Source organism: Falco cherrug, chromosome 10 (assembly GCF_023634085.1).
Source record: "Falco cherrug isolate bFalChe1 chromosome 10, bFalChe1.pri, whole genome shotgun sequence".
NCBI lineage: Eukaryota > Metazoa > Chordata > Aves > Falconiformes > Falconidae > Falco > Falco cherrug.
In genome coordinates, this window is record NC_073706.1 from 2500647 (window position 1) to 2789004 (window position 288358).

A 288358-nucleotide genomic window follows, 5' to 3' on the forward strand; every position below is an offset into this window, starting at 1 on the left:
GGGGCTCTTGGCACTCGTGTGGTGGTTTGGCTTGGTGCAAAGCTGGTGGTTTAAAAACCAGGGTGCTCAAAGGTTAGCGTGCTAGAGCTTAAAGCTGACTTCATCTAAATTGCACCGAAAGCACTGGAGGATCATCTGTTCCTTGCAGTGTGTTTTGAATGAGGCTTGTAGAGCTTAGGCTGGGTCATTATATCCTTAGGCATGAAATTTGGGGTTTTGGGGAGCAGCCCAAACAATCAGTGGGACTAATTATGGAGTAAGTGTGAGCTGACCCAAGGATGGACAGGCTCGTGGAGTCTGAACAGCACCTGATGATGGCTCCTGCCTGCGCACACATTGCAGGCTGTGCCAAAACCAGTGCTGCAGTTACACTTCATACCAGCCAAGACCCTCACCGGCTTTTATCTGTGCTAAACCGCGCAGGAACACCGGTGGCCGGCTGCTGTTAACTGAGCCCGAGGAGGGGTCTAGGAGCTGAGCTCACAGGTGGGTTGAGTCTCTGCCATGTTATGTCCTACAGAAAGTCATCTTTCTGCTCTGATGTCGAACAGAACATGGCTACTTCCACCTGTGAAAGTCAGCGTTACACAGTTCGCTCTAATGAAACAACAGTTTCCTCCAGGAGAATATCCAAGTGTGGAAGAAATGACCCATTTTGTGCTCACTCCACTCTTAAAGAGCTGGGCTGATTCCTGGTGTGCCTGCCCTACCTGGAGCACCCTGCAGAGCCCACATCTCGGTGCTGATGTCTGTGCAAATCCAAGGCAAGAGGCACCCCAAAGGGTTTTCGGCTGCTCTCCTGGGGGGCTCTGCAGTCCCCTGCCTTCCTGCTGGGGAAAGGATTTGCATGTCGGAGGAGCTGAGGAGGAGGATGGAGTGGAGGTGCGTTATTATCTTTTCATGGGAAACTTCTAGATGAAAGAAAAAAAATTAAAGTTTATGTCTCATTCTGTATTCACATTTTCTTTTCATTCTGGGTTTTGAGAAAGAAGAAATTATTCATGTATCCAGACCCTCCCTTCTCTCTCTCTTATTTCTCTCTTTCCCTCCCTCTGTGCCAAAAATAAGAACACAAAGGGATGGATGGCAAATGTTTATAGGGAAGAGGAGACATTCTTTCCAGGTTTTTGAGTCTTTTTAACTCTATAGCTTTAAATAATGTCTGCAACCGTGTAAGAATACAACTTGAAAAGGAAAAAAGTGAAGTGTTGAGACATTTCAGTACAGAGGAAAGAAAATAAACAAATTCTTGGGCATTTCTTGCTTTAATGCATTCAGTGTTATGAAGGGGTCAAAGGAAAAAAAACACCACCACCTATAAACATGAAACTGTTGATTGAGAGTCTTGAATTGCTGAGGGGGCTTAAGAAATCAAAATTTTCTAATCTGTAAAATGGGAACTGTGCATTTGTTTTGCAGCATGACTTTAGACTGCTTTTCAATTATTCAAAATAAGATATGTAGCTACTTCTTCTCCTGATATTTGGAGCCCCAAACCTGACGTAGTCTTTGGTCTGTGAATGTTTCCAGTGGAATTACTGACTACTGAGAAAAGCCCTGAGTGACCACAGTATTTTGGCAGAAACACCCCCCAAAATTTGGAGGGTTTTTGAAGATGTATTTTTTTTCTACCTGATTTGAGCCAAGACCTCGGTGCCATGGAAGGGGCCAGCTCCCCTGTGAGCGCTGCTGAAGCTCCAGTGGGGAAGCTGGGACCTGCCCACCTGGGTGACACTGGGGACTGGGACTGCTGGTGTGCTGAAGCTCATTTTGCCCATCATCGGGGCAATTAGTGGACTTGCTGTGGGCCTTACGAATTCAGCCGCACCTTACAGGCTGGTCCTCCCTGGAGAGGGCAGCAAAGCCGTGGTCCTTCACAGCCCTCACTCGTGACTGAGACATAGGAGAAACTCCCAGGAGATGTGTTTTGGAGGTGGAAAAGGCCCTTTAGTCCGTCCTGTCCCACCTTTTTCCTTTGATAATTTTAGAAGCTGAGAGGCCTCTCCATGTGCCGTTTCCAGAGTGCTGGCAGGGACACGGCAGCAGTGCCTGTGGCCGTTTCTGTCTTTGCATCCCCCCAGTCATCCAGGTGAGTGGGAGACAGCGCGAGCCCTCCGAAGGGTAGTACTGCTCAAGCCCTCTGCCAAAAGACCAGCGACAATTAAAGCAGTCAAATAAGGCTCTAATTATAAAAAACTCCCCACATAACTACAGAAATATTTTGTGTTATTGCTAGAGAAAAAAAATTAGTATAAACTAAGCTCCAAGCCAATAAATCTACTTGCAGTGTAGTGCTTCCGGAGACGGTATCTAGCAAATGTCTGTGTGTTCCAGAAAAAGAAAAAAAGGTTCAATATGTTCTGAAATGCCTTTATCCTGTTTCTCTGCGAACTTCCCCCAAGCCATTCTGTCTCCTGGAGAAATCCCAAATCCCTGGGACTTCTTCCAGCCCTCCTCTTTATTGTGGGAGTTACAAGCGCCTAATCAGGAAACAGAAATGATTGCACGTTACATGTGTGCCCCAACAGAATGGAGAGAGGCAGTCTGACTTTCGATATCCAGCCACCAGATTCCCTCTGCCGGCGCTGCGTGGAGCGCACCACCACGTTCCGTGATGCTGGCTGAGCAGAGGTGGGTCTGGCACCCGTGGCTCCCTCCAGCCAGCCCTCCTCGCTCACCCTTGCTCCCACCAGATGCAGGGTGCAGCCAGCGGTCCCGGTGTTCCCCATGGAACTGAAGTACCTGTCTGGCTCGGGGATGGAGGGAGCCGTATCCCCCAGGCGTGACTACAGTGAGACACAACCAGCCCACAGGTGATCAGGAGGGAATCTAGTGGGGAATTGCCAACAGGGTGACCGTGTCCCTGGCCAACAGGGCAGAATAATAAGCCTTGTGGATTTTCTGCTGTTTATTGTTAATACATATTTGTTAAAATAATTTTTTGTTTCCCTCTTTTTCAGGAACCACAGGAGGGGCTGGGGAGTGGAACAGCCCCAGCTGTGGAGCAGCTGCAGGGCTGAACGGTGTCCCTGTGGCACACCACGGGGCAGGGATGCTCAGCCATGGGGTGGATGCGTGTCAGAAGAGGATGAGGACACACGGAACTCCAGAAGACCCTCTAGGGTAGGTGCATCTATGTAGTCTGGCTATTTTCCTACTGCTAAATTGTCACCAGACTGGCAGTGCCTCTAACAGGTGGGTTTATTCTGCTCATTTCCTTTGGACTAATCCTGTCAACTGCTTCAGACCTCAGGATTTCTATTTGTGGGGTGCTGCTGCCTTGCCTGCTAGACCGGGGCAGCTGCACCCTCCGTCTGCCTTCGCTTTGTGAGCACCAGCCCTGGGGGAGGCAGGCAGCACGAGGCATGCACTCACGGCCTCTCTTGGCTTTGCAGAAGACACTGACCTATAGTCTTTATCCCATCAAAAGTAACTGTCATTTTATAGTCATAACTATCTCCCGTGACCAAAAATTCATCTGGAAGGCAATGAAATGTACATTAATTACATATTGAACAACAGTAAAAGTGTTACTCTTTCCCACAGATTTGCAGTGCAAGAGGCTTCATTCATGATAAAATTTTAATGTGATTACAGGCCGAGGGATTGCGTTCTATGTGCATGGCTGAGCGCTGTCAGGTGCCCAGCCTGGCTGACCTTAAGAGTAAGCCCATGGGGAGGGGCAGCCCTGCAGCATCTCCTGGTCCTTGCTCCCATCTCTGGGTAAGGCTCCTGGGAGATGAGGGATGGGGACAAGCCAGGTGACAGGGGAGATGTTCAGGATGTCACTAGGGCGTGTATTTGTCCCATGCGATCCTTCTCTGTGAGTTTGCAGTCGGTGCTGGATGGGTCAGAGAGCAACACAGGTGCTCTCACCCCCCTCCCCCACGCCATCAGGCCGTGATGCAAATGGCCCGGGCTTGGCCTTTCCTTGCATTACCTTCTCATCTATCCCCATCCTAAAGCTGGTCTAAGCATCCCCATCCATTGTGGCTACAAGCGCTGCAGAGCCATGGTGGCAGAGGTGTGGTGCTGGTGGCTGGACAGTGGAGTGGGCTGGGGGGACCACTGGTCCAGGAGCTGTGGGAATGGTGATCTGAGTTGTGATATGGTGAGGGCAGGTGTGAAATGCGGGGTCTGCTCTGGCAGAGGCATGAAGACCCTAAGGACCTTGGCTAGGAGAGGGGCTGGGGACTTTGAGACCCAAGGCTCTCTGTGCCAAGGGGGTATGGGATAGGGAGCAGCATCTGCTTGACTCCCACAGGATCCTGGCTGGGAGGAGGCAGGAGAGCACGCAGCCCCACAGCATCTTTTTTTGCTCTAGGAAATCTCATCATCCCACTCAGGCAGATATGGTAAATAGGTAACGTACTACCTAGAGAAGTTAAACAAAATCCTGGGCGGACTCCCTGGTGGGTTCCCAGCCTTTTGGTGCCTTGGAGCCATGATGGGGGCATAAACACACGCAGAAAAGCAAAGTGGCATGTTGGCAGGAGCCATGGAGGTGCTGGGTCAGAAAGGCTGAGCACTGCTGAGCAGTAAGTCATTCAGCTGCACAAATACCTGCAAACGAGCTCACTAGTATCACCTGCACAAAACCCCACCTAGTAAGTTCTGCAATTTTTGACCTTCTGTCCCCACAAATAATAACAGCAGAGCAACAGAAAGCTCTCTAATGTACTTGCAGTGTAATAAAGTAAGCCCACTAGGAATAAAATCTACAGCAATTACTGTGCCAGGTATTATGCTGATTTATCAAATTGCAGCTGAAAGTCAAGAAGAGTTGAAGATACAGTGATAAAACATCTGATCTCAAATCTGACTCTAAATTACCCTTCTGGCCAGCACAGTATTTCATCCAGAAGAATTGTTATTCCTCTCATCTTTCTTCTTCAAAAATCATTGTTCAAACCGGTAATTTTGCACTCCTTGTGTAGTGGAGCAAGCACTTTGCCAGCACTCTGCACTGTGTGATTAGCTGCTAAGGTGGTGCTGAGTCTTTTGGAGCGAGCCTCACAAACCTCCCCCTGCAGGGTGGAGCATATGAAATGGAAGGAAACCAACTGGGGTTCATCACTGCAAGACACAGTCTCTTTCATGCCCTTGTGTTGTTGGAAAGGTGGCAAAGATGCATCATGTCATGTTTGCTTGACGGGTAGAAGCTTTCCATCACCTGGTGACTGCGGTGGGCAGAGGGCAGGTGAAGCGCAACAGGTCCTGCTGCTGAGGCTTACATCCCAGCTAGCCACCGACCCCATGCCTGCGCCGAGGGGCTGGGGTGTGACGCAGCTGCAAGTACTCGATGGTGACCACCACCGCTGTGGAGCACAGGTACATTGGGGTGATGAGCTGGAGGTGCTGTGCAGCCAGTGCTGGGTCCAACATACACCCTCTTTGCCTGGTTGCATGGCACTGCAGAGTCTGAGCATGGAGGTCCCGGTGCTGCACGTGGGGGCTGTGCCACGAGCAGGGTCCCACTGCTCTAGTACATTCCCTTCACCATGAACTTGCTCTGACTGGCCACTCTGCTTCCAGCAGGAGCACAGGGAGGACTGATGCTCTCAGCATGGGCACCACATCCCCATGGGAGCTTTGGGGATGGGGACACTTGCCAAGGTGCAGAGCTGTCCTCAGTGGGGGACCAGGACTTCACTGGGGTAGAACAAGACCTGCCCAGGCACATGCCACAGTTGTCAGGTACCTAGAATTTGTCAAACGAAGTCCTTTCCTTTGATCCTTCTTGTGTAAAGTTCTCAATATTGCCCATCAGGATTTTTTTCCCTTCCATTCCATCATCTTAATAATAATAACACAGACATAACAAAGGCAAACTGTCCTCCCGGTGCTGCTGGGGCATTTGTGGCCATGGCCCTATGCTGTGGGGGCAGCTTAGGGCCTGGGCTTGCCCCCCCCTTCTGCACACCCTGGATGTCCAGGTGACCATGTCCCGGGGGGGCGGTGGGATGCTGGTGGGTACCTTCATTTCTGCGTGAGCCAGGCATTGCTGCCCGCAGGCACCCCATCGCATCGCATCCCATCCCATCCCACTCCACCCGGGGCTACTAGCCCAGAAGGCTGAGTCCCTGCGCTTGAAGGGTTAACTCCACTGAGATCCTCTGATGAGATCTGTTAAACTCCCCACTACATCCTACAGTGCTGCTAATTAGGTCTTCATAAACCAAAGTCAATTAGCCAGGATTCTCCCTGCCTGTGTCTCTTAACTACCCTCTCCATCATTAGCCAACACCTGGGAACACCTGCCTGGGTCCTGCCTCCCCTGCCGTGCGTGCCCCTGCCCCAGAGCTGTTCTGGAGCCCGCCGAGGATCTAGCTGGTGCTCTTTGATTAAAAGTGGAAGCACCGTAGCTGGTCCTGCCCAGGAACAGGACCTCTGCAATTGCAACTGCTTGGGCAGGTGGAGAGGAGGTAGGAGGGGGTTACTGGTTTTCTTCAAATATGGAAAACATTACAGGGAAAGCAATAAATTCTTGCCTGTGTTCAAAAGCAAAGGATTTGCTTTGTAGGGAGAGAGATTTAGGTTATCTGCCTGGAATTTAAAGGTTTTTTAAAGGGAGGTGAGGTACGCGGTCAGGGTTTAGGAAGAGCTGAGCCTTCCCCAAGGTGTGAGGGGCAATTGTGTGCCTTCTTGAGACTCATCTACCACATTTTCTGCATAGACCAAAGGTTCAGGCCAAGGAGAGGCTTGCCTGGCCATGCCATTGCTCCTGTCCCAATGTCCCTGGGTGCTCACCCTCGCCTGCCCATGGGGCTGAACCCATTGGTGGAGACTGGATGCATTTTGTGAGCCAGCTGTGATTGTGGATGGGAGACTCGGCTCCCAGTTGCTTCCTTGGAGCAATTCCAGGTCCACGACAATTAGCCAACAGCTCGAATACCATTTAAGCACTGCTGCCATCATGCAAATTTAGAGATTAGTAGGGATTAGAGTGGTCTGGAACATCTCACAATTTCTTATTAATGCCCCAAGCTCTGTAATAGCCAACTGCCCTGCATCCCTGAGATGACTCCTGCATCACTGCAGTGGAGACGGGTCGCTGTGTCCCCCATGGCTGCCACCAGCCTTTGGCCATCACCTGCCTGCAGGTAAGCAGAGGCAGCAGGGCAGCCCTGCAGGAATGTAGGTAGGATGACTACAAAGTTGTTAAAACTGCGGTTGTTGTTTTGCACAGATAATCCTGAATTGGCAAGGTCACCTTTCAATGGCTCCCTGCGCTGCGGTCCTGAGAGGAGAGGAGACTTCACTGGAGGCTTTCACATGGCTTCAAAACCACTGATGCAGCTGGGGGCTGCCTGCTGGGGAGCAGGTCCATGGGGCTGCTGGGCATCGTGGATGGGCACCTTCCTGCAGAAAAGACAAAGCACAGGGACCTGGCGTAATGCAACGCTTCCAGTGATGACCTCTTCCAGACCCCTTCCCAGGGTTGGAAGCCTCTTCTCTGTGATTTCAGAGTCTCAAAACCACCTACTTGCCACTCATGAAAAAAATTAACGTTTCAGAAACTCTCCCTGGAGTAAGTCCTCTCTTTCCTGTGATAACACAAGGTAGGTTTTCATCTTAATGTCCTATTTCCACACCCCCCACCCCCAATTTTAATAATTGCATATTTGGAAGAAATCTCCTGGCTCTGCTATTGCAAAATAATTATCTGCTCACCACCAGCCAGCCAAGCTGGGCTGCGTTCTTAGTGCTTGCACAGCTCCTTAGGAAGTTTTATTATGCTCTGCGTTTTATTTTCAAATGGCTCAAGATTACAGAGATAAAAGGGGAGCTTCATGGCCCTAAGCTGGCCACCAGCAGGGAAGAGTCCCACCTTTATAGCTTTACCCATCAGCTCTCCTCCCTTGCCCATCTCCACAGCTGTTGTGCTGTGTTGGCGAGATTTTGCTGTGCTTATACCAGAATAAAATATAGGGTCACCATGGTCAAGGGGACAAGGACCAGGCACTTTTTCTGTTTATACTTGCAGAAAGCAGGAAGCTTGGGGTTAAAAGTGTAACTGCTCTGATGAGAGTTGATTCACGGAGTTACATCTTGATTTCACAGCTCTCTTATACCGAGAAAGCAAATGTTCTTAGCAGAGGGGACTGCCACTCAGTCGCCCCGCAGTAACACTGTGATGGCCTGGGAAGCAGAGGAGAACATAGATTTTATGCCAGGCTGATTGCAGGAGGAGCTTGTGACCCGCCTGGATTTCTGCAAGCCTCTGTGGTGTCCTGCAGCTCCAGGGACTTGCCACCTCTTGCCATGGTGCCATTATCTCCACCTCTCCTGGCATCCAGGGTGGTCTTCTGGGGACTGCTTGGTCCAAACCCATCATGCCCCAAACCGCTGCTCCAGCTCAGGTCTCCCTTATTGCCCCATCCAAAGCCGGCAGCTGCTGGGTGGGATTTTGGGGTGGGTCTTGTTTGATGTGCCAGCAGGGTGTGTGGGATGATGCTACGGCAGGTGTCACGAACACAGCAGGACAACTCCCATCACGTTTCTTGCCCTGTCCAGTGGCCTGTGGGCCAGCAGGAGCTTAGGCTTGGTGTTCTATTTGGGACTTACTGCAACAGGCACAGGGCAGGGCAGCGAGTTTTTGAAACATATGTAAAACCATTAGGTGATGAAAATGGTCATTTACCTCACCAGAAAAACCCTTAACTCTGAAGGGTGAGCTCTTCGCTGGTTTATTAAAATGGTCTGAAAGCTTAAAAAAGTTATTTCAAGTTGTTGGAGAACATAAATGTTAAGGATGCTTCATCACAGATGGGTAGCAGTGAGGAAAAATAGGATCTTTGCTGCTGCATTTGGACCCCAGTGAGACCCGGTGCCCCGTCCTGCCTGGGAGACACAGCCATGCTCTGCTCCCTATGCTTCTGTTAAATGCTCACTGGAAGAAACTGGGCCTCAGCTAAATGCCAGTAACTTGTCTGCCAGTGACACAATGTGGTGAGACTCCTACGGCCAAGCTGCATCTACACATGGGCTTAAAATGGTACCTTAATTAACAGGTTTCCTTCAGGCAGGTGGCCCAGGGTGCAAAATTTCATATTGTCTTATTTTTTTATGCCATTTCATTTTTCCATCCTTGCTGTCAAAGGATGGAGATGCCGTTTCCATCCTTACGCCATTTGAATTTCCCATCTTTTTTGTGTGCTTCTCATCCATGCCTCCTGGGACAGGTTGGAAACGGGGCTCTTGTGGGCATGTGCCAGTGGCTTGGTGACCCCTGTCTGTGAGGACACGTTCTGGCTGCTGAAGGGGGGGCACAGGGGAGGGGGGCTGATACGGCTGGGGCATGGGATGGCTTTGTAAGCAACAAGCCATTGCCTGAGCAAGGGAAGCACCCTCTGCTGAGTGTAACGTTGGTGTTTTCTGAGAAAATGAAAAACAAATGCTTGTGCGTCTGTCGCTGTGCCTGCTTTCACTGCTGGGGTGGTCACAGGTGTATCTAATGAAGTAGCAGCAGCACAGAGCAAGGGGGGAGAAAGAGAATGCAAGTGAGAAAGTGATGGGGAGAGGAGCGAGGGCTGGCAGTGCCGAGGAGAACCAGGAAAAGGCAGGGACCTCGCTGGCCAGGGCATTTCCAGGGTCGGCCCCCAGAATAAGGAGAGACTGGTTCAGTTCTACTTTTCATATGTTTTATTATAAAGAAAGGTAAGATAAGCATTGTGAACTGAATGTGCCAGGTGCTGCGAAAGCAGCACCATCAAACAAAATAAAAAATAAAAAAAACCCCCAAAATGCACCTTATGAGAAACTGTAATTATGCTCTCTAATTTTTCATAAATAGACAAAAATCATTGTCAGCAATTTTTAAATAGATGGACATATGGCAGAAAAAATATAATAATGCCATACAACATGGATATAAATTGTCCATTTCTTGCTGTACAAATAATAGAAACAAGTTTGGCAGGCTTTTTTTGTTTGTTTTTTTTTTATACACATCTCCCTTCTATGTATAACTAAAAAAATGTGCTACAATTAATATAAAATGCTTTTACTATAAAGTAAACTACTAATTTTTTTCACAAAAAAATCTTAAAGATGTCTTTAGCACAGCTCTAAAACACTTAGTAAACTACTTACAACTATCCAACAAATTATATTTTCATGATCTTTTTTCACATTTCTCCTCTTGTATTTTGCCTTCTGCTCTCTCCCCCCACCTACCTAGGAATAGTTTTTATTTATTTTTTGTATTTTTTTTCGCCAGACATCCAAGGCCTTTGCATGTACAATATTCACACAAACTTCACATTTTCTTGCACAAAGTTTAGTGCTGTTAGCAAGTCAAAAGAGTGCATCCTCCTACTGAGCTGGCCTAATGCTGGAGGACACCAGACCTGGCCTATGCTGTGTCTAAAAGCAGTTCACTAGGAAAATAGTCTGTAGCTAAGCTGATGGCAAGCAGAAAACCGGTGTCCTTAGTTTACTTTTTTTTGTTGGTTTTGTGTTTATGTATTTTAATTTTTTTTGTGTTTTTTTTTTTTTTAGGGTTTTTTTTTTTGTTCTTCACGATTTATGAGGTTTTGGGCTTCCACGGAAAGTAGTTTTTAGAGTTCAAGAGTAATCAAAGAAAACTGCTCTTAGAGCCTGGAAATGAAGCCAGCGACGAGGTGCAGTGGTAGCTGTCCCGTCCGTACGACTTGCTCGGTGCCTCCCCAGGTAGTCTGTCTGACCCTCTCAAGTGTCCTTCATCTGAGCCCCCTCAGAAAGAGATGGTGAGCTTTAGGTGAGGTAGAGTGCCTTGTCCCTTGGCAGCATGCTGTAAGAGAAACGAGAGGCAGAGGGTGAGACGGAGAGGGGCAGGGAAGCAGCCGGGAAGTCGCCTGGGGGGGCTCCAATTGCCATTTGCACACCTGGTCGCACACCCATTCCCAGCTGTGCTGGGTTTTTTGTGGCAACCATCACGCAAACCACAGTGGTCTGCACTGAGGGACAGGTGTGCGGAGGTAACCGAGCAAAGGGCACTTCAGGGTAAGTGCAACTTTAGTTCTTCCTAAATTTCAACAGTAAGGGCTAAGGCATACATTTCTTCCTGTGGCTTAACTTTTGCTCTCGCTGGGGCACAGGGGAGGGCCAGCTCTGGATTCCCCGCAGAGCACGCCAGCCTGATGCTGGTACCAGCTCCACCACGGCTGTGGGGTGCTGTGCCTGCAGTCAGCCCCTGGCCACCGGTCCCATCTCCAACACATGCTGTCCTTAGGCTTTTAAGATACATACTTAAGAATGTCCTTAATACATTCTTAGTAGCCAGTGCGGTGCTGTGTTCTGGATTTAGGATGAGAACAAAGTCAATAACATGCCGATGTTTTAGCTGTTACTCGGTGATGTTTATACTAAGTCAGGATTTTGTGGTTTCTCAGGCTTTGCCAGCCAGAGGGCTGGAGGGGCACGGGACACTGGGAGGGAGCAGAGCCAGGACAGCTGCCCCGGCCTGGCCAGAGGCATGTCCCGTTCCACAGAGCATCGTGCTCAGGATGGAAACGGGGGGAGCTGGCTGGGACGGGCCGGTCACTGCTCGGGGACTGGCTGGGCATCGGCCAGCGGGGGGGAGCAGCTGCACGGTGCATCACTTGGGTTGTTTTTTCCCTTGAGCTTTATTTCTCTTTCTCTTTTTGTTATTTCCCTTTCCGTTATTATTATTGTTGTTGTTGTTATCATCATAATCATTAGTATTACATTTTACATTATTTTGATTATTAAACTGTTCTTATCTCAATCCACAGATTTTACCCTTTTTTCTCCAATTCTCCTCCCCATCCCACCAGGGCAGGGCGAGTGAACGAGCTGATGCCTGGTACTTGGTTGCCAGCTGGGGTTAAACCATGCCACTAAGCTACGGAGGTTTAGAAAATGCTTTTGGATAAACTGTGCCATTCTGACGCTATATAAGGAGCAGGGGTCTCAAAAATATGATTGAGGGGCTTATGCCTGAAGATGCTTGTGGGTGTCCAGGAGGATTTACGTAAGTTTCATGGATGAAGAGGACGGGAGCAGGAGAATCCGCCTGCTTGATGCTTCTCTCCTCCTCTCCCAAAATAAGTATAACTAGAAAAAATGATGAGGAAGTGAGGAAAAAAAATCCTTGAGGCAGCAGGATTAGCCAGCCTTTCCCGTGGGTGTGACGAAGACAGCAGGAGGCACAAGGAATGCAAGGAGGACTGCGGTGCTGCCTCACGGGGGGCTACGGAGGGCTGGTGGGACAGCAGCCAGGCTGTGTGCTCTGCAACCACTGGCCCACCAGATCCTGAAATGATTGCATTCACGAAGCAATGACTTTGAATTCCAGGGACCTAGGTGTGTCCTGGAGAGGGAAGCTGGCTTACAGCACCCAGCCACGCTGTGTGCAGACCCTTTACAGCAAGGGGTGCGGGGAGGTGCCACCCCCACCCCCCTCCCTGCCTGCAGCACCCAGCTCCCACCCTCCCTGCCGGCCGGTTGGCACTGGCAGCTTGTCACCAGCAGTTTGTCACCAGCAGTGTCCCAGGGGGAACACAGATGCTCTTTTCTGTAGGATATAGTAGAGAGAAGGGTGGCTGAAGTCCCTCTCCCCTGGCTGATGTGTCCTACGTGGGTTTTGCTCTGAAATCTAGGTTTCTTTTGTTGTTGTTGTTGTTGTTGTTGTTTTTTAAATGGGTTTTATAATCTACACAGATGTGATGGAAACTTGATCGGCTCCATCAAGACACCTTGGCCTTGGGAGGTGAAGACTACTACAGAGCTCTGGCAGACTCCGGTGTGGGTGTGCTTATGGGTGGAATAATAGGGAAACAGCAGACAGCAAGGTAGTGCTGTTGATAGAGCTGTCTTCTGACAGAGCGCAGAAGAGTCCGCACTTGGTTAATCTCCACATTTTTATAATCTGTGTTTAAAATGCAGAGTCTTCCCTACTGCACTCAGCTAAGATTTAATGCCACTGAGAAGCAGTGAGGTATTCCAGTACTAAAACTTCATTAATTTTACAAAATATGCTACAGAACATTTCCAAGTTCATTACAAAGTATTACCATAAATAATTGAATCCAGACTAAGTGCATTTGTGATGGTTTATTCTTGCCTTTTTACAGTGTTTGCTCATTTAGTTTCTGATTTGGAAAATTCCCCCATTTGGAGAGAATAACTTCATTGTCAGCAGGAATTAGCGGGGTTATAAACATCCCAGTGAAGTGGCTGTACATGCCTTTGTGCATCTGGACAAGGCACAACTGAGAGCATCTCATCTTTAGCCCGAAGAGGAGTGGGAAGAGGGGAGAAAAGTTGCTAAATGATGGCATCCAAAATGAATCTAATCCATGCCTTGCAAATGAGGGGAAGGACACAAAAAGATGAATCCGGTTCAGTGTTATCACCAAAATTCCTAAATGCTAGGAGACAAATGTAAAAGAAACCCTGCTTTGGAGTGGAAAGAGCTGTAATCAGAAGATAGGGCAGGGAAAACAAGTGAGGCGCCTCAAGGAATTAAGAAAGGTTTGCAAGTGACTGTAAACCCTGCTGCACCCTCGATACAGGTGAGCTAGCTCCCCTGGAGAAAGTCCCTGCCAAACTCAGGCACACGGCCAGCACCTGGGAAAGAGCAAGTGTGAGAACAAGGCTGTCAGGTGAGGGAGACAAGGCACTGTGTAAGTAGTTTGTGATACGATGGCAAAAAGCAATAAAATTGTACGCTGCAGTTGCTTGTGGGAAGTGATAGTCATATACTAAGCAGGAACTGAGAAATGATACCCGTGCCTTCACTAGCAATCTCGGGCGGCTTGGGCTTAAGCCCAGAAAGAGCTAGGAAAATTGGATGGAAGTCAGTAAGCACAAAATCATTAAGAATGGGAAGAGCATGAGCTAAGAAACATTTAAAGCTTGCTCTCTGACATGGCTGATTTATGAATTAAGGAGCGTCTGCTCGCAGGACCCTAGAATTTGAAGGGCATGAGGGAAGAAGTGTCATTTAATGGCATTTTAACTAGCATTGATAGGCTAGGGGGAAGAAAACCCCTACAGCAGTTCCCTTATTAGATGGAGGGCAGAGAAAGACCATCTTGTTAGTTTTTCAGAAGTTGTCTGGATGGCAAACACAACAGAAAATGTAGGACTGGGAGGGTTTGCCCCAGCTAACCAGTACCAACGTGTTGGAAGCTACAGAAATATCAAGGTCAGACATGAAATACAAACCCTAACACAGAGAGCAACACAGGACTGCCTGTGTGCTGAGGAGGTTGCTACGATCCTCTCTTTCAGGAACCTGGGACTCTAGAGCTGAGCCACATCACAACAGAAAATAATCCTTTTTCTTTCCAGCCAGTTGCTGATTTTGCGCCTCAGAGTGCTGCTTTAATTGCAAATAAGCTGAAGGCAGTTTTGAGGTTGAAATGGGCAATTACACGATCCAGAGACTGCCCAATTATACCTAAAACTGCACTGATGAATCAAACCCAACAAGACCTGCCTTCCCTTTACCACTGCTTTGCCTGAGTCCTGCTGGCTGCTGGAACCGACCCGGCACGAGCCCACCCTGCACCCTCACACCCAGCTCATGGCAAGGTGCCGGGGGGGAGCACAAAGGTAACGTTGAACATCACTTGGAAATCAGTGCACAGTACATTGGAGAAACCAGTCCCGACAGGAAGATGATGAGAATCGGATCATCTCTTTTCTCAACACAAGTGTAACCTTGAGACACACTGGGGCTGCAGTCCTACAAATGTGCGCGGATGCTACAAGCAATGCAGAGCATGCACGCAGGCAGCAAATACCGGGGGCTAGCAGGAGCAGGAGGTGATGGCAGTGCTGACGCACCAGGCTTTACAATAAAATGAGAACAAGCCAGCTTCGGGAGCTGGCTGCCAGCAGCTCGTGTGCTTCTAGTCATGGGCAAGGGCTCCCTCCTTAAAAGAGACTACATTTTTTGGTGCACTATGTGCTCTCTGCAGTACTGATCTATATCCACCTGAGTTCATTGCTGTAATCTACTCCAATAATTATCTGGAAGTCTCTGCATAATCTGTCTGGTTTTAGAATGACTTTTTTTCCAGGAAGCTGTGATAAATCCATGAAATTCGATATTTCTGCTATGACAAAGGCATGAAATGCATGAGCTTTGATCATGAATTGCATGGGCCCTCTGCTTACAATACGGCACTGCAGCCAGATGTCACACAGCTTGTTTTAGCAACACAGACCTCAATCCTGACTACTGCGGGAGTGTTTCACCGGTTTCTAGAGTGCCCTGAGCTTTCTGCATGGGGCCCGGGCAGTGGGATTTGCAGAGAGAATCAAGGGATTTTCCCAGCTGATCACCTAAGAAGCAATGCTTATTTCTAGGGGGGCTAATTTCTGTGGGAGCTGCCTCTTGAGATTCAGCACCTCTGGAAACTGGGATCCATGTGCTATAGCCCTCCAAGCATCTTTAGCATTTTGCCCACAGCATCCAAAGTGACTTTTATCATCAAGACCCAAATAGGTTCGTTCTTTCAGGTTGTCTGCAAGAGACTTCAGGAACGACCATGCAAAGGCTGCTGGCAGAGCCCAGACCAATGCATGCAGCTAAGCCCCCTCGGGCAGGCAGACAGCAGCGACAGTCTAATGGCTCAGCAAGTTATTTATTTCCCTAAAAGAAATAAACGTCTGCACAGTCTGTGCCCAGCCCAGCGATTGTAAGTGCACTGCTGGCACAGACGGGAGCTGTGCTCTGAAAAGGCTGGGAGCTTGCTATTATCTCCAGTGAAAGCACTGTGTTCCAGTACTTCAAGCAAATCAAACAATACTCAGAAGCTACCAAGCCTCCTTCCCTACTTGCTCTCCCGGCAAACCACGTGCCTGTTCTGCAGAGCACAATAGCAGTCTCCAAACTATTATTGCTGAGCCAAGAGTGGATTAGGCAGAGGTTGGAAAGGGCTTTCACACCCTCCCTGTTCCCCAGCTTTGAGACTATCCTGATGTTTTTATTTATTGGGGAATTCAAGCAGCACTGAAGGGACCTTTGTGCTGGCACATTCGTGCTAGAGCTTGTAGGGCATAAGGGGGAAGATCAGTGCAGATGTACATGGCCCTATCCTGCATGGTGCAGCAGACTGCAGCATCGTGTGGCTCTTGGGAGACTGAAACTTTGGGCGCTACCATGGTGAAACCCCGGGACCGATAAGGGACCCATTGCTGGAGACAACTACGGGAGGTTGTGACCTCAGGGATAAGAACAGTCACTTTAGGAACAGAAGGACATTGCTTATGGCCATGGCCACCTTCAGACCTCCAGGGACTCTGCCTGGGAGCCTGGGCTTCCCTGGCCTGCTCTAGAAGGAAATGTGTCCAGCTCCTGCATTGCTAATGGGATGGAAACACAGAAAAAGGAAAGCTCTTCATGCCCTCTGAAGAATCTATCTGTGAGTTTTAAGCTGCCTGCTTCCACAGCATCCTTTCAGTAAGCCTACAGAGAAGAGGAAACCTTGAACCTCATTGACCATAATTAGCCTACCAGCTTGCTACTGTACATTTTACAGCAGATTCTCAGCTGTTGCACACTGTCACAGTTCAGATAATAGAAAGAGCATTAGCACTGTGCTATTTTGTCTACTGGCCTGCAGTGGTTAATCCCACACTCTCTGCTGGGGTAGTCGTTGTCCCACTCAGTGCTTCCTGGGGGGTTTGATGCACCAGGCGAACGGGGTCCAACACTGTTTTGAAACTCAGACGAAATATGTGAGAAGTCCTGCAGGGTGGAAAAGAAAGGAAGGGTTACAGGAGTACACACAGCAGGAGAAACAGCAGATCTAATAATATCACATAAACACCTTCACATGCATTGCCCCAAAACCACGGCAGAGCAGAGCACAGGGTGAGCCCCAGGGACAGCAGCGGGTCCAAGCCCAGGACCCAAAACCACAGTGGTGGGACCTTGCAGAGTGCAAGTTATTGCAAGCAGGTGTCAATGCAGCAACATCTGTTTTACATCCCTCTTCTCCCCTCTTGTTTGTCAGGACGTCCCTCCTCGGGGGCTGGTGAATGGCTGCAGAAGACACGCAGCCGTGAAAGCCTTTGCATCAGCAGCCTGGCAATCAAACCCGTTTTTCCATTTCAAGTGCAGCTCCCTTTGCAGTAATGCGTTAGCCCATCGTCAGGTACAGTAACAAGGTAAGGAGCATCCACACAAGCAATGCTCTCTCCATCAGCTGTCACCGCCAGCAATTTAACAAGGACACTGCAGGACTGTTTTATCTGAAAGCTGATTAGTTTTCCCACTTTTTTGGGGTTGGCTTAATTAGGTCACTTTAGGCAATGTATACAAACAAGAGTCATGGTATTTACCTGACCAAGAACAGGATCTTCTCCAAAATATCCAAATTAGGGCAGTGTGGGTTATTTTTTTTGTCTTTTTATTCTTTATTCACAAATTTATGTGGTGTCCTTAGCAACAACAAGTACCCCAATTAAAGTTACTATGAGGATCCCCTTTTATGCTCATTTCTCGACATGGGCTATCACTGAATTACAGAAGCCACTTGGGCTTACGTAAAGCTAAAGCCCAATCACTGTGCTGAAGAAATTACTTGGAATACCCTGAACAGGTTGGAAATTAAAATCTGATTAAGGATCTGACCTTCCCACATGTGCTGTCTTTTTATTATGCTCAGGCATAACCCTGCTTCCACATCCCTGCTCTCCTTTGGTTTTCTTCTACTGCAACACTTGTTCCCAAAGCAACAATTTGTGTTTTCTCAGAGTTAGCCCCAAACTGAATAGGTCACATTATGGGAAAGGAAACTTTGTTTGCTGCTAAAGTACTGTACGAATGTTGTGATATATATCTAGTAAACATGTGAAACACAAATAATTCACCCATCTGGGTGAATATTGCAGTTAAAAGTATCATCAAGTAAATGGCAGCAGCTGTGAATTCAGAGCACATGTCCCCCACCGTGAATAGTTTGTCCAGTCCATATTTCAGATGGAGGAACTGGGGAAACCACTCGTCTCCTGACACTGGCAGGTTCTCTATGAGGCACAGGAAATGGCTTTTGCTATAGCCAGTTTTTCCTCCAGATACATTTTCTTAATAGCAGCTTTAAAGAGGAGAGACTTTGCCCCTGCAGGCTGGCTCCCCGGGCACGGGCTGAGCCGGGCACAGCTGAGGGCGGTTTGCTTCAGCAGGTTTTACACATTCCTAGCACCGCTCCGCAGGACTGGCTGTGCTGCTGTGCTGGTATTATAGCATACATGCAACCACACTTTGTGTGCTCTCGGCTCTCTGCCACAAAAGCGATTTTCTCCTCTTGCCAGGCAGTTCTTAGAAAAATACTGATCTTATATTTCATTTGTGACATTGCCTCTACCCTTTTTCTCCTCCTGCTGGCAACGCCCCTGGATCCATGCTCTTATTCCATGCCCTTCCAGCCCCCCTTCTCTCAGCAATATCACAAGAGGGGGTTTTCACCAACTATCCAACCCACTGTTTCAGATGACCATCAGCAAACCCCATCAGACCAGGCTGGGGGACCATGTGCACAAAGAGGGGCACCCCCAGTTCCAGCAGCTTCCCCCACTGGAAGCGGCTTCACCGCCCCGGTCGCAAAAATCTGCCCCATTTGTTGGGGTGCTTATGCTCCCAGCTCAACACTCTTGAAAAAATCACCCCCAAACAATGAGATCTGCAAGCTGATGGAGCCAGAAGATCCCCTGGGGGACAACGTCGCCACCCGACATCCCCAAACCATCCAGAGCCCAACAGACCCAACGGGAAGAGGGGAAATGGTGCGGCTCATGCTGCAAACCTCTCTCTGAGCACCTACCTGCTGCCCGGGAGGCGAGGCGTTCATGGGGGGCTGTACCTGTAGTGCCATGGGGGGGGACAGGAGGGGCTGCTGGGGGACCTGCTGCATGCTGAGGGGCTGGCTGAGGAGGGAGCTCTGCGGGTGGTGCAAGGAGAGCTGCTGGTGGAGGGGGGGGCTGATCTGGAAGGAGGGCGGCGGGGAGGCACTGATGCTGGGCAGCATGGGTTTGGAGGTGAGGGTCCGGGAGAGGCCAGGGTGGGGGTGGCCACGGTAGTTCTGCAGGTCTGACGGGGACAGGAACGAGCCCAGGCCAGGGTAGGGTGAGGAAGCCTGCGGCGGCATCGGGTACATGGGCTGCTTGGGGGGGATCATTTTGGAAGGTGGATTGCTCTGGGCACTTTTCGTCTCCCCCTGGTCAGCAGAGCTCTGTGGGAAAACAGAACGGAGGGTAATGAGAAAGGAAGGGAGGAAACATCGTTATATGTCCTGAGACAGCTGTCTGTCCAGCCGAGCTACCCGGACTCCCCACGGCTCCTGCTCCTCTCCCAGCAGCCGGCACGTGCAGCCCCAGCCCTGCGGCTCGCTGGGTGCAGTACCCGCATCTGGGAAATTAAAGTGCAGTAACTGGGCTGTGCCTCCGACAGAGCCTGCAGCATGGAGGGGCATCAACCTGTGCAGAGGCAAACCTCTCGCCTGCAGCTCACTCCTTAGATCCACATAGGTGGGTGACAAAATCACTTTTGCTTCCAATAGAGAACAAATGAGACTGCAAAAACTCTGCTTTCCTAATCCTGTGTGTTCCTGTGGCCCTGGTGGGGTCTATAATGCCAGGACAATGGTGGCCGCCTTTCTGCAGGGAAAAGAGAAGAACAACGTGACATTTTATGGCTCAGACAATGATGTTTTTGTCCTGCGATGGGCTCTGTAACGATACTCCAGATCCTCTCTCACCTGGCAGCCAGGATCACACTGTGCTGTTTTACTCAAAACAAAGTTGCTCTTCTGTGAAGAATCAGTCATTGGAGAAACCAGGAAAAAATGAAACCACAGAATGCCTTGACTCTATGCCTTCCATGGTACCTGCCCCACACTGCTGCTGGCACATTCAAGGCAAGACCTTGAGAAGTTTCCAGAGGGACCAAGAAAAGCTTTAAACGCCCCAGCAGTCCTTTCCATTCCCTTCTTCTGTCCTTGCTGCCGTTCTGTTTACAAGTTAAGTCAGGTAACTTCAAGCCCTTCCAACCCACCACCACAATCACCCAGATGCTCCAGATGATGGTTGATTTGGGCCATCACATTATTTCCCTTGGCAGCTGAATGTGATGATTAAGTACCGAGGGTGTTGTCTGGTAACAAGGAGAAGCTTTAAAGGAAAAAAGCCAACCTGATAAGCATACAGCCCAAGGGAAGCATATCCCCCTGAGCCAGCAAGCCTACGAGCTCTGCAGGAGCCACCCCAAACTCACCAGCTGCTAATGCCTGTGTCCCCTCTCTGAAGACACAGAGGAGGACAAGGTGTGAGGTCCCCTGGGGTGGGCATCTACATCTGGAGGGCTTGGCCCAGCGTTGCTGCCCCAGGTGCAGACTTGCAGCACTGGGAATTCCCATCTAAATCTGAAATCCCCTGGAAGTTCACTGCCAGGCGCTGCAGTGGGCTCTCGGGGTCTTGCCTGGCAGCAGGGCGTTAAGCCTGTATGTGCTCACATACTCCTCAACCTGCAGTTATGGGTCTTACTCCCTAAAACCCTACCCTCGGCTGAGCACGCACAGGGGAAGCAGGACCCGGGGTCCTGAGCAGCCGGAATGGCCCAGGTGCCCAGGGCAGGGTGCAGCAGGGATGCTGGCACCTGGCTGCTGCCCAGGGCTGGCTGGTGAGCCCAAGGGCTGGGGTGTCACCTTCCCCGGGGCCAGGCCCGGTGCCACCCACAGTGAGACTCATCCTCCTCCCCTCGCCGGTGCTCCTTCACTTGCTGCACTCACACCCTGAGAGCTGGGCGAGCAAGAACGGCCACTGGCAGTGGGGACAGGCAGCAGGGGCCCCTTTCCCTGGAGCAGGGACTCCGCTCCCCTGCTGTGACACCTGCTGATGAAGACAACCCAAACCGGGGTCTCGTCTCAGGGTGCTAAAGGCTGAAGTCAGCCTGGTGCCTGCCTGGCTGCAGAGCATTGCTTTTCGCTCCTCAGGAAGGTGGCTGACACTGATATCAGTCCTGATAGCATGCTTACACTGTACTTCTTACAAACTTGCTCCCCCCTGTAAAGTCCTATGAGTTGCAAATAATTCAGCATTGCCACGTCCACTGGCAGCGCGAGCACAGGCTGTACCTTGGAGACGAGGCTGGCCCGGTACGCTGCCAGGGCTTTCAGGTACTCCTTCTTCGCGGCTTCTGTTTTCCTCTTGTATGCCTGAAAGGACCAATCAATGGATAATAATTAATAAAGTAGAACAGGGTGCTGCTGGGCTTGGCTGCACCCTGCCTGCTCAATGGCACCTGCTCCACTGAGGCCATTCCAGCGCGCACGTGTGCGTGGAAAACTCATTTCTGCTGGAGAGGAATCTACCCCAAATCAAGCTAATAAAGCCTCCAGACTGGCTCACGCTGGGATTTTTGGTGGCATCACAGGCCAGAGTGGACTGCCTGCCTGTGCAGGCATTTTTGCACATCGGCTGTGAGAGACATAGCCTGATTTTACAGGGTGAACTCAATGAAATCACTTCCAGAGAGCAGTCAGCAGAGTGTGCAATCCAGGCTCTTGGAAGAGCAAGACAAGACCCAAAATCCCCAAATGATAGGACTAGCTGAAAAAAAACGGTGAGACACTCATAAATCCTAAACTACTCATTAATTTTCTTGGCTTTCCCATTACTAAGCCTTTAGAGCTCAAAACTCCAGCTCTCCTCTGCAGTCCTGACAGCTGGGAAGTGCTTTCTCGTCATATCAAATCCAAGATTTCTCCTTGTTCTTACAACGTGGGGAGCCGGGGCTTGCAGGAAAACAGCAAGTATCAGGAGAGTTTGGTACTCTAAGAAAAAAAAAAAAAAAGCCTTATATATGAATTACTGTTTATTCTTTTCTCTCTCCCCTGTAATGAGACATGCTTCACGATCGTTTCACAGTGCTGGTCCCCTTTCTGCCCAGAGTTTTGCCCTCCATGTATGTGAAATGCATGGTGTACTCCAGCCTGTCTCAAGCAGTGTGAGTCCTCGTGGGGTTAAACAGATTAAACTGGGCAAGTGAGAAGAATATTTTAAAACAGAATAAAAATTTCAGCAAAATGGCAGAAACTCCCAAGAAAATTACCCACCAGCCCTCTCCTCTGCTGGAAACTCAAAGCTCTCCTCCAGCGGCACACCGACAGTCGATTCCAATTAGAACAGATTTGCATACATTTAATTCTGCTTTAAAAACAATGACAGCTTTCAACAATCAAGATGCTGAAGGCCAGTGGGGATATTTAGCTCCTTTCCCCTACAAATTTCCACAGCCACGGCAGCACCCAGCCTCCCCCCTAACACTGACCTCCGAGGGGAAAAAACCTTCCAGCAGTTAACTTGCCCAGTTACTTGAATTTCAGTTTAAAATCAGTACAGATAAATTCTATTAAAAATGGATCGAAAGTGCTATTTTCATTGCTAAATCAGAAAGACTCCCGTAATGAAATGTTTTGACTTGACACTCTGGAGGTCTCAGATGGTAATTTTCTGAAATGGAGCGTTTTCCTAAGTTTGTCTTTGGCTTTATGGTATTCAGGAAGTATTATATTTGCTCCATTCAGAACAAAATTACATTTCAAAATGTCAGCCTGAAGAAGAGTTTCCCTGTGAAAAGCAACTATTTCTTCAAACTGCATCAGTTCCCCTAATAAAAGCTATTACCTTTCTCTACAGCCCTCACCTCCCCTCTGCCACCCATCACAGCAACACCGGTGCCACCACCACGGCACCTACTGTAAAGCACAAACACGGGGTGCCCCCGGCTCTGCATGTGGTACCTGATGCCTGCCCAGCTACGAGCGATGAATTCCTGGGTCTCAGGCCAGTAGAAGAGTGGCCATAGCTGGGTGCTGATGTATTGAAAACATATTTTTCCCCCCCTCTGTAACAGCGAAATACCAAAAGTGTTTTCCCTATTTTTTTATATCTGGGACAGTGGGAAATCAAAGTATTCACAGCCATGCAGAGAAAAATTTAATTAGTAGGAAGACGCGTCTGGAGAAAGCCTGCAATTTATGGACAGTGAGAGGGCAGGTAAATGAGACTTCCTTAACCTAAATGCAAATAAATGAATAATCAATAAATTCCATGCCTGCCTTCACCTCCATTACTTGCGTTTTCTGCTACACTTTTTTTTTTTTCCCACTCTTCATCTGTCTGTGTCTTTTTCAGACAATGAGCGGGCGCTGTGCCCCACTCATGTTTGGAAAGCGCTGCCGGGGGATGCCTGGTGCAGCAAGGCTGGGCAGGGGCAGCCAAGTGGCACAGCATCCCATGGGGAGAGCAGGATTGCTCCCAGCAGGAGCCTCCATGCTGCCCAGGCCAGCCCCTGCTCCAGCCCTGGCCACCAGCAAGGCTACAGAGAAGGGTGAGAGGGTAAGCCCAGGAGGTGTTTCCTCTGAGATGCTCCCTCCAGCTCTGGAAGGTTCCTGGTGGGTCATCTGGTTTGTGACCGTAGGGTCACAGAATGGTTTGGGTTGGCAGGGACCTTCAAGGACCATCCAGTCCAACCTCCCTGGCCATGGGCTTGGACGCCTTCCACCAGCTCAGGTTGCTCCAAGCCCCATCCAGCCTGGCCTTGAACACTTCCAATGATGGGGCAAGCACAGCTTCTCTGGGCAAACTGATCCAGTATCTCAATACCTTCCCTGTAAAAAAGCATCCCCAAGGGGCTCCTGCTGGACCTCTGCAGTCCCACCTCGCATGGGGGCTTTCTGCACCCCCACCGGGCTCCGACGGGACCGCAGCCTGCTGCTGGGGCAATGCCGTGCTGGCGTGGGAAGAATGGATCTGAACAAAACTTCTCACGAATCCTCTGCGTAAAGGCAGCTCTAGTGCAGTATTTATAACCTTTAAAATTTTAATTTAAACATTGACAAAACCATGTTACTTTCTAATTAAATCCCATTTTCTCCCAGGGATTTTAATTTCAAAGTAATTTATCAGATTTAAGGATCCTCAAAACATTTTGCATGTTTTCCTTTCTAACCTGCCATGCCCACTGATTTATTTCCCTTATTCATTAGCAGGAGGATTCATTAGTCATTAAGTGAGTGGGTGGGTTGGGGGGGAGCAAAAATGGTTAGTGATTATGAAAACAAAAAATCAGAGCTGTAAGAAGCATATGTTGGGATCGTAATCCTGACACCTCTGTGTCTCAGCAAAGCAGCTAGTAATTGTACCGTAATGAAATGTTCTTGTTTGATAACCAGTTAATTAGAGAAGACAATTATTCCAAACCCTGCCGACACCCACGAACGGCTCCGTGTCGTGCAGGCCCTGAGTGACAGCCGGAGCTGTTACCGGTAACCTCTGCATCCCGGCCCGCCTGCCTCAGCAGAAACGCTGCTTCCCGAGCCTGCGGAACGATGGAAACTGCTCAAACTCTCCCCCCCAAAAAAGCAGGGGGTGTGCTGACCCCAAGCCAAAAGGTCTCTGCTGCAATCCGAGACGGAGTTTGGGGCATTTTGCTTCAGAAAAGACATAGACCATCAGGAGAGAAGAGATGAAAAGTGCAGCAAAGGTCTCCATGAGGAGAGCTGAAGGGCTCCGTGTGCTTTGCTGGGAGAGAAGAGACCAAGGGGAGCCACAGCCTCCAAATGCGATGCAGCAAGGGAGGCACTAACGATCCCCTGCATCTACTGCAGATCGGAGAAGAGGCAATAGGCTTACACTGTAACAGGGGAAATGTTGGCTAAGCAAGAGGAAAGTGTTCCTAACAGTAAGGATAATTAAGCACGGGAAGAGATTGCCTGGAGAGATGTGTAATCTCCACCACTGAGGGTTTAAGAACAGATTAGGCACACATCCATCAAGAATGGCTTAAGTAGAGATGATCCTGACTTCAGGCAGCAGTATGGTCTGGCTGACCTCTTAAGTCTCTCCTTGCCCTCCTTTCTATGATTCCATGACTGTTTTTTTTTTTCCCCCCAAATGTATAAATTTGGATTTTATTCTGCTTGTAAATCTGGAGGGTTTTTCTTGTAACTATTATACACTTTCCTGCAAGATATCTCTTGGGATCATCGCAATTTATGGCTTACTCATAAGATGACTCGAAAGCCCTCCCTCTCGCTGCACAGCGGTGTTGCCACAGCACCCTTCTCTTTGCATACGGCCTCCATGCAGCAATCAGAAACGCATAAAGCAAACACGCCACGTCATCCTTACTCCTTCCCAGCTCTTCCTCACCTTGCACCCTCCTCTGTATCCCTGCTGCTCCCTTCTTGGGGAAGTCTTATTCTTCCACTAAAACCAACTATCCCAAGCTCCATTTACTGTGTACATCTCCTGTGCACGTCTCCTTCAGACTAACAGCCACAGCCTGGATTGCCAAGTCCTGAGGTCAGCTAGCTTGACCATGGGAGACACCTGCCAATGATGCCCATCGTGAGGCTGTTGGTTACGCAGTGCTCCAGCTCCCCCAGGCTCTCCCAGCTATGGCATGGGAGCTGCTGAGCATCTAACGTCCCTGAGGACCCCTGCATAAAAGGCCCTGGCAATGGGAACTATTCGCAGGGTTTCAGGAGAGCTCCTCCTTTCCCCTGGTGGAGCTAGAGTGTTGTGAAGCAGTCCTGTGGAGAAGGAATGGGTAAACCCATGACCAAGTAGCAATTACCTTTTGATTGATTGTAAAGATTCCTGCTTTCCTCTGCCCTGACTCCATGGTGCCACCTGGGTGTAAGTCATCTATCACTCCATGTCAGGGCACAAAGTGTGTTCTTGGGACAGCCCATAGAATACTCCAAGTGAAACAGAGGAGAGTGACAAATTCAACCCCTAACCTCCCATGAAAAGCACACAACATTCGTCTTCCACACTTCTGATCTTGCTCTCCAGGATGAGAGGTCACACTCCTGGAGCTGCTTTTAAGAGCAGTTCTGACTCTTCACATCTGCCCTATCGTTATCCTGGTCTCCACCAGACCTCTCTTGAAAGCTTGTTTGGGATCAGTGCTTTCATCCTTCTCCGGTACCTGGCTTTCCTTGACACTGCAAAGATGCTGAAACCTCCTTCCAGGCCAGGGCCACTGGTTGGACCCCTCCAGCCCCTCGCTGCCAGGGCTTTGGGGCAGCAGCAGAAAACTGGAACCAGTGGTGGCTGCACTGCTGACAGCTCTGTACAGCACTGGACGTGGGCAGTTCGATGGCCACGCTGCCAGGCAGCACCTGCTGCATGCAGTTCCCATGGGATCTCTTCCCATGATGGCTCTGACATAGGACAGCTTTACAGCTGCCCCTAGATGCCTTGTCCCACCGCAGATACATGCAGTGTCCTGTCACCAGGTGATGTATCAGGTTCAATGAGCAGACGAATCTGATTAGATGGGTGATCTATTATTTTCTGCTGAGCAAGTAATTTTTCTGCAGGGTAATTTATCCCTGGAGTGTGAAGGCTGTGTTATTCTCCAGGCTGTGCATCTGTATTGGAAAACCACACCTGCATTTGGCCATGGAGTCACTTCCCATTACTGAACTGGTCCTGGTGAAGCAGGGCTATTGCGAGCAAGTACTCATCTCTGCCTATGTGTCCCCAGCAAGTTCCCAGGCCCATAAACTCAACTGGAAATGCTGATTTTGTCCAACTCGGCTTCTGCTTAGTTAGGATGGGAAGCCCTCGTTCAGCCTGAGGTTCGCTCAGCAGATTGCTCAGGAGCTTCTTGATGCCTCTGCTCTGAGCTTCCAGGGTTAAGGGAAACACCGACCCAATGCTTTGACTCTGTTGCTTGACATCGTAATGGAGAAAAGCAGGTTCCAGAGTTACCTGCAACTGCCAGCTTGGCAGTGTGCCCCTTGCTTCATCATCACCAGGCTCCAAACCAGCGTCCTTTCCCCCAAAACACAGGGAGCAACGGGAAGGTGCTCAGAGAGGGAATAAGAGAACATGGCAGAGAAGAGCAAATCCCACCGGTGACTTCTCAGTGTGCTCTGGAGAGTTTCCAGGCTTATCCCTCAGATGAAATCCCCCTGGGAAGGACAGCCCCCAGGGCTGTCACCTGCAGGGCTGGGGGCCGTGGGGAAGGAGGGGAGGGGGCTGCAGCCCTGCCGGTGGCACGAGCTGGCACCAGGCTGTGAGCGCTACGTCTGCGCTGGGGGAAAAACTCTTCCTAGCGAATTAGCAGAGTTTGCTCCAATCTAGTGCTCAAATTCTTCTAATTTCTGTCAAAGCAAGCAACCCTTTTACACCTCGCTGGGTAACGCTGTGAAGGCTGGTCTGCATCGGCTAATAAAAAAAAAACAAACCACCGAGGTGCGGGATGCTGTGAGCCTCGAGCAGGGACCTGGAGCTGCAGGCAGATTACTACGACAGGTACCCCATTTGATGATAATAGCTGAATTAGCATTTCACTCTCCACCAAAGTCTAAGCTATCTCTACAGGAACAGCTGCTAAACTATTTGCAAAGTTCAAAGAGTATGTATTAATATTTTTTTTTCCCCAAGTCACATTCTTCAAATTCCCATGTAAGCTTCTTAGAAAGGGCCACGCCAGCTGTTGAAGAATGAAGATTACAACATCCTGCTAATGCAGCGCTGGAGATATTTAAAGGTATTGTTATTTATTACTGTTATGCACGCACAGCCACACCGGAAGGGGTTAAAATGGGGAAGAAAACGGCGCTTTGCCGAACAGGTGTCCTTGAGCAGTACCCAAGGACACGGAGATTGCTAATCCTGTATTCCACAGCATGATCAAATCACCAGGCAACAGATATAAATAAAAAAAGGCAGGAAATAAGGAAATTTAGATACAAGTGTGTCAGAGGGAAAATGAAGATTCATTGTGAAGAGGCTGAGAAGAGAAGAAGAAGGAACAAAATGACAAAGGCACAAATGATAAACCAGTAAGAACAAAAGAAGGGGGGGGGGGGCAGGGGGGGGAAGCCTCTCTGTGAAATACATGTCTGTGACAGCAGCAGCCAAATCAAAGATGCTCCTAGATTATATGGTTTCTTGCATAATATGCATTCTGGTTCCTGCTCAGTGTTTGTCTTTCAGTTAGTGCACAGGGAAAAAACCATATCTGAAATGGGACGTGAGCAACCTTTATTTTGCTTGTTTCACCAGGAGGAGAAAGCAAATTTGCTTTGTGGGAGCAGCAGCACCTGCTCAATGGCAAATAAATAGCTACAGCTTTGATATTACAGTGCATATAATCATTAGCAGCACAAATGCCAGAGGATTAACCCTCTGCGTGCTGGCCTGAGCTACCTGGCAAAGAGATGGCATCTTGTTTCTGCCTGCAGAAATGCTCCACGTAACGTCTGTGGGGCAAGTGCAGCTGGAGTGGGGCTGAGGCTCTGCCTGCCATGGGGTGGGGGCACAGGACCACCCTCCTAGCTGGGTTGCACTGGCAGCATGGCTACAAGCCACCAGCACGGGCTTTCCTCATCCCTTTGGCACTGGCATGGCAGCCACCCCACGCTCTGCATAACTCCTCTGTGCACGATGGAGCTGGCAGGGATGGATGAGCACGTCTGCAGACACAGTGGGGCACGTGCCGGGGGCTGCTGACTCATGGTGGGGGATCACAAGTTCAAAATGCCTGGGCTGAGGTTGTGTTTATCCGCCAGCTTGCTTTGAACCCCCTCCCTGGTTGCTCCCTACCTGCAGCTCTCCCACAAGGTAGGAGCCAAACCACACCTGGGCTGGGGAAACACCGTGCCCAGCAGAAGGTGGGAAATACGGATTGTAAACCTTGTCTGAAGCAGAAACTACAGTGAGGTAAATGGCTACTTAATAATTGCATGGTGGGTCTGGGGTCTGCAGATCAGCCCTCCAGAGACGTGATGCCCCAGCCCCACGCTGAACATCTTGGGGGCTGCGAGAGATCCAAGTCTGGGACCACAGCTCAGCCCCAAATCAGGTCCTACAGCCTCAAACCCACTCTCTTTTCTCATGCCAGGAAGAAGGGAAGCTTTCTTTAAAAACCTTGCTCATAGTTGAGCAAGAACGTCCAGATTTGGCTCTTGCTTGCCTACTGCTGCATTGGTTTTTCCCTGGGTTGCCTTCTACACTGCATTCTGCTGTGAGGATATGAAGATATTAAAAATGACTGTTGTCAATAGAGCTAGGAGTAGCACAGCAGGGGAAACACTTCCCTTTTCCACCTTTCCCCCCTCCCCAGAGCATGATGCTCCTGCCTGGCGATGAGCCAAACCACGGCGCAGTGCAGCCACGTGGCAGTCTGGGCTCTTAGGTCCCAGCAGAATTTTGGCCAGTGATGCGTAGCCGTCCTGTGGTCACCGGGAGTCCCCTCCGAGATGTGCCAAGAGAGTGCTGGGCACGGGCTGCTTGTCTTCATCGTGAATGCATGCACCATGTCCTGCAGTCCTCAGGAGGAAGGATCTGCAGGACAGCCTGGAGACTTGTTTTCACATATTAAAGACATTTTGTTAATTCCTTTTTTTTTTTCCTTTTCCTTTTTTTCCTTTCCATTGCATTGCTTTTATGAATCCAAACAAACTTGACTGGGGATGCTGGCAGAGGAAAGCAAACAGGGACTAAATAAACTCCCTTCCAGCCAAGCACTTCAAAAGTGAACGTGCCACATCGCACAAACCAGCAATATGGTCCCAGTGCCAAAGATAAATAGTGTCCCTCCAGCCGGAGTCCCAGGCAGGGAGGTAGCTGTCGTGGGAGAAAACTATACAGCTGGAGACAAAGCCAGGAAGTTAATATTTAAGCATTCAGACAAGGAACAAATGACTTAATTAAATCAATTACAGAGGGAGAAATGGAGCCACTTAGAAAGTGTGTGTAAAGAGACGGCAAGGCTGCTACTATCTCATAAAAGAGAAGGAAGAGTTAGCAGGGAAGATAAACGGACTGGTTTAATCCCTGCTGTTAATTAAGAGCTGAGCATTTGCGCTGCGCTGAGTCAGGGTCACACCAGCACTTCCATCCCATAAACCACATTTGCAGCTGAGCTCCGAGCCCAAGCTACAGAGATAGTTGTGACTGGATGGAGTAAGGGAAAGGCAGACTGAGATGTTGGGAGGGATGAATGCAGAAGGAAGAGGGGACGTAAAAGCTTTTTCACACTCCTGAACCTCCCACACCTTGCACCAACAGCCCAAAGCCAGCCCCTGCCCTGCAGCTTCCCAGGCAGCAGGGCTGGGGTCAGCAAGCTGCACAAGGAGGGGACCTGCCTTCTTCACCACGAGAAATTCCTACATGATCCCCCAGCGATCTGTCCAAAGAGGAGAAAAGGGAGGATCATGCAAACATCAAAGCAACACTTTGCACAGTATGGAGACTCCAAATGGATCAGCAGAAGGGCTTTCATGCCAGAAGATGCCTTGCTCTTATTCCCTACTTTGTGCAGGGTGGAAAGCAAGGCTATTTCCTAGCATGACTTCCATTTAAATGACTTTTTTTTCCTGCTTGCTGCTCCTCCCCAAATGTAGCTGCTTCAAATGCTGGCCATGGACACGCAATGGGAGATGGAGCCGGTGTGAAGTTGGCAGCCAGGCTCTAGGAGAAGGGCTCACCACTCATGGAGGGACTGTCAGTTAAAGCATGTTAGGTTCAGACACATCACACAGTGTCAGATCTCACTCTGCCTGATAAAAAGACATACTTGCTAGGGAAAGTGTTCCCTGGGGTTTTCTCAATAGGCAACAAGCAATTATGGGCTTTTGTAACTGACCCAGCATCAACAAAACAGTTAAAGCAGGACCTAGAAGTCTCCATGTGAGGGAGACTGAAAGTGGTTGACAGCTTTGGGGCAGGAAGGTTTCCTCTGCAAGGCCACTTCAGATATCTCCTTCCTAAGCTTTTAAAGCCTTAACATTAGATGTGAGGCCAGAGATGTAGAGAGTTAATAGTTTTTAGCCAGTTTGCCATCACTCCCTTTAAGTATTAAGCAAATACAAACCCATCACCCATCTAAGGCTATAAAACCCCCATGCCCAGGAAAGGCCACTGATGTTTTTGCAAAGAATGATCTTATTAAGAATAATTAGTTGTCATAAAAATTTGCTCTTTCCCATGCTACACAGAGATTTTTCTAAAAGATGGGCAGAGGCAGAGCAAACTTGGTGCATCCTTCTGCAGCCCCATCCCTGCCCTGCCCAGGACATGGGTCAGGCCCTCCCACCCCAGGGAGGTGTCCAAGGGCCAGACCACGTTGCCGCCACACCGGCTTGGGGCTGGGAGCATGGCATGCAAACCACTCGAGCATCCCTTCCAGTGGCAGTGGGCACTTCAGCACTGCTCCTGAAGTGCTTGGGGAGACTCTGATGCTTTCTACCATAGAAAAGCACATTTCAACAGTTGAAAGAAAAAAAAAAAAAAAAGATATCAGTAACTCACTTGTTTTTGTTCTTCTCCCAAGCTGTCCCACATTGACGCAACAATTTTCGATACATCCCCGAAGGTAGCGTTGGGGTTTTGCCCTTTGATGGCTGCTTGCGTGTCTCTGAAAAACAGGGCGTAGGCCGACACGGGCTTCTGGGGCTCATTGGGATCCTTCTTTTTCTTCTTCTTTTGGCTTTTAGGCTTTTTGCCCAGGTCTGTTGATGGTCTTTTCTCTCCAGTAACCTGCAAAACCAAGAAACAGACCTTAGCAGTCAGCTGGGAGTAGTTGGATACAAGTCCCTGCTACAACTTGATAGCAAAGGGGATGAGAGCAGGCATGGGCAGAGGAGGGCTCCCTGTGTGGCAAGGAGGGCAGCAGCTCTGGGGGTCTCTTTGGTCCCCAGGAGCCTCTAGGATCGTTACACAAACTGTTGGTGGGTGCCTGAGCCTGGCTTGGGTGCCTCCTCACAACCCAGTTCACAGCCTGGGTTTGCCCCTTGCTGCTTAAGTGGTCCCTGCTTCAAGGCTGGGGGTTGCCAGACACTCATCCTCAGTCACCCCCCCTTCCCCCTCCTCCTCCCTGGCATCACAAGCTCACTTACTCCTTGACCCTCTTCTGGGACCTCTCCAAATGCCTTGCTTCCTAGCCAGATCCATTTAGCAGTCCATGAATTTTTCCAGCCTCAGCTTCCATAAGGTTTCCAATTTCCAACCCAATAATCCCCCTTTGCAAGCTGCTTCTGACTTTTCTTGCCCCCACGCGTGTGCTGCTGGCTCAGCCTCCTCACTCCCTGTGCAGGAGGGTTGCGAGCACTGATCCAGCAGCACCAGCATCACATTAGCCAATATGCTGGGGTCATCCAAAATTTGTTTCACTCTGCTAACCCCTATCCAGGAAAATATCCAGGAATTAAATTATTTTAATCTTAGGTATTAAACACTTTGCATGCACCGCTCACTCTTTGTAACTGGTCCGGGCGCAGCCAGATGACTAGGCTGGCTGTATCCACTCAGTGCCCTGTGGGGGGCTGAATCAAGGGGAGCAGGACCCAGGCAACAGAAGTTGGACTTTGTGGCTGCTCAGCCACACTGCCACTGGGCTGCAAGTCAAACAGCAAGGCTGGAAACAGGGATGCTCCCAGCAAAGGTAGCAGAGAAGGAAGATCCTATGGCTCAGCCTCCACCAGGATGCCCTGGGCAGCAAGTTGAATATTTGGAACTGCAGAAGCCTCTGTGTGATGGTGTGCAAAGGAGAAGACCCCTGGAAAGCACTTAGACATACATCAAAGCTCTTAATGCATTAACTGTGGTCAGTGAAAGCTCACACTACAGGGAAGCACCATTATCCTTATTTTATAGTGGAGGGAAAACTAAATACACCAAAGGTTAAACACGGCAGAGAATAAAGCCGTTTGCTGCCAGCTGGCTGCTGCAGTCGGGATCTGTGCATCCTCGACGGCAAACAGGATGCCAGCACCTCTGCCTGCAGATCCACTGAGCTCAAGCACTTGGTACCTCTGCCTGCAGATCCACTGAGCTCAAGCACTTGGCACCTCTGCCTGCAGATCCACTGAGCTCAAGCACCAAGTGCTCCGCCACCACCTGACTTTGGCAGTCCCTGCTCTACCAGGTGCACAGGCTAATTACATCACTTAGAAAGTTGCCCAGCCTGTCACTTACAGGTCTAAAAAAAAAAAAAAAAATCAGAAAAAATCAATTGACACAGGTCCAAACACCAAGCCGCTGCAAAAAACGTGCCTCCTGGTGAGGGCTGGGAGCAAAAGGCCTTTTCTGCTGATGGATTTGCCGATTTGATTGTGTGCTTGGAAGCGCCGGGATTTAAGAGGCTTCACTTCAGTTGGCACAGGCCAGGCACGGGGAGGAAAGGGCAGCGGTGCTCCCGTGCTCCACTCAGCTGCTCTTGACTGGTCATTAAGTTCAGTATCGGCGCAGCGACATTTGTCAAACAGACAGTGACCATTAGTGAATGAGCAGAGAGACCAAAAAAATTGCCTTTAATTTAAAATTGCCCAATTGGGCTTGAATGGGAGGCCTGGAGGTGAAAGGCCAGCTTATTAGGAGAAAAAAAATGCATGACAGGGCTTCAGCCCATTAGCAAGTGAGATGGTATTTTAACTAACTCTAATCCTGTCTGATTCACTTAAGTGCCGCGGGGGGACCTGCTCTCCTCCCAGCCGTCAGCCGAGCGAAGGAGCTGGGAACAGGCACAACGCAACCACAGCCATGGGGATGGTTTCAGAGTTGGTCCGCTGCGGCAGCACCACAAAGCAAACGGTATTTATGGAAAACAGACACTGCCTGCAAGGCTGCCTGGAGCCATCTGTTCCTAGGAGAAAGCGGAGCAGGTCAGGGCTTTGCCTGGTTTTCCTGGGGTTTACCAGGTGTGATGCAGCACAGGATGAGACAACAGCCCAGCCCTGAGTGGCAGAAGATGCTTGAACAACCTAAGCCACGTTCACGGCTAAAGGCAAGCCCCAGTGAGCCAGCACCTTGCTGCCCTAGAGCAACTGCATCCCCCGGGGGATGAGCCACGCAAAGCAACCGTGAGGGCTCCTGCGGTGGGATGAAGTGTGTGGCCACAAGCCCCTGCACAGACCTCCTCTGGAGAGGCAGCAGAAGGGATGTTTAACACCTGATGTGGACTGGGGCAATTCACTGGTGACAGATGTGATCCCCTAAGCTGGTGGCTTTGTGTCACCTTAGATGCTGAACCCATGAGAAGCAGGAACCTTGTGGACACCATGATTATAATAACTATGGAGAGATCACTAATCCAACTGGAATCTGGGCTGTAACTACCTCTCCCTCCCATGCATGTGTACACCCCTCCGGAGCAATGTAGCAGGTAAACGCATCCGTGAAGCTGGGAGACCTCCTAAAATCACAAGTTCCCTGGCTCAGAGGACCTGCTGGACCTGAACTACCTGCTGGCATCAGACCCATTTCTTTAACGTGTGACCTTCTTGGTTGCAAGATTAATTTCTGCTTGTTAGATGTTGCTTTGATGACTTGTAGCAGAAAGGCCCTTAATGGCCATATGAAAAATGACTGATGGGTGAATACAGCAGCTGTGTAGATAGAGAAAGCAAACAAACCTGCAGGCTACCATGCGGTTCTGCTGCTTTTTTCACACTTCCAGTCTCCTTCCTCCATCAAACACATCACTCCTGTTCCACCTGTCTGGCTGGGTAGTTTACAGGGCAGAAAAATGAGGGGGCATGCCTTTGGGATTAGGAAAAATTCAAATCTCTGCAAGTTGTCACAATTTGGACATCTCCAAATTGTTCCTACCCCCACAGGCACCAGTGGCTGAGTGAGAACAGAAGATCCAAGCCCAAAGCCCTGTCCTGCAGCCCTGGGCGGGAGGAAAGCTGGGTGCTGCTGAAAGGTGCAGGGAGAGAACTCAGTGTGTGACTGAGCTGAAACTCATTTTCTGCTGATGCAAAAGGTTCAGCTCCCAGGTAACTGCCTGGAGCCGTGTGACACAGGCTCTGGGAGATGGCAGACCGTGGGGTCCAGCAGCACAACCCATCCCACTGTGTCCCCCAAACATGGAATCGCAGAGTTCAAGAACCTCCACCTATTTCCAACGACATGTATCCCTTCTTTTTACAGTTTTATTACATTGAAGTGTTTATTGCACCCACATGTGCACTCTGCTTTGACACGTCCTGATCTGAAGCAAAAGCTGCCAATGGATTAAAAACTACAGGATTGGTGGGAATGCATTTGCCTGGATTTCTATGGAAAGGGGAAGGTTTTTGCTCAGTCCTAGTGCTTTCCTAGTTTTCCAGTCTCTGCAGTTTGCTGCTCTGGTTATATATTCAAATCCTGTCACAACTGCCTATTTTTGTGGGACAAGGTTACAATATCAGTGCTTCTGATCCTTGGACCAGCTTCTGAATCCTTGGATCGGCACCTCAGGGAGAAGGTTTTCCATGAAAGGCTTTAATCAAAGTCCCCTAGGGAGCACAGTGATTGACCTACCGGCACAGAGACCCACCGGGCGTTGATACAGCAACCATGCAATTGCTGCAATTTGCTGTCAGTAAATAACAGACGGAACACTCACAGAACACAGCATGTGTTGTCTGCTTTGCGGGTGCATTTTGAGAAAGATGGGCAACAACCACGATGTCCCCAAAACCCTGGGAAATCCTTGGGTTTCTTGATGGCATGCTCAGCAGCAGTTGTGTTGGCTGTAGAGGCAGACCCTGTGCCACTAAGACACTGCTGGCTACTTGAACTCTGCCTGGGTGAACTAAAAGGCAGAAGACTCTTTTAATTTCTGGGTGTTTTTTTTCCCCTTAGCAAGTCATGTTGAGTGAGCTCAGTTAAATCCCACCCTGTGTTATTTTCCTTCCCTGATTTAGTCTCCTCTACCTGCCATCAGAAATCTAATTGTGCACCCAAGCCTTTGCAGAACCGTAGCCCGGATCCTGCTTTGCTCATCAAAACCCTCATCGGAGGAAACTGCAGCTTGACGGACCTGGTAAACCGCGGGAGGCAAGCCCAGCTCGTTGCCAGACTTGCTGCATGCACAACCCAGGCATGTGTGCTAGCCTTCCATGCTGCACCTCACCCTAGGCAGGGAACAACCTCCCCAGCCTTGGGAGACTCTCCCACTATATATACATATTTTTTTTAAAAAAGACCAAAAGTCTGTACTCTTATTTAGCGCAATTTATCCCTTACTGAAAAACATCATCTGCTGTTTTCTCACTGTCTGTTAAAACAGGCATGACTGCACGTACCTTATAATGTGACTCTGTCTCCTCTTCCTGAGTAGAACTGGAGGGAGATGGTGTAGCAGACTTACTTCCCGGGGGTGATGGGGATCCATGGGTCACACCGCTCCTCATCCCCATCTGAGAAATGAGCTGTGACTGGCTGAGGGCACTCATGGGGCCGGCTAACATCCCGGGGCGATTGATCAGTGGCACTTGGCGGTTGGACTCATAGGACGTGGCATCCGAGTGGACCATCTCCTGGATCTGAGTTAGGAGAATAACGCTTGGTAATTTTTTTAAAAAAATATTTATTTATTTATCTATTTATTATGTTGTCTAATCAATTTAAGATGAACACTTACTGACTGCTTCAAAATTATTCTGTGTTAGCTGGTAAAGTCTTCTTTGTCCCCCCTTCTAAACAAGCCACGAGCAAGAACTGAGCACTGTGCACCCAGGGCTGCTCCTGCCATCGCCCTGCCCACACGGACTAGAGAGGTGCTAAATTGTCTTTGTACATGGCTCTGTGTGCCCAGGAGCTGCCCCTGCCTGCCTTAGGTGTCTGGCACCTACCAGGGGTCTGAAAGAAAAGTTCAGGAATGAACAATTCTTGGCCAAATCACTGGGAGAAAGGAGGGCGTGCAATGTCCTGGGCATTTCTGGGGCCAAGCGCTGCTGCTGCACCCATGAGGACATCACTCAGCACTGGCACATGTTGTGCCAGGGTATTTGGGGTCCATGGGTGACAGGCCAGCCCTGGTACATCAGTGATGCAGCATTAGAAGCCACAGATCCCAAACATGCTCTTTCTGAGCAATACTTGGTGTTGACATTTACTAACTGCATAATGAAAAAATATCTGCTTGTCTGAGCTTTTCAAGGTACCACAACCAACCCTACTCATCCTCGGTATGGCTGTCGGGTCACTAGTGCTACAGCGTTAAACCTAGAAGCAGTAAGCACAAAATCAGTCAGTGGAAGCCCCAGGTCCCCGCTCCCACCACGATGGTCTGCCCAAACCTGTGACACTATCATCAAGGCAGAGGTTTGCACGCCCCCAAGCCCCAGAAGCCCCGAGACAGACTCCAGCACATGGGGGAAAGCTCTGCAGGTGGCCACCACCTCGTTACAGCTCCTCCTGGAGATGACTCTTCCAATATGAAATATTGCGATCAGTTCCCATCCCACTCGAAATGAATGTAGCAGGGGGGAAAAAAAATCCAGACAAGGGCAAAGTAAACTATGGGGCTGTCTGTTAAGATTTCCCAGTGAGAGAAGGAACCAGAAGCGATGTATGTGTGTGCATGTGTGTAGGTAAGAGATGGGGAAGAAGGCTGCGTGATAGAGGTGTCCCCAGAAATGAAGTTTCCTAATACCTATTTATCTGTTCTCATAACACGAGAGCGAGGGGACATCTGAGGGGACCGAGAGGCCACTAATCACAGGTGGCTGCAGGGACGCACGGACACGGCACAGGCACTGCCTCCTGAGGCTGCTCAGCCCAATGCTTTTGAAAGATTTGAAAGGAAAATGGAACACACACATACATATATATGGCTAATAAGAAATGTCAAATGCTACATTAGACAAAATAAAAAAAAATATCTCGTGGAGCACATATCCCCTCATGGCATGGCATAAACCAAAGTTCAGGTGGTTGGGTCAGGTGGGAGCAGCAACAAGCCCCCGTCCTGGCCAAGGAGGGAAGGTGGGATGAGATGGGGACAAACCCAGCCATGCTGCGGGTGCATCGAAGGCTTTGCGGCTGCCCTGCTGCCTGCTGCGCCAAGACCCCATTTCCAGTTTGTCCCATTTTCCCTGAAAACCCCATCTTCACCGCAGGATCCACCCCTGCCCGGCCACCTCCAGCAGCATGCTCAGCCCCAGCGCAGCCCCGCGGGCAGAGCCAAGCTGCCGCACAGCCTCATCCCGCCGCGGAGCAAGCCAGTGGGAGGGAGAGCAAACCCTGCCTGAAACGTTTTCTAGACTTTTCCCCTTTTATATTAATCTGATTAATGTTAACACGAGTTTAAAGACCCTGGCTTTATTTATTAACAATCTTCATTTCCGATAAGCCCGCTGAGGTGCAGTCTCTCATTACCAGGGGAGCCTTGCCAACCCCATTAGCACATATGGAAAGAAACCCAGGGAAGACCTGCAAGGGCTCGGTAGGATTCGGAGGAAATAAATCCAAACGCAAAACCAGATTTACTGCTGCAGGTCAGGAACCAGCAGCTTTACCCAGCACCTGACAGCACGTTCTGCTCTCTTTCGGATTCTCCATCGGTACAGGAGTGTGTGCCAGGGGAACAGATTTTCCTAGATCTGTCCTTTTTCTTGTTAATTATGAAGTGCAGGGATTTAACGAGCAGGAAGAAAATAATGTCTTGTGTTTCAACAGCACGGGGGGGCTGACTTAGGGGCCGTGCTGAATTGCTCTCCTCAGCGTTGGTGCTTGCAGGGGAACACCAGCTTACAGAGGCAGCAGGGCTGGCTTTCCTCCGTTGCGGAGCTGGGGAATCTCACTGTGCTTGAACTATGGCAAGTTTTATGTGCCCTTAAAGCCTCCTTATTGCAGGGGTCTGGCTGCTCCTTGCCGTGGGAAACCCTGCCCAGGCAGGCATCGAGGACAGGCACGCTGCAGCCAGGAGGGTGTGGGGATGGCCAGCGGGCAGGCTGCAGCAGCCCAGGAGGCATCAGGGAGGCAATTTTTGCATTTGCAATTGAATTTGCAAATGTCACGGGAATAGCCAGGGGTGAGACAGGCAGCAACGGGAGCCCGCGAGGCAGGGAGACTGGCCAGCACCCATCTGCCACACGAGCGGCAGGCTCCTTCCTGAATTACGCTGAAAAAGGTACATTTGTCTTGGATTTTGTCAGTTTTAATCCAGACCTTTCATGCTGGAGAAGATCTGCCAGCTGCTAAGGAAAAGAATAATTTATTGTCCTGATTTTAAATTTAAATGAAGAAAAAGTTTAGAAGATGGGTGTTTTAGAAATGGGGAAGGCTATGAAACGTGTCTTAAAATTTTTTAAAATTTAAAATAGCTCGTTCACATTTGCAGCCATAGCAGTTTCTTGGGTAAATACTGTATTAAGACAATTTTTTTGAAACTTTTATTATGTGGCCAATAGACCACAACGGCTCTGTTTATCCATTAAATATGTAATCACACACTTTTTCTTTACAGTGCATGTTACTTATGCATCAGAGCAGAACAAGTCCAGAGTGCAATTATGGATATGGGACACATGCTGCAAATGCTTACGAAAATTTGTAGGAAAAAACAGAAACTTGAGCCCTGGCTCAGAGCATCCATGCAGAAGCCTCCTGCTGACAACAACCCAACCACAGCCCTCTCTTAAAAAGTTGAGACACTGCATTTTTCCTGGGACATTCCCCCCACCCAGGATATCTCAGCCCAGAGGCCTCCTCCCAGGCAGCTGCCTGTTTCTTTACATCATTAAAAGCTGGTGGTTTCACTGAAGAGCTTTACTGAATATTGCTGGTCCTGACACCCCCACCACCCCCACCACCCCCTTTCCTACATCTCCATCCCTTCTCCCCCCAGCCAGGAGGTTTTGCAGAAGGACATGAACTACCACGCTCCTCACATGCAACCCTGCTGACTGCTGTCCGGGGGGCAGGACCTGGACCTGCCATGTGCCACTCACTACATTTCTCTCCACTTTTCTTTTTTTTTTTTTTTAAATAGGCAGTTTTGGAAGCAACACACCAGGCTGCCACCTCCTCACAGCCCCTGCCCACAGCTCCCGATGCCCTCAGGACCGGAGAGGGTGAGTGGTGGAAAAGCCATTTGTGTTCTCCAGATGTCAAATGTTTGGGGTGAAAACAGAGGCGAGCGGCTTGTGTGCAGCCCCAGGGCGTCTCTGTGGGCTTTCGGGTGATGATGGCCTTCGCTCAGGCTGGGGAAAGGGCTAGTCCTGCTGTCCACCGTGAGACCCAGCAGGCACTGAGCTATTTCAGGGGCCTGAGTCGTGCACTTGAAGCAGATAATCTCCCCCCCAAGAAAGACTGAAGGAAAGAGATACCCAGGAGCAGGATTCAGAGATGCTCCCTTGCAGCAAATGGTTTAATTAGGCAAGTAAATGATGAATGAAATTGCGATGATGGCAAACCAAAGTGAAAGAAGGTAACGAATGCGACGTTGCCCCTGCAAAAGCAAACAACCTCTTCTCCCATGGCACACTGGTCCCGTGGGATGCAACCCCAGCCAGGGGCTCCCTGGGGCTGCACCCCTGCTTTTCCCCTCCACAAAGAATTCAGCATCCTCGCAGAGCCTGACGGAAGCACACGTGTAATTAAATAACCACCCTGCAAATGTGATTAGCTCTGTCACCAGGAGCAGCTATGAGAGCCGGGCCAAATCCTGTCTCCATCCCCGGCATTCAGTGCAACAAGTTCATCGCGAGGTGCTGCAAAAGGCTCGGGATGTGTTTGCAGCCTCTACTGAAAAGATGTTTTGCATCTCAGAGGAAACACGAGTGAAATGTGATGTAGTCATAGCTAAAGTAATTAAGTGCATCTTACTTAGCAGATTCCCAAAGGCTGTGCTAACTCAAAGACAGCTTCTCTTTTTCCACAATATTTCAATTTCTTTAATGAATATGCATATCAGGCCTATAAACGCTCCAGCTAATCCTAAGAAGGAGAGAAAAATAGGCTGACAAACAGCACATGCTCTGCTCTCCTTGTTTCTGGGGAGAAGGGTAATCCAGCACAAGTGACAAAATGCCACCAGGAAGAGCCTGGTTGGGACCTGGGTGCTCTGCTAGCAAAGATAATGTTTGAAACTTGTCAAGCTGAGCTTCAACTTAACTGCCCCTGAAATTCCTATGTAAAAGGCAGCTCTTTCCAGCAATAAGGGCTCCAGCACTAGCCAGCAGACCCAGGGCTCAGGTTCCAGGCTCAGGGAGGGATGGTTGCTGTTGCCCGATGTCCTCTCCTGTAAAATCCTAGTCCCTAACTGAAGCCTTGGGGCAGGTCCCACCCCTGTAATCACCTTCTGCCTCCACTTTGCATGGGATTTTTCTCCTCCTCCTCCCACTTTCCTTGGTCTCAGCCACACCTTGAAGATATTGCCATGTTTTGGTGGCAGAGCACAAATTCTGAGGTTCTGCGTTATTCCCCCATGGCGTGCTTTGCCCTCGCTGCAAACATGGAGCAGTGATGCTCCAAGCTGCTCCAGCCCCGCTGGCCACTGGCTGGGCTGCGATCCCAGGAGGGATCTGTGCCGAAGCACCTTGCAGATGTTACCCAGCAGGAAAGGAAGGAATTTGGTAGGAGCCTGCTGTACGGTGTTGGCTGACCCCAGCTACACCGCAGCCCCCCGAGCTAAAGCAGAGCCCTGTAGAGCGGGATGGGCAAAAGATGATGGCCAAGACCAGTGGAAGCAGGCCGATGGCACAGCCCTGGCCCAAGGGCATCGCCCTGTTTCCTGGGGAGACCAGTATGTGGGGACCGGCAGGCTTCCCAACGGGCTTCCTTGCAGAGAAGGACTTGGGGTACTGGTGGATGAAAAGGTGGACACGACCTGGCAGCATGCACTCTGAGCCCAGAAAGCCAACCATACCTGGGGCTGCATCCAAAGCAGCGTGGCCAGCAGGTCGAGGGAGGGGGTGCTCCCACTCTGCTCCTGTGAGACCCCTCCCTGAAGCACTGCTGTCCAGGACCATGAGGTCCTCAGCACAGGAAAGACATGGAGCTGTTGGAGTGGGTCCAGAGGAGGCCACAAAATTCATCAGAGTTCATCAGAGCCTGCTATGAAGACAGGCTGGAGGAATTGAGGTTGTTCAGCCTGGAGAAGAGAAGGCTCTGGGGACACCTTATTGCAGCCTTTCAATACTTAAGATGGGGACAGACTTTTTGATAGGGTTTGTCAGGACAGGACAAGGGGTAATGGTTTTAAACTAAAAGAGGGTAGATTTAGACTAGATATAAAGAAGAATTTTTTTTACAACGAGGGTGGTGAAACACCGGCACAGGCTGCCCATGGAGGTGGTCAGTGTCCCATCGCTGGAAACTTTCAAGGGCAGATTGGACAGGGCTCTGAGCAACCTTGAAGATGTCACTGCCCATGGCAAGGTGTTGGACTAGATGACCTTTACAGGTCCCTTCCAACCCAAACCATTCTAAGATCCTATGAATATCACTCTTCCCAGGGTGAGATCACACCGGTGGGCTGAGCAGAGCTGCTGGAGCCTTCCCCAGCCGGGGTGTTCCTCCCCAGGTGAAAGGAGCAGCTATCCCAGGGATGGCCACAAGGCTCAGCGGTGGCACAGCTTACCTCTCCTTAGGTTTGTTCCTGAGAACAAGCCATTACAATCACAATCATCCAGGGAGAGAAATTATCTGCTGAACAGCTTTGAAGCAAAGTTTTCCCAGCAGGCTTTTTCTGTATTGAAGTTTAAATGTAAACGCATCACCATAGCTGAAATGCTTAAAGATGATTTACTCAAAAAAGAGAGAGAGAGCAGGAGAGAGAGAAGCTGATAAGAAAATATATCCCCAATTACCACCCCTCCTCCTCCCGATTTGTAACCGCTCCTAATAAACTTTCATGGTCTATGTAAAATGCTTTAGTGCAGTGACAAATTTCTGCTGGAATTTGAGATGTCTTGTTCAGAGTAATAGCTATCTCACACAGGTGCCCAGCTGCTATTGTAAAATCAGTAAGCATTTAATTGAAACAAATGACTATAATAATAGTACATTATCCCTGCAGGCTCATAGCCATAACAGTTTTAATTATTGAGTTAAGAGTCAAACTAATTTATCCTTTAAAGTAACAGCCACATCTTTGGTTCCACCGATCATCCTATTACAAATACGAGGGGAACAGTAGGAAAGGATTTAAAAAGGAAGCCATTCATTTTTGTAGGGGCAGGCGGCATTTATCATATGGCAGAGGCTTTCTATATGCAGTGGGGTTCCCGGCCATGGTTGTAATTCCCCGGGACAAGCCTCCCTCCCCGGCCCTCCATCCCCAGAGGGGCCAGGCACCCCCTGCCAGCTCCCGGGGCTGTGTAACCCCCACCGAGCTGCCAGGGGGGGGCTCTGCTGGCCCAGCAGCTGGAGCACCGGAGCCCAGGGGGACTGGTGGTGATGGCTTTGGGGGCTTGGGCACATGGCAGTTTTTTGGAATTACATTGACATTGCAGTTTTTCTTCATCTGACACAGTGAAAAAAAACTTTTACAGACTCAGGTTTGCAAACATGATCCGAAGGAGCATCTCTGAATTCAGAGCCAGGCAGCAAAGAGAAAGAATCCACATTCATGATTTAAAAAGAGTATTTCTGAGACACAGACATGCCCTAGGGCAGATTTGAAGGCACAGCTTTCCCAAGTTCTCAGTTTTGCGACCCTTCTTGCTTTTTTCCCAGTGGATGTGGCCCAGGGGATCTAATGCATCCCTGCGAGGCATGAGGCATGACACGGATCCACAGCTGGAGGCGACAGGGAAGGGGGGGCTGCAAGGAGGAGGCAGCGGAGGGCAGGTGCTGCCTGCTGCCCCAAACCCTCCCTGCCAGGTGCGGTTCAAAAGCTGCCCACAAGGACCAACTCAATGCTAAATGGCCCAGCGGGTGACCCCCGGAGCAAGCCTGACGTGCAGCCGCACGGCCAGCCTGTGCTGCCAGCTGCTGGGCTCCGCATCCCATTGCTTGCCAGGCTGGAGGGCTCTCACCAGGCTGTCCTTCACCAAAGCGCTTGCAGATTATAACCAAACCCCTCCCACCTGTGGCCAAAGATGCAGAGCGGTCCTCTGCACTCTCCCCAGGTTTCCCACCTCGCTCATTGCTATGGATGCTTCTTGGACTCCTCCATCAGCCAGCACCCACCCCGAAGCACAGCTGTTGCCCACATCTCACATCTCTTTTCCAGAGCCACCATCTCTGAGGAGAAGAGTCCTCACCTTGGAAGACTGTTTTTGCTCCTGGTGGGACAATATTGGTTCTCCAAACACACACTCATTATTGGTGACCAGTTTACCAGTCCATGCTAAAACTTCTGCATCTCTATCTTCCGCCGCTTGCCTGCTCACTGCATCATCTACAAACGTCACTGGCAATTACTTCATGCCTTCTTTGGCAAAAATACGACAAACTCTGGGAAAAGAGAGTGACAACCTATCCACCAAACTTTGTAACATTGATTTTGTATTGTTCAACTTTCTCAATACACTTTGTGCTTCCGAGTCAAATGTCTCGCAGATGTCTAAGTATATTATGTTAACACTGTTACCTTTATCACCCAAACCTGTAATCTCATCAAAAAAGATATCAAGTTAGTTTGACAAGATTTGTTTTCCATCAGCCCATGTTGATTGGCATTAATTATATTACCTTCCCTTAATTCTTTATTAATTGAGGGCTGGATCTGCCACTCCATTATTTTGCTGAGGATTGATGACAGACTGACAGGTCTGTAATTACCTGGGCTGTTCTGTTTCCCTTTTTAAATATTTGCACGTTAGCTCTTTTCTAGTCCTCCAGAGCTTCCCCAATATTCCAAGAATTACTAAATACCAGCATTAGCAGCAGCGAGAGCTCCTCAGTCAGTTATTTCTAGCCATGTGCAGACAAGCTAGCTCAGCCTGATGACTTAAAGAGGATTTGAGCAGACATATATGAGAAAAGAAAGTTTTACGGTCTGCTTTAAATGCTACATAATCTGAAATCCTGACCTTTCTAATTAATATTGGCAGTTTTGAATGCAATGTTTTTGAACATGAAACAGTAAAGCCATACAGCTGACCCCAGACAAGGCTCCCAGGGCTTCTCCCAGCTCAGTTGTGTTCATCTGTCTCCTCGCCCGTGGTTTTTTGTTGCTTTTTTTTTTTAAAAAAAATCTACTTTTGTTAGTACATAAATTGCTCCATGTCTTTTCCAGCCTCGACCACCTCTGCCTGTTTTCCAAAGAGAAGTTCCCGGCAGCTTGCAGCCGCTGGCGCCTGGTGGGCAGGGAAGGCAGGACCGAAGGCTGGTTTTGGAAAGCACCTGCCTGACAGGCCGAGTTCTGCACCGGGACAGGCTGTGATCTTGTGCTATGATATCCTGCTATTACCGGGGAAAGAATCCTCCAAACACAATTAACACTTCATCACAAAGATAAAGCACTGTAACTCCTGGGTGAAAACAGCGGTGTACAACAGGATACAGGCTGCGCTGGGCAAGCGGGAAATATTTCTCATTAATATTTTCATCGCTCCCGGTGCTGAAAGGGCACGGCCAAAAGGAACAGACCAACTAGGTACGGCATGAACTGAAGCTTGTTATTTTCCTGATACAACCCCCCGCCATGGTCATCTGCCAATAGAAGCATTATTGTGGACTCATATACGGGGATGTCCACGAGGGTCCAAATCCAGTAAGTCCCACACCCGGGCAGTGCCAGCCAGCTGCAAGTCCTGCTTCAGGGGGTGCTGCACTCTCTCTTGGGCTACTTGAGTTACTACACAGACTGCACAAGATGGGTGGCAGGACTGCTCCCGGGCACGAGGAGCTCGGATGTCTCCCCTCCTGTGAGACACGGCTCCTCCACGGTGAATTCCCACCCATCCCGCTCCCTTCACTGCAGGGCCACGTGCTGCTGTGGGGACATGCCAGGCAGCCAGTCCAAACCATCCATCCCTCACTGCTTGCCAGAGCCGGGCACTGCGATGCAACAATGCTACACAAAACAGCTTAATTCCCCTCCACTGATTCTTTTACAGGTATTTGTCCTCTTTACCGGGAGCAGTATTAAGTCTTAGAAGGCGATGCACAAAGCCAAGCAACCATTGTGACTATTCCCATGGGGAGCAGGGGAGGACCAGCATGTGACCCTCTCCAAACTCCCTCTCCCAAGGTCAGGGATGAGAAAAGGTCTAGCAAAATGCAAGCAAAGTCCTGGACTGTGCATCTGCCTGCAGCAGATGAAGCCACTGGGAAGCAGCCGGGCTGCGTGTGTGCTCCGTCGGTGTTCCACAGCTCTCAGCTGGAGAACAATCTCTAAATAACGTATTCAATAAACCCCATTTTTTTTAAAGTACATTATTTTATGGATAAAGAACAAGCCTGATAATTCAGTGAACATGTTTGCAAATAATCTATTCCATTAATTTCCAGCATGTTTTCTGAATACATTATTCAGTGGTTTTGTAAAAACCATTTGTTGGATGAAGGCAACTGCTGCTCATCCAGGCATAACACCATCACGTCCCAAAAGCTGGGGCCAGAATTCCCCTGTAATGGACACTAGGAGGTAATTAAATAGCACCAGACCCTGAGCCCTCCGTCAACCCATGGGGGGTAAAAAACTTAATAAAATTGTCACATCCCCTTCATGTGTGGTGGCAAGAGGAGGAAAGCCAGCGAGAACCAGCTATGCAGGTGAAAAGAAGCAAAGGGGGCAGATGAGAAATACCTGTAGATGTAGAGATTGAGGGGTCTGAGATGGTCCTGGGAGCAGGGAAGGGTCTGCACTGGCCTTGAAGCCCACCCAGAACGATTCCCTACTCCAGATTTTCATCTTGGCACTTGAGGCGGATGCAGGAGCAGACAGACTGCCTCAGGGAGTATTTCTGTTGCATTATATGGGTCTATGGGTGAGGGAAAGCAATCCCCATGGCAAGCAAGGGGAAAATCAATTTCTTCAGCATCAGACCTGTTTGTAGATCAGGTTTTCTTTCATCTTTGCTTTCACTTTTTAATCTCAAAGATATTGGTGGGGAGATGGATTCGGAAGCCAGTGTTAAAACCTTTGATGGAAATAAGTATCTCTATAGTGGGACTCGCTGTGGCTTCCCAGGGCTGCGATGAGACCATGTTATGTGGTGCTACAGGTGGTCCCTGGCCACACTTCTGAGGTCCCCTCTGAGCGTGGATCAGCTCCGAAGCCGTGCACTCCAGCTGACCAGCACCTCCCAGCAAAGCTGTCCCACAGGGCAAAGACAGGATTTGAGACACACAAATAGATTCTTGAGAAGCAGAGATCTGGTTTCATGCAAATAACTTTAGGGATAAATAAAAGGGAAAGCAGGAAAATGCTAGAGACAAAAAGTTTTTCACTTCACATCTCCAGCTCTACAAAGACTCCTTGGGGGACTTTGCTTTTCCTGGTGGCTTTGCCAGATCCTTGACATTATGATATGTTTAACGTCTTGAGTTACAGCTCAGCCTCCTTTTTACAATATTTTGAACTGCTGGGATGGACAGAAGTCCTCCTCCACAGGCTCTGCTCCCAGAAGTGCTTTGGCACTCCTGCACGCCCAGCAGGGCAGTAGGGCCAGCCAGAAAACAAGAATTCAGTTTCTCACAAAGTGCAATGGATTTGACTTCCACTTCCATTCCCTACACAACAAGGGACAATGCCAAAACCCAGAAATGAAAAAATGAGAAAAATGGAAAAAGAGGAGAAAAATGAGGGATGGAGAAAGCCCTTCTGCAGCCAGCAGCCAGCACCGCGGTGGAGGCACCGGTGGAGGCTGGAGGGATGCTGGCTCAGCCCTGCCCCACGTGCAGGAAGGATGGGAGCTCCTGCACTGCATCTGGCTCAGCCGAGGCCGTACGGAACCTGCTGTCCCTTGCAAGCTCTGCTGCTTTGCAACCCCTGATAGGGCTCAGGATAGCTGAGGGCCAAGGCAGGATCACCCCCCAATCCTGCTCGGAGCTGAGAGCATCCTGGGGGACCCCCTGGCTACATGGCTCAGCATCGCTTGGTGACAGCCGCGGAGCATGTGGAACCCAGCCTGTCCCCAGCCTGGCAGAGGCGCAAGAGGCTTCACTTTTGGTGGAGAAGATGCTAGACTACGTGATGATTGTATAAATTCTGGTTTTTGCTTCTCAGGGTAGTTGGGGGATAAAGATTAACACTGGCGAGAGCCCCCCCAGCTCCTGCTGAACTGCCCACACCAGCTCACCTGCTGCTGCACACACTCCACCATCCAGCCCCCCTCCCACCCACGGGCTGGACCTGCAGGCACGCTGGCCCTGTCAGCTCCCACAGGATTTATCAGCCCCTCCCCGAGAGCTCTTTTGCAGCTTATTGAGCCTTTCTGCACAGTCCGGTTCACTTTGGTTTATGTCTCTCCTGGCTCTTCTCAGACATTTTAGATATTGCATTCACATAAAGCAATAGACTCAAAAGTAATGACAGACCTCCAAGTTTTATTGCATGGAGCATTAAAGAAGAAGAAGAAGGAAAAGAGAAGCAATTTTAGAACACAACAGGAAAATGAGAAGACTACATAGAAAAATTGTCCCTGTGGGATGAAACTGTGAATTAATTTTAAAAGCTTTCTTTTGATTGCAAAGTTTAACAACCCACTTTGCAACCACCATGAGAAACTCCTGCAGCATTACAGTTCTGGAATTCTGGGTTCCCCAGCGCTGATACCGCATCTGCACACAAACCACATCACTTCTTTCACATATCTGCAATGCGCTGCCCCCTTTTTGCCACACAGACACACACCCCCCACCCCCCACCCCACCCCTGGTATCCTCCTGCGGCCAGATATTGCTGGGATTATTGTGTTAGTTTGTAATAAGTGTTTCATAAGAGTCTCCTGTTACCAGGAACACAAGCATCCAGGGAAGAAGGATGGTTCCGTGGCCGAATATTTGATGGGAAACTGTTGGAGTTTCAAGACCCAGCTCTGCCAGAGCAATCTGAGAAGGGGAACGAATCTCCCACACACCAGTTCCCTGCCAGCAAAATGATGATCATGGCATTTACCTCCTCTGCAGAGGGGAACTTCTGAGAGCTGCAAGGTATGCAATGACCTTGCTGCATCGGTAAACTGTTAACAGAAGGCGCAGTCTATTATCTCCTTGTCTTTAATTATAGCAAATGCTGAACACTTGTAAAATAGGTGCAAAAAGCCCAAATGACTCTGTATGTACAAAACTAATTGCAGGAGGGAACAGAGAAGAGGAACTGGAGCACCAGCTCCTGCCACAGAAGCCAGATGCCTTAACTTCTGTTCTGACTCCCGACAACGACAAATTCTTCCCATTTCTTAACTAGCTAATATAACCGCAGATGCTATTCTGACAGAAATTACAGACATGCAAAAACCTACATAAATGCAGAATGAAAGCCATACAACTTTAGGAAGTGCTTACTTAGGTTCCAGCAGCAACATTAACCTGAGCTGCTGCGCTGCCTGCATTGTGCAATACAGTTTATTAGATTAGCAGCAGTATTAAGGAGGGCTGGTGAAAGAGTATTCAGTCCAGCAGCACCTCTGTCCTCTTGGATTTCCTCATGATGGATAACAGACACCTCAGAGATTCATTTATTTCCTTCTAATATCGGTTCCTGAAGGTGAAATATGCCATATTAAATGAGGCTTGGGTCTGCCCAAGACTGGACTGCCACAATAACAAGTGTTCCCACTGCCAGTCTTTATTTAATCCAGGTAACAGCAGGGATTCAGGCCATCAAAACCACTTCCTTCCCTCCCAAAACATATAACCTCAAGTGGAAAACCAAAAGTAACGCATAACCCCATTAAAGGTTTGATCTCCTCCACTGGGATTACATGCTGGCACTGGGGAGCTTGATCAATTGAGTCTTGAGGTTCAATCAATAAGTGTCAACGACAACATACTGCATTACAGCGATGCTATCCATTTATCAACCTAAATAATCCAGTCACCCAAAAGACAGAGACACTAAACCAGCAATTAAGGTCTTAGGGGAAGCCTGGACGGTGCCTCTGCTGAGCCGCGGCTCCTGGGACAGCCCTGGGTTTTTGGTGCTCCGAAGGGACCAAAGGAGCTTCCACCTCAGTATCAGGCACACTACCCTCAGTGCCGAGCTGTTGATTTGATAGATATGGCAGGACTCAAAAGCAACAGAAAACATTTCAATTAGGCTCCTTAAAAAAGTGATCACTATTTTGTCTTACACATTGTGTCACCAAAACATTTGGGATGGTGTGCCATGCTTGGCGCCGCATTTGCATTTCCATCTGATCAGACATCAAGGACACATGCCAAGCGAATATTTACATTCCAGATCAAATCACATTTCCCAGAGATCTCATTAACCTGCTGACCTGGAATTAAACAAAACCACCTGGAAAGGAAGCGCTTTCCTCCCCGATGCGCACCGAAAGACACCTTCTGAGTTTCCCAGTCAAGCTCTGAGCATGGGCGGCTTCACGTAGGTGTAAGGATTTGCGTTCCCTGGAATACTTCCCAGGTTTTTTTCTGTCCAGTGAGTTTCTGCACAAGCAGTCAGGTTCTTCAAGAGCTATGGCTGCATCTGTACACACAAATGGTCTTAAAAGCCACACGGCACGGCACCAGCGGTAGGTTAGGGGGAGTGGGTGGCGGGGAAATCACAAACAAAATTCACCCCTCTCAAGGGCTGAGCATCTCCACAGGGGGCTCACAGCCGATGAGGACCTCAGCTCTCCCGGGTGCTGAGGGCACCCCCTTTCTATCCCTGGCAGCCGCAGAGGATAAAGCTGTGCTGACAGCGCAGCCCCCTGCCCCTGTGCTTGCCGTGGCACAGGGCTGCTGCCCTCCTCGTCCCACAGAGGGGCAAGTGGTGGGGTCTGGGCAGCCTCCATCGCTGTAAGCAAAAGGGCCCATCTCCCACTACATAAAAGCACTACATAAACATCCCAACCAGAGAAAAACTATTCCTGTTCTGCTAGAAAAAAATGCAGCCATCTCAGCTTGAACTTTGGGGTCTAGGCTGTTATTTACATGCATCTTCATTTTTTAAACAAAAACTTAATGCTGCTTACAGAAGATTACTGCCAAAAACTTTTATCACTTTGGCAGACTGATTTTCCAGGAATAGACAATATTTCCCAAGTAGCCATACGTGTATCAAAGAGGATGCGCTATAGCAGATAGTCTTGGGAGAAGCTACAGCAGGATCCTGGGATCTCGACTTGTAGGAAGGGATTTGATCTCACTTGTCTCAGCTTCCCCAGCTGGAAACACAAAAAAGCAATTACTGCAGACCCAAGATGGGCAGATACAAATGATGTCATGAGGGACAAGGTTCGCAAAGATCAGGCTATTCCACACTTCAACTTCCTCTTCCTGAGATGACGAAGACGAAGAAGAGACAAATATATTATCTGGGAAGAAAGGGTTACTTTTCAATCGAAAATTAATGCACTGAATACTGAATTAACATGTGGGATAATTAAAACCATCTTTCCAATGAATTTATTATAGGATATACAAAGCTAATTATAAATTCTCTGTTGCTTAATCCCTTGCAGTTTGCTAATGCAGCGTTGAAATCTCTTTGGCCACACTTGTTTAAATTATTCATTAGACACAGCAACAGTTGTGAACTGTAATTTAAATTGGCATCTCATGAATATTCAATTAATACAATAAACACTGGAATGTTTTACTGCACACTGCTCGATAGTTTGTGCTCAAGCTTGTGTTGACACATTTTTATTAACTCTTTATAAAGGTGTTACCTATTTATGTCACTGATTACAATGAGAATAAAAAGTCCCACTCATAAATATTTGTGTCGTCGTCTTAAGAGAGACAACGTAATTAGGCAAAGCTTCAAAAGTCATAATTAATATCAGGCGGATATCCTTTCCCTCCTGTTTGCCTCTGAACACACGGACTGGCACGCTTTCAAAGCCTGGCACATCTACCCATGTTGTGGCTTTGGCACTGCAGCTTTCCAAACTGCCCCAGGCAAATTGCGGGGTGCCCCCACGGGGTGCCCCCGCAATGCTCCACCTGGTACCCCCGCAGCCCCCAGGCAGCACGGCGGAGCTGCCAGCCCAGCCGCCCCCGTGCCGTGCTCTGCTCCCACCACGCAGAAGATGGAAACATAGAGAGAGATGTAAATATTCACCCTCTGGTCTGAAGACTGGCCTGCCAGAATTGGGAAATAAAATGCAGCTGGACATAAAATCCCCGTGTGTGGTAGCCTGACGGCACTCTGCAGTGACTTATAGCCTTTTAATGGGGCATTTTTAGCAGCAGTACTAAAAAATAATTATCAAGTGGCTGTATAATTCAGTGTGGTTTTCTATTTTAAGACTGAACTTTTTCGCTTAAAAGCAAGGTCCTGCGCTGACAAGAGACTGTAAAAACAACATTGTAGGACTCTGCATCTGCGGCTTTTCAGCAGCACCACATAATTGGTTTAGTTTAGAAATTAAAAGTATTTTCCCCGCAACTGCCATCCTTGCAAACAGGGTTGGTGATGTGAGACCGAAGGTATCAGAGATTCAGCATCATGCAGAGCTGCCAAGTATTCCCAGCAATGCGGTAAGACTCAGGGAAATCCCCAGTACCCAAATGCACCCTGTGTGCGCTGACTTCCACCTGCACAGATCGGCGTTGCTGGGTGAAAGATATCAGCTTCTGCAATCATCGCTTTGTTTCCAGAGAAATAAGGATTTTTTTTTTTTTTTTTTTTTTTTTTTTGAGCAAACACCCGGCCAGCACATTCTCATGTACACGACAGCCCCCTTGCTCACTCAGGGGATAATATCACTGTCCCTCTGTTGCATGGGGTAATCTTATTAGCAAGTGGATGAACGAAAAGACCAAAGGCCAAGCAGTTTATCCCAGCAGGAGATTTTGCTGATTGCTGGTGTGACCACGAGCTGCCCTGAGGCTCTCATGCCCCGAGGTGAGTGTAACACAGTGGGGAGAGCTGGGCTGAGGTCCCCCATCGGCTTGCAGCTCACTTCTGAGATGTCCCCGGTAAGTGCCTTGACCCCTCGTCTCCTCCTGGGTACCAAGAGGGATGTTCCTCAGTGAGGAGGAGTGGTGAAGTTAATGAATATTCACAAAGTGTTTAAACACTAATTACAAATGGATCAGCTAAGTGAACAACTTCAAAAATGCAGAAGTCTAATGAAACAACTTTATTATAAAGCTATTACTGTTTCCACACATTTCAGTTGGCTTGGGGTCATTCGAAGGATTTTAGACCCAGTTTCAAGGAAAGTAACTTCGGTATCTGCTTCTATAGCAATCTATTTAGATTTTCATAACCCTGGAAGGCATTCACAGTACCTCCAGCAGGCATCTACAAGTATCTTATATACATTTGTACTTTTTTCTACCAGTGGAGATGGTGGACTACTGCCAACCACCCATGGTTTCACTGGCAGCACTCACCTTGTCAAACCTAACACTCAACACTGAAAAGATTCCGGTAAATGATTTTAGGCATTAGGGTAATTTTATATCTGCTTCTTTTTTAATGATATGCTTCCACCACAGGACTCAACATTCAGCGTAGCATTTGCTTGTTGTTACCTGAATTTGATTCCTCACAGGGAAGATTATTCCCTCCTCCATCCCCCTGTGCGCACGGCAGGAACCACTGCCTCCTCTGTGAACTTTGTATTCCTTTTTCCCACTCCCCCCTCCCTAGCACAAAAAGCTGGTTTGTCATCTCTTAATTATGGCTTTGTCATTGTCAGCTCCTCCGTTCACCTCAACCTTTATTTCCACTGACATACAGCATATGACTGGGACGTGCTGCTGCTGCGATGCCTCTTGTTCCAGCTGAGCCACCTGTGAGTCAGCCGAGGGCTGTGCACCTGTTGTACTTCTCCATAAATTAGTAAGTGATACCTTGGCTTGAATTGCAAGGGTCTTTCAAGAATAATCAGTGCATTTTTGTTGGTGTTTCTTCAAGCTGTTTCTCATGTACCACAGCTGGCATTTCGTTTCAACCTTGCGGTAGAACAGAGACAATCATGACACTTTGTACTGCTAATGCCTTTCTTTTTTCTGATGCATGAATAATTTTCTCTGCCACTGTAGCAGCTCTCCCAGAATACTAAAAGCCACACAGTCTCCTGTAACCATATCAATTCCGCTCTGACGTGAGTCGGAGAGCTGCAGCGCTCCTGGTGATGTCAATGCATGATTCAGACACGCTTTCCTTTATGCTCCCAGATCCAGGGCCCATTCTGCCTCTCTGGGAAGGGGGGGAGTTGGCTGAGTTCCTACCAACTGTGCCATGGCTCACCCAGCCCCCCAGTCTGCAGTCACACAAACTGGAAACTGCCACTTTACACTGTTCAGCCTGAACCCCGTCCTGCGACACCAGCAGGAATGCTGCCCTTTCCTTTCTTACATACCAGGTGCAGAGGCTGCCAACCACAGCTACCCCCTGCTCCCCCAGCCCCTTCCCTCCTGCATCTCCGCCTCTGCTCATCCCGCGCCGTCAGTGCCTGCCCACCTGGGACCAAGACTGGTTACCCACAACAGCATCTCACTCCTAACTTTAGCTGCTCCTTGTCATCTTCATGTCTATTCATGTCTCTTCAGTGTGTTACAAAGACAGAATGTGAATTTTTTCATTAACCTTCACTTTCAACATGCAACTGCTCCTTTCTGCTGAATAGCTGGAAAAATTAACATCTGTGCAAACACAGGCACCGGAATGTGAACTGATGCGTCCGAGCTGGGTGTCCAGCCCTCCTTGAATCCCTGCAGAGACATGCGCCTCATCCCAGGGCAGGTATCTGAGGCAGGTCCAATGAATCACACTCCAGAAGAGCTTCTTCACTCTCAAAGAAACCCGTGTCACCAATTGAGGCCTGATAAGTGACTCCCACTCTGGGTATCACTCCACAAAGCTGGTTTGTTAATGTAGGCATTTTCAACCTTTGCAATGCTTTTAACAAAATGGCCAGGCTCAAAGCCTATTATTTTTTATACTCCTGACTCAACCCTGCCAGTGCCCTGGACTTGGCACTCTCATTCTTGGCTTTGGCTGCAAAACTTTTTTTTCTAAGGACTCTGTAAGCTGCTGTCTCTTAAAGACTTTTCAAAACCGTCAGACCCTCCAGCAAGAAGGGCACTGTCTGTACCCAGTGCCTCTGGCCCAATCTCCCTCGGGGCAGGGGACTTCTCCTTCTTTTCCTGTCTCCACGTTCTTAGTCTTTCGCGTTTTGAAGAAGTCACCTTTGTACTATGATCAGGTGCCTTCAGTCTGGCCCATGTTAGGCTGTTCAGATGTTGCAGTGATACATACAGGGAAGAAATGACCTAGGAAAAGGTTCCTTGGAGGAAACAGTAAACCCAGCATTCCTTGAGCTAATGATGTTTTCCATAACTTTGGCTCTCAGCTCTTGACAAGACTGACACGTCTTTGTGTAAGGGAGAATCAAGCTCCTGAGGTCTGGTTGTAATATGTATTGATTTTAATGATCCATGGTTTTTAAATTACTGTAGATTATGTACTACAAAGGAGCCATCTTGCTACAGCCATAATTGTAGTCATTCATCTAATTTTTCCCCAGCGAACCCTCAATGTCAGCTATAACTGAAGTCCAGTTATTATTCATGATGTACACGGCATCAAGAGTGTGCCAAGTGATTGATTGGGTGTTAAAATTGTTACTGGCCGCTTCCTCACACCTATTTATTGTAATCATATGGCCAACTTCCCACACACACCACAAACACTGCAAAAATGTAAATACAATGGAACATGGTTTAAAATTATTGCAAGAACCCCACTCCCAGCTCCTGCCAGCTCCTCCTGGCTGGAGAGCCAGCTCCACTTCCACGCACGCGACCTCCAAGGACAGCTGAATAACAGAGTTCAGCATCACCCAGGGGACACGACAGCAAAAAGTCTGCTTGTAATAACCAAAACCTTTGACCATTCATGGGCAACAGTAAAAATCAACATGAAATTCACGGCCACTAGCACTTCCAGAGAAGTGCGGTACTTCTCGGTGAATGGCTCAAATAAATCAGCATGGCTGAATTGCTGCTGACTGCACTAAATTCATTGTACTGTATATGACTTTTCTACTTCAGTGAGAAAGCAAAGCAAAAGGGAATGAAGCAAACTGTCACTCAGGAGAATTCCAGCTCCAATCAACCATTATGGATCAGGAAATCAAAATTTTCAGCAGGCCCTCAATTGAGTCCTGGATTTTTGAGGCGTAAGACCCAAAGCATAAAATAAAAAGGCAGGACTGCCACAGACAAAAGTTTTCCTGTGCAGACCTGAAGTTATTGCACACCAGTCATGTGTACAGACATGCACATACACACTCATGCAAGGAGCTTGCAAATGCAGCTCTGTGTGATCCTAGCAGATTCAGGGGTTTTCCCCACAAATTCTTTGAAAATGTACATCAGGGAAGCTCTGTCAGGTCACATTTCATCAATGCTCTGTGGCTGTGAGAAGCCAGAGAAAAACTACTTTTAGAAGTCCTGCTTGCTGGGCGCTGTGCTATTGCACAGGAGAGTCCCTTCCACAACCAGCTTACTGTTAACAAATCTTTACAGCAAAATGAATATCCGCTGGGCTAGCAGAGGAAACGTTTACAGACCCACGCTGCTTAGCCACACATGCTCACATCCCATAAATCAGCAGCGGTATTGCTCTTCCACTTGGCATTAGTACAATACCTTCATCAGGGCATACTACTTGGTGCTGAACCTCGGCTTCCATCCCTTCAGGAATTGTATTTCTGCCTTGTAAAACAGCATGGCAGAGCCACGGATGCTGAATTATAAAAGAAGAATGTTCAAAATCAGCCGTACCCTGGGCGAGACAGGGATCTCTAATCTGCCTTGCAAATGCCCTGACACATTTTGTATGGGTCCCTAGCACTACCAGGACTCCCCTAGTTCAGTATTTGCTTTTATGGAAGGATTAAAAACCCTTTTTCTTTCTGTCTTGGCATTGACTGTTTGGATTTAAATCTTTGGGCAACTCTTGCTTAGACGCTCCATAGATGCTGTAGGGCGCATCTACCAGCCACCACAGCAGGGCTGAAGTTCTGCCAGCAATGGGCAGCCGCTGAAGAAGCAATGACCCCCCCAGGAGGACAAAGCAGAGCAAAAAGTGCTGGGTGCTCTCAGTGAGGATGGAGGCAATAAAAGGACCCATAAGTGCAGATCCTTCTGGCCTTCCATCTGCAGCATGGATGCATTAAAATAAAACTGCTTCTTCAGTTAGAGCTGCCTGGTGGTAAGACCCCCCAGCGAGAGCCCTGCAGTCACTTCCAGGGCCACGAAGACAATTTTGTCTCCAGCAAATACCTGCTCAGTGACCAGATCATCTCTGAGCTCCACGGTGGGCTTTACTTCTGGGCATTTCCCACAGACCTTCAGACCTACGTTCCTCAGAGAGGCCTGATTGTAGCCTCAGATTTGTTATTAGAAAATTGTGTTCTTATGGGACAGTTGCAAGGGGAGCTAGGCTGTGGTACCCACAAATCCTATCATGAAATCTAAGCTTAAAAAGGAATTTTTTAATTAGATTTCCCAAAAGAGAGAACTTAGCCAATACTTCCAACCAAACCGAAGCCAGCTGGCTGTGGAGGCTGAGCAGTGGCCTGCCTCATCATGCTGTGCGAGAAGGCAGGTACTTTCCACCTCATCACGCCTGCCAAGACATGGAAATCGAAGCAAAAATTCAACTTCAGTTGCTGATATCAGCTTTGGGTTTTGTGGGGGACAGCTGGGAAAAGCATGTGTCCTAGCTATCCCATTTTCACGTCTTTTCCTCTCTTGCCAGAACTGGATGTTCTCAGTTCGGCTCAACATGAACATGAAAGTGAACAGGACTCGTCTTGAAAGGGAAGTGATTTTCCTGCAGGTAAGCATGCCGCCTCCTCCTTCAGATTAAAGCTAACCAGATGGCCAACTGTCTGTAGATTGTTGCTAAAAAACACAGGCTGAAATAATCAGAGAGTCTCTAGGACAGACAGAGAAAACTGATATAGAACTGGAAATGGACCATGAAAAAGCACAACCAGCGAGAAAGTTGGAGCTGTGTGCAGGGTTGTCTCCAGCAGTGGGCAGAAACCTTCTGCGATAAAGCAGGTGGATTGGCAACAGCAGATGGGTGTTTGGCACTAAGAATATGAAACCATCACTGCATTAGCAACTGGAGCTCTGCTCTTTCAGAGACCATTTCTGCACATGCAAACCAGGTGAACACAAAAAATGCACTTTCAAAGACATGGCTTGCAAAGGCTGCTCTATCCCAGCGGGCTGGCATCGGTACGATCTGGAAAAGAGCAATGGGACGTTCTCTTTGCCTTAGAGAAAATTATGTTGATGACATAAATCACAAATGTTTCAAGTAATAAGGAGTTATTAATGCCATGAGGTTGAATTTGGGAACGTGCCCAGATCTCCATCCTTACCCTGACAAGGTAAGGAGGATCCAGGCTTTGGATGCAGAGGGAAACTACCCAGGTCCGGCTCGCGATGCCATGTAGCAAGGGCAGCAGGGTCAGGATTGCTTCAGCCACTGTTTTTTAGCAAAGGTCTATGGTGACATCAGTGGGTGTAAACACCAGGAGCCCAAAGCAGACACGGCCCAATTCTGCCTTCCCCTGAATGAGACACGACACAGATGAGATGGGACCTGGTGCTCCCCAGCTTCAGATTAACGCCAGTTAGAAATCAGCTTTGGATTTATTACATGCAAGAACTGCCTCCTCCTCTCCACCATCATCCATTTTAACATCTACTGCAGCAACTCCCCATGTTTTTGGTGCATCCATAAACATTTTAAAAATATCTTTTTGGTGTTTTTACTTTCACCCTCACTCTCAGTGAGTCACAGAGTTTATCTTGGCCTGTGTGGAAAAAAGTATTCCCTTTTATCGCCCTGAACTTCCAAATCTCAGTTCCCATGAAGTGTTCCTGTTAAGGAACACTCCTGATCTAGCTGTTCTCTCATTTGTTCTATGCACTGTTATAATTTCAATTATTTTATTCACCTCCTTCTTAAACGTAGTATCTGCCACTGTAAAGAGCTTTTCAGGCCCATGATAATTTCTGTTTCTGTTCTTTGAGCCTCTTTTTTTTCCCTTCTCCTTGCCTGAGACAGGCTGACCAGTACAGTACACAGGACACAAATCTCCAAACCTCTGCCACGAATTTCTCCTGCCCTTGTCCCTGCACAGGGTTTTTTGGGGAGCAAGCCATGTGCTTTCTGGCAGTTAATTCAGAGCACTGCAAGCTTTATGAATTGTGAATATTTTTCTCCTCCACGTGCATTAATTCAACATGTATCCACGCTGAACAAACTGCCATATTGATCCTGCAGTCCATTTCCCTCTTATGTTTAAATCTTCCTGAATTCTCTTTTTCCTGTCCCAAATACATCCAATTTCTTTGTGTCACCCTCAAATTTTACTCCTCACTGCCTACATCCAGCATTGTTAATAACAAAGCATAAACAACACAGCATCCAGGGCAACCAAAAAAACCCTTGAGAGATCCCCACAAATCATCACGGGCATGGGTCTTGCCTGCTTGCCCCAGGTGCTGCGCTGCTGGTGCCTGGAGGGGAAGGGAGCAGATCCTGCTCCCCCCAACAGCACCACGGTGTCTCACAGCTGCCTCCTGCAGTTACAGGACATCTTGATCTGTAATGAGAAATGCCCACTGCAAGAGAGGTAAGTGAGAAGTATAACGCTGGCAATTTCTACGGATGTTGAAGAATTGCAGCAATACACTTCTCCCTGCCTTGCGTGGCAGTTCAGAGAGACCAAACAATTTCTATGGTGTAAACGGAAGGTTCCTAATGGGATTCTGCAGAGCTGGGAGACAAATATAACAGCCATGCGGAGCATTAAGGAATGCTTTCCAGCCAGCAGAGGCGAAGTGAAACACTTGGACATATAGCATTACCAACTGGCTCGCTGCCATGCATCAGATACAGAAACATTTTTCTCTTTCTGTGACAAGCTGCATCTGTAGCAATCATTATAATTTCTCCTGACATTGCATCCCACACCTCTTCACAGAGGCAGGACTCAAGCAGCATTCTTCATTTAAATGGTAACTTTGGTTTTCCTGGGCTCTGGGGATGTAACGCGTGGCAGCCTGTGCCACCAGGGCAGAAGGGAGGGCTGCTGGGAGCTGCGTGTTGCAGGGTGTGCTTCACAGGGTCAACACTTCTGCTCTTCTGCGGGGGTCTGAATTTGGCAGCTGGACCTACCAGACCCACACCTACCCCACCAGAGAAATGCAGGAAGAGATCTGGGGTATTCGGTGAAGAAAGGGCAATCTGACTCCAGATCCATGTTTATATTCTCTCCTGCTCTCCGCTGTCATTCACACTAACAGCAAACCCCACTGAGTCCACGGGCAGGAGAAATCTCCCCTAAAAAGACCAGGATTACCATTTATATTTACCAGCCCAGGAAATCTTACCTACCAATTAGAAGCGGTTTCTCCCTTCGCTCTGAGTGATCAGCCGAATGGCTGACGTAGCTCTTTGATCTCCTCATTGCATAACAAAGCCTCTTACAGCCTATTATTTTTATTGTAAGCGCTTTCTGTTATTTGCCTCCAAAAATGGCTCCCATTTAAATAATAAAAAAAGACTTACTCAACGTGCACACACCTACAGCAGCGAATAGTCATCATAACTTCTACAGCTGAAACAAAAGCCATGGAAATTTCCATCCTTTTGTGCTCTCCCGCCCCGGGCGTGTGCTGGCTGCAACTGAGCTGCTGGGGGTCCGACTGCCTCTGCCTCCAAAACCAGCCACCACCGGGCCATTTGGGCAGGAAACTTCTGGAAAGGCAACCGAAAGCAAGCCATGGAACGCAGCGTGTGTGTTGATTGGAAACAAGCCTCAAAGTTGCACAGACTTTCCTTGTCGGCAAGGAAAATGTGGGGCGATGAGTAATTGCTGGAGCAGGTTAATGCAACCTGGTAACATGCAAAGAGGAGGCAAATGACAGCGAAGAGATAAATATGATTGATCTAAGGGATAAGGGCAATTAAAGATGGGCTGCAACATTGATCAAAACGTGCAAGATGGATGGCAAAGACTTGCCAGATATGCTACTTTAGTGGGATAATTGACAGCACACAGTTTTTCCTGCATCAGAGGCGCTGCTGGTTAAAACTGGCAAAAAATTATTCTATTTACAGCTGCTTGAAGCACTTCAAAGAAGACTTTCTGTTGTATTACAACGTGGGGTGTAAACACATGGGAGCATGAAGACTTGACGGTGTGGCAGAGGTTATGACACAAATTAGAAACCTTCATTTGTCTTCCAGAGGCTCTTCCACATGGCACAGACCCACAGCCACATCTCCTCGTTATTCCCAAGGAAACAAGCACACACTGCAAAGAGGGGAGGGTAGCACAAGAGAGAAAAGGCAGCAAACGAGGTGAATATAGGGTGCAAGCGCCCAGTGGGATGGAAGGAGCTCCATCTATTTGGCAAAACCGCCTTCCCCACATCAGACCATTACTGCCAGTCCAGGCAGGTGTCAATGAAAGCTCAGCTTTGTTTCACAGCCCTGTGCCGGCAGAAGTGACAGGCAGTGAGCAGGATGAAAGAGAAGATGCAGACACGCGCCTTGGGGATTATTGCTGCCTGGAAATGATTGTATTTTCCTGTGTGTGACCCAAACAGAAGTAAGACCTCAGATAACCTGCACCACTGACTCATGTGCACAAAATAAGGCACAAAGACAGCATTTTGGGGAGGGTGGAAGCTCATCTGGGTGATGAGCTGCAAGAGAGCTGAGCGCATTCAGTAGGAGGTGATGGAAGCAGCAAGATACTGCAGCTCTCGCATGAACTTTTTTGCAGTCCTGATACCAGAGCCCAGGCTGCTGGTCAAGCACAGGTCTTGGTTAGCAGAGACCCTGGCAACACAGTAGCATTACCTTTTCTTACTGTTCCCAAAGGGGCTGGGGTCTCTGACGTCCAAACCAGACCTAAAACCATCATGCCAAAGACAACCAACCTTTAAGCAAAGACAGTCTGTGATGTAGTTTATCTCATGCTGCAATTAAAGGCAAGATGTTTTCCAATGCCCCAAACAAATTTGCATGGGCAAGGGTAATTTCAACATTTTCTGGCTGTTATCTGACTGTTCCATCTTTTTATCCTTTCAATTGCAACCTTTTGGCATAATGTCCTACATTTTTACAGACTGTGACAAGAGGTAAGAAGGTGGCAGAGATGGTCCCACAAGAACGCCAGAGGCCAAGCAGCTGGAGAAAGCCCATATAGATGCACCCCCCCTGCTCCTGGGGCCAAGGTGACAAATCCCCGACAAGGAGATGGGGGGCATGCTGGGGCACTCTTTCCCCAGAGCCACATACCAGACTCCAAACAAATTCTTCTCCAAATCTCTAGTTCACTTTTTCAAAGCACATTCTCATTTGCAGGGTTTTTTTTTGATGTGGGCAAAATGCACTTTTAGCCTCAGCCAGAAGAACTGTTCAGGTGGGTTTGCTAAGGAGAAAAAATGTCATCCTGCAGAAGTACACAACCTAAACCGAAAGGGTTAAACCTAAGCTGAGTAACAGGCATCCATCCCATGGCTGCATCCGACAGACACACGCATGTTAAGATCAGAATCAGTTCTTTAAAAAGATCCACCCCGTACTTCCAACATATTTACTCCAGTTGTTTGATATTGTTCTGAAAACGTCCTTCATTTCATATTCATCTTATCCGCTACTATAATTCACAGATTTTATTTTCCACTATATTTTTAATTTATATCATGTTTTATTTATACTACTGTCTTTTATGAAACCCCAAATTTCAAAACTGACATAAGCATTACACACATAAAGTAGACTTCTTATTATCAACATGGCATAGGAGACAAAAAATGACAGGAATAAATCTTAGGTTTTATGCTGGTGAGACATTCTGCAAAGTAAGTGACATTTCTCAGCAATACAAATTGTACATTAAAAGATAATTTTCAGAACATGATACCAGCTATGGAGTGCAGCCCCATTACGCAAAGTAATACTGGAGCCGTGCTTTAGCAAATGCTGTTTTTATGTTGTACTAGTTTGGCATTGAGATTGCATCAGGTCTTGTGAGTAGACTTTGGAGTGATTAAGTTTACTGTGCACAAAACCCATTTATTTGGCAAACCGTCAACACGGTGTAATTGATATTTTAATTACACTACTAATACATACATGCTGTTCACAACGAGCCTCCTCATTGGCATTACATAAACCATGTATTTATAGTGTTGATTACTGTTCCAAAGAAGTTTGCTTAAATGCAGACTTAAATGCAATTGGTAGTATTTTAAATTGCTACAAAAGCAAACCAAATTGTTTCGCAAATGCTTAATGGCAGCAACGCGCAGCACAGTGCAAACAAGAGGGACCGTCTCACTTGACTTATGTTCTGGGGATAACGCGTGCACCCTCCCCACCATTATGGCACGGTTATTTTATTGCTGATAAGGCGACTCTAACTAGTGCGACTACCCTGGAGGCACCAGCTTATCAGAAAGATAGTGACCAGCTCAAGGAGAGGAAAGATTAGGAGGACGGATTTCTATGGAATAGTTAAAAGGTGCAACACAACCGGACGACCATGTGGCACAGAGATGCTGCTTAACGGAACCCCCACCACCTTGGGATGGGACCTGCTGTCTTTCTGGCCAAGCGATGAGTAGGGGGAGATAAGGAGCCAGTTTGCAGCACAAAACCAAAAGAGACACAGACAAGAGAGACACTTCTACAGCCAGGCATGGGATGGTGCCGTAGCTATGAGCACGTTTTAGCACTTTCCTACATCCTCCTGTTATGGGGCAGAAAGAAAAGGGTGGACGCGAGCATGTAGCAGTGGCTGCAGCAAGTAGGAGGATGGAAGGGGAAGAAGAAATCTAGACTGTGGTGTGATGAACAAGGCACGCGGCATGAGAGCACTGTGTTTTACAGGCAGCAGATCGCCTGTGCACCTCTGGCAATTGCTTTGCACCTCTATATTATTTTTCTGCCACCTCTGTAGGTAGTAAGCTCTCCAAAGTAGGGGTATCTCCTCCCTGTAGGTTTTGCACCATGTCAAGCAGGTGTGGCTCTTGCCCAGATATATATAATATACATGACATCACAATTGTAACAGTGTGTAACCATAATAATAATGATAATAACAACAATAATAGCAATGCAATAATATAGAGTAACAACAACAATAATAATGACTATAGTCATGCAATAATATAGAGCAAAAGTAACTTATAGGTGGATATCACAGAAAATCTCCCAAGGGTGAGACCTCCTAAAGGATGCAGTAATCCCACGTGACTCATCCTTTGAGAGGTCCCAGGTGGGATTTGTCACATTGAGGCAGGATCCCCTCAGGCAAGAACCCGGCACCAGCTGGCAGAAGCCTGCAAAGCTTGGGAAGACCTTTGCTATGTCCCAGGAAAGACCAAGCGCTTTGTGTGTATCGCAGGTCTCGGAGCCCATGTCCGTAGAGATATGCCAAAGGGAAACTGGGCCTGAGAGGTGCTGATCACCAGCCAGATCCTTCCACAAAGTTTGAAGGCTGCAATCAAGCCTCTTTTCTCAGAGGATCTGGGCTGCTAGGAGGAGACTGTTTGCAAAGGGAAACCCCACTTTAGAAAGCACCAAGGAGGAGATGCACAAAGACATGAACAGGAGCAGCGTCCCCCTTCCCAGGTTGGGTATCTACCTGCCTTTTGGAAAGGCACTTCTCAACAACCTGTCGGCCATTGCCCTATGAGTGCAACAAGCTCCGGCATCAGCAGCGTGGCTCCCCATCTCCTCACCTCCTCCCTGCACAGCACCGGCCCGCCACAGGCAGGGGGAATGCTGGAGGGGATGTCCCAGCACGACACAAAACCAGGGTTTTACACCACTGGAAAAAGCAACTTGGGTTATTGCAAAGCAAATTACTTTGTTAATTCATTTGTTAATTAGCCATAGAGGATGGACAGTGGGAAAGGGGAGCTGGGACTGCCTCTGCCCCTGGAGAGGCTGCTCTGGATGAAGGCTGGGGTGTCACCTCGCTGGGGGTCACCTGAGACCTGGCAGCATCCCCTCGTGCCCAGCTGAGCTGCTGAGGAGCAGTTCTGCAGGACAGCAGCTCTGAGGGGTTTTTGGGAAAAAAGGCAGGTTTCCATGCAAGATCCCCACCCTGGCAGGTGAAAGTCACCCCATCCCAGACCCGGCAGGTCGAGGTGACACCTTGTCCTCCTTTCCCTCGTTTGGTGAGTAAATCTTGCATTACCAAGCAAAATCCACATCCGCTTTGCTTCTCAGCTATCACAAGAGCTCACTCGTGTGAAAAGTGTATCATGACACCTGACTTTCTCGTATCTCAGAACTGGGATACCCATGGGTGAACTCAAGGACCGACCACACAAGCGTACCGGTAGGAGCTCGGTCCCTCAGGTTCCTTCTTCCAATGCACAGCCCCTGTAAGCTCTGCTGCTGCTTGAGCACTGGCCAAGCGGGGACCCGAGTGTGACTCCCAGCACCTCAGTTCTCTCCCAGCGACGCCTGGCAGGGACCGCTCAGACACATCAGCATCAGCTCTGTGAGCAGAGAGGCTGCTGCTCTGCAGGGAGCTTGTACCGGTGCTCAGGATGACCGGGAAGCTCCGGGAGAACCTCTCCCACAGAAGAGGACCCATATTCCCATGGGCACCCACATGCCTGCAGGCACCAGCTCTGCACCTGCATCACCAGCCTCAGCAGTCGCTTTGAGAGCACGGGCAGGAGCAGCAGCATCCCCGCTCTCCCCAAACATGACAGTGAAAACTTCAGAAAGTAACTATCCATACGTGCCCCTTCCTCCCAGAGAGCATGTTTTTAAACACATACAAGAACAATTTTCTCTTTGATTGGGAATCTTGTCTCCCAGGTTCCAACCTGGAGTGAAATCTTATGACGAAGCGATAAAGCTCGGGGGGAGGCAGGGAGGGAAGGGGGCTTTCAAATGAAAATGCCAACAGATACTTAAAGCCAGAAGCATGTGTGGGTGTTGCTAAATTAAGCTCGCAAGTAGGTGGGGCAAATGCCTTAAACGAGTTTGTGAAGGTAAAATAACGTTCATTAAAAATAGAAAAACAACTGAAAAAATATCCTTTGTATTCAACTTCACACTCGTACATCATAATGTTCCAGTAAAAGCCCATTTTCCCTTGAGATAATAAAAGAATTGAATTTTTCCTTATCGGTCATCTATTTTTCTAGCTAAAGCTATTACTCCCTCTCTGCGGTTGCTAGGCAACAAGAAATATTAATAGCAGCTTTTATTAGCTTAGCTTTAGCAGTGGAGTACCAGAATGAGAAAATGGAAAACATAAATGTGTTACATAAATCTTTCAACCTTTCAGGGTTTGTGTTAGTCTCTGTTTTCATAATGATTTATTGAAGTGATGGTTCATTTATGAGAAAAAGGAGTGTGAAATAAGAAAACGGAACATTACCCTGAAGGACTGTTTGAAAATAAATAATTATAGGAGGTGAAGAAAAGCTGTTTAAAACCATTTTTCTGAGTTTTATAAAATTTAAAAAGACATATTTCTTTCATTTATTGCCTCTGAGAAAAACACTAGCAGGGAATTGCAAACAGGGCTCTGTTTAATACAAAGAACCCTTCATGTATGGTTGTATTATTACTATTTTCCACTGAGGGCTCATGTTCAGGAGTTTAGTTTTTAAATACTGAACCATTAATAAGCAGAAAGCCAAATTAGTCAAAATCTAAAGCACGCAACACAAAATTGCCAGAGCAATCTTATCCAGGGCTGGAACACAGGGGACCCTGCTGAGCTGCTGCTGCTGGTGACACACAGCAGCCTGTGGTCCGACGGAGCTGGCTGAGCTGTGCCCGGCCGTGGCTCCTGCCTGCTTGCTTGTTCATTTATTTATTTGTTAAGGCTCTTCCAAGGACCATGAACTTGCTCTGAAGGGCGCTGCTGCACGGACATTGCATTGGGATATAGATTATCCCAAGTAACTTCTTTTAACAGGCAGTGCTTCAGGATGATTGGAATATTGACGTATCGGAAATATTTACCAACAACACACAAGCTGCGTTGCCTACCGGGATCACGTCCCCCCACAGCCAGGCATGCGAGCCCCAGCTCTGGGAAAGGGCTACCTTTCCGTTCCACCTCCCACGCGGGAAGCAGGTGGGATGCTGCTGAGCTGTTTGCTCTCTGTTCCACAGCAAAGCATCGGGAAACAGCTATTCAGGCTGCAAAGTCAACCAACTGACTTTCCAGGAATTTCAGGGTTGTTCTCATCCTTGCTGCCACAGCTCACCCCCATTTACCCATTACCCTCTATGTGAACGGCTTCCACAAGTAACTTGGAATTTGGTATTTGTACACCATGAATGTGCTTTTTTCCACTGAAGGGTTTTAACATTTTTCAGATCATCTGCTTCCACCCAACAAACTGAAACGAAGAATTTCCAGGCTGCGACCACAGCCTTTTTTCACTTGCACCAGCTTGCTGCGAGAAGAAACAAGTTACCGCACTGGGCTCAAGGAAATGTTAGTGCCTCTAAAACAGTCACAAAGGTCTCTCACCGTCAGAAGCACCAGGAAGATGCAGACACCGAGATAGTTGCCAGCCTTTCCAATCAAACTCGATATACCTGCTATAAAACCAATGTTTGCTCGTAACAGCTGCCACACATCCGAACTGATGCTTCCCCCACGGAACAGGTGCAGCTCTGCCCTGATTTCACCCGGGCACGGCGGAGCAGGAGTGGAGCGGGGCGGCTGCAGCCCCACAGCACTCGCCATGGGAGAACAGGCTGGTTTTTCAGCGTGCCCCAGCGTGGCGACGTCCTTTGGCCAGGCTGGGAGCAGCACATGGTGTCGGGGCTCCCGGCAGTGCTGGTGGGCTCGGGGCAGTGCTGTCCCCCCGGCCAGGGGCTCCCAGCTCCCACCACCCCAGCACCAGGCTCTGTCCTACCCAATAAGCAGAGATACCCCCAGCCTACTCAGCTCCTATCTAATATTTATGGAAATATGTTTGCACTGCGTAGAAATTCTTGGGCTCTGACCTTGATCGCCCTTTGTCTCTGTCAAATACGTTCTGCCAAATCCCTTCTGAGATCTCATTTATTCACAGCAGCTCCTTAACCCAGTGGGCACCCCACCTCGCCAGCAATTGCTGCCCCGATTCCCAACGTCTCCCTGCCCCCTCCCCTGTTTTCCCCCACATCCCCGCAGCCCCCTGGTCCCAGCCCTGGTGCGGTCCCAGCCCAGCAGGTCTCCCTGCGGATCCCCAGAGGGTTCAGCAGCTACTTATCCACGCTGTAACACTGCTGGGATGTTCACAGTGAGCAAAGTCATACTCTTTCCAAGGAAAACATCCTTTTTCTTCTCTGATTAATTTCTCTTAAACATTCTCATTTCTCAATGACAATCACATCTCTCTCATTTTCTTTCCCTCTTGCCATTCCTCCTCTTTCCCTCCTCTTTTCCCATAGCAAAAGAGAGGACAGTAGAAAAACAATATCCGCTGTATTAAGAATTTCCTGTTTGTTTCTTGCCACCAACACAAAAAATATCATACCTTCCCCAAACGAGCCAGTCCTGCCTCCACCCCAGCCTCCCTGCTCCCCCGAACATCACCTCCTCTGCCATCTCTTTGTCTACTCTTGCCCATCCATCCCTGCTCCTCTCCCCATCAGGTTCCTGCATCCTACCTTCAGTGTCTGAAAACTCCCTAACTTCTAAAAACTGGTGGTGGTAAAACAAAAAAAGGAGATAAAGTGACAGAAACAGCAGTGAAGAACTGTGTTACATAAATGTAGACTGGTCCATGGGGCAGAGTGAAGTGTGCGGAGGCTGGTGGCGTGGAGGATGCTCTGGCTGTTGCTGCTGAAGGTATAAGGAAAGGCAGAGGTGATGGTGGCCTTGGTTCTTCCCCAGCAGGGTACAGCTGCTTTGCTAGAACAAGGGGCTCCAGCTCCTGACACCCCATGGACGGGCTGGAGCCAGGTACAGGGTCTAGCTTGCACCAAAATCCACCTTCCCTCTCCAGCTCTCACCCTGCCATGGGAATTTCTGCGCTGATTTAAACTCACTTTGACTTGATATTCATCTGCACAATGGGAGCAGCAGCCTCCTCCCTTGCAGAGGCACTGGGAGGCTTAATTCAATCTAAGGATGATGTTGGGACATCCCAGGACAAGAGACAGGCCAAAGGGGACAGCAACCCGCACCTGTATTTTCCTTATTCACTTCTGAACTGCAGAGGAAAATACGAATGAATCCCCAGTGCTACTCCTAGCTCACGTCTTTTCAGCAGCTCAAGATTTTGTCACGATGATGCCTTAAAAAAATGCCAAGTCTTAAAAAAAGACTTTTTTAGGGAAAAGTCTGACCAATGTCTAAACACTTTACCTTGAATTGCTTGTCATTTGTCACTGTATTCAAACCAAGAGACACGGCAGCCAACGCAGGAAATAGCTGCCTATGCAAAACCAGGTCCGAACTACAGCGAAGAGCAGCAGCAAGGAGCCAGGCTCCCGGCTCCAGCATTTGCATGAGCGATGTCGGTCCTGGAACAAAGACAAAACCGCCACACGCCTCCGTGGCGCTCAGGCGAGGCTCGCTCCCAGACTGGCTTCCCGTCACTACCCGTGCGGCGATACGGCCTCTCTGTTTGGAAGCGTTAGCAAACAAGCCCCTTTGCTGATCTGGAGGCTCCTTGCTGCAGACTCCCACCCGAAGGTGGCTGGGTGCAGGGGTGCAGCGATGCCTGGAGCAGGCTGGCATCACGGGGCCAGCGCCGAGTGGGCTGCAGCGTGCTGGGCACGAGGTATTAACCATCCGAGTTTAAAAATCTGCTCTGACTCCGGGATTTTATTGTGTTACCTGCATGCGCTGCTCCCATTACCACTAACGGGAGTTCCTATGGGATGAATGAGGCTGCCATGGGCTGGAGGTGGAGTAAGGGGAGACTCAATTTGGGTATCCAGAAAAAAAAAAAGGGGGTGGGGAGGGGCTAGAAGGTGTTACCTTTCAGTGGGAGAAGTCTGATGGCATGGAAAAAAGGCTTTAACGGGGGGTAAGGCAGGATACAATTTGGAGCTAAAATTGCAAGGCGGTTCGCTCCCTGATCTGCTTCCTCTGCTGCTGGGACCTCTGAAGATGTATTACAGCTCCACGGGTTTCCGCTGGAAACGAAACAGTTTCAATCCGCTATCGGCTGGAAAATTCAGGGTTCACTGGATTTTTTATTTTTGTGGTAAGGGGCAAACAAATCTTAATCTCTCTATTCTACGTTTACAGCCCACTAAGCCCCCTTCTTATCTTCTCTGGCTCAGTCCTGATTTATTGTCACCATGCTGCATTTGTAAAACAGTACCATGGAGTAAGAAAGAGAACATTTCCCAAGGACTACTCCAAAATAAATTATTTCAGACGTACAGAAGCTGCTTAATAAATCCCACTATTCTTGTTTCTTTAGGTATTTTAGAAAGTGATTTATAAGTGCAATATCACCTCTCAAAGATGAGACAATCAACACAGGATAAAATTACCGTGTTATGAAAATAGGGGTCAGGCAAAGGGGCTGTGCTTTGAATTAAGCCAAGGGAAAATATTTCATCTGAAATTAACTCTTTTTGTCACCGAAATGAATGTTTTAATCACTAAGAACCTAAAAGCTAACACAGAGGCCTAAGTAATATTTAATTCCACAGAAATATGCCTGTGTTCAATATTGATGGGCAGAACATGATATTTTTCTTAAACACACTAACAATTAAACTTGGAGACGCATGAAGACTTTAGAAAGCCTTGGGATTTTCCTAGACTAAGAGATAATATCCCATTCAAATATTTAAATATCACTACCTTTCATACCGTTATCTATTCAAGCAATCAACACCAAATGTTCTCCAGCTAGCGGAGTGCAGACTCGCAGGCATGCTATTTAAGTAAAATTAACTCTGTTTGATATTGATGCCATCCAACAGTACCCATGAAAATCAATGATCTTTGAGAGAAACAATGCAGAAAACTAACCATAGGGCTAAATCTGCTAAAGAGGAAAACATTATTAAACAACAACAGTATTAATTCAATACCACTGTCAAAATCAAGTCGCAACCTTTCCTCGGTGCTGCTGATACAGAAGCATCGTAAGGTCTAATTGGCCCTGAGGTTTCTTCCCAGAGCTGCACTTTACTTCATTATCCCTGCCTTATTTATTCTTACAGAAGAGTCATTTGAAACTTCACAAGGTATCTCCTTGCCACGGCGTGAGCCAAGAGGCAATTTGAGTGTGCAAGTGCAAGGAGGGATCTTGTTCCCCTCAAAATCAACAGGACACGCTTTCCCTTCACGCTGATGCTCCTGCTGATGCCGCTGGGGCCACCCTGGCAGCAGGACACAGTAGTGATGGGCTGGGAGTTTTTCCCAGCAGGATAAAGGATGCAGGGCGTAGGGGTTATGAACCAGGGGCTTCAGCTGGTCACCTTCACGTGGGGGATGGAGCACGTGCACTTTGCTCAGTTCAGTGATGACGTTACGTACACGGAGGAAAGCAACTTTCCCCTCGACTCTTGAGTAGTTAATAAAGCTCAGGAAGACACCAAACTGGAAATACAAAATTGCCATCATGACCACAGCCATGCGGCATCTGCCACTGCACCCTGACCTTGGCAGGCAGCAGGGCAGTGAGGCTGGGCTGTCACCAGATCTTCCCGACCCCCAGCGCAAACAACTTGTTGCAACATCCTTTGACATTCAAATGACTCAGAACTCGAAATACAGAGCAGCTTGAATGAAAGGTAGTAAGGGGGAAAAAATCACTGACCGTGGGTAGCTGGCTGGAGAGAAGATGCCCATCCTGACTCAACATGTTGGAGACCATGATGGCCGGCAGGTCCATGTTCTGGTAGGGGTACGCTGGTATCAGGCTGTTTGGAGGGAGGCTGTGGCACAGGGAGTGATATCCAGTTTCGTGGTCCACCAAGTGCAGGAGGGAAGGGTCAGGGAGATTTGGAGGCGTTATGGGAGGGATCTCATAGTCTTCGTTGTTCTCATTCTGACCGTTATACGTCTAAAACATGAAAAAGACATTTTGCAATGTATCACTGCCTTGTTGCTTCAGCAAAGAAAAACAATTATTTGTGTAAGAAATACAAAAGCACATCCCAGGGAAAATGGTTTTGCTTTAATAAGACATCTCTAGTCCTGGACACCAGCAGGCTGTAACTAGATGGGAGCCAGGTAGTGAGTGTGGTAGCAACACACCATCTGTCAGGGACACCATGGGTCCTTGCACAACTTGGATCCGCCCTGGGCACCCCCAGTGCTCCCCTCTCCCACGCTGCATCCCACCAGTGCATCTCTAGTGCACCAAAGCCTCAGCAGAATCCTCCCTGCCTGGACCACAGCCAGGCAAGCTATGCTCGCGGAGCCCACAGCCGTGAAAGAGCACAGCCATTTCCCAACCTGCTGCAGCATTTTTAAGTCAAAAGTCTTTCTCTGGGCACCCAGCTTAGCTCTTATGGTATCTACAGTTTGTATTTTCAAGAGTTTTTATGAGAATTAGCTCCGCAGAAATAACTAGTATGTGGGAACAAAATTCCTGTTGATTCCTCACAAACTCCAGCACAGAAGCTGCAACCAGGGAGGGAGAGTTGGAAAGACAGCCATCGCTTTTTAAAAAATCCTTTAAAGAAAGCCTGCATGATCTACCACATATGGAGATTTGTCCTTCCTTATATCCTTATCCAAATTTCCTTCGGACAAGTGTTCCCTCACCTCCCTACCAACGGTCTCGTGAGGTGACCACAAACACAGAGATGTTGTACTCCTCGTGCTTCCCATGTTTTCTGGTGGCTTGTTTACTTCTAAGTGTCCAATTTATATAGAGAAAGAATATGTTATTGCACCTGTGCTATCGTTTTCACTTCAGACAAAAACATATTTGCTTCATAATGTAAGTGTGAATTTATCTAAAATTATTAATTATCAACACAGAACATAATGAGTCTCTGGCAGAGGAGGCTTATTCTAAACATCTACTGTTTCACATATTATTACAGCATATGAAATTCTGATTAGCCATAGTATTATACACATGGATTTTAAGCTAAATTTCCCCGATCACCTAGTTTCATGGTTGGATTTTGACTTAATACTTGATTTAAGAGCAAAACCCCAGATGTGTGCAAAACCAGTTAAGCACTGTAGGCTTTATTAATCCATTGCCCCAGAGCTCACATTTGGATTCATGCTCTTCATTGCCCCAGACTGCAGGTAGAAAACCCTTAATAAAATAAAATAAACCCCATATTTAAGTGGAATACAGAAGCCAGTGGGAGAGGCAACGGGGAGCAAGGAGGTATCTGGATAGTGGAAGGGCTTGCAGCAGGAGCACTGCCTGGGAGAGACGGGTGTCGGAGCAGGGGCTGTCGGAGCAGGGGGTCACTCCTGCCTCACCCCAAAGCCGGGGCTGGAAGCAGCCCATCCTCTGCTGAGCTGAACCCCTGCCTCTCACCCCGCCTCATCCTGCTGCAAAGGGAGACAGAGAGAAGAGCAGGCAGCGCACATCCCACCCCAGCCTTCACGTTCGCCTGAGATTCCCACCGGCTGGGGGTAAATAGGAGTGCGTGAGAAATACAAGACAGAGCCCGGGCTGAGGTAGCCCTGTACCAGCCGTTACTGTTCGGGGCAAACCCAAGCCCAGCTGCTTTTCCAGGCAGCCGCTGTCTAGCAGTGGCATTACACGGGGCAGGCAGGGGGCTGAGAGGATGTACACAACAGCAGACAGAGCGATCCCCTTTAAGACGACGAGTAGTTAGGTTTCCATTTGGGCTACGCTTTTTGAGGTACACCGATTCTTTCCCAGTTATTTAAGAGGATTTCACTCCATGCTTTACAAAAAGGGATTTAAATAAATCATTGCACAGCAAACTTGTTCCTCCAACTGGTTTATTTTGGTATCAGGTATATAAGCAAGTGGCTTTACTGTACTTAACTAAATTATGTAAAACCCACTCAAAGTTTCCTAAAGCTCTCTTCAAAACTACAAGTTCCCTGTGTTGCTGCCGAGCAGCTCACCGAAGGCCTTTGAGGTGGTTTTGTGAGGAGCACGAAAGCCCAGCGCCCCGCACATTTCTGCCTCCTCTATTCAGCCCAGGGGAGGGAAAGAGAAAAAAAGACCTGTTTAAATCACAAAGCTTTCTGAACAGCTACAGTATTGTGCAGACATATCAAAATTACAATCAAAGCTGTACACAATCAAAATCAGATTAGACAATATCCAATCAACAGAATCAGACTTGGTGCCTGCCAGCTTTTACACCCTATCGCTACGAACAATTTTCCAAAGCAAGCCGTGTTTATTCTATATATGTTTTAAATAGATTGCTAGAAAGATAAGGAAGGGAGATGAGACAGATAGACACTCGCAAGGCGGGAAAGGGGGGTGATTTATTGTCACACACGGTGCCTACTGACATGTCTGAGGTGACGCCTCCGTCCCCACGAAGGGTGGTCTCACGCCGCGTGCACAAAAGCTGTCATCTCAACCCCTTTGCCAGTAACACCCAACACTCCTTTCTACCACCATGTGGGCTACGCTGCAGATTATATTTCCTATTCTTATGTTAATTTGAATTAAATTAAACAGCCAATTATATGTTATAAGGATACATTACAAATTAGATTAGTGAGCTGGTTTGAACCCATTCATCCCGCCAGGACTCCAAACGCAATTGCACAGAAGCTCGCTCTGCTAAAAGGCTGCCCATTACAGTACACAAAAAAGCACGGAAGATCTAGGATTTTCCACTGTCAAACAGATGACAGTTGTTGTGATTACACATTATTCCTCTTCAAATTAAACCACTGAAATCAGCTGAAACAACAAGCCTCTTCTTGCAAAGCCACTCTCGGCTCGTGCTGCAGGGCAGATGGGTGCTGCCTGGAGTGGCAAAGCTCTGCTTCTGCCTGCAGCCGGATGGAGCAGCAGGATGGAGCCAAGCACCCCCAGAGAGGGGACTGTGCCTCTTCTCTGACTCCCTCCTTGCCCTCAGACCCCCGTGTATCTCTCTGTGCTCCAGTTACAGGGGCTGTGCTGCAAGACCAGGCACCAGGCATGGACCAAACTGCCCTGAGCACAGCACCGGGGCTATGCCCCATGCTCGCACAGCAGTGCCACAGGATGGCATTGCAGAAGGGACAACTAACAGCAGCAAAATCGTATTTAAAAACAATTTTTCCTTCTTGAAATCCAAGTTTGAACAGGGGTCTCTGGACTGTCTCCGTCCACCAGCAGATTCAGAGTCAGATGACAGAGGGTGGAGGGGAGGTGCTGCGGGGACATGAAGGAATGCATCCATCTTGCTCTGCTCATGCCACACAGCTTCCCCGCCACCCTTTCATCATGCCTTGCTGGGCCACAGCTCCCAAGATCTGCGCCCTCAGCATGGGGAAACACGGAAGGGTCTGTAATGGGGAGAAAGGCTCTGGTTCCCAGCAAGGTGACAGTTGGGCCACATCCAGGCCCAAGAGGAGTCACAACAGGTGACCACATTACCGGCTGCTCCCTCCTAGCTCACGAGCACAGGGCTGGGGACATGCTACTTGCATTCACTTGAGAGGAAAGTCAGGACTGCTGATGCCCTTGCAAGAGCATGGGGGGACTTGCACAGCAAGGTCCCTTTGTCAGAGCTGCAGTGGCCCCGACAAGCACAACCCAAAAGCACCAGCAGGTCTTGGAGACGCCCCAGCATGAAACACTGCTCCCTGCCATGGGAACGATGTGCCGAGATCTCCCAGGCTTCCCGTACTACTCCCTTATGCTCTTCAAGAGAGGGAGACAGAGATGGATAAGAGGCACCCAAAACGCCCAGGAGCTGCGGGTGACCCACATGAGGATAGTGGAGAAGGACACAACAGCTTGTGCAGCAGGAGGAGGCTGAGAGGGTGGACAGGGAAGCAGTGGGGCTGGAAAGGGGTTAAGGAGGAGGCAGGAGCAAGTCCCTGGGGAAAGGATGAGGGAGAACCTCGAGTGACACTGCAGAGACCTGCAGGATGGTCCTGGCCAACCAGGGGGAGCAGGGCTATTTGAGGGCGAGGAGGGAGGACACACAAGTCCCTGCCTCTTGTATGCATGCTTAAGCAACAGCACTGTGCACACTGAGTAAAGCTGTACCAGCCGTGGCCCAAGTGGTTCTGCAGTGCATGTTTGTGGGTGCAGAAGCAGGAGCTGCAGTTAAAGGGTGCCCCCATATGCACATGGAGCTAAATCACGACAGCGGGTGGAGAACAAGAGCTTTACAGGGGAATGAGCTGGTCCCTCTGCGGGTCTCCCAGCAGCCCAGGCATGGGAAACCCGAGTCACAACAGCAAAACTGGATCTTCTTTTATATGGCTGCATAAGCACCTGAATTACAAGCTTATCAAATTGTGGACATCTTCTCTACATGCTCTTAAGCTGCATCTGAAAGATACTGCGGTTCAAGGAGAGAAGCAAGGAGCTCTCACTCCAGACTGTCAGCATCCAGCAATGAGCAAGCAATGGTGCTGAGCATGTTCACAGCAAGCATCCCCCACCGCTGTAACACAGTGCAAATGCCCGCAACAAAGGAACAGGCTGCTGCTGCTGCTCCAGGGTGGGAGAGAAACAATCCCACTTTTTTTCTCCTCTTATCAGCTGGCTGCACCAGGCAGCGCTGGGGGAAGGTCAGGCAAACGGTGCTGGAGCCAGAGCTGCCTTACAGCCATGCAGGCTGGCCGTGCGCTGGCTCAGGGGGCTGCCCTGGGAGCAGGCAGCAGAGCAGGGAGTGAGAGCTTCAGCCACGAAGCCTTCTTGTCTGCTTTGAGAGAGCCAGGCCACACCACCCAGGATTTTACAACACCCCTGGATGTGTTTGCGCCTGATCCCCAGCGCACCTGAGACTGATGGGGTGTGCAGGGATGGGAATGGAGATGCCCATTCCCAGCTCTCGGATCTATCCAAGGCATTGGGCCAGATTTCCATTTCTCCTAGCTGATGTAAGCTGAGCCCAGACATTTCTCTGCCTTGCACACAGAGCCCAGCCCAGGAGGAGGCTCTTGGGTGGGAGGTGGCTCTGAGCACGGGTCTGTCAATGGCAAATGGCTCATCTCTGCTGCAGACATGGAGCACATCTGTGGGTTATCAACATGCCCTGGGTGTCCCACACCTCTGCACTGTGGGGTGGCCTGATGGGCATGGTGACCCTTCACACCCTCTGCCATCGGACTCAAAACCACACTCAATGTTGCTGCTGCTTTACCTTTTGCTTCTCTGCTGTACCTCCTCTTGAACCGCAAACAAAGTCAGGCCCTGGCAAGGTCCCACCAGCCAGCCAGTAACACCCCCCCCACACCTAACCATGGGCCTGAGCCCAGGGGAGCATCCCCACAACCACAGCCAAGAGGCTGTTTTGGATGCACCCACCCACCACTGCATGGTGGCTGGGTGGCTTCACATGTCCACCTAACCCGAGACTCAGGGACATCCAGACATGGCAATGCAGTGCCGCTCAAGGGACCAGCTGTGGTTCAGCCAAAGCCATAACCACAGCCATGTTTTAAAAGACACTATGAATTTGCCGTGCAGGTGATTCAGGAGGGAGCTACAAGTGTTGAGCATGTCTACAAATTAAGCCTTTAGTTTTCTCCTACCTTTCCCCTCATGGAAGGGGGGGAAAACACAATCCTTCTTTACAAAACACTCCACACCCAGCCGGCACCGTCTCTCCACTGTGTGTTGGTATTGATCATAGAAGATGTGACTTGACCAAGGACCTGGGAAACCATTCTCCTTGGCAGCAAGGCAAACGTTCAGCGACCCCAATTCTCCACTGAGTCATGTTCAGTGTGATTATCCACAAGGATCCAGGAGTTGCAGCCAAGCATTGATTCAGAGAAATATTATTCACAGGGAGAAGGATAGAGATTTGCAGTATTATTGCAGGTAAATATTTGCCCTGTCAAATAACATTCAACAGTAAATATGAGCCTAAGAGAGAACATTTATTCTTGGTAAGGTACAAGGAAATACGTAGGCTGGCGTGATCCATCCCACCCTAATCGTCCAGATGACACAATCCACCATGGACTCTGTACCATCCCTCATCTACTAACAAGGTTTTCCCTGCAGCTAACACAAGAGCTTACTGCCGTAGGAATGCGACCCTCTAAGATACTTCAGAGATTAGATGGGTCTAACCAGACCAAATCCAACCTGGCAAGTCTGCAAAGTGAAGAAAACATTCCTACTTGGTACGACCAAGGGCTGCACCTTGAGCTCCTGGTGCGCATAAGGAGAAGGGAGGACACAGAGGCGAAGGGGTGTCCACACCGTCCCACGAACAGCAATAGCAATCCCCACGCCACCCCCCGCAACCTGAGCCCAGCTGGACACAGGGACGGCAGCAGGACCTGGGTCCTGAGGGCTGTGTCCCCAGGGAGAGCACTCCTCTCCCACTGGCACCGCAAGCTCTACCAGCACGGCTTGGGGAAGGGGCTGCAAAAACCAGCCAGGTGCCGTGTGGGGTATATCGATTGTACGGAAGCTGGACACTGCCTTGTCCTACAGGGACTTTCCTTATTTCTCTTACACATATACAAAAGGATGTGCCAGCATTCACACAAGCTGCAGGGAACCCCAGGCTGAGAGAAGATCCACGAAAAAGTGAAAATCCAAGCTTATTGAAGGCAAGCTACCCCGTATTTCCTTAAAAGCCCCCAAACTGCTGTCCCACCACACACGTTACCCAGCACAGGCACGACCACATTTGCAAGAAGGGGATTTTGATACGTGTCTCTGGCACATGACCCACAGAGGTATTTTGTTTGTTGCAAAGCGCTGAAGCCACAGGGACAGAAACGTTACTTCAGGTGGCAGGAGAAGGTGGAGGTCACCTGGATGCTGCAAACTCCAGAGAAATGCTCTGGGGCCAGCAAGGGGTGACCCAGGGGGCTGCAGGCAGGGCTGCAGACCCCTTCAGCACCACCTCTCCTGGGGGCGGGGGGTGCCGGAGGGCTGTGCTTGCACCTGTGATTCCCAAGGCCCTGTGCCAAGAAGTGAAGTAGCGCTGATTTTCCGCGTCAGCAGCTCTGGGTCTTAGGAATGGAAATTGATTTGCCTCATCTTCACACAGAGAGATCCAGCGTGTGAATAGCAGGGCCAATGAATTACTTGGGTAGAGTTGGATAAATACTGTAAAGAAGTATTTATTAACAGTCAGTCACATACAATCTACAAATTGTCTTTGAAGTGTTCCCAGTCCCTTCTACATTAATTTTCACATGCTCAGGTCTTTGACTATGGGAATGTGGTTGAAAAGGGGAAAAGGAGTTCTTGCATGAACATAGATGTGCATTGGAAGCGTCTGCACAATGTTCAGTAACAGGCAGCCACACCGGGGAGGCTGGGAGCACAGCAGAGCAGCCAGCGACGGGCAGAAAATACCTGCCTGCCTCTGTGCTACTGCTCCATACCTGTAGTAGTGGGGTTTTAAATCCTGAACAAGCGTTGGTTGCCCTAGAGAGCAAGCACACACCTCCATGCTCCCCGCTGCTCCCCGTCTCCCCCCACGGTGCAGGCACTGCTCTGGGGCAGGCTCCGCGCTGCGACAACCTGCGGCAGAAAGCCAGCCGCCCGCCAACAGCGGTGCTACGGGGTGGCTTCGCCTCTGGACAGAGCGGCACGTTTACCTTCTAACTTGACATGAGTTGACATTGTCCCACCTCCTACAGACACAAACCCCATGCAGCCACAGAGCCATGGGTTTTCCAAAAGCTGAGCCTGTCAGATGGCTTCAGTCAGATTCAACAGTGCAAAAAAAGTCTCTTTTCTCAAGTTTCATAAAACCACATGCGCACGGAAGGGCAACACCGAGGTCCTGAACATTCTTGTTCGCCTAATGGTCACTGATCTCCGTGGCTAGCCGCTACAGCAGCGAAGGGATGGCTGTGATGCGGTGCCATGGTGCTCAGCAGGATGGGGACTGTGAGAGGAACCAACCAGCAATATCCAGAGGGAACAGAAGATCTCAGTTCACTCAGAAAGATAAAGTTTTGGGAGGCATGCACCCAATTCTGCTACTCACCAGAGAAGTTTTATTTTTGTTATTTTACATCTACCAAAGCCAGAAACAACATTCTTTGGAGTCTCTGGCCTCAACCTGTCCACTGGTACCTTGTTTATGTGGGTGGGAAATGAAGAACAGGCTACCAGATATTATTAATCATCTGTCGGATGGACAATCCCTGAGATTCAGCCTGGGTGAGGATGTGCTCGTGGCTCTGGCTCAGCAGCGATGTACCCGTGCCCTCAGGTACAGCCCAGCAGGGCTTCCTGGCAGTGATGATGTGAAACACACACGTGCGATTCTCCTGCATCCCCACCGATGTAAATAAAAGCTTATTTTATGTTTTTGTATTGTCCAAGCTGTGGCTGACCTGCATCACCACTTCACCAAAAAAAGCTAAAAATAATGGAGCTCTATGAACAATTTATAGCAAAAGAAATCAGCCCTATTGTAGGCTTTTAAAAAGGCTCCCAACTCCCCCTCTCCCTCCACTTTTTTTTTTTTTTTTTCTTAATCAGTATCTTATCCAGAACTGGAATCCTGTCAAGAATAGTGGATAGCAGAGAACTATAACTTCTTATTATGTGTATAGTGATTTTATGAATTCAGTGGGGAATGAAATGCAATTTTGTCAGACTTGTCTGTGTTCATAATGACCAAGTCAAATTAATCATTGTGGATAATACTCCTGTGTCAGCCATTCAAGAGATTTTTTAATAGAATTTTTCTGATTCATGTCTTGCAGTACATCAGATCTGTAGTAATGCAGGCACTTCTAAAAATCAGTGCAATTATGGCTTCTTGTTGGCCTGTCATTTTCCTGGAATAAAAATGTCTCTGCAAAAGTCATATACTGTACATAAACCAAAATGGAAAACAAAAATATAGTTACAATTAGGCTTGATTTTTTCTAAAGATTTAATATCTTTTTGAAGACATTATTTACAGGCAATATATAAAGCTACAGTGCATGATGCTGAAGATGGACTGGTTTATCACAACACATACCAATTTTGTCCTGGTTGTCATTCTTCCTTTGATTGCCCTATGAGTTAGTGGGTTTTGCAGGCATGGAAATTACTATCCCATAGAACAAACAGGGGATTGGTAATGGGCTTGCAGTCAAATTATTGTGTTTATTAAAAATGTATCCAGGAAAACCCACACAGATCCCAAAGGGCTTTTGTTCAGGAAAATCTCTGGTTCAAGAAAAGGTTACAGTTACCATAAAGGCAGATATACATGCATGGAAGCAGCAGTGCAGCATGCAATGGTATATAAAGGATTAGTAATGCTGCGTTTATAGACTTCTGAGGGAAGAGGGAGAGACAGACCTCTAATTCCCCAGTGACACAGGCAAAAATGAGTTTTGGATGTAGTTACCCCCAGGAATAGCGAGGAAAATAAATGTAATCCACCTCGGATACCTCAGCCTTTCCTCCTTTCACTGCAAGGCAGCAATTCCCTGTGGGAGAGCGCAGGGAAGGACCCTGACGGCACCGCAGCGCGTCCCGAAGGAGAGCTCCGCTCGGACCTGCTGGGACAGCTGTCCCTCCAGACCCAGCCTCTCGTGCCACCAGGTACGTCCTGGAGAGGAAAGCTCTCAGGGCCACTTGCAGGGGGGAATGGAGACCCACAACCACACACCGTCCTCCCAAGAACTCAAGCCCCGCTTACACAATCAGACCAGCAGTTTGTCAACATGCTGACTTCAGATCTGGTCAGTACTAGCCAGCATTTTGGGGGAGGCATAAAAATCTCTAATCAACAATTACAGAAGCTCCTCAGAGAACTGAAGAATTCATCCCTCCCTTTCAACTGCCTCCTCTGGTTTTATTGTCCTTCCCTCTCCTTGCATCTCTACCAAGCCCCTGACATCAACATCTAGCTGCAGGGAGTTCCCTGGGTTCCCTACAAGACACATCCACAACCCCAGCTTTGCAGATGTGCTGCTGTTACTTCTCTGAAATGCCATTTCCATGAGGCAGAGCATGTCCAGGCACCCCCTGCCTCTGCCCCACACTGTCCTGGTCCATGCTGGGGCATTCGCACCATGGCACGCGTGGAGGTGCTCCCTCCGCACGCCCCACCTCCAGCTCCGGGGGCTGAACTCTGTGTGGCAGCACCGTGTCCCTGTCACAAAGGCCTTCAACTTCCAAACAAGCAGAGGGGATACCATGGCTCGAAGTCTGCTGACGGCAATTTTAGAAGCATTCTATACTGGCTCATGCAAACATCAGCAATTACCAGGGCTCCTGAAAACCCTTTGTTGTATCTTCATAAGCAGGGCCAGGACCGTAAGGCACGTTTTTGTCCCTGGATCACCTGTAGTAAAATCTAGCTTCACCGAGGTTTTAGTTACCTACCCACAATGGCAAGAGAAGTGCTTCATTTCACTGCGTGTTTTGGTGGCTATTTCCCCCGCGTCTTTCAAAGCAAACGTGGCAGTGCTCCAGGGAAAGCTAGCAGATGTGCAAGCTCTGCTCCACGTCGGCAAAGTCTGTCATCTGTCTCACAATCAGCCCCCTTAAAATTGTTTATAATGATTTTTGCCCCTTTTTAAAATATATTGAAGGGATTGTGCACCCAGTGAGATAGGATCCAATGGGGATCTAAAATTAGACCGACTGGGCCAGACAACTATAAACCCTTTTCTTTTCTTTCCTAATAACTCGCCTGGAAGCAAATACAAGGAATATGATAATATTCCACTCAAGAATATCATGCATTTCTGGGAATTATTTGAGGAGTACAGATTTTACATAATTGCCTTTTTTGTCTCATGGCATATTGAACTCGCATAATAAGATCAGCGCACTTCACAGAAATTCATTGTTGGACTGTACGGATTTGGTATTTTGTGTTGAGCCAAGGGTACATTATATAATGATGTACAATGCACTGTAAGCAGGTCAAGAGATAAGGCGGCCTGAAAACAGTAATGGAGTGCATGCAAGGAAGAATTAGTAAAAAGCACTCTAAGAAATTAATTCAACCTAGCTTCAGTCGAGCCAGAAGGACCCGGAGCAGAAACTATGTTCTGTACCGTGTTTGTCCCTTTTCGGTTAGAGAGTATTTCTCTTATGCTCAAAACTGAAGGTGTGGGGTTAAGGGATTAAAAAAAGGCTTTGTGCCACACGTTGCCTGGATGCTTTGTAGCAGTTTTTCAGAGCTTTATCTCAAAGAATGTCCTAGCCCACTGCACATGGCCAGCGCAGCCATACTCTGTGCCGCAGGCACCGTGGCAAACGTTGCTTTACCTACAGGTCTGCAGCAAGCTCCTCCGGCAAAGCCATAAGGGCAACACAACCCATCCTGAATCAAGCCTTTTTTCTCCCTGATGTGCCCTGAGTTTTTTTGTTTTTTCTCTCATCATCAAAGACAAATTTCCACATGAAGCCTGTGCAGTCATCGCACACCAGGGCACACCTGCAGCCACCAGGACTGGTGTTTGCAAGGCGTAAGAGACATGCATGTATAACTAAGAGTTGACCATCGTCACGCCTGCAGAAGCAGACGCTGCAAATCCCTTGCTGGAGCTGAGGGGGCAACCTGCAATTCTTTTCCTAAGTGGCCCTACGCTACACCTGGTTTGCTCTCAGCACTACACACATGCACCGTCCTCCCAGGTGCATCATTTCCCCCTGGGCCGCCCTTGTAGTGCCCAAACGAAACTTCACCGCAGCTGGAGCGCTGGTACCGCTCACAGTCCCAGCCCAAACCTGGCACACTTCCCAAGTCATACTTGGGACTCCAAAGGAAATTGACAAGAAAACTACCTTTATTTAAAAAAAAAAAAAAAGAAATAAAATCCAACAGGAGCAGTGGCATCCCCCCTCCCCACTGCCCAGATCTGACATGCCTGATTAGCACGAGGAAGGCAGAGATGTGGGGAGAGCTTGCATAATGTGGTGCAACCTAGCACCTCCCCCAGGGTGCCCAGCTGCTGCAGAAGCAATTTCACAGCTCATCATCCATTATGAGATTAAAATAATTTTTTTTCCTCCCGTGAAGTATTAATAAATTGTGCAGGCAGACCAGAGTTAGTGCCATTTACACAAATGGTAGTGAATCACCCACCTAGTTATTTCTTAATGGATTGAGTATCTGTGTTCCTCCTTATCCTGTAATTTAAAAAAATAAATACGCAAACCTGTTTATTTGTCTCATCAGGCCCTGAGCCAGCTTTTATTAAGCCTGGGGATACCGGGACAAAGGCAGAGCTCCCACGGACCTGCCCCAGCACTTTACAAGGGAACAATACAAAAACATGCACGTTGATCAATATGAAAGTGGAAATGCACTACAGAAAAGCCCAAGCCCACGTTGAAATCCCTCCCAGAATTCACTTACTTTCCCTTCTGGGGCCAAAACTCACTGAAGCATTGCTGATCTAATGTGGCTTCCTTGGTACATACAGTGAAGATGTAAAGCTGTAGTCTGAGCACCACTAATGGCTCTTTGAACATCCCGGTTTTATTATGGTATCAGACGAACCAGGCATCTTTAATGTTTAAACTTCCAACAACAAATGCCTTCAGCAAATATGTTTTATGTATTTATTCAGTGCTTCTTAAGCGCCTGTCGCCTTAGCAGCTAAGGTGCTGCTTACCCCCTTTTTTTTTTTAATTTTATTAAAATTAAGTACATATCAATGCTTCGTAAAATGCCACCTTCTTCCCTCCCCTCTCTCCTCTTTACCCTCAAGAGGAGCTCAAAATCCTTTACCTGCCCATACACTGCAAAACATTTCAGACTGCCAGGAAGTTGCCAAAATGGGAAAAGGAAATTAACTGAAGTCACCAGCATGATAAATCAGCCTCCCACATTATCCCTAAGACCCTCAGCCCCAGAATCTGGCTCCAGCATGCAGGAGAAATGCCAAAACCAGATAGCTCTGAGTCAGCTTTGCCAAAGTAAACCCTGAGAAGAGACGGCAAAAGCATCGACCCGGTTGCAGCCTCAGTGGCTGGGTTTGGGCAGCGCTGCCTCCACAGCCAGGGCAGGCAAGGTCTGCCTGCGGCTCAGCGTGACCTGGTTTCCGTTGGTCGAAGGAGATATTACAGATTACCTACGGGATCAGGACGCCTCACTTCTTGCAGACCCTACATATGCAAAAATCATCAAGGTGCCAACCCTCCCAGTCCATGAGATGTCAAGATAATCAGCCGGGACCTCTCCTACCCACTTTGCATTTACTGAGCTGCTGACTGCCACAATTACATGCATGCTTCCCTCATAACCATGAGTGCAAGGATTTTATTCTTTTACTCGCTTCTCCAAAGCAAAAGCTGTCACGTCACAAGAGCACAAAGGTGCCGGGCTGTTAGGGAAACCACGAAGCACCAAGAGACTCATGACAAAATTGTGAGAACTGTAACATGGTGCACAGCCAAGTATCCAAATCCCCAGCGAAGGCGTGAAAATCTCAGCCTTAGGCCTCCAATATGTGAATTTTGGGAAACAAACAGATTTTATCTTTAACAATTTTAACATTTTTTTTTTCTTTAATTAAAACAAGCTTACGTATGGTATCTAAAAAAAGGCAGGAACACACCCATTGCTGTGAAGGGCTCATCCATGGCCTGAATCACAGAGACTCACCAAATACCTTCTAAAGCATTAAGCAACCTGGACAAAATGAATAGCTCGAGTAGGTACCATCCTTTCAGGAGGAAGGCAAAAAGGAAAACCATCAGATTAACAATCGAAATAGCAATGTTTGCCTAAAGTAATGACAACCCTCCATCAGGAAGGACAGCCAGGACACCAATCTGCTGGTCACAGCCAGGAGCAGGGATCACCTTCAATGCTGGCAGTGAGAAGGGACTGTTGTAGGCACTGGCAGCTCTAGAGGCAATGGAGAGCCTTTGCTGACACAGGAAAGAGCTTTGCAGAGGAGATGGAGGTGCAAGAGGGCTCATACCAACACCGGCATGACCTTCATCGTGTGACCATGAGGGACCAAACCCAACACACAAGGCATGAAGCGGGAGGCACTCCATTAGTAGCTGCATCCAAAGAAAACCAGTCCCAGCTACCCAGTGGCCAAATCAACAGAAACGCTTTATTCATTAAGCAGCTAGACAGGTTTTTCTATTATTTTTACTAGTTTACAACATGCCAGGTAGAACTTTAATGGTTCCGAGGAAAATGGGCAGAAGTGGAAGAGCCAAAATGAGAAAGAGATGCTAATGAAGAGGCAGGGGAGGTTCTCAGCACAACACGGCTGCAGGTAACAAAGCCAAAACATCAATTCCATGGTAAAAATTTACATTTGCTCAGCATACTCAAGGGCTTCAGCTGCCATCTTTCGAATCCAAGCCCACACAAAGTCTAGACATTTCCACAAACCTGTCACGACTCAGAACCGAGCACTTCTAATTATAACAGTGGTACCAAACTCGGTGCCTCAAGAGCCCTACTTGGTGTTACCAAAAAGCATCATCCTGGTCTATCCCCAAATATGATCAGAATGGGGCAGATACTTTTGAGGAAGATTACTTGAGAAGTTTGGCTGCAAGCTAAGCTGCATTGGCTTTCACCATTTCTCTTCCCATCCCTATTCTTGATATCAAATAACAGGAATCCCTTTCCAGACTGGGACAGAGTGAAGCAAAAGTCAGCAATCAAGGATTGCATGGGCAAAAGAAAAAACACACAAGTAGAAAAGAGTAGGTGTCTCTAGTATCTAATTTGGATGTTGCAGCAATCCTCAATGCAGAAACCTGGAGACCAAGTCAAGTAGAAAAACTACACTTTGTGTTCAAATTGCATTGTTTCGAAATAAACTACCACAGCATGAGCTGCTCATAGAGCTTCAGAGTTTCCTGCGTTTTACAGAGGGGCTTTCCTTTTTTGATCCCCAGCATCTCAGTGTGAACACGATAAATTCATTCCTGCAGTTGCATTCAAGTGCCCCGTAACTCCCACCCTTTCCCTGCAGCTCCCCTGTGGACATTTCACGACCACTTTCCTCAGCAAAAACTTAAAGGCCTGAGCTAACTGGTTGTTTTGCTGACTAGTCCTTTGTGCATGCAAAGCCATATGTGACTGCACACAGAGCTCTGTGCCTGCATGGGGGGGTGGATGAAACATTGCATTTGCACAAGCATCAGTATTAACTGCACCTGTGAGAAGGCATGCAAATATTCATGCAAAAATACACAGCTTTCCACTTTCTAACACTCGGGTGAGCGAACATCCTGCTGGTTTTATGAAATGGGGCTCCTACAGCTTTGCTACTTTTGATGTAAATCATGTTTCCCCTACAGTGCAGGGAAACCTGCCTCGGGAGGGGTGGGCAGGTGAGGACCACACACTTCTTTTGGATACCGGTATGGGCTCCCCAGCTTGCAGCATCCTGACCTGTGAGCAGAAGAGCAAGACCTGCTACTATCTTGTGCCCCATTTGCTTGCAGAAGTGACGGCATCCTCCTCCAGCCAGGTCTGGGGTGAAAACAAGCATCTTTTGTGTATTTGTGCAAAATGCACTAGGAATTGCTGAAGCCTGGGAAAAAACCTACTCCTCACGAGAAAAGCAGCCACCAGCTCCAAGCCTGGTGTGGGGAGCATGAGCCCTCAGCGCCACATAGGTATCTGGTTTTGTTTAGAAGTCATCTGGAATTCTTAAAATAAATTTGCTAAATTGTCTTCCAGAGACTGATGGCTTAATTTTTTTTTTTCTTCCCTCCTTAATAAACTTTCAGGGCTATCTTTATTGTTATGTCTAATTTTAGAGAAAACTAACATTTCCTGAGATTCAATTTCTCTCATAATTGTTGGAAGGAAACTAAATTGTCTGCTGTAAACATTCACTGTATTGTGTGAAAAGTATCTTTATTACAGCCCACTGGGAATACTAATAAAGGTCCCAATCCTAGCCCTTCCTCACTTTTTTTTTTTAAGCTCACTCTTTTCTCTTATATACCCATTAACGTCAGTTCAAACATTCTGGAGTCGAGATATGAGAACTTAAAATATATTATTTAACAATGAAGGGTAGAATAAAGACTTGTGAGCAGTAAGATCCTTTCTGCCTTCTCTTTCAGTGCTTTCTATTACAGAAAATGAGAATGGCTATTCCATTTGTCTGTGTGCGTGCTCAGAGTTGATGAAAAAAATCTCATTAGTTTAGTCTGACATATACTCAATACAGTCTATGTACATATTTTTTTTCATTTTATTCTACAGCTGCAAAATGATACTAAATTTCATCAGATTGGAATGAAAACTGTGGTCTTGGAACATTTCCCTTTAAGGGTCTTATATTTATTCAGAATTCATGAATCATTTTCCAGTAATACAACTATAATTATTCTTAAAGTGTTATGTTTGAAGGTTTAATATGAAATACTAGCAAAAAGCTCTTTTTCACTTTGATAGTTTGTAATCTTCATGGTAATCAGATCAGTTAGCTCCTTCTCACAGCAGCCAGGAAAATACAATTTAATATGAATCTCATACTCTTCACTCATGTTTTAATTAAAGTAATAAAAGCCAAGTCATATTTTGCCCTTTACATGTACACAGATGTATAGACCTGGGCTATACAGCATCAGCCCAGACACTTTTGATGGCTGCTGATGGATTTCCTAGTTCAAGATAAATTTATTTCAGGCTTGCTCAGAGGCTGCTGGTAATGAAAGCAGATGAGCGAGACCCAGCACAGTCCTCGACAGAACCACGACAGGGGTGATGGGTGCATGGGGCAAATGTAGAGCTCTGGGACAGCTCTGCCACCTTTCGCACTGCTGGAAGGAGCTAAGACTGCTGTGATAGCGATCCTTCAGCTGGGTCCAGGGCCAGAGCACACCTCCCTGTGAAAGACCAGTGCATCCCTAACTGCCTGTGATTTTTGGTTCCCATCATTGCTCCGACCAGCCTGCCCTGGTGTACCACCTGACAGGGAAAGATCCAAGACTTTCCCAAAGAAGCAGCACCACAGAGGACTGGTGGCATGCATGCTCCCCTCCCTGAGTAACTGCAGTACAGCTCCCCGCCTGCAGTACCCACACCGCCTTCTCCCTGGTTACCTGCATCAGCACACTCCCTCTCCCGCGTCCTGTGTTCCCCTCCTGGGTACCCACAGCACCCACACTCCCCCGCCTGGGTACCTGCCAGCCTCACCCACACTGAGCCGCTCAGGCTTGAAGAAGGGGGATGCCCAGGGCTCTGCTGTACAAATCCTGGAGCAAAAGCAGAAGAGCTAATGCAAGCATCCTGTTGCATGCAGGCATCAAGCCATCCCATTCTCAAGGGCTCCCCGTGAGGTCCCACCAATCTGTTCGGACCATGAGGGATGGGTACCACCTCCCGCTTGCAGGCAAGCTGCCACAGCACTGCTGGACACCAGTTTGGGTCCAGCGCTCTGACCAACCGCACGAGTGAGTAGAGGTTGGAAGTCAATGCCTGACTCCGAGGGTAAGGAGCTCGATGGCCACACTCAGCACACTAAGGATACATAACCCTCATCATCCTCCAGCACCTGCAGAGCCCCAGGATGCTCTGCTGAGTGGGTCAGGCCACTGTGGGGCTGGAGCGAAGCCCAGCCCTGCACGCACCCAGGGCAGCCCCAGAGCCGACATGGAGCCAAGGGTGTGTTCTGCAGCCAGCCGAGGCTGCGGAGGGGTCTCCCCTTCTGCACAGGCCTTCATCCAAACTCTATAGTGGAATACGGCGCTTTCTTGCTGGAAGTAAGTGGCTCCCCAGTTAATCACTCTGCTGTGACAGCAGACCCAAACACCAGCTCGGGCTGGGACTCCGATGAGAAGTAATCAATCAGTTAGGAAAGGAAATCCCAGGAGCAACAGGCTGGGGTTTTTTTGTGGTTTTGGTTGTTGGTTTTGGTGGGTTTTTTTTCCATATTCCTGTGGCCCACAGTGCTACATTTCCACAGACACAGTTTGCCAAAGCCACTCCCCAGAGGTCCATCACAGAAGCAAACCAACCTCTGCAGGAGCCAAACCCAAACCCCCAACAGGATGCAGTAGAAAATCCCACTCGTCACAGCAAACCGATAGCGATGTTATCGCGTTATCAGAGCTCAGCATCAATCGTTAGCACATAAAGACCTGGCTCCCAGTCACAGTGTGTCACAGCAGGTAATTCAGGAGACAAGTGGTGAGGAATTAGCACAGTGCGAGGAGCTGGAGGATCTGAAGGCAGAAACATCTTGTGTGTAAAAGCTCTGGGATTGCCTTTGTCTGAAGTGACAGCCACCACTCAAGGACAACCCAGCACCTTCCCAGGAGCAATGGCAGCTGACCACAGGGGCACGACCAGCACACATAAGCACCACATTAACGTGATACCTATGCTGCGAAGGTGACCCGCTCCCCTCCAGAGCTGCCCCAGGTCCCCTCCCGTAGGTCTCCACCTTGCCCTGGGCCATGCTGGCCATCAGAGGCAGCAGCTCTGCGTGCACCACGTGCAGTCCCTTTACAGCACTGTTGAGCACAGTGGAAAACCTTTGATAAAGCGACACTTTGTTGGCTAAAGGATAGGGCACACCACCTTCCTCTATTTTGTTGCTATTTTGAGGCATTGGCTTTACAAGCTCATCAGCATTGCTGGACAGTCAGCCCATGCACCCTCATGACAGAGGAGTCACCACGCGCACCAGTAGATCCCATATTTAGTCTGACTGGATCTCAGCTGTGCCCCACAGTGCTCTGAAGCAGTCCCAGTTACTCCATCTCTGTCAGCCTCCAGCACACAGGGAGCATTTCTGGAATCTCGGGTCCACATTTTCTTCAGCCCCAGTGGTGGGCATCATGGCATTTTGGCACCAAGAAACACCCATGTCCAACCCTCTATCACAACTCATTTTGGTTATCAGTATTTTCTGTATGTAAGACTTTGGATCAAGATGCAGCAGATGCTGTTTCTCAGCGGGATACACATCGTCCTGCTGCTGCCCTCTCTCTGCCAGCCCCTGGGTACCCACCACCTCCCCAGCCCTTGGGCAGATGGACAATGGCCTAGAGCTGTGCTGCCTCTCCTGCAATGACTGGGGTTTTTTTATTATTTTTAAGTGTTTCACTGCTTACAGACTTCTTCACCAGAAAAGAAACCAGAGTTCTGTTTGAAGGTCCTCGGGCACAGTTTGATCACACACCTTGCAGGCTGAGGGCTACAGTCAGGAGTGCTGCTTAATACAGATGCTCTTCACCATTGCATCAAAAACAATCTCTGAGCTGATCAAGATCCCAAAAAACCTGGGAAAGATGGGAAAGAGAAGGAAAGATTGCTGCTTGGACTGACCCTAGGGCACAGCTGGCTGCGGTCACCTGGAAGACCCTGGAGGAGCAGTGGATGCTGTGCCTAGCCCAGGCTGCCAGCCACAGTGTCTGCTATTTATTTCTCTGCTTTTCCGACCTCTGCTCCGATGCACCCAAGAAGCATCTTCTCCCTCCTGCCTTTGCCCCTAAACCTGAATCTGTTCAGGAACCTTAGTTCCTTGATGAAATGCCTACATGTGAAATTCAGCCACAGCGACAATTTCAGTTTTCTGTCCCTACAAGGTGCCCTGTGCCACCTGACAGACAGCTTCAGCTGCATGAGACTGTTTGGTTTTGCCTCAGAGTAAATGCAATACAAACAGAGACTATCCATTCTGGTCTAGGAACTGCTCACTTACATTAGCTTTTCACTCTGTGATGCTTGGTGACCGTTTTCAAACACCCTTGTTAAAAACTTAGGAGTCCTTTGTAACCAGGTGCTGAAGATGATGTTCGTTCTGCTTGTAATACCAAAGGATTTTGTTATTATTTTATTTAAGCACTACAGCCGACCCTCCACCAGCAACAGAAGCTTCTCTTGCTATGACTAAGTTATAGGAATCACTTCCTGACTGCACCTTTCAAAAATTTCACGGTCACATGGGAGTTCATGCAAAATTCACAAGCCTGGATCATCAGCTGTAGTTGTGCTTGCCTCCAAAACCCCGCCTGGAAGGGTTTCCATTAGCTCCTGATTATAATAAATGACATTTAACACACTATTGTTCATTCTAAAATAGTACATGAGATTCTTCCTGAATTGTAAGCTGAGAAAGGCATTTAATATCTATCAATGTCTCCCCTCTATTTTTTATTCTCTAGCACAACATATGAAATTATATAGTACTACTCAAAGAACAGCACGGAGAGAGCAAAATCTCTATCTTAGCATGGGTGCCTGCTGCAGCGTGCACTCCTGGCTTCCACTGTACTGCCAAACTCTGATTAACCCCCTTTCAGCTCCGAGTCGGTATAAAGCTCTCACTTCCATTCACAAGGGGCTTTCTGTATACATCCATCTATACATCTGCTCTAGCAATATTTGCCTCATTGTAAAATGATTGGGGGGTCATCAGTTTTTTACTTTAAGGCACTCTGCCCCTCTTGTGGTTGACTTTAGACTCCAAAAATACAGCCTGTTCGCAGACTGGAACAGACCAGGGTGCTGTACAGAGGCAAGAGAGTGAAGCCCAAGGAGCACAAGACCACTGGAAATTCAGGAGCATCAGAGCCCTCCATGCCTGGGGGACACGTTCTCCCCTTTTTAAACCTACTTATATCAGTGATTTTCTCTAATGCTGACCATCCTCTGACTATCATCTGTTCCTGTGATCAATAGATCAAGTCCATCAATAGCCAAAATCAAAAGATTATGAAGACCCCAAGACATGTCTCCTCAAAGTTAAAACAAACATGTTTCTTCATATGCAAAGACCAATCAGACTCCTTAGAGGCACAAAAGTTCATCGGGGGCTTGAGTGGGAATGGCATGAATAACAACCTCACGGTGGGCTCTAATTTTTCCTCCCCCAGTCTGCTGTGCAGCCTTTACTATGACAAGACTTGAGAGAAGGGTCATCCTAAGGTATCACTCAGCCACGTATATGGTCTCCTGATTCGCTTCCAGTCTTTCTTCTGGAGCAAAGCCAGGTCTGAGGCAGCGGCTGCGGTGACCATGAGCAACCTGCTGCACCTTATGAGTTTCGGGGACAAACAAACTGCTGGAAACTCCTCCAAATTCACACGTCCTGGTAGGTCAGGGACCAACCAACATGAGAACGTTACGCCCAAGCAATCGCACACTGTTGCTTCACTGCCAGCAACAGAGCATCTCTACCACCACCACGTCGCTGTCGGTCCTGGTTTACAGCTTCCTACTAATAAGGAAGGAGCAAGGAGAAGGGGAGGATAAGCCACGTCTTCGTTCACAGCGCCGGACTGCCCTCACACTGCCTGGGGCTCCACGGCCACTTCAGGACTGCAGTGGTGGCATCTGGGTTCCGTGGTCCCCCGCGGGAAAGGGGACCCCTGCACTGGCACGGCACGGAGCTGCCCCAGCCCCTGGTTTATTTTATCAGCTGCTGACGTTCTGATGCAATTCAGTTGAGATTAGTGGGAGGCCCAGGAGGTGGGAGGACAACACGTCTGCCAGTATTTTGACAAGGTTTAATGGCACATTTTATAGCAGAAGCTGCCAAGATGAGCTCTGTCTTGTCTGGAGCGTTAGCAGAATGGGAGCAAGGTATCCACAGCTTCCTGCACCATAATTAATTTCTAATTATGCTATTGCTTGCTTTCTACATTATTGCTTATTTACCAAACACAGCTTTATTGTACTGTCCAGTTCCTTATAACTAGCAAACCCATTGTTATGCTAAAATGAATGTTCTAAATGTTATTTATTATTTGATAAACCTTGTGTAACCCTGAATGAGGACATTAAATGGCAAGAACACTACTTCAAAATCCCATTTAAAATAAGTCACCAAGACAGCTGTGCCTTTATAAAACACATTAGAGTGGCACTCAGAGCACATATGGCTCAGGGATATGTACAAATTATACAATTTCTGTCATTCGATCAAATAAGAGGGACGTTTTGACCCCAGAAATGAGTCAAATGTAAGTTGTAATTCAAGCCCCACCGGAGGCCCTGGTGGTAATGTATCCTGACGGCTGATCAAAGAGCCCTGACCATTTGACCCACCAGATCAGCGACTTACTGTATCTATTATGGCTAATACAGACCCGAGCTTGAAGATGTATGGAGATAAACAGATAAAGGGCAATAGATACAGTGGACAAATGTTGATTTATACACATCCAAGCACATGGATACATACGCAGATGGATTTCATGCATGCAGAAAGGGGAAGGTATGTACAACCCTACGTTAATATTTATACAGGCACACATTTGAAGACAGATGCTGTATATGTGCATGCGCACGTGACAAATACAATCTCTCTTAACTCCATTTCCCTTGGTGCATCGGTATAACCTCCACACTCAGCTGAGCTCCTGCTGGTTTGCACACAGCCAGAGAAAAACTCACCTTCTATTTTATGCATGTGTTGCCAGTACAAACACGTCTACGCCCATGGATCTACTTTCTCAGCAGCATAAATGTGAGCAGCTCCATCCATGAGTTAACCCAACGCACGCAGCCCAAACTAAAGCCCTCTTTGCTGCTCTGCAGGTCGCTGACATCAGGTGTCTCCCCAGGGCTGGGTGAGACTACGCTTTTGCACTGCTGCCGTGCAAACCTGCAGCCCCCCCACATGACTACAGGACAGATGTGGTTCCTTGCAGCCAAGACCTGACATTTTCGATACACAGATGGGCAGCACGAGTGTGCCGGCGAGAGCATCGTATAGGACTAGCATTAGGAGGAGGAAATGGTGTGCAAATAACTTTTTGTCAATTTAACTGTCACATTTTCAACGCTCACAGTTAAAGCAGTGTACTCCTATTTGTGCTCTCAGTTACAAAAGCAGAGAGTTGCTTAGGCTGGTGCATCTCCCTGGCCAGAATAAACTGCACTGATGTATAACAGCATTTGCACGAGGAGTCACACAAATTAACTTGTTGGTACAGCAACAGGCACGTTGCTCAGCTGGAATAGGCTGTGCACTGAAAGCCCCTGGGATCAGGCAGAGCCATCAGCAATCAGCTCTTTCCTCCTTCGAAGGTGCGCACAGAGACGTGCCCTGGAGGGAGGAACGTGGCAAACGCTCCCCTGAGGCTTTCCACAAGGTCTCTCCCACAGACTGGGCACAGTCACATCCCAGCTCCCAACAAGATGAGGGACAGCTCTCCCCACACCCTGCATCATCCCCAGCAAGGGATTTCCTGCGTTTATTCACCCGTAACATGGGATAACGATACCTTCTCGCAGGGTATTCCCAGGCGTAGTTAATTCATGTTTATAAAGCACCTGCGGACTCTTCCTGCAAGTGCAGAAGTCTCGATGCCAAACAAAACCAACCTCATTCCTGTCCAGCTACGTGAGGAATTTCCCAACCTTCGCCTTTCCTGGGGTTACTCTCCCTATCACAAAGATCTTAATAAATGCCTTTTCTTACTGATTTTGCAGGTGTTTTTATTTCTTTTAACAGCACCACTGCGTTTTCACTCATTTTCTGGAGTACATCATATGGTTGGTAATCTGTCCATTCCTTGGGATTTCTGCATTACTTAATTCCTCATCTTTGGGGAGGGATGGAAAAAAAGAAAGAAAACTGACAGGGGTGAGGAATGATGCTCTGCTGACTTCATGAGGCACAACAGATACCTCACTCATCTCGCGGGTCAAATGTCCGCAATGGTTTGATCAGATGTCAAGTTGCATTTATACTCTGGCCCCTGTTGGGGGTTGAATTACATTTCACATTTGACTCACTTCTGGGGTCAGATGTCCCTCCTATTTGATGGAACAAGAGGAATTATTTTCCCCAAGCAGGCTGTGCTGCTGGGAGTCTGGATCTGTCAGTGCTCTCATTATGTTTTAGGCTCCTATATTTCTGCATCTTGTTCTCAGCTGAGACCAACCCCTTTTGGGATGGCAAGAAATGCAGCCAAGAGCACATAAGCAATTCCATTGAGTAAGATGAGGGGAAAGAGCGGATCAGCCATCTTTCAGCTGTTTCAGACTGTGTTTGGGTTTTTTTTTTGAGGGCTTTGGGTGGGTTCTTTTTCTTCTCCTCCCCAGGTTAGCAGCTCTGCAGCATAGGGAACGATGAAGGACAGGCAAGGCGACCTCGGTCTTGGCTTTACCACACTTTGCCATGAAATACTGCAGAAGATCTTTAGGATCAAAAACCGTACAAGGGGCTGAGATAAGGCAGATGTCAGGGTGCTGCAGCGCTGTGGTGCTGTCCAAGGACTGCTCAGCACAGGAGCTGCCCTAACTGCACTGTCTCTGTTACTCCAGTTGTAAAATGAGAATAATCTTGTCTGTGTGATGGGAAAGGATGATTCAAGAGCTTAAGCAGTTGCTAGATCTCTGGGCAGAGAGTGTAAAGCATTGCACTGACAGCCAGGAGCCATTTAAACCCTGTGGTGGGGGGGAGAGGTGATAAACTGAATTCTGCTTTCTACCTAACTCCTCCTAGGTATTTTGAAAGAAAAATCGCAAGGCAATACAGAATTTCCTGTAACAAAGACTATTGAACAACTTCTATTTGTGGACCCCTAAAATTTTCCAGCTCAAATAAGGCCACACACAGAGATGTATTTCTTGCTCTCCCAGCCCTTCCCACCCGCCTCGAGCATGGAGGGGCTGGAAGCCCTCCCGCAGGTCTGGGGGATTTCATCGTGATGGTCCACCCCAGGCCATCACAAGCGTGCTGGTACCAGGGGAGCTCACCATGTAGCACAAAGCTGAGGTAAATACACAAGCATGCCCTAAAACAGGCGACATGAAGCTGAGATTTCCCACCATCCATGCTGCACATCCCAGCCCCTGCGCCGGAGCTGGGCTCAGCGTGAAGCTGTGTCTGTACTGAGAGCTGCAGGTACCGAATGGTGCCCAGTGCAACCAGTTTAAGACAAAAATAGGGGAAAAAACCCCAACCCACCAGACCCATCTATTGCAGTGCGATGGCTTCAGTAATTAGTGTGTATGATTTGTGTTCGTCCCCAGTGATCCCAAGGGCTGAGCGATATCCCACATGTGCCGCACAGGCATCTAGAGGCAGGTGATTTAGTGGCCTCACAAGCAAGATCGTGAAACCATGGTCCCGCTGTTTAACGTACTCGTTCAGGTTACCACAGGTTTAGCAAACAATAAAAAAACATCTGGAACCCCCATTTAAATAGAGGAGTTGTGTTATTAGTAATAACGTCATGACTGGTGCTATAAAGCCCTCTCTGGTAAACAAGTGCTGATGTGTAGGTAAATAAAGGGAGACGATGAACTAATGAGCGTGAGGGAGGAAGGCTGCTCCCTGTCCTCCTCGGCCAAAGCTCACGCTGGGTGTGAACCACCACTAACATCCTTGCAGAGCATGAATTGGGATCTTCACCCTCCCTCCCTGCTCCCCTCCTGTCCCCCGGGCAAGGTTATGGAGAGCCACTGCAGCATCCCAAGGGGGCACCCACCCTGGCAGAGCCCTGGGTGCCACCCCGTGCCCTTGCACCCCTTGGTCCCACTGCCAGCTCCTCTGACTGTCCCAAGCATAGCAGCACAAGAGGGGAACTGGAGGTGCAAGACGAGATGAGACTCCCCCATCCGTTTTCCATGTCAGTCCCCACCTCCCACAGAGGTTTTGCTCCAGGAGATAAAGCAGCAGCACAGCTCCCATGCACAAACCCATCCCTATATCGGGGGGTGCCTGCCCCCTGCCCACCCTCTGCCAAGAGACAGATACTTCCTCCCTTTTCACCCTTAACTGCTATTTCAAAATAGGAAATAAAGGTCAACAAATAAACAGAGAACAAACAAAGAGTAAACTCTATTTCCCTGGTTACAGCGACCTAAGCCGGTTTGGTTTATCCTTCTCCCAGGTTCAAACAGTACATGAATTCTCCACCACACGGTAGCCTCTGGTTTTACTGGGAAGTCAGCCCTCCTCCTCCTTCATCGTGGTGCAGTACCCATTCCCCACCCCACAGCATCACTCCTCATTTCCCTCCAGCTGCCCACCCCTGGGGGAAGCGGGATGCGACAGGGGCTGTGAGGTGAGTTCTATCGATGTAGAGGAGGAAACACAAATGGTTCACGTTGGCCACGGTTCAGCCCCAGCTGAGTCCGATTCCACAGGCACATCATGGCCAGGGAACGTGGCTGGTCACTGAGGCAGTGCTGCCAGCCCTTCCTGATGAGGCTGTGAAATAGCTGTCCCTTGGGCAACTTTTGAAGGCAGAGTACCCAAGACAGCTGCCCCCGTCAGCTTCCACCACTTGCTTGTAGGCTCTGCACAGCCCTGGGGAACGTGGGGCTGGGGACAGGGCTGACCCCCTGCCCCAGCTTGGGGTCACCCCGTTCTTTTCTGTATTTACTCAACCTCTGGCAACTTCTGGATCTAATGATCAACGACACACTGTTGCTGATTGACTACATGTTTGTTTCTGCTGAATCACTCCATAGCACACAGTCTGCAGTTCCTTCCCCACCTTCTGTAAGTCCTTCTCGAATGAGAGCTGCCCTCTCCCCACGCCTCGGTGGTGCTGGCTTTGCACGCTGCCTTAGAAAGCCAGAGGAGGAATAATTCTCCCGAGCAACGAGTCAACACACTGCTGCACTCTAAGAAGGCAAACAACAGGTTTTCAGCCTGTTTTCAGTTTAATATGCATATATTTTAATCACCACTGGTATATGAGTTAGATACACCATGGATGACTCACTAGACTTGTAATTCATAGTGATGCTGCGGTAAGTACCAAACCCCAGAAGCACACCATAACCTTGCCCCGGGCCACACACACCAGGTCCAGGGCAATAGGAAGCCGGCAGCATCGTGGGTTGGATGGAAATCATCACACACACCTGCCTTTCAAACTTTGCAACGCATCACCTTCATGCACCATAGTCCTGCAGAGCTCACAATGCATGGGTCTGTGGTCAGTGGGGCCCCACAACGAAATGGCCTAACACAACCCAAAAATGGAACACTGATAAATATTAGCAATGACCTTGCAGTTTCCCTCGCAAGGCAGCTGGATGTGATGAGATGCATCTCCCTGAGGGTGCGGCATCAGGCACTTCAAAGATGCACCAAGTCCCCAGTGTGCTCTAATGATGCCGGGCCACTGCAGGGGGATGCAGGTGGGACAAGCTCTCATCTCCTGGTCAGGAGGACAGGTAAGCATGTGCTGAAGTCCTCACCTCCCAGCAGGACCTAAGCACGGGCTTAATTTTATGCATGTTTAGGGCTGCACTGAATGCACATGCCTGTTTCATGTGTATCCAAGCCCAGAGAGAGCCCTGAAGGCTCTGGCACCTGCAAGACATGAGCACTTCTATTCTGGTCCTCCACGTGTGGCTTTCTAACTCCAAAACAGGAAACCTTTGATTCCTTTTTCTCCCCGAGCCAGCTAACTGTTAATCTATTTAGCTACAGGAAATACTCTACACGAGGGAAGGAGACACCTGAACTACACACAATACTTGGAAACTTCACCGTGTCCAGAAACAGCAACTGCATCTTCATTTTGAGTGAAGGATGCTGAGGCAAAGCTTTTCAGTCTTGTTGGAAAGCTACAGCTAAGCTGAGCCCCCATATGCAAGCGCATCCCTCTCTGCGTACCAACTGCATCGGCTGCTGCTCCTCGGCAGCAGCTGGGTTACAGCTCTGACCTCCTCCGTGGTCAGAAGTGCTGATTCACAGAGAACACCTAGAATTTGTGCTCGGACATAGCCTAAGTCCCCTAGAAAATCTCACCATGCTGGCCACCCAAGCAAATCAACACCTACCTGATTTGCCGATAGAAACTCCTGGGCGTTGTCATTCATTCCCATGTACATGTTCTCGCCATCAAACTAGAAAGACAAAAAGAAAGTTAGTGAAATGCCATCTGCACACCAGGGTCATGCACATCTCAAATATTTTCCTGGTTCTTCACGTAAAGAGCCAAAATTCCCCCCAAAAAATCCTGAACTGTTCCTTTAAAGCTTTTGAGCATGTATGAGCACACGTACGTCACGGTTATTGCAACAGAACTCGGTAACATAGCATGTTTATGTTATTTTTCCCACAAAATAATGAATGAATCACTCCAAACAAATAAGCCAAACGTGCAAAACCACAGATATACCCAGCAGAAAGATCACCCAGATGAAGTTCTTGCTAAAATTCCTACTAGAGCATCAATTGGCTTTAAAAAGCCAACTTCCATTGATGGAAATTTCCAGACAGGCAGTTCCCATTCAGTGCTCTTCCAGACACCAATATGTTCCTTAACCATCGAAACAAACCTACAGCAGCGATGCAGAAAGCCACTCTGGACCATACATGAGGGGGTCTCTATGAAAAGCCTGATTCCCCACCCTGACAGTTTGCTGCCGTTTGCAAACCCTGGCTGCAAGAAGGCACATCTGCCCCATCTCCCGGTCCCCTGCCGGCTCTGCCAGGGCTCTGCCCCACGGCTGGGCGAGGGGCAGGCAGCCTGAGCGCAGCGCCTTCCCTGCGCCCCCACGGCTCCTGCAAACACGCCTGCCCCCTTCACCCGGTTCCATGCTGCTAATCCACTTATTAGGCTACAAAATCCCCATGGGGTACTGCAAAACTCTTCTCATTAATTAGCTACAACGGGAGCTTTTCACTTGCTCCAATTCCAAACGAAGGAAAAAAGCCCTCCAGGATAGTCACTGGCTCTAAGTATGGCTGGGGCAGTTCTCAAGGCTAAGTTCACAAATTAATTACGGCAATAAAATGGGCTATGCCATAAAACACTCCTGAGGCAAGGATGAAGGTACCAGCTGTGAATGACACCATGTACTTAACAAGGCGAAGAGGCAACCCTCTTGCCCTTACAAGCCGGATGATGAATTGGAGGTTGTTCACCCCGTGCACGTCCTCTCGTTTTCTGATACGAAGCTGATACCAGTTAGGTCTTAACAGAAAGGGGTTGTATTAAGAAAAATAAAAGAGAAATCTAAAGAAAACCAGGTGAAGATTTTCAGTGTAGACTATTAATTACACTTCCATTTCTCAAAGTGATACAGGATTAGCTATTAAAAAGTCAGCAGAGTTAGTAAAGCCAAGGGGGGGTAACAGCTCTGCTCCGTGTCAGACACCCTCTAATTGCCAAACTATCCTCTGGGGTAGAAGAGCAAACCAATTAAAAGCAGTAAAATTAGAGCAGGTATTGTGACACTTATTAATTAATAGCAATAGCAGCCGCAGCAGGGTGGGAGGAGATCCCTGCGCAAATGCAGGAGTTCGTTAAAGCCATCAGTGAGGCAGGAGCTGGCGGGATGCAGGGAGCACCAGCAGCCCGAGGAGCTCGCTGGGACAAGCAGCTCTCCCAGAAGCCAGCCAGGCGCTCTTTGCTTTAAACTGAATTTCCCTCCACCTGTAAAACGATCGCCGGCAGAGCCAGCTCCTGCTAACACGCTTCCAGCTGGAGCTGCCGTGCTTCCAGGCATGGAGACTCGGTCAGCTCTACAGCCCAAGCACCCTCTGCCCACCCCCAGTTCTCAGCAGAAAAGGCTGAATTTGCAGGAGAGGCGGCACAGTTTGGGGGAGATGCTCAGCCCTGCGGCAGTGGGACCCAAGCTCTGCGGCAGAAGTCGGTCTCTGGCTTGACATGGGCGGGTAGCGTGGGTAGCGTGGGTTTGGGGAGCCCATCTTTTTGGAACAGGAAAAATGATGGTCCCCAGGCCCCACTCCCAAGCTCTTTTGGGGACCATTCCACCAAGAAAACATCAGGTGGATCCTGCAGCCTGAGCAGACACGCCGAGGCTGGGTGCCGCATGGACGCGGGACCCTTTCTGACAGTCCGACCTGCAGTGCCAGAGCCTTGTGCCAGGGCAGCGGCACAGACATGCTGTACGGCACTACGGGGACGCTTAAAGCTCTTGCATCTGGCGGCTGCACACTGAGATGCTTCAGGGGAGCTGCACGAGAGCTTTCCAGCAAGGAGCCCTGAAGACAAACAAAATATTCCAGTGGGGGGATGGTTCTGTCCATCCCTGGAACCAGTCAAGAATCTGTGCTGCAGAAACATTTACTTCCACGTCAGGAAAAGAGCATCTCTTTCCTAAGTAAAAGCTTTGCCCCTCTGAGAGATTTAAGTACACAGATGATGCACATCCATCCATCTCCCTTCCTTGCAACACACACCTCACTTTTGACCTCCTCCATCCCTGTATTTTGCAGATCTAGACTATGACGGGTTTGAAACAGCTCTTCTCCAGAAAACAAGTCACCTGGAAATGTACATTTGGAAAACAAAAAGTATCTTTCACTAGGGAGGTCCAGGGCAGGACAAACACTCTGCTTTCTCTGTATCATTCTGTTCGTCAGAATGTATTTTTTTTATGGCTTTCTACTATTCCCCTACCTCCGCTCCACACTTCCTTCTGCCCTCGATCCTTCATAATAACTGTAATGAATCCTGCCTTCAAAATTACTGTGCTTCTGATTGCCAGGCTGAGCAGCGAGCCTGAAAATCAAGACTCAAAATGCAATGGAAACTTTGGAACTTCCCCACTGCTGATTGGATTTTTTTCCCCTCTCCTCCAGGCTATGAAGGTGCAAACAAATTTATTAGAAATTCTCCCATCAGGATATTTTTTCAATTAGACATTTGCCACTTATACACCAGCCAGGTAGAGCAGATAAGTAATGTGCTCTCCCTCTTCTCATTACTGTTTCGCTACAGAATACACTTCAAAACAATCAGCCCCATCGTTCCAGGTAGATTCACGGCAGAAACAAACATTTTAGTATTTCCCTTTGGCTACAAACGCTTCCTCCCTTTTGCTTTTGCCCATCAAGCCTCCCAGGCACTTCCAGACCTGGGTGCACCCATTCATCACCCTCTGTGCCCCCCAAATTGATCAAACCGGTACTGAATGATGTGTGCAGGCAGAGTGGCAGGTATCATTTTCAAGGCCTAATTCAAAAGGATGCAGTTCTCTTAATCATCCTTTTGCTCTTTTGTAATGATTTAATTTTTGTTATTTTTGGCTAATAGGAGCAGCCTATTAAACAAATCAGTGGCTGTGGCTAATTCTCAGCCTGTCCTGCATGAAATGAGTACAAAGCTCAGGTGAGCAGAGACCACTCTCAGCCTGTAGTGCTTTGCATCCACGACGTGATGTTCACTGGAAAACCTGGGAAATGAAACCCCTGCGCAGCCAAGTTGGTAAATCAGGAGAGGTAGGAAGATGTGATTAATTGCTCTTCCTTCATCTGAGACTTGGACCCACTTTTATCTAACTTGCAGTGACGTACATCAGTGACGGCTGCCCACAAGCGTAACTAGAATGCAGGATCTCTACTTCAAAAAGAACCCAGAAAGCCTCACTTTGCCAAATCCCAACTCAGACTTGTCTGCTGTAACATGCGCGGGACAGTAACAACTCTACTCACCAGATTAATTAAAAAACCACAAAACCCAAACAAAACCTTCAGAGCAAACTGCCCAGTTTCCTCCCATGCGGTAAAGGCATGCTGTCACATGAACGCCAGCAAACTGCCTCCATCTGCAGGTGACATGAACTCCAGCCCGAAGGAAGGAGAGCACAGGTGTGACCCGCTCTCGTGCCACAGGAGGTGCCTTCGCTGGCACCGATGGATCAGCACACGGGTGCTGTCCCCACTGTTCAGACCGGGGACATCTGGGTGACGGACGCAGAGCTGTGCCTCCACAACGGGCGCCTCTCCATGGGATATGCTACCATGTCTTTTGGGTCCAAGCAAGAGATATAAGGACAATTCTACTCTATGAGAAAACACCTTTTGAAGTCTAGCCTTGCGTAAAAAGTGCTTTGCTTTAAAAATACAATTCTTTTACTATGGCCTTTCCAGGGGAGCTGGAGCTGGCACAGCAGCTGTGGAGGCTGCACATACCAGCCCATACAGGGAGCTGAGCGCAGGCTGGATTCAGATGATGTTCTACAAAGTGCTTTTTATTTATTTTTATTGCTTTTCTAGACTTACTTTGGTTTCTTATTTTTGGGATCAGACATTATTTTCAAACCTGTAAATGTGCCCAGAGGTCATATAGGTCCCATGTTAGTAAGATGAAAATGAATAAGAAAAATAAATTCATGCTGCAAGCTGGGACAGACCCCAGAGCAAAGCGGCTGCGTGATCTCCAGCTCTGTGCAAACATGGAGAATAAATGTTTGTTAACTGGGAAGGACCCAGTGGAAAGAAACACAACCTCCTGCCAAGATTCAGAGAAGGTGCTACTTTCTCAGGGATGGCGCTACCAGCTTGTACAATTTTATTACAAATCTCATCACATTCTTTTATTTCCTGAGAGTCATGAGCTAAGATGTAAACCTCAACTCTGTAAGAAATATGTCAGCAGCACTCATACCAGCGATGGCTTCAATGACACCTGCAAGATCTCAAAAATCTTCCAAACTTCTTGTTTAATTTTACTTTAAGTGTGGTGGGTTTGGGGTTTGTGTTTTTGTTGGTTTTTTTAGGAGTCTTACTTAAATTTTAACACTCATTGCTTGTGGTACTATACCAGAGCACCTTAACTGCAAGTCCACTGAGGACCTGGAGCCTGTTAATGCAAATCCAGAGGTAATCAAAAGCCATCATCATCAAGGAACTACAAAATGCCCAGTGAAGAACAAACCAGGTGCTTCCAGTGATTCCTACTGCTCAGAGCTTTAGGCACTTGCCTCTCCATTTTGCCTCCTTGTGCCAGGACACAGGAGATGGGCATCAGGACCCTTCTGAGGACACCATTCCCAAACTGGTTGCACTGGGGATATCACCTTTCACTGAAGGTGCTTGGGATGTAGCTAGTTTGAGGGTCCAACAAGCTACACCTCAGCCACCACCAGCATCAAGACATAGAGCGACCCACAGTAATGCTGTGCCTTAAAGTTTTCAGTGAATGAAAGTTAGGAGACAAGAAAACTTGCACACACACAGTCTATGCCATATTTAGTACTCCCCATTAAAAAAGAATAAATAAAAATTATTGCAGTCCACGTGTTGCTGGGGTTTATTATCTGCCTCTGATGGCACCCTACCCACCATGTGGAAATATAACTCTTCTTAAGAAAGCCTTACAGAAGTAGTTTTTTCCACAAATATTTTTTATTAAGGAAGCATTATTTGAGTGGCACAACCACATTCTGCTGTAGCTGCATTTTGGCCACGGTACTTCCAGCCCTCCCTCCCCATGATACTGCTCCTGCATGGTGTGAGGCAGCCCGGCACACCAGGCTCAGCACTATGGGCACACTGGGCATCGTCACCAAACCTACGGCCCCTGATGCTGGCATGGATTGCCTTTGCCAGCACACATCTCTGCCACATCCCTGGGATGTGAAATACTCACTTCATCCCTGCCTCTGTCAGCGCTGCTGCCTGCAGAGCTGCCTCTGTGATTTCCTATAGGAGTAATTTAGCATCGCTTCTTCGGGGAATACATCGCTGAGGTTAGCTTAATCTCTTTAACTGCGGTTTCCCCATTAAGGTCTTTACACAACCTCTGGCCCAAAGTGATCTACTTAGTATTATTTATTTGTCCACTGAAATGCTTGGATAGCCCTTCAGTTGATCCTGTCAAAGAAGGTCAAGGGTTCAGCTATAGATTTATGACACCCCCCGGCTCTGGATCCTCCTGCAAGGCACTCCCAGGGGCTGGCCACGAGCTGCAATTTGCTCCAGGACAAATGGCCTTGTGAGGGAGAGGCCACCACAGCAGGTGTCAGTGGCAGCACATCCTGCGACCGGCTGCACAGCTGAGCATCTGCCAGAGTCACCTGGGCTTCATGGGGGCTGGGCTTTCTGCACGCTCGTGTATTATCCCAGCGTAAAATCAGATTGATACAGAAGAAGTCTTAAAGCTTAAAACCTTATAGCAAATGTAGTTTGGTTGGTGGCTTTGTTGTAAGAACAATTTACAAAAAGAATAAAAGCCTAATATCAGTTATTTCTCAAACATACCAGAAGCAGGAAAACTACTGCAGAGTTGGTGGTGCCAAGGGCTGCTACAGACTGTCAAGAACCTAAAATCAGGTGGGAAAGGCAGGAATGATCTGTACCGGCTTAGACACTGATGGGAGTATTCAGTGTTCCCAAACTGGAGCATCTCCCTTGGAACAGCCCATCCAAGCAGCCCTCACACTGGGATGGCCAGTAGGAAAAAAACCAAAACAAAACAAACCCAACAAAATCCCAAGGAGCCCCCATGGCCAAGAGGCATTCAGCCATCTGCTCTAAAGCCTCACAAGGTGACAAATGGGGTGCACAGCCTGCTGCCTCTGCTCCACAGCGAACAGGAGCAGCGAGGGGAAGGTGCAGCAGGTCTGACCTGCTCAGTGAAACCACCTGGAGCTGCAGCACAGACCCGACACCAGGGCGTCATGTCCCGCAGCCCTTGAGTGTTTGCTGAAGGGTCAACAAGTACCTAGAAAGGGTGAAATGATCTCCCCACCTGGACTTCTCATAAGGTTCCTCCCCCACCCCCCCCCCCAAAAAAAAACAAACCTCTAAAACCCAAACCCATCTTGTCATGAGGCAAAAGGGAAGGTCCTCTTGCTCACATCCAGGGAAAAGATACTCATTAGGTTTTAGCAAGAGGAGAATCATGGTCCACAGTCCATCTGCAATAAAATCTATCTAGTTCATAATATAAGTGATCTAGAATGATTGAAGTTTATTAATGAGACAAAAATTATTCAGGCTAGCCAAAACTAAAAGCTACTTTGAATGGCTTTGCATTAAGACTCTCGCAGTACTAAGTGGCAGTGAGGAAATGGAAGATTAAATTTAATGTCAATAAATGTAAAGTAATGCACTGGAGAAAAGCAATCCTAACAATACAGACATGACAATGGGCCTTAAAATAGCTGTTAGTGTCCAGAACCGAACCCGTGCGTTCGTTCTGGAGAGTTCACTTCCAAATTCTGCTCAGCCCTCAGCAAATGCCAAAAATGCCGTTCAGGTTTTAGAAGCAATTAGGAAAAGAACAAAGAGCTATAGATCAAACATTATTTTATCATCTGTACAGTCAGGAGAAGGCAAGAGGGGAATTTCTGGGAGGCTCCAGGTGTGGAACAGTACATGCGGCCGAGGAAAAGAGCTGATAGACACACAGGGACAAACGGAGATGCACATGAACTCATGTGATTAGAACAGGGAATGGCTCTTCTCTCATTCTCATAGCTTAAAACCAAGGAGGCAGCCACTGAAATCATGATCTAGTGGAATTAAACACCTTACAGAGAAGTTTTTTACGCAGCAATCCTCTTGCTGCAGGATGCTGTGGCCTAGGAGGATCCAGAATAGCAACTGGATAAAATTAGAGGGGAGTAGTAAATACAAACCGCTGAGCTCAAGATGGCCCTGACCTGTGGGCTGTTGGAAGTTCTGCGAGTAGATGTAATCTCATTAGATATTAGGAAAAACATTTTCCACCATTTGGGTGGTCTCCATCCCTGGAGATACTCAGAGCTTAGCTGGACCAGGTGCTGCACCACCTCATCTGGCTGGCACAGCTTTGCTCAGGGACTTGGGACACGCAGACGTCCCACCCGCCCAGCAGTATTTGGTGTCTGAGTGCTTCTATGGTACGTGATCATGCAGCGCTTACCCCTGCAGCCACATGGACCTCCTCCCCAAGAGCATCTCCAGCATCCCCTTTTATTCGCCTGTACTCGAGGCTCGAGAGATCTTGAATGCCGCCACTATTCAAGTGACAGCATTCATTTATCTAAGAAACTGGCTGGTTTTCTGTGAACGCTGCACACAAAATTATTGTTATTACATTATTGGGGAGGAATGAGGACTTAAACTCATTTACCTGGACCTTTCAGAGCCTGCAAAGGAGTTCAAGCTCTTCACATACACACACACACAAAAAAAATAATCCATCCACGAAAAGCTACAGGGAGCAGCAGAATTTAGTCTTAAGACTGACATGGAAATAGATTAATTTTTTTTCCCATTTCATATTCTAATTACAATTCTTCTACCCCTACTATTTTCTGTTCTCATTACAGTCTTAAAATTGCTCTGCAGATTCTGTACCTTATTCTGCTCTTCCTACCATCTTTGTCATGGAAATGAGAAACAGAATGTATAAGCATGAAAATATTGCCGAGATCAAAATTCTGCTTAACCCTTTCACGTGTGGCTCCGTAAAGAGGCAAAACCAGCACAGACCAGCTAATCCTCCCAATCCAGCCTCCTCTCCTCCTAGCTGAAGCAAGGGAGAAGAGAAACTCTCTATTAATTTAAATGCACTATTAATTTAAAGGCCAAAGTTACTCACGCTCACACCCCTGCTGTGCATGGAGAAGGGGCTGGGTTATTTCAGCTTATCAGGTTTTGCCCCTGAGGGCAGATCTTGATCTAGCACACTGACTGTGTTCAAATGATTACGGTTGGGTTTTAGCTTTCAGTCTGCCGAGCCCTTGGTGTAACACTGGCAGGGAGAGGTGTGGCGCGGTGCTTCGAGCAGCCCCAGTGCTCTGGGTGCACGGGAGATCTCCATCCTCTTCCTCCTCCTCCTCTCCCACGGCACAGAGCTCACCAGAGCTGCAGCTCTGGCCAGCCCAAACCCTTCCCAATTTCTCTTAGAGCTGGGGCATAGATAAAGAAATCCCTCCCAGCACAACCCTGCTTTCACCCAGGACGTCTCTAGCCCCTCGCTGACCATGCTCAATGCTGTTTATTTTGTGAGATACAATCACACAGATGTAGCTGCAAGGCTCGGGCATGTACAACATTTCCTTTCTGAAACCAAACAACAAGCACATCCTGCGTTGTTTATCAAACTCCTTGAGCACCTGCGTAAGCGTATCTGAAAATAAATAAATAAATAAAAAAAATAAAATAAAATAGAGACCAGGCCCCTGCTAAGGTGGTCCTTCTCCCATCAGCAGCTGAATAACCGGGAGGGCTGAAGGCAGCAGCTCGCGCTGTAAGTGCCTGGCACCCTGTGCATTGCTGGGGAGGGAAGGAGGGAAACGACTGCAGCACGTTTCCTGGCACCGGGCTGGTATGCAAAGAGTCTGAAACAAATACAGTAAGTGATGATGTGACTTAACTGTGCTGCCTGCTTCGCCGTAACGATTGTAATTCACAGGAAACTGAGAGAGGCAGCAAATGTATAAAGATCTAAAAGAAGCCATGGACGCTCTGTGCAAGAACTGTGCCAGAGTCAAAGGCACCTAGAAACATTGTCTTTTGCAAGATAAAACCTCAGGGCTGAGATAAAAATAGAACTTATACCTGTCTGCTTTGGAAGCAGTTACCAGCGTGGCGCTGCTCTGGAGATCTTTCATGGAGATGCTGATTACAACACCAGAACAACAGCCCTCGCTGCAACCAGAGGTACCACCGAAGAGGGGCTACATGGCGGCCACTGGCACCAAACAGCTGAGGACGCACAGGAGCAGCAGGAAGGAAAGAAACCTTCCACAAGCAAGTTGTCCTACCCTAGAATTTTAGCCCCCTGGCCCAGGGAGCGAGCAGGGACCCTGCGTGGGCAGAGATGTTTGGACGCACGCCCAAGCCCAGGGCTGAAGGCGAACGCCTGGATTGAATAAAAGCAATTGACGGGCAAGAAGCGCGGTGGGAGTGAGCAGGGGAAGCAGCTGTTGCCACAGCAGCCCCGCGCGAGCAGTCGCTGTGGTTACGCTGAGTTTGACGTACACGCACAGCGCAGGCATAATTTTGGAAATCTCTATCTTTTCTCAACTGAAAAGTAAATAAATAAATAAGCACACAAGCGCACATCGCAGAGAGGAAGAGACCTGTCAGAGGAGCGATGCAGAGATTCTTAAAGCTAATAACTTTTTAAGACCATGTATTATGCTTCCGATCCCGCTGCCTTGTTGACAGCTGTACAGGTTAACAACCTGGCTCCCAAATATCTGCTAACTCACTCCAATAATTCACAAAGTGACAGGTGCTACTCAGCTGCCATTCAAGAAAAAAAAAAAAATAGTAACTTTAATTCTCCCTATAGCCACTGTTCCTTCAGCAAAGCCACTCTGAAGCACAGGCCAGAGCGCACACACTGGCCACCTGCAAGCCCAGCTGGCTACTTCACTGAAGGTTTTCATCATCTGAACGTTTGCCCCACTAGTGAAAGCAAGGGTACAGCTCTGCCCCCCCCCCGAATTCAAGATCACATTGTTTTTTACTCTGTTGCAAAGCGTAAGGGAGAAGAACAACTGATTTTCAAGGCAATTTTGGTGAGAATGAGGAGCATTATGCAAAAACAGTTGGGGGGGGGGGGGGGGCGGGGGGGGAGGGAAATAAAAATCAGAGAGCTTCCACTCTAGTCATTTAGTGAACAGTTTTCCAACACACAAATATTTGCCACGGGTGAAAACCTGCCTTCTGTGGTTCTGCACTGAACTGTGTATGCAAATAACTCCGCAGCGGTACATAGCATGACTTGCAAAAAAACACAGGATGACAAAGTACCATCCATTTAACAATTTTACCTTAGACATTTGGACATATTCATGACTCAAAAAACACTGATGAAAAGTGACATCATCTTTAAATAAAACAAAACAAAACACCAAAACAAAACCAAACAAAAAAAACCCATGCAAAAAACAAACCAACCAAAACCCAGGAACAACAGGAAGGTAATTTCTAAAATTACACCCTGGAAGTCTGGAAGCATCTTCACTGCCCATTTTTCTTACAGCTGTACAGCACTTGGCATTTTTTTCCTTTTATTTGCCCCATCTTATTTAAACCATAGACTCCACGTGTATTTTCTGTAAGTGTTTTTATACCACCCAACTAGATCCTAATCCTAGTGAGAATCAGGAATATCCAACGTAAACAAATAATAAAGAATAATGCAGCGCACAGCTTCCCCCACCAGAGAACCAGCTTTTATCCCACCAGCAACCTTGCTGTCAACAACCCTGCTATCCTTTCTAAACCCACACAACCGAACTGTCAGGACTGCTCACAACCTCAGCGTGTGTCTTGATGCGCACAGGGCAACGGTGAGCTCATCCCGGCACACTTGGTCACCGTGCTGCAGGGCGGATGTGCAAGGGGAACCCAACTCCCCACGGCAAGACCCTCAGGGAGCCAAGGGGGTTTATGCAAACCTCCTTCAGACGAAACCCTTTCGTAGCCTTGAAGGCGGCCAGATTTCCCATCCCTGCTCTGGCAGAAAGAGCATCGTCCCCAGCACGTGGGCCTCCTTTTGACTACGCTGCTGCTGCCTTTTAACAAAAATTGTAATTATTCCCTTAAACAAAGAGCAATGAGCCCCCTAGGCCATTCCAGTAGCCTGCACTGCACCCAGAGGACCCACTGCCACCCAAGCCCCCATCCATCACCCCAGCCCCTCCAGCAGCAGAAGCAAAGGAGCACCACAGGATTTTTACCACTGGAGGATTTGCCATTGAGGCATCATTGTGGGGCCAAGCAAACGGGGGCCACGCAGGCAGGCACTGCCTCTGAGGCTGCAAGCTGAGCAAACCATCTGGGGAAAATACCCCAAGAGCCTTAAAATCCCAGTCTCTGCAGAAAAAGCAATGTAACGGGAAGCTTGGTGCAAGGAGTAGTTGATATACACCCCGCAAGCAGCGCCGGGCAGCTGCAGGGCTGGAAGGGGCAGCTCTGCCCGCAGTGGTGGCCCCAGCAGTGCGCTGCATGGTCGGGTTAAATGACCCAGCTCCAAGGGCTGCCCCAGCCACGTGGTCCCGCGCCTGGGAGAACAGCAAAGCCCCGCAAAGGGGCATGGCAGCGTGTCGGGAGCGGGAGGGCGCAGACGTGCTTGGGGCACGGGCACTCATCACCCCTGCGAAGCGAGAGGCTGGAGCCAAAAGGTGTTGGCTGAAAGGTCGCAGGGAGACAACGCCGAGCTCTGCAGATGTGGCACCTACAGAGCCACGAACACAGCACCGGTGCTGCAGCTTCCCATGCCGGAGACTCAAGACACGCAAAGCCATGGTTGTACAGAAGCTGAAGTTCAGTGACATTTCACACGGGCTGCAAAACTCGCATCGGAAAGGTACCTCTGCAGGCAGCACACCACATCCTCGTACGGCCTGAAGTGATGAGTTAGGTTCGTCAAGCAAAGCTGTCGGGCGGCATTTCCAGGGGGTGGTGCATGTAACAGCCCTGCCGCTGCGCTGGCCTCTATTCCCTGCCAGGTCCCGCAGCGCACCCAAAGCCTGCACCACTTTGCTCCCAACCTCAACTTCTGGTTATTAAAAACAACCAACAAACCATCCCTCCAAAGCACTTCTAATTTCAGCTTTTTTTTTTTTTCTTTTTCTTTCTTCTCCGCCTCCCCCTGAGACCACTCTCTGTTCTTTTTATTAATCTTTCCAGGAAATTTTACTGCCACATAACTTTTTTTCATTAGGGCGAGAAGGCAGTCCATGCTTACCGCAGCCCAGCTGGCCTCAAGTTTACTTGTTAAAATACACACCTTAGCATTGAGAATTCTCAACATCTTAAAAAGACAGTTGAAAACTCATTAAAATTAATGAAACTAATCAGAAAGAAGTACCTCTGATTATTATTATGCCCCTGCTTCACTGTAAATAATTGAATAGAGATATTATTATTACTATTATTAACCTTAACAAGAAGTTTAAAGCATGTTGATGAGAAAGAGAAAAAGCAGCTTTGCCCAACTAATTAATGACTTAAATAAAAATAAACAAAGGGAGTCTTCCTGATTTTAGCAAAGTCCTGCCTTTTTCCAAGCAGTTAAAAGCAAGACTGACAGCTTTATAGATAGGGGAATGGGCAGATAAGATAAACACGCACAATACAAACTTGTCCAAAGCTTTAACAGTCTTTCTCTGCACCACTTCCAGCTCATTAAATTACAGTATTACTATAGATTTGCAGCAAAATTATCTTTTATCTCAGCTTCTTTTAAAGCTATTTGGCATTTGCTAGTATTTTCTATTATAAATCTAATTGCAGATTCCAAACAGACAAGGGCTCATTAAGCCTTAATTATGCACATGTTGTTTTCAACAAACATTTTCATTTGGACTGCTGTGAGCTGTAATTGTTCGGAAGGCACTGCAGCCTCCGCTTACCCACTTCCCTGGGATGGCAAAAGCTACTTTCAAGTAGGTCACGGCTTGGCTGAACAAACGATTTGCAACCTGTGGAGTCTGGGATGTGCCACTGCGGCGGGAACACCAGCGGGGCAGCATCGCCGGACACAGGGGCGGCAGCCAGGATGCTCCCCACGCCCGTACCTGCCCGCCGAGCCCTGCTCGTGGGGTTAGCTGTGCCTGGCTTGGGCAGGCGGCGGGGAGGGCACCCAGTGGGGGATGGGGCATGGCCACCCTTCCTGGGGAGCAAGGCCAGCAGGCATCAGGTGCCAGCAGCACGGGGAGTGATGCTTGGCTTCAGCTACAGTCAGGAACCGGGAGTCCTGCTCGGGTACCGCTGCCTCAGCCCGGCATCCGTGCATGTTCTGCATGACAGCTGGTCTCCTGGCCCACACCAAGCCTTGGTCCTCACCCAGCCACGCCACCCAGCACTGCCACAAGTACCACAGGACATAAAAAGTTTCAGTCCATCCAAAACTATATGAGGGTGTAGGGGAGCCCTTTTCACTTCGTGTTGGAGCTGCGGTTACGTTTGCACTCTGATATAAGTAGTAACCCACGCGAACAGCCAAGCTTTTATTAGAGGTTCAGGCTTCCTTCTAACAGCAGAAAAACTGCATCTGCTCAGACTGCAGCAGTGTTAACAGAGCAGGCATAAGCTGCAGGACAACAACATCAAGGTCCTGGGTCCTTCCAACTTCACCCACCCTCGTAACTCGCAGGCCACGGTGCCCAGGTCTTGTAGTTTAACCCCAGCCAGCAACTACGTACCAGGCAGCCGCGTGCTCTGCCCCGCTCCCCTGGTGGGATGGGGAGGAGAACTGGGGAAAAAGGAAAAACTTGTGGGTTGAGATAAGAACAATTTAATAACTGAAATAAGTAAAATACGATGATGATAATAATAATAACAAATGTAATAAAAAGGAGAGAGAGGGAGAGAGGCATAAAACCCAAGGGAATAACCCCAAGTGATGCACCGTGCAGCTGCTCCCCGCCGCTGGCCGATGCCCAGCCAGTCCCCGAGCAGTGACCGGCCCGTCCCAGCCAGCTCCCCCCGTTTCCATCCTGAGCACGATGCTCTGTGCAACGGGACATGCCTCTGGCCAGGCCGGGGCAGCTGTCCTGGCTCTGCTCCCTCCTGCTCCATGTGCCCCTGCTCGCGGGCAGAGTGTGAGAAACTGAAAACTCCATCATTTAGAGTAATCAGGACCTGGCAACAACTAAAACATCAGCATGTCATCGACATTGTTCTCATCCCAAATCCAGAACACAGCACTGCACCGGCTACTGAGTAGAAAATTACCTACCCCAGCTGAAACCAGGACACCGGGTTAGCAGAGCATGGCTCTGCCCCATCCCACCTCTCTGGTGAAGACAGTCACTGCATGCAAACCTCACCAGCCTCCCCCAAGCATCTTTAGGGGAGAAAAAGGTCCTTCTAATAAGTAATTCCCCACCTAATTAAGGGTTAGGGCTCCAAAGGTAGGCTGGAGGAGCTAGCTGCTGCCAGACCCAGGAACCTGGCAGGTTTTAGCACTGCTGGAAACAGCAAGGTGCTAATACAGTCGGTGTTGCAACTTCCAGCCTAAAGTCCTGCCAGGCAGGTATCCAACAGACTATCTCAGGACAAGAGAGAGCTGGCCAGAAAAGGCCTTGTTACATTAAGAAGTTAGTGTCCCTCTTCTTCACGTTCTTTCTCTCCTCTCAGTGTAGGAGATGACAAATTCTCTGTCATGTCCCAAAGAGTCATGTTGCACCATTAGGAGGAAAATGTGTCAGAGTAAGCATGAAATCTTATGGCCTTGCCTTTGAAAAAGACAACTTTTCAAGCAATAGTTTGACCTAGAAAGGTTTTCTAGGTCATTTTGATTTGGCATGTATGTCTGACCTACTAAATCTAACACAATAAAATTACAGGGTTTGTTTCAACCTGTCGGTGTCAGATCATTCATAAATTCAGATGCACTATTTACAAAACCGCTATTCATATATTCACAAATAAGGTCTCGCTAGGCTTCTTCTGGCGGAGAAGTATTTGCCCTGTTCAACATTAAGTCATGCTGACAAAGGGAAAATGTGAAAGCTCCCTTGACAAGCTGAGCTCCCATCCTTCTCACACAGCCCTTACCCTCAAATCACACAGGATTTATGGCTGCGCTACCCCTTCCCCTGCTCTTGAAATGCCCCAAACTGGCCCGTTGCCAGCTTTTCCATGGGCTGGGAACCTCCACGGCCTGGCCATCCTCATTCGTAGGGGTGCAGCCCACTAATCAGCACTAACATTAGCTGCACTAACGAAGCAAAGGGAAACATCAGCTGCTATGGAGATTCTCGTGCTCTGGCACCCTGCATCCCTCCTGCGAAGCCACGGGCACGGCCGTGACACTGGAGCTGCCACCAGAATGGCCCTGAAGAGTCCACCATGGACTTCGCAAGAGGGGGAAAAGCTTTTGCTCAGCCTACTGAGCCAAGATGCACCTCAGTGGTGGTAGCTGCAATACTCATCAAGGGCACACAAGGGATGGGTACCACCTCACAGGCTTCCCCAGCCCAGCTGGGCTGCTTGAAGCCTTGTGAAGGGTTTCATCGTCCTTCTGCAGCAGGGAAGGATGCGCTGTTAAAATATATCAAGACATTACACCTGCAGACCCAGGGTTTTAACGAGATGGTGCTCATGTTCAGCTTTTATGTCTCACGAGATCTTTTTGAAGCTCATGTTTCCGGAGTCTGGGACCCTCTGCTCAGGTACTCACAGTGTTTAAGTCAGACACCTAAAAAAATCACATTTACTAGCTAACAAGATTATTCTCTCATGCTTTGTCCACAAGCATTTAGTGGGGGAAAGTGATTTCCACCAAACAGTCTGCATCTCAATTCTGAAAGTCACACCAAGATTTCAGGCCCTCCAGTGGATAAGTTTCATTTATATTTCAGCTACACCTCTATAAAAGACACAAATATTTTTTTCCACTTTCAAATTTTTCACAACTGTTAAGAGAAAGAATCCTCTTTCTGAACCCACAGGGAGCAGCAAAAATTATACCAGTGCCACGTGGTACAACAGCCACTGACTCTGCTTTGGTTAAACTCCATCACATCAATGAAGGTTTCCTTTGTTTGAGTTTGTATTATAAAGATTTAAGCATCCTGGAGAGATGAAAACACTTAAATTTTTTACTGCTTGGCCATAATCTCTTGTTTCCCTTGGTTGCCCTGCTGCCTGTCCCTCTGCAATCCTCTAATGCTACACGTGCAGCACCTTCTCCACCTGCTAATTATAGGCTCCATTGTGCCAGATAATTCAGCCCCAGTGAGGCTGCAGGGCAGTTATGTATCACCAGACCGCATTTTGCTGTTGGCTACAAAAACAGAATTAATCACTTTCTCTAGTCAGTAAGCGGGATGGGACACTTGTGTGCTCATTGGGAAGGAAAACAAGTTTGGTTCCTTTCAACAAAACATAATGAATCTCCCAAAGAGCAGAAGGCTCATAGTTTGTATTCCTTGAAAAACAGTGTATTAATATATTTAGGAGTAAAAAAATATGTATAAATCTTTGCAAGTCATAGCAGAAACAACATGCAATGTGGTTGGATCTGAAGAACACTGCAAGTGCTGACGCAGACAACTCCCAAGCAAACGCTTTATGTGCAAATTGCTGCTGGCCAGGGCTGTAGTTTCGGTCTGTGTGGAGATATTTACTGCAGGCAGCACAGAAACCATCACTTGGCTACATCACTTCCAACCATCCATCTGGGGTTTGAGAGCAGCCTGGGGACATGCTGCCCACCAACCCCTGCCTGCACCTGACAGCCCACAACCCACCACGACACCTGAGTGTATTTAATTATTTTCCTCTGAATTCAGAAATTAGGCTAACTCCCTCCTGGGGAGTTTCTGGCCTCCCACCGCAGCTGAGCCATGGTCTGATCAGCCAGTGAAGGGGATGGCATCAGTCCCATCACTCTGCTTTTCTCCAAGGCTTCCCAGCCAGGGTCTCCAATGATGTTGGGGGAGAAGGACCAGGGCAGTCCCCACACAGCACCAGGGCACAGGATCTTCGAATTCAGACCACCCGCCCCAAACATCCCCATCAGGGCAAGATGTACTGAAGCATTTTATCAACAGCTTAAACTCCAGCTTACGCCACAGTGAGATCATTTTTAGCTTTTCCTCTCCAAGCCCAGCCTTCGAGCTACTGGGTCAAAGCAACAGGGAAACACCAATGAAGCATCTCCAGCCCAAGGCAACACCAGAGCCAAGCCCTGCTGTTAAATGCGGGAACCTTCAGCCTGGAGAAAAGAGCACGTGCTGTAACACATCCCCTGTGAGCAGGAAAGCCAGAGGACTGAGAACCAAGTGACAAAGCACAACCCGGGCAAGCAGGAGGCATGGCGGGAGGAAGCAGCTTTCGCAGAAGACCTTGCTGGGACCACAGGAGACACAGGAAACAGAAAAAGGCTGAATGGGTTTGTTTGCAGCAGCCTTCTCCCCGCCCTGCTGCCTTGCAAAGCACAGAGGAGATACCTGTATTAACTCCTTTTTAAGTACTAAAGAGATGGTCAGCAATAAGACAGCAGAAGAGGGGATGGACTGGGTAATTCCCAAGGATATATGTTTCCACGTGCTGCTGGGGCCACAGCAGCTGATCTGTTCTTTGCGTGATGCCCAGCCTCAACAACCGAGGAGGGCTTGAGCCAGTGAAAAATGAAGAAAAAATTTCTAGTGGGCATTACCTCAGTATCAGGCCCAGCAACAGGCACCGAGTGAGGTTCCTGTATGCACAACCCATGGGTGATGTCAAACAACACCTGAAGAAGCAGGCGGCAATGCTGTTGAGGAGGTCGGTCTGCCTTCCCCCAGAGAAGGCGAGCGCCGAGTTGTTCAGTCTGCAGGTAGATGAGGGTTAAGACATCAACTCCTACGCCTGCCAAAGGTAAAGCAGTGCCTAGTTGCTGGAAGTGGAAACCCATGAATGTTATTGCCCAACGGTCCCAAAGGAACCTATAAAACGTCACAGACATGAAATCATCAGCAAAAGCAGCTGCTCTGCAGAAGAGCTCTGGGTTGGCAAACACCGCATCTGTCCCTAAGAGAGGCTTGGGAAGCAAACCTGCAAATTGGGAAAACTTAAGCCTTGTGCTAGGGTGAGGAAGACTGGTGACCACAAAACAAACCCAGAGGACGCGTAGGAGATCATGACAGTCCCACACTGCAGCACGGTGCTTCTGAGAGGGGAACGGCACTTCTGCAGCTCACCCTCCATGACCGAGGGCCACGGGAGAACCAGCTGCTCAGGTGTGTTGATGCTTTCCAAGGTTCCTTCTCAGAGCCCTCTACAAAGAAAGGTGTAAAGCTTTGAACCTACCTCAACTTGAGGTTCAACCCAACTCAGTAAATTCCTTGCACCAGCTGCCACTGCCATGGATGCTCTCAGCTGAAACTGCATTTAAATAGAGTTGTTCTGCGAGGAAGTAACTTAAGCTTAAATTAATACAAGACTGATCTCCAATGCCTGAAGAGTTTCCATCCTCAGCCAATTTTCAGTTTAACCAAACTGGGGTTTAGACGTAGGTGACTGTCCACGCAAACCCAACACTGCTGAGGGCCATGGCCAGACTAAGCACACAACTTGTTTTTCAAGACTGAAATAATTAACAACGTACCAAGAGAAGTATTTAACCAGGTCTCCTGTTGCTTAATATCTTTATTAATGACCTGGAAACTAGGCTGCACAGTGAAACAAAGTTTGCAGATGAAAAGAACGTTATTTAGGTTAATTACAAATGAGGAAGTCTTGGGAATTTCAGAGCCACCTAACCAAGCAGAAGGACACATCAGAGCAGGAGAAACCCTGTGCCGACAAATGCAGAACAGTCCACGGAGGCAGGAGCGATTTGAAATCCTTCTAGACTTTAGCAGGGTTTACATTAACTGAACATTAAGTGATAAGCCCAACTATCACATCTACCGCCCCATGCACACCTCTGCTGAAAGCACAGCAATATCAAAATGATAGAGTGCAAAAATAACAGGTCAGAAAATAATAGAGAAAATACTGTAATGTTGTTCTCCAAACTGTCAGCCCGCACTTTCTTCAGGTGCTGAATTCAGCTCCACTCACCCTCTTCTCCAAGGAGAGAGATGGGAAAACAAGGGCAGAAAGATGGGAAACCAAGGCCCTGGGGCAAGAAAGGACATTTGAAACATGGAGATTTTTCATAGAAGAAAAATGGAAAAGACCCCATTTAATCAAAAGAGGAGGTGGAAGAGACCAAATGATGACGTAGGAAGTCATTAATTTTGGCAAACTGCTCGATGCAGGGATATGTCTGCCCAGCACAGGGGCAGTTCCCGTGCTCCCTTGGGAAAGCACAGCAGTGGGCACTGGCCAGGGCCCCCAGCACGCAAGGAAAAATTGCTCTAATCCCACCTGTAATGGGCTTATTTAAAGACTGTTTCCCCACGTGTAAAACATGGATAATTGTGCTCATCCCTGGCACAGCAACAATATGTTTCACTATGCTCCTGCAAGGAGCAAAGCACGCGCGCCTGCTGGAAGGAGAAACCCTCTGCAAACAAAACTATGTCCTGCCATTTCAGTTTCATATCTCCAAATAACAAGTTTTGTAATGCAGATGCACTCAGGGCTGGGTCAGAGGCACGATTCATAGTGAAACAAATCAAGGCTTTGATCACTGAAAGCAGAATTTCACAGCATGCCAGGCTAAAAAAATACTTATAGATCTCAAAGCAGAAGACAATACTTATAGGAAAACAAAAGGGGACAAACTCACCTCTGGCTTTAGATTTATACCTATGAGAAGTTTCACTCCCCTTATCTAAACAACCAAAAAAACCCCACAGTGTTTTCAAGACTGTTCATTTCAGGGCACTAAAATCACATTCTGAGCCAAGAAGCACGAGAAACTTGTAAGCCCTATAAACCCATGCCTGCTTCGGGTGGTTTTGGGGGCTTTGTTTCCACAGCTGTTTTCTGTACTTCAAGGAGACACAGCTCTTCCTTTCCACAAGGTGATAGTGCACCTCAACTGCTTCAACCAGGGGGGCAAAAAAACCTGGCTGGGAGGGAGGGGAGCAAATCCAGGTGCCCAGCAAGGACACATGAAATCCCACCATGAGGTCCAGCCTCCTGATGCTCAGCACCAGCTGCTCCCCCTGTCCCAGGTCCAGTGATGGCCAACGGAGCAGCACATGGACCTTGGAGACCAGGGACCTGCTGTGCATCAGTGTGGTTTTTATAGTCAGGACAAGGCAACTGTGGTTGCACCAACAACACCAGAAGATGAGCAGAAAAGCTGGGTGTATTGCATCATTCTTTGTCTTGGCGTTATCCATCATCAACAAGGTAATCAGCAGCAGGAATGCAGTCCTTCAAAAGGGATGGCACAGGCCACAGCACTGCCAAGCTGTTTCCCAAAACACCAGTTCTGCTGCAGGACAGGACAGACCCCTGCACACTGCTAACACCACTGTGTTAACAAGGGACCTTGCTTTAACAAGGGACCAAAGGAGAGAGTCGTTAACTGCTGCTCCCTCCCTGGACGCATCCAGCATCAGCACTGGTGGCTGCAGGGCTGGGCAACACCTGGCCAGGCTCGTGCAATCCACCAGGGCAAGGAGCAAGGGCTGAGCATCACAAAGAGAGAGAAAGCAAGACAAAACCCCAGGGTTTGGCCATTTTGGCCAGGTTTCCTTCCCCTCTCCCCATTTCCCTGAACAGGACAGCTCTTCCAGCATCACCCCAACACCCTGCACCAAACCAAGCTGTCACAGCAGGGCTTCGTGCACATGACAACAGCAAAAACAAGGGGCAGGAGGAGACGAGCTGAACAAGACAGCTCCACAGGACCGAGGCTGCTCGTGGCTGCTGGCTATTAATGGTTGCACGCTATGCAGGCAAACCCTTCCTCTGCGTATGCTGCTGCAGCCGTAGCAGAATCCTGGCAACTTTGGGTCCAACTTTCCATTAAGCCATGACGTCAGTATTTTAACAGAAATTTCTGTTAGAAAATTAAATTTGCAAAAACAACGGCAACCAGGAGAAAAAAAAAAAAAAGGCAACAAAGCACGAACACCCCAATGAAGCAGCCCCAAGCTCAGAGACTGTTCAGCTCCACAACAGGTGAAAGCAAAGCCCATGTTTCCAAAAACAACCACCCAACAACAAAAAACCAAACCTCCTGTCATTCAAATGGTATTTGAAAGTGAATGAGAATGCCAACCAATCAACTCCACGGCAGGATTCAAAGAACAATATATCCAAACCTCAGTGCTGCGGCCAAGAATATATTTGCAATGCACGAACACTACAGCAGCAGCAACAGAAGCCGTTTGCAAGAGTAAATGAGGTTATTTTGGCAGCAGAGCGGATGTAGCAAACAAGCCACTTTAACTGAATATGGTAAACAGAGATGGAGTGATTATAGCAAGAATGAATGTAATAGGGTTCTGAGCTGCTTTGAATTGCCTCGACTGACCACAATATCTGATAAAACCAATGGAAAAAGTTCTGGTTTCCTCTTGCATATAATTGATTATCTTACTGAGATCTACTGTTTTATATACACACACACTCACAGCCCTCTGAAATTCAGTTACTTGGGGATGCTGCCAGAAATAACCCCGAGCAGGAGCAGTTAGATGGTGTTTATTTTTGTCTGGGGTCACAGACCCCAGAAGTGAGAAAGGATGCAAAGCCCTCTCCCAAAATAAGCACCTGGGAGGTTTGCTCCGAGTAGCTGAGATGTAACGGCTCTGATCCATGCACAACCAACACAGCTCCTCACTTGCTTTTAAGACAGGGAGGGAATAGTCCCTGGTGAGGGGGAGCATGCTGCATGCCATTAATTAGATCTACCTCAGGGCTCTCTTCCTTGACAGAGAAGCACTGGCTTCCATTTATTAAAACAAAAATAGATGCAAAGGTGTCATTGGAATTTCCCCAGCACCAAGAGCTGGCAAATGAAGATGATGGTGAACAGAATAAAGTGGCCCTGGTGCAGACCTGTGCCTGGGGAGGGCTGTGGGATACAGCCGGGTGATGGGAGGGCAGTGATTTGGGATTGAGAGGATGGTGAGGGCATAGGAGCATCAGGTCTGGGATGACATTCCTCTCGCACAGCTGTGGCACAGGCCAGAAGAGTTTTGCATAGGCCAGTTTAGACCTTTGCAGCATCCCATGGCTGCTCCCACCCCAGCCACGAAAGGCATCACTTTGCCGTGGCTTTTGCCAGAAATTATTAAAGAACAAAACCAAAACAAAAACAAGCAAAAGAAAACTCAACAGGACCTGCAAGCTCTGCTTGCTGCGGGAAAGGCGAACACTGCAACCAAAATGTGCCAAAAAGACTGGCGGGGGTGGGGGGGTGGCCCGGGGCTCGGGGGGTGCCGGGAAGCACGGCGAGCTTGCCCGCCAACAGTGGGAAGAAGCCAAATATCCACACAAACAAGTTTCCCGTCCGAAATTAATTTACTTACTGAAACAGCACTCAGCAAAACCTGTGATTAATATTTTCCTCCCCAGGCTCCTAACATGACAAAACAATAATTAATGAAAGATGAAACTGAATTCGAGTTACAGTAAGTGTAAAAATATTATTGTTTCTTTCATCTTCCTTCTCTTTATTCCTCCTGGTGGTGGGAGACACCGAGCCCTGTGCACGCTGGGCGCCTGCAGCACGGGGTACACTCGCTGCCTGCCCTGCTTCCCAGCACAACGCTCTGTGCTTGTGGGAACGTGGGGCTGAGTTTTTGGCACCTGCCCCTGGTTATCTGGCAACCTGCGTGACAGAGGAAAACCAGCGGGGAGTTCAGGAGGAGGGTGATTGTGTAGGGGAAGCAGCATTGCAGGCACAGCAGGGAAAGAGCCCGTGCTTTTTGGTACTGCGTCCATCCCTGCGGCATAGCAATTAAATGTGATAAAACAAGTGAATGGCAGTTGGAAGATTCAACCCTAAATACCATGTGCTGTGTTATTTTGCCCAATGTTTTCAATACCCAGGTTCCTTTTACCTGATCCCCTCTATGGGGCATCACCCCCTGGCCATGCTCAGGTCTTCTTCACACTGCCTTCATCCCACAAGGACTCACAGGCAAAGAGTAAACTGGGTTTCTAAGGGACCACTCACCGCTGGAATAAACCAGCAGAAGAGGGTTTTAAATAACAGCTTTAGCAGCACAAAAGCTCCTCTCTGGAAAGCTGAGTGTGGACATGCTGGGAGAGGGTGCCAGCCCCAGGAGCAGGTGGTGGCACGGCACCCACAGCCACTCCTGCCACAATCCATGGCATGGCTGGGATGCTCTCTCAGAAAACCCTGTCCTTCTCAACTGGTACCTTATCAGCCAGTATTACATCTCACTTTCCTACAGCTCGTGCTTTCCCTGAGGCGATGGAGGGATGTTCGTGGAGAGAAGTGCAGTGGGGTCCAGGCACAACTCCTGCGCACAGGGCTGCCCACAGGGTGTTTCGGTAGCACCATCCCTGCAGGCGTACGCACCAGGGCGGCGTCCCCACATGTGTTCACAGGGATGTCAGCAAATACACAGGTAGATGACAGATGGAGGGGAAAAAAGTATTGCTTCTTCCTAAAAATATAAGGTTGCCTTGAATTCTGTTTAGAGAGCAAATGTTCAAATAGATCATTTGCTTAAGTTTTTCAGCAGACTTTCTCAAATTGTCATTTTTCTCTGTGTCTCCAAAGCACAAATGTATTGTGTTTCTACAATTAGAAAACACAGTAAGTGAGGCCAGCCAGAACGAAAAAAATATTGTGAAAGTTACACATGCATACACATACACACGTGCATGCAAATTCACACACACATTCAGTGTTATACACTTACATATTTGTGTCCATATATACGTAACACCATACCCCCACATACACACCTGTATATGTATGCATGCAAACATCGAGCCCCCCGTTCCCTCCACTCCCCACTGCGGGGGGAGCAGGAGCACAGGGCCAGGCAGCCCCCTGCTCCCACCGGCCCCCCTCAGCACAGCTGCCCCTGCCCAGAGCAACAAAGCAAAGCTGGCTCGTGGGCAGCAGAGCAGACCCCACTGCATTGATCCAGCTGCAAAAACCAAGGGAAATTAACTATAAGGGGAAAAACCCCAATTCCAGCTCATCTCCTTTTTTTCCTTACAGTTAACATCATCTGTGGAGGAGCACGACCCATATTTGACTCACACAAATAAAAGCGTCTGTTGATGCATGTTCTCCTCTGTAAGGGTTGTACAAGGCAGGGGGACATGTCACTGTGATGGCTTGTACTTTCACTAATGACTCCAAGATCAATGGCACAGCAGATGAAGAAGAAAGTGATTTAATTTTCAGATCAACAGATTACACAAGTACACAAAGTATTCCCTGTCAAACAAATGTGTTACCTTGATTCCTTCCATCCTTCAGCTGAGGTAGTAGCAAAACGCTATCACACTGCCCATTTTTCATTCCTTCACCACCTCCAAGACCCTTGGCTACATGAAAGGCCCCACCAGACTTATTTTTTATGTAGAAGACACAAAGCTGAGGTAGTCAAAGTCCCTTGCTAGTAGGGGACTTTAGTTGTCCTGATAATTGCCCAGACTTGCAAAACACTTGGGAAAGGAGCACAAAGAAAGAGGAAAAATAAAAACTTTAAAAAATAAAAAGATCCATAGTAACTAAACCTTGACATATGGGTCCTGGGGAGCACAAGGACCAAACCTAATAATCAGAGGCACATATTTGAAAAAAGTGGAATTAGCAGGGGCAGACTGCACCAGAGAGCTCAGGAGAAGAGCAGGACGATGAGCTGGATGCAGGGAGGCAGGGCTTCACCCCCTGCCTTTCGCCGGACCTTTCAGTACTGCTCTAACTCAACCTGTGGCTGCAGGAGGGGAGAAGCAAGGTGAGGAACACAGCCTCCCTCCACCCTGAGCTTATCATTATCATCATCTGAGTGCTTTTTGGAAGCCTCATTCAGGAACTGATTCAGCTGAAAACATCAGCTTCAGCACCCAACTCTTCCAGTCAGCACCAATTTCTACTCAGCACTGGGTTAAGAGAAATTTTGAGCTTGGTAATTAAAGCCCACTTAAAAGAGTTTCCTCCATCCTCAAGAGCCTCATGATTTACTGTATCTCTTACTTGAACTCACATATGTCTTGTATTTCCAGACATTATGTAATGAGGTTTTTGTGGTCCATAGAGCTTTCTTACTCATCCTCTTGCTGGTGCAGCCAATAACTACATGCGCAAACATTTCTAGGAAAGTTTTCAATATTTTACACCAGATACTCCAAAAATTGTCACGTCATACGCACAGGCACAAAACCCACCCCAAGCTATCTTAACATTTCATGGCAAGCCAAGGTTAAAATGGTCCAGACACAACCAGTTTACATTCTGGTGGCCCCAAACTGCAGGAACTGCCTCAGCCTTGTTTCTTACACCCCTCAAACTGCGTTTTATGGCACTAAACCTGACGGAGGAGTTGTGGGAGATCACACGGAACCCAGGAAGGTGATGGTTACCCAAAGGGTCCTGTGCCTGTTTAAGGTCACGAGGAGTGAGGGAGAAGCATTTCATGATCGCCCTCTCCAGCGGCACAGCTCACGGCAGGGCAGGGTCACCATGGGCTCACAAGAGCAGAAAGTCTCCTATTCCCCTTTTAGCCACAGCTGCTTTTTCTCAGAGAGCATCTAAGACTTGAGAAAAGCACATAGAACTCTGAAACTGTCCTCGAGTCTACTAGGTCACAAAAAGAGAAGAACACAGACACAAAGATACAGGGTGACAATTGCAAGTACCTACGGATACCAAAGGGTGCAATTCAGTTTGGCCAGTCTTTCCATGTACAAACATTCGGCTCCCACAAACTCCTACATGCCCCACTGGAAACCAGCACCTGGCACGTGGAGATAACTGGGCTGATTTGGTCATGATTAAACTGCACTGAACTTTCTGCATCAAAACCAACGGCATCGCCATCCAACACGGACGGGCCAGTTTTATCTACACTGTGATGGACACCTTGTGCGAGGCTGCTCATCTTTTTGCTAGCAATAAGAAGGATCTAGTTTTCATAAGTACTAAAAGCTCAAGCTCCACTGAGGCCAACACGCACAGCCAAAGTTCCTAACATCTAGGAAAGAGCTTGCAATTAAAGGGGTTTCCTAAATTCTGGTCTCAGTGTACCCACTTAGGCCCCCAGGCACAAAGAAGAGTTAAGTCTGTGCATCCACTGCCGTTTGTGGATCTAATTAACTATCACTGAGCCCTATTAGGACCTCAACACTATCGCAAATCAAATGCTCAGGCAAAGGCTGTGAACTGCAAACATGAAAAGGGAGGCCAGGGTGGCACTTTTGACCAACATCAGACATGAAGCCTTGTAACACACAGAGAAGGGCCCTTGCCCGCTGACATACCTGAGGAACCACCAGGCTCATTGTGCCTCACCTTGCACTGGCCAAACTGGTGGCTCCCCACGCTCCAGATCTTCCTTCCAACAGGGGAAAAGCAGCTCTTCCTATAACTGTGTCAATAAATACATAAATAAAGTCCTTCACACATCTCCCTGCTGGAGGAATAACCAAGCAAATAGCTATTTGGTGTACATGGTGTCTCTGCCATGCCAGCCGTGATGGCTCTAACCAGTATGGCTGCTGTCAGGTGATAAATCAGGTGCCCTTTAACTCCACAGCTGAGCGACGCACACCCCACAGTACTGAAAGCACAAGCTATAACTGATATTTTTACTGACAGGTGATAAATCACATGCCCTTTAACTTGCATGTACCAGTTGCAAATTTAGTTAATTAGAAATTCATACTCACTTCTTTTCATGTATTATTTCCCGCTTGATTTACATGAGCTGTTGTTCTTTGAATGCTTCCTGGGATTAAGGCACTCAGATGCTGAGCGAGCACGAAGCACAGAACTTCGCTGCAGAGCACCACGACCTCTAGTGCTTTGCAATCTGGAGAAATTACTGGCAGCGCAGAGAATAGCAGCAATGAAGAGCGACCAAAATGTTTTACGGACACGCCATGAGAAAGTGGCTCCCGGCCAGCAAGCCCAGCAGGTATGGCTTGCACACGTAAAGCCAGTGCTACCACCGGGAGCCTTCCCTGAAAGTATAAAAGAGACTCTTTCTCAAGCCTGTAGAAACACAGCTTTTGCATTTTCACACGTTGCATTGCAAATAGCTTTAAAAAGCTCATTCCTAGTTGCTCCTGGAGGTCTTTTGCTAACCCCTGGGCAGCCTCAGCCTCTCACAGCACCACCACCATGACACTCGGCGAGCCCAAAGCGCTCTCCCACAGCATCAGTGAGGGAGAGTTCGCCAGTGCCCTTCTGCATCCTCCAGCACCCACTCTGCCGGGTGCTGGTGAAGGAACTGCCACCCACTCCACTCACCCCGCTTTACAAAATCCACACCAGAATTTGTTATTCTCCTCATTCTGGAAATTATACCAACTCCCATTTCCAACTATTTTGTCCGCATTTTTCTATGAACACTTTTGTGCTACCAATAGTATTTTCAGCTTTGCTACAAAAGGGCATTTATTAAAATATTCCATGACTACAGAAGATTCATAACAGATTCAGAAACCCAGTGATAATCATAATAATTTTTTAGCACTTGTCTGCCAGACAGAATTATCAGTAAAAGTGGGGCCCTGTTATCTGCAGGAGTGGTATATGATACATTCATTATTTTTTTTTACCCTCTATAAACTTCAATTATTAATGATGGAAATTTTTCCCCGCCTATTCTTCCCTTGGTGGGAAAAACAGCCATTACTGACATTTGCTGATTTAAATCTAATCCTCCTCATCTGCATGCAGATGAGGCTCTGCTTGACTCTACCCATTGATCCAGCCAGGAAAAGGTACTCTATAACTTAATCTGATGTCAAATCATGATGTGTCCTGTAGGAAACCAGTGCTGTAGATCTCCCTGCTATAAATATGTCACCAGAATTAACTGAAAGCACTAATAAGGTCACTCAATGAGCTCCGCGGTGCACAGGGCAGCGCGAGGCTGCTGTCTTGATACTTGTGATTGATGACACCAAAAATTAGCCAGAACAGAGGGTTGTCAGCCAGCCTGGAGGCAAGGGACTCACTAACACGCTTTGCTTTCTGCCTGTGCTGGGTCCCATCCCAGCCCTGGCACTTCTGAAACATTTTACACACTTCACATTAAAACAAACAAATAAATAAACAAATATTCCTACTACTAGCATAAAACAATAGAAAAGAATTAGGAGGTCTTCCAGTTCTCCCTTCCTGCAAGTTTATCCTGCTGCACCCACTGTCTTTGGTGAGCAACTAGAGCCAGGACAGAAATCCTGGAGTCTTGTTGCAGGCAAAAATCCCCACGGAGGACGGCAGGCATGCTCAGCCTGCATGGGGATGGCATTGGGTCCTGAAAACGGAGCCCACGCTGCTCTGGGGATCAAAGTGCTTATACCTTGCTCGCTTTGAGCTGGTTTCTGCACACCACGCTCCAGCCAAGACACGCCATCCCAGGCAAGAGCCTTCACTGGCAGCTTGTACCACCTTCTGCCCACCACCTCTCTCCTAACACATGCACACATGCTGTGGGTCTGTGGATAAAAGGTTACAAACCCCCATGTTCCAGTTTTCCTAATGCTGTCTCTCATCCTGGCTGGTTCAGCTCTGTGACCATCGTTGTTGAGTTGCTCATCACTGCCAAGATGGCCAAGGCACCAGAGCTCTCCAAGGGGTCCCATGGTGTGTCACCATACCAGGGATGCTGGGGCCACCGAGTATGGCCATATAAGCCCCTCGGTGCCAGGACTAATGGTGGAGAAAATTAAGCAGGAGCCAACTTCTGAGTGACCGCTCAGGTGGTCTTGCTCTCACCAGCACTCTGAAAAGCAGCAGCTTTTGTCCCCGGAATGTCTGCGATTCTCACAGGGGTGGGGGTATCCCTCAGCCCCAGGCTATGGTAGCCTGCAGAGCTCTGGCTATCAGCAGGTCCAGAGATGCTGTACAAGATGCATGACATCTCCAGCAGGGGAGTCCCTGCTTAATTTTCTCCATCATTAATCCTGGCACTGAGGGGCTCACATCCAGCGTGAACCAAGATTCACCACGGAGCTGCTGCTACCCCCATTCATTAGGGGTGACAGAGCTGCACCACTCAATTCATCTCCTGCTACCAAAAGACCACCAAACTAACCCCTGAACTAAAACTTGTCCTCAAATCCCCAAGAAATCCCCAGGAACACTCATGACTTTCCAGAGCACGCCAGAGCTGCTTAGATTTCTTTCCACTGTGGTCCTTTTCAAACAGATGATGTTGCTTTTGGCGCCTATCCCAAGTCCATGTGCTTCATCTCACTGTGGCCATGTCCAACCCATGCCAACTGCTGGGAGAAGTGTCCACCACAGCTTGGAACCTTCCTCTCGCTTCCCAGGTGGAGGCATACCCCCACCCCTGCAGGAATCAAAAACATTTTGAGGACAAAAGCTGCAGCTTTTCAGGGTGCCAGTGAGAGCTGGCCCACCCCAGCTATGGCTCAGAAGACTGTTCCAGTGAGCAGAAGCAAAGGGACAGCTGCGTTGGGGTGTTCACCTCATGCACGGCTCTTCCAGTGCAACGCTGTTTTCCTTTACACATGAACGGGCCTCGCACGTGAACAAAGCACTGGGAACGCATCTGACCAGCCCTGAATAACTGCCAGCCCCTGAGCACATGGGTCAGCCCCGTCCTAGCCACCAGGCACTCGTGACACAGCTTGGTTCTCTGCCCGAGAGGCAACTTGGACCAAACCATCATTCCTATACCTGAGCAGCTGAGACAGTGCCACTTGGTGTATCAGCAGGGATGCAAGAGGCAGAGCTGCAAGCCTGTCCTCCAAAGCCATACAAGATCCCACGTGTCCCTGGAAGAGTCAGGAGCCTGATCCACCTCCAGTTATATTCACAAAAGACAAAGCCAAGCAGAGGACCTCAGAGGTCAACAGGACTGCCAAGTCCAACCAGCCCGACCCTCCCAGCACTCCTGTAGAGCAGGGCTCCCTCTCAGGGTTATTCTCCTGGCTATACATTGTGCTGGATGCCTACAAAACGGAGATGTTGAATCAGTCCCTCCACTCAACTGAGTGCAACCAAAGCCATTACCGGATAGGGTCTTTTAGGGCCTCTTCAGCTTGTGAGCTGGGTCTCCTCATCACAAACCAACCAGCCAACCCAAAACAGCTTCAAGAAACATCAGAGAACCAAAATCCGTTCAGATTTCAAGCCTGACCAGAAATAGCCGGATGGGGCAGCGAGCAAGTTAGAACAGAATCCAGACTTGAATTTACTGGAATCTTGCCCATTTTAGAGGGCTCATAAACACAACAACTCTTCGGTAATCCATCATCCTTAAAGCCAAGAATGTGGGTTATCCTCAGAGCTGCTGTTGCGGGAGCGGTTGTGGTGCCACAGAGCAGTTAATGCTGGGAGCCAGGTGTTCAATAATCCCCGACCACAGAGAATATTATAATTGTTAGCACTGTAATGATAGCGAGCGATTTTAACAGGCGGCCTGTATTAACAGACTCACCTTAAGCAGAGGAGCAGGCAGCATTTTCAAACAGCATCTGGACTCATCCTCATTATTTACCTGAACAGATGTTCACTGTGATACTTCCTGAATCCTGGAGCTGGATATTTGTCAGTGTTAATGGGATTTCCAGGAGCTAGTTTGCTTTAGGAGCTCATTTTCTTATTCAAATTGTAACCGTCACCATTTTCTGTTTTGTGTTGCCTCTTTCGCTCATGATTATCTTCCTGGGTTTTCACTTTTCTCTGGGTCACTGAGTGCGGATCTGTTCTAATTACTGTCATTTTAGCTTTTGTGCCGCACTCCGTCACACCGGGATCCGGGCTACATAAATAAGTAATACAGCTGCTCTTTGTAGTCTCTGCTAACCAAGACAGAGCCCCGCTCATCTCGTCTCACGCTGGGGGGCTGTGCCAAGAGCTCACCTGAACCCCAGCCCACGGAGGAGCCCACTGCCCTGGCCAGTGTTTGGCTTCCCCCCACGTGGGTTTTTGCATCGTTTCAGTCGCCTCTGCTTAGACACGGATGCCCGACTTCCACTGCAACTCCCTGGTGCGGATGCTGCTCTGCCTGCCCGAGGGTATGAAGTTATACTAATAGGGATCACAGGGTAGCAGTCACTCTAAAGGTTTGCTAAATTAACAGTATCATTGCAAACACCTCATGCCTTAATCAATGGCTTAAATCAACACCGAAATGCTGCCTAGCTGGGGAGGCTGCAGCCCTCCGAGTCCAGTGCTGGTCCAGAGCCATGTGCCGTACACAGAAGCATAAAAGCTAATTGTCTTTAAACCCTCAAATCCTCTCTGTTTGGGAATTGACAGCCCTTCACCATCAGAACTTGCATTTTTCGTGTTCTCTCGCAAATGCTATCAGAAGAGGAAGGCAGCAGTTATGGGATGCGATAGAACTGCAGGATAACAATCTGCACATGATTACTTCAAGTGTTTTGTGTGTGTGGTGGCCCAAACAATGAGGGTGCTGCTGCCCCGGTCCCTCTTGCCGGGTGCATCCTTCCAGCTTCAAGAGAGAACACAAAGTAACTGCAAGGCAAGGATGTGCTGCTGCATCACGAGCTGAAGGGGCACAGAGCTCCTATCAGGGCTAATGCCCGAACACCCCAGCTGACTACAGAGAATTGAGATGTGCCCCTGACCCAGGGGAAGGGCTGGCAGAGGTGCCTTTTAACAAGACCCAGCTCCCGTGGCCAGGAGGACAAGTCGTTTGAGAGTAAAGGGATCAGAGCTGTGTCAGCCAGGTGCAGATCCTGGTGACTGCAAGGAAGATAGGACCCTACCAGAGGGAGGATGCTCAAATATTTGGTAAGCAAGTCAAGGATGGGCATACACATGATGTGATGGCCTCAATACTGCTAAATTTCTTTAACATGTGTTTTTTTCTGTAATAAATAGTATTTCCATTAGGAGAAGCTTCACAGGGCCAGCACACGCAGCCACTGCTCCCAGGAGTGGTACACAACTGCTGTCATGCACCATTGGACCTGCTGCGGCTGTTAGTGCTGCCCCCAACATCCTGGGGTCGGGGGGCGACAGCCACGATGCAGCTCAGGGCACCCGGCAGCAACACACCTTTGCCCACAGCAGGCACCCCAGGAGGGGCTGGCAAGGGCTACAGAAGCAGTAAGCTGCATCAGGCACCTTAAAGTAAAAAAAAAAAAAAAAAAAAAAAAAAAAAAAGGTATGAAATTGCAAACAAGACTATTTAATGATACCTGTTTTTTTCTTTCCCCTTTCCAGGAAAAGCCTTTGCTTTCACCTCTCCTGATGCAGCTCAGGACAGCTGTCAGGATGCAGAGCAACGCTTGAGGCTGCTCATTCAAGCTGGCTCCAAGCTGCTTCTTGCAGACACTTGAAGGAATGAGCGTTCGTTTATTCAGCTGCACACCAGTCACGCAAAACCCAATAAATAACCACACTGAACCGCTTGCAAACACCCAACAGGTTGGAATTCAGTCACACAAAACGGCTCCTCAAACAATACCTCCAGGCACACACATTCAGTAAAACAGAACAGTGTTGACACCCCATTTGTGAACAGGCAGAAGAATCACAGTCGCGCAGGAATCTCGTTCACAATTACAAGCTCAGCCTGTCCTGCTGGCAGACGAACTGACGGCAATTCGGCATGCCCTTCAGTTGGCATCTGCCGCTGGCCCGCCGTACAGGGACCTGCTGCCTTGCACCACGCGAGAGCGGTAGAATAAGCTATTTTCAGAGAGGCCTCATAATTCAAGAGAATCTTATCTAGGGACTTTGTCTTTATATCTTTACCAGAAACATCCTCCCGTTTATCTGATAAGGCGCAGATACATTTCTTGTAATGAGATGCCACGGCCAGCAGGAGCTGGCACCTCAGCAGGCGAGCGCAGACCCGGCCAGCAGGGCCAGCTGCCCCCGGGCAGACCTGGCCTCACTGGGGGCAGGACAGGGACCTCCCCGTGCCCTGCTCCGCCGCCAAGGTGGGCTGCCTGCCCTGCTCCAGCCAGCCATGCTGGCAAAAGCTCCAAGGCTGAGCAGAAGCATGGCACGAGCGGCACGACCAACAAACCAACGAGCAGCATCTCTCCCAGCGTGCTCAACGCCAGGCATGAGCAGTGACTAACACCGAGCGTACCCCCACCAGAAAAAGGCCAATGCAAAAACCACAACCAAGCGTCAGAAGTATTAAACTAAGAGTCAACGCTCCATCGGTTGCTGGCAAAACGGGAGCCAAAGGTTTAGACGGGACTTACGCATTTTTAATCCATTTTTTATTATACTGGTAGTTTGGTAGTGTCACTTGAAGACAGTGCAAGGCTGCAGAGAACAAAGTCGTCTTGTAAGGACAACACCAGCTAGACTATCATTTCCCTGAATCAGCAAAAGCTGCTAAACCTCTTTCTCAACAAGATCTATGCTTGCAACAACGTAAGTGCTTGTTGCATTCCCTTTTTTTCCAGTAAGAGCGTCACCTTGTTACCATCATTTAATAGCAGAATATTGGAGAGGCCACATACCTCCCATTTTTCAACTACAGCAGACCTTGAATTTCATCTTCCTCTCTGCTCTCAGATTTACTGTCAATACCCACATGCCAACTTAGTCAAGCAGTCACATCATTCTAGTTTCAAGTAATCCTGTGCTGTAGGATTTGCTGCAGCTGGTCGGACCAATTAGCTCAACACCTTTCCTTTGGAAATAACCACTGTGTTGTGACGCTTCAAAAACAGCTCAGAACACCCCACAGCAGAAGGCAAGATGTCTGGATAATGACACAAATTAAAAACACATACTGCCTGGAAGTGCAAACGGCTGAAACAGCACCAGGGGAGCAGCTCTGACAGACTCTCTCGCTGGGTGTCAGCAGTCCCTGGGCTGACACCCCCAGTCACAGTGCACGAGCAACAGGAACACCAACAGTGTGTCCAAAGTCACGTACCAACGAGGAAAAATAGTATGAAGCAGAAACGTTCCTTGTAATGACCAAAAATAAAACCCAAACCCATGTGTCAGTTACTGGTTTGTCCCTCTGAGTTGAGCATAGTGTCTCTCCAGTATTAAGAGTGACCAAACGTTTATTTACCTCCCAGCAGAAGACCGGACAGCACTTTGTGCCCATACAGGAGGTACCAGACTCCCACAGGCACTTGGAAATCCCAGCCCAGCTGACCGAGCACAGCAACCTGCCAGCCTCATCCTGCAGCTCATGTTATAGCCATCAGTCAATACTAATGCCAAACCCGTGGTGTGTTACACACGCACTACTGCAGAAAGGCTTTTAAAAGTCATTTAATATCCTTGCTGGAGGTCACATTCAGACCTGGCACGTGCACATGGGTTCGGAGCACACTCGCTTACGCCAAGCAAGAACGCGGCCACTAACAGCACAAGCTGGGAACAGCAGTTACAAACTGGCCAGAAAAATTTCTGTCTTCTTTCATGCAGGGCAAATAGAAAAAAAATAGAAAAGAACAAATCAACAGAAACGGTTCATCAGATAGTTATAGCTAGCTAGAGACAAAAAACCACAGCCACTGAAAGCTCGTGCACGGTGAAGCTTCTGGGGCACTCACCTCCTGTTTTTGTTTCAATTAAGACAAAAGCAGAGGGGTTTTCAGTTTCTGTATAAAAATAAAAAGAAATTACCAAAGGTCAACCTAGGGCCCTGGCCGAGCAGACTGCAGCACATGGCTCGCATGAGCGGGCACAGCCACCCTGTGCTTTACTGGTCTTACTGGAGGCTACCCCGATGTGTACAACACAGCAGCCCCCTTGCACGGCTCTCCTCACAGCCCGTTCAGTCCTGCGTTTGCTGCAGCAAAGTTCCTCCCTCCCTGCCAGAGCAGAGCCTCCACTGCCACCTTCCTTCCATCTGGTTTTCTCCCCTTCGTTCCCCAATTTCACGACAGTCACATGGATGTTGCTTAATACCCCACAAAGTGGCTGGTCCAGAGGCATCAGGGTGTATCCTTTTTTTGGAAGGGGGAAGGAGCATCCAACATACTTCTTTTCAGGTAAAAAAAAAAAAAAAAAAAAAAAAAAAAAGAGAACTGTGATGGAGCGAGGTCCTGGCTCCCCAGCCTGCCACCTACATCACCAGGGAGAAGCTCCCTTGCTGGCAGGTTACAGATTGGTATTAAATACTCAGCATCTCTGTTGACTGCAGAATCACCTCATATGCACTGTGCTCCATCTTTAGTTACACCTGGGAAAGCCTCAGCCTGCCAGGGCAGAAAATTGGAACTGGCAGAAAGACCAGGCAGGAAGAAAAGGCAGAAGCAGGTTAAGCAAGAGCACAAAGGCAGCCGTGCAATGAGTCTAACACAAAGGTAAATGCAGCTTGCTGTCCCAGCCCCTCGCATCTCCCTTCACCATCGTTCCTCCTCAGTGCTGCCTGCTCAGCTCAATCCTGCATGCTGGGCTTTCCCAGAGCCTGTCCTACAGGGGTGCGAACCAGCTCACTTGCCGAGCCCAGCTGCCAAACGAGTGATGCTCCGACACCCCACACATCTGCCAGCCCTCTTCTCCCAGGTAAGGATTGGGGCTCAGCCTGCAGCCGCTGCATGCTGTGTGCAGGGATCGCCCTGGGGTCTCATCCTGTGCTGGAAGGATCCAGGCAGCCCAGAGGGCAGCTCTGCCCATCAAGGAGTCCATAGGGTTTTATGATGCTTTTTCAGTTTTTCTTACAGTTTGATGGCACCAACAAAGACAACAGGAGCAGGACCACACTGCATTTTGGGGCACCGAAGACCAGCAGCGTTGGTGGGGCAGCACAGGTCAGGTGTGGTTCCCTCTGCTGCTGGGACACCCAGCACAGAGGCACAGGCCAGCGCATGCTGCTGTTCGCCCAGCACACATCTGCCCTGCTCTACCATCCATGCCCAAACAGACCTGCCAGCACCCAGCTCCAACTTCTACCAAAGGCAGGGTCTTACCAGAGTTATTTCAAGCTGTACCAAACCCAGTTACATTCTAATTCTAGAAATTCTGCAGAGCCTCTACTTCAGCCTCGGTCAATTTTAGAATCAAGATGTGGCTCTTTCTGTACCTTCCACCTGAAAAACAAGGAGAGATAGGGACAGAAAACGAAGCCTTCCTTCCTCCTCCCCGTCAATGTTTTATCACAGCAAACACCTGCCATGCAAACAGCCCTGGGAGAAACAAGAGGTTCGTGGAACTGCCTGAACAGCAACACAGACACCACAGGAAACAAAACAACCTGCACGAGGAGAAGAGCTGCACAGCAGCACAGCCCACAGCGCAAATGTTTGCGTGCTCCGGAGACAAGGCAAATTCTGCTTTTGCTTACAAGGGGGTGCGACTGCTCTGTCCCCACCAATTTCGGTTACAGCTTCTGCAAAGGGCCTTGCAAGCGGTGCAGAAAGCTTTTCTGAATATGATCAGCTTTGGGGGTTTAGGTCACAGGCAGATGCATGGCAGAAAAGTCACCGCCTGCACTCAGTGCAGCTTGTAGGTTGGGCACTAGGAACCCCCCTATGAAAGCACCTGGATTCACGGTGAGATGGTGCATGGGGACAAGGGACATCAAAGAGCAAGAAATGTGGGGAATCCTTCATTGTTTCCTCTGAAAGATTCGGATTCAGCTTGCGAGAGCTAATCAGCATCCCTCGCCTCCCCCTCCCCCCCCCCCCATGAAGTATTCATCACTTCCTTTTTTGTTTGGGTTATTTTTTTTTGGTTTTTTTTTGGTTTTTCTTTTTTTTTTTTTTTTTAACCTTCAGAGAACAGAGCCAAGACCAAAATAAATCCTACTACTACCAACTTCTGCAGAGTAACAGGCTCTGTGAGAAACATCCCAATTCCGACATCTCATCATTGAGACATGCTCCTTGACGCCTGTGCTCCCAGGAAGCGGCTCTGCTGCTGCTGGGATGACACCTCTGGGGAAGTCACCATTTGTTTATCACAGAGCATGCAGCGATCAGAGAAACTGGAGGTTATTATTTCTATTTGAGACGTGATTTCAGGCTGTGAGACAATTTTAGACTGTGCAAGCCTGAAATAACTCCCTAGGCCAAATTTATACCTTGTAACAGTCAGAACTATGACACCTGCTTGTCATTTTATTAAAAACCCACATAACCCCCTGACTTACCTGTGCACCAGAGCTGTCAGCCCGGGAACCCAAAGCAGTGGTGTCCGAGAGGCCAGGCCCCCTTCTCACCATATTGGTTTGGTCTCAGTATGGTTCAGCCACTAAATGCCATGGTGGGATGGCTCTTCTCCACGGCCGCGTGCCCCCGGCTGCCTGGCAGAGCCACACTGGGTCATCCCCAAGAACCACCACCAGAAAATCCAGAGCACCTCCAGATGGTGGCGGGCAGGAGGGGAGGCAGCAGCCCCTCTGGAGCACGTTGGTATACACCCCCCGCAATGTTCCAAGCATCTCCAGCTGCAGAGGACATGATGATGCAACTATCCACCTCGACGATCTCCCCCCAGCCTATTGCCATAGCTGGTATACAGCGTAAAAAAATACCCACGTTGAACAAAGTTATATAGAAGGATGTGAGTAATACCAGATCATGTTCTGCCGAGACGCTACGCACTCAGCAGTGCTGATAGGAGGCTGAAAGACCATAGTGTGTTTTGGGCAGAAACCTGCCCCTTTCTGGGAACTGGAATTTTACACCTCTGAGGACACAGCCTCGTGTCACGGCTGGAGCCATTTCACTCGCGGTTCTGTGCAGGCTGCAAGCAAGGACTGACACCACGGACACCCACAGCACTGGCTCACACAAAAGGGTCTTTTTGGGTCCACCATAGAGATAAGAAAAAGTCCCTCCTGTCTTACACTGTTTATTTTACCTTCTCTATAACGATAAAACAGAACACGAAGTTGCGGTCATCGACTGCACTGCAATCACCTGCAGCAGGAATGGCCACTGTATCTGTGATGCCCACCCTCCCCTTGCTGCTTGTCAGGACAGACCCTTCGCCATGAGATCGTCTCTCCCTGGCCCGTGCAGTGTGAGGAGAAGACAGAGTTATCCTCTACAGGAAATATTGAGAAATCCAGACTCTTTGGTAAAGTGATCCTTCCTAAGCGTGAAAACCACACACCCATGATTGATGGAGCGGCTGCACTTTCTAACAGTTAGCTCAGGCAGGCAATCCCAAAAGCCAGAAACAGCCCATAAATGAGCACGTACAACCGTCTGCAGAGACAAGGGTTAACAGTCTTATCTGGGGTCACCAGAAGAAATTCCAAGTAAAACCCACAGCACGCAGATTTCCTGCTTTCTAACCCAATGCCCTATTTATACCTCTCTTTCTTCACAATGCCAGTGACAGCTTTTTCCTCGCTTACAGGCATGTTTCCTGCTTTTTGAGTTGTGACTTTCATTTGTAACTCATTTCCATAACCTCAGAAATATAGTTTCAGTGGAAGTGTTAAATGTACTGATAAATTCTTTGCGAAACTTAAAAGTTATTGGCAGAGAGAATGGGGGCAATTTACCCTGTACCAGCCAGTTGAAAATTATATATTTCAGGATCCTTTAACGGAAGGCAGCAAGGTTTATCTCTGACTGATAAGGTAACGCCTTGCTGCTGACAAATAACAGAGCCCATTTCCAAAATACAAAGTCCCCAATATGATAGCAAATAGGCTCATCTGTGCACAGTGACCTTCACAGTCTCAGCCTTTATCGCAGGGTATGGCGGCTAACTCCGTCATCACGTGCAGCCGCGGCCCCGCAGCAGCACCCAAACAGCCCTTGGCGTTAACTTTTCCATCCTTCCATCTCGTCGGGCTGCACTTTGATTAACCAAGCATTTTTCTGCGTGCTGCTTGCACATTAACGGGGAGCACAGCATGGTCCTGCTGTATGGCACTCCTCTTATTTCTCTATTAAAAAAAGCAAGACAGAGAAAGAAGCGGAGGGGTGGGGTGGGGAGGAAGAGATAAAACCCAGTCTCATCCTATCCTTCTCCCCTTCTCCCTGCCAGAGCACAAGCATCTTCAAAACCATTGACTAAACGAGTTGCACTAAATAATCAGGACACATGGGGGGACTAAAAGGAAAGCAAGACGAAAGCGCAGATTTGCTGCAATGTTTCCACTTCGCTGGAGTTAGAAACAAGGCACAAGTTGCCTGTTCAGGAACCAGATGCGGCTGTAACTGAACAGAACGGTACGGACACGAGGCAAGTGGGGAAAAAAGAGAGAACCCACAAAAATCACCATGACTTACATTAGAATCCAAACGTCAGACATGGAAAGAGAGAGGGATGGGAAGCACCTTGCAGGAGTGCAGGGGATGCTGCCTGGGAAAGGCAGGACTGCTGCGGGGGGATTGGTGCAAGTTGAATTACGGTGAAGTTAAGGAAACGTGTTATCAGATTCACCAGCACAAAAAGTATCCAGCTAAGGAAACTCCATCAGTGTGCAGCCCGCCTTCCCCTCAGGGGACGTGGGGAGGGAGAAACCAGGGACTGAGGCACTCCAAGTGAGATAAGTGCCAGAAGCATCCTTCAGGAGCTGCTCAGCAGCCCGGGCCAGGCTGATGGACCTGAGGACTGTGCCATCTCCTCCATCACTAACAGTGGATGCGACTCGTTCAGAAATACCCATGGCCAGGCAAACCCTGACAACAAAAGCTGCAGGCACGAGGCCCCTGCAAGCACACAAGGTTCCGTATGGTGACACGTCCTCCTGGCACAGCAAGTCCAGACCAAGGGGCATGGACCCCGCAGCAAGTCAGCCACCTGTCCTCACCCTTCCTCGAAAGCTTTCAGGGGTTACAAACTCAGGCACATTCATCACAGTCATGCGTCACCGAGACCGAAATAGTGTTATTTCAAAAATTAAGTTGAAAACGTTAACAACCAGAGGAGTGAGGGAACAGGACTGGACGATAAAGCAGCCATCTGACCCCAGCAGAACTGCTTCCAGCCCCTGCCTTCCTACAGAAACACACACAGCTCTGTGCCCCATATAAAATATTTGCGCATCCTACATAATTTAGAATCCTATTAAATAACTTGACTCCTGTATTTTTCATAGCAGCAAATTCCATGAATTTTACATCGAATAAAAATTTAGCAATCATAGCAGTTGCTAATTTCTGTGCTGTGCTCAGAGCAGCCTTTCACTTCCCCATAATGATTTTAAAACATTATCCTGCTGTTTCCTTTTTTCTATGCCTGGCATTGAAGAGCTCTGCAAACTATTTGAATAGCGCTGCTCTGAAAAAAAAAAAAAAATTTGTAAGGGAGAAAAAATTAAATTCAATCATCACTCTACCCTCTGTGAACTGTGAAAGTCTTGGGAACATGAAAAGGTGCTTTCTAAAGGATGTTAAGCATTCAAAAGATTAGACTGCAATGTGCAATTAAATGTGTTCCACAAACCTTTGTCAGAGTACCCAAAACCTTACTTCTGCATGAACTTAAAATCCTCCCACTGGGAGCTTGTTCAAGTGGTTTACTTTAAACCTGTACTTTAGATATTCCATACCTTTCACTTTTATAATTCTTCAACATATGCTAACACTGGCAGAGTTAATATAACTGACTAATTTTAAACCCTATGATTACTGGAGCTGATTTATATAGTAGCTTCACTTCACAATACTGCGAATCATGCACGCAGTAATTGCCAAGTTCAATTTTAGCTCTGTCATACTGAAGCATTAGTTTTTATGCCTCAGCTGTTGCCTCCTCCATGCTATAGAGGTAAGTTGATAATGCAGTAGGTTTTGCTGTTAAATATCATAATATTATGATACCCCGTGTCAGATTCTTGCAAGCTTTGTGAGCTATGCATCATCTATTAACTAAATACTTTATTAAAGGAACAGTTTGAATAGGTTTCTATTCTAATTTAGCTCAGCGCACTGAATACCGGAGGCAAAAAAAACCCCAAAGTAATGATTTAATGACTGTGTAATGATTCACCACCAGAAGTGACTTGGTGGAGAGAAACACTCGCAGTCATCAAGGCTCCATGGCAAGAGCTGCAGAGGGGTCAAACTGACACCCGTACACGAATACCCTGGAGGCGATGCCCCTCACCCCGGCTTCGGGCTGGCAGTACCTGCAGGAGCAATGCCAGGACCTGCGTCACCCCCAGCACCCAGAGCTTGGGGGCTGCAGGGCCCCGGCTATGCCCAACAGCCGGCAGCATCGTGACCAAAACCACCTTCCCTCCCATCGCCATGGATGCGGCTGGCAGCGTGCATGGAGCAAAGGTGGGACAGGCAAAGAGGGAAGGGTGGAGGAGACGGGAGAAGCCAGATGCCCCTCGCTACGAGGGGACAGTGCTCCACAGCCCAGGGACGAGCTGCACCTGCAGTGCAAGTGACACAAGGCTGCTGAGCTGCTGCTGCCTCTCAGCTGATCCACATACACAGCTGGGCATTACCAATAATCTCTGAATAGTGCTTCAATTCACCCAGCTCTTGGGCTTCAAGTTTTCAGATTATTTCTTTTTTTAATGAAGTCTGCTCATATCAAATTTAACAAACGTGGGCAAACTGGAGCTGCCGCCTTTTCCCATTCACAGATGCCATTGATGCCTAAGATCAATGAAGACAGTAATGCAAACTGGAAGTCCCCACGTACCAGAGAAAGCTTCATGTCACTGAGGGACACCCAAGACACAGCTCCAGGATGGAGACTGGGTACCCCCTCTGTGTTGGGGAGGAATTCCCCATCAGATGGGGACAGGGCAAAGGAGTAAGGTCTCCGCGATGGTCCAGAGCTGATCTTTGCAATCTTTTCTATGAAAACAGCACGATGCAACAGAAAAGTGTCTTCACACCTACATGCCTACGGCTGTTGGACAGTCTGTATTCATTTTAACCCCCTTCTCTCCTCCACAGCTCCTTCATCCCCAGGCAGATGCTGAGACCCCAACCCAAGCCAACGTGCTGGGAACCAGGGGACTCTCCTCTGATGCCACTACTCAGCAAGTGTTTGGCTATTCACTGGATTGTGGAAATTGCCTCCAGCGGCACCATCCTTCCCACATAAACCACAGCTTTCACTTACACAGCACAGACATGCAATTCATGATATTCGCCAACAACATGGATCTTGCTCCAGCGCTAAGTTTGTTGCTTCAGAACTCAGCAAAACCCTTGCAGACACAGTTACCAGTTAATGGTCTCCCTCCCTAGAAACCCTCTCATCACTGTAGCAAGGCGATGAGCATGAAAGTGGATGAGCTCCTCTTCCATCTCTTTTTTCTCCCAGTTTTCCAAAAGGAAAAGAAACAAGTTGACATGCTAAACATGCTAAATCTTGCAGGCCTGGAGAACTGCAGCTACATCTGGTGCGGCTCAGGGCAGTGCCCGGGGCGCCTGCACCACAGGCAGCCACCTGCTCTCTGCAGCGTTTTGTATAAGAACGTGGGACATTTCATACAGAGAGAAAGAGGAAGGAAGAATGTGAAAATTTCTTCAAGTGTGTGGTCACTGGGAGGAAGGAATAGGATTGATTAATTTTTCAACTTTGGTGAGTTTGGTAAAACCATAAGCCATGTGCCTCATGCTTCAGGAGACTACATCACAAATTAATTAACCATACTGCCCAGGGAATTCGGAGGTGGAATTGATTCTTTGATTTCTAAGATTCCATTTTTGCAACTCACCAGGGATGTCTAACCAGTCCCATTTGTTTTAGAGCCTCTTCTGAAGTCAGTGCTCTTGAAGCCCAGCAGTCTTATGCAAACCGCTGGTGGCTGCATCACATAGTTGCAGGACGCGGATGGCATCTGTGTCTCCAGAGATGGCCTGGAGCTAAAGATGAGCTTAAACCACACTTTCTCTCTTGCATCACACCTGTACTTTCTTACAATCATCTAAAGATTTCCCAGTGTGCAAACACCCCATCAAAGTGAAGGAAGACATCACAGCCCAGCAGCAGTCTCACCAAGCGTATGACTTGCAAGAACAGCAATTTCCCAGCAGCCGGCCAGGGAGGACCAGTCCGGTGTCGGACACTGGCCCCTCAGCACACAGCGCAGGGCCATGCTCCGGTCTTGGGTACCATATACCAGACATGCTGGTAACACAGAACTTGCATCACTGAGATTCTTCTAAAAAATAAACCTGGAAAGAAATTCTTTGGTAGCAGTATCATTTTGGGGGGGGCTCATCCTTTACCAGGTGTTTGCTCGGTGCTCTGTAGAACCCATTTCAGCTGGGGCCTTGAAACTCTGCTGGACCACATGTCATTGTAATAATACCCTACCCTAATTTTTGCAGTCTCCTAAGTTTAATCAAAGCCTCATACCCACATCAGCCACAAAGGAAGCCAGCAGAGCTCACACAGGGCTGGGGGTCTCCATTAGCACCACTATGCACTTGCCCATAAAGCAGATAGGGAGGTTTGCATCCTATGGGCACAGCCTTGCCACATATGCAAGGACTGGATCTTGCACAGCACTTTTACCACGCATAGCTTTGTGGTTTCACACCAGCTATGAGCTTTGTTTCACTTTTGGACAGAGAAGGGGCATTGCCACATTGCCACTGGAAACCTGTGTCCAGGGGGGCTGCAAATCAGGAGCTCCAGAGCCCCGACCTGCATGAGCAGCACATCACATGCAACCCTTCACAGAAAACACCTCCCATCCACAGTCGAGAATTAATCTTCCAGCAGGATATCCAAGTCATCCCCACCTGCATTTTACAATTTGTAGATAATGAACTAACTGCAACACTAAGCTTAAAATAAAAACATTGACACCTTTGCACAAAGAGATCTTGACTTCTCTTTCTAATTCATTTAGCTGCTTTTAAAGTGTCGCTTATTGCATCGGGAACAAAACCAACCAAAAAAACCAAAAACCATCCTCATTATTTACGCAAAAGAGGCAAACAGGTGGCCTTAACTGCATGAGTCTCTTACCACACTGTTATGTGACTAAACTGAACATTTACACAGGTCTGAAAAATTGTTTGCAGTGGGCACACAGACAGCAGAGCTACCAGATGTTGTTCTCCTAATACTTACTATATAACATCATTGGATACTGCTTGAAAACCAACCTGTGCCAAGTTTTCAGAGGCCTCAGCTCACTTTCTACGCATGCATCTGCAGTTCTGGTGAGCCGGTTCCTGGACGCAGCTCGGATGTGGGTGCACAGAAGCCTTTTGCACCCAGGCTGTGTGTGCAGAGGGGCTGCTGTTTGTGCAAGCCGCCTCGCACACCCAAGAGCTGTTTATCCAATTACTGACACATGCACAGCATCCACAGGGAGCGCTTCCCTACTGCATCCCATGCTATGCTGTCAGACTTTGATATATTTAGGGGAAAAAAAAAAAAAACCCGAGAAAACTCCCAAACTGCAAATATAAGTTGGTGTTCAGATCAGAAAATAAAAGATATTTCACCAGTACTCATCTACTGACACATGGGGATGCTATGTTGAAAACATTTTAAACTTTTTTCAGCTCCCTCCACCTCTGGTTAGCACTGCTGCCCCGCCCCCTCCACTGCCTTCCAGTTTCAGATGTACGTGCTTTAACCAGTTTGCTGGGGTGAGATGCTGCTTCATTGAGGTGAGTGAAGGGAGGAGGGAAGAGAAGGCGCATGAAGAATTACATCAAGAACCAGCCCCCGGAGACCTGTCTGTGATGCACATCCCCACATCAAGCTGTCAGCTCCCAGCATTCAGCCCCACTGGGGTTTATTTGCTCCAGAGGAGAAATTCATTTTGCACTCAACTAATGTAACCCCGAAGTGCTTTAAAACAATATTCCTCTGACAGAGGCGTTACAAAAGCCGTTATTTCCCTGTTTAGAGTTAAGCTAAGCAAATACAAAGGTAACTTCATTTTAAACAAACTACCATCATCACAAAAAATGGATACCAAATATTCTCCTCCACCATATGGTGAATTTAACTGTATTATTTGCTCTTCTTGGAGGAGACAAACTCATTGGCAAACACCAGCTTGTGCAGCAAGATGATAGAGACTGGAAAACACTTCCCTCAAAATCCTTTTGCTTAATGACAGTTAAGAAAGCTCTGTTAATATATTCAATTTTAAGTTCTCTTTCCCTCTGCTTTCTAGAAGAGTGTATATTCCAATGACGCACTTCAAAAAAAAAAGTTATTTCTGAATTATTCCTACACAAATAATTTTGAAAGTATTCCTCATTGTCTGTGACTTACCACTGGGCTTCGGTTTTCATACCCATCCCACCAGCACCTATAATGATCGGGAGGGGTCTGTGTTTTCTGTCCTAGCTGTGGAAGTCCAAAGCAACTCAGGAGCAGCAGATTTGCTCCACGGGGAGCAAGCCTGATCCTTGTATCTGCCATGCCACGATCCTACTTGTTAAGACCATCTCTGACTTCAGTCCTATTTTACAGAGCCTGGAACTTCAGATCACACTCGGGATAAGTGCACCTGGCTGGTGTGGCGTTAACAGCGCCTCTTTCATGAGACATACAAGTCATCAAATTACAGAGAGCAAAGAGCTCTGCAGCAGCAGCCAACTTTCACTGGATTCCCTCAGCAGCTGCAGCCTAACGGGCTTTGAAGTGAGTAGACGTATCAGACACACACCAGCTGTCTCTTGCACCTCCAGAGTTACCACCAATTTACTCTGCGATCACTGTGAATTTGTAAGTTGGGTCCACCATGCTCTGAGGTTCCCCAGGCTTCCGCAACAGGCTTTGCAGAAGCATATTTGATCCCTTTGGGCAAAAAGGTCTATATGCATCTTTACATGCATCCATGTGATTTCTAAATGTCATCTTTGCTAAGCAGCATGAAGATACCTGCCACTTTACAGGCTCACCACGCCTGAAGCACCCCAAAGCTGCCACTGTTCCTACTCTGGTAGTTATTTCTTTGCAGGGAAACTCAGAGCCGAGGTGGGCCCAGGTTTGCAGGCGGCACGAAATCCGGAGACAGCTGAGCCACTCTGCAGCCCGCCGGCACGGGCAGTCCCAGGGTAAGGGCTCTGAACAGAGTGGGAGGCGTGAGCTCTTCTCCAAAAGCCAAACCCGACAAATCTGCTTTGCACAAAGCTTGTTCCTCTCTCTGCCTCATTGTGTCCCATGGATGCCACAGGCAGGACAGATCTCCAGCAGCAAATACCCTGCTGTGTGCTGCCCTAGCTTATAAAGTTCTTCTGGGGTGGAGGCTCCACTGACGCACCCCCTGTGCTCCCAGCAGGTCTTTTTGGTCCTCAAGAATTTAATTTGACTATACGCACCACAAAGAAGTAGTGAAGGCTATTATAGTTTCTCCCACTACCAGGACAGTTGCTCGGTGCTGTTGCTGAGCCTTGTGCTGATACGTCCTTGGAATTGCTGCCGAGCTGTGCTCCCTCCTGCAGCCCCAGCAGGATGCCCAGCACAGGGCACTACATATTGCTGCTGTGAGTCACAGCACCGCTCCTCAGCCCAAACGGCAACATCGCAGGGTTTTTTTCAGTAATTCAGAAATGCCCCTCTGAAGGCAACCTGTTTGGTGCTGGGGTACCTTGTAGGAGCACGCTCTGGAGTCCCGCTGTCCCCATGCTTCTGCTGTAGGATGCACGCAGATACACCAGAAAGTCCAACCGCTGCTGGAGGCTGCCAAGCACATCCTCTTCAACCTCCAGTCCCTCTGCAACGCACCACAGAAAACAGCAGCCAGGACACCAGCACAGCTTGGGCTGGATCTAGCCCCTAAACCCCAATGCATAGCTGCACCCACTGCGCTTCATCCTGAGGTTGGCAGGTGGCATTTTTTAGCTGAATCTCAAGTAACACATAAACACAGCATCTCGCACATGCAGGTCGGTTGTTGCGGGGCATCTCACAGCCATGCTGCAGTTTTCCCCAGCCAAGGAGCCACTCTGGGCACCCTTTAATTCTGTGGCAGCACGGATTAATCGGAACCTGCCACAGTAATAGATGTGCAGTTACCTTAAGTATTCATCAACCTTATAAAGGTTAACTTGTTAGCCTTTCTGCTCCAGAAACAAGTTCTGCCTTCATTTGCACCTCTGCAGATTCACCAGCTCAGAGGAGGTTTCCAAGACGTGATCTGGGCAAGTTTTATCAATGAATTCAAATCTTGAGCTAAATCAGAAGGAGGAATGGATTTACCCTAATCCCTTCCAAACATTCATCAGCATCAACTACCAGCTCAGCAGGACTTAATCCCTTTTTAATCTCTCAAAAACAGTGGAATATATGGAGAAGAGGTTGGGCACACAGCAGTGGAAGATCTCTCTTGGTTTTTGTTTCTTTAAAAATAATTCTGGCTGCCAAATCACGTTGAAAATTCATTAAGATCTTCACTAATATCACTTTCTGGTAAACAACCGGTTGCCACCAAGAGAGCACGTACACCAGAGGAGGGCCCACGCTATTTGGCACAGCGGAAGAGATGCCCATCCAGCAGCCTCTGCAGGAACACAGCATCTCCGTGAAGATGCTCCAGGAGCTCAGATCCCATTGGCTGGCTGGCGGTGAGCGCAGAGACCGCACAGGCAGGCTTTCCCGGCGCCGTGGGCAGCGATGGGGCGGAGATGCAGCAAGCCACTTCTTGGTGACAGCATGGAACCACACACGTAGCATCCACCAACGCTGCTGCAAACCCAACAGCAGAAACACAGACCCCAGTGCCAAAAACCAAGCTTTGCTCTGCAGGTACCAGGCTCTAGAAACAGCTTAAATCCCAGCCCCGAGTGACTCACAAGGTGTTTTCATGCCTCCCACTAAAACTACCAGCGACAATGGCAATGCAGGCTCAGATGGCTGTGGGTGTCGTGGCCGGTGGCATCCCACCCCCGGTGGCTGCTGAGCCAAGGGGAGCCCCATTGCAACGCGCCTGATGGCACCAGAGTCAGCGCGGGGGCGAATCCAATCCAGTGTGTTTAGGAGCACCCGGATCAGAGCGTTAGTGCGCGATTCTAGGTTTACATAACACCACCAAATGATTTTGGCAGAAACAATTGGTATTAGCAAGGAAAATGAAGCATCAGGAACAGCCGGCAGAGCAAAGAGACACCTCTCGCAGCAGCCCCCAGGCTAAAAAGAAAATAAATAACAAATGCAACAGAAGCAACACTTGGACAGCAGGGAAGAAGAGGGGAAACCTTCGCAAGGGGAAATGAGACTTGAATCATGGCTGAGATGAGCAGGGAATTAAGCTTTCCTCTTTCACCCCCTTCCCAACCCCATCGGACTAAGCTTTCTGCTTTATTAAGACACTCCAGTCAAGCCTGCAACACTCCAACAGGGCGAAGCGAAAGCCGTCTCACACAGGGCTCCAAGCTGTGAGGTCTGAGCAGCTCCTGCCGAGCCGCCTCTGGCCCTGTGGACGCTAATTGCAGAGCTCAGCGATGCCTGGGCAGGGACCCAAGGCACTGATGTGTTGGCTACCCAGCCCCGCCGAGCCTGGCTCTGCTGCTGCGCCAGGCAAAGCACCGACAGGCATCGTGCTCAGAAATGCTCAATCACACAAACTTCACGTTGTAACTTCTAAGTCAATTCAGTCTGGATGCTGCTGGGTTAGCAGTATCGGAGGTTTCGTTTATCCCCTAAGAAATACATCTGAAACCCCAAAGGTGGCTGGATCTGCCCCTTGGTCTCTCTAGTGGCTCCAGCTCTGGCCAAAGGGATGGGGCCACCAGTTCCATGTGGCCCAGGTAGCCCCCGTCCTGCTGTACATGCCACACTGCCACCGGGAGCAGCTGCGATGCGTATGCTGACACTCCCAGAGCAGGACAACAACCACCGGCCCTATGTCACAGCATCTGAGAACATCTGGTCCCTCGGCGCTCCAGCCTGGTGACCTAGTGATGGGAAAAGGCACACCAGCTCTTCAGAAACCTCCGGGTCCCACAGCCTTCCCGCTGTAACGGTGCTAAGCAAGGAGGCAGCCTCGAGACCTTTTTTTGCCAAGCAGAGGATCCCTTCCAAGCTGGCACCATCCTTGTGCTCATGGCACGATGACAGTGACACAAGCTAAAGCTCCAGATCCAACAGCATGTTCTTCCTGCCTCTCAGCTACTCAAGATTTCCAGCTCTGGCGGCAAATGAAAAGCCCCAGTCAAGCTTCGGAACATCGTAAGACAACTGCACGAGGCGACAGGATGTTGAAATCCACATTTCCCCGACACAGAGCAGCGCTTTCCAGCAAAAGGGAACCACATCTACAGCTTCACACACAGCTTGTGGAGGACAGCTCTGGATAGCAAGACAAAGTTAATCAAACTCATTTCTAAAAAGTTTCCATGACAAACTTGGATTTGCCTGTGATACAAGGATCCTGCTTTGTTAACAACTACCTCATCTTTATATTTAGATCCTGCCTGTATCCCCTGAAGTTCAGCACTCAGTCTCTGCTCTGGGAGCTTGCAGAGGAGCCAGCAGTTATACCTGAAATGGGGTACGCTCTTCTCAGTCACACAGGTTTGGTGTGCAGCACCTCACATTCAGGAAGTTTGCCCTTAGACATTATCAACATCAAAACGAGAACAGGTTGTCAGCACAGCTGGACATAGAAAGGGACTTAATGTGGCTCCAGCAGAGCCCGCAGCCTCGGAGCAGGGAAGCTGCATCGTGGGGTGGCATCCCACTGCCACGCTAGGCACGGGAAAGTGCAAGGGTGGGAGAAGTGGATGATAATTTTGTACGAGGCTGCCCTTGTTCCCAGCTCTTCACTATTTTCCTCTCAAACTTACACACTGTGACCTTTCCAGGCAAAAAATAAAACAAGTGAAACCTTGCAGTCTAACAGGAATAGTAACACATGCAGGGAAAGGATGCCAGAGCCAGCTCTGGAGCCTGCAATCTGGATCCCTGCTCCTACAGGATGTGTTTCTAAATCTCAGTCAATAGCGCCTGTTTTCCAAGGAATGAGGCATTTCACGTATTATTAACTCTAAGGCCCTTCTTGCTACAAACTTCCTATTTAGCATTTGATTGCAGCCATCACCACCAAGAGCCTCATCGTATTAGAGCAGAAACTCCACAGCCTATAGCTGGTGCAGGCTGTATACTGATGTTTTTCCCTCCTGCCATCTCAATCCCAGAGGGTGCTATTGGAATTATCTGAAACACACTTCCAGAAGTCCCTTCCAGCCTAAGCTATTTTATGATTTTAAACACGTATTTGTTTCTTTTGCATTCTCACTCAAATTTGGTACCCTGCTGCCACAGACGGCTGAAGTTACGCGTTGCTATTCCCACCGGGGTTTGGTCTCCCCCAGACAAAGGCCACTACGTGCCGACCACGTCACTTACAGTGCCGCAAGTTTACAAAGCTTGAAAGACCATTTCAGCAAAGTTTTTCTCCTTTTCAAAGCCCAACTCTTAAGTGGAAATACTGATTCAATATAGCTTGCAAAAAACCTACACTCCGATCTGATTTAAATCAAATAGTTAAATACTCCACATGTACCGCTTGGCACAGCCATGACAGAACTATCTGGTTTGCAAACAGATGGCCACCCACAATTAATTTGCCACCTCGACACAGAGACGCAGGTTGGCAATTCATTAAAAAGCACACGCCACTAGTCTTCAGTTCACTTTATGACCTGCAGCCTTTCCTCCTAGGCAGACTCTTTATCTTAAGGGGGGGTGGAAAAATACCAAACACCCAAACCACAACTACCACTGAATAACGAAAACATGACTGGTTTTCTTGGCATCTAATAAATGTTGTTCTCAGCTCTAACAGATTTATCAGGTTTAAAACTACCATGTCGCCAACATCCGTCTGGGGTAGAGGAGACCAGACCATAACTCCAGTGCAGGTTCCTAAATATACACAGATTGAAGCCCGCGTGACCTCACTGTCTGGCTGCAGGGTTAGATCCATGGCGTTTGTTGGAAGGTTTTTCTTCAAGGGCTGTTTGATCTTCAATCAACAATGCTTATCAGTGGTAAAGTCTGCCAGCCATTCCCAAAAGTTTGATATTTTTAACAGAACATCCTTCTCCTTTGAATGCTATTTAGAGACAAGATAACACATCAGGGGGAAAGTTGCCTTCCTGGGTTTAACACGGACAAACAGAGCAGGATCCTATCGGGGGAACACGTATTTCCCAGTGCTACAAGCCCCATCTTCTGTGGTTCATGTTTCCCCCACAATATTTCTACTTTTTCTTTTTCAGATGGCACCCAAATGCTTTTTTTGCGCCCATTGCCTAAGCTGGGACAAACCAAGATGATTCAATTAAGTGTTTCCATATAAAACTTTCTCTAAAGTTTTCATAAATTTTATTTCCTCACTGTCAAAGTTTCTTTCCTTTTTGCTAAGGAGTCCAGGGCACACTGCCCCTCTTTCTACACTAGGGACTAGCACTCTAATTCCTTAAAAACACATCATTCTTCCACAGCAGGCACGCTGTGCTGAGATGCTCATGGTCTAAAAACCCACTGCTCAAAGCAGCACCCATGAAGAATCAGGATCATGGAATGGATCTAAACTGTTCTTTTTTGACAGAGGGGGAAAAAAAATAAAATGCCTTTATTTTAGGATTCAGTAACTCTTAAGCGATGAAACAAAATGTCTTTGAATCCGGAGCTAGTAAGAGAGAGCCAGAGAGCTCCCGCCAGAGAGAGCCGGAGCCCAGGAACACGGTGGCGGGTGCAGCAGCCCCACGCTGTCCTGCAGCTGTAGGGTCCCCAGGGTGCTGGCAGCACCCTCCTCCCTGTACCACAAAGGAAAGGTAATGGCAGAGGAGGAATGGAACAGCTCATCACTGACCCAGGGATCAGCTTCTGGGGGAGGAAGGAGCTCATCCTGCACACTGCTAGGAGCGGGACCAAGGCCCCCACCAGCCCCCCACGTGGACAGCAAGCTGCTGTGAGACCAGCACCACGCCAGGCCAAGCTCTCCCTTACACCACCTGCCCTGTCTCCTCCCATCAGTCACATTAAAACAGTGGCATCTGAGGGTTTTCAAATGGCTTAACAACTCCTAAGAGCCAGACAGCTCTACCACCTCCCCAGGGAGAGGGAGGAGATGCTCAGAGAGTAAATCGCATCAGGCTGGAAGGGTGAAACTTTCATAGGTATAAACGTGGAGATCCACATTGTTATAAGAGAGGTGTCTTTTGGGGTGCCTCAGGTTGCTTGCACCTCTCCACAGACCCAGGTCTCCTGCAATGGATGCTCAGCACTCAGGCTGGCTCAAATTATTCATACAAATAATTCCCAAGTGCCTGGGGTACCCCAAAATGACCTGCTGCTGCTGGAGACAGAGACCTAGGGCAGTTCACGCAGAGGATGAATGGCAGAGCCACAACACAGCCCTTATCTCCCAACTCTGACCACAGGCAAGCACAGGCTCCACCCTGCAAGCAGAACAGGAGGAGATTAAGGGGAAGATGAAGAGGAAGACAACGGTTTTCTCTAAAGCTGAGAGGAGGAGCATGGCGCACAGGCAGACAGCCAGGGAGAAAGGGGATGGAGCCTCCCTGATGAGTCCAGACAGGAATGGAAACTCTGAGTCATCGGTAGGTTTTGTGGGAAGAAAAACCCGCTAATGTGATCCAGCTAATCTGATAAAAAGAGAGCTCCACACCACTGCCAGGGTGGAACAGGATCAGCGAGGCATGGGCAGCCCAGTCTCAGGGTAAAATACAACCTGGGTGACAGAGAGGATGGTGGTACATCACCAGAGGCGAGGGTGGCACGTGCCAGCACGCCTGGTGCTCGCCCCTCCATCTCCCAAGCATCCCGGTGCCAGGGCTGCCCGTTCTGGAGCCGGGCTGGCAGTTCCAGCTGCACAGAGACCAAGATGCACATCAGGAGTGGGCAGGAGAGGCTCAGGGCAGAGCTGCAGCGAGACTTACTACCCACTCCGCTTGGGAATAGGCCACCATCCTGCCACCTCCCTTTTCTAGCTCTTGCTAAATTATGAGTTTTTTTAGAAACACACGGGAAATCCCCCCCCCCCCCACCATTAGAGCAAGAGGCTGGGTCCTCAAACCAACAGAAAAACAATGAAAATATCTACATTTTAAACACTCGTGCAACCCAGCCTCCTGTGTCCAGGCTATAACTAGAGGTCAAGAAATTTCCTTAGACCAAGATTTCTGCAGATAAGGCTCCTCAGGAGCCGCACGTGGCAACCAGCACAAACCAACGCTCAAGTAATCTTTCCATAATAACAGCTACTAGTCCAGGGCCCTAATTTAACACTTGCCTCGCAGTTACATTCGCCACAGAGCTGAACTAAAATCACAGTTGTCAGGAAAAGATTTAATTCTATCTGCAGAGGTCAACCAATCTATGCAAAAGATTACAGCGGAGGAGAGAGATTCTGTGGCACAATGCAAAGATTTCGCCTGCAGGCGACGCAGCAGCCAATGCCATTTTTCAAAGAAGAAATGGCATCCATCCGAACAAAACCACCAGACGGAAACAATAGAAAGAGGGGGGAGATGCAGATGATTAAAATATTTAAATCTGGTCATATAAGTGCAAAACCAGACAATTTAACACTGCTTTCAATCACTTTTTTTTCTATAGTGGTTTGATTCGTGCTTGTTTCAGTAAGTTTTGTTGTGAAATTTCTCCCCTCTGCAGCTGAACTGCACATCTCCAAGTATAAGCTTTAATTACATGAAAATGTGTGTGCAAAAATCACAGAAGTGGAACATTAAAGCTCAAACCTCCAATTTGGAATTAATGGTATCAAAGCTGGAATCACGCTAACACTTTACCCCGACTTTACAAATACAGAATAGAATATAAAGAAGTTGCAGCGAAGATGGTACACAACAGCTTCAGACAGAAGCCTCGCACTCACTGGATGGAAAATTGTCAAGGAAAACACATTAGCAACACAATAACTTATTTTTAATGTAGAGCTGTTAGGAAAACACAATTATATGCTTCATTTATACTGAAAGATATAATCCAACTTACGGTAAAAGCATTTAGAGCTTATTTCATAAAAAAAAAAAACCCAAACAAAAAACCCCCCAAAAAAACACCAAAAAAACCCCCCACCAAACCAACCACCAAAACAAAACTAAAGAAAAGGAGAGATGAGCACGAAGGTAATAAGGAGAAATTGTGCATCTGGGGGGATAAGGCTCCCTGCCATAGCACACCCCTGCTCAGCCAGCCTGCCGCAGCACCAAGTGGTCCTCACCTCCTGCTCCTTGCATCCAGCAGCAGAGAGATGCAAAGTGAAGGCAGAATGCAATAGAGCTTTTTCTTCAAATGCAGCAGAAATGCGACGACAGTGACATCAATCACCAGGAAAGGAGCCAGCAATGCCCATTCTTACAAGCAACAAAAGCAGAGCCCAGACAAAGCCCTGCAAGGGTTACAGGTGCTCTCCTCACCACCCCGGGTGAGCAGCAGCCACATGTTGCGCAAGCTATAGGATGCTCTGGCTGCTACAAGCAAGATACAATTTATCACCAGAATGTTTCCTCCATTACAGATGCACAGACTGATCCCGGTGCTTGTTGCAAGCTCAGAGGTCTAAGTCCAGAGATGTACATGGATTTACCCTGTGGTTACGGCGTGTGACATGCAATAGGCTTCAGACCACTGACTGCAGGGACGACACTTAGAATTGATATGATGCATCATAAATAAATCAGAGAAACTTGTGAGATTTTGATCCTAAATTTCTGGTCTCTTGATGCCTCCTCTGCTACAGGAACTTCCACGGATCAGGTCCTTGACAAGGTTGTTCAGAACCAGCCCCAACAAACACACTGCTTTGTACAAGTCAGACTGGTCTTCAAAATATCTCCCATTGTTCCAAAACAAACCAGATTAAAGCCTCCCCTCTGTGCATACAGAGAACACAACAATTTCTATGAATGGATAGACATTCATTATTTAGCTCCCAATCCCTGTCTTAAAGCCCAAGGCAAAATGGAGCTTCAAATGCTTTCTGCCATGCAACCCACCAAAGATCGCTCTGGAGAATGCAGGGTTGTCCCATGGAGTAGCTCAAACACTTTTCCGTGGAAGCCCTTGCCCATATTCAGGGCCTAAATAAATAAATAAACAAACAAATAAATAAATAAAAAATATCCATCTTTGAAAATCAACAGGAGCTGCCTGCCAAACGAGAATAAAATAGGCCCCAAATTAAAAATTTGCTGGACTTTGTTCTCCATCCAAAATCCTCCATCTCCAAAGAAAGATTTATGCTACTTCAAAACAGTTGGCTTAGAAAACAGAAAGGAAAAGAATACATTTTATCTTCCAGAATGGCAAAGCAGTTCTGGAACGATGAAAAAGGGATTGTGTTTATCGCTGCAATGTACAATTTATGGTAAAAGTCAAAACAAAACAGAATGTTCCACAGAAATGCATTCGCTACATCGACCTGGGCTCATATCAGCAGCTCAGATCCCATTTCTGAAGGGTTCTTAAAAGAAGAAGAGAGCATTGGTTGCAGATTAATACTTATCTCATGACTAGTAGATTTTAATTATCCATAATTTATGGTGGTGTATTGGCAAGGTAGTTTTTGTCAATTTATCAGCCTAAAAGGCAAGGCACAGGGCATGTTCGGGGATGCAAAGCCACGGAGCCCTGTTAGAAAGATCCAGGACAAGGTTTGATGGTGCTGTTGAATCCTACCAAAGTGCTACAGGGTTAGCAGAGCTCCCCAGCACGTATCTCCCAGTAACTGCTGGAGGTCCCCAAGGACCACAGGCACTCCCAGTGTCACAGCAGCGCGCTTGCTCTGCAAGGGTTAGGTATTCCCAGGCTGGGTCCTCCTCCTCCTCCCCGTCAGTCATTGCCCTAACTGGAAATCAGGCATCGTACTAACCAAGCCTGATCATCTTAACACCAGAAGCAACTAAGAAGAATTTATATTTAAATTTATTTCTGCAGGAAGAATAGAGAGATGTTAATTCACTCCCTAAAGATGCCCCTGGAGTGCAGAGAGCAGGATCACTCCTCGCACAGCACAGCATCGCTGCATACGCTGCATGGAAGAGCACACAGTACCATGCTCGGGCAGGATTCCTGCCATACGCCTCCCTTGCAAAAACAATGTTGCCTGGGCTAAGAAGAAAAACTGCCTCCCATACTCTGTGGACCCACACAATTCAAGATCCAGAAAAATCCTTCCATGCTGGTGAATCAGCTAATGTACCAGACCCTGTTGCTAAAGCTCTGCTAAGAGCAGAACGAGCCCCTGCGTTACTAACCTGTGTTTTTTTCCATGGTTTACTTATTGTGAAATACATATGCAAAGAGTTTCCCCAGAGTTTAAGAAGGAAAAATCCCCCAAATTTTCCACAGAGCAACTGGAGGGATGTGAACATACCCACTGAGCAGCACACCCCTCCCGCAGTGCAGGAGCATGCTGCCTCTCCCCCAGACACCATCACAACAGCGAGACGCCATGAAAGCTCAGCTGCCCCAGCAAGGGAGCAGGAGGGGGGGTCTACAGCAGGTACCAATGCCGCAGGGAAAAGGCCAGAGGGGACAGAAGAAGGGGCTTTAGACCCAGGTTTAAAAGAGGAATCCGAAATGGAGGTAGGTGCTCCCTTCAGCAGGGCTCAGGTGGCCGATGACAGAGACGAGTGTCACAGTTTGGACAAGGGCTCCTTGCAGAGATGGAACCCTTCCAGCTGAACCTTGCCAGTCCCCTGTGGGTGCTGTGCAGACACAACCTAATGCACAAGCAGCTCTGTGCAGTCCCAAGGATGGAGCAGGTCCTGGATCCAGCCCACAGGAAGGAGACGAGGGGCCAGCACATGGGAAATGCTTGTGGCAGCTTGCCCTAGGGAGGCTTTGGGGTGGCTCCGGGAAGGCGGTGCTTCTTATCGCCCCTACACATTGGGCCAAGCCCATTGCAACCCCAAAAACCCTGCCAAGGAACATCAGTCCTCCAAGGTGTGAGCAGCAGCTCCCCGGGCACTGGGAAGTTTGGGGTTTGCTCTGCTTCCAGCTGCCACAGCAAGCTGCTCCACACGGGACCACCCGTGATGGGGGCTGGTTTATCTGGGGAGCCCTTTTTCCCCTCTCCGGTGTCACCAGCGTGCCCAGTGCATAAAGACTCTGTCAAACACAGTCAGCAGAAGGGAAGATTCGTCCTCACCCTGTCTGCTGGGGCACGAGAGACCCTGTTCTCCACCCATGGGTGTCCAGCTCCTCACTCCCCCCCCCCCCCCCCGTCCCCTCTTGGTGGCCAGCCCTTAGAGGAGGAACAGGAATGCTCTGAAAGAAGTTAAAGGAATGGTGCAAATGCCCCCCTTCTGGGGAGGCCTCGGCTGAACATACACTCCTGTTTCATTATCCCTCTAAACATCCCTTGTCCATTTAAAAATGGAAATGCTGATAGGCAATAGGCACCTCTTTAGCTGCAAAGAGAAAATGTGGCTTACAGCAGCATGCAGACGAGATCGGAGACCTCAAGGTAATGATACCATGTTTGGTAAGCACACAAACTATTACACTGACATTTCAGCATGCTTTGGGCTAGAGCACATCTACCTGGCAAGCTCGCTGGTGATGGGTGTGCAGGCAGAGAGCTGTGCTGTGCTCTCGGCAAGTTAGTTTTATCCAGTGACACCGCACACCCTTTCCCCGGCTTCTCTGCGCCCCCCCCCCCCCCCCCCCAATAAATAAAATTAAGCAGCCCTTTGGGGGGGGGGGGGGGGGGAAGCAGAACTGAAGAAAATAAACCCTTTAAATCAAAGGGCTTTAAAGCCCCTCCATAAACTTGGCAAAGCAGAAAAGCAAAGAGCCTGTAAGCGCACCTTGCCCAGGTCCTTCCTAGAAACTGACTTCACCTGGGATACCTGCATACCATAGAGAGAGAACTGCTGATTTTTCCAGTCCACCCTACCCTCCTCTGCAGCTTTTTAAACTGGCCATGTTTTGAGGCAGACGCTGCCCTAGCCTGACTCTGGGCTGAGCCGCCAGCACCAGGCAGGAGCGATAGGTCTGGGACTGGTGTCAGGTTTTGGAGTTTCCCAGAGGGTCCCGTGTGGCTCTGAGAAGTGCAGGATACCAGCACTGGTGGCGACCCGCAGCCACCCCACACGTCCAGGGAGGCTCAGCGCAGCAAAGGCAACAGGCGACACTGGGCCACGGTTTGATGCTGAAGTTACAACCGTTATACCAGTGTTCGGCTGGGAAAACAAAGTCAACCCATTTCATCTCTGGCTTCCTTCCAGCGGCCTCATCCCACAGACAAACATGCACTGCTGTGCATAAGCAAATGGCATTCGATAAATCGGAAAAGAAAAGAAGAAAGAAAAAAAAAGAAAGAAAAAAGAAAGAGCCCTGAATATCAGAATAGGGTAAGTCACTTCCTTTCTTCTTCCCGCTCCCCCGTAGCAGCGACAACAGCAGCATCTGGTGGCAGTGGTCAGTACCTGGGTGCTCCTCTCCAGTGTCCCATCCAGCCCGGCCAGCACCAGCGCCTTCTCCCGGGCCGGGCTCACTGGGGCCGCAGAAGCAGCGATCTCCTCCAGCCTCCCCATCCGCAGTGCCGTGCGACAGCAAGGACCCGCGGATCAGTTGCGACTGCCTAATCCGGGACTAATCTCAGGGATTCAGGCCACGGATGAGCTGACGACGTGGGGCCCCACGCGCCCCAACGCTGGGTGGGCGCTGCTGGGGGGACGCGGGGTCCGGGCACCCCACAGCAAGGGCCTGCGGCATGGCAGCACCACCGCCTGCCTGGAAAACTGGAAGGCAAACTAAATGGTGTTCGCATCTAACAACTTCTTGGTAACATCGAGTTCCTAAAGCCCGCAGGATCTGGGGGTTGCTGCAGTTCCCAGCAGCACACGCTCACACAGTCCCAGACTTCCAGCTTTTGCACACTTCATCGGCTGACGTTTCGGCAGCACGGATGACCTGCTCCCAGGTGACCCGGCTCTTGTTAGTATTTTAAGAGCATATTTAGCATTTGAAGAGCAACGGCAACGATAATAAAACAATTTGAAACTAGCAGTAGGTGGATACAGAAGAAATCAATTCAAGTTGCTTCCTTTCGGCACGATCAGGCATCTCCAAACAAATGAGAACCATTTGGTTTGCTACAACTTAATAAAAAGAGATAAATAACCCAAATGGCAGAGAACAGTTAGATTCATACACTGATATGTAACGATTAATTTGCTGCACCTGGGAAGCCACACCGGTTTCCCGCTGCTTGTTTCTAAAGAGTTTGATACCGAAGTACCACAACAGCAAGATGAGCCGGGGGCACCCCGAGCTGCAGTCCCAACGCAGGGGAGTGGTTCTTCCCTTTATTAACTTTTTTCAACGCAATTACCCGAATTTGGCCCGGGAGGACGCAGCCAGGGTTATGTCTCGGAGCTTATCGTGGCGATGCTCCCTCCCTGCAAGCGGGTCTGCTTCCTACGGCTTTGTGCTGGGGGATCGGGGGTATTTACCCGCTGGCCAGGCAGGCGAGCCCCGCAGAGAGCTCCTCACCCCGGAGCACAGCACCCCGCACCCGGCACCCCGCACCCCGCCCCTTCGCTCCTTCTCCAGGGTGAAGGAAATTGTCTACAGCACTTCGGGCGCTCTCAGATATCCCGCTGCGATCCCTCTCCCGTTACAAGAACGGGGTGCTTCGCCTTGCAGCTGCGGCGAGCGGGGGAAATGTGGGTTAGGGGGCTCTCCCGCCGCGCCGGGGGCTGGGGGCGGGCGCCCCGCGAGCGTGGCTGGCGGCCGCGCGGGAGCACCAGCGCCGGGGCCGGAGCCGCAGCCCCCCGCCCGGGACGTGCCGGCGGCGCCGCAGCTTTGCGAACACGGTGCAAAACAACCGCAAACAGCCCCAGCAAAGTGCGCGACACCAGCCACAGCAGCACCCCCCACCCCCCCGAACAGCGCTCCGGCCCAAACGCTCCCGTAGGGAAAACATGAAATAAACCCAGGGCTCGAAAGGGAGCACAGGAACAGCCAGGCCCCCCCGAGCCGCGACCCCTCCGAGCCGCGTTCCCCCCCGAGCCCCGCTGCCGCTACAGCCCGCCCCGCCGGGCAGCGCCCCCCCCCGCCCCGGCCAGCGCAGCCGGCCGGCCGGCCCGGCGCCCCGACGGCTCTCCCCGCTCCGCTTCCAGGCCACTTTCAAAATTCCCTCCCGCAGAAGCCCGGCGCTGCCAGCGCTGCCGCCCCCCACCCCAACACCGCGAAGTTGCGGGACGCGCCGAGCAGAACCCCCCCGGGCAGCCCCCCCCAGCCCCAGGCACCGCCGCCCCCCCCCGTACCTTGTTGCAGTGATAATAATCCAGCGGCCCGAGGCAAGTGGGGTCGGCGCCGGGCAGGGACCCCACGGCGGTGGGGGCGGAGGGGTAAAACCTAACGTCCATGCCGGGGCTGCGGGCGGCGGCAGGCGGGGGCTCCAGCGGGCATGGACCCGGCTGCGGCGGCGGCGGTGCCTCTGGCGCGGGGGGCGGGGAGAGGGCGGGCGGCGGCGGCGGGGGGGCGGGCGGCGGCCCCCGGCCCGCCCCGCTCCGCACCGCCCCGCGCCGGGGCCGCTATTGTTTGCGGCGGGGCCGGGCGGCTCCCCCCGGTGGCCGGGCCGTCCCCCCGTCCCGCTGCCCCGTCGCCGGGACCGGTGGGCGCTGGGGGAGCCCCCCCCCGGGGGCGGCTGGGGAGGGGGGAGAGCGGGACGCCCCCCTGTCCTCCGTCCCCAGCCGGCCCGGAGGGGAAAGCATCAGCAGCCGCCGGGGGACCGGCAGCTCGGGTGTGACGGCGGGTCCCGCTGGGGACCCTGTTACATCTTTGCCGCCTACACCGAAACACCGTGCCCGGTTTTGCCCTCCTCTGGACACAGGACGGTGCCAGGCAGCCGCCTTTTGCCCCCACACAGTGCCTGGTCCCCACCCCTGAAGAAAGATGCTCTCTGTCGCCCTGATCCCCCCACCCCGAAAAAGGATGTTCTCCATCGCCCTGACCCCCCCACCCCTGAAGAAGGATGCTCTCCATCACCCTGACCCTCCCACCCCTGAAGAAGGATGCTCTCCATCGCCCTGACCCTCCCACCTCTGAAGAAGGATGGTCTCCATCACCCTGATCCACCCTAAATCCAACCCTGGCACAGAGACCCCGCTGCTGCAAGGCCTGCACATCCCCACGCACTCTTCCACCCAGGAGAGAAAAGCCGGTCTCTGGTGTTGGCCCCCACTCCCCAAGGCATGGGGCCCTACAGCCCACCACCACCCCAGGCTGCCCGGCTCTCTGTACCTCTCCACCCTTACAGACCCTCCCATCGGGGAGGCAGCACCCACTCATGGCCAGCCAGCAGCCCCTCTGCTGCTGTCCCCCTCTGACTCCCCACGGCCGGGGTTTGCAGGGCCGAGCAGGCACAGAAAGCCCAAATCCAGCCGTGGGAGGGAGGATGCCCTGAGGTGGCTCTGGGGTGCACAGGTTTACCCCCTTTCTGCCACGCCACCACGGGCTCCGAGCTGTCCTGCTCCCCTCTGCGCACCTCCAACAGGCCCCTTAGGAAACCAGCCCGGGGAAGGATAAGATTATATATGGAGCGTTTTTGCAGTATGTTATTCCATTCCCAGATCCAGTGAGTTACCACAACCGGTCCATATGCTTGCAGACAACTAGGACAGGGCTGATAGAGTCAGTTTGCTGGCAAACCTGTGATGGAAACGGCCTTTGTTTTTTTTAATATAAACCATCATGACTACGAAGACACATTCGCAACATGCACCCTACAGGACTCTCTGTAGCTGGAAAACTGAGCTAAATAAATGCTGAGTTCTTCCACAAGCATCTTTCATTGCAAGAGTGTGGCCAACTCCTGCCAAATTCAGGAGGGGGGAGGCAGGCTGGGGTTTCGAGGCAATGCCAGCTCTGGGAATCAAGCGATTATGTAAAAATCGTAGCTCTCATTTAAATTAAAAACAATCTTTTAGCCCTCGTGATAGTAGAAAAAATTTATTTGAGGATAAAAATTGATTTGGGCACAAAAACTACTTCACATTTATTATTATTTTTCAAACCATACAATTTTTCTGGAGAATTGGCATCAATCCTTCTGTGTTCGGCAGCGAAGCAGACTGGCTTGCAGGAGTGCTCCGAGGGCTCCCGGTCAAAGGCATTATGGAGACTTATAATGTTTTGCATCACAACTTTGAAGATCTGCGTTCAATTGATCTCTGCTCTTCCTGATTTGCAGACATCCAGAAAGGGCTGGTTTTCTTCCTTCCTTGTTTCAGCAAATACAGAACTGGCCCGTCAAATTATTAGAGCTTCATTATTTTTGTAAAACCCTCCCAAGTAGAGTGACTAGTATATTATTAAGTATAAATAATTAAAACTAAACGAGAATTGTCAAAATAATGGAACAAAGTGTATTTTATGATGCATTATTCTGGCTTGTTTATCCACAAAATTCAGTAATTAGTAAGCAGCCTCTGAGTCATTAGTATGAATTAGCAAGGTTTTACTGTATTATTATCTTTATTAATTATCATAATAATTATATTTCATATATTGTGCAGTCATTGCTAGCAGCTTTACAGTTAAGGCTGAATGGGCTTTTTCACTTAAAGCAGGATTTAATTCTGTTGTTTCCTACAAAAATTAACACATTTTGTCACTGAACGTGCAGCGTCTCCCCGGCAGATACAACCCAATTTCTTTTCAGTGCCTGAGACGCCACAACGGTCCCATTCAAACCATTTTAAAAGCTCATCTTTCCCAAACGAAGCACCGCTTTCTTAATGCCGCCTCAGATCCCCAGAGCACGAGATTTACAACAATCAGCCCCGTCAAACTTTGCACATTCATCTGCCTTTGTTAGACCTCAAACAGAGACTGATCTGAAAAACCCGTCGTCACAAAGTGTTATTGCTATTAATATCCATAAATGCTTTTCTTTTTTTTTTTTTTCCTTGTATATGCCAAGGGAAGCTAGCAGAGGAAACGCTCTTCATCAAACAAATGTTCTTGCGGCTCACCTCGTGCCTTCAGTGTTTCTACTCACTAGTCTGTCAGAAGAAGACAACCCGGGGGAGCCGAACGTCGGTCAGCTTCCCGGCACCATCCCAACGGGGCCTGGGGGCTGCCATGTCACAAGGTGCCTCCAGCCTCTGCGGCTCTGCCCCTGCTGCCTGGGGGACCTGCCCACGCTCGCCAACTCTTCAGGAACCCTCCAGCTTGTACCTGCTGTTACATCCTTCCTCAGCCTGTTTTTCCTCGTGTTTCAAGGCACCCTGTCCCTCGTGGTGGTCTGGTGTCCACCCTGCGGAGCAATAGCGGGTGTCTGTACCAGGAGATGCAGTTTTGGCTGGACTCCTGCTTTCCTCCAGCACTTTGGTGTCCCTCCCTGCATAGGACCAACATTTTACAGCCCTGCCCAGGCAGCGGCACCACTGGGGCAAAGCTTCTCCCCCGGCAGGCGCAGGGCTCACAGTGCATCCCACCCGAGCAGCAAGGGACTTGCCCAGCTGCCCTGAGGGGACCACGAAGGTGCAGCCAGAGCTGGCCAAGGCTGCGATGGGGGTGGCTGCAGCTCCTGAGCCCCACAGCGTGCGCAGGCTGCAGGTGTCCTCCTGCCGTGTCACCCGCATCTGGACTGCAGCAGAGCTTAGGAAGGAGCAAGGTGCCCTCATGCCCCTGGAAGGTCTCTCTTTGGGATCTCTGTTGTCCACATGGAAGGAACTGAATGAATTCAGGCACCCACTAGGTTTTTCCCAAGTAGGGGAATGTCCCATGCATGGGTTTGAATGCAGGTATCTAAATCACACCCAGATCCCTTTTTTTGGTGTCCTGTTTCTGAGCCTTTCCCAGCAGGTCAGAAAGCAGCCTCTCCTTTTTTTCATAGCTGGTGATCTCAGAAAGAAGGCCGGAAAAGACCAGCTCCGTGGGAGCTGTTTCAGCAGACGGATGCTGAGCCACATGATGATGATAACAAGCTTCTTCTCCCTTAGTGATGTCCACGTCAGACAGCCCTTACCTGCCCGCTGTGGAGACTCAGCTCACTTTTCATTAGATATCACCAGCTGGGCAAGGAGCACCCCAACAGTGCAAAGGATTGCAGGGAGCAGCCCCAGCCCACGCAGCCCTTATCAGCACCAACGTAACCTGCAGAAATAACTCAGGTCAGTTGGACCTCAAAGGACCACCCTTGGGGGATTGCTCACTGCAAGGGCCAAACCTCCAGGCAGGCAGAATGAACTCACCCCGCAACAGTGCATATGCCTGCTGCAGGCACAGCTCTGCCCGTGGGGCTGGGGCAGAGGCTTTTCCCATCCATGACATGCCGTGGCCCTTCCTCTGGGGCTAGTGCAGCTCCAGCAGAGCTGGGCAGTGTCCTCCATGAGGGAGAGCCAGGTGCCAAAAGGGACAGGGAGAGGTGGTGAAGGCCCTCGGCAGAGGAGCAGCTTCCACTTGGCTCAATGGGTTAGCCATCCATCAGCAAAACACCCCCTGGGTCCACAAGTAAAGAACCCAGAAAAAAATGAGTCAAGACCTTGTGTTTCGGCCAAGCATCAAAGAGTGAAAGGAGTGGTCCAGGACAGCCGAAGGGGCAGCAAAGCCAGCAATGCCACCCAAGCTGCAGCGTTCACAGCAGAGCAGGTAAACGCAGCAATGAAAAGATGCTGGTTGTTTTGGTCTTTTCACAACTGACTCCTCACAGACCCCAGACTGTTTGTAGTTGCTTTGGCCGCGTCACTGAAAGAGTTGCTCCAAACATGACAACTCACATTTCATGCCTAACATTAGCCCTGGAACAGAAACAGCAGAGTGTGATTATCTCAGCAATCCCATTCAAGCCACACGGACTCCTCACAAAGAAAAGAAAACTCCACAGTGAGTATTTCTAAATATTAGACTAAACCTGAACAGTCATAATTTCAAAGGCATCTTTCAGAAGCAGAAAAAAGTGACTGAATCTGTCAGTTTCATTATTTGTTTCAAAGTGGTCTTCCTCCTCTCAGCATACCATCTAAAATGCCTGCTGAAATGATTTTTAGAATAATTTAGCACAATGCATTTTATTACCTTAAAATACTGGTATCATTCTTCCACTGTATTATGCAGCTATATTTTGACATTTTAGCCTTATTCCCAGTTTATGGCTCAAAACTATTTAATTCAGAGTTACACTCCTCATTCCTGCTAGGAAGTATATAGATCTCTAAATATTCAGTAGTTTCATTGGTCATAAAAAAGATGAGCAAATGGATAAAACCAATTGCCAATAAACACAATGAAAATGTGTACATTAAAATGCAATGAAATTGGATTAATTAAATCCACATTGCATCTGGATTTACATGTAATACAAAACAAAATTAAATGCAGCACGAGAGCTTCCTATTACTTTAAAATTTTGAAAGCATGTTCGTTTACCTGTGTGGGCTCTGGGTCAGGAACTGTGCTAGTAAATAAAACCATCCACAATCTAGATAAGCTAGATTTGACCCACAAATCAAGGTTATGAATTTGGTGTTTCATGTAATTTAAAATCTAATGTAAAAATGTACCTCTCCTAACAAAACAGATGGTATTAGGCCTTCTTTTTGGCATTGGGTTTTGGTACCTGTCCAAAAAATCTTCTTGACATCCTTTAAATGCAGCTATTTAGCCACCTGTCACTTTGCTTTAGATGCCCATTGAATTTCTGACAGGAAAAACATTATTTTGTCTACACATTATTTCCTGACACAAGAAACGTAGCACATATACAGCAAAGTTTACACATTGTGTGAAAATCTATTTAAAAAAAGAGGAGAGTTGTTACATGCTACTAAGGCAATTACTCCATAATTAATGTCACTGATAGGATAAAACATTCCAGAAGCCCAAATATAACAAAACAAAACAAGCTTAAACATCACAGGGAAGCATTAAGGATGCTCACACATCAACTTACACTGTTCTTCTGCCCAAGTGAAAATATCTGCTCCTTTTTCATCAAATATCAAACCAGCTGATGCTTGTAAGCAAATCATTTCCCCCTCAAAATCTCCATAAATATGAATATGTTGAAGAGCAAATGTGCCAATACTGTAAAATATATTAGTTTCTTCTCATGTTCGAGGTGATGCTTGGACACCTTGATGTATCAAACCCAGGCTCTGTGCTTCCTCCTAACCTTTAGGGTGTTAGCCAAAGTCGCGGGTAGGTGGAACCCATAAAATCCTCATCTGGCTTCCTTTTTACTAAATTGAATGATAAGAAATCTCAAGTTTAGCACATTCCACAGAGGCTAGACGTAGCAAACGGAGCTGCCCCAGTTACCCAGTCGTTTAACTCTATGAAGAGATTTGGCAGCGCACGTGAACAACCTTGGGAGTAGCTGCTCAGGTCTCCACCAGGCGAAGGTGACAAAACCCTCGGAGGAGCTGCCCAGGTCCCCACCAGGCGAAGGTGACAAAACCCTCGGAGGAGCAGCCCGGGCTCCCGCCAGGCGAAGGCAATCCGCGGGGGCAGCAGGGCCAGGTGCCCACGCAGCATCGCGGGGAGGCGGCAGCAGCGTGCGGAGGCACGAGCGTTTGCACGGGACCCCTCTCTCTGAGCTTTCCCCTAAAGCTGTTCTTTGGGGCAACATCAACACATTGGCTTGAAAATGACAGCTGATGGTTTGCAGAGCCAGCTCAGGACTGCGTTGATGGCGTCGGAGTGCCAAGGCAAGTTGTTCTTAGTTTAGGAAATACGTGATGGAGCAGAAGGAGGATATTTTATGGTTTATTAGCAGACCTGTCCTCTCAAAGATTATATGTATTGTTTCTGCAGGCCAGAAGTTTCAACACACGAGGTGAAATCCTTTCACTAATAAAGGCAGAGAGAACCTTGTCCTTCACCTCACCTCCTTAAACCCATACCCAAATTCATTCCTGATTGTTCAAAGGATGACCCAAGAGCTTGAGGAGATGACACAACCCTGACAGTGACACACTGATCAAGGGCAACCAGCCTATAACCCAGCCCACAAATTCATAGACAGCGAAGTTTACACATTGTGTGAAAATCTATTAAAAAAAAAGAGGAGAGTTGTTACATGCTTATGTTACATACAAGACCTGTCCCTTCACCAAGGCAGCCACGCCAAGGTCCATGTTCCTTCCGTGATCACCCATCACCTGGTGGAGGTATTTTTTCTACATGAAAAATCAGCAAATTTTAGTGACTTGCCACCTTTCATCCACGTGAACAGGGCGGGAGTCACCCCGTGGGCTGCGATGAGCCCAGCATCCCTCCTCGGCGAGGTGGAGCCACTCAATTTTGCACGTGTGGGACATGGTGAATAAGGTTTCTGTAACTAAGTGTTACAAAAAACATTTAAAACAATTTGTCAGGGTCTTGTGCCACTTGTATAATAGAGGAAATTAATCCCAAGCGCCTTCCCGGCCACTGGCAGGAGTATTACACCAGAGATGAATTTGGCTTCGTATCTTTAATTTTACTGTGCAGTCGCTGAGAAGAAGTATTGCTTTTGATTTCAAGGATGTCACATACTGTGACCAAGTTTAACAGTTTCTTCAGTGTTCTTCCTCCTAAAGTAAAGGAGTCATTTCTTATAACTAAGCTTTGAATGAATGTCTCAGGCTCACGCTCTGAAAGTGATGCAATTGAATCATCTCACCGGTTCATTTTGAGGGGTGAAGCCAACGCTCCCCTCGTCTACCCAGAAAATTAATCTTTCTGAGAGCAGCTTTCGGGCTCTTCAGTGCTGAGGAGAGTGATTTTTGTTTTATAAATGATCTCCTGAGCTTACAATAGTTGTCTTCTTTCTCTAAACTTAGGCAATATTTTGGTGGTGTGAGGGGTCTCCCGGCTCACCTTCAGCCCACTGAGAAGATTGGTGGCTGATCTTAGAAACTAATTATATTTAAAAAAACCCAAACCAACCAGTTTCTTATGGCTCTGCTTTGCCAGGGTGTCAAGAAAAAAATATCTATTGTGAGATTTGCCAATTGATCTAGGATTAAATGTCAAAATTCATTTTAGCTCAGCTTTAGTGCTGCAGTTTTTCCTAATGTTTCTAAGCCTCTCCTTTTGCTTTCACCCAACATACTATTGCTGGGCATTCTGTGGCCGGGTGGGAATTCCCCAGGGTAGCCTCTGGTCTGAAGTTAGGTACAGGTACTACACTTAAGAAATGTTTTTTGCATGTATTCCCACACATGAAGACATGCTGCACCCCTACTTGACAACCCAAAATATTATCACCTTAAGAATCAAGGTTAAAATTAGATCCCAGCTTCCTCTTGGCATACCTATTATACTTTCCTAGTGACAGAAAGTTACCTTTTTAAAAACAAAACTGTTAACAAACCTGGAGATTATCAGTGGTTCCTAGCTCTTTCAGCCTGACCTGGGATGACTCCTGCTTCTTCAGATGGTTCATCATCGTCCTTGCAGGGCTAATGGAGTGAGGGAGAAGCGAGGTTTGACACAAGCCTAACATTAGGCAAATGTAATGGCATTGCTAAAGCATCTGAGAGTCTGAAGCTTTGAACATGAAGAGGAACTCTGACTCCCCGGGCTTTTGGCAGCCTTCCTCCAGGGTTTCTGCTGCCCATGGAAATGCCGGTCAGTGTTATTAGCTGAGCCGGACAAATAATGGATTTTCATTTCAATGGCAGAACTAAAGACTCCAGCAATGCCAGGGTGGGTGCGGGGAATTATCACGGCTTAACCCCCAACATGTCCTCTGTCTGAAACAAAACTTCCAGCTAAGTCTCAGGTTACTTCCTGTCCTCTGTATTTTAAGATAATTATGTTAGTTGGGAAACAGAAACCTTCTTTCCAAATGAAAACTGAAAATGTCTCATTTTTGAAAACATTGTAATGAGATATTTTGAATATTTTCAACCAGTTCCCCCCTCCTCTCTTTCTCTTGCAGAAAGAAGTTGCAAAATTAATGCAAATCACAAACTGTTTAACGCTGATAATTTCAGTTTTCACCAAAAAGGTACCTCCTGCCACCAATGCCCAGTGACAAGCCCTGTCTGCTTCAGGCCCAGATGCAGAGAGACCTTGGCTCTCAGCTCTGGGCACCTGGTAAATACCCCAAACCACACTCTGCCTCCTTTTAGTCTCTGCCCCTGTTCTTCCACCCGTACCCCCTGTCACCACCGCGGTAGCACCCCAGTGCCCTTCTGTCCATCGTGCCTTTTGCTCCTGCCTCCTCTCTTTGGTCTTCAGGCTTGAGTTTCACCTTGGCCAGCTGCCTTCCACGGCTATACACGACCTCTGCCCCCCCAGATAAAAGCAGCAAGTATCACAAGACTTGGCAAAGGGGTTTTTTTTGGTAATTTCCTAAGTTCTGTGGGCTTGTACAACATGGATTTCATACAGCTTCTTCCATGCTGACTTTTTGCTTTGACTCTTAATAAGCTTCATCCCAGATTCTGCCATTTTACCACTATTTTCCTCTACAGTTAAAACCTGCAGAAACTCGGTCCCTGAGCAAGGCAAAGAACATGAAATCAGTGTGGGCTACACGGGCTGCGCCACTCAGCACACGCTTGGGATCAAACAAAAAAACAACTTTCAAAAAACCAAACCCACCACTACACAGCTCATGTTCTGGCCATGGCAGCTACAGAAAAACCTGCTCTGAGACATGGCATGGGAAATGTCCAGAGAGATATCTGGAGGAATTTAGACTGTGGATGATGAAAAATTCAGACTCCTAGAGGGAAGAGAAGGTAAATATAAATGAGAATTGTTCCGGTTCAGCAGCACCTGTGTGCTCGTTGGCATACGGGCACGCTCCCCAACTCAAACCACACTGAGGGTCTGAAACACCCAGCCACTGCACGTCCCACGCTGCTGGAGGACTTTGCACCTGAATGGAGCAAGGGAAAAGAAAGGTTTACCCCACCCTGATATTCCAGAGGAGGCCACGTTACACTGACAGGACTGCTGTTCAGCATCCCGTGGGGCAGGGGAGCAGGGTTCCAGGGTTTGCTGCCGGGAGAAGTACCCTGGGGGCACAGGCTGTGCCAGGCACTGCTCCCTCCCTGCATCCAAGGAGTCTTTGGAGAAAAGCAGAATTTTTGCCACATAGGACCACCTTAATAAAATACCAGTGAAACACAGCACTTCATTATCGTCATGAGCTGGGGAGAGGGATTCTCTATAAAGGAAGTTTTAATGGTTAAGTATGTTTTTTAAAGCAGATAAATTAGTTTCTGCAAGTTAAATACAAAGAAATCAAAAACCCCAACCCTGAGCATGTTTTCCCTGTGGATGCATTGCTGCCTTCGCCGGTGGGCCAGGGGCTGGCTGAGCCCCCCAGCTGGCTGGCCTGCCATGGCATGTCCCAGGCCCCGGCAGCCCCAGCACCATGATGCAGAACAGAGCCCACACCTCCCGGAAAGTCATGTTTTCCCCTGAAAGGGGAGAGTCTCGAGATTTCAAGCAAACCTTTGCCAGCTGACTGTGCAACTAAAGAAAACACTGATGTAATTCAATGAACAATGAGGAACCCAAACTTAGCACAATGATCATTCTGGCTTTGTTTTCGATTTCAGCAGCTCTGCACAACATTGATTACATTCACAGGGGTCACGTTTGCAGAAACCAAAGTCTGCAAGGGAGTGCATTCTTCGCCTGTGTTAAGAATACCGCCCTGCTCCATGCGAACGCAGGCACGAGCAGACCTTAACCTGGTGAAACCCACTTCCACAGCACAGTTAAATCACATCTGAGTGTGTGCCACAGCTCTCTTTAGTCCCGTTACCCCTTTGCTCACAAGCACAGCCCCAAATGATGTTCAAGGGTGCTTGGTTTCAAGGCAGGGCAGCAACGCCTGAGGTCTGTGGGAGCTGGAAAGTGTGGAGAAACCTGCTCCATCCACTGCTGGAGAATGAGATTACAGTAGTGAAATCATTCACAGCCTGGGTTTCCAGAGCACCCACTTCATCCAGCTCTGGGCTTCTCTCAGTCTGGTTAATAACATGTATTTCAGAATTTCTGCAAGCAGCACCCTTCAGCATAAAGGTCCTTGCATTCCTCAAAGGCAGGGAGCGAACAGCTCTGTGCAAGAGCCAGCGCATCACTCTGGCATTCGTAGGCGTAATCTGCTTTGTTTCAACGCTGCTGAGCGTGGCTGCAAACACCGGCCACCAAACCCATACTAAAAACAAGTAAACCAAGAAAATCCAGCAAACTCAGTCATGCGTCTTTGACTTTAGCACACATACAGTTGGGTTTTGGTGTTGGTTTTTTTGTTCAAGGAAATGTTTATCCCTCTCAGATTTTAAATGGGGGGGGGGGGGGGGGGGCGAGGGGGGGAGTAAAATGAGCTGATAGCATATCTTTAAATAACAATGTAATCCCTGTGTGAGTTTCTTTTCCCTGGCTGGCAAGACAGGGCTCCCAGTCTGACCAACTATTAAGTGTGCTATTTCAGGTGCTTGGATCAGTACCAGCCTTTCAGCATACTGAAGACATGGCAAAAGATGATGTGAGAATAACAGAAAAAAACATCTATAATTGTTTAAATATTTAATTCTGTTTCTGAGATCCCTGGGAGAGGCAAACACACACTGGCACTGCGGGCTGCTAGCCAGTGCCCTGGGCTGAAAGAAGGTTGCCTTGCAGAGCTGGATAGTTCCGAGATGGGAAACCAAGCACAGGAACAAAGGGATGGCCTCACCTGGGCAGGGGGGTTGCTAGTGGAGCTACCTCAGGGGCATGGGCTGTTCAGCATGCTCCTCAGCAATCAACACAATGAAGACGTCTGCAGACAGTGCAGGGTGCTCTCGGACTGCACGAGGCCAGCTTTGCTGCTGGGGGGAAGGTAGTGTGGAACAGCCACCCAAACAACTGGGCAAGATGCAATGCAGGGGGAATTCAGCAGCAAGAAATGCCAGCTACTGCAAGCTGGAGCAGCAACACCAGCCTTGTGTTAGAGCTGTGGCTGTGTACATTGCGTATGCTGCTCAGTAAAGATCTCAGAGCCATACAGGCAGTTCTTCAAAAACATCATCAGCTCAGCAATCAGGGACGGTCAAAAACGTAACAAGGATGCCAGCGACCGTCAGATGAGACACCGAACAGAAAAAGTCACTTTGCCAGTGCATAAATTCTTGCTGTACCATCTTCTTAAATACTGCAAGTAGCCCTAATATTCCTCTTTCAGAAAGGATGTTGGAGAACTGGAAAAATCTATAAAGACAAGTTTAAAGCAACAGAATTGTGAGACGTTTCTGTAAGAGCAGCTACTTACAGGATAGGTAAATACATAAGAACTGTAGCTTGGAGAAGAGAACACAGAGAGTTCCGATACAGGCTCCTAAAGTCATGAGCAGGAAAGAGAAAGATGGGACAACCATTTATTATCTCTTTTTCCATTATAAGAGAGAATAATTTCCTTCACAAAACAGTAGGACCTGTATTAAGTTATCCAAGAGTAAGCAGTTGTCCATCCCACTGGAAATGAAATTGTGGAACTCTTTGCCATAGGGTGCTGTGGGACCAAATGCACAGGTGGGTTTATCCCTTTATAAGTCCTTGAAAGTAATTAGTTGTGGTGACCTCAATATGTAACATCAGGAACTCCTTACATTCACGTATTCCTAAATCTGAGATAATACCCTAGGGAAGCATCATTCAATACAAGCTTTGTCTCTTTTACACTTCCCTTAAGCAGTCACTGTTGGAGATAGGATATTAGGCTATATGAATATTTAGGAAACTTTTATGGCTTTAAAATCATGGAACCAATAGGAACAATTTTGCTCATATGGGCCCTGACCTCAGAAAATGAACATGAGGCAATCAACTTCAGCAAGTTCTGGCTCCAATCTGACAAGAAAACAGGAGGCGAGCATTGAATATGGGAAGTACTGCAAAAACTACAAATACTGTTGTTATTGGTGAGTGTGGTGGTGGTTTGTCAACACTGGAGGAATGTTTGCATTAGCCTAGTGACAGAGCTGACCCAGGAACATACAATAATTACTTATGCTCCGATGTATTCACTAAGCAGCAAGAAGACCATGAAGCAACCTTCCAGCCACTGGGCTCGGGCAAAGCCCTAGGAATGGCACTTTCCCTGCACAAACCACTTCTGCAAAGACTGGGCCAAAGGTCTCTCCTGCACAGGAGTTTGTATATCCCGGTTAGCTGGGAGCAGCTGCAATGCTTTGCAAAGCCATGCCTCCACGCCTCTCCTGCCGAGCGTCCCCAACAGAGGGTCTTGGCCAGGGACAAAGACCAACAGGTTTTACCAAAGTTCAGGTGATGTCCTGAGCTAAGCACCACTGCTGCAGGAAACCTCTTTCCCCTACATCAACGTACTTGGTACATCTGTTGTTCTAATATATAAAAAATGTCTTAATTAAAACCTATAGACAAGATCATTCCCCCTTATTTATTGAGTGACAACTTAAACGTTTGTGTTGAAAGTGTGGAAGCAGGCATGGCTCACTGTGTAAATTCTTTGTTCAGATCTGTGCAGCATTTACTCTGTGTTAATCCCGACGTGCCATCCTGAGCGATAGCTGCTTGCCATAGCAGAGAAGTGCTTGGAAAGCGCAGGCAAGGCAAGACCTCAGAAAGTTAAACCATTAATAAATCTACAGGTAATTTCCTGACTGAGAGAGTTCACCATCACAGGAAAAACCCAAAAACAAAAACCCCACACATCTAAATTACACCTCTGGTATTAAGAGCAGTTCAGCATTGCTTATGGTCTTTGAGTCACAGAATAAACAAGGAGTCAAGCAGGAGCCGCGCGAACCTCGCCAGGTTTGCCTTTGCAGAGCTGCAGATCTGAGATGAGACTTAAGCTGGGCATGTGGAGGGATGCAGAAATCTTTAGATTTGCATATACAATATTGAGATCATGAGAATGTCACATTTAAATGCAAAACTCACGTGTCTCATGAATAAAACATGAATGGTGGCAAGATTGATTTATTCCTTCTTTTTTTCTCCCCTCCCTCCAATTGTCACCCCCCACCCCACCCGCTGAAGAGACACTGATCTGCAAAGCAGACAATTCCTCCTTCTCTTCCCAGGGAAATGCATTGATAGATGAGAGACTCGATAAGAAGCCGAAAGCTCTTCCAAAACAAAAACATGTGCGTGTGTTTTTTGTTTATACTTGGCTAGGAAGTAAAGAAGCATCATTTCCTTTCGCTCTCTCTCCCCTGCTTTCTCAAGAGATACCTTAATACCATGGCAACAGCCTTCAACCCTTTTCTTGTATGACACAACCAGATTTGGAAAAGGTTAGCCGTGTGTTGTAATCAAATCCAGGCAGGTCAATCATGTAAAGAGATGACTTCCCATGCGCAGTGGAATAATGAATGAACAGATCACACAGGTCCTCCTTCCTTCCCCTCCTTCTCCCCTCACCATTTGAAGTGCCAGGGTATTAGCATTTTGTCTCTGGTGAATAAAATTGAAGTGAACAATTTCCAGAGGTTACTAGAAAATGTAGAGTGCTGCAGAAATGGAGAACCTGTGGTTATAGCCGCTAAGAACAATAACAAAAAAAAAAAAAAAAAAAAGTCTCCAATGTGGACATGCACCTCCTTGTGCCATTAATGAGTGGAGAGGTTTTAGGTGTAAAACAAGATAAGACACGTTAGTGCTGTGAAACATGCCCTCTCACAAACTAAATAGGTCCCACTTCCTTTTGCTGCATGTGTATAATTTTCAGGCTTAACATATCACTGCCAATTTCGTGCTTTGAGAACAGCGATTCGGATCTCATTAATATCAGGCTGCGATTGGTTTTGGTTTGTTTGATGACACTTTCTAAAAAAAACCACAGACACTTAGGATTTATCCAAATGTTGGGAATGTATTGATTCTGACAACATTTGCTTGAGAAAAATGTCTCTGGTCAGCAATGAAATTTCAGATCAAAGCTGGGAAAATACAGCACAAACTATCCTGAATGAAGAGACTTGGGACATAGGAGCTCCTGATGTACGGTTCTCCCCGTATCTCCTGGTAAAGCATCTCCACATGGTAAATATAAAGCCTTCCTTGACTTGGTGGCTAGACAGTCAGCCTGACCCGACTCCTGACATTCAAGCCCCACCAATGCACCTCTACTGAATATTAAGCTTCACGGGAAACACCACACCAGCAGAGACAGCCAGCAGCCCTCGGTCCATCACACCCATCACAGAGCTGCTCTGTGCATCACTTGGGTCCAAGTTCCTGGCCAGCTGGTCGGAAACATAGTTGACCTAAGGTGTCACATAGCTTATAAGCAAATACATGCTTTCTGAGGGATAGTCTCTACCTTCTTCAGCGTTACAAATACTAAACCCAATAGTGTTAGTAAAGCTCTATTACTTGTCTCATTGCAAGAACATTTTGGGGAAGCGGGAAGGCTTTGTGGGACAGGGACGTTCCTCACTGAGCTGCACAATATTCTTACTGCCCAGTATTCACCAGAGCAGCTTTTAGCAACACAGGACATCGCAGGCTTCCTATACACCTGGCATTTGTCACAGCTGTACTTTGGTTTAAAAAGAGGCTTCATTCTGGGTGTTAGCTTCCAGGACTATTTACTGCTTGTATCTGCAACACAGTGTTGCTAACATGCTGCGATTTGCAGCTGGAGACTGGTTGATGGAAATGTTTTCATGGCTGTAGCCACGAAGGGCACAGCAAGCGGGCAGGATCCCACAGCAGTGACCCACAGTGGCACTGATGGGCAGGCAGAGGTTTGGCACAGTCCTGCTGCCATCTGAATAGGGACAAGGAGGACTCCAGCTGCTACCACAGCTATTTCTCTATTGAGCAAGAAACAAGCAGGCCAAAAGCAGTGGGTTTGTCCACTGGCTACTTGCAGACACTAATCCCAGATTAGTGTCCAGCAGGGAATGGAGGAACAGGGTGACGGAAAGCTGAACCCCCAGAACACCCCCTGAACCATCACTCTGTCCTTGGGTTAACACTCCCCTGGTGATATGAAAGATGCAGTGAATTCAGTATTTTGTATTAATCAATATATCCTTCTCTGCATGCACAGCTCATGGGTGTGTGTGTGTGCACACCATCACGGATGCTTTGTTTCACCCCAGAAAGGAGCTAAAGCAGCCAGTGCATGAACAGAGCAGACCTTCCTCCCTCTGGCCCCCTTCAAAACACACGTATTTTACTGAATCTGTGTTATGCACATAGTTTCCTACTATTTTGATTCAGGAATCTCCAGCTGGTGATGCTGACCCAGCTATTGACTCTAGGGAAACTATTCCAGTTCATACCCACCAGAAAATTACACTGGGCCAATTCATTCCATTACACAAGACCGTTTCTTCCAAACCCTTGGACAGATCTATTCAGATCGTAACTGTAAACATACAGATCCCATTACTCCAATGCAAATGGCACTGAAGTCTGCTGCTGAATTCACAAAGGCAAGTGTCCAAGGCCACTCGTGCATCCTCACTCAGTCTTCCTGTAAGCGTGCCTGACAGCCTCCGAACGTGAGTTGTTAAACCAGGGAAACTTTAGGCATCTTAAAACAGTCTTACAATTAAACCAGAAATCAATCTTAAACCTAAGCTCACCTACAGCTTTCACACCTACTAGAAGTTTCCGAGACCTCATTTTGACTGAACTTTAATTATAAAGATAATTTTGATCTCTGGATGTTAGCTACTATAGAAAGACAATACTGAAAACTAGAAACTTAGAATGAAGGAGCCTTGGAAAAGTATGAGCTGCTGTTTCAGGAGAAGGCCTTTTAGCTAATATGCTTTATTCAATCTGCAGTAGGAAAATATCTATAAAAATTGCAATATTAACCAATGCTTGAAATTGAAATTCATCATTTTATTTTGAAACAGCTTATCTTTCAGCATGGGATCCAAGTTCTGTGTCGGAAAAATTTTTATCATTTCCCCCAGCAAAGGATAAGAATGGAGAGTGTAAGAGGGATTAGGATGAAACCATTGCAGGCTTGATAATGGCAGAGAGGTTTTTAAAGATTGACTTTGAAGTGAAAAATTAAGCAAACCTTTAGAAAAAGACTTCTTCTTAATCAGAAAAAGTGTATTTATAAAAGCCATCAATGTAAACAACAGAAATAGAAGACAGTCATTCAGCCTGGCATTTAGCTGTCCTCAGTAACCTGGAAGCTGGGTTCATTTTTCTTAATTTACATCCTGAAATGAATGGAGGCAAAACAGAATTGCTTTGTACCGAGCAAAGCCAGGACTAAATGATCTAGTACCTGTGCTCCTGTCCCATCCCGCCACTGTCCCCTCTCTAGCAGCCAGCTGCAGCTTCTCCCAAGCACACTTCTCAAAGCAGTTACTGTGGAAAAAACTGATTTTAGTCCAATTGCCACAGGATGTCCTGAGTATCAATCAAAGACAGGCCATGGGATGAAGAGTTTTCCACCACTGAGCAGTGCTTCAAACCTGGGTGGCATCAGGTGGGCACCATGACTGCATGGGGCTGGGGTCATCCCCGTTAATGTGGCAGGACCCAGCCCAGGAACCGTCTGGCCAGCCAGGCTGTCAGGTCCACGACCCACGGATGGCCGGCCAGCCTCAGGAGGGAGTGCATGTCAGAATATTTTTTAAATCCTTATGACTGGACAGCTCAATCACATGGAATTTGTTTTAGTCTTTAATTAGATGGCCAAAATGCCTTGATGAGGAAAACTTTGTCCCTTCTTAAATTACCTGCAGACAGTCCTAATTTTTTAGTATTAGTCCATTGCATGACTCATAGTAGTAACAGAGAGCTTTGCATACTGGCTGAGGAAATTCTTCCAATCCAGACACTTAGGGAATAAATATTCCTAGTATTCTTCAGAGACCTCTTCCCTTCCATGAGGTCTGGCATACTAAAACCTCCCCTCAGTTCTCCATTCCTGAACTTACTGTTCCAGCCCCCTTCCTTCATTTTTTTTTTTTGAAACTAAATACGCTCATCTGACTTTTCCCTTCTCTCCACTAGGCATCATCATCTGATCTTGAACTCAGCAGTTGTAAAGCCCCAGGACTACAGAAAGTCAACAGCTTGCACCTACCTGGTATCCGAGAGAAATCATACACATCTGACAAAGCTAGAGAACGAGCCCCTTTAACATTGCATACTCCCCTCCAACCCCTTTCTTGTAGGTGGTGGAGCACTTTCAAAACACTGTTCAATAAAACACCTTACCCTGCCACATGGGCTCAACACTGTAACCATCATTTACAGGATCTCTTTGGTGCTCACAACACTACCCAGGGCTGCCTGCCCAGGGCTGTTAAATAGCAGCCTGGTGATCCCCAGCAGCAGGTGAGCCAGGGCTCACAGGTGAAAGTTTTGGGTAATACAGTAATAAAAGCTACTAAAAAGCCATTCTTGCTGTTTGCATCCTATTCTTTCCTGTGCTTAATCATCCATTACCTTTTCACTTCAGTTTGGTGCTTTTAGGAACTACTCTATGTGAGTGACAGTTTAGTCCCTTGCACCTAATTAAAAAAACTTTGTCATTTCAGCTGTATTGCTTTCTCCTTTTTATCCCCACTTGGCACCTGCAGTTGCTCCCTTTTGCTGGAGGGAGTAGTACTGGGCAACAGCAAAGTTAGTAGGCATAGGAAAGCACTTGGGCACATTTAATTTTAAGGCTGTGTTTAAATTGTGCTGATTTCGAGAAGCTATCATGAAAATTAGTTTCCATCTAGGACTGTTATCTTGAATATGAGGTCTAATAGGTAAGATACGGGAGAAGCTGATCCTTTGTTTCTAGCAATATTCTAAGAATGAACATCACCCGCATCTAAATACCAGATACCTCTTGAGTTGATCTGGCTATGGTCTTAGGCATGGTGTAGGAGTCCTTTCCCATTGCTGTTCGGCCTTTCCCATAGCTAAGCTAGTTTTAATTTATTTTCCTGAATTTTAACATACCAAATCCCTATTCAGCTTTAGAAGTAATTATTATGTCAAAGCATTAGGTATTTTGAGAACTACTAACAGATGCTCTGCTGTTATTTCATATCCACCTACGGCACTGAAGCCTCTTAGGCATTAATGACTATCGTCTCTGAAGGGGACTTACAAGCAGCCATGTGGGAAGGAAACAATTTCCTAGGCTTGATCTCTCAATAAATGCAAAAATCATCCCTGATATCTGCTCCTCCCTTTGGGCTGGCTTCATTCCCCTCTCATTTCCAAAGGATCACTACATCAAAGATGTAACTGAAGATCCACACTAGAAGTACTCGTTTCAAATCCAAGTCTAGGAGAAATGAGTGGGATTTCCAGCAAAGTTAATGACAGCAGTAACCACAGACACCAGCGGTGGTGCTGAGCCTCATGTTCCACTGAGTTCTGAGCCTCTTTGTATCCACCGCAGTGGGGTGGGTGGAGATATTTATGTGACTGTGTTTGCGCTCTTCCCTGGTTCTTTGATTTGTTTAGCAAACTCTGGTTTTCCCATGGTCCTTCCAACCAAAGATATCCGCTGATTGCAAGGTGCCCTTGTGGGACCAGCACTGATGTCATGACTTGTGGGTGCTGGAGGGTTAGACCATCTTTACTCGGAGCTGAGATCATAAAATGGTGTAATTCCCTGCTGTGGTCACTTCAGTGCAAGTCTCTGTGCAGTCACTGGCGAGGAATCTGGGTCCCTTCTCAGGATACAACAACTGCATTTTAATTGAATTAAGCTATATCAAAGTAATGCAGCCATCACATAATCACACTCCAGTCCTGCCCTGAAATAGCTCATGGAGTGATTTACAGCTCATGCTCCCAAGTAGAAAGGACAGAAATTAATTTCTCCTTCATTTACAGCCTGAGAAATTTTGATACTTGAATTTTTCAGATTCAAAATTTGCCACATTCATAAACGGCTGACAGTGAAGAGTCAGGTGAAGAGTGGGACATGGAAATTTGCACTGATCACAGACCCTCTTAACCGCCTTCAACACTTCTTGCTTCCTGATGCTTTGAGAAGGTCACAGCTCAAGCTTATTTTTTCCTTTCATTTGCACCTTTTACATTGATCTTCTTAATTTTCCTTGTGCCTGCGATCGCAGAGTGATGCTTTGCTGTGCTCCTGCAAATGCAGATCATTTTGCCTAAAGGCCACATGGCCGGCGCTAATTTGTCTGGCAGCTGAGGGAAAACCAAGGCAGATGAAGTGTCCTTGTTTGCTCGGTGTCTCTTTTGATTGCTTTCAAAGCATCTGCTGGATCCTCTGGTGCGGCACATCTCCCTTCCCTTCTGAAGGATGCAGATTTGTGCCCCTTACAATTAACTCCCCTGACCCGCTGCGCGCGGTGCTCTCCGAGATGCGCTCCTTCAGGGCACAGCACTGGTGCTGTAATCTGGCAGCCAGCTCCTCTTGGTAAGCAGGGTCACGGAGCAGGAGAGGGGCCAGGATGCTTCTGACCTGACTTCTCAGTGTCTCCCTTTTTCCCAATGCTACCTGAACCCCGAGCGTGTTGTTCCCTGCACTCGCCTGGCAAAAGGCTGAGAGGGCTGAGCAGGAGCTGCGCTGAATCCGGGGGGGACACAGGGCCAGCTCCCCCAGGTTCTGAGCAATTGCATGGCGGGTGTCAGGTAGGACTGGGAGCTGTTAAGTTTATGTGCAAATCCTGTTTCCTATCAAATTAAAACCGCACCTCTGGGTTTCATTTCCACGTGTGCTTTTATGAGAGAAGCTCATTCCAGAAGTAACGAAATCCCTGTGCACCAAACACCGCCCCGTGAACGGCACTGCCCTAAAATCTCACCCAAAGCAAACCAGGGTCACTCTACTCCTCTTCCCTGAGTGTTTCCTTACCAGTGAATGATTGTCACCCTGGGCAGGTACCAGAAGGCCTTTTTGGATGACCCCACCATGGGGAGGTGTTCTGGCACCCTGAAAACATCGTCCCCTCTGCTGTGGCTGAGCGCAGGGGATCCCTGCTGCCTCGAGACCCCGTAGCATCCGTGCTGGGTCACCCTCCTCGGCCTCAACAGCCAAAACAGCTCTGTCAGACCTTGTGGTTCAATGGGATTGATAAAGCAAATGACATCAGGCTACATTTTTCTTCCAGCTGGAGGAAGTGCCTGGATTCAGCTCCCTTCTGCATGCCCACAGAAATCAGGCAATTGTGATTTATCTCATTTTTAATGTACTTTCTGCCGAGGATTTCAATCTGATTATCCCAGAGCTTTGGCCAACCACTTCTAGCCTAGATCCTTGGCCTTCTTCTTTCATGAAAGGCTGCTTTTAGCTCTTTGGCCTAGTTTTAACCCTCAAAGATAATCTCTCTGCAGCACTTGGCAAGTTGCCAGCAGGATTAAAAGCTGCTGGGGTTATTTACTCTTTTAATGAAATGCAATATACCCAAGTATATCAGCCCTAATTAACACCCCATCCACAACATCTCTCCTTAGCTCTGATGAAAAAAAATCCACACACTCGCAGTCACCCTGGCCATTAGAGAGTAGATGAATTTTGGTAGTTTTTGTCTCTATTACTGCAAATAGAGCTCTGCCTAAACTTCATGCATGCTGGCTCACTACTCCTTCTCTAAGCTGAATGGTTGCCAGGAGTTGTCTGACACTTTTTACTTTTATTTCAGTTTGGATGAAATGGGAGGTGGATGAGGACTGGAGACTCTGTGTACCCTTCAGCTGCGAGCAGCAGGGTGGCAGGGGCCAGGCAGGTCCTGGTGGGCACTGCCGGGGGCAGCTCCTGGAGGGCAGCTGCTGGCGTGTGGGAAGTGGGATGCAGGGCTGCACGCGGGTATCCATCCTGTCGGTTATAGCATTTCCCTGGTGAAGTCCTCCGGGGAGTTGTTTTCATAGCCTCCCTCCTAGATCTGCATTTTTTGGTGGTTTTTTTGGAAGGACCACCAGGAGCTGAGCTTGTGCCCCTGCTACCTGCTCTGCGAGGCTGCGCTTGTGCCCAGGGGAGCCCTGGGGGGAGCACAGCAGGCACGTCTCAGCCTCTCGGGGGACAGAATCTGGGACACCCCTCCCCAAATGTGCTCTGCCACACACATCCACCAGCCTGTGCTCCGAATGTGACTGAGCCCATTTCACCCAGCCCGCACATCCCTCCTGCTGAGGAATCCACCTGGCAGGGAAGCAGTGATGCCAGAGTGGGGCACTGAATCCAGAAGAAAGGAAATCCCTGCTATTTGAGGAAGAAAGCAGGTTTGAGGAGGTCTGCCTGATCAGATCTGATTTTGTTTTCCAGTGTATCTTAGCAGTCCTTGCTGCAGGGTTGTTGTGGGAGAAACAAGTCTGACACAAGAATCCTAGAAAAGGACTCCAAGGATGCTTTGACAAAGTCTGGAAAGCCTGTCTTAACTTTTCACTGTCACAGCTGCCAATGGAACACTAATATATTCGTAATTCGGAAGAGAATAACTCCAAATAAGCACTGCAGCCTCTCAGAAGCCCTCATCTGTGCTAGATTACGTCAAGGGCTCTTGAATTAAACAAATCTGAAGTTTCTAGGCCAAGCCATTTTCGAGATATGACATGAAAAAGCATTAGGAGATGCTTCAAACACTCTGAATTACACTTATTTTCCCTAAGACCCATGTCTCAGAAATGGATTGTCTGATACGCCTCAGGTTTTGCCAAAAACATCCCTCCCTTGGCTATACACCACATCTGTGCAGTCTGAAGATGCACCCAGGCTTTTTTATGTGACTGCAGCAGCAGGGCCAGTCCCAGCGATTCAAAAGCTCCTTGTAACCTTCATCGTGGGGAATAGGGAGAATTGGGAGAGTTGGTCTCTGTCGAAACCCTGAGCCTTTGAAGCCCTGCCTGTCCCCCCAGAAACCCTGTCCCCGCTGAGCCAGGACAGAGCCAGCAGCGTCTCACTCATCATCTGCACTGTCAGCTTTTCACCCCGTATTTTGATAAACGGTAACTGCATTGTGCATGCAGTGGGGTTTTCTCCTTCATACCTCAACCCACTACCGCCAGATTAAATAGAGGTTAATAATAATAGCTGGGTAGAGATGTAGGGAGAGGTGCATGGACCCAACCCTGCCTGCCAGAAAAGGTCACATCATTGAGAGGGAGATGCATGTAAATCATGGGTCATGGAGAATAATTTGTCTATACATGCAGGCAGCTCCTTCACTCTGCGATCCCTGAAGCCAAGGATGGGGTATAGATTTGAGCAGGGCTGCATGTAGGAGGATGGAGAGTAGAATTCAACATGTGTCTCTAAGGTCTCCCCACCTCTACCAGACACAGGTGGAACTGGGCAAACTGCTTGTGCAAAACTTGTTTGATAACACTCGGCTCTCTTGTTGAAAAAAAATGGAGACAAGGTGATGACGTGCATCTGACTTCATGCAGGGCCCTATCTCAAGCAGCAGAAGCAGATCTCCATCCTGCCTGGTTGCAGGAGGAATTGGGGCTTCTTGGCATTTCGCAACAGCAGACACCCCTGTCATTACAGAAGAAGAGGATGTTGCTGCTAAGATGCCTGAAAAAGAAGCTGCACCTCCCATTTCTGACGACGTCCCTCCCAGGAGGGGTTTAGAGAGGTAGGTGAAAGCAGAGACATTAGCAAAGTACTCATGTTCCCTCGCACTTATTTCTTCTCCACTAGTGAACTGCTGGCAGAGCCCCAAAATCTCCTTTCACAAAGCAAACCAGTGGCATACAGAGAAAAAGTCTTATTGTCAATGGACCACTCAGCATGAGGAAGGGCACACTCCAGATTTACCCCTCATGCTGGGAGTACTCTGTGCCTTAGCACCGGCAGTGATGGAGCTAGATCAATCCCTTGAGAAAATCAGTTATTGAAGGCTGAGAAAGAGGAGAAATGACGCTATGGGCTCCAAAATAGCATTAATTTTCTTCTCTGCTACTGTCTAACCTAGAACGTGTAGAAAACAGGAGGGAAAGCAGATGGTCAAAGAGGACCTGGAAGAGGTGAAGATCATGGCTGAGGTAGAGCAACTCAGTTGCTTGAGGGTTTTCAGTAGAACTTGACATTGTTTGGGCCGAAAAACGAGGGAAGGATGAAGAGTCCCCTGCAGTGGCCCTGGGCTTGTTTCTGAGTGATCCTTCCTGAGGGTGCCTGGTGGCCACCTGCCAGTGGCCTCCACACTGGGACATGGAGGTGGCATCGCAAAGTGCCCCAGAGCCCCACCAGTCCTGGGGGCACTAGCAGGTCCCTTGGAAGCCAGTGCAATGTGTGCTGGGGCTGGGACTGAGGCAGCCCGGGAGGAGGGAAGTTGTAACTGCATTGGAAAAGGGCTCTTATGGGCAAGGTCTCGCTGTGCATTTCTACCTGGGCCCACTGCAGACGAATTCATTGCAAAGGACCTTATGGAAAAAAGGTTTTGGCATCTGCGTGGGAGATGGCCTTTGCTGAGCCACTAGAGAAGAGGTAACAAAGTGCCTGCAGAGCCCCATGGACCGAGCCCTTGGCAAGTGCCTGCCAGTGCACTCATCTTCAAGGTAATATCCTCCTGTGTGTGCCGAGCAGCCTCTTCCTCCTGCCCTGAAGCACGGCAACTCAACCTTGGGGTCCTTTCATGACACTTGCCTGCATTTCATCACCTCCCTGGAGACCCTGGTGCACCACAGCCTCAGTCAGGATAACTGAGCTGAGGGATAACGGCCTCTGGTTTCAATGCATGTTGAAATGCAGTCTCTCTGGTAACTTGGGATCTGCAGCTCCACATCTCCTCTCCTACCCAATCACATTTGTATTGGAGTGCTGCAGGAGGTCCAGGCAGGTCTCCCAAAGCACCTTCTGGGGCAAGTGCACACCCAGGCTGAGCCTGTGCAAAGGGCACCACAAAGAAGAGGTACTGGGGGGCCAAGGTGGCCAGAGGGACCGAGGGAAAGCTGCAGATACCCCAGCACAACCATGCTGCACTTGTCCCAAGGTGACAAGCACATGCCATGTTTCTGGCAGGGGCCACACGGTCAGATGCCATGATCATTTAATGGAACTTCAGCCTGGCTATTTATGGACAGAAATCATATCCAGAATCCAGGCTACTAAAGTGTTTAAGTGCCCTTTGGGAATCTTCCAGGAAATGTCAGAAAATTCTGATTAGACAAAATCAAAATTTTTGGTGGGGCATACCAGGCTGTTCAGCAGCGGCATGTAAGGAATTCCTGATCGAAAGCAGAGCCAGGTAGTGGCAGGGCTGGCAGCTGCCTGCAGGAGAGAAGCTCTTCCAGGCCAGGGAGCACCCCAGCTTTGGAGCAGTGGGCTTTTTCCTCCCTGGGGACAGCCTCCACTGGTTTCCATTGATGTTTAACCCCAGCCCTGAGAAAAGTTTGCCATAAAACCTCCGTCAGAGAGGTGTGTTTGAGGATCATGTCCTTGGACAGCTGCTCCCCCCTCACATCAGAGCTGCTGGAGAAGGCTAGGTGGAGAAAATGAAATACGAAAATGAAATACTAAATTCAGATGCACTGAGAATGTTAGCGAAGACAGCCCTCCATTGCAGCCCTAAGGAGTCAAAACCTGTGAGTCATACATCCCAGACTGGGTCTCTGCCTCACAGAAACCATCTACGTGTATTTATGTATATGTCTGGGTGATTAAGGGATGGGGACATGTTTTTAAGTGTAAGGCCATACTGAGGCAGGGTTTTATTTCTTTTTGTTGGTGGTGGGGGTGGCTGAGACTGCTGGGCAGTTCCCAGCTCCAGGAGCCACGGCTTCCAAGGGACACCTGTAACGAGGGTCCAAGCAGTGCCATTGGAGATCATTAGCAATCACATAACCACCGTGGGATTTCACTTGAGGTGGAGCCTCCAGACGTATTCCAAGTCAGGTGTATAAATAAGGTGTCTGTGAAAAAACTTGTGGAGGGAAAGGACTGAATTTCTCTTTTGCCTGTTAGATACTTTCCTCAAATTCAGCTTCTCTGACATCAGGCAGCTGGGCAGTGGGGGCTTGAATGGGCTGGGACCTCGGTCCAGGTGGGATGCTTGGGCCAAGTGAGGGACTTGCACCATCCCAGCAGTCAGTAGAGAGGAGGAGCTGTAAGGGGCAACATCTCTGGGGTGTGGTATCTTCCACCATAAGGGAATCCGAGGCACCTATTTTAAGTTAGAATCTAATCTTATGGTTAAAGTTTTATGTAGAATGATCAAAGCCTTAGATCTTTGCATTACTGAGATATCTCCTGGAGGCAGGCTCGCCAGATCTGCTCTCATTGCAGCTTCAGCTGGGTCCAGCAAAAGAAAAGAGGCCAACAGGGAACACTATCTCCAGCCATCACTATATGGGTGCCAAATCTTGCAAACGCCCTGAGCCTCAGGCAGGCAGATGTGAAGTCGTTCAATCAACTGGCATATGCTCACTTGCCTATATGTTCACTTAATCCTGCTGAAATCACTGCGAATGCTCCTCTGCAAAGTTAGACCTTGAAAGAGTATTTTGCAATCAAGTGTTCTAGCAAGGCGCGCCATGCTGGAGCACAGCCTTATAACCCCCAGGGCTGCCAGTGCCCTGAACCATACATACACCTGAGCTACTCGCTTCCCTGCTCCTCAGGTACGGATAATTACCTTATCCTAATTGCCATTTCCTGGTCATTAGTTATGTGAGATGTTTACCCAAAAAAACAAAAACAGGGTAGGAGTACTTCATCCTAGGAGAGGGTTAATCTCCCGCTGGATGCAGGATGCCCTCATGGGAATGGAATGTGTAGTGTTGGTAAGTGGTTGTGCCCCAGAAGCCTTTGAGAGCCCACTGACTACTGCATGCTAGCGATTGGTATTATTAAAGAACAATTGATGGCCTGTAACCAAACAACAGAAACTAATTACTGGAAAACTTTTATTGTCCTGTAATTACTGGGCCTCTTTGTCAATTAGCAGAAGGGGGGGGGGGGGAGAGAGAGAGAGAGAGAGAGGGAGAGAGAGACTCGTTTTATAGCAACAATAAATTTTCCAAAACTACAGTCATCAGTAGCTGAAAAAGCGAGTCTATTAACACACAATATTAAGGCATGATATTTACTCTGGCTGCTAAATGTAGGTGCTTTTCTTCTGAAAAAGTGCAGAGCTCTAGGAATACTAATCAGGGTTTTCTTCCTCTGGCTCTGCTGCTGCCTGGCATGACGGCTTTCATTTTCCAAGTAATTCTACCCTTTGACCAAGGGTTTCTTTCTGCAAGGCTCCTCCAGCAAACTGGCCCTGTGCCCATCATATAGTGCTGAAGCTGAGGGGGGCTGAGGGGCAGGGAGGGGGGGCAGAGCCGGGTGCCCCCATGCTGGCCAGATGTCCCCGGACCTGGGACAGGAGCTGAGGGGGCCAGCACACGGCTTGGCCCCAGGTCACTTGTAGGAGCAGGTGCATGTGGGACCCGGTGCCTGCTCGGGGCTTGGCTGTGCGGACCCGTCTCAATACGTTCTGCTCCTTCGTCCTGGCTCGCTAGCACTTTCCAAAAATAGTTTATTCAACTTTTTTTTTTTTTTTTTTCCTTTTCTCATCCACTGCCAAATAAATTATTTCTGGGCATATTGTCACAAGTCATTAACCTTCTCTGAGGATGTTTGAACTACAGTTACCCCCAAAAATGAATCACAATTTTTTTTCTGTCACTTGGCAAATAGTGTTCACCGATATAATTTTCTCCTATTTGACTTTCTCAGATTAACTAGTTAGTGCCTTCTCCCAAAGAGCTGCTGTGGCACTGCTGCTCCTTGGGTAGGATGTGAATCCCAAGGGAGCCAGTCCCACTGGCACTGCCATGCATGGGGCTGGGCTCCGCATCCCGGGTGGTCCTTCCAGGTCCCCTCGCCCACCAGCGAGCTGCGAGAGCGGAGAAGGCCACCAGACCTGATGACACTTCTGTCGGGGATGAGATGCTTTGTATTACACAATAATTGCTGGACTCCTAAAAGCTTCAACAATAATCATTTTCATTTGGGAAGTATCTTTTCTCCCTCCGCAAGGGGATCTGGATATCTTTGAGTATTCAGGAGCTTCATGAAGTTTTATGTCAGCTCCTACGCGCACATTGGCAGAAGCAGGGACAGAGGTTATTGGAAGGAGTTAAATTACTCCCCAGAGTAAGTGCCTTTGAAAGTAACTTGTGAAAGAGCAAAGTACCAGCTTTTTATCAGAAAACAAATATCATTTCAACTCACGACGGCAAATACTGGAGACGCCTGGTTTTCCCGTATGTTGGCCAGTGAACCTGTGCCTGCGCTGCCAGCCCCTGCTCTGCGTGCTCGATGCACTGACAACGGGAATCCGTGGCTATGGCAGGATGAGCAGTGGGGAAGTAGCTTAGAAATTTGTCACAGCCTGTCTTATTTTATGTTACTTGAATGGGCTAGGGTTTTGTGCTATCAGAGAGAATCCGGAATAGCTCCGGCAGGTGCCCTCAATAGCGGCAGTAATCTCTGGTTGTTTGACACATCTATCCCTACGTGACGATGCAGAGGAATAGCTAATCCTATAAAAAGCGAGCCAAGTTACACAGGATTTCTGGAGTTTACTTGTGGGGCATTTTTATTTCAGCATTGAGGGTGGGCGCAGAAACCCCTCTCCCAAATTCCCCTCCCCTCTTCAAAGGGGACAGGGCAGGATTTAGCTAAGACAGAGCGGTGAAGCCAGCCCCAGCAGAGGAGCGCAATGCACAACCTCTCTCATCACAGGTGGTTTGCAAGCAACGTGTCCCTGGGGCTGCGCACCCAAAGATCCTCCAGAGACGGGAAGAAACAATAAACCCAGGGGGATGAGGCCGGTTTTCTTGGCAAAGGTCCCGTGGGCGGTTATCTGCAGAGCAGGGCAGGATGCGGGGACCAGCAACACCTGGCTGCACCATCGGGAAGGGAGCGCAGATCCCCGCCCACAGTGCCAGGTGGCTTTGGCTTTCCCACACACACCTTTATCACTTTTTTTCCTTCTCCTTGCACGTCATCTATCTCCTTCCACATTTTCTTTTATCTTTCCAGCTATTATTTTTCCTTCTTCTTTCAACTACTCACACAACACCCTTTCTCTTCCTGTTTTGCAACTTTTTTTCTTGCTCTGAAAAAAGGGAAGGTGTAGCATCTCCCTTTTTCCTGATTTCCTGGTACGGCTGATTTCAGAGACTCTGTTTCTGAGAATTTCTGTCTGCGTTACACCTGCTGGTACTGACAGAGATGCACAACCTCTGCAGGGTGGGTGACCTTATGCAAGTAGGAAAGTCCTTACAGTACTGTATTTCCTTAGGAAATTGTGCAAGTAATGGTGTCCAAAGTAAGGTTTCTGCCAGGATAGGTACTTCAGTGGAAAACTGTTGCGGCAGATTCTAGAAAGCTGGGAGGAAGAGTAAGAAAAAGCACATACAGAGATAGCCAAGATTACACAGACACTGAAACTGTTTCGCCTTGACCCACCTTGTAGCCTTTTGCTCCCTGGCTCCTCCTTTGAGGCCTGTGTCTTGCTTAGTGATAAAAGGTGTCTCCACTGGGGAAAAAGACCTTGCTGCTCCAGACAGATGCTGAAGCAGCCTGACAGAAAGAGTTGTAATGGTAAAGCGGGTCCTGAGGCCAAAGCATCCTGTCCCCAGGGCCGTCCCTGTCCACATCTGAGAGCTGTCTGCAGATCCTGGCGCTGAGCAACTTTGGGCTTGCTCTGTCCCTCTCTGGTTTGCTGCTCCTGCCTTTCACCCAGCATTTAGCAGTAATGCATGTCAAAACACTTTGCCTACAGAAGTGGCACCCGCATCTCTGTTTTACAGATGGGGAAACTGAGGCACAGAGGTCCAGCTTCTTCCACAGCAGAGTGGGGCATCCATTCCATCACCCTCATCACTGTGAGTGTGGCACTGCCTGTCTCAGGCCCTGAAGGTTTCATTTCCAATTCATGCCTCCACCAGGTATTCAGTGTCCCAGACGTGGCCATGCCTCATGCAGAAGTTACTTCTAGAGATGTTCAGCACCAGCGTAGGATTTGGAAGACCTGGGACCTGTTTCCCACATTTCTTGAGAAAAGGGACATGAGTCAGGGCTTGTTTCCCTGGTAGGGGGCTGTAACACTTGCTCCTGTGCCCCAGCTGGTGGGTCTGTGGATACACAAACCTCTGACCATGCTGCAGTGCCTCCAGCTCAGCTGAGAGCCCGAGAGCTGTGGGTTGAGCGCCGTACATCAGCACAGGAAGAAACACAGGCTCAAACCCGGTCTAGAAAGGCAGTGGTTGGATGGTGTTTGCTTTTAGTACCCCTAAAACAGGGTAGTCACTGCCAGGAGTGGGGTGCACACGTGAGGGACCATCACTGCTAAGTAACAAACAATTCTAAAAACTAGTCTCCTTCCTCTGGGGCTCTTCCTGCTGTTCTTTCTAGCAATTCTGGCAGTGAGCACCAGCAGCAATCATGTACCCTGTCCCAGCCACCGCTGCCCTGGTCCCTGCGGCTGCCAGTGAGGCTCAGCACCAAAGGTGACAGCCCCACCCTCCCTGCAGCGTGTCCTTTGCTCTCACCGCAGGGACGTGTGAACTTCACAGCTTGCTTTGACCCATTTAAATGCAGGTGGTTTTCTCAAAGAGCAGGAGGAGGATTTCCTCCCACAGAGCTCACTGCCCCGGCTCTCCCTGGGAAAGGACAAAGCTGAGTTTCGGGGGCCACGCTCCCTGCGGGGAGCAGCCGGCAGCGGGGGCAGAAGGGCCAGAAGCAGCGTGAGGCACGCACGGGCGCACGCCACCATGGTCAGATGGTAGGAAAAAGGCACCTGCTCAACTCTGGTGCCATTGTCATGACGCTCCCCTCTCTTTGACATTTTACAGAAGCCCCATCTCCTAGAGACACGTGATTGTGAGAAAGTTCAGGTTTCGCTTGTGAAAACCAGACAGTTTGTGCTTCATCGTGACTTTTCTCTGTGAATAAGGACATGACCCAATGGCTCAAAACCAGAAGGAAAATAAGAAAGAACTCCAATTAAAAATGAAAATCTTGTGACAGTTTGGCTGGTTCTGTGGTTTGGGAACCTCAGAAAATTTTAGCATTTGGGGTTGGCGGTACTCTCAAATTAGAGGGAATAACTTGCCTTTTCACAGAGTCTTTCATGTGCAGGATCCCAGCCTCCCTCACCAGCTAAACCCAGAAATATCGGCAGCTTATCACAGCAGCCCGTCTGCCCTGGCTGCTTGAAAGTGCGAGGTGAGGCGAGGCTGGCAGAGCATCGTCGCCTGCTGCCCCTCCGGCCAGCGGCTCCCAGACTGCAAAGACTGATGGGACCCTCACTGCCCACACTGACCAAGCCTTGCTTTCAGAATTGTTGCAAAAGGTGGAAAAAGCAACACAGATATGGGAGGCAGAGACACTGGGGTGACATGCAGGGACTTAGCGGCATGGGTCCCCCTTCCTTCCTGCTCCCTGTGGTCCTCACTGAAACAGCTGTTTCCAAACCGGCCCATTGACGTTTTGCTGGGACTAAGGATATTGTATGTTTTCACAGGCAGGCAGCAGGCTTCTGGCAGCAGACTTGATTTTTGGACAAGTCTGTCCCATGCTTTCACAGTCACTGAGTCGGAGTGTGAAAGCTGAGGGACGGTCCGTGCACACAGATATGGATGCTGCATGATACGGAGCTCATGTTAGATGCAAGCTTCGTATAATAATGAACATGATTTATTGGACTTATTTATATACTATTAGATCATTAACTAATTAGACTACAATTTAATCTTAATTTTCACCAGAGTTTATAACTACAGGAAATTGCCAGAAACACACAAAGTTCATCATTTTACACAGTTAAATGATTCAGAGCCTGGGTGGCTCCCCCCATCACAGCTTGAGGTCCGGAGGTCTGTGATGCATGCTTTCTACCACATCCAAGGACACGAGAAATCCCTCCAGAAAGTGGGAAAGCATAGATGCTAACCACTTCACACAAGAAACGGGTTTCAGGTCAGCCACTAAAGGACTCTTTAAAGAAATATGTCAGACCTGGGCAAGGAAGAGCTACCTAGTACCAAATCCAGCACTCCACACTGAAGGCCCCTGGACCCCAGGGTCCAGAGCGTTTTGGGATGCCGATGATGCTAACCCATCCAACAGCATGGTTCTTCTTTTTAGCCAGGATGGTTTACTCCTGGCTTTTATAATGGTTGTGGTAGGTGCTGGAGCAGGACTCCCATACAGAGTACAATAATACAATAGACCTTCAGTATATAATTATCACACTGTATCTGCTTTCATATCATACGTATTTTCAGATGTGTCAGTTTGAAATCTAGGATTTAGTGCACAGAGTCTAATGGATTGTTCTTTCTTTCTCTCTCTTTTAATGTCAACTCTCAATATGCATGAAGCAGACATGAAAGCACTTTTGTGCAGGTGCTGTGAATCTCTTAGCACAGATGACAAGGGGAGATGGTTTTCTAGATTCATTGAGCTTCAGAGTAGACAGGACTCGATGATCCAGCCTGAGCTCCTGCATAGCAATAGCTCAGATATCACCCCCAGCCCCCTCCACGAGCCAAGCAGCTCTGCACATCCTGGGAAGGGCACAAAGGATCTCCCTTCTGCAGAGGTGGCTTGTTCCTTCTGCATGGGGCCAGCTCACGGCTTGCACAGCCTAGGAAGGAGAAGATCCCATAACAGTCCAGTTGTCTGAATTATGCAGAGGCTGCATTCTGTCTTTCATGCTCCTGATCCCCTATTGTATCTGGCCAGTGCACACAGGCTTCAGAGAGACCTGCAGGGGTATATAAGCACAGGTTCCCTTGGCTCACAAAGATGTCCAAAACGTATTAACATGTCATGCAGCTTAAGTTAATATACCTTCCCTGTGCCCAGCATGCACTCAGCAAACATCCCCCCAGAGCAGGTCCATCCTGGCGGGCCGGGGAGACTCTGTACAGCACGCGACCAGGAGCCTTACCCGGACCTACTCCTGATCAAACCAAAGATTGCCACCAGGCAGACTCCTTATTTTCTGCTGGTTTACTGTGTTTCACAGTTCAAACTCAAGTAGCAATCAGACATATCAGACATGTTTTTGTGTTGTGGGTTTTTTTTTAAACCGACTCAGTATCAACACAGCATCACAGTAAATGAAGGGGCAGCTCTAACTGGCAATTGCAGTACCTGGCACAATGGCAGTTTTTGATTGTGTGAATGATGCTCCGGGATTGTAGTGAAGGCATCACTGAGACAAAAAGAAAATCTTTCCAAGAAATTTCTGCTTATTTAAGCTGTCACTACCATATAACAGAAGCCTTTGTGGAAACCAGTAATTCATGGCAGCAAATTTTCAAAGTCCCCCTATTCATGTGTTTCAGCCCAAGGTAAACAACTTTGTTCTGATAGTTAACCCCACCCTGCTTGAGGTTGAAGTGAAGCATTTTTTTCCCAGTATGTGGTATTTACTTAATAGCAGTTATCAAGCTATTATGAGATCTCCCTTCCACCACCCACAGCTGTGTGCTGGATGTGTCCCCACCGGTCCCACAGCAGAACAAGAAACCCGCCTCACAGAGGAGTCACTGAGCAAACAAGAACAAGGCAATCAAAGATAAGGTGGAGATGAGGGAGGGAAAAAAGTTGTATTTTCATGAAAACACCAAATGGAAGGAAAACAACTTCATCTGGAGTGTGCTTTGTGTGTACAGGTAGGCTGCACTGAAGTTCAGTTGGATTTGGCACTTTCCAGCTTTGACCTGGCAAGCACTCGGGTGGATTTGTGCTCCAGCACACCAGGAAGAAGCTTATCTGAGAGCTGCTAGAGCTTAGGCGAGTGCGACAGCCCCATGAGGTCCTCCTGTGCTGTCCTTCACACCAGCAGGCTGGCCAGGCGGGGACCATCTCTGGGAGAGCACAGAGCCCAGAGCAATGGACTTGGCAGGATGAAGCTGGTGTTGTTCAGCTGCAACGGGGAACAGAAGACAGGTCCAAAACCCACCACCTTGCCCCTGGGGTCTGGACTCAGCTCCTGACCTGACTACTTACAGCCACACCAGGCTAGTGCTTGGGGTCCCGAGATTCAGAGATGTACCACCAGATGTACCGTGTAATGTATGATGCCAAGTGCATTCTTTTGGGGAGATAACAATACCAGTTGGTCTATTTTTAATTCAGTTCCTTGACAGAACATTTAGCCATTCCTCTTAGAGAAGAATTTTGTAATGGGTTCCTATCATGTCAATTTGGAAAGTGTTCCAGCCTCCCACTACTGAGAAGTGTAAAACTATTGGCAACATATGGCATCCCCGCGGAGCTATTTAATTGTAGAAAGGGCTGCCAAAAGATAAAAAGGGACTCAGAAAAAAAAAATACTACAGCTCCGTTCTTCCCCTTTCAGCATCTAACAGCAAAACAGCTTGCTAGATTTCCTAAATCCTCTCTCAAACAAAGCTGGGCTGCTGCTCCGGTGGTTAATAAGCTGGGGACTCTCATGGTGCAACCGGGGTTTTGACTCCAACCCAAGTTCTTGACAGGTGAATTTTGCTACTATTTGGTGGTGGCCGCTGCCTGGTGTGGGACTCATGTTCCTCCTGGCCCTGTGGCCCAAGGACTTGCTGAGGCACTCAGCCTTGGGGGTGGGGAGCTGGTGGGGTAGGATGAACCATGGGGCAGGCTGGAGTGGGCATGGAGCCTGGGGGTGCAGGGGGAGGTCCAGGGCAGCTGTCCAGGGCTGCAGGGGCCGGGGGTGCCCTGATACATCTGCATCTCAAACTAAACCCCAAGGGAAACTTTGCAAAAGCCATTTCTCAGGGCCTTTGGATGTGTTTTTATTTAACAGTGTTGTCACACAAAGAGACACATCTCAAAGGTCTCAAGAAGCTATATCAAATGTATGGTAGATTTTACAACAGCTTGAAGGGTTTTCTTCAAAGCAACTAGCTTTGCAGGAGGAAAACCAGCTTCTGAATGTTTGAGTGATCTTCAGACACTGTCTCCCTAGCTGGGGCCAGGGCCCCACTGTACCCCCTGCACCCCCTGCTGCCCCAGGCTCAGCCTTGCTGGCCCTCACTGTATGTGCTGGACCGCTCCCAGCTCGAGTCTGGGTAATCCAGCTTGTTCCCCTGGCCACCAGGGTGTGACGAGGGGCTCAGGCACTGCCCAGGCAAAGCAGGACATCAGGGTGACACTGGTTTGAGGATCTCTGCCCAAGAAAGCCCACCAACACCATCCCTGGGAGCCTCATCCCTTCAGCTGCAGCAGCACATCCCTGCACCATCCTCTCCAGGATGAATGCAAAGTGGGGGGTGCATCATGTGGCCCAGGGCCATTTTCAGGAAAAGCAGCATGACAACAACAACAAAGAATTTCAAAGTACGTAAATCCTTAAACTTCTCATGGAAAAAAGCAGGAAAGAAACAGGGGAGGAAGCAAACACCAAGCCCCATTTGGCTTAGTGAGATAATTCACAAAGTTATTAAACCACATCCATTCTGCTGGAAATGGAAATCCAACTTTAATTAATCCTATAAAAGGGAGCACGGAGGATGGCAGGCAACAGGTATGTTTGAAACTCAGGTTAAGAGGGAAGCGGGGCTTGAGGCCAAAACAGATACCCACAAAAAACAGGCAGCAAGAGATCTTATTATGTCAGACACTGGAAGGCTGCAAGAAAATTTGCAGCACCATTGAAATGCCAGTAAAGGGAAGAGAAGAAAACTGCGGGGAAGCTACATTATTCCTCGTGAACAGTATGAGCCCCACACAGCCGTGGCCTGTTCGTGGGCAGAAGGGCCAAAGCTCCATCAGGGTTTTGTAAATGGACACAAGAGGGAGTTAACTGAAGAAATAAGGAGCAAAAAAAAAAACCCACACAAGGCAGGGAAGGTGTCAGCCAAGATCTCTTAAGATCCTTCAGAAAGAAGAGGTGGAACAGAAACCAAAAATATCCAGTCTGTCACTAAAACCGCCCCCTGTACTGCAAACCTGGAGAGTCACCAGCTGCACAGCTCCGCGGGAGAAGCTCTAGGTTTTGCCCCGACTACACAGGCAGTGCAATACCAGGCGGTCGGGATGGCCTGGATACTCCTCTTAGATGAGGAAAAACACCTTCAAATTTATTTTCAGAAAATCTTTTTGACTGCATTTCTCAAAATCAATTTTGCCTAATGACTTTCTCCTCTTCCAGGGCTCAGGCACAGGTCAGGATGAGTCCTCCTCCCCATCCCTGCCAGGAGCAGCCTGTTGCTGCTTCTGGGGGTCTCTCAGACCACCCTCTCCAGCAGCACTAGGGACGGTGCAGCTGAGGCCGTTCTCGTCTCCCCCTCCACTGCCAGGACCTGCTGGCCATCACTGGAGTGACTGGAAAACCCTGCAGGGAATCCACGTCTCATCCCCATGGAAAAGCCCATTAGATCTTTTGCCTGCTTTCTGCTTTTTAGCCAGCGTTTCCTGCCAATAAGGGAAGAAATAGCCTGGTGGAGATATAAATATCTTGACTGAGATAAGAGATGCCTAAATTCCAGTGACTTTCCTATAATGATCCTAAGTCACCAAGGTGGTTTTGAAAAAGTTCTCCTGCGGTACCAGCACAGATGTGAGGTTTGGCCTCTGTGGGAGGAAGAGAGCCTGAGTGCATTACTCCACTAAGGGCCATTGCAGCTCCCCATTGGCATGCATTATTTATAGCAAGACTAGCAGTAAATTAGTATCTGATGAGCTCTCAGATTGAGCCTTTGTGTTGGCTCAGTCCTGCTAATGCAGCCTATGGAAAATCCTGCTGCACAGAAGTGACTTCGCAGGCTCTATTGACAGCACTCACCGAAACTTCCCTGCACTGTGAAGGTGGTTCTCTGCTGCTGTTTGCATGAATCTGAACAAAAGGTGTCATTGCCAATATCAGGCTGGTCTTTATTAATTCACATTGGATTTCATTAGAAAAAGCTTTTTTGCATGCTAAATATTTAGATCTGAGAGATCAGGTAGAAAACTCCCACTGCCTAGAAATCATGATTTTATTTAATCAGAGGAGTAACAGAGACACATCTGCTGAATGAACTCACTTTCTTTTCCTAAGTTGGGCTGGATCTCATTAGTAAAGGTATTTTACTATGAAAAAAGTCAACAGTCTGAACAAAAAATAGAACCCTTTACTTGACCAAATGCATTTTTAAAAATTGCCTTTCTCATCCTTCCCTTTTGCATTAGAGCTGACTTGTCATTCTGAGGAAAAAGATTTATGTTGTTACTGTAACAGCATCTTGCTTTATGTCATGGGTTGGATTCAGCATTTGGTAATGCCGTAAATGAGATCCGCAGCACATACACTAGCAGGAAAAAACAGGAGGAGATCCCTCTTCTACAGCCCTGATTGACATCAGGATTGCTGTGGCTGGACTGCCACACACACACACACCCCCCCCGCCCCGAATGGTTCATCAGTAAGGAACCCCAAATACAATATCAATAGCTGGAAATTCTGGGCACCAGAGAATTTCCTTACCTATACCGTGCTCCCCTGCTTTTCAGCAGCCCATTTGCAGGGACCAAATTCCTGATGGCGTCCCCTTTCCCCTGAGGTGCCTGCTCCCATCCTCCCAGTCCCACCCTCACTGGTGTTCACTCAACCCCCACCTCCGCTCCCCTGGCTCTCTGAAAGATGAGGAGACCCCATCCCTTCTCAGCACGTTGTGTAAATGCTGGGGGCAGCGAGGCGTGAGCAAGCCCTGCGCCCCCCGGCAAACGGGGCTTGGCTTGGGCACGAGCTGCAGGGTTAGCTCAGGCTGAAGCCAGGGCTGGGTCCAGGTTTGGTGTCTCACAGGACATCCCCCCTAAACACAGGGAGGTGTTGCCTTGTTCTTTTTAAAAGAAGCTCTTGGTTTCATCTCAGAATAAACCCGGAAAGTCTTTAACATCTCGACATTTTCCAGTGAGACGGGAAATGCTTCCTGCTGGACTCTAACAAACAGTGGAGCTTGTTGTCTCTCCCTAGTCGTAAGATTTCAGTGAAATGATGAACCTCATTAACAACCCCCCCTAAAAACACATGAAAAAATGCAATGTTCCAACTCCACCATGTACCCGTTTACAGAAGATGAGGATGCTGATGAAGGATGCCCTATTTTACTGCAGAATACATCAGTGTGGAACAAGACTCTCCAGGGTCTCTTCTCAAACACTGTCCTACCTTAAAACTGCTTTTACTTTGTTTGGTTGGTTTTGGTCATTTGAAATCCATCTAGAGACACTTGCACTTGCAGATGCATGAGAAATCTTCAAGTAGAAGAAATGCAGATGAGAAACCTCAGCTCTCTGCAGAGGAGCCTTGCTTTAATCCGATCCAAATTGCAATATCAGTAACATGAGCCCTTTTAAACATTAACCAAACCGCAGGAACCCTGTGTGCAGGGGAAAGGTTGCAGATTTCTTAGAAAAGTTTCTTGTTTCCTTTTTGATTTTATTGTTGCCTTAAGACTTTGCTGTATGCTGAGCAGACCAATGAGGTTGTTCTTGTTGTTACAAAATAAGAACAGAAGAAAAGCATCTGGCTTCTTTTTGTTCAAATACCCAGTGATGTCAAAAGTAGGGATGCTCAGAGTATTCCCAGAGGGAGAGGGAACAGGCTGACCTGCAGACACTACGAACAGTGGCTTCTGCAGCTCGGATTCCCACCTCCTGTCCTGGCCATGCATGGTCCTCAGGTGGGACCACGAGCTGACAAGGAACCTGGACTGTCCCATCAGCTTTATGGCAGATGCTCCTGATGCTGGCCAAGCTGCAAGCTCCAGGCCAAGACCCCTGACCCCTCAGCTGGAGCCACAGCTCTCCAGCCTCCAGCCGAGCTCCGAAGGGTGGGTAGGTCTGCAGGGGAAGCCCTTTCACAGGTGACTTTGGAAGACCAGCAGGGATATTACAGAAAAGCTGGATGCAGAGAAGAGCTGGGATGGGATGATCACAGATTGGTTCAACTTAAACAGCAGGATGGACCAAACCTGATCTTGATTTGGGAAGGGCAGACTGAGAAACAGAGCAAACCCATGCAGCCGGCCCTACTCGTGCTCTCTACAGGAGAGCACTGGGGCCTGGGTGCTGGGGGGACCTTGGGAAGTCAAAAGTGCCAAACTGATCTGGAAGGCACATTCCAGGCAAAGGGGGTAAATATACAGCTGGTCTCTTAGAAGAGAGATTGCAAGAAAGCAGAGAGCCTGAAAGGGACAGACAAGATTGATCAACAAACTCTGCCAGAGTGCAGAACCTGCAAGTCTTAAAACGAGATTCACCAAAACTTAAGCTGAGTTACAACTTGCAGATTTTTATTATTTTTTTTAAACACAAAAAACCTTAGGTCACTTAGACAAAAAAGAAAGTGAGACGGATAAAATAAAAAATAAATGTAGTTACAGCAAAAAACCTAAATGAGTACTTTGCTTCAGTTTTCAATGAAGATGATGCTTCAGGACACAAGGGCACAGGGATGATAGCTAATGGGCATAAGATTTATAAAAATGGAAATTGCGGCATCCAAGGTGAAAGCAGACTGAAAGAGCTTTAATGCACTGAAGCCAGGGGGAACAAATAATCCAACCCAGACTCCTAAAAGAACTGGCACATGAAATCACAAGTCCACTCTTAAGGATTTTTAATACATGAGTCGAGCAGAAGAAAATGGCAAGCCTAGTTCTCCTTTTTTAAAAAAAGAAATAAAGGATCCAGGCAACTAGAGACATCAACAGTATGCAAAGCTTAGAATAAATTTGCAAGGAAAGAATAATTAAAGACCTGAAGGTAAATGGAAAATCGGATCAAATATAACAAATAAAACACTTGGATGATCCTGACAAGGGAAGTAATAGAAACAGAATGAAATGTAATAGTACAAAGTGCAGAGCTGTGCACGCTGGGACTAATAACGTGAAGCTTGAAGCTTGGGCCTCATCACTTGGAAATGACAGAACAGGAGAGAAAGTTGTTTCCAGTCATCTGTCACAGGGGTCCGTGAGCTGCCAGCATGGCGCAGATCTGAATAAGGCAAATGTGCTTATCCCAGGCAATGTTTTCCCATTAGGAATGAGTGAATACACGTATTGCGTCTCTGCCCAGGTACGGTGGCGTCCAGGACCGCAGCTCATTTCTCATCACCCCTGCTGAAGGACAGGGAATGGGAAGGAGCAGAGAAAGGCTGCAGGAGGGGCTGCCCAGGCTGGGACCTCGTCTGCCCGGGGAGGGGAAGGGCTCGGCTGATGTAATAGGAAAAAGTGATGCCCAAGGGAGACATGACTGCGATGAGAGAAGGAGGAATAAACAGCAAGGAGGAAGAAAGCTGTTTAAGCTAAAGAACCATTTGGAACAAGAATAAATGCAACATACTGGCCATGAAAGCATTTAGGAAGTTAGAAGACAATTCTTAATAGAAGAGTTGTAATGATCTGGAACAGTCCCCTGAAGATTAGGGGAAGGAGGAAAAGAAACCTAGGCTTGAGGAGCAGGAGACACTCCTGGTGGGTTACGTGGTGTGGATGCTGGAGGTCTTGTCTCATCCTCTGCTCTTACAGCTAGGGGGAAGAATGTGAAACCAGCGGCTGGGCAGGAGGTGGAAGGTGGGGGTCACAGCTCCGGCAGCACCACCAGAGTTGCCTGGCTGCTTCACCTGAAGGTGCAGCAACAATGGTCAACCACCCAAGTGCCTTTGGTGTCCCTGCATGTTCAACCTTTCACACAACCCCCGCCGTGATTCTGTTATTAAAATCTCCTGGTTTGGGGTAACTTAATTTCTTTGCCACTGGAGTCGTGTTCTGGGTGTTAGTGTTGGTGCTTCTGCAGACCAAATAAAGGTAAAAGTAAGAAAAGGGGGGTGAGTGGGGGGGTGGGGGGTGGGAGGTAGAACTGCCAGTAGATTTTCACCCAGGAGAGATGAGGTTTGAGGGAGAGAAAGCCAGACCTGAGTGATACTCACCTGGAAGGGACAAGACTGGCAGCATCACGGGCTGGGCACGTCTCTGCAGGGCCCTTGGCGGATGGTGGTGTTGAGAGGGTTGCTAGTGCAGGAAGGAGCTGAGAAACAGATTCAGCTTTCACTTGCACTAGCCTTACCCTTTCTGGCTTTCACAGCAGTCCTCCTCGTTCAAAATCCGTAGGCGAGACATGAGCAAGATTCGCTGATCCTGCTGCTGAAGGAGGCAGAGCAGAGCCTCGGTTTTTAAGTGGCAGTTGTGTCGCTGATCAGCTGAGGTGGGGACACCATGGCTGGACACACGGGGTGGACACCCTGGGTACTCCCATAGACTGAAGGCACATCAACATTTCACCTGTGAGGAGCGGGTCTGTGAAATTAAAGTGCCGCTCTTCATCATTACTGGAGCCACTATTCAAATTCTCTTGGATAACAGAGTAATTTTTCCACTCTGTTAAAGGTTTCTTTTGCAAGTGCCACTCCATGTCTCTTGATTTTATTTCCTTGTACCTTTTAAATCCAATTTTAATAGGCTTCCAGATTTTTAATAGCTTTAGAGATTTCTTTTCTCCTTCATGTCTATGTTGTTGATTGTAAGACTGGCTTTTGGATGTCTCCTTTCTTTGATACCCTGCTTGCCTGGGTTGTCTTTGCACTTATCCTTTAAACATATTCTCAATGTACTTGGTTTACTTCATTGAGCATTTTTGAAAGCATTGCCTTTGCTTTTCCTCTCAACTCTGTTATCTGAATACATCTTAGGTAATTAATCAGCTCCCATTGATCTGAACATAAATTTCCAGATTTTTCAGACATTCATTACATGTGCTGAATAGAAGTGAGAGTGGCTGGATGAGAGAATTCATACCTGACAAACAGCCCATCCAGATCTGAGCTGTTCCTTCTCCTCATGCTTTTCTCCTCACTGAGTAGCTGGGTGGGGGAGCAATGTTTTTCAGACAGCTGTGAGTGAGAAGTAAAAGCTCAGAATATAAATTCACTCTCTTAAGGACCCTTCTTCCCAGTTCCTCTAGGTTAGCAGCCATTTCTGAACTGACAGTGGCCAGGATTAGCTGGTCCTACTGGCTGCTGTTTCAGTCCTAAACCTATCTTCAGTGATAGCACACTTGGATCCCAAAGCACCACAGCGTGGCGGTGGGAAGCTGGTGACCTCGAGCTCCCACTGCTCCCATCACCAGACACCCATCTTGCATCAGGCACCCCCCTGCGCCCTGAAACCCAGCCTGCAGCTCTTCGTCTGCGCCTTCGGGAGAACTGAGGGCAGGTAACAAAAGATAATGTTAGGTCCAAATTAGAGGACACATATGGAGATGCAGGGAGTCATCATACTGTACCTTTGTCTTTATTGTCCACCGTCATGGGAGAGCAGGCTGCAAATGAAGAAAAAACCCGTTACGATTTACTGTGTCATGGGAGAAACAGTGCGCAGCCACACAAAACCACAGCAATCACAGAGCATTAACATAAGGGGCTGGATGACCCTCTGCATAATCTCCAGGGTCCCCAGTGTAGGTTTTTCATTGAGTTATAACTTACATCAAGCTACATAATATTATCCTCTTTTCCACTATCTTCGGTACTCGTGGAGGTAGAGAAGTTCCTGAGAACGGGACTGAACAGCAGCCCCAGCTCTCACACGCCTTGGCCAGCTGCTGCCTCTGCCCTGAGCACGCTCTGGCCCCAGGTCACACTGAGCCTGCTGAAGCCACTCCTGTGTCACTGGCACTTCTCAGTGCAGCTCCAAAGTACTGAAGGCTCTTCGTTAGAAGAACATTTCCTGCATATTTAAAGAGCTTTAAGTCCTATATGCATGTACCTCATTGTGCCTCATTGCCAAAAATGCAATTAATGGGTTTTCTACTGCAGCGCAGGGCAGAAATAGCGCTGCCTCACTTTTTATGCTTTATGTACTCTCATGCTGCAAATAATGAGGAAAGTATTATCAAAGGGGAATGAGAAAAGCATATGAATTGCACATCTTACTGAGTGGACGTGAATGACGGAGGCCATAGATAGGGTATGGATCAGATAAACTGTGTGCAACATCTCATCCTTCTCTCCCTAGCAAATCACAAGGGAAAGTGTTTGTAAGGCAAAGAGCTCAATTTAATCAGCTCTCTCCCTCTCTCTGTGTATATATCTATGTGGTCACTAGTTAGTTTATCCCTCCACTTTGGTTTCAGCAGGGATATTTTCAGAGTAAGCTACAAACCAGTATGAAACTGTGTTCTTGAAACTGGCTCTGAATTAAAAAAAAAAAAAAATTACTTCTGTTAGGAAAATGCAGTTTAGTAACAAGGGGAACAATGCCATAGCAGATCAGTCCAGGGTGGCAGTACCATGTTTCAGAAGGACCATGTTTTTCAATGCTTAGATATTATGAACTATATCTTGTATTCATCCTGTCTCTTGATCCTTTTTCCCTAAGCATTGAATTTGCTCATGCAGTACAACTGTCTATCAGAAATCACTGTTGCAAACTGATTTCCAGTTGCCAGGTCCAAAGATATTTTTATTTTAGTCAAATATTCTGTTCCACTAATTCAGTCAGCTCACCCACAAAGTTTAACAACTACTCCAAAGAATGTGCATGTGAATATGATTTGCCAGTATTCCCGCAGCTCTATGCGCTGCTTTTTGAAATGAGCTATGCCTGGTGTCTGCATGAGAATGATTTAATATTTAAAAGGAGTGAAGAGGATTTGAAGAATCCTTATAGCTGAGGAAGTTTGTGAAAAAACTCTTTTCTGGCTTAAAATGGATCAGAAATATGGATCCTGTTTATTGCTGTGGACTCAGTTTTCCCGGTAGTCAGACTTGGTGACAGCCTAGGAAGAAGCCTCATTTCATTATGCGGCATGGATCTGATCCTGCAAGATCTTAAATAACCCAAAAGAAGCCATTGATGATAATGGGATAGTGCACATGCGTGGCAACAAGCATGGGTTTACATGCACTGGGGTGCAGACACCAGACTGTTCGACACGCAGATTCAAACCATAGGTACAAGCCAGGGGAAGATGATATTCGGGACTGAAAAGCAGGTTGTGGGTGGCTCTTGCTTCATGTCCATCTCCAGCTGAGCCTCACCCGGAGGAGCCCTTCCTGCCTTCTGCAGAAAGTGGTGCTGAGGGTGGAAGGTGAGGAGCACCCTGCTCAGCCACACTGGGCTCCCCTCACCCATCCCTCAGGAGCTCAGTTCTGCTCCGGCTCGGCAGACATGCAGAGTCTTATTCCCTGGTCTCCATGTCCTCTAATCAGCTTAGCAAAAGCCCTCCACTGCATATGGTCAGATTGCAATTTTTGAATACTTCTAGCATGGGCAAATCAAACCCAATTTCCTGCAGTACAAAGCCCTGCACTGCTCCCCAATGAAGGCTATTTTCCTGCCAAATTGCATCTTTCAAACCACAGCCAATTCAGCTGTAGAGCTGCCAAGAAAAAAAGGTCAGAAAGATTTTAAAAAAATAATTTTCTCCTCTTTACTGTATTCAAAAGCAGCTCTCCTAATTCTGCTCAAACTTTCAAAACAAGGGAGAAATCGCTGTGGGATAGGTGCTGATTATAGGCAATTTCAGCCCAAAGGACAACATTCTGCAAGCCTGTTAGACGTATCTGAAAATAACAATTTCTAATGCGGCCAGTGCTGGAAACACTTTTCATCTACCCCGGTTTGTACGAAGGGTTGCTCCAGCGAAGCCAGTGGAATTATGCAGAACTGGGACCTTCCTTACTGCAGTATTCTCTGCTACCTCTACGATATTTCACATGCATCAGTTTTATTTGAAAGACTATACCGCGAGTACCTGCTTAGCAACATACTTTATGAGCTAAGTATGCAGTAAAAGGGAAGATGGGAAAAGCTTTTCCCCTTTTCTATATGGGAGAAAAAGACTGGACTGGAAGGTGATTTGAACAAACAATAAAGTATGTAGAAAGAGCAGAGTAATGGAAGATTTTAAGTACCCAAGCAGAGAGTAGAGGACATTAGGGAGAGAATGCTCTCTGGAAGCTTTTTTATGGAATTGGCATAAGATTGCATTTTAACTTACTATGTGTATCATCTGAAAGGGAAGAGAGCTACGTGACTTGTATTAAGTGCTGCACCACATGGAAGGTGACTGAAGACAAGCTGTAGTCCAAAGGAAAATATTCTGCCAAACATCCATGTCCACAGAGGTAGGCTTAGGATAAGGGAAGGTTTTGGAGCAGGAAACTTGAAGAACTTGCAAGTGTCTGCTGACAGGTGCTCTAACAGCCGGTGTGGAAAACCAGCACCAAAGTGCAGCATCTGATGAAATCACACAAAAAATTTTGTAATCTGAATCACCTAAATAGCTGCAGACACCTAATTCAGACGGATTGTACAGGTGTGAAGGCAACTCTAGGGCATTCAGGGTTCAGGGCAGGTGAGGTAAGAGCATCTTTTTGTAAGGAAAAGGTGAAGTTTATTGTTGGCTGAGCTGGGGGGGAAAGAGACTTGTGAAAACCACTGAAGTCCCAGCCCAGACAGCTCTGCAGGCAACGCAGGCAGAGATGACAAGCAGAAAGGGTGATGGAGGAATCCATGTGGAAAGGGGGGAGAGGCGAGACTGGTGCTGCTGCTTGGGATTTGCTGCCACATGGCGAGGGGGGGTCGTGCAAGAACTAGAGACTCACCTCCCTGCAACGGGTATTTGCTTTGCAAAGGAAGGAACCTGGGGAAGTGGAGATTCAAACATTAAAATGCTCCTCCACAGCACCCGAGCAGATAATTAGGTAATTAGTACTATTAAAGGATGACAAAGCACCTGGCTTGTTGAAGGACATTGCTAGGTCCCAAGGCCAACAGCAAGGGTGAGGGAGGAGCTGCCACCCCTGGAAGAGCTCCCTGTACCTTGGCTGTTATTTGGGCTGCAGCAGTGCACGGGGCTGGTGCCTGCCCCTTTGAGTTGATCTGATGGGGGATCAAGGTGAGAAAGACCAGGGGTGGGGCTGAATCACCTTCCCTGCACACGAGGACATCTGACCTTATGGCAGAGATACAAGTACTGGCGTCAAGGCTGGAAAACAAGGACTTCTCCCAGCCGTTGGTGGGCTGAGGTCTGGAAAGCCTTCTCTTGGGGCTAATCTGTTCTCCACACCCCCGATGTCACGAGCCAGGGGAGGCGGCAACAGTGGTTTTGCAGCACAGTGCTGTGAGAGCTGGGCATGGCCCCCAAGCCCTGAGGTCTCTGGCAGTGTGACCCTTCAAGACCACGTTGGGTTTTATTTCTTTCTTGCTCCCTTTCTCAGCTCACAATTTTTGTTTACATTTTGACAGCTTCTACACACCAAGCAGATGCTCTCATTGCATTTCCACATTGACGACGAGCTTTTATTGAGCAGTTACAGTCAATTTAGAACCCATTAATGGACATAAATAGTTCAGATTGTCCCTTCCAATTCCCATTACTTTGCCTTTTATGCACCAAATTTGTTCAGCCGCCGTACTGCCCCATCATGGAACTTGTGGAATTTCCTAACTGAGCTTTCAAGACTTGACCATTACATGTCATTTCATATTTATCCACAGATTTTCTTTTCACTGCTCATGCATTGAAATGAATGCTCAGGCATCCGGGCTATTAATAAATACACTTGATAACAATGGTCCTCGTGTGAACCATTAAGACATTGCAGTATTAATAGCCTTTCCTTTTGGAGAAGGACTATTTATTCTTACCCTTTTCCTTTCTTCAGGCTGGATCTGATGGAATTGTTCATTGTGAGTAATCTCCTTTGAGAATATAGTTCTTATTTCTCTATGAAAATCATTCATTAATTCATCCTGTGAACTTTATGCTAAGACATTCAGCATTTTGCTTCCACTGTTTGCCTAATATTGCTCACTAATTATCTTGGTTCACCTCTATGCTATAGCACAGCTCCTCCTACATAACTGGATGATGAAACGATTAAGTAAAGGAGCGACTGGCAGCCAGTATTTTGTTTCTTCTGTGACTAAACCAGCCTTTAGCAAAGACATAAAACTTGAGAAGCCTGTGAGCTTTTCTCTGAATTACCAATAGCTGTCTGCTTGTCATGAAAAGCCACCCCAGTGACTCCAGTGGCAAATCTGTGGGTGCTTTCAGCCCAGCACAGAAAAAGCCTTTCCTATTTCCAAACCACAGCATCTATGTTCTCTCTGGAGCCTGGAAGCCTTTTGGGCAACTTTCTCTTACTTGCAAGCACTGTGTAAAGCACATTCCTGAGTGAGATTGACCATTATGCAAGAGGCCAGTGGTGCTGGTGATCTTTGGAACAAATTTTCCCATTTTTGCCCCCACTTCTTTACACTATTGCTACTTCCCACAGCCTGGGTAGAACCAGGAGCACCTTGACACCTCTGAGCGTTCAAACCCTGGGGCCAAAATGCAGGAGTGACCATTCAAAAGTCAGTATCTCATTCTACACATTTCCATGATGCTCAACACCCACCCTTCCTAACATCAGTCACACTGTCTACTCACTGGTAAAGTCCACATACTACTCCTAATGTTATCTCTGCTGGTTATTGAGCATATTTTATGAGAAGGGCCTGTATAAACAATCTACACCCAGCATGCAAGAGGAATTGAGAGCTCTGTATCTGTTACCATTTGTTCCTCTCCACGTTGTAACTCAGAGCACCAGTTGGTACGGAATTTATTTGCAATCAATAAGCTATAATTTCCCAAACTGCCAAGAAAAGAAAGGTTAAATATTCACTTGGATTGTTGCTGTCTGAGACCCCACAAGGGAAAAGACAAATAAAGAGATAACTTTAATTAACTGCAGAGTAAGTGCTGGGCTTACAGGCTCAAATTCCTGCAGCTTTTCATCTCACATTCGTATAAATTGTTATACATCTTTGCACATAGATGGCAGTTTAAGATGATCAGGATCTTGAGTTAAAGTGCCTTCAGGCTCACAAACCTGACCCTATTGACCATAGTTCCCACAAAAGCCAATAGGCATGTCAGTGTTATTCACCCATAACAGGGCTTGCACTTGTGTCCCCAAATTATGTTACAAGACAAGCCAGCACCCGTGAAAAACAAAGGAAAATCTCCTAGTGATTCCAGTAGTAAGTAATCTAACCACTTATTAGCCAGCATTCTCCTGTGTACATTCACCAATCCAAAACCTGTCACAACTAATTGGAAATGTGTATCATCAACATCATTGTTATTATTATTATTTTGATTACATCTAGGAATTTGATTAGAAGACAGCACCTCCGAAACTTACAGCGTAACCATAGAACAGTGGAAAATAAAACAGGGAGTACAGGCAGAGGAGGGAGCAAAGCAAACAGCCTGACTTTATTTTTGGTGGGTTTAATGCACCCAGGACCTGCGGGTTGCTGCCAGGGGAAAGGAAAGTCTTCAGAGTGGATTTGCAGAATGATATTGAGGTGGTTTTGGGGTTATTTATGAAGACAACTACCTAAAGCAGACAGGTCAGGTTAATTTGGCTCAGCAATATCTTCCTTTCTCTTGCCAGCCAAGGATGCTAACAGCGGCTTGCTGCTTGTCCATGTCCAAGCTGCACATCCCCCCCCAAACGAGACAAATATCAGGCGAGATCATCTGGGTAGAGAGGTGGATGTGCGGAGTGTGAAAAGAGGGGAAGGCTGTACTGCTCGCTGTGGGCAAGGGACATCCCCATGGAAATCCTGGGTGAGAAGGCCAGTTTTCTGACCAACATCATCATGAAAGAGCAATTCTGGAGCCAAGAGAAAAATCAGGAGAAAAAGGAAACAAGGAAATGCAAGGAGATAAGATTTCAAGGAGGAGAGCTTGTTCCACCCTGTCAGCCAGGGGGCTGGATTCATCCAGAAGCAAAAAGATGGTGTCCAGCGTCAGAGGGAGGAGGTTTTCGGGGTAGTGACAGAGGTTTTACTGACCAGAAAGGTTTCCAGCAATATCTTTATCATTCCTAACCTACAGCTTCCCCTTCTTTTCAAACCCTAGCTTCTGGCACAGCCATCAGTAACCCTCAGTCCCACTCTGCCCTAGACCTCTCTGCAGAAGAGGTTGTCATTCAGACCCCAGAGTCACGTGAAACAGTAATTTTTGAGAGATTAAAGATGTAGAATCTACTTTTCTCTAGGTTTGAAAATCTCCCTTCTTGTAATAAAAAGACTTTATATAGTCTTTCTAACCTTGCTCTTTCAGGGGCACCAAGTGCAACTGGATCATTTTAGAACAAAAAAAAGCAAAGACAGGAGTGAACAGGAGCTGACTTATTTAAATAATTTAATTTTCATTTTGAGGTAAGTGTAAGTCTAAATTTGCTGTTATGTAACAAACTGCATTTAAAAGCAATTGCTTTTGAAAATAAACTATTGAACTTTGAAATTACTGTGATAACACAGCTTTAGTCTGTGAATGCTCCAGTCTGGGAGGAAGCACAACAGCAGCCTTTGATGAGGACATGAATTTGTTATGACAGGCTAATTTTACAAATCCATGGCTGCCTTATGGCAGAATCATAAAGATATATATTAAAAAAAAAAAAAAAAAAAAAAAAAGAAAGCCGAAGAACCAAAAAATGTATCATGTTACTGCTGAGAAAATGTTCTCACAGAGTCAGCTCCCACAGGTCAGTTGAAGGTAGCACCCAGCCGCCTTTGATAGCTCAGGGAGCAAAACATTGTGTACGTTGTGCGTGTTTAGACTGACCGGTGACTTCGGTTGTTTGATACGTGTGTGCATCTCTCTGCATGTGCTGTGATACGAACTGCTTCACATAAATAGCAAAAGGCAGATCTTTGGGGAAAGAGCAATGAGGAAAAAATAAATCAATCTACCAGACCCCTCCCCCAAATAAAGTCTTAAACAATAGAAATCATGCCTGGAACCTTCCCGCAGCCTGGCTGTGCCTGAGCGGAGCTGACATTGCAAGTTAGCATCAGGATGGCGTAAGTGGTCTCCTAGAAATAATCTCATTGCAGATATCCTCACTAATCCTCTAGTGGGAAGGGGCAGGAAGGTTTTTCTGGATGGGGCTGGGAGAAATGGCTGCTGTGGAGCCTGCAGGTGAGGTAAACGAGGAGGTGGGGGAGGGCTTTCCAATCTGCAGCTTGGAGATGCAGGACGGAGACTGGCTGCCTGGAGAAAGGGAGAACAGGAACGTGACCTGAGAGCTCTAAGCAGGAATGGAGGTGACAACCTGATGGCAGAGCTGTGGGTACAGGCAAGCCAGGACCCTTGGAGTGACCACCTTAGCCGGAGTCACCTGGAAATAGGGACAAGAAAAGGGGGGAAGTGCACAGGAGAGAGGAGAAATCATGTGGCAGTGACCTTACTGATAGCTTCTTGCTCCCGTGAAGATCTTGTGACCAATGGCTCATCCAAACACCTCCTACAAGGTTTGACAAAAAGGCAAGCAGAACTTCGGGGTTTAAAGAAATCCGCTACGGATGGATGTCAAGATCCGCTCAACTTTTTGCCACTAATCTTGTGTAGTACCGTAACATCCAGTGGCCAAAGCAGCCCAGTTTGTGCTTCTGACAAATGCTGTAAGGCTCAAAGGCTCTGCCAGTGACCAAGGGAGCTATTACAGCAAGCTCACATCTCAGTGTCACTGTGTAAATCTCTTCAGCCTGTCACTGATGGAAGGGTCTATGTGACAGGTGTCACCCATAAATCCCATTTAAATACATCCATTACCACACAGTGTATCACTCACAACCACCCATGAAATGTCTCTTTGGAGTCAAGAATCAGACAGGGATGATTTAGGGCTATTTCACTTGTGCGGTGGGATTAGCTGGATCTCGTAGCTATTAGGATGCCGGGCCCAACGCTGGCCCAGAAGGGACGAGGGGGAGCAGTCAGCAAACAGCTCCATTAGCTGGTTTCTAGCAGCCTTTCCCACACACGGCTGGAACTGCTTCTAAACGAGACTTTAAAACTGACCCCAGAGACTTCAAACCCCAGTTCGCACAGGAATACACATGAGAATACTGCAGGTGCCTGATGCTGTACACCCAACGAGACCTGTTCTCTCACTTTCTGTCATTATTTCCACCTTGGCAAGCAGGGTGCAAACAGCTTCACACACACACGCGCGCCCAGGCACGCATGCAGCCAGACTTTCGTGTGGGTGTGAAAGACAAGACATGGACAGAGTGAAGACTTTTGTCACTCAGCAAGTGTGGTTTCTAGTTTCTTCTCCAAAAGGAGCAGGCAGTGTGAGACATGGGCTTGCTCCAAAGAGAAAATTGGTAAGGGTGGCTCATTTAATTCAGAATAACATGAGAACATTTGCCAACTACGGCAGGGCAATTTAGACAGGCAAAATACTCATTGGGAGACATCAGTGATAGCTGTTATTTAAGCCTGTGCTAGACAGGAACCATGCTGATATAAGAAGCTGGGAGACATCCCAGATGAGCAACTTTTTTAGATACTGCTAAGTAAAAGCAGAAGAGGAGAGGTGGCCACATACCGTGTCTCTGAGTACTGTCTGGCAGGAGCAGGCTCAAAGGGAGAGGCTGCTGCAAGCATCCCAGCGCACCGGAGGCAGCCAGCATCCTCCTGGCCCTGGTAAGGAGATTCTGCTCTGAGCACTGCTGGTGCTCCAGCCTGAACACCAGGAGAACTTCATTCCCCTGTAGCGACTTTTCTCGTTATCCACTGAAACATCCAGTCCTCTTTACCATGATGGCCTTGATAACATCTCTGGCACTGAGATGAAATGAGGAATGTTCTTATACAGAGAGCAATAGGGTCTGAATTAGGATCATGGGTTCAAGCAGCACCAAAAGGCAGCCAGCACTGATCTGAGGTTCATGGATTCAGCTCTGCCTTAATTCACCAGAAAGGGTACGCAGAAGGGAGAGCCACCACCACCTCTTTTTGTCCGTGGTGCTCAGGATGATCTGCTGGAAAGGGATCAGGTGGCTCAGTCAGAAAGAGGAGGAGATGAGAGGGCAAGTCAAGGAAGCACAGGAAGAGGGGGTGTGGGTGAAGCTAAGAGCAGCAGCATTGTCCCTTTTAATGAGGAGGGTGATTACGCACTGGCAGCTGTTTGCAGATTAGAGACTGAGGACTTGGTCAATCAGGGATAATTATCTCTCTCTGGAATGAGGACATTTTCTCTTTCCTGGCAGTGAAAGAAATGCCGGGCAGCTCTGTGCCCTGTGTCCAGATCTGCTGCCCCAGGAGGGGAAGCCAGCAGTATCTCTCTCCCCCACCCCAGTGGAGGAGGAGACCTGTCCTCAAATCAGCTCAGAAGGATTGGATTACAATCCATGGATTAAGCCGGTGTCCTAGGTCATCCTTAGCTCCTTAGCCTAGTGTAGAGCCGTTCTGGCTTCCAGGCAGCTCCCTGTAGGGTCCCATGTTGGGTATTTTCCAGCCTAATAAAATGCTCTGAAGATGATGTATCAGGATGATCTGCTTTGTAGGTCGCCCATCTGCAGGAGCCAGCAAAGGGTGAGGGTGAATGTCAAGGATTTCTGAAACTGCACCCAAAGGCTATTGCTTCATTTCCCTTGGCGTATTAAATATGGAAAAATAAGCCCTCTCTCCCCAGCTAATAAAAAACTAGTATCAGCAACGGTGGCTTTGTCAAATGATTTACTTTTGGAAAGGAAATATTTAGCTGCAAAAAAATGTTTCTCAAAATGCCATTCCCTTCAGTTTCCCCAGCAATGCAAAGCGACACAGCAATCATGCCATACTGAGAGCATTTGAACCAGCTTTTATCAGAACCCTAACCCGACTCCATAGGTAGCATGTAACTGTGGAATATGATCTTCCCAGTTTAAAAGCTGTAAGTACATCAGCACATCTATTGCCAAAAAAGTGAACAGAAGGGATTTTTTAAATATGCTTCCCAAGCAAGTTATGGGTGCTAGATGACTGGTCTTCTTCTGCTTTAATTAAAGGAGGCTTACTTGATTAACAGGGAACACCTGGGGTGGTTAGCAATTGCTTTCCAGTGCTGAGCTGGACCCAGCCCCACAGGCTGCAGTGCCAGCGTGGCAGCGGTGCTGGTGGGAATGTTACCTGAAAGTGACCTCTTCCACGCAGCTCCTCCTGGTATGGATACACGGACTATAACAAGGTTATAACGGTGATCTCACCCACAGAGTGGGGAACAGCCTAGGCTAATATTAATGTCTTCATAGGAAATAAAATTCCTGTAATATGTATTATCCCAGGAAACTGAAAATCTTCCTCAGGTTGGCTTGTAAAGCTTGTGGTGAATCCAGGCTTTCTCCAGGTGGCCTCGTTCTTGGCACAGGATGAGCAGGAGAACAAGACAGTGCCTATGGAGCGTCATTATGGAAATGCTCCGCTTCCACTGTGCTGAAAGGCAAAGTCCTCAGCGGCTTTACGTGAGAGCTGGACAGGATGGTCAGAAAGCCCAGAGTGGTACCACCAGAGCTTCTGTGTGTGGGGCCAAGTGACAGTGACCAGTACAGTGACCTCTCTTCTCTCTCTCTCTTCTATCAGGCACCAGAGGTTAATAGAAATTTCTTCCTATTATGGATTTTTTTTTCCTCTAAAAGCATAGGAGATGCTTGGAATGGAGACCCTGAGGGGATGGCAGTAAGGAATTAATCAGGCAGAACAGAGGTGAGCAGGTGGCTTGGGACAAAGATGATCTAGTGGGAGCTTGTCCTTGTGTCCTCGTGCCCCCACCTCACACACATGCAAACTGTTCCCAGGGGCAGCATGCTCCATGGGCACCAGTATCATTCTAATCTGACCAGGTTAAAAGTTACTCTGGGGCCAAAAAAAATAATGTCTTGGAAAAATAAACTGGATTTTCTGAAGTGAGTGGGATAATCATAAATTAGACCCAAATGGCAAGTGTTTCTCTGAGCACTGCATGACACTGAGCCAGCCCTCAGGGATTTCTCCCTTCCGTATGCAGTGTACGGCTGCTTGCTGCTCGCTGCCTTTGCTGCACGCTTGCCGGCGCACTCCCAAACCTGCAAGGGAGATGCCAGACTTGCCAGATGCAATTCCCTTGCATTTTGAAGATGAAGGACTGGACTTCGTAGGTTGTGGAATCTCCTGTGCATTGGAAAGCTAAAGGATTCAGCAGATTTAATTGCCCTGGAATCGAGATCTTGCCAAAGGAGTGAGTTGAAGGTATGAGATGAGCAGTCACCTCTATGAGCTTACCCTGAATGAAGCACCTGAGACATGGTCACACAAGTTAGTTTGGCACCTTAAAAGTTTGCCATTAGCATAAAGTATGATGTATGACAAAAAGCCTAAAGATCAGGGCTAAAGGAACCTCACAAAGTTGATCCCAAACAGAATCACCTTCATGTCTGTTCTTTCTGACAGTAGCCTTTCTAGGAGCCTACATTTCTAGGAGCCTAGCGAACCTATTTTAAATTTCGGTAATAGACGCTCCCAGCTACATCTGCTCCCTCACCCCTGAGTCCCACTTCACTTCTCTCCGTCAAAAGCCATTTTTCCTTATACCTTGTCTGCTTCACTGAGCCTTACCAGCATAAGAGAAGTCCATTGACTTCTATCCTCTCCACCAGAGATGTGGGGAATACATGGTTATGTTCCTCTTTACAACTCTTTTCTTCTTTGAGGGCATTTCCCCTGTTTTTTCTCCCCGTAGATAGCTTTACTGCAGGTTTGTGGCTCACCAACAGTCCAGAGAACTGTAGAAAACGATCTAAAAAATAATAATAGGGAAAAAAGCCCTTGCAGAGTCCTTTTCCTTCTTTGCAATACATTCCCATGCAGCTGACAGGACTTGTAGGCGTAATTGGCAATGCCTAATTAAAGTGCTTTTAATTACAACACTTGAATTATGATTTTATAAAACAATAACTGAAAGCTAAGTATTTATTATTCTCGGGCTGCCAAATATTAGTCAAGTACAAGCACACCCCTTGGATTTCTCTCAGAAAGCTTGGGTGAATCCTCTGCTAGCAGCAGGCTAAGAGATACAGGTGCAGAGTAAATAATCTCCGTTGTTACATCTTTTCCGGAGCATTTTTTTCTCCTCTGCCCATTTCAGATTCTCTCATTTGTGCTCTCTCTCAGGTCCCTTCTTTCCTGGACTTTTCTGGACAGCAAAGGACACCTGGAGATCCACCAGTGCTGAGTCAAGCTGAGGAATTGCTCTTGCTGCTTCCCAGGTACACTTCTGCTGTTGATCCCAGTGTGGCATCTGCCTGCTACGTTCCCCTCCTTTGCACCGGCACCAGACCTCACCTCCCTTGCAATCCGCTGTTGCTTGAGGTCTTTCCAGTTGCTTCTCATTTGGTATAAAATAGGTGGCTAAGGGGCACTGGGAAAGCAAAAGCATGCTTTTGACAGCCTGCTGCAGGGACTTTTTGCCTCTCCTCTACCCTAAAAGGCCGGTATGTCAGCTGGTATTGTCACTGGTCTTTCAGAACTGATTGACTGGGAAGAGAAACAGCCTCCGAACATTGACAGGCGGGTGAACAGCAGTGCTGAGCCTGTGTTACCATGAACAGCGAGGGCCAGGGCCCACGTTGCAGCCTTAGGTTGTTTAAATCCTGTTTTTTTCCTTCCCTGGTGCACACCCCCCCCACCTGCAGACCTCGAGGGGGCCTTTCCATACAGGGCAGGAACATTTGGGGGCTGATATGAAACAAGCAACCGGCTTGTACATGGGAGATGTTTTCTGACTGTCCCAGCTCCGTGGGCTGGCCAGCCATGCTGGGACACTCGGGGCAATGGCTGGGCCAGCCAAGAAAGCCAAGTGCAATTCCAGTCCTTAACTGGAGAAGCTGACTTATTTTCCTTTTTTGAGTACTTAAGTCAGATCCTTGATGACCCAGAAACATAGCAAGAGACAGTACAATTGCTACCACTTAGAAGAGAGCTTTGTCTCTCCTGCAAATATATGTCTTGTGCTGGAAAATATTTTGAGAGGAGAAAAATTAGCACACAATGTATGACAGTGTCTGATTTCAGAGAGGGAAGGGATTGGGAGAAAGAAGAGTTTACATTTGTGAGACTGCTGTGTGTGGAGGGGGTAAAAACACACGCTTTGCAAATTTCTCTTAATATGTTCAGTTAAATAAACTCCTGGCCTTTTTGGTGCCTGACAAGAAATGGTCTGTCAGGAAACCACGGATATATTTTCTGCCTCTAACACAGACACATATGTACACATGGACATGAAGGAGCTGCTTGTTTGCAGCATTTTCTCTGCATTTTGTTGTATAACTTGTGTGTTTTGGAGTAGTAGTACATTATCTTTTTTCTTCTATCTTTTAGCTACCAGGAGAGCAACCAAGTCTGGGAGATTAGATCTACAGCCAGGATATATTGAGAAGACATTAACCTCTTGCAAAAGTGACCTAAATTACTATTAATTGTAGTGGCAGGACTAAATAGCTGTCCTCAGTGTGTTTACAACTGTAGAAACAAACAGTTTGTTCTCAAGATAATGACAAACCGCTTATATTTGGTCTACAAAAGGACTGTTTGTTCCCTAAATACCTGCACCAGGAACTGGTTTGTGAAAGAAAAACAAAATGTTTTCATGAGCAATCCCCTGCCTGTAGCTGCACTCCCTGGGATGCTGGCTCTGCACACCTGGCCCTGGCCAAAGCAAAAAAAACAGTTTCAGTTTTCTGCCAGGGAATGGGGACTCAGGAGCAAGCCCTGGCCAGCTCAGAGATGTAAATATAAAGCCGCCTGGCTTCTTAGTGGTTTCCAGCATTGCCACAAATTTCTCCAGGGCTGTTAACCATCAATGCCAGCCTGATCCCAGGGTTCAGCCTCTGCTGAGAGGTTGGCATCCCTGCAACAGAAGCTAGGTAGAAACTACAGCCATCCTGAGCGATGCTTTTCAACTGTCAGCACTGTTTTCACCTCTGATGGCTTCTGAAAAATCTTGCAAATAGGTGCCCATTGAATCGAGAACCCCGTGAAGCCAAATGAAAGAAAGGCTGAGGCCCCGCAATCTAACCTTGACCCACATCTGATCTGGAAACGCAAGCTCTACCCTGTAGTCAAGGTGTGAATAAAATTAAATGGGTGTGTTATGGGTTTTTTTTTTCGGACCATTCCTAAAGTGGTCTTTTTCAGAAGCCATCAGCCATTCCTTGGTTTTGAAGGCAGTATGTGGCCCAAATGCCGATACATCCTGCCCTTGGCGAGAACTCCAGTGTGTGTCCATGTCTCACCTTTCCTGGACTGTTATTGAACAGAAGAAAACCGTCTTAGAGAAAGAATGATTTTCTAGACTGGAGTCCCTTAGGCCTGTAATTCTTAACACAGACTCAAAACTGAATTCAGTCAGACATCTATGTGTATCTCTCAGACATGTATCAGAGACAGGGCAATTTATTGCAGCAGCAAAAATACATCTGCTCTGATTAGGTGGAATAAAATAATGCCACAGAGATGGAAGTGAGTACTGAAAATCTTTAGCAATGTGGTTTTCAATCTCCTGCTCCCTGTATGAATACACATGCAGTATGAACTCCACTGCATTGTGCATGCAGATGAATCCACCTTCATCTCTCCCAACCTGTGAGACCCTACACAGGGTCATGTTTTAAATTCTTGCCTGTGCCTGGGGCCATCTGAACAGGTGAGCATCTACAGCAGAGCTCAGGGCTGCCAGCTGCCAAATATCCTGGCAGTGCTTTTCCCCATACTGAATGGCTTTGTCATGCTTAGCTGGCTGGGTCCTCGTTGGCAGATCCCCAGGTCTACAACACATTGAGTCTACAAAATGCTGGAAGCTGTTCCTCCAGGCTTGGGACTTGGCAATGAGCTGAACTGCCACTTCTAGGATGATGGGGAAGTCACAGGGCATGGCATGCTTCAAGTGCTAAGATGCACGTGGTGTGGTGGTAGCTGCTTCTTGGGCAGCTGCTGGTCTCCAGCATTCCTGCAATGCCAGAGAGCTGGTCCCGGAACATGCGCAGGGCAAAGGACTGGCGAGCAGGACATATCACAAGCTGGGACATGGGAGAACAGGGCCCTGGCGTGTGCCAGCACAGGCAGCAGGAAGGTGTGTGAGATAAACGGCCCCTTTTCCCTGGATCTCACCGCCTCCAGCTAGGCTCTGCGAGTCTCCTGCTAAACCCAGAAACAGGACTAGATTCTTCACACAGATTCAGACATGGGGTGATACACGAAGACGAGCACTAGCGATATTGTAAATCATCGGGCAAAGTTGCTGAACTCTATAAATAAACAGCTTCCTTGCAGCTCTCCAGCTTACTACAGCAGGCTTCTGGAGATTATTGCTGCCAAAGGTCTCCAGTGCTTCCTTATATTAATTCTCTTTTGAGAGTGATTCACCTTGAACAAGGAATATTTTCTTGAGTATCTCGTTCTGATCAGAGTGTTCCCTCCGACCTTATAATCTGCGGCTCTGCTAATGCCTTAATGGCACCTGGTTATCCCGACACAGCAGGACAGAGCTGGAACAGCCTGCCACCCAGGATTATGAGCTCTTCAGGGCTTTCTGGAAAACCCTTGCTGCTGTTTGTAGAGCAGTATTATTTCTTTCTTCCTTACTGCAAAGTACAGGCTTACAGACCCCTCACAATCTCCTTTTAAAAATATACCACTTTCTCATTCTGATCCAGCTATTCAGACCTTCGTGCGCGCATGTGCGTGTGTTCATCCCCGTCCTTTTGCAGAAGAGAGCTTTCGTTTGCTCTGTTCCACAGGGCTGTCTATATTCACCCTTCATCAGACTGTCCATGTGCATTCCTTCAAAAGTACCAAAAATGTAGTACAAATAGCCACCTTTTGCATCCCTGCCGACACCTCCTCTACTCACCTGTTCCCAGGCTGAACCTGTTCCTGGTGCTTGGGACTGACTTTGCAAAGCAGACTGCAATAGCCCAGATCACTGTCATTTCCCAGCAGAGCTACTGCAGCATTTAAGTCCCCAGCACATGATCCTCTAATGAGCAGCCAATATGTATTTAAGACCCATCCTTTCATTTCTTGGCTTCTACAAGAATTTTGGGTGCCTTGAATATGAATGTGGAAACCTTACAGTAATCCTTACTGTGAGGGAGCACACAGCAATGAGTAGGACTGGTTGAGTTTATCAGTTCTCTCTCTGAGTTTATAATTTGTTTCCTGAGCCCTGTATCACTGCGATCAAAGGAAACCCTTGGACTAGTTTTTTAACATCAGGGACCTGCTTGCCCTGCAGACCCACACTGATCTTGCAGACCCAATTCTTGCAGAATTTGACCGGTTTTGCCCTCTGTGATTGTAGCTGTTAACTTTCCTGACACTCAGCGGTGAGAGCCAGAAGCATTTTGTAGGTACCAAAGCAAGCAGGGGAGAGCAGAAGGCATCAGTCCTGGGGCTGGGCTGGTGGCGTGGTGGGGGTGGATGGCTCACCAGGGCTTGGCTGGAAGCATTACACAAGTCCCTGGGAAACTGCAGTTGTGTATATTCAACAGACCAATGTGGTTCTCCTTGGGATTTTATAACAGTTTTTTTTTTTTTTTATTGCAGCATTTACACGTACAGTGTAACTGTGACTATCTGTAACATTCAGATGCAGACACATGGAAAAGTGCAAATGAGCATTATAAGGAGAATCTGTAACACTAGACTTTTTTTGCAGTGTTGCAAGAGGAGTGAAGTGCTATGCGGGCAAAGACACCAGTTGTATGCTGTCACTCCCACTGAAAACATGAAGGCTTTCCATGCATCTTCCACAGTACATAAAGCCAGCATGCATGGCTCCACCCAGCCCTCTCTCTGCTCAATCAGGGATTTCTAATGGTGCTTCACCCTGAAGAAAGCAGGTGGGATTAAATCTGAAATTTACAGTCAGTCATATAATGAAACGGGTACTTCTGTGGAGGAGAGAGCACAGGCCATTCTACTCTCACTGCCTCCCAAGCATCTTCAGCTTGAAATTTCCAGTCACTGCCGCATTCTCTGGCAGGCCAGACAGAAGTACCGATAACAGAATATGGCACAGTGCATCGTCTACTGGTCAGGAGTAGGAGGAATTGATTTCTGACTAATAAAGAAAATTCATTACCCAGACTGAATGAGTCACAAGGAAATGAAGGCTGCTGTAAAGAGCGAGGATGGACTCATGCACCCTGTTATTTTGGGCTTGCTTGGTTGCAGAAAAGGTCTGCCTATGCAGCATCGCAATCTGCTCAGCCTTGGCCCATGTCCTACAGCATGCTTGCAGCTCGATAACTGCAGCTGCTTTTCAGGAGGGAGAGGTCTTTGGTGTAGCTAGGACTTCAGCACGATTTGTTCTCCCTTCAGCAAACTAGCACCCTTTTCACATCCCCATCCCTCCATGAGGGCTGGAAGAAGGGCATTGCTGCTGCCAAGCAGAGGCAGAACGCATGCAGAGGGCAGGTGAAAGAATGTGAATCCTCAGGAGCAGAGAAATGCTGGAGAAAAAATTCCCACTGCTCCTCCACTCCAGAGAGCGCTAGACTTTTAGCAATGCAGACCTCAGATGTGCACTCAGGTAAGTGAGATCGGATCCAGATCCAAAGGGTTGCCATCAGGCCTGGATTTGGCCCCTGGTGAGGTTTTACTTCCCCAACAGCCATGCTTGGCTCAGGTCTTGGGCTTGAGGACAAGACCAGACTGCCCAGCTGGAGGGAGCACAGACCAGTGCAGGGCAAGGCTGGGAGTGTCCAGGAACAAGAGGAACCCTGGGATTTGGCCTGCTCAGCACCTCAGGCTCTCTGCAGCCCTGCAACAGAGCAAAGGGCTCTGCCCCCACCAGGCAGCCTTGCAGGGAGGCGAGAGGAGCACAGGGGACACGTTGGAGGGGAGAAGATGCTGCAGCATGGAAATTTCTGCATTTTCCAGGACAAACTGCTGCTGTCTGTGGGGCTGGCGCGGGTCAGGGGTTTCTTCCATGCCCACAGCTCTGCAAGTGTCCCAGGGCTAGCCACGGCAGAGGACAGGCAGCACGGGGAAGGACCACACTGGAGAACATCTGCTCCAGCCTGCCTGGGCCGGTGGAGTTTGGCTGCTGGAGGCAGGGGAACATGGCGTGCTGGTGGGGCATGTGTGTTGTCACCCCTCGTACAGGCAGGAGAGGCTAAGTGATGTCAGGAGGCTGTGGGATTTCTGACCAGAAACCTCCTTCCCATCGTACTGAGGTCTCTCTCCTTGAAGACACGTTCCCTGTCCCTCACTGCTCTTTGCATTTGGACTGATAGCATCTTCTGTGGCAGGGAATGGTATCTTCTCAGTTAGAAGCCTCCTTGTTTAGTCTTACAGCTGTCAATTAATCCCACATTTTTGCTATTCAGACTAGCTGGTGGGTAGCAACATTTCCTGCTGCAATGAAAATGTGTTGTGAATAAGAGCTGGAAGGGGAACAGCATTAATATTTGACAGCAGTTAGTGCTGAGGGAGTCTTTGCACTTCACAACCTGAGACCCGCAGGGGTCTCTCAAACTAGCAGTAGTTTAACAGCATTTAAACAGGCTTTTGCCACACACAGCCCAGCTGGGGCTGCTGCTGGTCCAGGCATGCTTGTGGCATCCACAGCTCAGCTGCGCTTCCCAGCTCAGGCTTGTCCTTTAGATCAGAGTGTTTGGGACACAGGAAAAAAAGCAGCTGATGAAATATAGCCGCTTCCTTTTCACTCCTCTAAAGTTGTCTGATACTGGCCACGTCATATCTAGCATCTGCTGATATTTCTCCAGTTTGGAGGAGAGATCTGCCCCTTCCCACCCTAGACTTCTGGATTTGTGGAGTTCAGGACTGACGCAATGGCATTTCTGCTGCCAGCAAAGAGATATTCAGGGTTTCATTCCAAAGTGGGTTGTGAATGGGCAGGAATGTCTGTTTTGTCTTTCTGCAGATTAAATTTTTCACGTCTCTGCTTGAAATTTCTGTGTAATTTTCTGCATTTTAAATACTAAGTCTCTGAAACTTGGTTGTGTCTGAAATTTTCCCTGTTCAGCCTGATCATTTTTCAGTAACAGGTATAATTATCAAATCCTTGTGCATATAAAATCTGCAGGATTTTATAGCAAGACCTGTCCTAGCGGGTTTTGCAGAAACCTGTAGTGTGAATGTTCATTTTACCAGCTTTTGCACCACTTGGGATTGTTATTAGAAGTGGAAATGTACATGGAAACTGTTGGGGATGTAAACTCTTTGCTGCCTTCATACACTTTGTATAGTGCAACGAAGAAACCCTGCACAGCACAGGGCAGGATTTTATGTGCAGCTGTTGACATACAGCAGGCGATGCCCAGCTTTGGGTACTGGTGCCCCAGATACCGCAGCCATGGGTACACGGGCTTTGTCTTTCTGCAGCTGCATTAGGACCCACCATGCAGATCCACCCCCTACCCCCACCCCCCAACATCCTAAACATCCAGAAAGGCTACATGCCAACAGACCTTACTACACAGCAGCTGGGATCCATGACCTAAGTCACCTAGTGGTGGTTCAACCAGCAAATATAGAAAGAAAACCGAATGCTTCATTTGAACCAAAATAAAGTTGTTCATGTTGATTTTTTTTTTCTCTTTTTCTTTACAATGTTCTCAATAAAACTGCATTAACTTCAAATCATGAAAGGGATATGTTTCATATTTTTCAAAAGCTGAAAAAGCTTCAAAACCATGATGAGTCTGAATGCATTTTGTGTTTTTAGATGCCTGCAATTTTTTCACCCAAATAAGGCTTTTTCTGAAACCACTCCCCAGTGGTGCTGCTGACACAGTAGTATTAACGTTGAAAGAAAACACACAAAATGCCCCTGCCAGCTACACAAACAGGGTAGTTACATCCAGAACACCCAGAAGAATGAAGAAAAAGCAGTACCGAACCTACATCTAGCAGGTGCTCAAGGCAGCAAGGATCTGTGTAGGGCGATGTTTGTTCCAAGTCCCTCTACCCCAGCAGTCTCCTCTGACTTGTTTTGCAAACACTTAAAACTCCCTCCCCAAGACTCCTGTGGCGGTTAAAGAGGAGCGGAGCCTCGTGCTAACTCCTCAGCCCTCGCCAGGCATTTATACCATCCTCACACCCATGGCTCAGACAGCCTGGGGTTCAGACGGCGCATCCAAGGCAACAGCGTGCGCACCCACTGCCCTCCCATATCTCTGCTCCTCTTGGCAGAGATAAGAGCACCAGAGGAAAGACCTTGGGAGACAAGCCACGGATTTATTTGGTCTTTAAGCTGAAATAGGCTGTTGGCTGCTGTGTGATCTTTGATAAACTCAGGGATGCAGAGAGCCGCAAGTTTGCAAAAGTCACTGCCAGCAGCTGACACAGATGCTTTCTGGCATGACACCAGGGAGCTGTGACACTCATTTGATCATATGTTTATCCACATGTCCTGCACATACTGATAGTCACAGCGATAGCCTCAGGGTCTACCCTCACAAATGATGAGCATCTGAATTTCTGTGCCTGCACACAAGGTTTATGAATGATGGCACACCATTTTTCAAAGGCCTCTCTATATGGTGTAGGAACCTTCCAAATGTTGTTGGGGCCAAAGACATAGAGAATATAGGTCAGATTTTGTGAAGAAGTCATATCAAGTCAGCACTTTGTGATTACCAAGCCCAGATCTGCTCCACAGCATTTCTCCCTGAGTGGCCATTTCTCTCCCCAGACACTGCCTTCACGTTGGCTTTTAGTGCTGCCGTTCCAGTTTCCCAAGCCCTCGTGGCTGAGCACTCTCATTGCTCAGCAGCCCCATGGCATGAACACAAGACAGCAGCCACCTTCCAGCTTCAGGAGGACTTCCCACATCACCTCAAGAGCAGTGGCATGTGCCACAGTCAGTCCTCTGCTCCACCGAACACTGGTCCAGCTCATTGCTCTACCTTTCCCCCTCCTGCTTCTCCTTAACCACCTGCCCCATGCACATCCCTTTGCAAACACAGCTCAGCCCACCACCCTGCCAGCAGTGCTGGAGCCGGGGAAGGGCCCCCCAGCAATGGGGGGTGGGCGTTGGACTCGCAGGGTGTGCACAGTGGAGATGCCCTTTTTGGTCATTAGCTGTACATGTCTGGGGCTGCAGGGGTTAGGATGGTGGTTTGTATCTCTGCTTTCCATACCACTGGCTTCATGTTCTCCTGGAGTAAACGTGTGCTCTGTCTCTGTATCAGTTGCAATGCCGGCTTTGTTTTGCACCATTTATGAATTATTGCTAGCCCCTATGGCTCATAGAGACACCGAGTCACACACACAGAAGTGTTTCCAGGCTTAATTATGCTCGTGGTCCCTTCCTTTCATTCTTTTTCTTTATGTGCACAAAAGCAGCTGTCCAGCTTTCAGTTAGCTGCAAATGTGCTCATCCCACCTCCCCTGCTTCTTGCCTCTTTTGCTACCTCTATGCTCAGATCCCATGAATTTAAAAAGTCTCCATCCTACCTTGAATTGGATCAATCATCTTTCTTTCTCTACAGTCCTGTGTCCTCAAGCTCTGCTCCCCTTGGCTCTCTTGTCCACCTAACCCAGACCTTTGGGTAACCCTATTGTCCAGGCTCAAACCACACTGGCCTTTCCTCTCTGGATAGGATTATTCTCCAACTTGCTTTCACCAGCCATAAAAAGCAGTGTATCACCAGAAAACTTGAGATCAAAACTGACAAGCAAGCTTTTTAGATGAGCCTGTTCTGCTGTATGTAATTAACGTGTCTTGTTTTCTTCATTTATATTTTATTTATATGCTTTTATGTATTGTGAGAATCTCCAAAAGGGTTTTTCTTTTTATGAATTACGCTTTGTAAAACAGAAGAAATGATGTTGATGAAATAGTTATTATCAGCTAAAGACTGCAGTCCCAGACTGTGCCTGCCTTCCAACTGGCAATCTGTCTCTCCTCAGAACACACCAGCTTGCCGTGACCGACAGACAGAAGCTCCTGAGAAGGAGCCTTGGAGCCAAGAGGAGAAGGATAGGGCAGAGATGATGATAAAAGTGATTAAAAATAGAGAAAGATTCCTTCACTACAAATCACAGAGAGAAGTTTCAGAGAAGAAAATAGCGAACGTAAAAGATGTTGCCTAAGGGGGCTTTTACTGATTTTAGACTGTGTTGCTCAGCTCAGTTCACTTCAGTGAGTGGCTGTACCAGGTTTTTTAGGATGGAAGAAATAATTGCCAGTATGGAGACTGGAGGGAGGATTTTTTATTTTTAATTCAGTCTCCCCAAAAATTCTTTTTTCATTTAAATCTTGGAAGTAGGAGTGTATCTGAGGGAGTAGATGATTGAAAGTGGATCATTTAAGATTTAGTTCCCTTCCTTGTGTTGATTAAGTCTTTGCTGAGCTACTGCCCCAAAGGGAGTTTTATAATTCTTTATAGTATACCCCTGAAAAGCATGGGGTTTGCTGTGACCACTGGGATGGCAACCAGAGCTCAAGCACTGGATTTGGGGAGCAGGAGCACAGAAGCTCTTTCACATAATTCACTCAAAGACAGTGGGGAAACAACTCTCCCAGTTCAGCAGCATCCTTCCTGCTAAATACATGGATTAACTGGGACAGCCACTCTCTCAAGGAAAAAATCAAAGAGTTACCACCATGATTTAAGAGCAAGGAAGTGGCAGAGGGGTGGAAGACAGTCATACCCCTGCCCCTTCCACCCCACCCTCTGACCCTGGTGCTTGATAACATGGGCTGAGGCTGGTCTGTGCCAGGGGTGGTGTCTGGAGCCTGTGAGGTGAGGGTACAATGGAGCAGGTGGTTTATATCTGCCCTCTGCAAGCATTCGTGAAGTGCTACATGAGCAACCCAAAGCGGCCAGAGCTGCAGCCAAGCTGCCCCAATGTGCTGCAGCAGCCCAGGGTAGGGAAATAGCGAGATATGTCTGGAAACACCCCAGGGAAGATGCATGTGCTGTAAGTCAGGATGAAACACCCTCATATTTAGGCACGGTTTTGTTTATCGAATGGCCTTTACAGTATGTCTTCTGTGAGGCTCCTCATAAGTGATGTGGCCCATCTGACAAGGTCCTGCAAGTCATAGAATCATTCAGGATGGAAAAGACCTTTGAGATAGTCAGGTCCAACCATTAACCCAGGACCACCAAGTCCACCACTAAACCATTTAGTTTAGTTGCCAAGGACTGCATCTATGCATTTTTAAAATACTGAAAGTCCCAGCTATCAAGATTGCTAGCTTGAATAATGCTCTAAATGTCACTGCTGGGGCAGGAAACCCAACCATTTTGATACTCTTGCTTCTGTCCTGATGATTCATGTTGACATTTATATGACAAAACAGAGCGGGGTGGGGGATGGTGAAGGCTGCTGAACATGCCTCAGCACCTGTGGAGAGCTTCACAGTAACATGATTTGAATCAGCAGAGCCCCCAAAACTCCCAGAAAAGGCCCTCAAAAAGCCAGAAGACCTTGAGCAGGCTGTAGAGAGCTGCATCCCCTCCCAGCACCACTGAGTAAGAGTTTCACCCTCATTCTGAGTGCTCTTCAGTGAGGGATGCTTAGTGTGGGTACCAAGTCTCCATGACCATGAGCACCCCCGCAACCAAGGAGTTAATGAGGTGTGAAACACCATACAAGGAGATTTAGCATGTGGGATATCACTTTACCTTTTAGGATTTTTTTTACTTCAGATTTTAGGTGTCTATGTGGAGGCAGGTGGTAATGCTGTTGGACAGAGGTATCTTCAAGACAGAGAGGCAAGGAGGTTAACTCATGGTTGGAAACCTGGAGATTTGGTGCTGCTAGGGAATAGCCCATTCTTTACTATCCTCTTTATGTAAAGTTTCCATTGTAAAATATTTTTTTTTTCCATCCCCACCACTGCTCACATGCCTCAGCAGAGCATCACTCAGGAAACAGAGGCACAAACCCCATGTTTCCAAGTTGTGGTAGAGCCTGGGGAGAAACAAGGCACTGCCCATTCCTGCTGTAAAGCCCATGTGTCACAGCACTATCAAAACTAGCCAGCTGCAACAAGGCTTTTACCATCACATACCAGGTTAACTTCAATAAGTAGTTATCACACCTTGTCCCAGCACAGCCACTGATCCCCCACAAGGTTTCACAAGTTCACTTACTGTTTGTGCTGTTTCTCAGTCCTCTTCAGGTCAGTCCACTCTGCTTCTTGCCTCTGCTGTGTCCAGCCTCTTCTTCCTCTAGGCTTCGCTCCCAGCCAGCCTCTCCTTATCCAGGCCCCCTTCTTCTTCCAGGGCCTCTCCAGCTTTCTTACATCCAAGGAACACTCTCACCTCCCTCTGCTTCTTCCAGGTCTTTCTTCACCCAGTGCTCCTCTTCCATGCCCCTTAGAGCTATTTAACTACTCAGCAGGAACCATCCACAGCTGCACATCATCCATCAGCCAACCCACTGCCCCTGAAGCCAGCCCACAGCTGTATATTATCAATGTTCATTAACCTGCCTTCAGTCCTCTATAATTCCTCAACACCTGTGGTCTCATTTTCCAAGCTGGCCCTTGCCCATGGTCCTAGTGTTGGCTGTGCCTCCATTCTGAGTTCAACCATTAGTTGAACTTTGCCAACAACATGCTTTCGTTTGGCTTCTTGCATTTGGGCAAGGAGTAGTCTCTGCAGTAAGTTTTTGGTAGTTTCTGTGAGAAAAGTTACTTCCACTGCTTTTGCAACAGCAGCAAAGCTTCTAACTAGGTCGATTTACCAAATTCTGCACGCAATTCTGTGCTGTGCAAGGGGGCATCTCACATTCCATGTGTGGTGTGTAAGCTGGAAGCCAGACACCAAGAAACACCATCCTTAGAAATTTTTCAGAACCTGAGTAGACATGGCCCTGAGGAACCTCACCTAACTTTGAGGTGGGCCCTGCTCTAGGTTGGAAGTGGGACAGAAGACTTTCAGAGGGCCTTTCCAGACTATGTTATTTTTTAGACCTATTGAGGTGACCCAAATGCAACTGTCCCCATAGCTGCCTTTGTGACTCCAGGGCTGAGAAGCAAAGGAGGATGCTTTGGTATTGCTTTCCTGTGCACACATCTGTCACATATTCTTGTGTGCGTAGTATGTAATTACATATATATTTGGGCATGTAATCCTGGGCTTCTGCTGTTCAGTAAACAAAAATTTAGAAGTCCTCAGAGGGAGGGAAGGGTGAGTTTATCCAGTCCTCAGGAGAGCCTACTGTTCAAAGAGTTTATGGAACTGGATTCACAAGAGGGATGTAAGCAACTGCAGTAGCATTTTGGGGCATAAACTCAAAATGTAGCTTCTCAAAATCCTAAAATTCCCTGCAGTTTCCTCCTTATGCTCACTTAGCTTGAGACTGAGGGTGCATTGGAAACTCACTGCCTAGCTGCAAGTCCTCTCGGCCTGGGTGCAGCCCCATGGCTTACATGCTCTCCTTGGAGGGTGGACGTGAACACTCCGTGTGTCCTGATTGAAAAAAGAAGATTCCACCACCCTGGAGTCATGTAGACACATCTTCAGGGGGGCAGAGCTAACCCTGCAGACCTCATCCCAGCACCTTCTGTCGTTTCAGCAGCTTCTGGTTTGCTCTTTTACAAACACTACTATTGAGCAGCAAGTTGACCCATGCACGCTTCAGGGACAGCAGGCACTGAGGTCTCCTCATGCCATACATAAGGTGTCCAGCTCCTGTGTTACAGGTAGCAGCACTGAAATGTGATCAATGCGGCACTGAGTCCTTCTGAATTTAGGCCCCTGTCTTCACTCCCAGCTCTATATTTAGCATGTTGAGCAATCACAAACATACGAGTTCCTGTGCCATCTGCATCACTTGCTCAAAAATAATGCAACTGAACGGCAAGCCATGCTGTATTCTAGGAAGAGGGGTGCTTTTAGCACATTGTTAAGAGTCTTCCTTCTTCTGCTCATTTTTTAATTTATTTTGCTCCAAAAGAGGGATCCAAAGATACAGAAAGCTTTCATTCAGGCAGCAGCCCCGGCAGTTGTATTTGTCAATATGTGGAGAGTGTCTGAAAATGATGTATTTGCAACATATATGGTCCATTGCCTGATTAACTCAGAATGAAAACCACCCAAGCTTCGCGCTAAAATCAGTTAGCAATACAATATCTCCAAAGATTGTGCAATTACTTTTATTTTTTTTTCTGAATGGTTGCCAATAACTGCAACTTTCACAGAAGATAAAGATCTTTTCTGCTTCATTACTTCTAAGATGGCACATTAGGATCAAATGTACCGTCCTATTAAATAAAACTCCAGGAACACTATATATAGCACCATACCAAATGTGGTCTGCAAAGCAGCATTGATCAGATCAGCCCAGCATGCTGTTTACATGTTGAACAGTTAAAATATTCCTGCTATTAAAATTTACCCTCTTCTTGGTAAACCTGTGTGTACAAGTTGCATATTGTACTCACACAACCGCTGCTTATCCTCTCTGTGCACACAGACTTCAGCAGCCTGGTCTAACCTCTGCTGGGAGAATCAGTCATGTCTTACCTCATCTAACCTGCTCTTGATACGTGTTACCAGTGACCACAGACCTCTGTGTTTTACTAGTCCAGACCCCTCAGCTGGTAAAGGCAGAGATGGGTGAAGACGTTGTATTTTTCTTGCACCTGGGGAGTGAGGTCCTCTTGTCCTTGGGTGCGCGTCAAAGGCACAAAGGAGTATCACTGTGTAATTTTTTGCTGATGAGTAACTGGCAGTCACCTGAGGACAATGGGTGAGAGCAAAGGCTTGAATCCTGAGTAAGTGCCTAGCCTTTCTCTTAATGTCTTAATGTCTTTCTTTTAATGGCCTGTGAGCCACTTCTCTCTACACAAGCTCCCATCCAAACATGATTCTTGCAGAAGACCAGAGCCCGACTCTGATCTGGGGTTTGGCTCATGGGAGATCACACTTGGGACAGGCGGTACCCACATCACCAGGGATCCTGAAACAGCCTGGATACACGTATCCACAGCAGTGACGGCCAGAGGCAGGGGGAACACATGGGGCAGCAGCTGGAGGTGCTCAGGTGTCCCTCGGTGCTGGGGCAGCCTGTCGGGGTTTGGGAGTGGGGGACAGATCCCCCGTGCTGGGTCAGGAGGCGCAGGCGTTTGCATCGTTGGTAGGGTCTGGGCGTGGCGTTGGGCTGCCTCATCCCACAGATCTCGCTGCTTGGAGAGTCAGCGGAAGAGAGCAGCCTGGCCAGAGGCAAGCCAGCTCTCGTGAGCCGAATCCTGCTCCCCCCAGCACAGACCCATGGCAGCGGCACTGCACCCTGCTGTGCCTGGGGACAAGCTCCTCGTGTGGCCCCTCGCTGGCTCCTGCCCCCTCCCGTGTCAGGGCACTGCAAGCTGATGATTAAAATGTGGTTTGCCTTGTGTGTATACTTGCATTCAATTATTAAGGGGCAGATCTTGAAAACGCAGAAAAAACCTCTGAAATTATATTCCAGTGCATACACAAATTAAGTAAAGGCACATTTGACTGGATGGGCATTTACATATAAATTGCTATCTAATTGCACTAATTGCACATGTTCACAGATGTGCTATTGCACAAACAGGTTTTGCACATGGATATCAGGTGTCTGCTTTGTTTTGTAGTGAAGATGGCTTTAAATCAATATGAATTGTTGGTTCTTCTCTTGCCAGACCATGGCTCAGACCAACAGCTGCCCAAGACATGGGTAGGAAGGCCTTTCAAAGTGATTTTCCAGCTTCTGTTTTGAGTCACCCTGATTTCATACCCTCAGGCTTGCAAGCTTTCCCTTCCTTTCCGGGTCATAAATACTTGTCTTGTCTCAGGGAAACACTTGGTGCTGTTAGGTACTAAGGACGCAGTGTAAAAACCTAATGTCTTGGCATTTTATTTTTATATTGGAAACTGATCAAATAGTAAAAATGAATCTTGGATCAAGAAAAGTTTAAAAGATAGTAAGTAGGAGTTAATGTACCTCAATAACATCTTTTTTGTAGACTCGTTACCTCTTTATTTACCCTTCAAGATATTTGCTTCTGGTTTATAGCACAATATGTATTGAGGAGAGACATAAACTGGGCAGGGAAATGCCAGTGAAATGAGAAAATAGAAAGTTAATGGTGAAACTAGAGTAGGCTAAATTAATTTACTGATTATATGACCATATCCCATCAGTAAGACATGAATTATTTTGTTTACAGTCTTCAGGTTGTTGCCTGGCTCTGCTACCCTTCACTGTTTTCAATTTAAACTGCAGTGATTGTAAAGAGAAGAGAAAATAAACCAAATGTTCCCATTCCACTTATAAATTTTATGTTTATAATCTTGTAGCCATCCATGGAAACCATGCCTGTTATTCAAGTGCCTCGCCTCCCCAAGCTGAGCATAATTATTACTGATACATCTGGATGTTTAACTACCTACTACAGACTCTTGAATCCCTTCCAGATTTAAAATATCCATTAATACAGGAGCGAAGAAGAGTGGAGTCACAGGGGGAAGAAGAGAGGGGAGGGTTTATGTCTATTACTTCAATTCTCAAAGGATTTATGCCTTGCTTAGCACCACAGGGAGTAAAATACTGTTACCTAAGCTAGTGTCATTCAGTTAAAAGGATGTAATGTGCTTTTTTCCACATTGTTTTACAAAGAGTTCTGTGCTCAGCAGGACAGATCCACTCTCACTTGCTGTCCGGAGAAGGTGGAGATGCCCTACCATGGTGAAACTCTCCCCCAGCCCAGGGGTATCACTGGAGACAGGTCCCATGCACGCATGTTCAACAGACAGCTGTTCAAAGCTCTTCGGCTTGGGCTTTCACTCAAAACCCATGTATTTTTGTAGCCAATAGACCAGTCTGGAAGAACACAACTTGTACTTTCATCCCATGCAATGCACGCTCCTTGCTTGGGTGCTGGCTCCTAAGCCAAGTCACACTGGACCAGGTAGGTCACAAAGTCACTGTGAGGATCCCCTCATCCCCTCTTGAAGGCAACCTGGAAACCCTATTTGGGAACTGTAGCTGTTTTGCAAAGACAGCTCTGCTAGCCAGTATTTCTCCACTGTATCAGCTCCATTAAGGCTACGGTCCAGACTTATTGATTACTTTCTAATCTGTGCCCTATTAAATTCACACATCCATCTAACAATTACATACATGGCATCATTCACTCTCCAGCAATGCCCCATTAGTTCCTATTACGAAGAACACAATGGTAGTTGTGTTGTCGCTGCCTCATTAACCGCAGTATGTACCTGATCCATGGTACACAGTGCTGGCCCAGGTCCAGCTCACAGATTCATCGCAAAAAGCAAAGGCTGTCTCCTTGCCTGACACCCAGCACTTGAATCATGATTTTCAAATGTTCTGTATGTGAGAAACACTTAGGTACAGAGAGTGTCAGATCCCTTTCTGTGAAACTATTATTTGCCTCCAGATAGAATGGGAAACAACTTGTCTCTGATCATAGCAGTTACTTATAAGCTGCCAGACTGGAGGGATAAGTGAGATAAATTAAACTGTGAGAGCTTGCTTTCCAAGAAACAGTTCACTATATTTGCTCACGCATTTAAGTACCCATGCAGCTTTTAGCCTGTAATCAAAGCACGGTAGCTGAATCAAAAGGATCATATTTAGTACACTAGATCAGAGACAAATTCTCAAAGCTGAGCGTCGTGTACCAGGACAGTCCCTCCAGGTTTTTCAGCACTCGTCCACTACAGTGCTGAAAAGTACAGACAGGAGCCTGCAAGGCAGCTGCTCTTTTGCTGCCCGTCAGAACTTCTTGCAAATAGGGCAGGACATAATCAGACTGAATAAAGGAACAAGCAACCAAAACCTTAGTCCTTCACCACCACCATCTCTCCCAGTCCCATCAAGTCCCCATTTGCCAACCACGCGAGAGGATGCAACTGGTATTATTTCAAAGGCGAGGCTTTTCTGTCCGCGTTTCCCGCAGACTTTGATGGCATTGTGAATGGAGCTTCTGAAATGCCTCCTACAGCTATGTAATTTGTCTCCACATAAATGTGTTTTGAATGCACATGGTTACCAGATGGAAGACATATTAAGGGGACCAGATGAGCATGGAGAGGCTGTACAGGCCGTGAATTGTGCTTCCGATATTAGTGGATTCCTTCTCGCAGAGGAAGTGGCCTGTAATGGGAAGTCCCATCTGTCACGAAGATACTTGTTGAAATTGAATGTTCTGATTGAGGTTTTTGTCAAGACTGGAAATATTTTGGCCCCATCAGCTATCCTTTTAGCTCTAATCCCAAAGTGGAGGTACAGAAAAAAACATAAGAACATTTGGTTTACTGCAATTACCAAAAAGGATGATATTTAGTCACCAGTAGTTAGAATTTTAAGAGGTGCAGTACAATCACCTTGGCATGATCTGGAAAACTTTCTTGAAGGAGAGATTTATGCACTTGGTGCTGGAACTCCTGTGGCTTTAATTTTTAACTGAGATTCCCAGATCTGTCTGTGAAGCCTGCCTGAAGAACAGCTAACTTGGCATGATCATTAGCAAAAAAAGAGGCAGTATGAAGCTGAGCGTTTATACCCAAAGGGAATTGGAGGTGCACAAAGAGGACTGGAAGACAGGCGTATCAGGAGACTGCTCTTAGTAAACAACAAAGCTAATAGCAACAATAATAAAAAAAATATTATGTCTAGTTTGGATCAAAACTGCATACTATGTGATCCCAAGTAAAGTTTCTGAAGATGCTCTAAGAGCCAGAACTCCGATGTCTAAGGTCATTATGAATTAATTTTTTCCTTATCTTTGGTTTGGGTTTTGAATTGGAAAAATTACTGTGAGCAGGCCAACAGCATCATAACTGTGGCTGGAAATCCTGCTGGTAGGATTTGGTGAGGGAGAAATATCATCTGTGAACCAAAACCTGGCCATCCACCACAAAACCTTCTGCCAGGAACTGCTTCATCCATTCAAGGGCATGCTTCGGTTTCGGTAAGGTGCCCCTAGCTTGCCAACATAATGCTTGGCTGACTTACAGCTGAGAACTCATTTTTTAGTGATCATGATCAGCATCTTCTCCTGACTCACCAGCATAAACCCAAGGGGCCAAAACAACAATAAAAGACGAAAGGTTAACTTGGTGAGACAGCAGCATCTGAAAACTAGAGCAAGATTGTCATCAGCCTGTTGCAACAGGACAAGGAGGAATGGTTTTAAACTAAAGAGGGTAGATTTAGATTGGGTATTAAGAAGAAATTCTTACTGAGAGGGTGGTGAGGCACTGGAACAGGTTGCCCAGACATGGGTGCCCCATCCCTGGCAGTGTTCAAGGCCAGGCTGGATGTGGCTTTGAGCAAACTGGTCTAGTGGCAGGCATCCCTGCCCATGGCAGGGGATTGGAACTAGGTGATCTTTAAGATCACTTCCAACCCAAACTATTCTATGAGTTTATGATCACCTACCAGTGTAAGCTATTACTGGACCAGTCCCCCAAAGTGACAGGCTGCTGAGCTGTGCAGCCACTGCTCTTGTGCACAGAGCTTGTTGTGCACCTCTGGCAGGGCTGTCACTTTTCCCACCCCATCCCAGCCACCGCACTGCCTCTGCCATGCCTTTGTTCCGCTAGTCACCTCAAGTACACTCTGCAAAATCTGGCACTGCAGGAAGGAGCCCGTGCCATGTAGGACATCCCTGCCCAGAATGGGAACTGCCACTGGATGGAGAATCCCCTCCATCTCTTTCTTTCACGCTCCCAGTGCTGCCATCATGGGGCATCTTAAACCAGTACTGAAAAACTCTAGTAATTAATGATGTCTATATGCATTGTTTGGGGCTGGTGCTAGCCAGGGTGTAAGTTATTAAGAGTTTCTAGTCAAGTGAAAATCAGTGTGGAAAGTGAGCACTATATTACCAAATTATCTTTTCACTTCATGCCTGTGCCGCTTGGCTCAGCTCAGTGTCTCGGTGCTGTTGAACAGTGCTTCAAGATCTGCTGGCAGGGATGCGGGAGGACGGGCTGTCCTGCATGGGCTGGGGCTGGTTTTGGTCTGGCAGTCAGACCATGAGGGTTTGTCTCACCCATGGCAACTCACCTGCCTCTTCTGGTGGTGGCTCCAACAACAGCAGTGAAGACCCTAGGGGGGCCTTTGGGCCAGTGTTTCCCTGTGGCAAGCAGGGGCTGAGAGCTGCAGTTTCTCACCTAGCAGCAGGGAATACACTCCACACAGACATGTTACAGGGATGATGGAAGAAAAAGCGTTTCTTTACTAAGCCTTGAATCCCAGCTTGCTAAGATCATCAAAGGGTAACCTGGACTGGAGTGAGTCCCCCAGAGTCTTAGAGGATAGAGCTTTTCAAAAGCACAAGGTTCAGCTCATGATAAACACCAGCAGTTGGGGCTCAGCACTGGCTCACGCTTTATTTCCCCTTTGTTACTGGGGGTCTGGTGCTGCAGCACGTTCTCCCTTCAGAGACAGTCACTGGAAACCAGCAGCATTTGTGCACATCTTTGCAATGGGAGCTTAAATTAGAACTACCCCCAGGAAGGGTGAAAAGCACTTTGGGTTAGCAATGACATTTGTATCAGCCTCCGCATCAAGCTTAGCAGGATGGGGCACCACGCCTGCGAGTTCTGCTGGCCTCTGTGCTGGAGAACTGTACGGTAGCAGCTGAGGAAGCTGGGACAACAAATACATCTGCAGCAGAAAATTCAAAGCAAGGGCTGATGTACCTGAGCTAATTGCAAATCACTTTGTTCAACTGGATCTAAGACATCCTAAGTCCATCCTTCAAAGATAACAGCTACGAAGATAACATTGACTGACCCGTCTGCAACTGTGCTGTGCCACGTGCCAGCAGGCAGGTCCCTGTATTGAGCTACATGTACCTATAACGTGGTCAGGTTCTTGTGTATCCTTCTTTCTTCCCACCGGTCTGGAAATGGAAGGGGTTGTAGTAAGAGAGCTCTCGGGGTTGTCCAGCACACCTTGTTTTTCATTACAGTGTTTCTGTTATTGTTGGGTTTCTCCCCCACTTAAGCCCCACCCGAACCCAGCACAATTTTTAATCCATTTTCTTTTGAAGTACTTGATCTAGTCACTCAGTAAATACATACTACTTACCCTTCAAAACTATTTTCTCTCTTTTTATCTTGTTTTTTAAACAACAGAATGCCTTCTTTCAGAGCCGCTGTGAAGAAAACGGTGATTGATGGCGGAGGGATGGTATCAAAACAAAACCAAATTTGCTTCCTGGATTAAATTGGTGATAAAATGCTCTTAAGATGCTTTTGTTACCTCTGAGAGTTTAGGGGCTCAGCTCAGGTGCTGCACAGGCAAGGATGTTTCCTATCACATCCCTGGCAGCTCGTGTGTGTGTAGGGGAGGGAATTCACCACGTGTGTCCAGCTCCCTCCGACACTTCTTCTTGGCCGTAGCCTCTGCCACCTCCTTTATAGCCTCCAGCTCACTCTTTCTGCGGTAGAGTTAGACTTCAGCTTCCTTTAATGGTGGACTTCCAAGTTCTTCTAACTCAGACACGATAAATTTACAAGCTTTAATGTTCACCTAAAGAAACTTTTCTTCCCTAGGCACTCTGGAAACCTGCACAGGCGCTTCAGAAGACACCCCAGCACTGACCTGCGGACGCCATGGGATCAGCCTTCTTAAAGATCAAATCTCAGTGCAACTGAGTCCTGTGCAAGTCCCAAGATGGGAACAGCAGGGCTGTCTGGAGCACATCCATTCTCAGGGTTTGGGCAGTTTTTTTCACCTTGGCAATCTGCTAATTTACAGTTTTCAGGGAGAGGCATGCAGGGATAATGAGCTTAAGTGAGAGACGAAATGGAAAGAGTACGCCAATTTTATGGGCTGTCTTCTATGTGCATTTTCCACCCAGAAGCTGAAGCACAAGCAATTCATCTCCACACTTTGTGGCACAGGTTCCAGACGCTGCTCATGTGCCTGTGGGGTGTGGGTTTGCTGGAGCCAGCCCTGCAGCAGAGGTGGGGTGGCCATGTGAGTAGACATGAGGAGCACAGGGATGGAGAAGCCTGGTCTTTCTGAAAGAAGCAACAGCAAAGTTTGATGAAAACACAGACTTTCTAGCCCCATGGCAGGATCTGTGCATGGCTTATCAGTGACTTCTTTGTAGCAGGCACCAGTGACACCTTATTGAGTCTGTGTGGGCTACTGGCCTATACTATTATTTTCCACTGTCTTTGCTCTCACTCACATGTTAAGTTTTTACTCCCCTTTATGTGTTTGAGAATAGAATCCCACGCAAATGTCTCAGAGCCTTGAAAGAAAGAAACCAACAAAGATTCAAACGCCTATTGTCTTTAAAGGTGCCTTTTGGGGGGCTTTTTCTTGTATTTCCCACTAGTTTGAGGAAAAAAATGCCTTCGACATAGGAACATTTTCTAGAGGCAAGTCGTGGTGAAGGGAGTTAATCCCACATCTCTCCATCTTTTCTGGGCACCTTGCCGAGCTGCAGGGAAAGGCACGCACCTTTTCCTTCCATGTGCTCCATTGTACAGTCAGACAGGCACAGCGCAATGCAAAGGAGGCTGCTTTCACCCCTTTCCCTGATTTGGTTCTGCCTTGATGGAGTTTTTAATTCTAATGTGAGCCTTCAAAACACTCTGCTTCTCAACATGCTCATCTGGTCTTTGTTCGTCCTTTCTCTGACCTCCTTATCTACTTCCTTCCAAGGCTCTGTAGATTTTCCTTTTTACAGGCTTTGGAGGAAAGTTGGGGATGGATGACTGTAGAGCAGGTCCCATCGCTTGCCCTTGAGCTTTCAAATTCCTACACAATGTCAGGGCTCTCTGCTGAGCCAGGATTCCTTGGCATGCAGATTACAGAACTGACTGAAAAGCCAAAATCTCATATACTGTGAATCTGAAAAGTTCAGTTTGGATTAGCTATAACTTTATAAGTATTTTGTGACTCTGTTTTAGAATTCTTAATAAAAACCTTTATGATCAGAGTACTTCTAAAATTTGAAAGCAAAACTTCTACATGAAGACTGTCTTGTATTTTCTCCAAAAGAAGAGTTTATGCACAAGATACATCAAAATTGACCCTTAGTTTCCACAAAGACAAATTTTTACCTTTAAATAATTTATTTTTTTAAAAAATAATCTTTCCGCCCTTCAAGGGGCTTAGTGGAGGCAGGCAGAAAACACTGGTCCTTCCAAATTAAAAAGTCGTAAGAAAGCAGAAGGGAGTAGCGTGACTTACTTCTCCTGTAAGTCACACAGCACGTTTTTGCAGTGAAGGGAGGGAAACCAACACCTTCCAAGACCACTCCCAGTGTCGTAATAATTGCACACAGTGTTATGAGATGTTCAAATTGTTCTGAAATTTAATTTAATCTTACTTCTCCCTCCAGTCTACTACTTCCTTTTTGTGGCCCTAATCATATCCTTTCAGAGACTTACTTGTTTACAAAAGTGTGTGGGGGTATAATTGTCCTTCCAACATTTCAGTTGACCATATCATTCCTTTAGGGAAATAACACAGACTTACATATGTAATTACCTTCTCTGATCTGCACCAGCCTATACGTACGGGAGTGTCCCCTGAGACTCTTCCACAAGGTCTGTCTTCCACAGACTCATAATGACTTTTCACTGCTTTCTTCATCATTTTGGGTTCGGTGACAAAGTGAAACTGTATATACATGCTGCTGCTTCACCATCCACCTGCCCGCCCTCAGGGCAAGAGAGTCCTCTTTGGAGAGCTTCCATCTCATTGCTATGTCCTGAAGGTACAAGAATGCAAATATAATGAACAGGGATGTATCGATACTGATGTTTTGTTCACAGAATCTAGCCCAACTACTTGTGGTAATCACCTCCTTAAAGGTGCAACATGGCATGCCAATATTTCAACCTTTTCCTCATTGTTTCTTTTCAGTCCTGTCACAACTTACGTCAAAATACTGAGATGCTCTCCAAAAACCTTAACTGGTAACCAGTGCTTTGGGAGGGCAGTGCACATTGTATCAACACCAGAGGACTGTCTCAGTGTCTTCCAGCACTGGAGAACTGGAGCTGCTTTTTCTGTTTTTGCTTGTACCCCAGTCATGATTTAGATGGACAGTGTTAGACTTTCATTCACTTGAAAGACCTTTCATCTCCAGGGCTTGACTACTCCTATGACTACATTTTATTCTTATTATCATGCTGTAAATCCTTTATTAACCTGCTGTCTTCCAGAATACTTCTAGCTACTTATACAGACCAGTTAGGTATTTCATCTTGCCTCATATTCTTCTTTCCTGACCTTCACTGAGAGGTATTATTACTGAAATTGATATACATGCATGCACTTTACCTTTCTCTGCCCCCTCTAGTAGGTCTGAGTGCCGGACAGATCCTCTTTTAGTTAAATCAGCATGAGCATCTACAACCAATGTATTTTTGTTTAAAGGGTGAAAGTGGACAGCCATTGAGACAGGGCTTCAGTACCTAGAGGGAACCCCAGTAGACAGGCAGAGCTGATGGGGGAGCTCAGTGAGCACATGAGACATCCTGCTCATACTGTGCTTCGGGGATGGTTCTCTGTTCAAAGATGAATGGGATGACCAGCATTTTACTGTCTTGGACTAAGCCAACGGACACGAAGAACAACATAATCTGTGCCACCGTGCTGTGTTCAGCCCAAGGCTGACCATGAAGCAGGCTGAGCTTTCTGCATCTCATGCAACCCCCAGGTTCTCCCGTGTGCTCTGAAGATAGCTATAATTTCATGTGCAGGACCTAGGAAAAGCTGGGTGATCCCAGAATGGATGTGAACTCAGGCTGTTTGCCAGCCACTGTCAGTGTCCTTATTCCAGGACAGAGTGGAAGGATAGTTTTCATGAGCATAACAAAATCTATGGAAAGAACTGAAAAAACCCCAGGATTTTCTGCTCCAGGTCATGACCTGCATAAAGCCCCTCCTTTCTTGTTTTGCACTCAGTAGCTAATTTCACACCCCTCGTCTCCGGCAGTGCTGTGTGATATGAGCTGATACACCGCTGCCTTCAGCGGCTGGAGGCTCCCAGTCTCACGCCATGTATAAGTCTGCAGTTACTGAGTGACTCCAGGATGATTTCTAATAATAACTGAAGAATAACCCCCATTCTGTGCCCAGAGTGGGTCTTCTCCCACGTGTGGATGTAGCTGCCCTGCCTGGGGAGGTGCCAGGCGCTGCAGGACCGGAGCTCTCCGTGCCCTACGTGCCCCTGTGACTGCCGTGGAGAGCAGCAGAGCGAGGGGCTGAGCCGCTGCCGGGGAGGGGTCACTGTGGGGAGGGTGAGAAGGGAGGGAGCTTGGTGGCTACGTGCAGGGACCACCAGTAGTCAGAAGGCTGTCCAGTTCCAGTTCTCCCATCAAAGAGCTGGAGGTAACTATGAGAGTACCACTGGTCTCTCATACCTGCAGATCGCACAAAGGCCAGCGAGCTGGTGCGCAGTGGAGACCCAGCCCCACACAGGCACACGGAGCAGTGTGGGGCACCCCATAGACCGCGCCTGATCACAATGAAAGGAATTTAGTACAGTTGCGAGTTGCATGGGGAGCAAAGAGCACGGAGCCAGCCTGGAAAACAGAAGCTCCAAGCAGGATCTTCCCAAAGCCAAGTCTCTTTGGAGGATGGTGGAACGTGTGAACAGGAGTTCCTGCCGCAGCACACGGGGTGCATCTGGTGGGGAGCAGGGTGCGCGGGGCACAGGGGTGGTGCTCTTACCGGCTTCCCGGTGCTGCCGGACCAGTGTGGCCAAACTGCATAGCTCTGGCATCCGTGCTTTAAATCAGATGTCAAAATATTCAGAAAACAGCCAAGTAAATCAGAACACAGCAACAGAACATGTTTTGAAATGAGAGGTTTGTAGAACTCATTGTTTATGTTAACAAAATAAAGAATAAAAAATAACTTAAAATATAAATGTCTGGTACTACAGAGCTTATACGTCTGCCAGGGAAAGGCAGAACAAGATGAAGAGGCTGGAAGCTGAAGGTGGACATATTTCACTTGGGAACAAGGCACATATTTTCAGAAGATATGGCAATTAAAAGCACTGGGACAAATTCCCGAAGGAAGAAGGGTTCCTTCAACTCGCTCTGTCTTCAGGTGGGGCCTGGGCTCCTTTATAGAAGACACACAGGAATCCACCTCAGTGGTCCAGATTTAGCTGGACTGGAACAGCTCAGCCCTCTGCCATGAAGATAACCACTGCCACCCGTAGCAGCGTGGCTTGGAAAGGCTTCCAGCTTGGGGAGATGGCATGGGGGCTGCTCTCCCCGTGCTTTGCGCCTTCCAGGTTGCCCATGGCAGCTGATGGCAGAGAGATTCAGATTGTGTGCAAAAACCAGTGGGATCCTTGATCCAGACCCTCACCCCCAGGACATACACCGCCCCATCAGCAGGGAAAGAGGCATTTTAAGGGCCAACACATTTCTGCCTTCCTCAGGAGGAACTGGAGCAGAACAAGAACAAAAAAACCAAGAGAAGGGGGTAAAAGTACTGAAAACAGGAGTGACAGAAAAGAGCAAGGACTGAAGGGAAGCGGAGCAAGGCAGGGCGGGAGGGAGAGCGGGCACCACAGTACTGATGCTGTCTGCTGGTGACAGTGGTATCACTCAGCATGAAGTGCCAGCACCAGCATGCATGGCTGGTGGCCACAGCAAGACTTCTTCACTTGCCCCAGGAGGTTTTTCCTGCAAGTCCCCAGCGTGAGGTTAGAGGGACCCTGCGGGCGGCAGGAGCCTGCCAGAGGCTGAGTCAGCCTCCCACCTCCCAGGATGAGCGGGAGGTGGGCTGGGTGAGAAAGGAGCCATGTGAGGGGGCTGCTGGGACTGGCAATCACTCTTTCGAGTTTTCATTTCCTCGTAGACACAGGCTGCCCTGCTCAGAAACGAAACTTAGAGAGAGACAAGCTGGTGCTGCGTGAGGTGCAAGGAGCCATAATGCCGGGTCATAGGATGCAGGGACAGGGTGGCTGCTGGCAGGCATGCACAACGCGGACACAGCCCTGTGGAACATGTGGGACCAGCTGAGCTCCCACCTAGCTCTGAAGGAGAGGGTAAATGTGGGGAAGATGTTTGCAAGTGCAGAGGAGGGGTCTAGGAAGGGTGGAGTGGTGATGCTAGAAGGGAAAGGGCTTCCCCTCCACCTGTCTTTGCAGAAAGGATTGCCAGAGGGAATGAGTCTGTTTTCACTTTGGAGCTGTTACGCGTGTGCAGCAGCTTTTAGAAGCCTTGGAGCATCCCATGTGTGCCGTACTTCAGGCTGCTGGCCTGGGCAACTGCCTGCTTTGCTTGTGTCACAGCGGGGCTGACACATCATCTCCTATTGCCCCTACGAGGGGATGCAGCTTCTTGCTCTGCTTTGTTCCAAGGCAATATTGTTCTGTCTTTAGCCCTGACAAAAATCACCCTGCAATACTCCTTTTCCATAAGGAACTCCTGTGCACCAACAGCTGTCTTCCTCACATGGTCAGAGCTGTGTGGAGACTGTATGTGAGCCAGAACCAAGCTGGGTAAGAGTTCAGCAAACCCACACTGCCCTTACATGAGGCTGCCTGATTTCCACAGTGGGATTACTGGGACAATGCAGAAAAGGAAAGCAGACTTCCAGCTCTGACCTTCTATGTAAAGGGAGAGGGCGAAGACAGTCAGGTTTAGCTGGATAACTCACTGCCCATTGTGGAGATTTGGATGGAGCTGTTTCCTGATGGGGTGGTGAAGAGCTCAGTCTGTAGCACTAAATCTCCCAAGGAAGAACCAGCAGTGTTTCTTGTCATCAAGGATAAATTCTTTTGTAAGGCAAAGGTGATGTCTGTATTCTGTGTTTCTGCAGTGCTCCAGCGACAGAGCCTTCAAAACACAAAACCAGATGAGTACTGCACCAACACACAGAAACATCGAGTCTTCAGACAGCCTGGACAGGAGTCCTGCATCCTGCTCACCAACATAACGTCGTCCTTTTCTTATTCATGGTGCAGCTACTCACCCAGAGATTTGAGATAACTCGCTTACAGAAGCAATAGACTTGTTCAGGAGAAGCAAGGGGACAAAACCAGAATGCATTAATGAAAAGCAAGTGGAAATGCCCATCTCATCCCAAACACATGCCAGATACCGAAGGTCTCTTTGCTGCCTTTTCAGAGTTGGACAAAGCTCCATGGTCGTTGCTGTGCACCGACTTTGAACTGGTTTTGATTTCCCATGCCCCGTGTTCATTCAGAAAGGCATGAAGGCTAAAATATTTGTCTAAATGACTTCAAGGGTTCTTTAGCAGATTAACCAAATCTAGTGTTCAAAAATGAGCATTTTAATTGTAGAGCCACAAGGCAGGCAGAGCTATGGTGTTCAGTGATGCTTCATAAATCTCACCAATTTGTACAGTTAGCTTAAAATGAAAGCTGTAATTAAAAGCAAAGGAACAGCTAGTCCCGTCACAGACTAAATGGTTAGATTAAATATTATGCGGTATCTGATTATTAATGTGCAGGATAACTGTTTAGGAGCTCCATATTTGTTCAGCAGGTTTTATTAATAGCACCGTGGCAAATATTTCCCGTAACGCCGGATCCTCGCACCAAAGTCAAATATGAAAAGTTGTGCAATTTTCCTCCGGTAGTTTCATTCTGCCTGGTAATTTCCACAGATTTTCTGCATTTTTTTGCTCTCAGGTTTAGTCAACGTGACACTAGGCCACGGCATGGCTGGGTTTTTTGGTGGGGGGAGAGGAGCTGTCCCATTCCCATAGCCGCAGAGCCGCAAAACAGGCTGATTTCATTTTTCCCCTTACGTAAATGGAAGGTCCCGCTCCCTGTGACGCACGATTCTGGCTTTCAAGAATAAGTAACTCCAAGGTCACCTGCGAGTCATTGAGCCCATCTCAGCCTGCCCTGGCCACCCACCGCCACCAGGCAGGAGCTCAGGGGCCGTTAGCACAGAGGTGTGAAACCCCACCTGAGAAGCACCACAAAAGCACCCAGCAGAGGAAGGGTGGGAAGGGGAGAGGGCTGTTTGCCTCCGCGCAGTACACGAGTGGCTGGTTGTATTAGTTTAGTTTCAGTAACCTCAGAGTCAGCATTTCAGATGTCAGTAATTTCCACTGACAGTGACTGAGCTCAGGCCAAGCCAGTGAGGGATGCAGATAAAAAGGGGTAAAAATTTACGTTTGGTCAATGGAAAATTGAACATAAGGGTGACCCAGATGAACGATCACCCCACCCAGCCCACTTTCCTCACATAGGCTGCCAGAACAGGTCTTGCCCAAGAAAAGGCAGATGACTGACTTACATTTGGCTGTTGCAATGGCCACCAAGATTGAAACACAAACAGCCAGGCTCAGCAGAGGCATTGCAGAGCTGGGGATGCCTGGGGCAGAGCCAGCAGGGGCTGCTGCTGGGGCACTCTGCAGCGGCGGAGGAACACCTTGTTCCTGCATCACTGTGACTTTTTCAACCCTGTCCCAAGTCAGGCAGGTATGGGCATAATTTCAGATAAGTAAGTGGCAGAGTACAGGCAGCTCCAGCAGCAGTCATGGAAGATCAGGGGGGAGAACTACAGCCTTGAGGTTTGGGCTTAGGTGTTTAAACCGTGGCAAAACGCCTTGTTGCTCAGGCAAGCCCTGTGTTTGGGGCTGGGCTCTTGCACCCTCCGATCACCCACCTCCTTCTGGGCACTGTTCTGCTCAGCAAGCTCAAGGCAATTTGCCAGGAAAGATCTGCCTCTCTGATGCTGAGCTCTGACAAAGTGACCCAGTTTGGCAGCTGCGTTCAAAGCGTCAGAGGCAGGTATGTGCCTCCCTCCCTCCCAGTGAGGGCCATACGGGAGAGCCTTGCGCAGCTCTAGAGTGGCTGCATTTGATCTGTAAAGGGGCTTTAAATTAACAAATCCCTAAGCTACAGGGCTGCAAACTAACTGATCCTCAGGTTAAAGAGGAGGGGAAATGCTGTGGGGAGGGCTTTCAGCTCAGAACCCTGTTACAGGGAGCACCACAAGCTGTGGTGGGATCATCAACAGAGTCTCAGTGAGACATCTTCTTCTTGGGGCTGGCTAGTCCTCCTCATTGTCTTATTCATTATTAAAACCTGGATTAATTTTGTCTGCTTATAAGGAACCCAACAAGGTCTTACACAGTAAGCAAGAGGTGCCATCAACACAGTGGTTCACTCGACATTGTGCATGTGTGAGTGACATGTCATCATCTCATTCCCAGGAGAAATCACATCTTTTAGAGTCCCATGTATCCCTTCTACCAGGAGATGTCAGGCAATTGGAAGCTGTGTTCAATTTAAGCATGCCTGGCCACCCTCACAAACCTGTGAGGTACCACCATCCAAGGGAGGGAGGAAGAGAGGAGGTAGCTTCATGGGGAAAGGGGAAACACAAATGTGAAAACAGCGAATAATCAAGGATGTCTATAGTGGAGGATCCTGAAAAAAAGTTTCTGTACTTCCCCTCCCTTGCCTAGGGCTTTGTGTCCTAGCTAAAGGCCCAGCTATCTCCCTGACAGCCACAGGGGATGGGTCTCCCCTCTGTAGAGTTTCTCATACACAGGCAGTATTTCCTCAGTACCATGAGTCATGCAGTCAGTGACCCCACACATGGTGAGGCGTTCCAGGACAAGGGCACCCCAGGGTTCTCCAGTGGGTATACAGGAGTGAGGGCTTGTCGGAGGACCTGGTTCCCCTGGATTCACAGGTTGCTGCTGAGCTCTGGCTGTACACACTCTTGGTGCCCTCATCTCCTGCATCTCTTCAGGTTGTCCTGGTTCTTGCATGCCGTCACCTGGGCAGTAAGTCCCTAAAAGATGCCCCTCAGCTCTGTCTCCAGGCTCACGTGTCCCTGCACCCAGGGCACTCTGCAGAGCTGCCTCAATGCTGACATCAAGGGGACAGCAGGGAGTGTAGGAGAGGGAAAATGATGCTGGTGCTTGGGGAACCAGCATGAACACCAGCTGACTTGGCTTCTATTCTTGCTCCCAGGCCACATCACCTCCGCAAACATAACATGGGAACACAAGGACTTCTCAATAACGCTCAGCATGGCTCCCACCCCTACTGCTGTTTCCCTCTCTTCTTCATACCTTCTAAAGTACATGACTTAACTGCTTTTTGTAAGGCCTTTCCCAACTCCTTCTGTAATTGTGGCATCCTTTTGTCTAGCTGTGCTCTTTTCTTTCATACAGCCCTTTTCTCCTGATTTTCTCATTTCCCTTCTGTTCCACTGTGTGTTCAGATGATTTATTTCCTCCTTCTTTTCCTCTGTCTTCAGCAAAGATTTCTCTTCCCTTCTTTACTTCTAAGCCCACAGGGAGAGGGGCTGGAATCCTTCTTCCAGTGCATCAGGGTTGGTTCCCCCCCCCCCCCCCGAATCATGATCTAGTGAAACCTCTGAAAAACTGACAGTGACAACAGTAGCAGCACAGGTACCCAGTGATGACTTTATTGACAGTGTCATGGACCTGTCAAAAGAAAATAGCCCAACCTGAGTGTCCCAGACCAAGCCTGCAAGATGTGCAATTCTTGGATCCCCCCATTCCCTTCTTCCTTAAGCAAAAAGCAGCTCTTTACTAAGTTTGCCTTGTTATCTGTTGATGAGATTAATCCAGCACCCACCTCTTGCCCCCAGCTCTGTGGGAATCCAGGTTGCCTGCAATGTCAAGCAAGTCTAATAAATAATTTGGATGGAGTCAGTGCATTTAGTCAAACAAATAACTTCATTCAAAGGGCAGAATGGATTTTGTCAAAAGCCTTTTTTCATTATGTCAAAACGAAGAAAAAATTGTGCAGCCCTTTCATTCTGTCACCACAAAGGCATTTGTTCAAGCTTCTGGCTTTGCTTGATGTAAAAAATGTAGTTGTCAAGCCCCACACAGTGAATTGCTCTTCCCCACTCCTAGTATGGGCACACAACCCCTCACTTCTGCACAGGGATGAAGGGACATGAGTTGTCACTCCACAGAGACCCTGCTTCGATGAGGCTTTGGTGCGGAGAACCAACAGCGGATGGTCCATGGGGAAGGGTAAGCAGCATACCCAGTCTGATTGCATCCAGTGCTGAGGAAAACCCATTCCAGCCCTCCTGGACTGGTGTGTGCCCCTTCCCTGTGCCCCAGGCCACCTCTGCCAGCATCCTGAGACATGTTCTGCAGGAGGATGCAACACCTTCTGAGTGCCCAAAGGAAATTCAGACATCCCATACCATTTTGAAAAATCCCTCTCCAACGAAATCACTTTGCTAAATTATGCACATACACATCAAACACGCATGTGAGAAAAACTGGAAAATGGGAAATATGGGTATTTTTGGCATGTCTTTCATTATAATTATTAGAAGTAACTAAAAAGAAGACTAGAACCTGTGGGCAAAATGCTGGGCACTAGAAGTCCATTAATCTACAGTCAAAATGAGAGACAAAGAGAGGGTTCAGAGCAGTATCTCTTGTGTATGTTCTTGGATGATGTGCCGCCACCCCCATGCACCATCCTGAAGTGATGTGCGTTACAGTTTACCACGTAAGTCTTTGTACTCACTGCGGTCTGTAGCCAAACTTCCAACCTGCCATTCACAGCCAGAAGCCCCCAGAGGTCTCCCAGGGCCACGATGACAGTTTGGCTGTTCCAGGACCCGCAGCTGCCCAGCTAAGCACTGTGAGTCAGAGGAACAGGGCAGGCACTGTACAGTTCCCTCCAACAAAGAACTGTTCATCCAGGGGGTCATCACATCCACAAGTATACACAAAACTCCTACCTTAATGCAATAAATTCCTCCGACATAAAAGATGTTCTACATACAGCAATAGACTAATCAGGCAGCTGACTCATAACTGTTGAGGAAAAGGGAGAAGACATCGATACAGTGTGCTATTTTTAATTTTTGAGTGGCGCTCTGTTGCCGCAGGGGACATAAAGAGCTCAGGGAGACATGTTCCTGTACTGGATCAGCACAAGTTCATGCTTACATGTTCTTCCATCTCGCTGAAGCAGCTCCAACAGCTCCAGCCTCCTCCACCCTCTCACTTCCCATGCCCCAGAGCAGCTCCAGACAACTGGCCCCTCACTCCCAGCACAAGCTCACACCTCTCCAGCCCTTCTCGGGCACCGTGGCTCTTGCACACCAGCCTGCATGCAGCTGCTGCAGGGTGGGTTGGTGCTGAGCCCTCCACGCTGCAGATGGCTGGAGCCGTGGCAGCACCGAGGGGCCACCACAGCGACTCCTGCACACCCACCCTCCCCCCAGACGCCACAGGGCTCCTGCCTCCACAGATGGGGGGACAGGGACTGCTCCCCGGGCTGGCAATGGGGCATTTTGCACCCCTACCGGAGACCCTGGGCTGGGGGGCACACAGAGCCCCACATCCATGCCGAGATCCACCTAAATACAGCCACCAGGAGAATGGCAAAGCAGCCTTTCATTCAGATGTAGCAGAAGAATAATGACTTCATTAGATACCAATTGATTGATAAAGAGGGTTTTATTGAAAGGTCTAATGTGTGTAGCCAAAATTAGTTTGCCATGTAATTAACTAAAAATGACTTAAGCAATGCATTCTTAATTATTATCTTAGTACAGCCAACTTGTAAGAAATTTCAAGCATTTAATTGGCATTTGATAGAATAGCTATAGCGAGCTAATTAGGTACCAAATTATGGAATGCGCTAATTGATATTTAATAAGTATGTCAATTGGTATCTAACTAGCCAATATGTTATAGCTATCTTGGAATATGTCAATTAAGTGCCTAAAGATCTCTTTCAAGTAGATTATAAATGTAATCTATTAAGGATGTAATTTGCAACATTTTTTGATTATGGATTGTAACTTATTTGCTTCCTGAATATGTTATTGCTATTTGCAGACTCATTCATACAATATAACACACAATCTTGCCTACATGAGCAACTTTGAACAACTGATGCTTTCCTGGGCTATACTCCTCTCTCACTTACCCCCTTTGCTGGACCCACAGTGGAACATCTGAAACATACACTGGTGCAACAGCCACAGTCAAACTTCATGGAGCTTAAATGGGTTTAGCTGCCACTGGTGTCCAACCAGAGCCTTCTGGTTACCGTCCAGGGGTGGCGAGCTGGAGAGAGGCCACGGCGACTGGCAGGACCAGCTCATCTGGAGGATGGTGGCCCCAGCTCAGCCCCAAGCCCTTTGGAATCTGGTCTTGTTCATCATCAGGGGGATGCTATCAGTGGCATCGCACAGGTCTGTACCAGGGGAGAGTTTTTCTCTGCAAGTTTTTTTTCCCCTCAAAGATCATAAAATTTTCTGCTCTCAGGACAGGAACAAGGGGGGGGGGGGGGGGGGGGGGTGGATGTTGCATGAGAAGCAGCTTAATTTAAAGGGTAGGATGTCCTCAGTGGCTCTCAGGAGGCAGGCATTACGTCCCGGGATGTCAGGCTAGCTCGCCTAGCTCCTAACAGGATTTACCTGTTACTTGAACACTCCAGTCAGCCTGAATCCCCAGGGAATTTCACTAAAGAGTTAATTTAAAGCACAGTGATGACCATGGTTATTTTCTTTTGATTTCTTTGATACAAGTTGCCATTTACGCAATGACTTCAGAGGTTTTCTCCCTAAAGCAATCCACACATCTCTTTGTATCATGTGTAAGTATAAGGTTCGTGTTATGAGAGGTGCAGCACATAACATTAGTGTTGTAGCAATCTGAGCACTTTATCTTCATGAGTAAAGTACCCAGCTGCTCTTGAATTCAACTGAAAAAAATATGCTGCCACTCGTAACAGCAATACATTTTCAGTTACTAATAACAACTGTTGTCATGGAAACAGCCGGTCCAGCATGAATGTAAGGATTTGCTTTCAGGTCAGTGCTGTATTAGTCAGCAGCCTTTCAAAACCTCATCTCCCTGGCACAGAAGTCTCCTGTCCAATTTACTCTCTACAGCACTTTTTCTCCATTGTGAATTACTCAAAATTAATTACATTTTATGACAATTGTACGCAGCTCCTTTTCAACTCTGCTCTTTGTATAATGACTTGGAAATATTTTATGGAGGCCAAAAGAAAATTTCATTACTATATCCAGGTTTTGGGGGGTGTGTGTGTGTCTTTTTCACAGGAACACACGATAGGAATAGGCTGAATTCTCATTATGATCATTAATAATAATAGAGCATTGGATGTACAGACAGGCAGGCACTTGGGATGCATCTGGGTTCCCACCCCTTTGGGGGTCTGCGAGTTGGCTGGTGCAAGCAGCAGTGCAGGGGGCTGCAGGAGGCTAGGGAAGGGCACACAGATGCCCAGCACCACCTCCCCTGTCTCCTAAGCTCATTTGGAGCCCCTGTGGTGGGCATGGGTAAGAGGAGTTTGCTCCATCCCAGCCCTGTGGGCTCATTTCTGCCATTTCCATTGATCCCGTGGACAATCAACTGGAAGAGGCCAATGTCCTTCAGCCCCCAGCTGACCACATCACAGCAGCGAAAGCCTCCTTCCCCACCCAGGCCAACAACCCAGTGACAACTGGCTGTGGAGCCCAAGTCTGGGCATTTTACCAGGAAAAGCTTCAGGCTGGAGCCTGACTCCCAGAAAGCACTTTGGGACCATTTATTTTGGCTTTCAGAGTCTTCAGAGACCCAGATCTCCCACTGATGCTGGCACAAGCAAAAAGGGTTTCAGCCCTTTTCACAGCCTAATTTAATTCTTCATTAGCTGCTCTGCCCCTCCCACCAGGGAGAAGCAGCCCCATTCAAAGTGTGGGCGCACCAAGCCTGTGAGCCCCCTGCTCCTTCTCACATACCTCTCAAAGCTCCCTCCTACACAGACATATCCCTGCTCTTTCCTGAGAGGAAGAGCAAAAATTTGCATTTAATTTCTACCATTCCGGGACAAAGCTTGCTGGAAAATATCTCCAGATATAGGTACAGAACAAAGGGACTGATGCTACTCCCATACATCACCCATGACTGTGGTCCACATTTCTCACACAGTAAGGAGCAGGGTTTAGGTCCTCAGTCCTTCCCAATCTGTTGCAATTTGAGTTACAGCTGTCATGAAATAACACAACACAAATAAAATAGTAAGCAGCAAAAAGCTTTACCATTGGTCAGACTCTACTGTCCACGCTGTTTCTCCATCCTCCAGAGGCCAGACTACACTCCTTCACTCTGCTTCATCCAGGTTTTTTCCTATACTCCTCAGAGTTATTTAACCACTTTGCTGTAGGATCACAGCTGCCCATCGTCAAAGCAAGGCCACAGCTGCATATTATCAATCTCAATCAACCCACAGACTGTGTCCCCCTATGCCAATCCTGCTTTTTTTCCTTGTAGATCTACTCCTATCCCCATCCCTGTGCATTTCCCTTCTCCTTGATACTTTTAGTTTTCTCCACTCTCAATCCATTTTTTCCTATCTGTTGCCTCTCTTTTAAATACTATAACCTAAAAATCAAATGAAACCGCTAGGCCTGCCTCCTTCATACCCAACCCAGCAAGGCTGAACAGTAGAGACAGTTTGCTTAACCTTGAATACTAGGTAAAAAATCAATGCCGGTAATGATAACAGACAGGGAATGAGCCTGGCAAAGATTGCTGAAGAAATGTTTGATTTCTCATTTCACTCAAAGTCCTGCTCACCCAGGTGGAATACATGGTCTCACCATTTGCCTATTAACCCGACCCTTATTGATTAATTCATGGGTGCTTCGAGGGGTTGAGGGTCACCCTGGGTACTGCTCTTACCTCCTAGGCTATGGCTGGTGCATTGTCCACACAATTCGGGCTGCACACCAGGTGGGTTACCGTAGCTATGTCAGATTTGTTTTGCTATTGTTCATAACACCTGAACCACAGAAAGGCATTCTGGTTCCAGGGCCCCCCTCTGCTCTCAGCCATTACCCCTCTCATGCAGGAAACCCCCACCCCAAGGAAATGTGGGTGGCTGGAGCTGCCAAGAGAAAAATTTGATGGGGACATTGTAAGCTTGCACGCAATTTTTTTTCCTGAAGCTGAGGTGCACCCCACACCCAGGAGGTCTCTGTCACCCTGCCCAGAGGCCAGCACAGCCCCCAGCCCAGCCAGAACTCTACCGACTGCTCCCCAAGGGCTTCCTCCTTCTCTGCATGGGCAGGCCAGCCTCTTCCTCTTGCTTCCAGATAAAAATAAATAGATGTAGGGCAACCATGAATAATGGTATAAATGCCCAAACTGTAACATTTCCATCTCTGGGCCATTGGTGATAATATTTAGGAGATGCTGCAGTGACCGTGGTCTCAGGGTCTCTCTACTCCCATGTGTTAAGAGGAATTGAGCTGGAGCAGGAGGAACTTGCTCAGGAGATGCTCAGGCAGACCTATGTGATGGTGAAGGGCTTAGACCTGTAGTAGTTCACCCTCAGATGTCACCCTGGGCAGGGATTAAGATGCCAACCCAACCTTTGGGCTCTTTTTGCTGATGGTGGATTCTGCCACAGGAGACCTTGTGTCCTGGCTCAGCTCCTGCGCCAGTGACCACGCTCAGCCTCCTCCATGCCCTTCCTTGTGAAAGCCATCAGAAAGCCAGCCAGCTTAAACTTCTGCAGACAGTGGACTGCCCTGCAGCACTGATTTTGGTGATATTTGATACAGCTGCCAATGAAGGGTTAAAAATGCATGGGAAATAACGGACATTATCCTGTACTGGGATTACAGAGGCCATATCCAGAAGGCCATTGAGATCAGTGCAAAGGCTTTGATGTCCCAATGTTCTGGATGAGATCCCCGGAGTGCTGTGCTACCCCATAAATCAAAAAGAGCTGTGGGCTCATGTGGCTAGTGGTGCTCGCTGACAGCAGGGCAGGTCCCTGCCTGGTCTTGCCCACTCCACGGGATGACCTCCCATGTCTGTTGCCTGTTTGGGACCCCCGTCATATCACAGATGAACTGAAACACTTTCAGGCTCTTGAAACTTGTGGCAGCTTTGAAATCTCTTTGCCAGGCCATTGAGTTATGGATGGAGGCTGGTCCCAGGGGCTATTTAATAAATTAAATTTGCAGACTTAGAAATCCCTGCTCATTCCTGTATTATTTATTGTTTACTCAGACCTTTATCAACCATACGTGAAGTAATCTGATATAAAATGTTGGTAACTGAAGCCTCAAAAAGACCTCTTCTAGAATTATGTAAGATACAGCTCATACCATCCAAAATCTTTTCAGACTACTCAAAAGCAGAAGGAAAAACTATCCTAGAAAATACACCATACCTCCACCTCAGCCAGAAGGACTGTATCTTGCAAGCTAAGCAGACTAAGAGCCTGAAAATACAGTGGGAACATGACACATGTCCTGAGAGCCACCCCAAAAGGGCCAGGATACCCCGATGCCCAGGGGGTGGCTCAGCCAGACGTGCCAGGGCCACCTCTCCACTTGCCCAGCTGTGCCTTGCGGTTTACTGCAACATCTGTGTCTCTACTGCTGAGATATCCATTGTGATGGAGAAGACACAGATTTTATTCACAGCTCACTACTTTCTACCTTTTTATTATTCTGCTATATGCTCTGAAAAGCTTGAAAAAAGTGTCCCGGACAGAGTACAAATGAAGTTTTGTTCTTACCAATGTATGGTGCATTGAAAAACAAGATGACAATAAATCAAGAGCTAAAAGAAGTCTGGATCATATAATGTACGGCGTGTGCTGAAATAAATGAGTCTTCAAAATGATAATGTCCTTATCCCCCAGGCCTGCTCTGCTGTGAAGCTGGACTTTTGGAGCAGGAGTTACATTTGCAGCTCATCATGTATGCTGGAGTTTTTCCCTTCTCCTTTTTTTGAATTTGTTTGCAGACTGTAATGGGACCCTTTCTGGTTCTTCCTCATATCCTCTGAATTGTTTTATAGGAGTGAAATGGAGGTTTTTGATATATTGGATATATTTAATATTTAAATGCCTTGAATTTGCAGGACAGAGCAGAGACTGCCTCTTGCGATAAGAGACATTATTATTGTTGTGAAGAATTCCTTTAAGATTGCATCTTAATCATTCTGCTATTGAAATGGAAGAATAAAGTAATAAATGGTTGAATAGACTTGATTAAAAAGAATAATTATATTCCTTGGGTGGGTTAAATATATAAACTCTTCGTAGCTGTGCATTCTTCCAGCATTTTCCCATTAGAATGAGCTTTTCTTTTCAATAAGCACATGCCTTGCATGTGGGAAGGAGGGAGCCCTCTTGGCAATGAGGTTTGGGTCTTCAGTAGCCTCCGACATGCTCTGATCTGGGCAGAGGGAGGGCTTGTGGCCAACAGCAGCCCCTCACCTGACGCCAGGCACTGCTGATATTTTCCTACCCTGCTTTGGGGCCAGATTTCTGCTAGAAGTCTGCTCTGCCCCCTGTGAGATGCAGCACCACCTTTGGGCTCTTCCCCTCCTTCTCCGCCTCTTTGGGGCAACCGCAGTGTGTCCAGATGCCCAGTGGTGGGTTATGTTGCAAGGAGGAAAGTCTCATGATGCTCCCGTCTCCCTTGGGGGAAGAACCCCCAGGAACTGGGGCAAAAAGGACAGGTTTCCCATCAGCCAGGACCCCCTTGCCAGTGTTGGCAAGCTGTAGCAGCTGCAAACAGCTGGCTGGGTATCCCTCGGGATGCTCACCTGTGCACCCTCTGCAGACATAACGCGAGATGTGACCTCAGCCCTGCTACTGGGAGGGCCTGGGGAAGGTGTTCCCTTTCTGCTGGGAGTCCTGAGGTTGCAACATTTTATTGAGGCCTGACTTAGGAGGAAATTCAGACTACTTTGCAAAATCAAGTGTTCCAAGGTGTTTCTTACTGGTGTCCTGGAATTTATGTAGGGTGATGCTTCAAGTAAAACATCCTCGCCCAACTCCAGTCCCATGTGCACCGGACTGAAGTGTACCCCATTCTGCCCAGTATAGCTTCCTTCTCTACCTTAATTCCCCACTGGCAGCATTCCAAAGATGAATACACAATGGGGAAAAATCCAGAGTTCATTGAATCACCATTTCCTGAAGGAAGCTGTTCTTCTGGAATTCATTTGCACCCCCCAAAAAGTCTCCTTTTAACTCTTGAAGTGCTGGCTTTCACAGGTCTGTCCTGGGCTTTGGTGCTTGAAAACTGTTAGCAATGAATTTGCTTCCAACCTAGATTTTACTTTCCTCTCACGTCAGAGTGACTGCCTGTTTACCCCTTCCCCTGCAGATCTGATCATAGATGCTATACTACTAAGGCTTCATTATTTTTACAAAAATCTACTCCAGTAAAGTATGAAGTGTTATAAATAATTAAAGAAACACTAGAGTTGTCAAAATAAATGAACAAAGTACACTTTGAGATGCATGCTTTTGGCTTATTTGGGGTTTGTTCAGCTGGCAGTTGAATCTCAAAATTCAGTCCCTGGAAATACCCACCAGAAATGCAACCAGTGAGGTTCAGCCACCTACCAACAAGGAATACTCTGTCTTTCCCCCAGAGTCATCTAGAAACAGGGCTGGACATCGAATATCATGTATAAAACACCAAAAGCCAGTCTTCTCTTGGCCTTTCCAGGGAAAGCAAGGACCCAAAACGCATCCAACCATGCATCCAGAAGTTAGCAAGACCTCTTGTATGGTCTGCTTTGTGCGATGCTAATGTTCCAAGTGAATGCCTCATTGCTCTGCACAACTCTGCACAACAAACCTTCTTCTCTTCATTCAACGCTCTTTTCCAGAAGGTCTTCTTTGTCGCCATGACGACAAATAAATTGCTTCTTGTTCACTGAAATCTGCTAAAAAGCTCGTTATTAAGCTAATGTGCCCAGGGTGGCAACACAGAAGAGAAAGACAGTCCTGCTTCAGTAAAGGATGCTTTCTTCTTTGTTTCCCATGGGCACACCACTTGTCTGGGGTCCCTCAGTATGACTGCTCTGGGCATTGCTCTCATTTGCTTTCAGAGATGTTTCAAAAAATTGAAGACATTTCAGAGAGAGGAGGAAAAACTCTTGAGTGGGAGCCAAAGACACTGATAACTGTCTGTTCACCCTTTCCATCTGTCTCTCTGTGTACTGCTGTACTCTTTCCAAGCACACTGAAACTTCCACACCGGGGTTTGTACTGGCCTCCAGCACACAGAAACCCAGACAGTGTCCCAAGCACTGGTGCCACACCACCGCTGTCCCACTCACCATCACGTCCAGCTTCCCCACAGCCTCCCCACATGGAGCTGCGAAGGGGAAATGCCAACACGGGAAGATGACATAAAATGAAGTGCACGCTGGGGAGCTGTCTGTCATTCTGGCAGGGACCGCTTGTCGGGGTGGGGGTCTGAGCAAGCTGTGCTGTGGGTTTCTGAGGCCTCTGGTCCATTGCCCCAGAGAAGGGACCAAAGAGCCATTGAGCAACTCAATGTGGTATGGGCAAACCTCATGAAAATCCCCAGGAGCTGATGATGTCTTCTCATGGGTTGCCAACACCATTTAGCATTTCAGGGTTAGCTTGTTCCTTTACCAACCACAGTATGTTTTACCGGCTTTCTTGCTCTCCCCATAATCCAAAGTGCTAAAAGGTCCCGTGAGAGTAAATGGTGAGAGCTTTCATGTGGTTACTGTCACTAGGGAAACCACTTCCTTGTGATTCACATGTTCTGTGAGTCTCTCTCCATTTCTCTCTGCATTCAGAAAGGTAATATTGTGCTGGTACGCGCCGGGGGGATGGGGCAGGGAACAGGCAGAGGCAGCAGGAAAATGTATTAGCATGCAATTGATTGCAGGGCTTTGGAAAAAACCTGAGCATCATGCCAGGGTGAGGTAGAGCTAATCACTAGGAAAGGGTAAGTATTCAAAACTAGCAAAAAAAATCAGACTGGCTGTGTGGGACTCAATGCGACAGTCACACACACACACACAAAAAAGGCCTTTTCTCCCCTCCTGATATTACTTTCCTTTTCTTTCAACCTGATCAAAACTGTTTAAGTTCAGAATTAAAAAAGGTAGACAAATTGCCACTGTTTCTCTTCTTGTCCTGAGATCAGCCTGATGGGAAGTGTCCTCTGCCCACGCGGGTAAGTGGGTCAGGGGGGGCTGTTTGCCCAGCAGGTCACTGAGACGCAGAGCCACAGCGCTGTGGCTTGTGGCAGCGCAGCAGCACAACTGGGGCTGATGCTATCAGCTGGCATGAGAAAGTAACGGCCGGCATGTTGGAGGGGTAGCAGAAACTCAAGATTTGGAGAACACCCCAAAACACACTTGTATTTGAAGTTTGGAGCCCAGGAACTAGTTTCCACAGAGGAGGCCAGAAAGCCCCTGGTTCTTCCATGTCTCTCAGCCCCCAGGCTGTGGCTAGAATAAAGAGCCGCAGAAAGTGATGCTGTCTTCAAGCACAAGTAAACATACTTATTCTTCCTTACAGAAAAAAATACTGTCCTTTGCATTAAGAGAATTTTTTTCATGAAGATTGTTTTTGATCTAAAACCAGTTTCCCATTTATATTATTTTTGGCCAAACATGTCCTTTTTCAGCAGAAAAATGTGATTTAGGGGAGGTAAAAAGAATTAAGCATCTGAAAACAGAGAAGCTGCAGTCAGCCCTCCACTCGGTCAATCCCACAGTGTGCATCTAGCACAAGGGAAGCCACCAGGTGTTTTGAAGGGTTCCCATGTAGAGTCCTGCAGCTTAATTTCTTCCGTGCGTCTGCTCCATCCCTCACCTCCCTTTGCACCACCTTGCTGAAATCAGATTCGTGCTGGCTCAATTTACCACCCCGCAAATTGAGTTAACATTCAGATACCTTTTATAGCCATAGAAGGTGGGTGCTTAAATCAAATGAAGATGAATGTATTTGCTGACATATAATTGTTTTCTTTAGTAATTGCACTCAGGTCTCTTTACATCTGATCATTAATGCTGGGAGACAATTGTTTGTGAAATGTCTTATTGTTTCTGATGAATCCTATGAAAAGTGACATTCTTGATTATTTAGCCATGCAGTGGATTACACTGGGTTTTACTGCTAAGCAGTATTGATAGACCTTGTGCTGCCTTTTACTGCTTAGCAGCTACTAATAAATCAGAACTTGGTTTCTTCTCCATGTGCTGAATCCTTTATCATGTACAAATAATGAGAAAAAGAGAGCTTTGGATGTTGCAGCTTGCCGCGGGTGTTTTCCTGGCAGTGGCCTGCCCCGAGGAGTTAGATGGGCAAGTGGAGACATCAACGCTGCCCCAACATGGGGCTCGAGGAGGGGGTCCTGAATGCCTTCCTGGTGGTGGAAGCAGGCTGTGACCATCCATGGTGGCCAGGGGACCTGGGTGGCCACATTCAGCATTTCCAAGGCCCCTTGTTCACTCACAGGATGCCAAGCTTTTCTGCTGGTATTTCACACAGCGGCTGAGTGGGAGGTAAAGGGCTTGGCAGAGGTGTAGTCTGCTCCCAAAAGGGAGATCTCAGCACCTCTTCATCTGCTGAGGCTGAAGTTTTAGCTGCCTCACCTGCAGCACTTTGAGCAGGAGGCAACAGAAAAGCTTCAGAAGCAGCCGCAATGTTTCTTGTATTTGGGAGATGATGTGCTCCGAGATCCTGATTTCCCACGACAAACCCACAGCCGAAGGGAAGCCAGAGGCAGGGCAGTTTGCGAGGAGAGGAAGGTATAATGTGTCCCATCCCAGAGGACAGGGACAAGGTCCCTCCAGCCCCGGCAGCACAGACTCCCCCACATGTGCTGCCACCAGCAATGCTTTGTGCCGAGATGCCAGCGGCAGCGCTCGGGGCACAGGACCCCATGGGAGTTCGTGGTCCTGGTGGCAAATCTCCCCGCTGCCAAAAAGCTCAGCCCCCAGCCCAAAGCTAAGCTGGGAGCAGGCAGGCACGCTGTGCCCAGGAGGCTGGAAGCTCGGGCTTGAAGGTGCTGAGCGCTGCAGGCTCCCCGAAACACACCGGAGCTGGGGAAAGCCTCAGGTGCTGCCGGCGATGGCCGGAGGCTGTGCCTCGCAGGCTGTCACCCCGTGGGGGGTGAGGACAAGCTGGTGTCTGCTGCTCGTAAACCTCAGGGCCTCCAGGAGCAGGTAAGTGATCAAAGAGGGAAAGCGAGAAGCAGCACACACACATGCCTTCCATCCCTCCCAGCCTAATTGAGCTAATTAATTTAGCAAAGATACAGTGCACTGTAATTTGCCTAATTCAGTAAGAAGATACGCAGCAGCAGCAAGTCCTGCTAGCAAGGATCATCTTCCAGCAGGGCTGGTCCTGCCAGGGGCTGAGCACCCTTCGGCAGCTGTAAAGTCCTTGCAGGTCCCATCAGGCGCACCAGTGCTCAGCACCGCGCCGTGGCCAGCCCCTGCGGAGCTACAGATCAAAAAATAATAAACGTTCCTCATCACTGCGATTTCTAACCTCAATGAAGTCACTTGAAACCGAGCCTCTGATTGTCAAGAGCAGTTAAACCCTCGCCTGCTCTTGCTTGTTTATTCTCCCAGCGTTAGAGTCCCTTTCCTGTCGTGATTAGAAAGCTCCCAGCATAAGGGGGTTTGCTCAGATCCCCCTCTTCCAGAGGCTGCTCTCCTGCCTTTCTTGCTTTTTTCTCTCCCTCTTAATGAAAATGTTGTGTGCTCATCAAAGAAGTGTTTCTGGATACAGCTAAAGACGTGGGAACTGCCATAATAGGAGGCTGAAGTTAACAGGCAACCGCACACTGATTAGAAACCATTAAAAACCCTTCTGCAACTGGCACCGGTGTAGCAAAACAAGAGGGACTTCTATGCTGAAATGGAATGCAAAATAAAAATTACATCTAGCTGAGGTCATTTCTTGCATGATGTATCTTGGGAAAAGAGGGGTTTCTCTTCTTTCCCTGAGATACTCAGAAATTCAAAATAAAAGCTTTTAATTTAGGTGAGCATCAAGGCAGAGCAGAATCTGAAAGCGGTGTTAATTTTGCCTTGATTTTTTCCTCCCTATCTGGCAATCTTTAGGAAAAAAAATATCTTGACATTTCTGTTTCCTTATTTGTTTGTCTTCCCAATATGTCAAGAAAGAGACAAGATTATAACACAAGCCCTGCTTTCAGCAAAAGCCCTATATATTTGCCATCCAAACAGGCTGTTTTTTCAGCTCTTAATGTAAGCTATCACATTTGCCCAAGTTATTACTATAGCTGTAGCAAGCCACATCTATTTTAATCAGCCTGTTTATGAGTATCCTTACATTTCCAAATTGCACAGGAGCTCTCTTGCTAAACACCCCTTTCTTTTTCAGGTAAGGTAATTTCTAGGACGGAATGTCAGAAAGCTCAACACATCCCTTCAATTACTGTTGTACAGATTTTCTCTGAGCTACTGGACAATAAGTAGCTTTCAGGGAAGCATTAAGTAGATTTGCCCTCAAGGGTTTGCATTTCAGTAGAGTGACAGTTATTTTTGTAAATACAAAAAAAGGGGAAAAAAAAGGAAAGAAAAGAAGGAAAAAACATACATAACGCCTTCCCTCAGTCCCAATAAAATAGACAGACATGGGCTAGACAACTGCTTATTATCTGAGAACCTTGAATCAGATAGGAAAACCAGAGTTTCTAATGTCTTCAAATGTCACAGTATTATGATTTATACCAGTACACAGTGTACCATGCTTCATTATAGAGAAAAAATAAAAAAAAAAAAATTGAATTACAGAGCTAATGTCTTCCCCCTTTTTTTCAGATGGCTTCGATACTAGTCTGAGGATATAAAATACATCATTAGTTGTTTTTAAGCTTGTCTCTAATGATGAAAAAAATAATGGGGCATGAAACCCAGACTTAACAAAACAAAAATACAAAACACAGCATTTTACAGACTTTACGTAAACATAATGTGACAATGCACTTCCTTTCATTCTCTGCTATGACAGTTAATTCCAGACCAGGAAAACTGTCAAAAATGTTTAGTTCTGCTTGGGTTGAGTTAATTACAGGCCCTGGGGCTGTGTTGACTTTCTCCTGCTAATGGCACTGTGCTACAGGTAAAAATCCATTTGCAAGAATGTTTTCAGAGCTACAGATCTAATTTACTGAATATCAAATATTTATGCCATTGCAATTAAAGTGACAATGTTCCACCCCTCTTCACCATGCAAGCTCAGGCTTTTTAATAGAATTTATTATACAGTAAACATTTGGTAAAAAGTTTTGCTCGAGCTTATAATGTGAAAGCTTTGAATATTTTATTGATTTTATTTCTTTTGCACTCTATCCCTATCAACACTGGAACATTATGAACTTCTGCAGCACATAAAAGGCCATTTTTTACTGTCAGAGCCACATAAGCTTGCACATGGAGGCTTCACTCTCGCTGCAGCTTTCACTGTCATGCAGAGAGGAAGAGGAGGAACAGCAGCAAGGAGGGATGAAGTGCCAGGGCAGAACTGCCAAGGCAGGAGCTGTAGCACAAGGGAAATTTTTCCTCGTTAGATAAATAGGCGAGTGGATTACTCCTGATTTACGCCCATGCGTGGGATGAACAGGACCCACGGGGAGACCTTCCTTGGCGGCATGGGGCGCCCACAGCCACCCATGTCACAGCGCTGGTGGATGGACCTCTGCTTCCCGCAGCAGTGGTGGAGGTTTTAATGAGCACCTTGGAAGTCTGCGAGGCTAATGAGGCTCTCCGTGACGTAGGTGATAGCGGAGGGTGTCCAAGGGAGAGGAGGGGAGGGCTTTGCTTTTCCTTGGCTGTTTTGGTTTGGGTTTTGGCAGCACAGATCACGTTGCAAATTTTGTACTTGGGGCACTGTGCACAGCTCCGCACCGCCACCCCCACTCCTACCGGGAGAGCATTTGCCCATTATTTGGCTCTGTTTACCACTTACCATAAACCTGGTATATAACTACTTTTGGTGGTTTTTTTCATGAAGGATTTGACAAACCTGCTCAGGCTTATTTGCTTTCACTGAAGATATTTTTAAGTTGCAGAGAGAAAATCAGCAACAACAAACAACAAGGTTTTGAGCACACATTTTAAAAAGCCACTTTTTGCTTACATTCCTAAATACTTCCTGCAAATAAAACAGCTGTGCAAAAAGCTGGGAAACAGGGTGAGGGGCCACTGAAAGCTGCCTGTTCTGCTTCAGGAGCAGCCCATGGCTGTAGCATCCATGTGGGCCCTGGCAGGTGCCCTGCAGCTGTTGGATTAGGGATGTCACAGGGATGTTAGCAACATCGCCCCGTCTTGTTCATCCATTCAGCGACTTGCTGTTCATGGATGCGTGCCAACCTTTTCCAACCCTGCTGATACCATCTGCCTCCACCTCTCCTTGGGGCAGTCACTCCAAAAGTCTGCCGTGAAAAGCGGTGCTTCCTCTGGCTTGTTTTCAAACCAGTCTCCCACCAGCTATATTGAACACCCCTTGAGCTGCTCTGCAGCTTCTTGCTCTCTGCGCTCCTCCTTTGTCCTTGTGCCTCATTTTTATGTAGCTCCCTTCTTGCAGCCAAGCATCCATGCAGCGGGGCAATTCGGCTTGCTTCCCATGCTGCCATGCCAAGTCTGAGGAGAGGGGATGCCCTGCTGCTACCTTCTGAATCAAGACTAAATCAGACCAGCATCATTCCTCACAGGTTGTAAGGCTGATCACTCTAGGATGCAGCTTCTGTCACGTCCAAAAGTGCAATCACTTCATCTGGGCCCAATGAGGTACCAACCTGGTCTGTGCGTGGGTAGTTGACATTTCCCACCGTCACTACCTGGCCTAAATTTACAGCTTTGCTCATCCCACTTAACGTTTCCTTGCCACTGTTGTCAGGGTAGTACCATTCTGTAGCACATTTTTCTTATTAGACCTCATGTTTTCCACCCACAGGGATTCCCTAGGGCTCCTCTTTCCACCCAGTGTTTTAACGCTGTTCTTCTTTATATTACCACATGCCCTGCCACCCTCCCACTATCCTGCCCTGTTGTTCCTGTAATGCCAGCAACGCAGCAACACTACATTTCATGGATTACCCTCCCTTCACTGTTGCAATTTGAATCCAAATCAGTTTGCCTCACACAGGGCACCAATTGTCTCAGCACAGACAAAACTAGCAAGCAGCTAAAAGCTTTACTGTTGGTTAAACTCTACTGTCTACGTTGTTTCTCCATCCTCCAGAGGCCAGACCACACTCCTCCCTGTCTCTGCTTCATCCAGGTTTGCTTCATCCAGGGGTTTCCACTTTGCAAGGACGAACTACAGCTGCACATCATCAACATCAAGGCCACAGCTGTGTATTATCAACATCAATCAACCCACTGCCCTCATTCCCCTACACTCCACCATGGCTCCTTGCTGCCTACTGTGTTGAAGGTGTTGATGCCCAGCAGCCTAGGTCTTTGTTTTAACTGCAGACCTCTGATGTTGGCCTAGGAGCTTGTGGAAGTTTGGCTACAGCTCTGCTGCTTCATGCTGAGGCTGTTGGTCAGCTGGATCACAGGTAGCCTTGTTTGCCACCTTCATTTATGGTAACTGCTGTGCTCATGTCCCACTGGTCCTTTTGGAAGTGCATTAAGCTACACCCACCAAGCTGAACAGGTCACCTGAACCTGGTGCTCTTCCTTACCTGCCAGCTGTCCCCATCCCCCAGCCTAAATAAATCCCTAGGACCCCCCCTTGGACCATGCTACCACCCTGGCTGTTCCATGATTAAGGTGCAGACCATCCCTCCTGTCCTGGATCCTAAACTCCTACCTCTGCCAAGTCTCTCCTCTGTGCACCACCATCTCACCTTCACATCAAGCCTCCTGGTTCCTGCCAGTCCCTTCGACCTCAGTGGCAGTGGCACAGTGTTGCTGTGACAGTCCTGGAAATCAGCCCCTGCCAAGCAGCCTGCATTTAACCTCCAGCAGAGCCTCCTTTTCTTGCTTACATCACTGCTACCAATATGGACCACAACGACCAGCTGCCCCCAGGACCATGCCAGTAATTGATCTGGATCTCTCCTGAGTTCTGCTGCTGTGTACCCAGCAGACAAATGCTCATGAGAGTCCCGTCCGATACCAAAGACCAGCTGTGGGTGTCTAATAATTGTTTTTCCTAACACCACCACCTGGGTCTCCTTGTCTTATGGGATCCTCTGTGTTGTGGGACCATTCTTGATGTAAGAAGACTCTGGAGGGCAACTCCCAGCTACCTGACATCCCCCCCTTGCCAGCAGATTCCCTCCTTCTCTGGGACTTACACCTTCCTCAGCAGCACAGGGGCTGCCCCAGTGGAGGCAGGACTGCGGTGACAGCCTGGCAGACCTCGTGTAGGAGCTGCCGCTCCCCTGAGCCACCCATGGAGCCTCTCTCATGGCAGGAGAAAACAAGCGCAGGAGAGAGGGAGGTCACTAGAGATGCTGCACTCTGTTTGATAAATTGGGTAGCCCCCACTCCTGGGGAACACCTACCCGACTCTTGGGCTTATATTGATTTAGTGTCTCTTTAAAGGAGGGATTAAAATCCCTCTTGTGCAACTCTGCCCTCTCTAAACGAGTCAGCAACGGGTCAGAAACACCCATCAGCAAAAGAGCAGCCTGCAGCCCCCTGAGCTCAAGCCCTGCTGTGACCTGGCTGCTCAGCTGCTGCCTCTTGTCCTGCCCTGGGTCCAAGCAAGCTCTGCCCCTGGGCAGGGCACCGGACCACCTTCAGGCTCAGAAGCAGGACAGCAAGGGTGTCAAGCAGGTGGAAAAACTCTCATGTGCTGCGTGGAGAAAGAAGAAAGGAGGAAAGTGACAAAGCAGGATGGGATTGCAGGGGCTACAGCGAGGGGCTGGCACGTCCCCTCTGCGGTCCCCTGCAGCAGGAGCAGGAGGGCTGCCTGAAGCTCAGCTGCCCTGTGGCGTGGGTCAGGCGATGAGGAAGCTCGCTGCCATCTCAATGTCAAGGCTGTGGCAGGGTTGTTCAGCCTGAAAAGTCAGGATTTAAGCCAGGATTTCTAACTACGAGAGAAGAGGGGGAGACTAGTTAGGCTGTATCCCAGCATGGGACAATTTGTACACTACCTGCCTCCAGCCAGTCTCCATACTGCAGCAGCAGATGGGACGGAGGGGGCCCAGCCCACGGGACCCGTGAATGCCTGCCACTGGGGCAGCAAGGGGACAGCAGTGGCGCAGACGACTGTACAGCCCAACTGAGCTCTCACAGAACAAATGACACTCCATACAAGCGTGCTCTGGTCACATCTATAGCTTCAGTGTGCCTGGCATTGGGCAAGGTCCCCTTAAAGTGAAGGATGCTCAGAGCACTCGGGTCTGGCCAGGCACCGTGGCCACGCTCCTGACAGCATGGGGCTCTCAAGTGCCCACCACGATGATTACCGTGCTCCACAAGCGCTTCGAGTCACTTGACCTTCAGTCTCCTGCCTCTCTGTGTGCCTGAGACAGGCACTAATCACTTCAAAACCCAACTGCTGTCATGTCTTGTTGCTTAAACACCAGCTCTGCCAGCTGCACATTTACATCCTCAGCATTGACTCAGCTAATGTATCTGTCATTTAAGCGCTAGCGATCTGCCAGAAATAATACTTGATACAGCAGCTATCGAGGGTCAGAGGCTCATGGCTTTTGGTTGCAGGGAGTGGTCCCTGGTTGTCCCAAGTATGGTTTGTGGCAGGTCCCCACTGTGGACCTTTGCAGGACACAGGCAATCAGCATGTCCTCACACTCTGATGGAAATGGTCCAGAGCCCCTGCAGCCCTCCTGGGGAAGGGTAAGAAGTGAACCCAAGAAGATGTGGGATGAGTTCTGCTTGGAGGGGTTGTCATGGGGTCAGGTGAAGATGAGCATTGTAGGAGCCCTGGGAAGGGGACGTGAGCAGGGCTGGCAGGAGAAGCCCTGCTGGGCAATGCCTGAAGGCAGAAACTTGCTCTGCAATACAGTGTCGGGAGGTGGTTAGCTAGCTGGCTGTTCAAAGCTGCTGTGGAAGCTGCTTCTAACACAGGCTGCTCAGACATAATGCCCAAGATGTGTTTGTGCTCTACATCCCACTACTTCTCCTCTCCCACCATAGTGTCTTCAGCTGGCTGATTACAGCCAAGGGCAGCACAGCCTCTGGGGCGAAGCAGCGGAGAGAAGGACAGGCTTTACACCACCTCCACATTGAGTCAGGCTCCATTTGATTGCAACCTGCTCATGTAGACTTCATGCTTCTCTTCAGCCTCACAATCTGCTCGCTGACATCCTATCGGGGAAGATGTGAATATGGGAAAACCTACACTCCATGTCCAGGTTTAGAGGCAACTCAAGTAAAGCCTGGAGAGAAGAAAATTTTACCTAACTATCACTGCACCACACAAAGCCTCTCTCAGCCTGGAGGCTGTTACGTAGGCAACTTGGTTAGGTCAAAACATTTCTGTCTGTAATACTCCCACAAGGTAGATGCAAGATGGTGATAACCCCACAGGGCATCTCTCCTGAAGCTTAGCACACAACAGACAAACCGTACCTACCTTGCTCTAACTCTCGCTTCCAGCTGTTCCCATGCCAAGGAAACATCCTTGGGAGGCTTTAAACTACCTGGAACTGGCCACTGCTTTGCAGGTGGAGCAGAAGAAATAGTATTTGTTTTTCAAGCCAAGCGCTAGTGTAAAATTAATGAAAGTCTCACCTGTGATGTCTTCTGTGTGAGCAGCTGCTGCATACATGCCAAATATACCCATAGAAAAGCGTGCCCAGAGCTTGAGATGGGAAAGATATCCACTCCCAGCCTGACCGTGAGTTTGGGTGGAGGAGACGATGTAGCTCCTCTGCTCTCAACACGTGATCTGCAGGGGAAGGGATGACAGGATTCCCAGTCCTTGAGCCTGCTAGAGCAACGAGCGATGCCAGCAAGTTTCCAAGATTTCTGGGCTTTAGTCCCAGCTTGGTGGCTCCGAGAATGGTCCTTCTGCTTGGGGAGAAAAGCTTGAAATGCACCTCCTGGTGATACCAAGGCCCTGCAAGAAGAACTCACAGATAAACTTTTGCTATGCACTCTCCCACCCACCAGTGTCTGAGCCTGAAACTGGTGATGGTCAGTGGGGTGGTGACAGTGCATAATTGTGGCTCACACCATGTCTCTCAAAGCCACTGTGCTCCAGAGCACATGGGACTTGGCCAGGCAGTGCAGCAGCCCTGCTTTGCGAGATAACCCCAGTCCTGACACAGAAGAAATACAGAAGACTGATGGTGCTTGCAGAAGACAGCTGTGTGGTGGCTGTGTTAGCCACTAAATCTGACTCCCCCCTCCTACCCTCCGTGCCTGCTTGGCTCCCAGGGCACAGCACGGTAAGAAGTGAAGGATGAGAGCAGGCGGGAACAGCCCTGCTCACGGCTCGTGCTGGCCGAGGGCTGCCGGAGATGATGCAGGAAAGGATCCACATGAATCCTCCAACGGAAGGAGCACCAGCATCCCTAACCACGGAGGTCACATCCTCCAGTGAAACTCCAAAAGAGCCAAGGAGTCTGCACTCAGACTTGTCCTGGAGCTGAGAGCCCATCCTTTCAGCTTTCTCGTCTCTGGACTGCCTCAATATATTCTGATGGTCAAAATCCCATGCTGATGGGACAAAGGAAGATTTCAGGGAGGAAATATGGAGGTGCCATGGACATCCTCTGCAGCACAGATCAGAGCCTCTTTAAGGGGCTGCTCTACCTTGCATCAGTGCCTGGTTCCTGTGCTGCAAGGATGGTGCCTGGAGAGTCCTGAGCTGCTGCAGCAGGCAGAGCTCATGTTCTGCCTTTGTCACTGCCTTGTTTTCATGAAAGTTTAATGCATCTCCTCTCGCTCCCTGGAAGTGAGCTGGCTCCTGTGTCCCTGCACAGTAAAAAAGCACGGCTGCATGGCCGGGGAGGATGAAGCCAGTCCTGCCTTCTGCAGCCCCACTTCTCTCTGCCTGGAACTGAGCAGCACAGTGGAGATAAGAGAAAATATCTTTGGCTAAATCCTCCCCACAGGTGAGGCGTGTGTGTAACAAGAAGGCACAGCTCTGCTACTTAAATAACCAGGGCCAGGGCTCAGGGGAGCTTGTCCGAGGTCTTACTGCGCTTTAGGAAGCAGGCAGACTTAATGAAATCTTTCATTTGTCAGTAAATGCCACTGTATGAAGTGTAATTAATGGATTTACTAGAGCTGGATGTAGCCCAAACTGAAATATAAGCACTCAGGGAGCAGATGGGAGCAGTGTCCTCTACACTGCTTAATTATAAGGTCACTGCTAGAGCAGTGGGAGCTTTGCTGAGTCTCTGACTTGGGAGAAATCTTGCCAGCTCGGAAATTTCCTCCAGCAAATCACTGGGTTTTCATGGCAAGAGAGCAGTGTGAGCAGTGCAGACAGGTCCTGAGCAGTGGTGCGGCGCAGGGCTGCAGGCAGAGCTGGCTGCGTCAGCAAAGCCCTGGGATGGGATTGCATGGCTGTCAGTGCCGGGCAGGGCTGCTGGAGCAAGCAGTGTGTCTGGGATGTGGAGTCACCCCAGCCCGGCAGCGGGAGCCCGGTACGCTCCCTGCGCTGGGCACAAGTGGAGGTGTCTAGACTTGGTGTCAAATTTTCTCCACATCTGTGAGGCTTTCTTGTGGTCCCTCTACGGCTCTGCTGGTCTCACAGGTCCTGTGACCTGCAGGTGGTGGATGATGAAAGGGCATTGCTGGTTAATAGCGCTGAGCTGGCTTCCCAGGCTTGGGTTAGATGGCACCTCATGCCTTCAGCAGCCTGTTGCACTCAGCAGGAGCACAGCCCTGGTGGCACTGTCCCTCCTCTCCCACCCACCCACCCGAGCTCCCCAGGCAGAAGGCAGTAAATGTTAGCACGACGGTCTATTCCTCCCCAGCAGAAGAAGCCTGGCTTGGTTAACGTAAGGCTGGTCTTATGGACACTCCTGGCTTCCACAAATCTCTCTGTGACCAAACACCTTTCCACTTCTGTCCTGAAGTGATTAAGAGATCAGCTCCTTGTAGCTGAAGGCAGGTTCACACATGAAAACGAACCCACCGCCAATGGGGAGCTCACGCACGGAGACAGGCAAATCTGCTCGTCCCAAGAGTATCCGCTAAACTAAATGTCCTCACATTCAGGATGTCCAGCAGAAGACCTCACCCTGATTTTTCAGGCCCAGTGAGCACTTACACCTCACTTTTCTTCCTGGAGGTATTTGAGGACCTCAGTGGGATGACTGTCTGGTGCACGACACCCCGGCCCGTGTGGTGTGGAGGGACAGTGCAAGTCCCTTGTGCTCCCCAGCCAGCCCAGGGGGACCTGCTCAACCCTGTCCCTTGCACGTGGCAGGAGATTGCAGCTCCCGATGCTACTTGTCTTTTCCACTAGGCTTTCCAAAGGGAAACCTGGCTTCCCAGCACCTGCAGCTCTCAAAGAACAACTTTCTGTTGCTGAATCTTCTGTGACTTCCTTCTGCGTTACCCTGCTGCCTTGCTGCTGGAGCTCCAGTCCTTCAAAGGGCAGCCTCGGCGTACACTAGCTCTTCTCCTGGGAAAGGCATCCTCCCTGAGTGGCCTCATGTCTCCCGTTGGAGAGCTTATTCAGCCAGGACTCCCATTTGGTCCCAGCAGAGATGAATCTCCAGTTACCCCACTACGAAAATAGGAAGTAATGGCCAGAAAATGGCTAGCGGTGGGCAAGAGACAAAGATAGACACCGGCACCAGTCTCCCGTAACCTGCTACATCCCCAAATGAGGATGTGTATTCTCTGCAGCATATTTCAAAAAACCCAAAGCCCATTATGAGGAACAATCAGCAGCAGATTTTAATAGATGCATTTTGCACTCAGCTGTCACCATCTGTGTTTCCCCATTAGAAATGCAGAATGAACAAGCTCCACAATTACAGCTGTGAGGGTCTGGGAGGTCTGGCACAGCTCTGCGTGCAGCCGTGCCTCCTCTCCTCCCTGGGAAAGCCTGTTCTCCAGCATGGCCACTTGTTCCTGGGGCCAGTGCTTGGGTAGAGCCCGCACCCGTCCCATGCACCAGGAGGGTGCTCCCAGGCATAGGGCATCATCCTGCAACCCCTGTCTGTTCTGGTCAGAGGTGTGCAGGGCCAGGACCTCCTGCAGGCTGTGGGGAGCCCCATCTTGGGGCGTGGGGGGACCCCAGCCCCAGGCTGGCACCTCACAAAGGTGCTGGCAGAAGTGATGCATGTTGGCATGAGGCACTTTCAAAGGGGGTGCGGGGGGTGCTCCCCACGGTGCCCCAGACCTCAGAGGGTCCCTATGCATGCTTGCACAGGCTGGTGAAGCCACAAAGCAGGAATTGAGGCTGCCCAGAGGAAGCTGTGCCTTTCCCTCCAGTCTGATGGCCCAAGTCCAGAGCCAGACCGCAGCACCACCATGGAGCCCAGCAGCAGCCCTGTACAAGGAGGGTCTGTGGGGCACCCTGAAGCAGCCGTGCCCCTGGCCCGTGGGCTCAGCATTCCCATGCATGGTCCCTGGTGGGCATCCAGACCCCCAGCCTGCTGCCGAGCCTCCAGCTGACAGAGGAGGGTGGGCTGTGGGGGGCTGCCTGGCCTCGGCGCAGGACACCCCGGGGTGCTGGCCAGGAGCAGCTGCCTGGGGTGGGAGAACTCAGCTGGGGAGAGAGGAGAAGGGCACCTGGGGTGCCCAGGATGGGGGACAGGACCAGCAGGCAAGTTGCACCCCAGAACAGCTCCAAAGCATGTCCAGAGGAAGAAGGGAAGAAGGGGCTGCGGCTTGGAGATGCCCAGCCACGAAGGGGTTGATCTCCCTGTGGGGAGCCGAGATGGGGCTCGGTGAGGAGAGGGCCTGAGCTGGAGGAACCTGACAGGATGTGGGAACCCATGAGCTGGCAGGATAATTACTTTTTTAATCAAGTCTTTTCAAAACATCTAATTTTATTACTTTATTCTTCCATTTCAATAGCAGACCGATTAAGATGGAATCTTAAAGGAATTCTTCACAACAGTAATAATGTCTCTTATCGCAAGAGGCAGTCTCTGTCTGCTTCGTCCTGCAAATTCTCAGCATTTGAATATTAAATATGTTCAATATATCAAAAAACTACATTTCATTCCAGAAAAAAAATAATACAAAACCCCCCATATATAACATAAATTTTCCCGTCTTTCTGCTGAAAAAAAAAAAACCAACCCCACAAACCCACACAACTCTTTCCCCCTCTAAACCGCCTTCTCGGGGAGGGACCCAGGAGAGTGGGGACCGTGGGAGAAACCTCCAGCAGCTGTCAGGCCAGGCAGTAGCTCAGATGGAAAATGAAGCTTTCCAAAGCTCTGATGCTACAGATCCCACCCAAGACGTGCTACTTGGTTTGAAGGAGGTATGGGCTGGGCTGGTGACTCCCAGCGTGGGGGCTTAGAGAAAGCACCTCCATCAGACTCAGAGGCTGGTGCAGGGAGGAGGGTACCAGCCCTGCTCCCCAGCAGGGCGTTGGGGTGCGGGGAGGATGCCAGCCCTGCTCCCCAGCACTGCGCTGGCGCCCCAGCTGTGCTGCTGCTGTCCCTGGCTGCAGCGCTCCAGCCCATTTCAGCAATGCCCATGTCGACGCTTGTTTTGATCACAAGAGGAGACAGTGACATCTAAATTTGTGGGCCATCAGGGTGCTCCCAAATAACGCAGGTTGTGTTTGCATCCTTGTTCTTCTCCGGGACCATAAATGGTGAAAGAGAAAGTCATTGTGCAAGTGGACAGGAGAGCAGAGTGACAGCGGTAGGGAAGGAGGAATGTGTTTGCTGTGTGATTTGGAGTTGTTTATGACAGCTCAGTGCTAAGCTTACCTTTCAAAGCTCAGGCTGCTGGGCTTGCAGACTAAATGGAAGGGAAAAGGAAAAATCCCAAAGCCTTGTTTTGAAAAAGTGCACAAGGAAATAAGATAAAATGTTGGAAATAAACACAGATGACCCTGAGCTACTGTCTCATTCCGAAAGAATGCATGTAATTTCCTAGCTTGTTTTGCTTTGCTTTGCTTTGCTTTTTAAAGGAAAGAGGTAAAACCGAATTCTACTGTGTCAAACATCCTTTGGATGATTTCCCTTCCTGCCCTGATTCTGTCTGGATCTGCTGCAGAAGCTGCTGTGTAGAGGTCCTGGGTCTTCCCCAGGACCAAGCCCATGTCTCCATCGCCTGGTGCCTGCGAGTACCATGCACAGCGCTTCAAGAGCGGGTGGGAAATGCTCCTGCCCTGCCACCGTTGTGTTGCATGCCTGTTCAGGGTGGAGGTTGCTTGGGGCCGGGGGGGGGGGGGGGTGTGTGGGGGGGGGGGGTGGGCTGTGGGCACGAGGGCGAGAGGAGCAGCACCTCAGCTGTGTGCTGTGGAAGGAGGCTGGTGGCACCGCAGCACCTGCCAGGTGGTTTTGAGGCTGTGCTGAACACTCACACCCTGGCTAGAAGACAGGCTGTGTGGTGAAGGGCTGTCCTTGTTTGCCTTTTTGTCCTTATAACAATTACAACATCCTTATAATAACCATAAATAGATAATTATCTCTCCTTATAATAATATACTCATCTTTTCTCTCCATGCATACCCCAGTGACTAGGGTTGTCTCTCACTTTCCTCTTCGGGAAATGCTTCAGGGACAACTGGGGTCTCTTGTGTGCTTCTCCCCCAGAACGCTGGCTCTGTGCAGGTCCCCAGGGAAGCTGGGTGCTCCTGTCCCATGCCCCAGTCCTGCAGGTCAGGCCTCCTGCTTGTACCCACCACTGGGCAGATGCCTCCAAAAGCCACATCTGGCACCAGCACCTTCTGAGGGGAGCAAGGACCAGCCCAGGGCAGCCCTCACCACCTTTGAGAACTGACTCCAGATGTCTGATGGACAGTTTCATCCTAAGCCTGGGTGAAAGGTGACGGGAAACAGCATCATTCTCACCAACAGTGATTTTGACAGTGGTCCTGTGTGATTTCACACCTTCGCTGAATTGCCCGTTGCCCCTGGTAGCTGCTGGGGCCACTGGCCTGGGGAATGTCCTTGCATCAGCCATTGCCAGCACCCACCCAGGGCACTGCTAGTTTCAGGTCTGACAAATAAACACTGGGGCTTTTTCCAAAGCATGGGAGTATCCAGCTATTTCTAAATAACCTGGATTAAGGATCTAAGGCTCTTGAAGGGTGGAGGATAATACAGGTGTCAAACTGCAGGAACAATCCTCAGGGCAGCAGGGTTTATCCCTGTGGTCTCCCATAGATAGGTTAAAGTCAATGGATTTGCACGGGTTTGTTGTGCCTCGGTTTCCCCACTGGCAGGGTGGCATTTTCAGTCCTCCCTTGGGTACCACTTCCCTGGACTGTCTGCAAAACCAGCTGTGGGGAACCTGGGGGTGCACATCTGGCCTGCCAATGGCCATTTGCCATCAATCTCCAAAACTCTTCCCCATACACAGCATGAATTTTCGAGGCACAATGATGTGGTAGAAGACACCCAATTTTCAGCAGTTAATGCAACAAGCTGTCTACAATATCATTTTGTTTTTAAGGTGAGCCCTGAACTTGGATCAGTTATCTAATGACATAATTCTCTGTTCTGTAATGGCTTCCCCTCTGCATCGATACTCCCTTAAGATGAGTAATTTTAAATTGATGTCTGTCTCTAATAGACTTTCCTCCGGCTCCTCTCACACTAGCTGCCTGAGCTGTTGGTTAGAGATTAAAATCTACTCGAGCCTGCCCAGCAGCAGTTCATCAATGACAGTTGTTTCATTAGTTGATGCAAACCCACTTAAAATAAATTCTAATTAAACCAGAAACTGAAATCATATATTTTTGGAACACTCCTATGCTGGTGGCATGCTCTGCTCTGCGCTTTGCTTCCAGACCTGTTATTAGTCAGTCCCTCGCCTTGTCACTGTAGATGTGGTATCAGACGATGCCAAATAAATAGCACTTTCATTAAAGTCTTCGGCAATCCAGCAACCAATTGAATTATTTCTTCCTCAAGGTTCCCTGTGCCCGTGAATGAGAGGGGAAAGGGGAAGAGAGAAAAAGCCACGACCTGCTCGGGTGCTGTGGAGCACAGTGCCTCCACCCCAGCAAAGCCGGAGGCAGGATCTGTGCTACCCTCTCCCAGCCGGGTGCCAAGCGGGATGGGATGCCTGCAAACGGGATGTGAAGGAATGGGGGCTCTGGGGGAGCTGCCGGCAGTGGCGAGGGCGAGGGCGGCCAGGCAGGCGCGTGGTGCTGGCACTGCTCCTCAGCCGGCTCATTCTCCTGGGACAGGTCCACGTGTCTCAAGAGTTCGCTGCATGGAGCCAGGCAAGTTGTTGCAAAAAGAAGTCTTGCAGTTTCTCTTTAAAAAAAATGAAGCTTGAGACAGTAAAAAAGTAGAAACACAAAAAATAAAGCCTCCAGGAGGGAAACCTTTCCAGAGCCACCTACAATACTGCTCTCAATAAAATGTTCCCAGTTTTTTGATTCAGATTTCTTCCCCTGGATTATCAGTTTTGCCTCTGGGGTGAGGTGAGGCTCATGTATGAGTGGGTTTTGTCCCTCAGCTGGGCAGGTGTCCCAATCCCACAGGAGATGCTGCAGGGATCGGACTGGGGACCACCTTCATGCAAGGCATCCAAATACCCACCATTGCCAGAAATTCCCTTTCAAGTTCACTCCGATTGATTGAATCATTTGTACCACAGGAGTAAAACGCAGCGCTGGAGCCTGCAGTCCATGCAGAGCACTGGACACCCACCAACAGCCCTGGGCTGGCGGTGGGCAATCCCCGGCACAGGCAGGGTGTGCCTGCAGCCTGCCCCGACCCCACAGCCGCTCCCAGTCTGGATGCACCAGGTGCCCCTGGAGCAGCTTTGGCCAGTGGGTTGGTGGCCACAGGGAATCACACAGAGTTCAGCAGGCAAACAGGTCGCAGGTAAAGAAATCAGTGCTGCCTGATGTGGGTGGACTGGCGCTTGGTGGCAGGGACGGCAGTGGGGGACCCGCAGGGAGCTGCCAGGACGGCTTGTGCCTCCTTCAGCCCCCGCCGCTGTGTCAGCCAGCCCCCGCGCCTCCCCTCCCGTGCCAGCCCCCAGCTCCTCACTTCATCCATCCCCCTGACATGTAGTGCTCCAGCAAGGCGCTGGGACAGAGTCTTGCCACTGAATTATTATTTTATTTTATTATTTTTCTTTTAGGACTAGTTCCCACCGCACATGATTTTAGAAATGCAAATGGATTTGCCTGCAGATTTTTAGACAGGTGCCAGGGAATGAGAAGGAGACAGAGAGGAATGCTCTGATTTCATAAAAATCAGTTTTCCTGCCCAGGGGAGGATGGAAAGCAGCTACTCAGTCTCAGGAAGACGATTCTATTTAAACCACAGGATCATGTTGTAGCTACTTCTTATTTACCAGACTGGAAAGTTACATTAAGAAGTTATCACTTATCTTGCAGGAGAACAGATTAAGAGTGAAGGACCGTTCACTGGTTTGCATACAGCTGTACTTCCCAGGGTACTAAAAAGACAATTGATGTACCAGTTCAGGAAGAAATATGATTTTCATTATGATACGCAGGTATCAGGGATTGTATTCTAATGGTCCCCTGTCACCACTGAAGAGCAAAATGGCCTGTGACCACTGTAATAGAAAAAAGGTTTCAATGATATTTTGCATAGCATGGAGGGCTTTTTGTGTTTGGGTTTTGTTTGGTTTGGGGGGGGGGGGTTGGTTGGTTTTTGTTTGGGTTTGTGTTTGGGGGTTTTTTGTTGTAACATCCTGATGACAGTATTAAAGGGAGTAGAACCTATTCTTTCCAGATAAGGAATTTTTGGTCTCAGAGTGAGAAACTTTTCTCCCCACCCATGGAAGAATATTTCTATTTGAAATGTACTTTGAATATTGAACATTATCATGCGACAGTGGGTTGCATTGTCAGCAGCCTAGAGGGTCTCCTGGGCGCCTGCTCTCCACACACACCTGTTTGGACCGGTGAAATGAGGTGATTGCATGGAGGCACCTGAAGGTATGCCTCTCTTTTGGGATCCTTTCAAGCTTTTCTGACAGTGCTTTGGTGCCCATGGGCTTGAGGCTGTAGGAAAGCATCAAAAAGCAAAAAAATAATGGTTGGGGTGTAACCAGTGTCTCCCTTCCTTGTGAAACATATCTGGTTCACAGAGATTGCATCCAAGGCACATGAGCATCACGACCAGCCCCAGATCCTCCACTGACCCTTTCTTCTTCTTTTCCTGCAACACTCAGTCACTTAACGGAGAGAAAATGTGTGAACGGACACTTCACCAAAAGCAGAGATGTGTTTTATCGTGCTAAGTGGGATCCTCCATCCCACTCTTCACGCCTCGTTGGCTGCGTACCAGAACCAGCCAGTCTTGAGGCAGGAACGCACAGATGGCTCACGCCACCCATGTGAACCAATAGCAATACTGGAATACCAGCTATTCCACACAAGTTATTCAGGAAAAATTCCCAGAGGGGGAAGAAAAAAAAAATCCTAAACGCATTTGTGAATTACTGAAATTCATAATAATTGATAAATTACAGAAGTTCACTATTAACTTCAGTGTAACAAGAAAAACATGGAAAATACAGCAGTAAGTGATTTGCAGTGATTTTTTTTCCCCTCCTGTTTAATTACTTGAGTGCTGTAAAAACTAAACCAAGTTTCAAAGGTAATTCAAATTCCCCCATCAGTAGACGGCACACACAGCCCTTCCCATCTCGTGAACTTCCAGACAGCTGGGCTGAGCAGCTTTCCTTTAAACCCACCTAAGTTAAAGACAAACAATTTAGGTCCATTGATCTGTAGCTGCGGAGCCTCCTGTTTAAACTCGGGGAGATGGAAGAAGCATAAAGCTAGTGCATAGAATTTTCTTTGCATTGCTTAGATTAAAGGACATCAGGATGAGTGGTTTGTGTGATGATCAAAAGATTTAACATACTCTGTACCTGTCACAGGTACGAGCTCAATTCCTTATAGATAAAAACAGAGTGGAGCTGGCATAGCATGAAAGACTTACAGGAAAGGATGTGCAGGGAGTATATTTAAAGCAGACTGCATGAATATAGGATTAAATGTTAGTATTATATGATAAAATGTTAATTTTGCTTAATTAGGCCATTTCTACTGTCGATTCCTGTTGATCAGAGCGCTCCCTAGCAGATAAAGACGGTCATAAAGAATCATCTTCATAGAAATATAAGAAAGTTTCTAAGTAGTGATTTGGGGGAAAAAAAAGCAACTGGTAAATGGCTGCATAGATTAATGTCATTTGCACTAAGGCTGTGTGGCCTGACTGGGATGGAGTAAATGGGAAATTCTCATCTCAACTGGCTATTTCACTCTTCCTCCAGAGGCTCTGGCTTGCCCATGGGCATAGGGAGGCCCTCCACTTCCACCAGTCCCAAAATCAGACTGGAAATCTGGAGACTGCTGGCACACGAACAGCACTGACATGCCCTCCCCAGGGCTGACAGCAACGTGTGTTTCTCTGGTCGGAGACTGATATTTCACGGGAGTTGAACTCAACTCAAGAGACCGCTGTGCTCCTCGAGGATTCTTTTTTACGGTTTATACCAATTAAACAAACTCACGCCCCAGCATCCCCCTCCTCAGCCTGAGCAGCTCTCTGATGCTCAGGGTCTCCTGCTGATGTTTCTGCAAGAAGCTGCAAGCTGAGAAATGATCCACGCAGGAGGGAGAGGACCCCGAGCAAAGCATGCTGCTGGTGGAAGGGGCAACGCGCACCCCCATGCGCCGGACCCGCCATGCAACCACCAGCCTTTGCCACGTGGCTTTAGCTGCCGTCTGCCAGGGGGTGGCTGAAACTGGCACAGCTGGAGCCCAAGATTTTCACATCCCAGGGAAAAAATATAAGAAGTCAACCTCTCTGAAAAGGAATCTTTTGTTAAGTGATCTTCTAATGCTAAATTTACATTTCTACATGCTCACAGCAAGTTAAATTAATTAAGTATAACAATTAGGCAATTAAACAATGCCCAGATAAAGATGGAAACCGGCAGGATGCCAAGGAACAAGCAGTTGGGTGATGTTAATTTTGTGATACACTGCATTTTATACTATTTCTTTCCCATTACACATGTCATATCAGTCTTACTGGCCTGTCATATCCCCAGTCTCCGTATGCATCAAAAGGCACTAACAGAGAGGAGAAGGAAGAACTGACAACGAGGCAAGGTGCAGGCACAGTGCCTTGGTCTCAAACTATGGCCAGTGGTTTCCCTTTCTACTCAAGGACACTGAAGTCAGCTCCAAAGTTTTTGCTTCTCTAAGTAACTTTCAAATTCGTTACTGGACATAAAACCCATCTCAAAAAAAACGGGAGGTTTAAGCAGGAAGATGCAGAAAGGGGCTGCACAGGACACAGGCATGAAGCAGAGGTTTCAGGCTGACCTGGCATCACATGGACCATCGGCATGGACCATCCTGTACCACTGCCATACTGGGCACAAGCAGCCCTGCTTCCGTAGAGGAGTCACAGGGACCGGATTTTCAGATGATCCAAGTTATCCAAATTATCAAGTTATCCAAAAGAGTAAATGGCTCAGTGATACGTTTTGGAAAACGCCGTGCAGCCTTGGAGGACACCGTAGATATTAAGCAGTTTGACTCTTTGACTAGAAACCTGAACTACCTCAGATAACTAAATAGTTTGCCCTGAATGTAAATTGTCCTTCCGTGACTTTTTCACACCTGTGTCTAAATCCCCTCTGCCAATCAGTCATCCCTTGAACTCCGCTTTCTATTCCCATTGTGATCACTGCTGGTTGCACTGCATCAGTCTGGCGCAGAAGTGCGGTGCTGTATAAACTTCCAGAAGGGAACCAAAGCAGCGACACCTTGCTCCCCCCGTGCAAGGGCTGTTTCCCACCCAGGGGTTAGGGGAATGACCTAAGTGCAACATCTGTCCACAACAGCACACCCCGATCCTTTTTCTGCAGCAGCTGAGGGTGTCAGTTCTGGTCCCAAGGCTGCGGACCCCAAATCAAGAGGTGCCTGAGCCATAACCCATTGCAACGAGCAGGTTTCCTTCCTCTGATTTTAGCAAGTGCTTCACAGAAGAAACAAATTTCAAGCAGAAATTCTGCCTCTGGTTGCCCGCTGATGCACAGCTCCAACTTAGAACATTTGACAACCTGATCAACGTGCCCAAGAGAAGTGTCTCGTCAAACCCTTCAGTGGGCAGGTAACTTCTCCCTGGGCGTAGCTCTCTGCAGAAGCATCCCTCCTTCCCAGGGCCTGGCATCTGGACTGACATAGAACCAGCCACCCCAAGCGCCCCAGCACGGCGCTGAGCTGGCTGGTAGACTGGGAAAGCAAACCATCCCACCGCCGAGCTTGGAAAGGGTTATTATTCATAGAGGAAAAAGAATATTTAAGACTGCAAAACTTCCTTTGACAGGGTTGTCTTTTAATTACCCTGTGGAATGATAAAATCCCAGCACTGAAAATGTGTCTTTACAAATCTCTAGCTGGAGTAATTAGTCCCGTGCCTGGCTCTCCTGAGAGATTATTGCTGCCTTCTTTTCAGATTACTTACCCAAATAGAAGTGGAATCATTGCTATGTTTGACAGTGAGATATAAAATACCAGATAAAGCTGTTAAAATACTGTTTCACACACTGCTTTTCTGCAACGTAAGGAAGCATCTGCTCTCTTGGTATCAGCAGCAGAGCTGAGCAGAAAATTCACAGCTGAGGGCTGAGATGATGAATCTCACTTCTTTTTTTGTTCCTGGTCATTCCCAGAAAGATCCAAGTAATCAAGAATTTAGTCATTATTCAAAAATGGCTCAAACAGCATTGTTTGCAGCCTGTGTCCATGTTAAGGCTTGTGCATGCTCATGGGGTTTTACGTCTGGTGAGACCCCTGCTATCGTCTGAGAAACTCAGGCAGAATACTTGGGTGACAAAGGCGAAGTTATTCAGTGGTAGCACTGAACCCTGAAAAATTCAAGTCTTGTAACACCATGTGCACATACTAGGTGGACTCCTCGGTCAATGTCTCTCCCTTTATGCAGAGGTACTTTTAAGGGATGCAAAACATAGGTAACATCCCTCCTCATATATACTTAATGGTACGAGCTCAGAAGGAAGTTTCTCATTAGATATGGCATAAATCTGCGGTGAACTTCCCTTAAAGAAGTTACGGTTGCTATTTATTACTTTCTGGGGGGAAAAAAAATATTTCTTTGGGAATTACAGCGCTTGCTACATTATGTCAGGCTGTTAAGCTTACAGTGCTCAAAAAATGCATTACTGGCAGTCCTCATCAGTTGCCGAGCTGTTGTACAGATCACACCCTGGTTATTTCATTCTTTTCTTACCCACAGGACAAATTTATAGCCATGCATGAGTATTTCACAGGCCTGGTGTAACTGATGTGCTAGCTGCAGGAGCAGGCTGCGCATTGTTGAAGCAGCAGCTCCATCAGGAAAGCAGTGCCCCAGCCTTGCCTCCTTGACAGTCTGTTCCTTGCCATCTCAAATAAATGGTTTTGTGTAATTCTCACTCCTTCCAAGGCAGATTTTGTGTCTCACTGACTTCTAATGTAACCCAGCTTACAACAGAGCCATCCCCTAGGTCACCAGAGAGGTGAAGGGAGTTCAGGGAGCTCAACTGGGATGAGGAACCACCAACTCTCCTGTCCCTTGGGAAATTAGAACCATCCTAACACCTGCCAAGAATGAAACTTGTGGGTTAGAAGTGTGTTCCGGAGGTCTCTAGCCCAGCCTATATGGTCCAGCAGGTCCAGCTGCAGCAAGTTCTTCAGGGCCTTGCTCCATCAAGTTCTGAGTATCTCCTGGAACAGAGACCCCACAGCTCCCTGAGCCCCAGGTCCAGTGTCTCACCACCATGTGGTGATCAAATTATCCCTCATAACTAAGGAGAACTTCTCTTGCTCCAGCTGATGCCTCTCATCCTCCCATTGCGTGCTTCCAGGAAGAGCCTGGTCCCATCTTCCGTGCACCTTCGCACCAGGCAGCAGCAAAATCTTTCCCTCACATTCTCGCCAGGTTGGACAGACCCAGCTCTGTCCCTCAGCCTCCCCTTGTATGTCCCATGCTCCAGCCACAGCCACCTGGGCAGCCCACTGCAGCTGCTCCAGCAGGCCAGCATCTTCCTTGTCCTGGGGAGCCCCAAAACAAGCACAACATGAATTACAACTGTTTTCCCACACAGGGGTCGAATCTGGGCTGCCTGGGTGAAAACCAGGAATCCTGACCGCTAGACCATGTCAATCCACCTGCCTGGCTCTGGACCTTCAGGGAGACCTGATCTGCTCCGGGGCTCATGGACCAGCAGCCACCCCCAGCACAACCCCATCCTTCTCTTTCCTGGCATCCCACAGCCTGGAGCGGGAAAACACGGCAACCTAAAAAAGGCAACGGCCTGAGCTCTTGGATCCAGCTGGGATTGTCCTGCAGCCCCGTTTCAGAGCCCACGGTGGCACAGGCAGAGTTCACCAGAGCATCGCTGCATGAAGCACCCCTGGATCGCAGCCCCGGGCGCCTGCCCACATGTGGGACCCTGGCACCCACCTCCCCAGGGAGCTGTGCTGCTGCGGAGCTGAAGGCAAGGTCACGCATGGGGCCACGCAGCATTATTAACGATAATTTGTGGCAGAGCATTGCAGGAGATAATTCCACCCAGCATGAAGACAAGTGCACAAGCTGCTTCCCCTTTATTTCATTTGATTACACTTTTTTGTTTTTGCATGATTCCCTACAGTAAGTAGCTCATAATTAACAGAGGATGAATAACATTTCTGCCACTCTGCGTATTAAGTTTTCTCACAACAAATGAAAACATAATTGCCATTACACAGCACCCTTATCTGAGGAAACACGCTGCAGTCAGGATGATGGAGATTTACTGATACGCACACACTTCTTCAGCTACTTAGAGATGAAAACAAAACGTTTTTGGCTGAGGGGCTGGAGAGGCTCAGCGCACCGAGCTTCCCGCAGCACCTCCCAGCAGAGTGGTCCCCTCCACTGCAGCTCACCGCCAGGACCACAGGAGACAGCTCAGCCGGCTCCGGGGGCAGCAGGGGGGCTTCTGTGGAGCAAGGGATGGGATGAGGATGCCTAGTAGGTGACCCGTGGGACATGGTCCCTCCTTCCTCTGTCCAGGGAAACCCCAGACTGATGGGGTGAGGCATGTCTCATGGCTTACGGGGAACCTTACACACCTCTGAGCTGTCACAGGAGCCAACGTGGATAGAGTAGCCACAAGGGCTGGTAAGCGCAGACAGTCCCCAGGGTAATGATGTCTGTCTAATGAGCCAGAGGTCCTGGTTCAAAGCCATGGGGCTGTCAGCCTGCAGGGTCGCCGTGGGGCTCTCCACCAGGCATAGGATTTCCAGACCAATATTAATGCCCCGATTTCTGCACACAGCCTGCAGCTCACTGGGGACACTGAGAGGGCATGGCTGGAAAACTTCCCCTCTCTCAACAGAATATTTTTAGTTATCAGGAAAAAGTAATAGCTAAAACCCTTAGGCATTAACCCCACAAGCTTCACTAATGCTGCCAAAGAAAGAGGAAAGAGGCTGTTCTGGTGCCTGGGGGTGACATCATAGAGACACCTGCCTGGATTAGGGACCTCTCCTAGGGACATGGTATGGGCATGTCCAGCAGGTCTTCCTCCAGGGGAGGTGAGGAGGTGTGTACTCGTTTCTCAGTTAGGACATTTTTCACAGGACTTCTTTTTTTTTTTTTTTTTTTTTTTTTTTTTTTTGGATGAAAACTCAGTTTGCAGCAACAAACAAATGAGAACAAGTCCCTCTGCTTCCCCTGGCCCAGCTTGAACAGTCTGTCCATGTCTGGACATTCATGAAGACACACATATCTCAAAGGACCATGGCTTTCCCAGCCAGGGATCAACACCTGTGGTCTCTGACTCTGAACATCCAGCTCCTGATGGGCACAGGGAGGCACCTTGCAGGACCTCCTAAAAGTCAGCAGAAGAACTCCTTGGAGGTTCTCCTGGGCTGCATGGCTGTGCAACCATTGCCACTCACGGGCAGGTGGGGAAGATGAGCGCTGCGTGCCTCCTCCCACTGCACAGGGGAGGAGATGTTAAGCAGGGCCAGACCTAAAGACCCCGAGCTGCCTCCTTCAGCCTTCAAAATGAAGACAAGTTTGCCTATCCCACCCCAGCTGGAAGCACGGAGGAGTATGTGATGCAGGTGTATGATGTTCACAGCATGCTCCCGTTGCTCCTCTAGAGCTCTTGTCCAGTGTTGGAAAAGCAGGATTCTTCATAATTATTCCTAAACATCATACAGTATTGCCTTGCTCTGTACAGTTTCTTCTTTTTCTTCTTCTTCTTCTTCTTCTTCTCCTCCTCCTGCTGCTGCTGCTGCTGCTACGAAGCCTTCTTGGAAAGGCTGATCTGGTTTTTATTTTTCCTTCTTCAGTAGGTTTGGGTAAAATACAGACTCTTCAACCATGTCAGCACTCATCTGCCCTGCCCAAACGTTGGGTGTCTCCAAGTACCTTTGTAAAGTGATAGCTTGCCCCAGAGAGAACAACCTGGAGCACTTCTCCATGCTGTGCCACTCTGATTTGTTTACCTAAAAGCCCCAGCTTCCCGCTTGCTGTCTTGATGCTCGTGTGGCATTGCAGACAAAATGTTTAGGGAAGATCTAGTAACCAGTTACTTCATGCATTGCCTCCCAACACCTTACCTGAAATCTTTCAAAGTGAATTCTCATTACAGAATAAGAGAAACAATGAGTTTCTGAGAACAGACCGTGTGCTGGCTGTACTTCCCAAGCAATTGAGGGCACAGAATACAGACATGGCAGAAAACACTGAACTGTACTGATGCGTTTTAGAAAAGAGCTTGATCACCCATGTACTGGGTGTAATTACTACTCATTAGAGCTACTTATTATACAGACACTCCCAGAGGCCCTGCCAGGCTTTCTGCTGGGCACTGAGCAAATCCGTGGAGACTGCCTGCTCCCAAGCCTCAATACCGGGAAAGCAAATCTCCTAAGGGCAAGGTATTAAATGCATTTTGAGGTGGAGCTTGATCACCTCACCGAAGTGATACCCAGCAGGGTTTGCTGCAGGAGTGGAGGGCAGGACTTGGTGCCAGAGCAGCTCCTTTGCTCCAGTTCTCCTCCATACCCAATAGATTGATCGCTTGGCCAGGCATCGCCCTACATCCAGGCCAAAAGACCCTCCTTTTCACAAAAGCTGCTGGCCGATGCATCCAGCCCCCAGTACCCTAAGAGAGTAAAGCTGGGCTCTGATGTCTTGGCCTCGGTGCAGTGTTGCTGGAGGTCCTGTGCTAACAGGGCACGTGCCATTGCATCCACCTCCCACTGCTCCTCCAGCGCAGCATCCGCGCTGCGGGCGAGCCCCCATCACCACACCTGGCGTGCAGGGCTTCCCTGCTCCTGCCCTTTCCCTGGACATACGGGAAAATAACCATTCATTTAACATTTGGGAAGCTTTGTTGGAATTCTGTTGCCACCTCTCAAACAAACCCAGCTGCGTGTTTATCTACTCACAGTTTTTAGGCTGGATTAGAAACAGAAAGTTATCAAACTAAGCTTCAGTGCTCTCAGCACGTCATTCCAGCGTGCCTCTGCTCCAGGCGATGCCTGTGTGTAACTACACCAGCTCGGGCCAAGCATGCTGTACTATGAGGGTGCCTGCCAGCCCCCTACCAAAGGCTGTTTCATTTTTATTTGTCAACCAGAAGTGATGAGCTCAAATCCAAATAAAACACAAATGAAAACCATGCCTCCCAAAGGGATTTACAGCCTTTAAAAGATTTAAAACAGACCTTCCAAAATGTTCCCAGGGCTGGGAGCTGAATGGTTTCCTCCACACAAAAACTTTCAGGATTAACACACCATTTGCAGCGCGGTCACAGACCGCGGAACAGCGGAGGGAGTGGCAGGTCCTTGGTGATCGCCCTTCCAATGAGGCAGGGGTACACCCTGTCCCCTGCAGTTTGCATGGGGGTGTCATCGAAAGGCTGTCACCACACGTCAGTGATGCAGCAGTCTCGGGACATGTCGCAATAAAGTACTTTTTCTAATTAAAACAAGAGTTCTCTATGGGTTTTTTCGAATACTACAAGAGTACCTAAAAAGCCAGAAGTGAATAAGTAGACATCCAAGTTCTTTTGAAATTGAAGAATTCTCTTGATAAAAATATCTCTTAATGAAATACAAGCAATTAAACTAAAAGGCCTATCGAATGCTGCTTGTCACTCCACACATTGACATTTAATTGAATTTTTTTTCCATCCCCTGGTCCCTTTTCCCTGATAAACAAATTCATTCACAACGGATCAGGTTTCACTAACCCAGAAACCAGATGATAGTCAATCAACTAATTGACACAACAAAGACTTTAATATGAAAAAAAAATTGTCTAATTAAAGCTCAAATGAAATTTAATGATACACAGACGTCTTATAGTAATGAACAGTCTTCTTATATTAATTACTCTGGTTTTAACCCCTTCCTTTCTTCTGGTCACCTAAATCGCGAGGATGATGGAAGTGGAGGCAGCGCCCAGCAAAGCTACTGTGTCCACCCAAGTGTTTGCACCATCCCTGCTGGGAGATGGTCCCGATGGAGCTGGGTGTGCATGGGCAACCCAAGGGCTCTTCAGCTGTTCCAGGCTAAATCGATAAGTGCCATCACCACCTCTTCTTCTTCCCTATCTGCTGCCATGTTTGGAGGAACTGCACTTCTGCTTGCCATGTGCAGCCGTGGTGTCCCAGCCTGTGTAGGGCACAACTCGACGTGGAGTGGCCCAGGATGGATGGTTGGAGGGAGGGACAGGCTCTTCGCTTTCTCACTGTGAGGCCATCAGGCATCACGGTGCCACTGGGAGCTGCACCCTGGCCCAGCACCACAGAAAATGTGCTCAGAGACCCAACTCCAGCCCTGCCTTCAGCGAGAGCTTCACTGAGTGTTTTGGGAGGACAAAGGAGCCACCCAACCCCTCACTCGAGATTTACCAAATTATTGAAAACTCTTGGGACTTTATCTCATGCTTAAGAGCTTTCCTGAATAAAATTGAGCTTAAGGATGTGGTTAAAGTTCAGCAGGTGACTGAATGCTTTATTGAATCAGGTCTCTGGTCCACCACAAACCCGACCCAACTCAGGAGAGAAAATGAAAACATTCCCCGATGCTTTTCAGTGTCTAAAGTGAAAAACACAAAAGCTAAACATATAAAGGGAAGCACAGCAGATACTTCACCCCTAATGTACTTCACATCTTAAACATATTTGTAAAAGCAAAGGGAGGTCAAGGAGAGGTTCCCAGTGGAGCAGCGTCACGTACCCTCCGCGGAGGGAAGGCTGTGGCCACATTTACTCAGTGGCTGGTTTCTGGGTGCTCCCATGCTACGTATAATCAGTCCTGATCAAAGTAGGATAGAAAAATGCTCCAAAAATAATGAGCAGTTGTTTGTGGAAGAGACAAATAGAAGGAAGAGAGAAAAGCTCACCAAAAGGAATTAGAGTTAAGTTTTAAAAATGTTTAATTGCTCATGTAAGCTGAACCCACAAGAGGTGTCAAGTGCCTTTTCCATTCCAGTTCCCCCATGCACTCAGCGCTCCGGCCTTTGCCTGCTGCTCTTGGCTCTCTCATTAAGAAGTAGCTATTATTTTCACAATCATTTTCTAGTGCACTTTATGCCATTAATGGAACAAGCTGTTGTGAATGGTCATTTTGTTTCCAAGCAAGTTTGGACACAAACAGCATCAAGTTCTTTTATCAGCTGAAAACACCCTGGGCTTCTCTCCCTGTACGAGGGTTTGGATACCCGTGGAGCTTGTCAAGTGCCCAGGGCAATCCCAAACCACGCTGCTCACTGGGGCATGCCACTGCTGTGAGAACTCAATTACGCTAAACAAAAGCTAATAGGGCACCAGAGGAAAGAGGAAAGGGGAATTAGCAGCCCTGTCAGAATCCTTCAGGTAATTATGGTTTTTCTATCTAAAAATTACAACTGTTCTGGAAATGCCGTTTTATTATGCTGGTGCATTTGGCATAAACATGAAAAGAGGAGTTGTTTCTGCAGTTAAAACCTTTCTCTTCGAACAGGATTGTCCAAGGTAAAATTACTGCAGAATTGATTGTGACCAGGAAGAAATCAGCTTCTGGTTATTGCCGAACCCAAGAGATTTAAAGATACGAGAGCATGCAGACCTCTTGAACAGCTGGATGAAATCCTTCCTCATCACCCCGGAGTGGAGATCCCCCACCTCCACTCCCTGTGGAGCTCAAAGCCGGGTAGCCTAGATAGGAGGTAACTGGAAAAACACTGAGACTGCTGGAGAGGAGAAAGAGATGATGCAAGGAGAGCATCCCCAGAAAGAGCCTTTTTTCACAGAGCCCTTGATAATGTAGACAGATTGCCCTGGTCCCCACGTGCTCCCGACCCTCTCCCCGCACCTCTCAGCCCACCAAAGCACCCTCCCTGCAGGGGTTTCTGAGCCCAGCCACCCCCCTCAAGGCAGCGGGACCACGGAGGCACTGGGACATGTCAGGAGAGGGATGTGACAAAGCCCCATCCCACCAAGCGGGCAGGGACATCAGCTGCGATGAGTGTCCAAGCACAGTGGGACCGAAAAGCACCCCAGGAACATGCCGGGGTGCCTGCAGCACCGGGGGCAGCCCCTTCCCAGCCCCTCGGGAGTCGCTCCCGGCTCCCCGGGGAGGGGGCTGCAGGGCTTGCCTGCGGTGCCGTCGCGTTTTCCCTGGTATATTTAAACATATTGCTTGGCATTCAGAGAGGTGGAAGCCTGACAAATGCTAGTACTCTAAGGGTTAAGCTCTTTTAAATGTCTTGGGAGTTATTTGTAAAGCTATTACTTCTGAGTTTGTTAATAAATCAGGATTTAATACACCTGAGTTACATTATCTCCCTGTTCTAATGTATAAATCCTGTCACTAAACCTTCAGGCCCAAGTGCTGTGTGCTTTTAGTCTTAGGTTTAGCTACCTGGTTTCTAAAACGTTAGATTGTTTCACAAGTCAAGAGAGGGATTTTTAAATCCTTCAAATCTCACAGCAAGTATACAAATCTGTGTCTGGAGTTACAAATCCGATCAGAAGGTTTGTAAATCCTACAAAAGATTTATCTGAAAAAGTTTTCATTTACAAATTCTTGCTTTGCCTTTGGGACATGTAAGTGACTTATTTGCAAAGGAAGATTCGGCAGACCTGGGTTAGATTGAGAAATCCTTCCCTTCACTCATCACACACAATACAGGATAAATCCTCAGCCAGCCAGCCTGTATCTGTCTCCCAAACGAACTCTGGGGTTAGTAATGAGCTCCAGAAAACTCAATGGAGGGGAATGGATGCTCCGGGGGCGGGGAGGGGGGGGGCGGCGCGGGGGTGTCAGCCTCACCGTTTAGACTCCATCTCAGGAAGCCTGTGCTCTGGAGATCCTCCTCTCCCCACCGAGCGCAGAGGGAGCAGGACACATAGCTCAGAGGAAAGGCTTCGTAGTGAGAGAGCTTGGGTGAGATGCACCCTGCCCTAATGTGAACCTCAGCATCACCAACACCTTCAGAAATCTGGTCTGAGGAGGTCTGAGGGTAAGAGTCATGAAGCCAGGTGGTGCCACTCTCACTTCTCCCCGTCTTTTTGCTGCTCTTCCTCCTGCACATGGCTCTAGAGGGGCTCCACTGGCTGTGGGTACATCTGGCATCGCTAAACAGAAGATGCCACCCACTAGCGATGCCCTTTCACACACACACACACCCCCCGAGTGCCTCAGTGCACCAAGCCACGGCAGCGTGTGCAGCAGCAGCCACCCACAGCCCACACCGCACGAGCGAGATCCCATCCTAGCCCCTTCCCAAATCCAGCCGAGGCCGGGCAAAGCCAGAGTAAGGCTGGGCAAAGTCACCCAGACCACAAACCCAGGTTTTCCCAAAGAAAGTCAGGCTTCCAGCAGGGTTTATCTTTTGCTGGGAAGAGGCAGTCCTGCAGGTAAGGTAAGGACGGGTATGGACATGCAGGGAAAGCAGCTGCGCTGCAGCAGCGAGCATGGCTCCTGCTCGT

The 288358-nt window shown here is 48.3% G+C and overlaps 1 protein-coding gene and 1 long non-coding RNA gene across 12 annotated transcripts in view; one reads left to right on the forward strand and one right to left on the reverse strand.

Moving 5' to 3' along the window:
* LOC129736931 (uncharacterized) overlaps positions 1–6272 on the forward strand; it is a 6669-nt gene extending 397 nt beyond the window's left edge. Inside the window, exons 1-4 of one of the 5 annotated variants that reach the window (XR_008734149.1) lie at positions 1–2089; positions 2529–2813; positions 2961–3123; positions 3598–6272. The exon at positions 1–2089 is cut by the window's left edge and continues 397 nt beyond it. This is a non-coding gene — a long non-coding RNA (uncharacterized LOC129736931). Of the gene's footprint in view, positions 2090–2528; positions 2814–2960 lie in introns of all 5 variants that reach the window. The other 4 variants (XR_008734150.1, XR_008734148.1, XR_008734152.1 and 1 more) reach the window with 4 other exon arrangements.
* A 3350-nt stretch (positions 6273–9622) lies between these two features.
* TOX2 (TOX high mobility group box family member 2) lies at positions 9623–160306 on the reverse strand. Of its 7 annotated transcripts, none has more exons than XM_055722255.1 (9): positions 160116–160306; positions 99566–99631; positions 71605–71850; positions 36057–36296; positions 31297–31524; positions 21093–21173; positions 18786–19193; positions 16578–16708; positions 9623–10774 (listed from the first exon to the last, which is right to left on the reverse strand). In XM_055722255.1, exons 1-9 carry the CDS (start codon positions 160215–160217, stop codon positions 10738–10740), a joined length of 1539 nt encoding a protein of 512 aa, XP_055578230.1. In that variant the 5' UTR covers positions 160218–160306; the 3' UTR covers positions 9623–10737. The 7 variants fall into 7 exon arrangements, with proteins under 7 accessions (XP_055578230.1, XP_027667828.1, XP_055578235.1 ...); XM_027812027.2 differs by lacking the exon at positions 160116–160306 and adding an exon at positions 158271–159284; XM_055722260.1 differs by lacking the exon at positions 160116–160306 and adding an exon at positions 154058–154871.
* Positions 160307–288358: the final 128052 nt, after the last annotated feature.

What these genes read in the sequence shown, in the direction of transcription:
- TOX2 (XM_014283775.3), bottom strand. Translation starts at nt 146,635, where the DNA reads ATGCATTGGGGTTTAGGGGCTAGATCCAGCCCAAGCTGTGCTGGTGTC. An exon ending in GGGCCAGCCTCGTCTCCAAG is followed by an intron (nt 19,194 to 21,092) that starts GTACAGCCTGTG and finishes GTTTTCCCACAG; the next exon opens with AGCTCTGCTGACCAGGGGGA. An exon ending in CCTCGCCTCCCGGGCAGCAG is followed by an intron (nt 16,709 to 18,785) that starts GTAGGTGCTCAG and finishes TCCACCCTGCAG; the next exon opens with GACTTCTCACATATTTCGTC.